Below are 288,358 nucleotides of genomic sequence, written 5' to 3'. Positions count from 1 at the left end.
TGTGGAAAAGGACTTGGGGATATTGGTAGATGAAAAATTAGATATGATGTGGCAATGTGTGCTTGCAGCCTAGGAAACCAGTCGTATCCTGGGCTGCATCAAAAGCAGTGTAGTCAGCAGGTGGAGGTAGGTGATTCTCCTCCTTTATTCCGCTCTCATGAGACCCCACCTGGAGTACTGCGTCCAGCAGTACAGGAAAGACGTGGACCTGTTGGAGCGAGTCCAGAGGAGGGCCACAAAAATGATGAGAGGGATGGAGCATCTCTCCTGCAAGGAAAGGCTGAGAGAGTTGGGGTTGTGCAGCCGAGAGAAGAGGAATCTCCAAGGGACCCTGTTGCAGCCTTTCAATATATAAAAGGGGCTTATGAGAAAGACAAAGATTTTTTTTACCAGGGCCTGTAGTGACAGGACAAGAGGCAAGGGTTTTAAACTGAAAGAGGGTAGATTTGGATTAGGTATCAGGAAGAACAAAATGAATTAAGACAGATACCAACAAACTCACAATAATTTTCAAATAACAAACAGTCCTCTAGTTAAATGCCAGAAATTACCAAAAATCTGTAGGAGTAAAAAAGCACAATTCTTAACCAACCTTCACAGCGTGTTACATGCCTCTTAAATTTCTGTTGTGTTTAACGCCTTAGTAAATAGATGTCTTGCATGGTACCCTGGTCAAAAGAGACAAATGATATCTTATTTAAGTCCTCATATTCAAAAATGTATCCTCAACACCTGTTTTTGTGTGTTTCTGAGCTACTATTACTAAATCAGCCTCTAGATATGGCAGGTATATTAATATGGCTGATCTACAGTTCAGTCCACTTTCAACAAACAAATGGAAGGAAGACAGTGCTGATGCATTTGTAAACATATTTTCTTTCTTCAGGTCTTACTGTATCCCTCTTATTGGTCTGGGATATTACAAGATGGGCAGAATAAGTCACATACAACTAAAGACCAGAATTTTCTCTGTAATTTCCTCAGTAACTATGACTGTAGGTAAAAAATGAGAAGAAAATACAATGGAGGCAGACAAGCCTCTTGAAGCTGCTTCATTGCTGAAATTGTTCAGGAGAAGTTCTTCCCTGTGAAAAATACAGCTCTTGCAACACTGTCAAACTCATTAACTGGGGATGATGACTGGCACAGTAAGCACTAGATTTGTACATTGAAAGAACATTATTAAAAAGAATTTTGCATATTGTTTTTTTTTCTGTTGCTTTCAATGTTCTTAAATAATTTTTCTTGACTTAATACTCATTTCCTTTTTCTTATAACATATTTCTTATTACAAACTCCACATGGAAAATTGGGAAGCCCTATTTATATTTGCTTACTTTATTATCAATCAAGAACAATATGGGAACTGAATGTTAATTAACTGGTCTAGTGGTCACAGCCTAGAATTGATAATACTATGAACAAAGAACTAGCCGTAGTTTTAACACAGGATTGCTGTGTGACCTTGGGCAAACTGTAATCCCAGCTAAATTACTTTCTCCATCTATAAAATGGATTAATGCTATCTGTATTGCATTACAGTACTGTGAAGCTTGATTCAATTACTCTGTAAAATGTTTCACAATTGTCAGGCCAAAAGTTCTGGAAGAACATTACAAATAACTACTTCTGCAAAGGCCAATGAAAACATCATAACAGCACAAAGTGGTTTCTTTGACACTTAGTGATTTACAAAAACATGATCTGCTATTATTTTTTAAAAGATATTTAGAAGACATTTCACCTGCATTTCTCAAATGCTCGGCCATTTGTTTACTGTCTTCAAGTTTATTTCTGTAAGATTTCTAGCAGCATTCATTCCAAAGTTTTTGGAATAAAATTAAAAGGGTGTGCCTTTCTTATTAACCTGGAATAATTTAACAATTTTCTGTAGGGCATTTTTATTACTCTTTCTTAATTACTAAGACTACCTGCTAATTTCATCTACTTTTCACCTTTTTGCTTCTGGCAGATCTTTTCTTATATAAAAGAGTAGTTTTACTGGGTTTTGTTTTTTAACATTTAGCATGAAGCCAAAACAAAGTAGCTGGAAAAAGTTTTCAGCAGAATTTTGGCAGTGAAACAGAGAGATGAATAAAGTGTCTTCCTGGATAATACAGTGTTTCTTTTTCTACCAAAAGGTTTTTGTTCCATATTGGCAAAAAAAAAAAAACAAAATCCCAATACACTAATTCTTTGCTCTATTCTGTTATTTCATGACATAACACCTTTTTACTTTGCAAAACAACGACAAATTTTTGCTGCATTTTATTGTGTTCTCACGAGATTCATTGCGACAAAAAAATGCTTCAAAAATTAATCAGTGTTTCATTTAAATTACTTAGCTTTTTATTCCTGTTCATATTAGAAAAGTCCAACAAGATATAAGAAAAGAAAACATGTTAAGCTATCCCTTTCCTGATAAAGAACTACATACTGGTAATTAGCTTTGCTCGAACTCACATTCAGTGACATACTTGTTTACTTTGGGCTCATACATTTTCAGTGTACTACAATAATAGAGTAGAACCTGCACTTAGTTTTTTGCAATGCACACAAAATGAGAAAGCATCTTAAAAATGTTGGGGGGGGCTTAGGGTTGTCAGAATTCCTTCTTTTCAGTTGTGTTGTTCTGCAACCCAATGAAATTACAAATTTGATTTCCATCACCACAGACATTATGAGATCCGAAAGTCAGGCTTTGCATTCTGCACTTCGCAATACCTCTTCTACCTTTAACAGGGACTATCAGATCAAGCTGAGCTAGCAAACTGATAATGCAAGAAGCAGTACAGAATCCATTTCCCATTTCCATGCTCTGCTGCTTGGCTGCAGTAGGACTTGAAGTGCTGGCTTAAAGACAGGAGTACTCAAATATATAGCATAGCCAAGACAGACATCAGTGTTTGCATAAACACTGTATTGAATCATGACCCCATTGTTTTAGTGGTTCTACCAAAACTGAAGCTTGAACTGGTAAGCAAAGCAGGGAAATGGGAGTCCAAAACACAAAGATATTTAGATTAAGATGCTAAGCTTTATATTCTTTTTTTAAACTCTATCCATGCTTTAACTGAAAAGGAATAATTTTCACCCAGTTAATATTACTGCTGAGCATTTAGTATGTCAATGATAGGGGAAAAGGAAACCCAGTCTGCAACCAGAAACCACTCACAGCCACAATGAATGGTTAAGTAGCAGGACACAAGCAACAGAATGACACCGAAGTCAACTGCTCACTTACTTCTCTCTCTCTTGCCCTACACCACCCCCCCATTTTTATTTTTTTTTTAAATAAAGTTTGGCCCAACCTGCAGGTATCTAATCTTAGCTGCTGTACCTCGTTCCAACAAAACAAATCATGCATGGATCACAGCCCTTCCTCCCCCTGAACACACACATTCACTTGCCAGTAGATCTGAGGCTTCTGTTCAGATCCAAGACTTTGTCTTTCTCCTTCCACTGCCAAGTAAAATACATTTGATAACACTTAATTAAGGTTCCTATTCAGATTATATGGTCTCAATGCTAAGAACAAGGCTTTAGTTGCCCAATTCCCAGTAGCATGGTTAAAGCCACAAATATCAAATTGGGAACATAACCCTTCATTTAGATTTAATATAGAGAGTTATTGTAAATTAAATAATTATCAAGTGATTATTAAACCTTACCTAAAGATTAACAAGCATTATTAATTTCATAGCTGTTAACCCTCTATAATTGTATCCTTTGTAATCAGTTGGCATTTACTCATTGGTCTTACACAGTGCTATCATAGCTTTGAACATTACGCAACTGTTTTATTCTCATTAGGGATATGTTAATAGTCTTTATTTATTTGTATTATGAGAAAAAGCCATCTTAATTAATCAGTATTTTATGTGCTTTTGAGAACTAAAATTAAAGATACTACCTAATGGCCATATTACGGTGTGAAGTCAAACAACAAGAGGCATATTTGGCCTACCATATCAGTTACAACATATATTTTGCACAGAATAATACAAACATATATTCTTTTTTTTTTAATTTTTTTTTCTCCTGTGGGGAAACATTTTACAAGCTGAAGCTCACATTCAGCTGATGTATAATACTGAAGCAGGCGATATTGAACACAATATCTGGTGTTCCAAAATTTAATGCTGTGGATTTGATTCTGCAGAGCATATGTGTAGGCTGCTACAAACATCAGTGTAAAAGTGCAATACACAATGTGATGAGTAGTGCAGGAAGCAAGGCAATCTGATCCCATATTCATGAAAGCAATATGATGTTGTCACTCAGTGACTGCTGCCTGAAAAGAGAAGCAATGCTCAAAGAAGGGTCACTAAGCACTTAGTTCACTAGATGATAATCTCACACAAGCTCTTCTTTACCCAGGTCAACTTGCTAGCTGTGCCATACCGATCTTTTTTCTGTTTTCTTTTAGCAGCATAAAACTTGGTAGAAACTCCTTCTCAATACAGAGTGGCCATTGCTTCATTGCATTATTGCCTAAATAGAGGATTTGTTTAGATTTGCATTAGACACAACCATTTTCACCTCCTGCAATCTAGATGTGTGGTTAAAAGTGATGCAGTTTGGAGTTCCATTTTTTGTCTATTTCTTTCTTTTCTGTTTCTACATCTGCATATATGTAACTATCCTGTCCCATACCACACAAGTACTTCCAGCCCCAAATGACTTGTAGCTTGACAGACACAGTCAGATCTGGATGCAAAACCAGTGAGGAGCATGGGGAAGGAAAGCAAGCAAGCAAGAGCATAACATCTCTCTGAGAACAGTCTGTTAGCAAAGTCTGAGATGACAGAGAGACGCATAAGGTTACCGCTCCTGACTGCACATTAGAGCATCTAACACTCCTCTCACGGGGCTTTCAGATACTAATAATGTTTCTGTCTTTCACATGGCATATCTATAAAAAGGGGATTCTTCATAGTCCAACTGTAATAACAGTTGACTTGGGGAAGAGCTGGTGCATCACTTGGGTGCAAAATGGACTATTCCAGATCTTTTCCTCCCATATTATGGAGATGATACTAATCTTTGCCAAAGACACAGTGATGGTCCAGGCATGCTTCATTGCTGATGCATGGTAAAAGTCCAGTTGTTCCTAGCAGACACACTATAGGTCTGCTATAGTATGGCCCTTTCCCCAGGCACTCACCTAGAACATCTTTAACACATCCATAGCTCCATCACAACTGTCAGTTCCAAAACATGGAGGGAATCTCTTGTGACGTTAGATTCACGAGGACTAACAAATCCATTTTTGCTGGGATTTTTAAACCTTGCTTTGCAATGTAGAGTTTGTTTCATCTCCTGAGATTGCCTGGACAAACCTTACATGCACAGTATACTGCAATGTTTGGAGCGTCAGGTGTTGGCAGCACCATGGTCCTTCGTGTTCCTTCTCTGGACACCCTTGCTCCTTTCTGACGGCAGAAATGCCTAGTCCAGCTGACAGCTTTGGGGCTGAATCTAGAGATAGCTAAATGAAATTTTAATGGCTGTGATGTACAGAAGGTGAGCTGGGATGATCTAATGGTCCTCCCTGGCCTATTAAATAAGTCTCAGGAAAACAAATTTCATAAGCGCTCCTTCAGGGATATTTTTTCCTCCCTTATATCGCTAATTTGGCAGTATTGCTGTGTGCCAATCAACTATAGGTATGTCAGACTAATGAAAGACTGCAGTTTCTGTCCCTGGCTCACCCCTATGAGCTGATGCAGTCATGTGGCACCAGTTCAAGCACGAACATTTCCATCCTGTCTCTGCTATCTACTATTAAAAATTCGTTCCCTATACAAGTCGTAGAAATGTATGTGTCTGCAAGCAAACTGTCCCAGCCCAACCATTTTGTACAAACTAATGAAATTACATCACTGGGCAATGACAGACCCAGCCCTCACAGAGATCACATTAAACCCTGAAGCAGTTCAGCTCCTCTCTCACAACTGTCTCAGACTATGGGTAGTGACAGTTTGGAAGATTTAGAGAGTGGAAAATGCCTCTGCTTTTACTTGGCAAGAGAAAATGAGACCAATTATATTTAAAAAGAAAAAAAAAATCAGTCTAACAGTAACAACTGAAAGTTATATTTTCTCATTTGTAAAGGCTTTCCATGCAAGTTAGCTGACTGATTAACGGGCATCGTTAAATTACTGTATTTAAAATGTAATGTACTCAAGTGTTGGCTTGCTCTCCTCCCAGGACCAAGGATATGAAACACATTTGCAACTCTATAAAGATGCTTCTAAAGTCACAAAGAACACATGGCTGCTTCCTCTGTGAAGTAAGTTGGTATGTCTCTAGTGGCTTCAGCAGAGCAGGCATGATTTATACCAGCTGAGAATCTGGCCCATGGTATCTGTTTTTCCTCACCAAAAGAAGCTTCCCTTGCCTGCCTCTGTATATGCGGATTTTCAGCCTATAAGAAAAGGATGGTAAAATGTAGTAGGACTACTAAACATGGAAAGAAGTACCTGTGGTAGCCACTCCAGGAGCATGTTTAAAGATCACACATACATACATTGATGAGATGAACTCCCTGCAACTGGTCATAAAAACCTACTGGTGTCTTCCTGAAAGGTTAAGGGAACATGGCCCAGTAGGGAAGGGTCATCCGTGTTAAAACACACACCTCGCCCGCATACAAGTGGAACTGGCCAAAGACAAGCAATGTTTCTGAAAGAAGTCTCTCGCACTTGGAAACTTAGTATCTAATAGACTGAAAACCTGAACTCTCTCATTGCACGGTATGTTGATTTTCAGCACACTAAAAAGCCTCAGAATCCATCAAATAAATAACTTGCAGTGTATCTCAAAGGTCGTTGTGAGGTTAGGACATAAAATAGACCACCTACGTAGGAAAACTGCCATGCGTCTTTACAATTTACTTTGTCAAAGAAGGACAAAGGAACTGTTTTAATGAGGTGTTTTTCAGTTGTCTTTTGTTTCATATTTTACACAGGAAAAAGGAAAATGTTTCTTTAGTTCGGGGCATCTGAATCATATTTCCAATGGGACAGGCACTTTTAGGACACTAAGTTCTGAGGTATAAATAACCCTCAGTGAATTGAACCATGGTCATTTAGTTTTTTTCATATGTGGAAACACTCAGCTTTCAAAAGTTCTGCTCAAGTTCTGTTTCAGCTAAATATTACATCTATGTTTAAAGTAAAGGTATTTTGGCGCATGACAGCTCAGAAATACTGGTTGGACAATACAGTACATCACATATTGATGAGAATCTCAGCTGTATCAATGAATGCAAATTTTTTCCAGGTTTCTGAATACAGTCAGCATCGCTGGTCTATAAATTGCACAAGAGTCTCTCAGTGCTGTGAAAATTCAGTCCAACAGTTAAGTACTAACCATTAAAAAAGGAAGATGGGGAATAGAAGAAAATAAACCTCTTCTCAGGAGATATTTTAAATGGACAAAGTAGCATACTTATTATTTTTTTGTTTGACACACATTTTAAGCTTAATTTATTTCCTCAAGCTTTCATTGAGATTAATCTGAGTATCATTGTCAGGAAAATGTAAAATATCCAATTTACTGCCATTCAGTTCTATACTTTTTAATGGCCAGTTTGATAGAAGCAGAGCTTGAGTACATCTAGGACAATTTTTTTCAAAGTCCATAACTGTACTGCAGTTCTGGGTTGATGTGGACAGGAAGCTGTGATGACCATGACCCCAGTCTCACAGCCCCTTCCACACAAGCTACACACGCAGAGATCCTCAGAGAGACCCAGAGAAAGCAGTTTGTGGGTTCACAGCTTCAACTTCCCTGCCTGATGCCTTTGGGATTCTAGATGTGTATGAGACAGCCTAGTTAAGGTCTTGGAGATGCTGCCTGTTTTATATGGAGAGAGAGACACAATGCTGTTATTAAAAAAAAAAAAACAACCCTAGCTATTGATTCTTTTTAGTTCTCTAGCCTTAAAATAATTTTGCCAGATACTGAGATTTTGAAGCATGTCACAGCAGCCTATTACTCAACAATACAAGCTAGATCAGCTTTAAATAAAGGAAGCCATTAAGTACTGATCAGAAAGAGTATTTTAAAACACATACACAAACACAAACACAAAACCAGTCTTCATGTCAAGACTGGGTCTCCATTTATACCATAAAAGATTTTTAACAAAAGAGCAGTCAAGCTGACTATTCAGAGTCCAAGGCAAAATGAATCTTATGACTTTAGAAAAAGCATAAACAGTACACAAACAGCAACTTTCACTATCTGCACATTTTAAATTTCCGACAGGCTTTCGGGCCTCTGCAGAAAACTAACAGTATGAAAATAATGAAATATTTCTTCTGATGCTGTGTTTCTTGCACGGCAAGACCTTGCCTCAAGAATGATGTCCTCATATGTACACTAAGCAGTGGGCCTCCTTCTCCACATGGCAACTATATTCATGACAGTAATAAAAACATGAAGAAAAATCACTAAATAGACTCTTTAAGACAGCTCCTGAACTTTTCTGAAGATGGAAGACACTTTATATAGAGAGAATTAAATATACTGCTCCTCCTTTCTCTATCTGCAATAAATCACTCCAGGGCTTTAATCACTAAGTCATGCCGTGATGCTGTGACAGTCCTCAGAGCTTGGGCTGGTCTTGCTTCCACTACCACTGTATCACAGTACTGCTGGTGGCTCACACTCTGTCATGTTTCTGTGTTTAATGAAAGCAAAGTGTATGAAAGACATGGTGATGAGCATCACCTCCCAGCAGAGAATGAAATTCATCATATTTTCCCTGCTTTTGTGTGTGCAGAGAATGAGCTCTGATACACGGTCATCATGCAAATAATAACAAAATACAAGTGAAACACTGCACTGATCATCTGAGTCCAGTCAATACTAGGTGTGTTATGGAAGTCAAAATGTCTTGTTGAAAAGCATGGGTTATCCACCCAAGTAAGAAAGGTGGCATAGAAAATAGGGAGAGGGAATTGTTATTGTTTAGCAGTTCTTGTTTTTCAAACAGTTCCTTCAGCCTTGAAACAATGCAGTTCATCCATATCAACAACAGTGTCAGAAAACCATTGCTGCTGTCCTAGAGAGAGTGATTTGAAGTGGACCACACCATAAATCCAGCTAGAAGGCACTGTCTGAATTTCTTTTATGCTAAAACCTGCTATATTTCTGAGCTATTGACTGTATAGTGCAGATCATGAGTGATAAATGTGCATCATGATCCCAGAAAATTAAAGATTATTGGCACCATTTCAAATAAACTAGAGAATTTGCAGGGCTTAAGTCTATCTCTTTTTTAAGTTGTTGAAGCATTTCTTATTAAAGCATTACTAAGTTTTTAACTCAGAAATTATGGTTATCCTGCATAATAAACATGCAGAATTTAAGGATTAGTCAGCTAAGTGTGTGGTTTATGATGAGCAAATGGACATACTTGATAAAATTTAATAGGAGTTTAAAGTTTTTCACATGTACAATTTTCTTCTCATAACTACTGCTATGAATTGGGTTACGAAGCAAAAAAAAGATACATAAGGATGAGGTCTGGGGTTATTTAGAGGCTAATAAAGGAAAAATATCAAACTCAAGGAGTAAGAGGCTGGAATATTCCAACAATCATAGCAGCTAAAATTACTTGTCTATTGCTATCCCTTTCTTTTTATTTTAGCTTTAAAATTTAACCTTAGTAGTGGGGAATTTGTCTCACACAAACATGCTCAAAAAAACCTGTGATGATATCTTTCATTAATTTTCAAGTGTCAACTTAAAAACTTAGCATAAGCTTGTTTAGTATGGAGATCGTATGTTTGCTTCCTGTAGATTGAAAGTTTTGCCACAAGTTTTCTAGGTAAAAACTTGTACCACTCTATTTTTGTGCCAGAAGACCAAAGAAGTTTTTAGCTACAAGCATTTGAATAAAACCTTTAAAGAACTTAGTGGATTGTCCATCCTTCTTAAAATTAACAAGTCTCTTTTTGATCTGAATTGTATTGTGGTTTCAGATAAGGTTGGATATCAACAGCAACTGCATACTGATTAGTCTAGCCTAAAGCTTACAACACTGGTATCCATAGAAGCCCCTCCAAAATAATAAATGTTAAAAACATTTCATTTGCAAAGTCATCCTCACCTTCATTTCTTTAAAAATGATAATATATATTCCTGAGCTCATCTCAAGAGTTCAGTTTGATGATAGCAGATTCATTAAAAAGATTACGAAGAACAAGCACAGACAGGTGACAAGTGAGAAACCAGTTTCATTGCAAAGCCTGACAACATTTCATTGCAAAGCCTGACATGAACAAGAACGATTGAGCATTTTTATAGCACTTTTCATCTTCAGATGATAGCTGTTTTCACACCTGGAGATACTGAGACTCATGATTAGATAAGTTGCCAAGTTAAAATAAGGAGCAGCAAAATTAGGGAGTAAAAAGCCTAAATGGGAAGCAGTCAAGGTAAGGTTCAGCTTCCTCCCCCAGAACCCTTCATATTTTGGAGCGATGCCTTTGCTCCCAAGGGGGAACTTACCTTGGAGAAAGAACTAAGGAGAATGGTTGCAAAAGTGGTCAAAGAGCCCTCAGGCATAAAAACAAAGTCACCAGCTTGACACAGCTCTCCTTTCCTCTCCTGCTTAACTACACCTGCATCTCTATCCTCTTTTAATTTTATCCTATCTATCTCTTTCACTTTTCTTTCCCTTCATTCCATTTTCTTTAAGTAAGCTTCCTCACCTCACCACATGTTCTGTCCCCAATCATCATGTCAGAGTGGCATCTGTTGATGTTGCACTGTTCATGCTGTTTATCACAGTTGAGCTTTCTCTCTGTCCTGTTTGTCCCTCTTCTCTGCAACAAGTCAGTCAGAGCAATTCTGAGGGTCGTCTTTTTTTTTTATTATTATTATTATTAAGCCTCTAGACCCTATCATGATAAACTTAATTAATTACATTAAAGCAAGGACCCAGCAGTCAAGATTAGAAATTTCTGCTCCCAATCTTCTGTTGAAACCTTCCTGTTTTGCCACTGCAATTTTAACAGGTAGCTGGACCATCTACCTCAATCCATCTGTACTAAAAACCTCTCTGCTTCTTATGTTTGTGTATTTTGCTTTGTTTTCAGAAGCATTACTGTACATACTCTGAGCTGGCATAGCTGATGAGGTTAGATAATTCCACTACCTTCAATTGGTTTAATATCATAAAAGTCAGATCCTCTACTGAGATAAACTAATGCAAAGTGACACCATGTGAGAATCTGGCCCATATATTTTAAATTGCTATTATCTGCCTCATCCATCCCTAACCATAATTAAAATTAGTGACTTTAAGAAAAAAAGCAAACAAACGTTCTCCTTTTTGTGAATGTAAAGGGGAAAATCCCTAATTTCTGTTTGCAGCCTTCCAAAGATATGTCTAGATGCATGATTTACAGTGCTTAGAAATAACTGTTAAACATAGCCAAGATGGGAAAACGGATGTATCTTGTAATTAAGATAAATCAATGAGTGTTTCTGCTCCCTTCAGTTTTACCTATAGGCTATGTGCTTTCCATGGAATTGGGCCACCCATTGAAGTAATCCACCCCAACGGTGGCAACTGTTTGTTCAAAATCCCCCAAGAATAAAACGCCTCTACATCTCAACAAGTACAGTGTGAAGAGGCATAATTATCTGTACTCACGTAACTTACAAATTTCCTACTCAACCTCAAAAAAAAATCAGTTTGGTTTGCTTCTGCTTTTCCTCTCCACACTTTTCATGTTAGATCAAATACGACAACTCTTATCAGTCAGCAAAATGAAGCAAACTCACTCAAAAGCCTCAGGGGTAAGGGATTTCTTTAATCACATTCACACCAATTATGAGGATTTCAGCTATATGTGTTAATACAGTTCAGTATTAACTGTTGCAATTTAACAGCTCATGAGGCAAAAAAACCCCACATACATTATGTCCTCTTTGCTACATAAGTGAGGTGGATGAGTGTAAATCATGAAAATATATTTGTACATCAGTTCTCTTGTTCAAGGACTCCAAGGGGACTTCTGGTAAGACTGTCTTGCTGAAAGTATACCCAGTCCAGTTTACAAGTTTCCACTTGCACTAAGAGCAAACTGCAATCTTCTCAAACCTCTAAGGCTGCAGAAAGGGAAGATCATCTGTTTGAGTGTCATCAGCATACGATTTTTGCTGAGAGAGGGAGAAGAACTGCACAGTGGTCAGCAAACTAAGAGTTAAAGCTGCCTTCATTTTTGTGGGGGTAACATATCATCCAGGACCAAGCTACCCTGAAATCCAGTAAAGAAACCTTGAGCAAAGATTCTTCTTTACTCAAAGGATCTTTGGTTTTGTGTGAATTCCAAAATTACTCCTTGTACAATATGCATTGCCACAGATAAGGAATGAAAACAGATTAAGAGTGTGCTTGCCTTTAGCCAAACTGTGGTATTGAGGGCCCTCAGCCCTCCAACCCTAAGCAGGATTAAACAATCAACTTTCCTAAGCGTTATGATGCAATGTTAGCCTTTCTTCATAGGAGAGATGCTCCAGACCCTTCATCATCTTTGTGGCCCTTTGCTGGACTCTCTCCAGTATGTCCATGTCTCTTTTGTATTGTGGAGGCCAGAACTGAACCCAGCACTGCAGGTGTGACCTCACCAGTGCTGAGGAGAGGGAAAGGATCACCTCCCGCAACCTGCTGGCAATACCTTGCCTAATGTAGCACAGGATCCATTAGCTGCAAGGGCAAATTGTTGGCTTATGTTCAACTTGGTGTCTACCAGCACCCCCAGGTCCTTTCCTGCCAAGGTGCTTTCCAGCTGGGCGGTCCCCATCATATATTGGTGTATGGGGCTGTTCCTCCCTAGGTGCAGGGCCTTGCACTTCTCCTTGTTGAACTTCATGAGGTTCCTTCATCTTCGTTTCCTTCAATTCTTATTGCTTCAATCTTTGTTGATGTTAGTACATTGCTGTGATATCTTGTTACTTTTTCCATTCAAGGTAAATAAGTTCTAGAAATCTCATATTATGACTCCATGGTCAACCATAGAAACTAAGTAAAATCCTTTCTTGTAAATAAATGTAAAATCTTCCATCATTTTGTGGAAGAGTAATGGCTCAACTGTGCATTCAAAGTCATTCATTCCTCAATAAGGTCACAGCAATACCCTTCTCACAATGAAATTCCATCCTGATGGTGGTTGCATTTTAGTGGAAACCAAGCCTGGTTTCTGAAAAGCTTTGTTATTGCCCAAGAATGTCATCCATGAAGAAGAAATAGCAGACAGGTAGATGTGGTCTATTTAAACAGGAACATACACACAGGTTGTCATGTGTTAGCATGAACCTACACTGCCTGTGAAAACTCAGAAGGTGTAAACTAGGTTGTGCTTATTTTGCTTTGATACTGCATTTGAGTATGAACTGAGGACAGGGAAGAAAATAAAAATATAAGCTAGTGTATTTCAGTGTCATTTCCTTTGCAACAGCTCATAACACAGGCCACTCAGATGACAGTTGCTCCCAAAGGTATAGAATCACTCAGTTCAGAAGTGACACATGCAAAAAGGATTGTAACAAAAGAAAAAAAATAACTGAGAAAAAAGTTCTATTATCCATTGCTAATTGTAGTATCAGAGATTGTAGCTTGGTACTAGAAAAGAAGCAAGGCTTATGCCCCACTCATGATTTCTAGAGAAGAGAAAGAAAATCCATGGCCAACAAGAGAAACTTTATACATTTTGATGCATTGAAGCACCAGTCTGCCCAAAGGGCAAATCTGAATCCCAGGAGTCAAAAGTTTCATCAGCAGCAGGGGATTAGTAAAAGAAATGAAAACTCAGTTGAATAATTTTCTAGGCAATTAATTAATAGAGCATGAAAAAGATTTCAAACTGATCTTCCCATTTTATACTAGAACAAACTATCATCATGAAATCCCATAAATACTTCAACTTTACTCCTTCCTTGCAAGAGCAATTACTGTAGGACTTAGTAAATTTTAAGAAAAGAAAAAAAATCTATTTTCTCATCAAATGAGATCGTACAACTTCGTATCTGCAATCAGTTGTTTGATACTGCCCAATATGACAGTTACTAAAGTTAACTAATAATCATTCAAGTGATAGAAAAGCCTTTTGGAAGAAGTGAGTCACTTCTCAAAATCTTCTCACAAGCTTATTTCTGCTGTGTCATAAAAGGATATTTGGTCACTTTAATCACCTTGGAAACATAGAAATTTTATTAACTCCAAGTAGCACCATGCAAACATGGCTTTAGGACTTCCACAGCCAGTTTATAAGTCTTCCTTGCCTTGCCTAGCTGCAAAAAGACACCTCTTCAGTGTCCTCCAAGAGCACCCATCTCTGCACTGCATCCCCAGTTCCTGCTTCCCATTTCTGAGGTGATATTTCCTCTTAGGCTGACATTCTACACCTCAACATCTCCCATAGCTCTTCTCCAACTTCCTGCTGTAGGTAGTAGGAAACTTTCTTACAACCTAAGTCTTTAGCAGTGAGGCTGAATCTCAAATCTAAGATGAAATTGTAGCTTTCCACAGGAACTACTACAACATCAAACAACTCTTTATTAAGAGAATATTTTATATCTCTGACCACTTCAGAGGCTGCAGCGTCCACTGAAATATATTTAAGTGGTTAACAATCAAGGTGCCAATACACACTATCAAGCACGGTTCCTGGAAGGAGGAGGAGGATTTGTAACACTTCACTTGTCTTTATGGCAACAGGTTTCCCTTGTGAGAGAGAAGAAAGTCTGCGTTTGACTGCTACCTATCCCTGTGTCATACATCTAGAAAACCCTCAAACTCACATCTAGAGGTTTGCTAGTATCAGCTACCCTATACAGACTGTTGGGCGTAGTAGAGGCCAAGAAACTAGAGGCCAAGTGTTTCTTTGTTAGTAAGGATTAAGTTATAACCGTCACTCGAATGGTGACAGTCATCTAGTTCACTTTCCACACTTCCTCCAGAAGGAATTGCTGCAATGAGCAGGGAGAAATAATGGGATGTCTTAGGATAAAGACCATATCCTCAATACCAAACAGATCAAGAGCAGAAACACAGCATTGTGGTATCAGAGGTAGTGCTTTGTTGTGGGAACATTTGCAGTCTTAGGCGTTAATTCAGGTTAGATGTGCATGCCAAAAATTCAGGTTAACTGTGTAGTACATGTTTACACTCACAGTTGATTCCCAAGTTGTCTGTTTTGGGGTTTTTCTTGCTGGTCCACTAATGACACCTTATTTATGGCACATTGATACTATAAATCAATTAATTGGATACTACTGAAGCCCCTGGAAAGGGGCTGAAGCAGAGTCTTTGAACTTATCAGCCACATTATTATTCAAGTATAAATTCAGTCTGTCACAGCATTGTCACCTCTTGAGAAGCGGAGAATAGTTGAGGCACTCTGAAAAAGCCCTTTGATTACTAGGAATCAGAGTCACTTCAAAGTGTGACGGTATTGCTATGGATGTCTGCAGATCGCAGCCATGAACTATCATAAAATCATTTATCATTTCCATCTAGTTAGCCTGCAGCATTACAAAAATGGCAGTAACAAAAACCACGCATTGCTATCCACTTTCTAAAAACAAGTAAAAGTCAATGGATGCACCTGGCTTACTCTAGTTCAATATCCTTAAGGCATTTCAGCAAACCACGGTGGGGAGACATGATGGGGAGAGTATTACAGCTGTCAGACCACAAGATGAGGCAGAGCTTGACACCAGTGTGTGATAGAACCAAGCACTTATTGGTACGAGTAGATCATCATTCCAAGAGACGTCCTGACACCTTTCAAGGTGAGAATACGCCAGCTGGCCTGGTTCATCATCTGTGTTATTAGGGGAACTAACAGAAGTGGTTTCATTCCACTCAGAATTCCAATATCCTCAAATTTGCTCATCTTCCAAATCAGAACAAAGTTAATTGATCATTTTAAATGCAATACAAAATAAAAAATCTCAAACATTTGTGTTCCATTATAGCCAAACCTGATACAGTGTTCGTATAATGTTGTATAAAAGCTAAATCTGGTCAAGAATCTAAACAACTTATTCGAACAATTTCTATCACAAGAAAAAGTTCTGATATTAAGGCAACAGGGTGTTTTTCCAGTTTCAGGTGTAGAACTGTTGCAAAAAAAAAAAAAAAAAAAAAAAAAAAATCTAATCAACTGTCCTTACTTGCATTATAGTTTGATAAGCACAAAAAGAATGCAGAGTTCTGTCTCGTTCAGGATTTAAGGCATCTCTTTGGAAATGGATCAAATTTGGTTTCACCTGTTTGAATGTTGATTGATTTAGCCAAGTGAATTAAGTGCAATGAGCATTAAGTAATATTTTTCTGGCTACAAACTGAGCCTTACCTACATATTTTGCTAACAACCTCTTGTAAAAACACACACACATATTTTAAAGGGAAACTGTTCATAATCCAGTAAAAACACTTCTAAGCAAAATAGATTAATAACTCATAAGATGTAGCATTGAAAAATGAAAGTGAAATCTTATTTTCATACATTATTTTGACATATACATTGGAACTTAAATAAAATCCTTCCTTTCTCCTTTTAAGTTTTCTAATTTTAAGATAACCTAGCTCCCTATTCAACATCTATATGGCTGCATTGTCCCTCTTCATATTTGGGGGTAATAAAGGAACTACATAAGTTGTGTCACCATCCCTCTTTAAAATAGCTCGCTGACAAAACAGAATATATCACTGTGTTCATAAACCTGTCCAGAAACTGTGTTGTTTTCCATGCTTTACTAGCATTGTAACCAAATAGGTATGAAGAAAGAGCCTCCAAGACCCTAGCAAACAGTTAAGCACAGAAAGCAGTTCAAACAACTTTAGCATTCCCAATTCCCCTCCTAAGAAATGGAGAAAAATAGAACAGGTTTGGGGGTTTTCTTAAGGACTGTTTGTTGTGAAACACAAGCTGATGACACTCTCCTTTCTAGAAAGAACTTGGCAACATGAACAACAAAAGAAGATTTAAAGCTTATTATTTGCGATTATCTTGAGACATGTCAAAACGCCTATTTTGGAATTTGAAGATTGCTATGTAGCAATGCAGAAAAAGGATAGCATTATACACAGTGCACAATCCTCCTAGAGATCAACAGCAGTAACAGGCAATAAAAATATAGATAAAACAAATCAAATCCACTTGAAAAGAAGTTACACAAATTCGTGTGTTGGAACTGGCAAGGAAGAATTTCTTTCTGATCAGAAATCTGTACATTTGCAATCTAAGAGTGAAGGATGCACATTTAGCTGCTTACAAATGTACAATGTTGATATTACTTGACACCCAAAAAGTGAAAATTAGTTAAAACTGATGTTGCACAAAACCAACATTAGCATATAAAGTAGTCAGGAATGAAATCACTTCCCTAGGACAATATTCACAATGAACTAATACATTGACGACATCTACACAGTAGGTATAAACTAGGTGATGAAATCCAAACAGCAGGTGTAACATTTTGTAAACAAGTCTTCTCAGTAGATATTTGGATACGACACTTCGAACATAGGCAGAAAGTTTCAGAGTTTGGTTTGGAATCCAGACTTTTTTTATTTTTTAAATGTTCAGTACAGGAAACTATTTGAGGTGGTCAGGAGGGACACTGATCTACCTAAAATTCACACTTACATCACTGTCAGTTGTCACTTTCAGCTTTGGTTTAGAGCATGGAAAAGAGATTTGTATCCCTAGAAACATTCACAACAGACTAGTTTAAGTCTTTAAAATAAAATTGTAAGAGACAGCATCGTCGTGGTCGTGTCAGGCTTTCATACATCAAGATGGGCTGAATGCCTTTAGCAGATGCCAACATGCCAAATTTCGTTTCCTGCATGACGTTCTTACCATATGAAATCCTGCCATTAAAAACATCCCTCCACAAATCCTCCGTATTAAGTCAGCCACGCAGGAAAGGGACTGAAAAAAGGGAATATGTGCATCTTGCCTGCCCAGCTTTAAGGCTCTGCTAGCAGGTGTGCCAACTTGAAAGCTATTCCCAGCAGATTGGTGCTTTTTTGGCCCCTTCAACCAGTCAGGTTTCCCAGCAGACCTATGTACTAATTCTTTTTTTTTCATGTCCATCTACAGGTATTTTGTGTGGAATAAGAAAGTGATCTGTCTGTGTTAAAAACAAAACAAAAGAGAGACCCAACAGAGTGGAAGTAAAGGGATATTCTATCTAATTGATTTCTCTTGTCATTTGGTTTGTGTAAACAGTTCTCCAGGTGGCCTCACACAAAGACCAAAGAAGATGCATCTTATTTTTGTCATGTTTCTTGTCTGTTCAGTAGCAAACTGTGGGTAGAAAAAAAAACAGATAGAAAACCTGCATGGTCAATTTTAAACTCAAGAGGTTATTCTCCTACAGTAAAAAGCAAGCTGAGGGAAAAATTCATTACCTTGTAAACAAGCGTATCAGTATCATATTATTGAAGTGCTTCAACAAACAGCATTTCTTCTAGCTAAAGGTATTTGAGAGAGTGGCATGTCCTGAGAGTGTCCAACCTTGGATAGCTTATGAAATATTTTTAAAATGTGTTTAGTGTCTGCAAGACTAACTAAAGAACTAGGCACTGGACACTTGAAAAGGCTCAGACCTCCAATGTCTCAGATTGAGCTCACAGTCAAATTGATATTTACCTTCTGCCTCTAAGGTGCAAAGTAAAACAAAACCTTGACGTTTTAACTGGAGTGAGTACCAGAAACAGTAAGAGGCAGCTGTCAAACCTAATGGATTCCAAGGTGTAAATATGACATGGCAAAGATCTCCCTATCCTGGGGTCTTCTTGTACCTGAGTATTAAAATGATGAGGCATATGTTCCCTACGGTTTATGTCTGCATTTATGCAAATTTTCATTCTGCTATTTCTTGAAAACATGTGTTGACAGATCGGTAGTCTTCATATCCTCTAAAATCAGAACTCCTTTACCTCTCAGCAGGATGTAGAACAGACTGGCTTATATCCTGGTTCTGTAAAGCAACTGGTGTGCGTAAAAGTTTAATTGGAATACCAAACATTTAGCAGCTCTGTTGCTGTGTAAATGTTATTTATTCTGAAGTTCTTCCATTAGTACAATTAGACTTTTTTCTCCTCTCCTCAGATTCACAGCAGTGTTATTGACTCTGAGAATGAATCAGGGAAAAAAAATATACCTGCTACTAATTTGTGTACTTACAAATGTCATTAAATTTGCCTGCTTACAGAAGTAATGTTCCCGACTTTTCCAGCAAATAAACACATTTGACATGACAAAAATCCAAACTTGGAATGAGTCCAAACCCCAAAGTCAGATCCAGACCTATATCAAACATCTCTAAAATGTGATTTACAGCAAGAGGGCAGTTTGGGTACCTCTCTAACCCAAACTTCAAACTGAACCTTGGTTTTGTTTCACAGTGTTAAAACTACAGGTTCCTTCTGATGCTATCCACATCATTTGGTTCATTACTTGTCCAAGTTACAAATTACTCAAGCAGGAATTGTCCGGCAATTTGTCCACTGAATAGCGACTTTATCCTCTCTGCAAAGACATAACATTAGAGCTGATATTATAAAGTTTGCATTCATAGATAAAGCATTTGCAGTTGGAGGTGGCCCACACTTAGAATTCCTTAGGAGGCAAGGCCCTAAAAACCACCAGATGTACAAACTACTTTTTCCCTTCCAGGGCCTTTCCTTTTCTTTTCTTTTTTTTTTTTTTTTTTTTCATTCTTCATCTCAGAGTGCAGTTTGAAACTGGATCCTGTTTCAGGAGGTGGGGAATGGAGTGGAGCAGGAGGGAGAGGAAAAGAGTAAATTTGAATGCCAACAGAAGAAACACACCAGTAACACTCCAGAAGTATGCTCCATTGTCATTAATAGCATGAAGTTACAGCTTGCTGTACAGCTGACATGGGTTACAGTAACAGATCAGCATCCTGCTGCCCTCTGCATTTACTGATTTGGAAGACTGTTCCAGACCGTTTTCCTGCTCCCGTGTACTCACGCTGCCCTGGGTTTCCCTGTCTAGCTGTTCCTTGCAGCGTTCTTTCCTTTCACTGCCTTACCATCTCTATAAACAGTTGGCAAAACTCCCAAAGGTAAATTAAGTCAATGCACTTCTTCTCCCTGCCTGTTTCCCATCCTTCTCCCTCGTCACCTTCATATGCCATTTTTATTTTTATCACTGCTCTGGGATGAGGGCTGATGAGACATCATTCACCCCCTTGACTCTGGGAGCCAGGTTCCAACATCTTGAGGCAGAAACCAGGACAACTAAATTAGAAGCGAGCAGCAGCTTGATTTCTGAACTGTATTACCGAGGGACAGACCTCCAGGGAAGGCCTTAGAGATTGCCTGTGGCACCGTTTTGACACAACCAGTACACTGCTTGCGCACGCATTGCCTGGCAGTACAGCCTGATGCCCACTGCAGCCTCTGGGCACTATCGCCACACTGCTAAGTAACACTCAGCCATGCTGTGAGAGCTAGCAGGAAATGAAATCCCCTTTGATTTGTTTTGCTTTCTTCCCCTTTTTTTTCAAGAAAGCAAAACCTGAAGATTTCTTCCCCACCCCATCCCCCCAGCTGGCAGGACATTTGCTGTTGAGCAGTTATTTCACTATTAGCAATTCTTACACGAAAAACAGAGACACACTCTGAAAAACACTTTTCTAATGGAAATCTGGATAGGAAGGTAACGACTGCTGGCAACACTTCTCTGTTGTAGCTGTTAAACTCTCCTCACGAGAGTTATGTGCTTCCATGAACAGCTTAAATACCAATTATGCCTTGGGGACCCAAGGAACAGCATGCCCCCCCGTGCTGTTGATGCTGAAGAAATACCTAAGAACTTTACTGAATAAATGAAAATACAGAAGTGGAGAAAGTAAGTATTTTGAGTGGAAAAGAGAACTTCCAGCATCTTGGACACTCATCTTAATGAAAGGCCTACCTCAAAGCTGAGAACTAAGTATGAGTAACCTGCGTCTGTATTACCTTCAGGATAAATGCAGGTGGAAGGGATAGGAGGCTGTTTCCACTATAGTTCCTCAATATTTTGACTACTGTTTACATGGACAGCGTTAAGTCACTCAGAAGGACACAGTGCGCGTATGTCAGGGGCAAGAGTGTCAGGAACTGTTTGAAATTCAGGACAAAGCCGTGGTAACGGGAGCTTGAGTTCATTGCTAACAATGTAAATGGCAGATATTGAAGTCAAATGACAGCCTTGCAAGAAGACATACAGTTGGGACCATCCAGAGTAAAAGCAGTACATGGCTGAGTGATAGTGTGTCATCCTGTGAACAGTGGTTGCACACATTGTGGTGTGCAACATAGCTCATAAAACTTATGAGCCATGCTGGACGGTGTGACCTGACTGCCATTTGTTCAGCTTCATTGACGGTGTAATTAAAAACAATTGTGTACTTGGAAAGATAAAGCTTTCAATCCAGCATGTGGCTTGAAGGCCAAACTGAATTTACACTGAATAATGCACATTTCAGGAATCTTTTGCTTAAAAACAAATGAACAAACAAAGTCTGGGGAGAAAAACAGATCCCATAATGCAGAAAGTTTCTGGATGGCTATTCCATAATGAAACGTCTACAATTTACTGTGCCCATGGACTTTACCCCTCTCTTCTGTAAATTACAGACAGTGGTCCTGTGGTGGACAGCAGGTTGGTTTTGTTTAGTTCTCAGTTTGCACTATGTTCCTTTCAGGAAAAGCATTCGGGAGAGCCCTCCCAGAGAGAGGGAGGGAGGGGAGTGCTGGGGGCTGCAAGGGAAGGGACTGTGCCCTGGGAAAGGCTGAGTGAGCAGCCATGCAAGCCAGATGTGACAAAAAGAACGTCTCGGTGACCGGAGGAGGCTGCAGTGCCGCCAAAACTATGAAGATTACGGAAACCAATTCAAAACAAGTATGGGACCTACCTGCTAGGCCACAGTAGGAACTGGGAAAGCTGTGTATAAACAATATTTTTAAAAAGAAATCTATTCTGTCTCCCTCTGACATTTTATGTTTCTCTTTAAAAAGTTAAATGCCCTCCTATTTATTTTTATAAAATCTAACTTTTTTTTATTTTTAAAGTCTTCTGTTCTCACACTGGGAGATGATCTCAGCATATGAATCTCAAACCTCTGTTTAACTTGATCTTTGTAACATATCAAGGATTATGATCTTACTCACTAACCCCTCTTGCAAGAACTTTTACAGACTGGGGATGGCATTTCCTCCTGCAGACTGGAACTGTACCCTAACAGTTAAGCTTCTCAGAGAAAGCATTGTAAAGCTATTGCAAAGAAATTTTTATTATTCACAGAGATTTGAAGTCTTTCACAGAAAAAAAGCATAACTCCTGCAAGTATCTTAAGCAATGAGTGATCACTTAACACTACAAAGGACCAAACAAAGCAAGAAAGTATCTTCTAGGCTGTTTAGGTATACATATATAGCACTTCCTTCTATATTTGCAAACAAGAGTCCCAGGAAAAGGAAGTTGAAATATGACATCTGTTCAGAGCTAGCCTGGACTTACGTATTTGATGTTTTTAATTTGAAGTTGTGCCCGAGTTTTCATTTGGCATCTCTAGAGAGGACTAAGAAGAAAACTGTAACAAACGGATTTATCAGAAGTGTTATATGACACTTATGAGTGGGATACTGTCAAACAGAGGCTATAAAGAGAAGAAAATATTTTGCAGCGGTAGGTGAAGCTGAAGGGTTAAATAGTGTGGTTTGGAGGGACCAGATCTGAAATAACTACTGGAATAACTAGAGTTAACCAATATAAGCAGTCATCTATCAGAGGCCAAAGCTTTTGGCAGGCCAACAGTGTTCTTGCACTTAATACTTTTTAATAAATGCAAAATATTACAAAAGGGAAAGGCTTTAGGAGCTCCACATCATAGGGAAAAATACTAACCAGGTGAAGCATTTTGCAAACAGCAAAAGTCAACACCATAACCAGCACATGAGAAGAAATGCAAAGTCTTACATCATTTTGCAAGCATCAACAAAGTGAACAAAGAGAATGAAAGGACCAGTAGTTTAGGAAAATTTTTCAAAGGAAAGATGGATACTGTAGTAGGAGTCACCATCTGAAATATCATTCTAAATGCAAATGTCATGCATTAGTTTTGAGCTGGTTTGGGTTGGAAGGGACTTTTAAAGACCATCTAGTTCCAACCCCCCTGCCATGGGCAGGGACACCCTCCACTAGACCACGTTGCCCAAAGCCCCATCCAACCTGGCCTTGAACACTTTCAGGGAGGGGGCATCCACAACCTCTCTGGACAACCTGCTCCAGCGCTTCACTGCTCACATAGTAAAGAATTTCTTCCCAATATCTAATCTAAATCTACCCTTCTTCAATTTAAAGCCCTTACCCCTTGTCCTGTCACTACTTGCCCTTGTAAACAGCTCCTCTCCAGCTCTCTTGCAGGCTCCCTTCAGGTACTGGTAAGCCACAATTAGGTCTCCCTGGAGCCTTCTCTTCTCCAGGCTGAACAAGCCCAACTCAGCCTGTCTTCACAGGAGAGGTGCTCCAGCCCTCTGATCATCTTCCACTCCAGAAACCCTTACTGCTTCTCCTAGCACAATTACTATATACTGCAGAATAAAACTCCACTGATAGTTCCCAGTGTGATTGTCTGGTTTGTTTCATCTCATGTATAATCATCCTAGTGTGGGTTTTTCATTTGATCCTACGCAAACTTCTAATTTTCAATATTTTGCCATTTTTTGCTGTCAGTGGACCCAGAAAGGCACATCCACCAAATTTTTTTTTATTTATTTTTTTTTTTAGAATATTCTTAATGGATTAGACTTTAGATTACAATAAATATATAGCCTTCAATCTCTTCTAAAAATGTAGGTTTTTCTCAGAGTGGGGAAGATAATGCTTTCTTATAAAAGACAGCAGTTGCACTATCAACTCCAGTAAAAACAAGAACATAATCTAAAGCACAGCAGAATTTTTAATATTAATATATAAAAATCTTGCTGCATGAACACAACCGTTAACAGTAATCTAATAATTTCAAGACGGTATTTTATTTTCCTAGAACATATGCAGGCTACAATGCGAGCTGGAGTTTAAATACTTACAAATGCATGCAAAAACATTTGATCCAGAGGCCACTGAAGGAAAGGATATTTCATTTCAGTAGTCTTAAGCTCCTACACAGAAACTCCTCCCACTGAGTGCAACTGTTGTCCCAAAGGTCAATTACATAAACAGCATCTAGACTTGCATTCATTTTTTTTCAGCAGCTAGGAAGACTGGCTGCTATATGAAGTGTTCAGCTCAGTGATGGAAAGAGGGATCAGGTAAAAATCACAGAATCATAGAATCACATAATCACAGAATGTTTGAGGTTGGAAGGTACCTCTGAAGGTCATCTTGTCCAACCCTCCTGCCCAAGCAGGGCCACCTAGAGCTGGTTGTCCAGGACCATGTCTCCAAGGATGGAGACTCCACAGCCCCTCTAGGCAACCTGTGCCAGTACTTGGTCACCCTCACAGTGAAAAAGTGTTTTCTGATATTCAGAGAGGACCTCCTGTGTTTCAGTTTGTGCCCGTTGCCTCTGGTCCTGTCACTAGTCACCACTGGAAAAAGCCTGGCTCCATCCTCTTTGCATTCACCCTTCAGGTATTTATATGCATTAAGATCCCCACTGAGCCTTCTTTTCCCCAGGCTGAACAGTCTCAGCCTTTCCTCGTAGGAGAGATGCTCCAGACCCTTCATCATCTTTGTGGCCCTTTGCTGGACTCTCTCAAGTATGTCCATGTCTCTTTTGTATTGTGGAGGCCAGAACTGAACCCAGCACTGCAGGTGTGACCTCACCAGTGCTGAGGAGAGGGAAAGGATCACCTCCCGCAACCTGCTGGCAATACCTTGCCTAATGTAGCACAGGATCCATTAGCTGCAAGGGCAAATTGTTGGCTTATGTTCAACTTGGTGTCTACCAGCACCCCCAGGTCCTTTCCTGCCAAGGTGCTTTCCAGCTGGGCGGTCCCCATCATATATTGGTGTATGGGGCTGTTCCTCCCTAGGTGCAGGGCCTTGCACTTCTCCTTGTTGAACTTCATGAAGTTTCTTTTGGCCCATTTCCTCAGTCTGTCAAGGTCCCTCTGGGTGGCAGCATGATCATCAGCTGCTCCTCCCAGTTTTGTGTCAGCAGCAAACTTGCTGAGGCTCTGCCCCATCATCTAGATCATTAATGAGGATATTAAACAGAACTGGACCCAATATTGACCCCTGGGGTACACTGCTAGTTACTCGCCTCCAGCTAGGCTTTGTTTCACTGATCACCACTCTCTGGGCCTGGCCATTCAGCCAGTTTTCAATCCACTTCACTGCCTGCTCATTCAGCCCATACATCAACAGCTTGTCTACAAGGATCTTACGGGAGACAGTGTCAAAGACCATACTGACGTCATGAAGGCAATATACATTGCTCTCCAATCATCTACCAGGCCATTCATTCCATTGCAGAAGTTTATCAAGTTGGTTGTTTGGTAAAGCATGGTAAAGCCATGCTCCTGATGATTTTCTTATTCTTAATGTGCTTGGAAATTATTTCCAGGACTAGCTACTTCATCAGCTTCCCAGGGATCAAGGTGAGGCTGACTGACTTCTGGAGAAAAATAAATTTAAAAAAAAGATAAAAAAAAAAAAAAGTAGATCCACAATGGTCAGATTGTATGTTACAGATCAATGTTGATTTAAAACAGTTTAAATGTATTATGGCCCAAGTAATTTTTGGCCAAAGACTCCATAGGCATCTCAAACACAGAATAAAGTCAGTGACAAATTAGCAGAGAAATAAAGCACATCGGGTGATTCCACTTCTTTGCTGTATCAGAGTTCAGTACAGGAGGGTTCATTAATTGGACAGTACAGTAGGATTCACTACAGGCACTACACCACAGCTTAGCCTTTCAAAACTCTACCCTACGCACAACTTTTCTGTCTCCTCCCATTGTGTATTTTCAGTTCAAGAATGTCATATTTAAAAGCAAAGAGAAAACAGGCCCTATATCTGCAGTGCCTCAGATCTGCTCTAACTTAACTAGGACTTTAGAGTTAAGCACTATGTCACACATTCTGATATTTGGCCATCCCTGTTTTTTATCCTCAGTACAGAAAGGCTAATTATTTTGCTGACATAGTGTCATGTGCCACAAGTGGCTGGGAAGGAGTCAGATAATTAACTACGCTCCTGCTGAGAATGTAGACCTTTCCCCCTTTATTTTCCCTTTCAATAGGTTTCTTTTTTTTCCCCCTTCTCAGAGCCATTAGTAACTTTTCCTTAACTGTTATAAATTGCAGGGAGTGGACAACCTCAAATCTAACACATGGAAATGCAAAGAAAAGGGGAAAAGATTGCCCTGTAAAGAATTCCTGTAAAAAAGTTTTCATGTTCCATAACATAATATTAAAACTATGTAGGCACAATCACAATGAAAACCTTGTGTTTTATTAAAAATAAATCTTGCTCAAGGCATCTATTACTCATTTCCGGATTAAATAGCAAACTTTCACATTTTAAAGGAATAAAGGCCCTTCAATTGGACTGTATCTGGCAGCTGTCAATAATATGGCATCTTTTTGATATGTATCTTGCAGCTTTTATAGCTACTTTATTGCTATTTTCTGGACACAGGGGTCCCTGTCCCAGATCCTGGTACGAAAAGAATAGATTATGGCTGCATACCCTTAATGAAGTTTTTTTTTCCTACATGTTGTTTGCTTGCTCCACGCATAACCACCATGTTTGTTTGTCACGAGTTTGGATATTGGCATTTTCTCTGTCTGAACTTATCTGATTGCTTTCTGAACTTAACTGATTGCTTGGACTTTCTTCCAAGCCTGAGCTTCTTCTCACACCAGGAGTTTGAAAGGACACCTTCTGGCAGGCATCGAAGTCCATCTGGAGAGACAAATGGGAGACTCCCAAGCAGCACACAGTAACACTCATGCCAGTTCCTCATCTGGAGGGTGGGAGAAGCACCTGGTCTTCATTAACATCACTGCTATGGCTAATGCATTGCAGGTGTGAAAGTGTGTAGCTGAAATCTGACAAAACACCTGTCTTTCATAGCAACATTAGAGCTGTCTAGTGTGAGACCCTACCCACTCAGGTATGTTTTATCCTGCCTTGAAAGCCATAGCAAGCATTGTCCTGTAATTATGAAATCAGAGTCATCATTTGCTGGGAAGAATTCTTTAACAAATTATACCTAATTACTCTGAAATTACCTTTAATTCATGGTAAAAGCATGGCTAAACTCTCTTCTATAACACCTTCCTTATTATCTTTATGCAAATATGATTATGCACTATCAAACTGGCACAACCAGTCATAATAAACAGCTGCAGCTAGTTCTTTGGTTAGTAAATAGGAACTGGAAATGTGCCATAGATTATGTTTTCTGGAATGCTGCATCAAAAATTATCCAGTTCATTTTGCTCCCACTCAAACCAGGAGTGTTTGGATTTGAGGTATTGGTTCAGTCCATTATACAGAACAAGCAGAGGAGATTGGATCTGTCTCTGAATTTCTTGAAGTACAGTGAGCATTTGGAGCAAGAGCCTGAGCTTGTATCTCAATTTACTACCTCAGGGAGCCAAAAAACAGCTTACAGATCTCACTTAATTAACTTGTTGCTGAGTAAGATACAGATTTTTTTTTACTATTCATATTATCAACTTCAGACAATGTGTCCATTCATATATGCTAGGAAGATAGAGTATTCAGAAGCATAACTTAATATGTAAAGGGGAAATGCAAATTATTTCACTATATAACTACACAATGAGTTATATACTACTCATGAGAAGAGTCTTTCCTCAAATACACACAATTCATTACTATGGCATAGGTTGTCTTTGGACATGACAGACTTCTTTCTGAAATAAGGGTATCATAAATGTTTTTTTTCCACTTTACTCTCTTCTTCCAATCACAGTGCCATTTAGCACACAGTTTCAAACCCATTTTCTTGTAAGATGACTAATTAATATAAATGTAAGTCCCTAGTAGCACCCACCCAAAGACCAGCAATGGTGAAGTTGTCTTTTAAGGAATTTAGACACAATAGCAACTTTCTTCCTCAAGGCAGATGTGTTCTGCAGTGAAGACAAACCTAATGTATCCAATATCTCCCTTCCTCCCTTCCTCCCTTCCTCCCTATGGGAAATATACTTTGTGTTTAAAAAGTACACAGTAAAACAGGATCTCAATCATGAGTAGAGCTTCGGTTATTACTGAGGTACAAAGAATCCTGATACGTCCAGATGTTTCCTTACAGGTCTGATATACCACTTTTAAGGTCTATCTTTTCATTGGCAGTTTGTCTCTTCAGTAGGTTCTTTCAGAAACTTAGAGGAATACAGTCACAAAGCAGTTAAAACATGGAATAGCAGCTAGGACTAGACTTAATGCTATTTTATTCTTCAGCATTTATTTATTTTAAAAGAAAACTTTTTTTTAGATGGCCCTTTGGAAAGTATACTGAACTCCCTCTAAGCAATTTTATTTATGGGGTTTCCTTTTTCCAGTATGAGATGCAACTGGTGGGCCATAAATCAGTTTTCAGATTTCTTTAATGAAAACATTCCCTTCTCATTTAATGCTTCCAATACAGGATCATATTCCCTTCAGTGGAGCAAGAATGTCTGACTTGAACTCAAACACATAGACTCCTAAACTACTATAATCACAACCTACCTGCTCCCTAAATGTTTTCAGCAGTTTATTAATAATTCAAACATGTTGTTAAAATGTGGTGTCATTGTGCAATGACTGTCCAGCTTTAAAGAAAATAGTATTTTCAATGTCTCAGTACCCTTGTATGGCAAACTCTGTAGAAGCATGTCACTGAGCAAAGAATTCCCTCATCTTTTTTATTATTCTCTCAGATTTCTTATTGAAATAAGAATAATTCCTTCATTATGCAGCAACAGAGCTGCAAAGCTTGTAGGTGTGCTGATCTGCAGCATTTTGATAGTCTATTTTCATTGTGCATGAGTCCTGCTTCTTTGAGCAGGTGGTAGAAGAGAGGCAATGAAAAAGGATCCAGTTGCATATACAAAACAACGTTCATCAAAAGGCCCCTGTTAAGCAGTTAGGCTTTGTTAGATGTAGTTCAGACTCAGTGACCCCTTTCCTACTACAATATTGTGCCATTCTGCTGAGAAACCTCTCATTCATGGTTATTATTAGGGACAGTATGGTGTATAGGGGAAAGGCTCAGTGGGATGAGAGTGCTTGAAACAGTTCATTACATCAGTATTGTTCTGGGCACAGCTATCATATAGCAATTTTTGCTCCTTTATGGAAAATTTCACTCTGGATGCTTACATCCCAAGACCCACTAATAAGTAAGCCATTAGCACCTTTGCCCACTGACCTGCAGTTGTCAATGGGCCAGCTGTTGCACAACCACAACTGCTTCCTTCTTGCAAATTCTCTGTTCTAGAGCCAAATCCAAAGAACAGTTTTCCTCCAGTCCAGCCTCAAACCAAAAGCCCCAAAGTACCACAAAACAGTATACTCGGACATATTTCCTGGCAGCACAGGAATCCAAGAGTACTTTCTAAGGCAGTTACGTGTAGAGAATTTGTGCCCTTTTTACCTTTTCACTCCCTCTGTGCTTGCACATATCTCAAACACCCCTGAAGAAAGCCCTGGAAGAGCTACCAAGAACTAGGGCAAACCTTAAAAAATTTGTGTTGAAACAATTCCCCTTTTTGCAGAAATATGGCCTTTCCTAGTCTTCCCAGTATCCTTATACATCTTTAACATATTTTCTGATCATTCCAGCAGCTTCTGACTCTGATATTCTTGGTCATTTTAATTTATTTTCTTTTAGTGGAAGGTAATGAAAGGATAATAGTTTTCCCCTTATAGAGCAATTATTTTAAATTGCTGATAAGTAATAGGTCTTTAAAAACACCGAATCTTTTTTTGGCCCAAAAATGAAACTAGAGAACCACTATCTGTTAGCTACAAATACACATAAAATCTGAGTTGAAGAAAGCCCAAGTTTAGTGCCTGTTCCAGGGGAATGGCTGGTAGTTCAGCTGCCTGTTCAGAGAGGCCGTAGCTGTCGCAGCAGGCTAGCACACATCCCAGTCCAGACCAGTGCCCCTGCCTGCTCCCTCCCATAGTCAGGTAGAGATCAAGGCAATTATATGCCCCAAGGGTCCTGGAGATGCAAAAGGAGTTTGAGGTACAAATAGGTATCAGAGTGGCAACTGAGGTTATGGAGAGGTTGTGATGGAAGCTGAAATAGGACTCAAATTCATTGAAAAACAGGCTTCATTCATCCTGTTTCTTGCATACCTTGTTTGATGTTCTTTATAATTCACACACTATCCTTACCAGCATTCTTTAATGATCCTAATTTAATTATGATCGACCTCCCAAATGCTCTAAAAATGCCATAATGTTGCAGTTTATTGTAAACTTGAGAAAAACATGTCTAAATGATACCAAAGCAGTTCATTTTAGCTATAGTTCAATAAATATGGTTTCTAAGTGAATTTGTTATTGTGTGTTTCCACATGTATTTATATGTGCGTATATTATGCCAGAGCAACTTATTTTAAATGAGAAAAAATGGTATAAACAGCCCAGGCCAAAGTAATAAAAGAACTTTGGGGACATTTTTAGGAGAAAGAAAGAAAAATAACAATATTTATGTCTGAATAAATTCTGGACACTGAAATATATTTTTATGCAACATTTTCAAATAATAAAATTATATTTCTTTGTAATGTAAGTGTGAAGTTGTTGGAGGCTTTACTGATATAAATACAGTGGAAGTGAATGCATCGCTTACCCAAATCTCTTAAGTTTTCAGTCTGAAAAAGTATTCTATCACAGAATGGCTTGTGACCCATTCCAAGCAGTAATCGGTCAAATACTGTAGTACTGCAGGGACCAGGCACTCATGAACTGGCAAATGCAGTTCTGTTCCCCACTCTCTTGACTTAAACAAAATAGAGCTGTTTGCCATTCTGAAGCAATGTTATCATTTAGTTCTACACAGTAACACGCCACTCTGTTCCATTTCATGGGAAATTGTATAAGTTCTCTTTTTATTCAAGATTTTGGCTTATCTTTCCTAAGAGAGCTGCTGGTTTGAAAGTACATAATTGCCTTTGGAGAACCCTTGAAATGCTCTCAGTCCCTTTAACTGTCCAGAAAGCTGTAGAGGTTTTCTGAAGCAAAGTTACTTCTGTCTCCATAGCAAGCAGCAGAAATTTAATCAGGGTACAAATCATCTTCATTCAGTTTCTGTTTGCTGCTAATTGAGCAGCATTATTCCTCAGCCTTTTATGTGAGTGCACTGTATAGGTATAGCTATTTTGAGTATCCATACTTTTACACATGTATCCTAGCAACTGCAAGAACCTGCTTAGCCTGATGAGAGGAATTCACTTGCTCCAAAACAGGCACAGGCTTGTGAAAGATCCAGCTAACCAATATCAGAAAAAGACTTAGGCTGTATGCTCAGTCGTCCCAGCCAAGGGCCTTATCCACTTTTTCTTATTTTCTTCATGCAGTGGTAACACATCACTAAGCGGTTTGTTATCACTAAGATATAGAATGAGACCTGGGACAATAAACCCCTTGTGCCATTTAACCATTCAAAAATATCCAGTAGAAAATTGCTGTGCTGCTGTCAGCTTACTGCATCTTCCTTAAGTCACAGGATTTTGATACAGAAGATAGAAGGGGCCACGTTTCTCTTCAAGAAGAATGCCTGTTTCCAGTGGTCCCTGTCAAATAAGGCAGGCTTGGATGACAGAAAAAAATCAAACTTGATTTTGTTGTGATTGGATTATAATGTCATAACAATTCCTATCAAAATGCAAGTAATTACACAGAAGACTTCAAGTTGTTCACTGGATCTTGTTCTTATGCAGGCACATGAACAGCATACGTATTATATATGTAGATGTGCAAGTATATGTATTTTTATTTTGCATGCAGTCTTTTTTTGTCTTTTTTTTTAATCTCATCACACACACAAATGCACAGATGCGGAGGTCTGAAGCTGTGAGTTATGATACTGCTGCCTTATAGTGAAAGGAAGGGAAGAGAGCATCCACCTCCGCTGTCTTACAGTTCCTGACACATACACTTCACTCCTCCATGGTTCCAAGAGCTACTTAAGCCAATAACAACTTAATAACTAGTATTGTGATTAGCTAAGCTTGAGCTGATGTTTTGGCAAGTTGTTTTCATACTCCAGCTGAGTCAGGAAGATTTTCCAGGTGGCTTTCACACAAAATAAAGCTATCCAGAGATGCTCAGCAGGGCACTCTCCAAACAGTTCCAGTATTTTCCTGTGACAGTAAAAGAGTTCACTTCAGGATTTATCTCCTATCTCCTGCACCAGCCCCCATGTGCGCCAGTTCAAAATGCCCCATGTCCTGACAAGTTTCCCTCCAATGAAGGAATTCAGGGTGCAAATCTCTCCAGGATTTGTCAGCCACAGAGGAAGTCAAGCCAAGCATACTGCCTTTGCATTGCTTCTGGCTTGCTTTGTGGTGCTTGAAGCAAGGAACCGGGATCTGCAGACTAGCCACAGTAAGATATATTTAGCCACCATCTACAGACTTCACATGTTGCCGCTTGGCACTGCTTCTTGACACAACCCAAGTGTGAAGTATAAGAAAAACCACATGCCAAGCTGTTATGCACCTCCAGCAGCACAATAATTTAATTGCACTGTGGTCTGTCTTAAAGACTTTAATCCTAAGTGCTAGAAATGCTTTCTTTACTATGTGGTTTGGAGCAAAGCAAAGGATAGAATGGAAAAGTATCCAGTGTGAAAGACAATTAAAGAACAAGACATGATAAGGCATGTGTTATTATAGTAGTTACTACATCTTGTGTGTTACAGCTTACCAGCCTAAGATATGACACTCCCTTAAAGAGAAGTGTACTGGTTCTGTTTGTTTCTTTGCTTTGATTTGGACAAATCATATAAAACTTCAGATATCTTCACTTTGAATATTTCTCAAAATATTAACCTCTGCCTGCTGAGGTGAGGTGTGGAAGACGTTTACAATCTCTTCCCTTTCACAGACACCTTGCTAGTTGCGCTGGGTGGTTTTTGTTCCTGTCCACTCCTGTTCACCTACAGTATCCTCAGCTCAGAGATGCTCTGTTTTTTTCACTGCCTTTGAGTGGCAGTGACTCTCACTTTTCTAGCAGGTCAAAACCACAGATGATTTACCTTTGGCCTGCTGGATGAATTGGAGTATGTCTCTTTCTTCTGCCTCAGCTTCCCCAAGCATAAGATGGCAAGGATGATACTTCAAGGTCCACAGATCATATTCTAAATAATGGAAGGTTTGCTGGTATGTACTCAAAGCTTCTGAATCTAGCAGTCCAACAGTGGTGAGGCTGCTGCAGCTCCATGTCCCCAGGTGCAGCAAGTAAGTGAGGCTGAGTATATGTTCCCAATAGGCAAAAATGCATACACACACGATACTTGTATACAAGCGCACACAGCCAGCCTCACAGACAGAAGAAACAGCATTTATGAAAACACAGAAAGCACTAATATCCTCATCCTGTTCCCTCTCTGGCCAATCAGGATGAAAGCCTGTTAATGGAAAATATATACATATATATGTATATATTCAATATGGATCCCCCCAGTAACTGGCCTTAGATGTACATCTGTCCAGTAGCTCTGGACCTCATTTTCTCCCAAATGCTTCATGCACACACATACACACACAAACAGGTACCTCTGGTAGCTGGTCCAGACCCATGGAGTTTATCAGAACCCGGCTCAGACCCCTGGTCTCTGCAGTAGTTGGCTTGGACCTACGGCTGCTTCAGTAGCCAACTCTCAGATCTTAGGGTCTCAAAGGTACCCAGCCCAGAGTTAAGGCCACTCCAATATGTGGCTCCCAAACCCCTTATCTTACTTACCACTAGTCTGGCTTGATGTTTGCTAGTGATTGAATACACTGATAGATGCACCCAGAGAACATGCTGACACTCCAGTCTCTTCAGTTGCTGGCACCCTGGTGCACACCCTGTGACCTGTGGTCCCACACCCACAGCTGGCACTGAGCCTCCAGACAAACATACGCACAGACAGAGCCCCTTCACCTAGGAAATAGAAATGCAGATCAGTAAGAAGCCAGGACAGACAGTGCTGATCAGCCCCTGCTCACATACCTCTGGTCCCCTGCAACAGGAGGAATACTGGACCTCCTATAGGAAAAACATCTGAGGCAGGGTCCTCGCTATCCGCAGCAAGGTTCCTGCTTCTCCCAGGACTACACACAAAGATGACAAAAACATAGTGCGATGGGTGAGGAACTGGCTGACGGGTCGGGCCTAAAGAGTTATGGTAAATGGGGTTACATCAGGCTGGCGGCCAGTGACTAGTGGGGTTCCCTGGGGCTCAATTTTAGGGCCAGTTCTTTTTAATGTTTTCCTAAATTACTTGGATGTAGGATTAGAAGGTGTTGTGAGCAAGTTTGCGGATGACACCAAATTGGGAGGAGCTGTTGATTCCATCAAGGGTGGAGAGGCCTTGCAGAGAGATCTGGACAGATTGGAGAACTGGGCAATCACCAACCGCATGAGGGTGAACAAGGGCAAGTACCGGATTCTGCCCCTGGGAAGGGGCAACCCTGGCTATACATACAGACTGGGTGATGAGATGCTGGAGACCAGCCATGCTGAAAGGAACTTCTTCACGAGGGGGAGCAAAGGGGCAGACGCTGATGCCCTCCCCCTGGTGACCAGTGATAAAACCCGAGGGAACAGAATGAAGCTGCAACGGGGGAGGTTTAGGTTGGGTATCAGGAAAAGGTTCTTCACTGAGAGGGTGGTCGGGCACTGGAACAGGCTCCCCAGGGAAGTGGTCACAGCGCAGAGCTGGACTGAGTTCAAGAAGCGTCTGGGTAACGCTCTCAGTCATGCGCTCTGATTCGGCTGGTCCTGTGTGGAGCCAGGAGTTGGACTAGATGAGCCTTATGGGTCCCTTCCAACTCAGGATATTCTATGATCCTATGATCCTATGTATTTGTCTCCCTGCCACAATAAGAGTTTCTAATGACCTTTTACATTATAAACTGAGGCTTTACAGCAAGTTTGCAGAGTTCAAGCTCCCTGCTATGAAGAGGAAAACTGAAAAATGCATCATGATATTTTCTTATAATAGTGTGAAAATTCCATCCATCAGCCCAATGCATGGATGTGGGTATTTCTAGTTTGGTTTTTTGCCTTCTGTTTACATTTATGACCTAGTGGAAGAACTGATAATGGTGGGCAATTCTCCTTTTAATGACCAAGGGGTAACCTCATAAACAACAAATTGCAGAACAAAGCCTCAGGCAAGTTATGTCATGCTATCCCTAACACATGAAAATAAAAGCATATTCCATTGTTCATCAGTGTTTGTAAGATTGAGGCTGTTTGGATGGAAGAGATTATAATAATGATCATAGGTACAGAATGGGATTATGTGATGACTTTTGTTAGCTGACTTCAGTGTAGGGTATTATATTTGTTTTACTGTGCTGACTATCAAATGGTTGTATCTGGGAAATATGTTTAAGAGACGTAATCCCACACTCTTGCAGCACTAGCTGTCTGCAGTAGACAGCACTGACATAAGGACAAATCCTATCATCTACCTAGCACATTATGACCTTACTACACATGTAGGTCCACTAATTTTAGACTCCTCCTAGGCTGAGACACTGACCAAAAGGAGAAAGTGTCACAAAAAACAGAGTAGAATGAAGTAGCCAGATTTATGCCTTTTTACTGACCAAGCTGACTGAGAAGTAGACCAATCAGAAGCTGAATGTTGATGGAGGGGGGAGGGGGAAGATATTCCCCTACACAAGAATGTTTTTAGCATAGGTTTGTAGTTAGACTTTTTGTAATGCCTTTTTTTTTTTTTGATGAAAAATCAAGCACAAATGAATAGCTCCTTTGTAGAAAAACACCTATTGTTTTTTGTTTTAATTTGTTTATATTTTAAATACCACAGTCTCAGGAAGTCCGACAAATCCTGTTTCTCAGGAGAAGAGAGCAAAACATTGTTGACTGACAGTTTTTTGGGAGGACAAATGTTGGTGTAAATCATCCCACCCTTTTCATTAAATGTTTTTTCCAGAGGCAGCTGGGCAGCTGAATGATTGCTTATCCAATTTAATAGTTTTGATGCTGTTCTAAGTAAAGTTCCCATTGTGCAAACATACTGCAATTCCTCTTGTTCATATCTAGGCTCTTGTCTATGCAGGCCAGGGCGGAGATAGCCTGGTCCTACTCGAGTAATATCATTAGCCACAAAGGCCTCATTTTCTCACTGAAGTTAAAAAACTAGAAGGCAAAGATGGTAAGAGCAATAACTTTGTCCCACAACTATTTCCTATACACTTACAAAACTGATTTACAAAATTGGTCAAAAATATTGTTTGCTTCCCGTCAAAGTACTCTAAGTGGATGATACATGACCACTCTATGGAAGCAAACCCAGCAAGTCTGTGCAGTTGAAGGGGGACTAAGAATGTCTTAGTATGCATTGAAAAAAAAAGAAAGAAAAAAAAAAAAAAAGCCTGCTATGGAAAAGAAAACATGCATGCCTGGTAAAGGAAAGCATGAGTAATTCAATGCTGCTGCTGTTCAACAACAGTTTGTCCCGGTGAAAATATTACTTCTGTAATGCAGCCAAGGTGAATGTCAGCTTAGGTTATCTGCTGTGGAAGTGCCAGAGATGTGGGTGAGATCTTCCCAGGAAGACTTAGCAGACATACACTTTGCTGTGAGGTCCAGCTTCAAGTTCCCTTTAGTCATTTATACTGGCATCTCTTTTTGCTTCATATCCTTCCTCCTGTGTAGCTTGCACACTCCCTGTGGCTCATCTTACCTTCTCATTTACCCCTATTAGAGAGGTATTCCTGGCAGAACATTAAGGGCAATATCCAGGGTATTTTGGTGCACATTTTTTTTCTCTACAATCCACAGTTCAAAACACAGGACATCTTAAACTGGAATAACTCTGCAATAGGCTCCATTATGTTTTCAGGAATTAATCAGCTTTTCCTCACCCCTCCGCAAGAATTCATCTCCTGACTTCGACCTTACTGGCCATAAGGAGCTGTGGAGTTACTTTACATGGAAATTCAGGAAAAGAAGGAAGACAAAGTGTTTGTCTCACCAGAGGCCTGGATTCAGTCATGTTCCTGCTTCTACTACCCTAAATCTGGAGTAGCTTTTTAGCAATACTAATGCACCAGCGTAGCAATGGCATAGGATCTTACCAAGCCATTAGTCCCATAACATTTTCAGACAGATGCAGTTACCCAACACCAACAGTGTTACAACACCTTTAATAGTGAACTGTGATCCCATAGTAACAGCCCAGCTCCTTCCTGATCTTTAATATACACTTAACCTTTAAGTGATGTGAACACAAGTTCCACATTGTTCCCAGACATTTGGACATACTGTGTACAAAGGGTATATTTCCAGACAATGCTGCTAAGCTTTAGGGAAAACATTTTCCTATTTCCACATTTATTAGCTGAGCAGAATCCACTCTTTACTGCACTGCCATCCACCTGGGAGTGCTGCCATACTAAGGGAGGGGATCTTAGTAGACAAAGAATAGGAATACTAGTGGAAAAGTTAATAAAAGCTCATTATAGCTGCAGCCTGGTCAGCAGTCTTGGCATTCAATTATTCCCTAGGAGGGCCTGATGTGTAAAGATCATTTCCTGCTTTCTTATGTGCTCCCTCCCTCTCATAGTAAAGAAACTGAGTATTTCTTTAATTAATTTAGTGCAGGTCGAATAGAGTGTTCAACAATGGAATTAGCATATCGCCTACATTTTGATAAAGAGTTTATACTGCTACTCAAAAATACTTTACAAAGGAAACTGGTAGAAGCTCAGCTGACTCGAAAAGCCTTTCAAAGGAGTGAGGGAGTGTGACAAGGAAGAAAGGTGTTTCAGAACCAACAGGATACTCAGCTGCTGTACTGATTAACTCCTTTATTACTAGAAGGATTTTTCCAACATCTTTCACAGAATTGACATTAAAAAGGTATAAGGAGATCCCATTAACTCTGAAATTTCATAATTGTCACTTGCCTTGTCAGGTTATATAGTTCACAGCATTGCCGTTTACTGAGAGTTCCTGTTCTGTGAGATTAAAAAAATATTCATGGCATTTTTTCTCAAAAGACACCTTCTGTTTCCTTGTTCAGCACCTAATCTTCTAGGAGGCCTTCCTTCTCCTGCAACTGCTACCCAGTTCCTTTTTCTTAACATATCCCAAAAAGCTTTTATTAATGATATTTTTCTTGCATCTTGAAGCCGTGTACAAATGTTAATAATCTACAGCCACATTCCCAACAGGGAGACAGAGCAATTAAGTGCTTAGAGTGACAGAAGGAGTCAACGATATAGATTGTACTAGAAGACATATTCACCTGCCTATCATCAGCCTCACTGTTCCATAAAACCACATTTCTTCTTCACCACTTATTCTCCATGCTTGAGTCCCAGGCATTTACACATGAAAAAAAGAGAAGAGTGCACAGATCAGTTCTGTGGCTTGACTCCTATTAAATTGGCACTGATCACTTTTAGGAATCAGAATGAAGGCAAGATTTAAAGCATGACCCAAGCTGCACACAGACCATTGGAACCATATTTCCCCCCTCAAGCAATCCCAGTAACATATAATTCTATTAATCCTTGTTTGCCTTATAGGGGATACACTTCTTATTTTTCTTTCCTGTTCCCCAACGCTTTACAAAAAGAGCCGGAACTGTTTTATGGAAATGCTTACAAACTGCTAGAAGTTTAAGTTTTGCTGGGGTTTTTCAAGAAATGGAATGGAGGAAGAGAATGGAAACATCAAAACAAATGCTCTTCAGATAGCCCAAGCAAATAACAAGGTCTGTTCAAAGTCAGTAATTAATCTAGGACCTAGAGAGAGGCCTTTCTCTCTGTAAAACTGCATTGGGTCAAACATGGTACAGTAAGTATCTGTCACACTGGTGCACCAGCATCCATTAGATAAAATGTTTAAATCTGCACTAGTCATTTTATATAATAGAAAAAATGTTGTTCTAATAGAACACTGTCAGAGGATCAGCGCCTGCTGCTTGGAAAATAAACGCTTCTGCATTCATGAACCAGCAGGAGGCCATTAACCTATGACAATATCCTATTCCATGGGCATTAGCTCTTAATTATAAATCATTTTAAAATGTTCTGTCAAATTAGTAATTATACAAAAACTATTTTGCTAGAAATAAAGGGTTTATTAAGGAATTTTGTGATCAACATACCCCTACAGCATGTCTGTAACATTCTGTTTTCATAGAATGAGGCTACAGTGGCAAAAAACATGCACTAGGAACACCAGAACATGGGAGAAATACACTCCTTGTCTCTCCAACAGCCACTTTTTGTGACTTCCCACAAGTTATCACCGTATTAAGTCTTACCACCTTAGAACATATTACATGTGTAAATCTATTTACTACCTCCTTCTGTATAAAGAACTGTCTTTTTAAGGATAGTGTGCTGTTCTTAACTGTGTTGGGCTGAAGCTTGCTTTGTAGGTTAGTAGTGATAAACATATTTGTGTTTTTATTTTACCCCCTCAGCAACACAACAGAGCAAATCCTTTTACCTAAATTTCATTAATAAGAACATCACTTTTACACTAATAGCTTAGAAAAGAAGAATAATTAGCAGATACCAGTAAATTAAATTTTAACATTTTGTTGGTCAAGGTTCTGTCCAGGCTTGAAAAATAAAAGCACAAAATTAATAGTAGTTGCACTCCTAAATATGATCCAATGCTCACAACCCTTTTCCATGTGATCTCTCAGTTAAAAAAAAAAAAAAAAAGAAAAAAGAAAAACCTAAAGATCACAGCCTCTGGATACCTCTCAACAAGCACCATACACTGAGATGGTTTGCAGTTACAGTTGAGCATCTATTAAAAAGAACATTGAGAAAGAACCAATTTCAGTGGAACCTCCCTTGAGTCATTAAGGCATGTGTTAACAAGCCAAAAATTTCAACGCATGCAAAATAACCATGTTAGAATAGTAAATCTGACTCAAACTCCAAGCTAGGAAATTGTCACATCACTACAGTCCATTGTGAGAAAGATGCACATATGGTCTTCCACCAGGAGACCCAGCAACAGTGGGTCAACTTACATACCCTTCATGCATACCTAGAAACATTCACGCTTGGCTAACCCTGAGATTTTTCAACAAATGTATATTTTTAAAGAGAAAAAGATGAGTGGAACATCATCAGCCATCTAAAGACAGTCTTGTAATTCTGCCCATGCAGCGGGTCTGTTGCCACCATAAACTGTGAGATTAAAGCTTTGATATATTTGTTAGAGCCATTCTGAGCTTGATAAAGCTAAAATCTCATCTAAAAACTGCATTAAAATTGGTATGATCCAACCCTAAAGTAGCCTCTGCTTATACAGTACCATTACATGTTTGCTTTATCTACAGTTAGAGGTTTTTAAGAAAAGATAGTAATGATTTGCTCTTAGACAGTTTTAAGAACAGTCTAAAGTTCTGAATTTGGAGGGTAGCAAGAAAGATTTCTAAAGGGACATCAGCAGCAAAAGGAAGCCTGAGGTAAATGTGGGCCAACTGCTAAATGGGATAGGAGAGCTGATGACAAAGGACACAGAAAAGGCAGGGATTCTTAACACCTCCTTTACCTCAGTGGTTGCTGCTGCGACTAGTCTTCAGGAATCCCAGGCCCCTGACACTCCGGGAAAGCCCAAGGGGAGGTAGTTGTACCCTTGGTGGTGGAGGATCAGGTTAGGGAGCACTTAAACGAACTCAACCTATACCTGTCCATGGATCCTGATGAGATGTAGCCACGAGCGCTGAGGAAGCTGGCCCATGTCATTTCAAGGCCAGTCTTCGTTATCTTGGCAAGGCTGTGATGCCCAGGGGAGGCTCCCGATGATTGGCAGACAGCAAATGTCACTCTTCAAGAAAAGTGACAGGGAAGATATAGGGAAGAACATGCTGGTAAAGGTTCACATCCATCCCTAGGAAGCAGATAGAGTGAATAATCCTGCAGCCCTGAGGAGAAGGACTTGAGGGTATTGATTGATGAGAAGCTCAACATGAGCCGGCAGTGTGCGCTTGCAGCCAAGAAAGCCAACCGTGTCCTGGGCTGCATCAAAAGAGGTGTGACCAGCAGGTCGAGGGAGGGGATCCTGCCCCTCTACTCCGCTCTTGTGAGACCCCACCTGGAGTACTGCGTCCAGTTCTGGGGGCCCCAGTACAGGAGAGACATGGAGCTGTTGGAGCGAGTCAAGAGGAGGGCCACGAAGCTGATTGGAGGGATGGAGCACCTCTCCTATGAGGACAGGCTGAGAGAGTTGGGGTTGTTCAGCCTGGAGAAAAGGCAGCTCCGGGGAGATCTAATTGCAGCTTACCAGTACCTGAAGGGGCCTACAGGAAAGCTGGTGAGGGACTGTTTATCAGGGAGTGTAGTGACAGGACAACGGGTAATGGGTTTAAGCTGAAGGAGGGTCGGTTTAGATTAGATGTTAGAAAGGAATTCTTCACTGTGAGGGTGGTGAGGCACCCGAACAGGTTGCCCAGGGAGGTTATAGAGGCCCCCTCCCTGGAAGTGTTTAAGGCCAGGCTGGATGAGGCTTTGGACAACATGGTCTAGTGGAGGGTGTCCCCACCCACAGCAGGGGGGTTGGAACTAGATGATCTTTGAGGCCTCTTCCAACCCAAATCATTCTATGATTCTATGATTCTATGACTCTATGATCGTGGAAACCATTTCCAAACGCATGAAGGACAAGGTCAATTGGAGTAGTCAGCATGGATTCACAAAAGCAAATTCCCAGCAGCCTCCTGCAATGAAGTGACTGGCATGATGGATGAGGAGAGAGCAGTAGAAGTCATTTACCTACACTTCAGCAAGGTTTTTGACACTGTTGTCTTTCTCTTAACATCCTCATAGACATGTTGATGAGGTACAGGCTAGATAAGTGGATAGTGAGGTAGATTAAAAACCAGCTGAATAGCCAGTCCCAGAGGGTTGTGAAGAGTGGTACAAAGTCCAGCTGGAAGCCATTAACCAGTTATTTACCCCAGGGGTCAATAGTGGGACCAATACTGTTTGACATCTTTGTTGATGACCTGGATGATGGGACAGACTGCACCTTCAGCAAGTTTTCAGATGAGGAGAGGCTATTCATCCCAAGTAACAAGCAATAGAACAAGAGTAAATGGCCTCAAGTTGTGCCAGAAGAGGTTTGGATTGCATATTAGGAAAAATTTCTGAACCAAAAGGGTTGTCGATCATTGGAACAGGCTGCCCAGGGAAGTGGTTGAGGCACCATGCCTGGAGGTATCAATAACACACGTAGATGTGGTGCTTGGGGACGGTGTAGTGGTGGACATGGCAGTGCTAGGTTTACAGTTGGACTCAATGATCTTAAAGGTCTTTTCCAACCTAAGTGATTCTATGATTCTACAAAAAATGACTGGATTATGTGGATCTTTGTGTTTAATATAGCCTTAGCAGGCTTTGCAGTCAACACAATTGTAGCACTGTAACAGAAGATCTTTATGACACCTTGGATTTTAGAGAAAACAGGTCCTACTTGCCTCCCTCAAGCATAAATGTATGAATGTATGTGTGCAGTTCACAGAAGTCACCTTCAAATTTCAGAAATTTGCCAAGTTTTTAGAGCCCTGGCCAAATAAAATACTGCCAATCCTTTTCAACTAATCAGAATACTGCTTTTCTACCTGTGAGTTCCGATAAAGTTGGTCTTTTGATTTTAATCCCACTTTCTCCATAAGTTGAAACGCTGGAATTACTGTTCACATCTTCAAACTACAAGCTCTCCCTTAATGCCTTTTAAAATTATGGTTTAGAATATAATTCTAAGCAATACCATAAATGCCAACCAAAAATTCAGGGAACTGGGCCTACACCTTCTGCAAACACTCAACAACACTATGCCTTTGTTTTATTCCCGCTGGTGTGAATCATGGCCTTACCTTTAAATGTTCTGGCTTTTGTCACTCTTGGCCTCAGTGACTGCTATTGTCACTATAATTTTGTCAGAGAATTATCGAGGCAGTGCAGAATGGGCAGGAATACTCAGCACAGCAGTGTAATCTTCCACATCGTCCTAATACTGTCTGGCTTGGCTTTACTAAAGTACATAGCTCTAAGAGAGGCAGCAGCGGAAATGTAATTTGCGAAGAATTATTAGAAGGCAGAGAGCCCCTACAAGACAAGTAATTCAGGAGTCATGATGCCAATCCTATTTCTCCCAGTAATATCTTTGGCTGCTAAGTGGTTTCATTCTTTCTGTCCCCCCTACTCTTCTGTGTTCAAAGGGTTAACAGCAGACCAGACTGAAGTGGCATGTTTTACCATGTCTTCTGCATGACTGATACTGCAATCGATCTGCAGCGGTTCATTTTCTCTCTGGAATCTCTGCCTACTGAGAACAAATACAAACACATGTGGAACCAATAGGAAGCAGACCAAGGGGTTTAAGAGCGCGTACCAACCTATGTCAGAAAGTTCTCACTTAACAGATGGGGCAATTAATAAAACAGTCAAGTGGTATGACTGCGTCAAGGTGCCTTTAAGTGCTAACAATCCTCTTTTGTCTTATTACTGTAGTGTACAGATGGATTCCAACCGAGAATAAGCACTGCATTGTGCCCATGTTTGCTGTCGTACAGTGTCACAGTATTTATAGGGTGCCAGGTGTCCAATGCCTTTTATTTTAAAGACAAATAGGAAACTGGTTCCCTCCCTTCTAATTCCTGCGCCCCGCTCTAGTATTTCAAGTGATAAAGTGATCACTAATCAGGGTAGAATTAAACTCTACAAGTAAATCACCCTTTTTATCAATTTGTAAAGGAAGGATTTGCCGTAAAATAATGCTAACACAAGGCAGCTTCAGTTAACGTGCATCTTTACTATTGATCCTACACAAGAAAGCACTTTATAGGGCAGTGCATACACTGCAGTATGCCTCATTACATCGTATGTTGATTCCCAGAATTAAATAATGATTTTCACCTCTCATGTTGAGTATGAAATATAAAACTCTGGCTACTTCACATTTAAGATTTTGAGGGACTTTTTACCAAGATTACTAATCTGGGTCTCCTGACCAAATTCCACCGTGCTCCTCTATAGCTATGCCACATCTTCATTCCCTTTTCCTTCTTGTCCTTTCCCTTCTCTTTCTTTCCCATTATCTTCCTTCTCAATAATGCATAGCACAGCTGGTCCAGGACAACTGTAATCCTTGGAGATGGCTGTTCACAGTTAAGCACAAGCAATTTTTGTCTTCTCTTAGGCTCAAAAGAAAGTATAATATTTGACAATTTTTTTTTTCCCGTACATCACCAAACTTTACTTTTCAGCCCAGGACAGAAATAAAGCAGTGAAGGGGAGGTTGTTTCCTCAGGATCACTGACTTGCAGACCTACAATCACAACACGCTGCCCAGCTGCCAGCTGTTGTGCAAGCAGAGCACTAGATGGTCATTCAGCAAGCCTTGATGCACAGGCATTCTGATGATCTTCTGAATTTTACTTTGTCCCTGCGTTTCAGTGCTAAACGGAGGAGTGGAGTCTAGCAAAAAGACACCATTGCAAGATATTGGAGTGTTCTTGTTCTGATGTTGCATTGTGTAAGTATTTCATTACGTCACCTCTACATTATGCCTTTGTCATACTGTGCTGCATAACTAATAATCTGTTTATCCAGTGAGTTTTGCATTATTGTTATTATTATTGTTATTATACTTTTTACCTCAGACATACATCAGAAAAAACAGGAGGCTGATTTGTGTTTCAGAGCAGATAGGAAAGAGCATCCCTCATCAGCTTCAGAAATATTCTGCTGAGAGTCAAGTTGAAAAAGAGGAGGAAAAAAATGTTTATTTTGATCTTTATTTCTCCTTTATTTTATACATAACAATGGCATGGCCTCAAACTATTTTTCATTCTGGTGAGTAAGGTTTGTAGGATCAAGTCCTGGCTATTATAAATGTAATGAGCCTGTCAACCCACCGAAAATTGATGGAGTTGCCCCCACCCATTTGTGATATCATTAAATTAAATGCCACTCACAGAGAAATCTCTTCACTATGACCGACAACGACTATATACAGTTTCTCCCATTGATATTCGTTCCAATTTCAAATACAATTTGCTGTTGGTTTTCTTTCACTTTTTTGTTTTCACTCAGCATACACATCAGCTAATCAGTTCACCAGGAGGAGAATCTCTTGATTATAGACATGACTTTAAATTAAGGTTGGAGAACGTTTGTAGGAAATCTCTGTTTGATCAAAACGAACCAAAATAGCTGTAAATACAAAACCAAGTTATTTGTAAGAAACTAATTACAAACATTTTTAAGCTTGAATCTGGACCAAAAACTAAGTCTAAGGGGTCGTGGTTTAACCCCAGCTGGTAACTAAGCACCCAGTCTCTCAGGGCAGGAGGGAGCATGATGCTGGATTGTTGCATGCTGCATTCACAGCTCACAGCTAATGTATCTGGCATGGTCCACGCTCATGATCTGTGGGTTGAAGATGTCAATCTCAAGAAAGTTCCTGGGTGCTCATTGCTGAAGTCAGTTCTGGTTTCATCACCTCTGCACCTTGCTCGGTTTCATCCAAGTTCATTCTTCATTCGTCTGAGTGACTCTTACTGTAATACCATTGTTATGGCATATAGCAATCATAGTAGTGATGACATGCAATATTATGTAGCAATCAACATCATACAATTTAAATCATTGGCTATTCTCATCCAAAATCAAATCCCCTTGAGGTACACATCAGACTTCCCCATACTTCTGCATTACCCACCAAAATGCACCCAGTTCCTTGAACAAAAGCAGTCCCACGGATGGGTTTGCCTTTGCCCAAGGCAGGAGTAACCCAGACTGTCTTCCCTAACATATTCTTCATGTGCACTACTTTACCTCCTTCTACAGTACATGGAAGTTTTGACTGGGCGGAGCCAGCTCTGTTGGTAGATCCCCTAGTGTTGACTAAGCCTTTGCTAAATGTATATCCCAATGTTTGAAGGTCCCACCACCCATTGCTCTCCGTGTAGTCTTTAACAGTCAGTTGTAGTGTTCGATTTTCCCGGAGGCTGGTATGTGACAGGGGATGTGATACACCCACTCAATGCCATGCTTTTCGGCCCAGGTGTCTATGAGGTTGTTCCAGAAATGAGTCCCATTGTCTGATTCAATTCTTTCTGGTGTGCCATATCGCCATAGGACTTGTTTTTCAAGGCCCAGGACAGTGTTCCAGGCACTGGCATGGGGCATGGGATATGTTTCCAACCATTCAGTGGTTGCTTCCACCATTGTAAGCACATGGCTTACAAGGCCCCCCATTTTTCTATTTTAGCCATCATCCTCCATACCTCAATCACGAGACCATCTATTTGTTGCATCCCTTCCTTGATGGCCTGAAGTGTCATGGACTCACAAAGCTATAAATAATTCAGCCTTATGTTGCCAGTCCAGATCTACCTGAGCCACTTCAATCTTAGCAGCCTGATCCACCTGATGGTTGTTTTGATGTTCCTCAGGGGCTCAACTCTGCAAACTGGCTCAATTCACCTTCTCCTTCAGCAGCTTCTGTGACTCATTGTGCAGGACTCTATACAGCAGCCTTCCACCTCCGATGCTTTCCCACAATGTGACAGGACCCATCAGTGAAGAGGGCATATTGCTTCTCATTTTCTGGTAGTTCATCATATGGTGGGGCCTCTTCAGCACGCGTCACCTCCTCTTCCGGTGATCTTCTGAAATCTTTGCCTTCTGGCCAGTCCAGGATCACTTCCAGAATCCCTGGGCGACTGGGGTTTCCTATTTGAGCCCACTGTGTGATCAGTGCGACCCACTTACTCCACGTAGCATCAGTTGCATCGGGGGGGGACCCTCCTTTGAACATCCAACCCAGCACCAGCAGCCAGGGTGCCAGGAGGAGCTGTGCTTTAGTACCAACCACCTCCAAAGCAGCTCTAACCCCTTCATATGCTACCAATATCACTTTTTCAGTCAGTGTGTAGCAGCCTCAGATCCTCTGTATCCCCGACTCCAAAACCCCAGGGGTCGACCTCCAGTCTCCACTGGTGCTTTCTGCCAGAGACTCTAGGTGGGGCCATTCTCCCCGGCTGCAGTGCTGAGCACATCATTTACACCTGGTCCTGCCCAGACTGGCCCAAGGACTACTGCATGAACAATTTCCTGTTTAATTTGTTCAAAGGCTTGTTGTTGCTCAGGGCCCCATTTGAAACTGTTCTTCTTCTGGGTCACCTGAGTTTACAATCAGACTGTAATTTGGAATGTGCATTCACCAGAAACCCACAATGCCTAAGAAAGACTGTGTTTCCTTTTTGTTAGTTGGTGGAGACATGGCTGCTGTTTTGTTGATCGCATCCGTTGGGATCTGATGGTGTCCTTCTTACTGTTTACTCCTAAAAACTGGATCTCCTGTGCAGATCCCTTGACCTTACTTTGGTTTATGGCAAAACTGGCTCTCAGAAGGATTTGGACAATTTTCTTCCCTTTCTCAGAAACTTCTTCTGCTGTGTTGCCCCATACTATAATGTCATCAATGTTTTGCAGGTGCTCTGGAGCTTCATCCTGTTCCAGTGCAGTCTGGAGCAGCCAGTGGTACATGGGGGGCTGTGTTTCCACCCCTGGGGCAGTTGGTTCCAGGTGTACTGGACACCCCTCCAAGTGAAAGCAAACTGTGTCCTGCACTCTGCCACCAAAAGGATTGGGAAAAACATATTCACAATATCATTTGTGGCGTACCACTTGGCTGTCTTTGACTCCAGTTCGTACTGAAGTTCTAGCATATCTGGCACAGCAGCACTCATCAGTGGCGTGAATTTTTTCAGGCCACAATATTTGACTGTTAGTCTCCACTCTTGTTAGACTTTTGCATGGGCCATATGGAACCGTTAAAGGGTGAGCGGGTTCTGCTGATCACTCCTTGGCTCTCCAGGTGATGAATCAGCTTATGGATGGGAATCAGGGAGTCTTGGCTGGTGCAGTATTGCCACCAGTGCACCATTGTGGTAGTGATCGGCACCTGTTGTTCTTCGACCCTGAGCAACCCCACAACAGAAGGGTCCTCTGAGAGACCGGGCAAGGTGGACAGCTGTTTAATTTCCTGTCTTCAAGGGAGCTATACCAAAAGCCCAGCGGTACCCTTCTGGGTCCTTGAAATACCCTCTCCTAAGGCAATCTGTGCTAAGGATGCACAGATCCTCTGGGCCAGGCACAATGGGGTGGTTTTCCCACTCATTCCCAGTTAGACTGACTTCAGCTTCCAGTACAGTCAGCTGTGGGGATCCCCCTGTCACTCCAGAAATACAGATGGGTTCTGCCCCTTCATAGCTTGATGGTATTAGGGTACACTGCACCAGCGTCCAATAGAGCCTTATACTCCTGGGGGTCTGATGTGCCAGGCCATTGGATCCACACAGTCCAGTAAACCCGATTGTCCCTTTCCTCCACCTGGCAGGAGGCAGGGTCCCTCTAGTGCTGGTCATCCTATTTGTTACTGACAAATGGATTCATGTGGCACACATGGGTTTGAATCTCATCCTTGTTACTCACTCCTTGTGAACACAAATCAGAAGCTCCTTCCATAAGATCAGAAATAAGATCAGTCCACCTACTCTGTCTGGGGAACTGCCCAGTGGAGACTGGAGCAGCAATTTTCTGGGAAGAACCCTCATTTGAGACTGTTTCTCCTTGCAATTCACATACCCATGCCTCTAGGGCCGAGGTAGGTTTTCCATCCACCTTCCTCATGTCCTCTTTGTGGTCACACAGGTAAAACCACAGGGTGCCTCGTGGTGTGTACCCTCTGTATCCTCTCTCTTGAGCAGAGGATTGCTTACTGCTAACAGATGAGATACTGGTCTGTACAAGCAGGGAATTGGACATATCCTCTCTCTGTTGCCAGATCTCCTGGGAAAGTTTCTCAAACAAGTTTTTGGATTTTTCAGACAGTCTTCCCACAGCTGAGACACAGGCCCGTAGGGAGGAAGAGAGATTTTCTTCATGTTGCTGGGGTTGGCCACCCACTTCATTCCTTGTTGGTACCTCTTCATCTTTGCAGGCCAGTACTGCCAGTGATTGGGCACATGACAGTGGTGCGCTCTGTGCAAACCTCCACCACATGGGTCAGGTACCTCGGACTCCATCTGGATCTGTGGGTAACTGCAGATTGCCCGGGTCATAATAAACCATCTCCCGCATGGCTAATTCCCTCAGGTGCTGTATACCTCTCTCCATGGTGGTCCACTTGCCTGGGTGACATAGAACATCTTCTCTGAAGGGATACCTTTCCCTCATGCCTGACAAGAATCGCCTGCAGAGGCTGAGGGCTTGTTGCGGAGGTCTGAGTAGCCGCAGTGGCTGTCGCTGGAGTTTGAGTGGCCACAATGCCTGTCACAGGGGTTGGAGTAGCCTCAGTGCCTGTTGCAGGGGTTGATCTCCGGGTAGTATTCTTAAATAGTTGTTTAACCCTGAACAAGACCTGAACCACATTCAGGAGACCTAGCAATAGAAACATGCTGGCCTGAGCATCCCAAGGATATTCAGCAGTCTCAAGAGTAATTGTAATTAGCCTGGAGAAGAAGGGGAAGGTGAAGGAAGGTGTCTCCCCCACATACTGGTACTCCAAGGAGCAAAATGAAGAGTAGAATTATTGATAGCTTCCAACCGATGGCTCCTGAAGTACGGAGATGAAGCCGTCACTGTCTCTCCGCTGCCGCCGAACACAGATTCAGCTGCCACTGAATATAAATACAAAACCGGTCTGACTATCAATGATTTTATCATACCAGAAGCCAGCAGTACACCGAGCAGCAGATCGATAACTTTAATTCAATGCCTAGAGGTGACAAACCACACATAAACACTGATAACCAGTGTACGTGGCAAGTAAGGTGTTACATGACACAACTCTGCGAACAAATAAAACAACGCTGTGACCAGTGGACCAGTGACGATTAAACTGCTATAACGAATGCTTATATCAAACACGCTCTGCTCAGATCTGTCGTTATGTCAACCTTCGTGCCCCACACTGGGCACCAAAAGGGATTGCTGTGGTTTATCCCCAGCTGGTAACTGAGCGCCATGCAGCTGCTTGCTTACCCCTCACCCACCAAGGAGAGGGGGAGGAGAATGGAAAAAATACTGGTGGGTTAAGGTAAAGGCAGTTTAATAGGATCACAAAGGAAAAGAATAATAATAATAGTAATAACAGTAATACAAATGATGCACAAATGCAATTGCTCACCACAGGCAAAAATGGAAAAAACCCCAATCCGATGCCCAGTCTGTTTCTGAGCAGTGTTCTCACCTCCCAGCTAGCTTCCCCAGTTCTATATGGAGCCTGACGTTATATGGCAGGGAATGTCCCTTTGGCCAGTGTGGCTCAGCTGTCCTGGCTGTGCTCTCCCAGCTTCTTGTGCACCTGGCAGGGCGTGAGAAGCTGAAAAGTCCTTGACTTCATGAAAACACTACAACTACCTAAAAACAACTAAAAACATCAGTGTGTAATCAATATTATTGTCATACTTAATTCTAAACATAGGACTGTACGGGCTACTAGAAAGAAAAATTAACTCTGTCTCAGCTGAAAACAGGACATAGGGATTTGCAGCATGACATAAAGAAATTTCAGCCAGCCCTGACCTAAATTGAGTCCTACAACTGCACTTGTGCCAGTTACTCCTCAAGATAGCAAGCTTGACAGGCATCTCCCAAGCTACTATGACCTTACCTGTGTGGACTGAGGGAGCGGCATATTGCCATGCTCAACAGTGTGCCATACCTCTCCACACCTTTCTGTTGGGCTGCAGACAAATTGAAGTAGACTTAACTGCTGTGTCTACAACATGTCATCCATTAGCTGCTTGCAGTAAAAAAAAGGAGTAACAATGCTAGAGGAAGAACTTCCATGTCAACTTTTCAGAATAAAAATGACACAATCTTTTCCTCCTGTGGGATCTTTATCATCCTGGTTATGACTATGGTCTGGCACTAATGCAGCTGTAGGGCTCAGCTTGGCTAGGGCTGGCTGGTTTCTTTGCCTCATGCTGCATATCCATTATTTATAGATTAAGACATTACTTACAGAGGACAAATAGCCATACTGGAGTTCGACTTGATTCTCCTCATCCCCTGTAACCCACCTAGGATCCCTAGCACATCCACCTACAATTAGGGGTATAAATGTCTACGGTGATACATGGACATGCAGACACATCACAGGAAAGGAAGTATATGTAGACACAGCACATTTGTCTATAGACAATTCTTTCCACGTTGTGCTATTTTATGACAATGTACTAATGTCCAAGGGGGTGATGTGTTCCAGCAATTTCCATAAAGCTCAATCTGCTGGCTCTCAGCATTTTCTTCTACACCTTTCAACTTATCTATGTCATTTTGCAGCATCATAGCTCTTGTACAGCTGGTCAGATCCTCAGTAAGTGGAAAGCATGTAACTCCAGAGAAACCCGCAACCTACATCAGCACAAGTTCTGCTTTGCATTGGGTCTGTCACTGTAAAACAACACAAATGTTCTTATGCTCCTTGCTGGAACCACTGTTGATATTAAGCAATTGCTGCTGCAAATGTGCCAGATGGTATTGCACACCAACACAAGGCTGACATTATAAGCGTCTTTTAGTTCAAGAGCCTTTCACAGCAGCAGAAACTTTCATAATTGAACAAATAACAACAAATTTACTGGTATTTTATTTCTCATCCCAAGGTTACTGGAAGCTTCTTTCCATTTCATAATCTGTATGTTTATAGCAACCAGATCTAGAAGTCATAACATTCCTATTTCTTTCATACCACAGACAGTCAATGAATTCAGGATGCAACAGAACAGAAAAGCATGTTCTTCAGATTTTCCCATGTCCTGTGCAGACCTCCTTCAGAGACAGCATAGCTAATTCACACCTTCACCACCACACTTTTGATCATCATTTGCATGTTTTGCATCCCCTTTTTTAAGATCTAGCTGTAATTTACCCCAGTGGTTTCAGAAGATGCTTTTGGGTGTCACAGACAAACAGGTGTATTTCTAGATATGTCTACTGGGAACAGATAAGAGATAATTTGCTTTTTTTGCAAATTCCACTTCCCAGTTTTGACTGTCTGTCAAATACAGTCTGATTCAGCAGTCCCCTCCTGGAATGCCTTACCTGCTTGGCTGCTGTATAGATAGCTAAATTAATTATCTGGTTGTCTGCATAGATGTATAAAACTCATAAATTGCTTCAGTCTGCTTTTCAGGAGGAAGGCATGAGAGACAGCTGGAAGGCTTTCAGGTTGGAGGACTGCAGTCGCATAAAGAGCTCCCTTGCTCTTCTCCACCCTAGGAGCTTCCAGGACTCAGCACAGCACTGAGAGTTTTGGAGAGTGACTGGGAAGGAGACATTGCCCAGGCAGGTGAGGAACGTGCTTGTTCAACACACCCACACTGCAGCTTTGGCCAGCTGGACTTGCATACAATGCCCCACAGAGATTAAAGCCAACCTTCTGCACAACGCTAGGATGGTTCTACTGGGACAAAAACACCTGGTCTGCCTTGCGGTTTGAGCTGTAATGGACCAAATCACCAGAAGGACATCTGCCTTGCTCAACGATAGTGAAGACAGATCTAGTCAGATCAAGATAACATAGCACCTAATGCCAGTACAGTGTACTAGAAATTAACCCCAATGGGCTGGGCATATACGGATAAGTTGTTTCAGTTCCATGCATACTAAAGCGTGGCTGATGCACAGCCTACCAGAAAGCAAATATATGTGTAATGCGTCGGTTATATTAAGCCTCAGTTATGCATTAAGCAATCACACCCTCTCCCTGTCCCTCCCCCCCACTTACTGTTCAACACACTAATCTAACAGCAAATGTTTTAATAAAGGGCTCCTTTGGTTTTGTATCATGCTATTGTTTTGGGAAAACAAGTTTATAGTTTTTCTAATGTCCATCTTCCCCTTCCCCAAACACACTGTTTCCTGCCAATCATGCAGGAACACAGAGTGCCAGGCACTTTGACAGGATGTTTGTTTGCTGCAGCCGCTAGCCAAGTTACAAGTCTCAGCACTTATACTAAATATCCAAGTGTAAGAAAATGTCTTGAACAATTATTTTAGCATTAATAGGGTTGTTTGTACTCTAAAACAGCAACAGATTATTCCCAAGTGAGGAAAAGTTGCTGTTGAACCTATAACCTTTAACAGTTTTCATATGCTACTGGTTCTGCAGAGCTGGTATCAGACAACTTACCACATTCTCTTAAATACAAGTAGATGTTTTCAGTATTGTCAGTAAAGTGACAGATAATACCAGTATTCCCAAGGCTGAGAGGCCTGAAGACTATTTTGTCATTTTTTGCAAAAGTCATCTAAAATTGTCACCAGCTAGCACCCAATAGGCACGCTTCTACTCTGATTACAAAGCATCAGTATTTCAGGACATCAAACATTGATGTAACACTGTGACATATAGTGGGAAGGCAATCAGAATGGCCTGCCGTGAATCGAGTAGCTCTTTCTGCATTTTCTATGTGCCACTCCGTAGTTTGCTGTTAACCTGTCCTTGTATCTTCCAGATAAAAACCAGCTAGGGCATGGTTGGATCCCTGTGGCAGAAGAGACTGGGTCACTTTACACGAAACGGTGGTAGTTGTGCCTGTTTGGACAGAAGAAAGTAAGGATCTCAAGACAGATGAGATCCTGGCAACAACTTAGGCAGTGGTTTGTATAGTATTATTCCTCTGCATTAACTATAAAGCCACCCAGGAAGGAGGATTAATTCAGAACAAAACTAAAGGTACACACTGATGACAGGAGAGAGAATTAGTCTATTTGCAGGCTTATGTCTCTCTCTGTCAATCCATTCTTAAGTGTTGGAAAGTTTTCCTCACAATATTCTATGCCTCCTCACATATCACAGGTATTGCAGTGAGTGTGTTCAGACTCAGGGTGCTATTTGTTTTCTCAGATGGGATGAAAATGCAATATGCGACAACAACTAAATTAACATTTGAGGCAGGACTTTTAAAAGCCACAGGTTCCCAAAGATATATTTCAGAATATCTCAGTATTCAATTTAAGGTAAGAAAACATCACACTAAATATCAATTTTGGGACACGTATGCAGTGAAGTCACGTAGCTGCACAACTCCAAGTGATGGAATGTCTCCATTCCTAAACTGATTGCTTACCTTCTAGGCACATGCATAGTTCTTAGTCAAGTTTCCAGCTTACATCTTTTCTGAAAACAGCTGCATTACCCCAGAACAGCTTGCTGTGCCTGGACTTGTGGGTAAGACAAGAAAAAGCAGTGCTTTTGAGAAGCCTTCAGAGTGGGGCTTTCCTGAGTTGTTGACTTGCACGTACCTGGGACAGGCCAGTAACTGAGCGTGAAGGCATCTATCAATAGCATATTGACCCAGGAACTGAAAGGATAGTCAACCTCAATAGCCAGTGTTGATTGCTTTTTTTCTGCTATTGACTGACTAGTCAAACTGACTTCATAGAGATTTAATTCTGACTGAGCAGAAAAAATAATCTATGTAAACAGAAACATACCTGTGCCACAGTTTATTTAGCCAGCCCCCTCATCAGTCTCTTCTCTGTCTTAATGGTCCAAAACAAGTGCATATTCATTCTCTACAGCCTCTGCTCTCTGCACCTCCAACATAAAAGCCTGATCTTTCATCCTGACAGCCTCAATGGACTGAAGCCAAAGTGACCTCTCAAGTCCACATCATGATTTGCGGCTTCTCCAAATAACTGTGCTAATCACATATGTGGAAATTATCTATGCCCTCAATGAATCTTATAGAAATAAGGTCCTGTGTTTAAGGACCTCACAAGGGCTCTGAAGAGGTAAAGTAAGTTTCTTTTTTCTGTTAATAGTTTCCTGTTATGTCATAAGGCATATTACTTTGTCTTCCTGGCTGTATCTGGACAGAAGGGAGAATGTGTGCCATTACACACGCCACAGTCCTGTGCTCCCAGCTGTCAGCGCTGGGGATGTGGCAAAAGTACTCCCTGGCTCTATTGGGCCCATACCTTTCAGCAGAAAGCCAGACACAGAATAGTGCTACGCTGGTTCTGGGTCTTCACTTGAGTATGGAGCTGGGACAATGTCACAGCAGACCTGTGAAGCACCCCTAGATGCATGAGGCTAGATATGACTTTTGACATAATTGTTCATTTGTAGAAAGACAGTAAAAGTATTTGTTTACTTCTGCACTTAGACTCCTTAGGTTTAAAGGTTTTTTTTCAGATAGTGAGGAGCTGCAAGGTTTTGTAAACAGAGGTTATGTATTTTCATAATATGTTCTTGCTGCATCTTCTGTCTGGGATCAGGCTTTCGACACACCGTCGATACAAAATGCTGAAGATGACACGTACTCACTGTGCAGCTGCAAAAGGCTTTACTCAAGATCAGAACATGCTGTAGGCTGATCATTTTCACTGTCCTCTGCAAAAACAGCTTTTCATATCAGCCGTTCTCCCACAGTAAAACCTGGAAAATAACAAATGCAGAGAGAGGACATGCAAAAAAAGACAATATAATGATATGAAGAAACAAATCCAGCCTACTTTAGGTAACACGCGTTTGGGTTTGTTTCTGTTCCATGCTGTATTTTAGCATAGGTACTGTGGTGACTGCCAATCTAAAACAGATATATCAGCTAAATTAAACAGGCAGCTTTTTTTTTTTTTTTAATCTCCCTGTGTGTAACTGTCCATGAATACTGTCACAAGACCTTGAGGAATTTTCTTATTCAGGACCCTAGAGGTCACTGACCATATTGTTCTACCCAGGCATGTTAAAGTGTGGATCCCAAAAAACCGCATGGGAGAGGTGTTTCTTTACCGCTGCAGGGAAAAAATATTTTCAGAACAAAAAGCATCAGAAATTATAATACAGGCTTTAGTTAGAGTTGAAAGGAAAGTACAAGCAAAATGCAAACTGTGGATCTGAAGTCTCATTTTAAAAATATGTTCATACAGCTATTAGGTATTGAAAATATGTTAATTTTCAGAATCAAGTAGTTGCAATTCTATTTCACAGACCCTGCAAACAACAAAAGAAAAAGGGTTTTTTGCAATAAGAAGTAGGCTTCACCAAAAAATAGAGAGAAAGGAGAAAAACGAAAGGAAAAACTAGCGAAACCCAGGGGTTAAGTTAATTTAGTTTTGTTCCTTACATAAGTTTTGGTGTTGTAAAATATGGCACGTTTTGTACTGTATGTTCCCTCAGAAAGCCAAACAGAAACTTGTCATCATGGTTTTGAGAGCACAAGGCCTCTCCTTTCTCATGTTTCAACTAAACAGTCTCCACTTGGGCTGAAGAACATATCATATATCATAAATCACTCTCTGATAGATTTTTGGCAGCTACTCAGCACCCCAGGCTATGCAACGTACAGTATGGAACATTTTTAAGGTGGAATCTAGATTTTGTAACTTAAAGACTTAATAGCATCTCAAAACATTCAAAACATTTTACTACTTCCTGGTAAAAAAAAAAAAAAATTAACAAAGATCCAAGAAAGCAGAATTCTCCATATGGTTTTAGATCTGAATAATGCAAGCGTATATACATACATACATACATACATACCATAAGTCATGCAACTGTAAACCTGCAGGGTTTATTCAACAGAATGAAACCAAAAAAATAAATTAAGGAGTGTGATTACAGCTAACCCTTATAGCAATGAAATAGCAAAGAAGTACTGGAATCTATTTTTCATCTGTTAAAGATCTTAACTATTTTGTTGCCTTGGAAGACAAGGGGTATTAGATACCCGAGCACATATAGTCCTGGTGGTTTTGATAAGAAGATTTAATCCAAAGTTTTTTATCTTGTCAGTTATTTATGAAATGCAGTGTGTGCATAAGGGTGAGAGAGTGCTGATGAGAAAAATGGCATGGAGTGCACAAATGACGGTAATTAACCCCTTCATTGCAATGTGTCATTTATCAACTCAGGAAGGCATCCTTTATCATAATTTCAGGGCAGTGGCAGCTGTTAGGAAGTGTGTATTGATTGACAAGGTTACGCAAGAACTGCTTCCCTATGTTTATGTAGTGTGTCATGGGACATTTACGGGTTAACTTTATGTTTTTGGGACGTGTCGTAGTGTTCTCAATGTACTTAGCCTGAGCAGTTCTTAGAAGGATGAAATGGAAACAGGAGGAATTGCAGAGCATGTGGTATGGGGGTTGGATTGGAAGAAACAGAGACACATAAGGAACAAAAGAAAGCTGCTGCAAAAAATCCAGAGCAAGTTAAATTGAAATTAGGTATTTATTGAGTTTTTTGACGAATGAAGTATGAAGTTCTAATTTCTTTTTTTATTATTATTATTTAAGCTCTAATCTTAATAACATTTGAGACTGCAAAGAAAATTGCACTTAAAAAAATTGATTTTGCTTAAACTGGATTATATCACTTATTTAATTTATGCCGTGTTTTTGCAATGTTGTGGGTGGTTTTTTTTAAATGAGACTATGAAAAATTATAACTCAGTCACTGCTTTGCCTTAGTCAGACAGGTTGTTCATGCTCAAAAACTACTTTTTGCTGTTTATGCTTAAATCCAACCACTACTTGCTTGTCAAATGTAAAATCAAGGACAAAAAATCCAGAGTCTTATGATCTTAAAATTCTGAAAATTTAGGTGAACATTTTGCGTATTAACCTCTCTCTCTGAAGTTTTCTAAAACAAAGCCTATAAAATTTGACAGGCAATACCACATTGCACATTTCTGAATGGTCAGTATGATGAAATTGAACAGAGATTTCTTCCTTGTTATTTGCATATTTGATCGTTTCATTCATCATCTGAATATTAAGAGAGGACTCTGCATAGTTGATACAATGCATTAGCAAAAATACATTTTCTCTGCTCTTTGTACAGACAGTTCTCTGAGTGGGCATCAGGCTATTTAAAACATCAAGAAATGAGAAGTTTTTACTACTTTCTGTCCTTTTTGGTCCTTCAATAAACAATCTAAATGATTAACATCCTGTTTATATAGATGCATATGCCTACTCAGACATGTTACAATAACATGCTACAAAGGTCATATAGTGGTTTCCATTCTAACCTTCTTTTCCTGTATCTCTGAATTTCAATTTTTCACTTTTCAGTCCTGAAAAAGACCCCAGAACTTTGCAGTCTTGGTCTATACCTGGAGGACACTATTTATTTATTACTTAGCAGGTCAAGCAGGTCATCCTTAGCCCTTGGGGATCTCAGGATTTCCTACAAAGCATTTCTTGTTGTATAAATACATATATGCATGTTTAAAAACTATATCTTGTACTCTCTGAGAATTAAGATAAGGTTAAAAAAAAGTACAGTCCACAGATGTGTCTACTATTTACATTCCTGTTAACATTTTGTGAATGTATATATTTAAATTAAATATTAATTTAACTGAAATTATTAATGAATATGATAGTTGCAATACAGTAAAAAGATATAGCCAAATAGAGATACTGCATGCAGTATTTAAACCTGATAGTCTGGCCCAAACTAACTGGAAAATCAACATAATTAATCCTGTAGCTTGCAGAACAATTTGAACACACTTTTTTCTTACCACCTTTCTCCTTACCACCTTTTCAACAGTTAAGGAGACCATGTTCAATGGTTAAGGAGACCGATACAAAACTGGGAGGAGTGGCCAATACACCAGGAGGCTGCACTGCCATTCAGCAAGACCTGGGCAGGCTGGAGAGTTGGGGGAGAGGAACCATGTGAAATTCCACAAGGGCAAGGGTAGGGTCCTGCACCTAGGGAGGAATAACCCCAGGCACCAGACAGGTTAGGGGTTGACCTGCTGGGAAGCAGCGCTGCAGAGAAGGACCTGGAAGTTCTGGTGGACAACAAGGTCTCCATGAGCCAGCAGTGTGCCCTCGTGGCCAAGGTGGCCAATGGTGTCCTGGGCTGCATTAAGGAGAGGATGGCCAGCAAGTCGAGGGAGGTTCTCCTCCCCCTCTACTCTGCCCTGGGGAGGCCACATCTGGAGTTGTGTGTCCAGTTCTGTTGTCCCCAGTTCAAGACAGACAGGGAACTCCTGGAGAGAGTCCAGCAGAGGGCTACAAGGATGATTAAGGGACTGGAGCATCTCTTGTGTGAGGAAAGGCTGAGAGAGCTGGGTCTGTTTAGCCTGGAGAAGAGAAGACTGGGAGGGGATCTCATCAACGCTTATAAATATCTAAAGGGTGGGCGCCAAGAGGAAGGGGCCAGACTCTTCTCAGTGGTGCCCAGTGACAGGACAAGGGGCAACGGGCACAAACTGGAACACAGAAAGTTCCGTCTCAACATGAGGAAAAATTTCTTCATTTTAAGGGTGACAGAGCACTGGAACAGATTGCCCAGAGACACTGTGGAGTCTACTTCTCTGGAGATATTCAAAACCCACCTGGATGCCATCCTGTGCAACCTGGTCTAGGCGATCCTGCTTGAGCAGGACAGTTAGACTAGATGACATCCAGAGGTCCCTTCCAACCCCTACCAGTCTGTGATTCTGTGATTCCAAATGCTCCAGCTACATGTTTGCTTTCATGTCTGGATATTAATGAATTGGTGTGTTTCACAAACAGTTTTAAGAAAGATTCACACTCTGTCATTTACATATGCAAATTCTATGTAAGAAACCGCTAGAACCAAACCCCACCAAGACTGGTAGAGCTTTTCTGGTGTTGGCCGGTGATGAAAGATGTCAATATCCTCAGTAATACACTTGCTGCCTTGGTCTCCCTAATGGCCCCCTGTTTCTGCAAGCACTCCCTGAAGTTGCTGTAAGAATGGGGATCAAACGCAGAACTGAATGTGTATTGGCAGACATCAGCAGATCAAAAAGATGGCATAAAATGGTTCAAGAGAAGAATCAGAGCACCATCAGAGTCCACAGAAAGGAAATGAGAAGCCAGGCTGTGATGGACAATTAGATTTTGAACAGCAGTAAAGATTCTTTGGGTTATGTCAGCCTATACCATAGTTTGGACTTTATTCTAATCCTTAATACATGGAATGAAGCTATTTATTTATCTGACACAATAATGCTTTTTAGTAATTTTGCTAATAGTAAGTACAGTTAGACCACCACTGTTGTGCAGACTGCATACAAAACAAAGGCCCAGCTTCACAGCTGTCTTAGTGGGCTTTGAAACAAATCACTGGTAAATCATATGTTGATGGAAAGGAAAAGATAAGTGTACAAACTCAAGGATGAAAACTCTTATAGTAAGTGAATCGCGTACCTCAGGGGTTTTTATATTTTGTTCTAATGATGCCTATCAGATGCAAAAATGGAGAAAGAAGCTCATACAGCAAGCACTTAAAAATGTCTTGATGGTATTATTGTAAAAGAAGCTTTGCTAAAATTTCAGATGCCACATATATTATTTTCCCCAGTGAAACAAACAAATAGCAAGTTAAATAAATCTCCACTACACCTAGTGAAACCAGTAAACCATTCTCCAGGAATGGATTTAGCTACAAAATTAGATTTTTTCTCTCTTGGTAGACAACACTGACACACTTCAGTGAGTCAGACTACAGCCTGACTGTACTCTTCACAACTGGAATGTATCAAAATTTGTTTTCCCGTCTGGAGTTAATGGGGTGGGTGGTCCAGTATGGGATGTAACTGGTTCTAGTCCTGGTGGTGTCAAGACATTGCATGTCTTCTGAAGGAGACTTTTGCTGGGCTGGGAGTTTCACAAGATATAGTACCTCATCTGTTACTGACCTCAACACGATTTGTGCAAGCAGTTGTTAAGAGTTGACCTATAAATGAGGAGCAAAAGGAAGGTACAGTAGTAATGTATGATAGCACATTTCCATACCTCATATTAGTACAGGATAGGAATAAAAAAATGGTAGCATGGGTTTATACCTATTTAAATATGTGTCTAAATCCGTATTATGTCAATATGTCTGTCTTAGTATCGACATTGAGGTTATGTAAATTAGCCTAGAACATGTTATTGTCACAACTTCATTTTTTTGTTTAGACGTATTTTGGCTACATTAAGTATTCACAGGAAAAATAGAACTACTGAACTGGAAAAACCTGGGCACTTCTAGAGTGAGGCAACTCTAACTAGGTATATTAAAGATCTCATTTTGATCTGTGTTCTTTTCTCCTGTGTCTTACATGACTTCTTGCACCTGAGGAAATTTTATGTTCGTGTTTAAATCTTCAAAAGAATTTGTAAGCCTACTTATAAGGCTAAACTTAGGTTAAACTGCCACTGAATTTCACTAAGTTGGATAACTAAGTCTGTAAGGTATCTTTGAAAGTGTTAGGCTTGTTGTACTGAATAAATTATTAACTTGAAATTAATCTTTCAGTTGTATCCTCAGCTTCAGTCTGAAACAGAGCAGAGCAAAAACATATCTTCCGAAGTTTTTTTGAATAGTGTAAGCCTTTTGGGGTTGTTATTATTATTAATAGGGAAATAAAATAAAATTTACGATACTTACTACAACAGAATACATTGCAACTGTGACCTCTGAATTTTTATTAAGTATCCACATTTAGTTTTAATTCCTCCCTGCTTCTTTCCAACGCAATGTCTGTTTAGAAAGACCTGAAAATGTATCAGTGAGGGAGAAGGGAAAGAGATGCTTATTACCAGAGAAGACTTAGTCAAAGTGTTGGCCTTCCTTGCCTTTAAACAAGCAGCCTTGATGCCTAAAGTAGACTTGATTTTTGGGGGGATGGGAGGGCAAACATTATTCATTATTAATTATAAAATGGGCCATAAAAAAGGGGAAAAAATGACAAGCTAGTAAGATTTCTGAGCTGAGATGTTATCTTCTATAATTTAATCACCATACTTGTTAAACAAAAACAGAAATATCACTTTCACCAGTGAAGTTAAATAAGGGGTCCCACACACTTCTTTAGGTTGTGGACAGAACAAAACCTTTGACTTTGTGTCTGTCAGCACAACAAAAACAGGGCATCTGGGAGGAACCAGGCTACTTTTTCAAGGAAACTGGCTTGCACATTTTCTGGGTTTTATGCCATAAATTGACCATGAGTGTGTCCAAACCTGAAAATGTTTAAACAAGGTGTCAGCTACAGGAGTAAAGTTTTACTATTTCCTGAATAATCTTTACCCATCTTCACAGAATGGATCCCAGCCAGCTGCTTTCCAAGCTATGGGAACACTTCCCATAAACTGCTATATCCATGTGAAGATAAACAACAGTGTAATCCTTTACACTCACAGAACAGATATGAATATGAGACAAAGAAGGGGAAATAAAGAAGGAATAGCCTCTGCAGTGAGTAAAAACTTGCCTCAGAAGAGGTTTAATTTATTAAACATTTACTAATTGTAAAAGTTCCAGCAGGCCACCTGGCCACACATGGTGCTTCAGGTGCCAGCATTCCGGGTAAGGGGATCTGTGGATGTACCAAGCTGCAGTATGCAGTGCTTCAGGGAATGGCAATGGTTTTTGCACAGGATGAGGAGAACCTGAGTGCACTCTGTGCTAGGAAGCCCTCTAACTGCTCTGGAATTTCTGCAACGTTGCTCGCAGTAGCTAGAAATGGCTTCTTTTATATTAACCTAAAAGACAGTTTAACAAACTGGCCTGACACTCCACAATTTCTTAAAATGCAGCTGTAGAACAGTCTTGTCTGATGTAAAAAACCAAAATCTCCGTTTGAAACTTAAATTGTCTAATGTTAAACCACCACTACAAAATTCATACTTTTGGATGTTGTAGCTCCACACTTGATGAGTAGATTAGTTTTCCCGAGTTGTCTTACTTAATCTGCTGTTTTAGAGGGATGATCTGTCCTCATTACTCACCATAAACCTTCAGAAACAGCACTGCAAATGCACCACAGCACTGAACAGCACCGATCTGAGGATCTGATTTGAGGAATCATTCCTCGAGGAGCAGCCAGCAAATACAAACTTCTGAACTTGACTTTCTGTAGAATAATGCTCTCTGAGGCCAGGCATTGCTTGATACAGAGTAATTTTCACCATGAGATTATCACCACAAGGATCCCCAGTAGCAGTGCAAGACACGTGCTATGGAAAGCGGGCATGGCAAGTAACCTATAATGAAGGCTAGAGGCTTCAGCCTTACTCCAAAGGAACTGGTTCTATACTATATGAAAGTTATGAATGACCGCTTTACCTAAAAATGATAACTTTACTCCCATTAAAGAAAAAAATTAACCCCCCCCCCCCCAAAAAAAAACCCGGGGGGGGGGGGGGGGAACCAAACAAAAAACCAAACCAAAACCAACAAAAAAAACCCAAGCCAAAACCAACTCACCTTGCAGTTTTGGAACACTTATGCCCTGTCCTCTGTGAGGTGTTGGATGGGACACCTCCAAGCACCCAGTCAGACTTAGAAAGCTCATCTGGACCCTGTCTTTCGTTTGGTCTTGCTATTTAAACACTCAGAAGAAACTCTCTTCTATTCAGCTGATAATGCAAACAGTAATCCACTCTATTTTTATACAATGGAAACACAATCAGAACTTATTCATAAAGCACACATCTCCCATTAAGCATGTTGTTTTAATATACATCCAACCTTCTACATAGTGAAAACACAAAGACTTTATGGTCACTGACAAAATCCACAGTTCATCATGTTTTATTTGCTGAAAAGGAAGAAGCAACTTGGCCAGATTCCTGGGGGAAAGATAGCCTGTCATATTTGCCAAGATTTATTTGTGAAAAAGCACTCAGGATGATATTTTTTGTGCAATTCCCACTGTTTCTGCTTTGAGACCATTGTGTGAAACTGAATTTCAGGGATTCATTTGAAATCAAATTCACAAGAAGCCAAGGAGGGCTTTTCTCTACTGCCATCATTGGCTCCTCCACTTAGTTATTAAAAATTTCCTCATGATTATGATTGCATATTTTAACATCATGCATCTGGTTCTGCCTCTCCCCCTATTTGTTTCCCTGTTCCCAAGATAATTACATTTTGACAAAAATTTATTGAGACATCTGTTTTTTGCTTCAGATCTCCAGGTCATTCTGCATCTGTACCAGTGGCGCAGCGCAGCACAGCCCAGCCGTTTTCACCAAGGAGCGGGCTGCAGTAACTAAATTGATAGCTAGATTGGAGGGAATCTCAGTGTAGATCTGCCAGTTGGTTGAAAGTGGAAAGTAGCAGGATACTTAGGAATGGATGGGGAGATGAAGAGAATTTTTCTGATAATGCTATCATTCCAGCACCTCTAGTTCACCTCTGCTAAAGCTAACTTGCACAAAACCAGCAGTCCCAGCAAGCAATCACTCTGACCATCAGCAAATGCTGAATTAGGGCAGCAAGAGACAGGTACGACTGACAAAAGTAAAAGGAATTTTTAATAGCACAGTACACAGAATCTGGATTACAGCATTTTGTGAAACAGCAGGCAGAAATAAAATGGTTTATTGAAGGGGGGGGGGGGGGGGGGGGGGGGGGGGCGGGGCGTGTATTCAAATACATGGCCTGTGTGTTTAAAACCACTGACATCCTGGCTGACCTAAGTTTGGAGCTATGGCACAGTAACCCACATTACATTTCAGTATCCTGTCTTGCATGTAGCTACTTTAGAATTTAACACATACAGGAGGAAAATGGTGTGATTTAAAGGCTGCACCATCAGATGTTATTCAGAGGAAGAAGGAGCTAGAATGCTTTGTAACTGCTGCCACCACAATTTAGTCCTAAAGTTAACTGCTACTCTCCCTTAGCAGTGACAATACTTCCCTTTTTTCTCCATTCACTTTGAGCATGTGTTACAAATATTGTCTGGAGGGTCAGCTGTATTTCCCATCTCATGAACTAGCAAAATAACATCCAAAATATTCAGTGAATGCTGATGTTAAACCAGCTTTTATATCTAGCTAGGGCAGGGGCAACTTGGAGAAGTTATCATTAGGAGTCTAAAGGACATTTTAATAAACCCTTCCCAAATCCCAAACAAACCAGTTTATCATTATTAAAGCTCGTGTTAGCTAAATCCTACCTAATGAAAAGTTTCCTGTTACTCTGTAGGACTCCTCTCACAAAACACAAAGTTAGCCTTTCTAAAGTTAACAGAAGAAGTTAACTTTTCCAGCCTTTCTTTAACCAGAGAAATAACCATTTTGTACGATGACATCAGTGACTTATTGCCTCAGCACATTTTGAAAGGCAGGACCCACTTTCCTGTAGAAACCAAAGTTTGTCTTTCAGCTATAGGAAATGAACTACGTCTCTTGAAAATATGATGTTTCCTCCACACTCCAGGGCAAACCAAGTGTCTTACACTCTAACCATCCCCTTAATGCAGTGTGAGAAAGATAGAGTGTTCATGGGCCACAAAAGGAGTTACTTTATGCAGTAACTATTTTTATGTGAACTGAAATTAGTTAGTAGCCATGCCCTGAAGAGAAAGATGCACCACAAAGAGAACAGATGATCCTTATTGCTTGTTAGCTCTACAGACTAAAACACAAAAGAAAGAGCAAAAAGCTGTGGTTTTATGGTTTGGTTTGGTTTGTTTTGTTTTGTTTTTAATACTATAACACAGCAATTCCTTAGATTAGGTTCAGAAAGAAATAGCTTAAAAATGGTACTGCACAATTGCAATTGCAAAGTTTAGTTGACCTTTACAGAGAACTTCTTCCTTGCACGTCAAAGAAATGACCAGGCATTTCTGCTTGCTGAACAATTTTTTGATGGGTGCTCTTGATAAGCAGATCTGTTCTTCTTCCCAGTTTCTTTGTTGTCACCTCTGTTTTAAATAGTCTCTACATGGAGACTGTTGCATCTGAGCAAAACCAGCCTGACTTGGAGAAGTTAAAGAGGTGTGTTTTGGAGAAGGGAGGAGGGAAGGACCTACTACCTTACCTGGTTCCCATATCTCTGGGAAAATAAATGCTTCCACACCCACCGATGATCCTGAGGAGGCAGCGGAATGCAGGCAGGGTGCATAAACTGGTGAGCACATGGACGATTGCCAAATGCTATTCCACTTGTTCACCTAGACATTGCCCTTCAGAAATTACCCTTTATGGGATATATGAGGTGTAAATTCAATCTCCATCTTTACTCAGTTTCTGTCATTTACCAAGCTTACATTGCCAGCTGTGCCAAGCCACATCAGTTGGACTAGTGATGAGTATGATTTAGAGGTTACCCCAAGAGGCCCTGCAAACTCATCTCAGGTGCAGAACACATTTCAGTCTCAGACGAGATCATTCGGACAAGACAGGCAGGGTATCAGCTGCATGATATCTCTTTTGCAGCATGAGGAAAATGCACTGTTGAGACAAGCTTGCAAAAGCCTACTTACAACCAGAAAGAACTCGAGCATAGTTCACTTTTCTCATTACATTTTTCTGTAGATACAAACATGATGACCCGAGCTATTTCTACTTAAACCCAAATTGAATGTGTAGGGAGGAAAACAAAAAAATAAACAAGCAAAACCCACCAAGAAAAACAACAAATTCCTCGATTTTTTTCCATGTATTAGTAGAATCAACTGCAATTTATTTAGCTTCTTGAAATCTCTGGCAATAGGCATTGAGAAAGAGGATGAAATGTATCTAGGACAAAGGAAAATGCAAACCCCTACAGCTGACGTGTTTGTTAAAGCCAGGTATTTTGCTGGCTGCTCAGGTTTGATAAACATTACAATGATAATGACCAGTGTATAACAGTAATTTTATCTCACAGATCCATTCATAATTTTTTCCCATGTCGTTGTTCACAAAGGCACAATGAATGTGGTTTATTATAACAGAAACATTTCTGTAAATGTTTAGTATGTGCTTTTATTTATTGGCTCCTATGTGTTCCTGTGGTTTAATCCATCTGTTTATGCCACACTTGCTATGGCAAGTTTTATCTGACACAAACAAAAAGCATTTTGATTCCTGAATTGATAATACGCAAATCAGAACTGTGTTTGAACAAGAGCCATTCAAACAGTTTGAGTGAACACAATATTTCAGTTTAATTAATAAAACAGCAGGTCTTCCTTCTGAGTGTTCAAAATTGCTCGATTTTCATAGGTACCAGTAATTTTACAAGTCTTCTGGACACTTCAGGACCATTTTCAGTAAAAGGAGACAGAAAAATATACATGTTGTTATCTTACATGTTACGTTTGCACAGTTAATTGTAGTGACTTGCTAAATTGCCTTTTTGGAAAGATGTTAATCCCATAATAATGCTCTCAGTGCTCTAAAAGTGTTCTTAAGACAAGACCATAAAAAGTGTTATTCTTACTTTACCTCCCTCCAATGTCAGGTTTCTTTAGTCTGCTCCCACTCTGAATCTGAATTTACTTCTGCTGTGAGAGATCTCAAAGTATTGTATTCGAACCCCAACGTGCCACTGAATTGCAACACAGAATATTGCAATCCTATAAGGCCTAGCAAGAAGTAGTAAAGTATTTTAGTTGTTCTAAAATGCAATCCTGAGACTATGTCTCAGTCACGAGGCAGAACTTCCTAAATCCTACCCAGGAAACATTTTATGCAATGTTGGTAGGAAAAAAGTGGTTTGGTGTTCTTCAAAACAATATGTGTACACAAAATCTTTTTTTTTTTTTTTTCCTTCTTCTTTTCAAGCATGAAGTAGCACAAGACCTGAGTATCTTATGACATGAGAATTAACACAATGAGCAGCATGTTTGGGAATGTATTCCAAGGAAAAGTCTAACAGAGTGATCTACAGCCTGATTTTGGAGTCCCACATCCTGAAATACCTGAAAGTACTCTAGCAGAAGTCAAACATTCCGCCATACCAAAAGAATGGCTGAGAAACAACAAGGTGTGTTTGTTGCATCATTTTTCCACTGGCTGTGCCTCCTGCAGGAATTCCTGTAATAGGGCTGCAGGACACTTCTGTGTGCTTGCCTTCTCTCCAGAATTATTGTTGTGACACAGGAGAAATGCCTCATCTTTGGACAAAGTCACTGCATCATACTTCATCTTATTCTGGTACTGCACAGTCAGTCTTATGAGGTTGATTTGTATGTCCTCTCCACCTCCTTGCAACCACGTACAAACCTTGTCTTATGGCTGATAAAAGTAACCTGAAAGGGTCAAAATCATTTTGAACAAGTGTTAATCTTTGCTACTGTCTGGACAGCTTATGTTGAACAGAGGGTTCCACTTTTTTTTCCTGATCCCTGGGAGCGGTGTGAATATGTAGTGACAGCCTTGTTGCATCACTTTTCCACTGGCTGGTTGGCCTTCAACTCACTGCACACAGAGAGAACAACTGCAATTACTCACATTCTCTGCGATGATAAAACATGTACAGCCATTAGAATTTGTGCTGTCGGCCGAGCTTAAAAGAGAAAAAAGTTCATTTATTCCTTCATCCCTAGAAATAAAAAAGAGCCCATCTATTTCATCCAGATCAGAAAGTGTGGGGCAACTGATTGGTTCAGCTGGTGCATAAGCTTCACATACCACTGCATAGTCTTCATTTCCCTGTCATAAATCAGTCGCAGGACTTATGCTGCCTCTTCCCTCAAAGTAGCTTACTTGCACAGCGACCCTATTGTCTGCCTGTCTCTGCTGTTCCACTTCAAGGAACTGCTGGGCCATTTTCTCTCACTGTTACTGAGCCAGAGCCTTTTCAAAGGAAACTGTCATGCATCTTGCTTTGGACCTTTACAGGAGAGGAGTTATTTCAAATTCCTTATAGAAGGAATCCCACAGCTGCGGGCTGTCTCTCAGCCCCCTGCTTCGGCCAGCTCCATCACGCTCTGTTTCAGACTCCTGATGGGAAGGGGGTCCTGGTTACAAACGTGGACATTGTTCTTGTGTTAGCCAATACCCCAGGAGTTGAATCAAGGTCTCGGCTAAGTTAAACAAGGTAATCTAAGCATAGGAAATATGTGGCAATGTTGCAGTTCAGTTAGAACTTCTTAACCAGCATTTTTCCCCTTTCTGCACAGTCTTTTCAGGTTTCAGCTGGAAACAATACCTAGAAGACTACAAAATAAGCGTCATTCCTGCAGTATTTGTACCGCAAAGGAAAGGACGTTCTTGCGAATCCCCCAAGCAAGCGGGACCTTGTGAGAGTCCCAGGTAAAATTACACAAACCCAGTAAGTATAAATATTTATCTGCATTTAAATAATCCTCCCAAAATTTATTCCCCTTCCCAGCACTTCCATTGAGAAGCTCATCACTTACTCCATGACTTTATTCAAAGAAATCACTTTTCAGCAGAAACAACAAGGTTGCCAATAGCAGAAGGAACATAGCATAAACTGTTCAACAAAGTAATATCAACTGTGGCTACTAAAACTTTTCAGTTTTCTTGCAGCAGTGCAATGTACACCTACACAACCTCTAATCCAAGTAGATCAGATGGGGGAAAATGACAAGGAAAGTGTGCTGGGTGTTGATGTCAAGGTGTTGGTAGAGGGGTGGCTGCAGGCGCAGCATCTGTGGAAGAGTTTGGGGCTGCCCCGTGCAGACACAGATGGCTCCAACACACCCACCATAGGATGCAGCTGAACCCGTCAGCCAAGCTGGTGAGACCTTGGGGAAAATGTATTTAAGAATGAGGGAAAAGACACTGCACGGGCAGTGAGGAATGAGGAGAAAAGTCTGAGAACACCAAGGTCAGGGAAGAAGGAGGTGGAGGAAGAGCTGGATCAGAGATTCCCCTGCAGCCCCTGGAGGAGACCACACTGGAGCAGATATTTCCCTGCTGCCCATGGAGAGGACTACACCAGAGCAGATATCCACACTGCTGCCCATGGAGGACCCCATGCTGGATCAGGGGGTTATTTCCCGAAGGACTGCAGCCTGTGGGAGGGACCCTGCTCTGGAGCAGGGGAAGAGTGTGAGGAGGAAGAAGCATCAGAGAGGAGCTGTTACAGACAGACTGTGACCCCCTATTCCCCTGCCCCTGTGCTACTTGGGGAAGGATGAGGTAGAGGATTTGGGAATGAAAGCGTGAAGTTGAGCCTTGGAAAAAGGAGGAGGTGGAGGGAAGGTGTTTTAGGTTTTGTCTTTGTTTCTCATCCAACTCTATGTTTAATTGGCAATAAATCAAATTAATTTTCAGCAAGGCAGGTATGTTTTTCTTGTGAGGGTAATTTTTAAGTGACCTTCCCATCTTGATCTCGATCCACCAGCTTTTTCATCTTCTTTTCTTCCCCTCTCCGTCCTTTTGAGGAGGGGGAGTGAGGGAGCAGCTGGGTAGGGGTCTGGCAGCCAGCCAAGGTCAACCCACAACAGACACAAAAGGAGAAATTCTGGTTTCAAGAAAGTTGAAAGCAAACAACCATACAACCTTCAGGTCAGCAAGGAGTAATTTTCAACAGCCAGATCTGGTTCCTCTAGAGAACGCATTAATAAGCTCTGTAAGGACCCATAGTAAGTCTCCACATACACACACAGAGTTCACCTACGTAAACGCCTAAAGTGTGAATAGTCTAATGGAGACAGAAAAAAAGAAAAAAAAAAATTTTTTTTTTGAGAAAATTAAGCCCAGAAAGAATTCAGGAAATACTTCTTTGCTCTTTCAGTAAATTACTGAAACAATCAAACTTTAAGAAGTAAATCTAAGTTTAAGATAAAAACTGTGTGAGTCTCTAAACAGAAATCAACATTTTAAACCTAAACTTGGATAAAGTGCACAGTTCATTTTGAAAGTGAAAGGTATAGAGTTCAATGTCCATCAATACATTTAATTTCAGAACCAAGAACTTCTTATTTGTACTTAGAATTAAATGGTCCAGAAAGTAAGCATCCAAATAATTCCTGTTTCTATCACTTCTACCATTACCATGTTTACCTATTCCTTTGTACTTTCTTATCAGTAAGTCAGTCCTCAGCAGTAACACAGAAAGACGATAGCAGAAGTATTCCAGCATTACTTGTCCACAAACAGACATCAGCCAAAGGTGCTAAGTAATACAGTATGGCATCAGTCTGGTTTGAATTCATTTATGACAGTAAATTTTATCCAGGTATTCCAGGTTTGATATGAATATAATTTTTGCATTTCATGGAAGAACAGCTTCAAGAAAAGATTCATGTTTTACTTGAAGACAAGAACTGAAGAATCTACCATCTCTTTTGGCTGCTTATTAGTAACATTAGTCTTTGAAAAAAATTCTTTTTTTTTCTATTTAAATTGCCCATCTTCAGCTTAAAGACATTTTCCTACTATTTTTTATCATGTATATTTGATAAAGAAAACAGGCCAAGCTCTCTAAATTTCCCACGATGGTGCTTTTTTCCTGAATTCCAAGTGTATCAAATCTTTCTTCCTCCAAGATTTTTTTTTTTTTTTACTTTATGAGTTCACCTTTGAACTATTACAGGACAACAACATTGTTTTCACTATCATTGCAGACAAATGTAAAAGCCACAGCACTACCACTCGTGGGTCAGGTAAAAGGGCTCACTCACCCTCTTTATCCTATGTTGCTTCAGGGCTCAAGCTGATTAGTTTGCTCTTTATATCTATTAAAACTTTTTGAAAGCCATCACTGCTATAATGTTCAATATTTCTTGTACTGAATATGTGCTGTAGCTCAGCCCCTTGGTTTGTTTATTCTGATTTTATTTACCAGAATATTTTGTTGTTAGTTTCAGCATCCTTTATAAGATTAACTTGGGTGAGTTTTTTCAGATTTTTTTCAGTTCTCACTACTCTTTGTGAAATAGTTATTTTTCAACCTACCAAACAACCCATTCAAACTGTAACAGTTTTTCAGGCTTTTGGAACTTCCTTAGTGCTTCACATTTATTAAGTGAATATATTTGCAGATATAAATAGCCTCTGACTCTCTTTTAGAACCCCTTTATGGCCCTGTTTGTTATCTAGTTACCGGTTTTGTAAATAACTAGTGCTCTTCTTCCTCAGTGATATTGCTGATAAGCATGTCAGTGTCCTGATGACAAACAGAGACTTTATTCTGCTTCTTTCCAAATAGGAATACATTCAATGGGGCACTTCTCTGGAACCATTCTGTCTTTTCAGCTTCATTATGAAACTTTTGCTATCTCCATTTGGTAATGGCCCTGTTTCACTGCAAGGGTTTCTTTGTCCCTAATGTATTCTGGCGGCTTCTTATTCTGTGCCCTGCCAACCATGTTACTTTCCTTAATATCCTTCATTTCCCTCTATCATGTTTGTCATGTTACATCTCTCCTTTTTTTTTTTCTTTTTTTTTTTGTCCATTTTTTAAGCAGACAGCTCCGCTTCACCACTAAAGTGAGATGAGATTTTATGCAAAGCTGTCCCTTTCTTTCCAGGCAGCCTGGGTTTCATAGCTATTTAATAAATGGTTTCAACTGCCTCAAGAAATCAGAAGACTATGTAAACATTCTTTATGATTTCCTTTCTTCTTTTTCTCTCTTTTTTTTTTTTCTTTCTTTCCTGTTTTTTGTTGTGTGGGGTTTTTTTAAACATAGCATTCAAATTCATCAGAGAAAAGAAGACATGTCAGATTCTTTTATTTCCACTTGAGAGGATTGAAATCCTACAATTATACATGAAAGTGCTCAAGTCAGAAAAGAAGTCTTGCAAGATGACTGTAAAAATGGTTGTCAGACAACAATTAAATTTCTTACTGTTTTGTGCTGGATAAGTTAGTTGATCTCTAGGGAAAAAAGGCAAACCCAGTCAGCATAAACCTAATAAGAAGATAAACGTCTTCTAAGTGTTTAAGGTACCAAAACATACAGCAAATAAGGAGATTTAAGTTGTTACAGCAACAGAAGTTGTAACAAGTCTAACTCATGTTAGACATGTTAATAGCAAGAATGGGTAGCACTTCGCTCTGAGCACATCATCTGCACAGGATTATGATTTAATAAATTCTAGACTCATGTGCACCATACAAATCCCTTCGCAATTAACAATATAGAATCTGAAGAGACTGAATGGCAGCCACTTGTTCAACAGTGACTAAAGCCACTTCTTAATTATTTTCAGAAGATGCTTGGGTTTTCTATTCTGTCCTATTGACCTAGACACCAACTCCCATTTAGCAGTTGAGAATTTATTTTCTGTTACTTATAGTTTTTATCAAAGCGTTCAGATCTGCTTGTTAATCCTTTAAGAAAGACAGTTGATTGAGTAACTTAGAGATAGCACTTGCCCCCCTCAAATTTCCCAGTCAACTGAAAATTATCTTCAATGACAAACCTTCAGAAAGAGATAAAAACCTTCTCCTGGTCACATAAATGGAAAGCAGATAGGTAGAGGAAGCGCAACAGAACTAAGAGACAGCCTCATATTAATATCTACAAGTTATGCTGAGCTTATGAATTTGAAAACTGTTTCCCAGAGATCTACTTCCTATTGCACCTAAAAGCATAGAAGATCATAACATCATTAAATACCCAATTCATATGTTACACACTCCACTAAAATTTGCCAGTAAAGTCCAAAAACACAGGCCTTTTACTACAGGTCATGACTTGGGACTTCACAACAATTTAGTTTGACTTGATACCAACTTTGCATTTAGTAAATAGATCTCTCCTCCCTCAGAAGAATAAAAATTAATTAATTATTTTTTTTTTTAAAAAAGAACAATATTCTCCAAAACTAAGTATATGGCTTGACCATGTAGGAAACCTCCCATTATCCTGGAGCAGTTGGATGATAAACATGACCCCTGCTGGGTAAATGAGCCTACATTTTATTCTGGTCTTCCAGATGTAGAAAATTAAACTTTGTGTTAAAATAACTGCAATCTATTCTTTTGTACATGAGTCATTGCCCTCAAAACTTTGAGACCAGTCTTTCTTATTATTATCAATACTTCCAGGAATATTAAAGAAGTGCCTAGAGGCCCTACCTGGGGATTTAGAATTCACTGCATTAGGTACAGTACATGTGCCTAACTGAGAGGAAAAAAAAAAATAAAAAGAAAAAAAGATACCTTCTGATCCCAGCAGAAAAATACAGTCAACAGATGGTGAAGATTTCGAAGGACAGCACAACAACTTAACTCCGTCTCGTCTGTCTCAGGAACACTTCCAGCTTCAGACATATTCAGGTAGAAATCCCATAACTTGGTACCACATTTTGTTTTTCTCTGCAGTCCTTGGATGTTGATAAACATTTATGAAAGATAAATGTTCAGTCAAGCAATAAACTGTATCAATCATGATGACAGACAACTGAATGAATAAAAAACAGAACAGCCCTAAGGTATCACTCTCCAAGAAATTAAAGAGAAACAAAATACTAGTAAATGGAAGGGCTGGTGCAACAAGACAGGAGGAAGGTTTCATTTAAGTGGGAAAAGTGGGTTCCTCATGTGCAGTTTTTGACAGCAAAACAATGGAAAAGCATCAGACAAGACCAACATGAGTGCTCCCACTGCCTTCCTTGATCTCTGAAAATGGCAAATCAGGCCATAATCCAGGAGTGCATTCCTGCACTTTACTGACAGCAGTTCCTATCTTCACCTTACAGTGTTTGCCCTGCAGACTTGTTCAGTAGGTCACTTCTGCTGCGTTCTTGGAATGTCTGTTCAGCTGCAACTTGCAACACCGTTCTGTGGGACGCTTGTTTTAGTTTAAAGTTGGTTCACATCTACTTGTGAGCTGCCTTGCCATACAAATGTACATCTCTTCAGCTTTTTTATTCCAATAACTTTCAATGAAACCATAATTTAAAGAATGTTTTTCATGATGCTATATACCAGCACAGAATTACAGCAAAAGAGCAAAGGGTTCTCAACATATTATTAAAATGGTAGCAGAACCAGGACAATCGTGCAAAAATGTGTGAAGGAAAATCAACAATTGGGTAACTGATAACATTTCCTGCAGCTGAAGAATATTTTTGTCTATTAGTATATTCACATCACTGAAGTGGGTGAAGAGAAAGAAAGAATTTAATACAAAAGGTGAAAACAGTAAATCAATATGTCAATGAATTGTAAGTAAACACTCAACTTTGGGAATTTTTCTCTATTCTCCAATTATTCCTGGCTGTGGAGTTCAACATTTCCAGTGTCCTACTGTGTAGGCAATGCACTGTTTATATAGGATCAGGCAGCTAAGACCTCTACCTGCAGGTACAGAATCCATATAAGGTGTAATGTACTTTTCAGGGGAATTATTATGTTTTTCAAATGTATCAAATTTGTCAAATAAGTCAGTTAAAGTTGTCTTCACTGGAGCAACTTCGCACTTTTCCAAGTTTCTCCAAGTTCCAAGAGAGACAGCTTCAGTAGTAAAATGCAATCTAATGGTGTATTTCCAGCAAACCAAAGTCTGGTTTAGCCTAGTATAAACCAGACTCTAGTCTAGTCTAGCCTCTGGTTTTGAGGCAGGAGTCATTGATATTTCCTTTCTTCCTACAACTGCTAAGGTGATGACATCACTGGAAATCACATCCCTGTATTTATTTCAAACCCAGGCCAGACCTTCTTCTTAATCAAAGACAAATTCTGTGAAGTTAGATGATTCTACATATTTGAGTAACAACCAAGCCGACTAGTATCAGGAGCAAATGCAGCATTTCCTTTCTTTGCAAGGTTTCTGTTTTGCAAGTAAGCTTTACCTGTAGAGGAAGTGGTTTTGATCCCTTCATTCAATGTAGAAAATTCTAGGTTGAAGGATTTGAGGTCCAGCAAAACTCTTAATATAATCAAGTGATTTCCATGTGGAGAAAGAGAGCACTGATCATCTACCTCAAGTGAAAACAGCCTTTGTTAGAAGGCTCCAAAATCTGCTTCTTCCAAACATGTGGATTGAGTTTGTAATAATAGTTTCTTACTTATATTAGTGAGAACACCCGGAAACCTCAGTGAAGACTAGGAGTTCTGCTTAAGATCTGCTTAAGTTCCCATAAGTTAAATAAGTAGACCATACAAAGAAATGCTGTTATCCTGGGTTTTTTTATTATTATTTATTTTATTTTATTTACTTATCCACATAGAAACCCAGATACAGTAGGTTAAAGTCTCACTATTCCAGCTTTCAGTATCCACAGGCCTTCATTTTGAAAATGATTGTTGGGAATCATCATTTAACAGATCATGCTGAGGGTACTCCCAGTTAAGCCCTTAACGACATACATAACATCCTCAAAAAACTTGTGTCAGTTGTTAGCCCATCATCATGAAAATAAATGTACAGAGTACACGGTTGCCCATAGCTTCTAGTTTTTCACACCCCATTGCCTGATAACTCCCCAGAGGACCAGCACAGAGGAAGATGGAGAATGAGCAGCTCACAGCAAGGTGTGTGACAGGTGCTCCACTCTTCCCAAGGAGTGCCAAAGACACATGAATCCTTGTGGTAGCTCAGGCAGGTGTGATTTAGTGATAAACTCATCTGAAATTTTCTGCTTGCTACCAAACTATCTGTTTCTGTACTCTCAGGTCTAAAAGCCACCTACCCACACAAAAAGGGGAAGGGAAGGCAAGCCAAAAAGATCTTTCTAGTCATAGAATCATAGAATGGTTTGGGTTGGAAGGGACCTCAAAGATCATCTAGTTCCAACCCCCCTGCTGTGGGCAGGGACACCCTCCACTAGACCACGTTGCCCAAAGCCTCATCCAGCCTGGCCTTAAACACTTCCAGGGAGGGGGCCTCCATAACCTCCCTGGACAACCTGTTCGGGTGCCTCACCACCCTCACAGTGAAGAATTTCCTTCTAACATCTAATCTAAATCGACCCTCCTTCAGCTTAAACCCATTACCCCTTGTCCTGTCACTACACTCCCTGATAAACAGTCCCTCACCATCTTTCCTGTAGGCCCCTTCAGGTACTGGTAAGCTGCAATTAGATCTCCCCAGAGCCTTCTTTTCTCCAGGCTGAACAATCCCAACTCTCTCAGCCTGTCCTCACAGGAGAGGTGCTCCAGCCCTCTGATCAGCTTTGTGGCCCTCCTCTGGACTTGCTCCAACAGCTCCATGTCTCTCCTGTACTGGGGCCCCCAGAGCTGGACGCAGTACTCCAGGTGGGGTCTCACAAGAGCAGAGTAGAGGGGCAGGATCCCCTCCCTCGACCTGCTGGTCACACCTCTTTTGATGCAGCCCAGGACACGGTTGGCTTTCTGGGCTGCAAGCGCACACTGCCGGCTCATGCTGATCTTCTCATCAGTCAATACTCACAAGTCCTTCTCCTCAGGGCTGCTCTCAATCCATTCTCCGCCCAGCCTGTAGTTGTGCTTGGGATTACGCTGACCCACGTGCAGGACCTTGCACTTGGCCTTGTTGAACTTCATGCGGTTCACACAGGCCCACCTCTCCAGCCTGTCAAGGTCCCTCTGGATGCCATCCCTTCCCTCCAGTGTATCGACCACACCACACAGCTTGGTGTCATTGGCAAACTTGCTGAGGGTGCACTCGATCCCACTGTCCATGTCGCCGACAAAGATGTTGAACAGTGCCAATCCCAGTACCGACCCCTGAGGAACGCCACTCGTCACTGTTCTCCACTTGGACATTAAGCCGTTGACCACCAATCTTTGAGTGCGACCATCCAGCCAATTCCTTGTCCACCGAGTGGTCCGTCCATCAAATCCATGTCTCTCCAATTTTGAGACAAGGATGCCGTGCGGGACAGTGTCAAATGCCTTGCACAAGTCATTGCATGCCACATCAATATGAAAACAGGCAGTGAATATCAGATAATTTAGAGGTCCAAAGTTTTACCTGCAAATCAATTGGAAAGTTCACTGTGTTGCTGTCTGAGCAGAGCCTGGAAATTATGCTGTTTTCAACGGGTGTTTTTATTTATGAAACCACATTAACAGTTGTTGAGTCTGAGTGAACTTTATAACCTCCAGCAGCTGTGCCATGCTCTGTGCTTCACTAAGAGTTATTGATAATGATTGTGGGCTGACCCATGCTCCTCAGGAAACAGCTGGATTATTTTTTGTGTAAAGTAGATTTTTTTATTCTGTCCAGGTATCTCTACACTGTACAGGTGTCATCAGTGTGCCTGAAGAGTGGCACGCAAGACCAAAGGCAGAGCATTTAGGTTTGGAGTCATTAAACAGGGGAGAAGGGAAACAGTAGAGATTAAGCTCTTCCTTATGGACTGCTTTTAATATTTCTGTCTTTAATCTGCAGATTTTGTGGGACAGCATCTGGGACCTATCTCAGTGCTACACACAGCAGCAGCCACTGATGAATTTTGTGCCAGGCATAGAGCAGAAGCCCATCTTCGGGCCAGCTCCCAACCCCAGCTCCCATCTCTCTGCTCTCTCCACCTGGTACCTTGGCCACCAGCAGCAGCTGCTGAAGTGCTGAGCCCTTGAGGCACTGCCCGTCCAAGGGAACAGGGAGCAAACCCATCCCTGAAGCTGCTTCAAGGTGCAATTAACATGAGACATTCCCTTTCCATACCAGTCCTTCATTTTTATAGTTTATTCCCAATCCACAACTTCACTGTAACTGCTAGACAAGTTCATTCAGAAGCAAAATTTCCCCTTATACTAGGCTCACGGATATATATCCCTCACTGGATACTGCCAGGCAGGACGTCCAGACATGGTAGCCATTGCTCTGGCCATGCTTAACAAGGCCCCTCAGAAAGGTTTTTTTTACCAACATCTGTCATCCATCTTTGCAGTCTCTCTCCCTCTCATCACACCCCTGGAGCAAACACATAAAAGTGAATTCATTTCTGCCTACAATCTTATGATCACCTCAACTGTTTCTCCAGCAAAAAACACCCCAGGCCCAGCAGCCACAGATTCAGCTACTGCAGACCCTTAGCTTTTGTTTATTTGTTTTAGCAATCACTGTTCAAAACTGGAGTTAAGTGCAACCAAAGCAGAACATACTTTGATCTGAAGATGTAATTCTGAGGTAACTGAGCCCAGCAGATCTCACCTTCTCCTGAGGCAGCAGATCAGTCAACCTCAAGTCAGGCTGGAGAGGGGCTGCTGGCACTGCAAGGTAGCCACATGCCCATCATCTCTGCAGGTGGCCTCGGTGCTCCTGTGGGACATCCCTTTTCCTTCTGCTGCTCCCTGAGACAGGAAGGGATCCTCCCTAGGGCTCCTGCTCACCCATTGCATGCCACCTCCTTGCCTGGGGCAACTCCACCACCTCTCAGCCTCCAGAGGGACAAGGAAGACACGTGGCACAGGGAAGCATTGTGGGAACTGCCGCTATGATTACCATCCAGCTGAGATTGTGCTGAAATGTGAGGAAGGAGTCTGAGTAAATGAAAAAGAAGGGTAAAGGCAAGAAAGGGGAGAGGGTACACTGAACTTGCTGGAGAAAAGACTTGTGAACCCATGGGAAGGCCAGGACAGGGCTGGCAGCAGGAATTGTTTATGAAGCCAGCTATGAGTCTGGATATGTCAGCAGTCTGCCTCTCCAGTCCCAGCACCCTGGGAACACTGAGTTTTGATGTCTCAGCACTGTTCCCAACCTTGGAAATGTCCTCCCTGAGCGTAGAGCAAGACTCTTTCTTTTCCTGCTTACCCTAATATCATCCTCTCAGGACCCTCCACAAAACTACCAAGTTGCAAAGGGAATTAACTTATATTTTTATAAGATAGGAGAGCTTTCTCTTCCTCATATTGTTCCTTGCACAAAACCTCACAGGCCTGAACAGCAGTGTTATAAATCTAAAAAATTCTTGGAAAGGGTCTCCCACATCTCCTTCAAAACCTAATGCTGCAATGGGAAAACTAGTTACTAGAAGGCCATCATTATACCACTCACTTTATCTTCCCAGTTCCACTCTTTATTTTAAGAAAACACTGAATCTATGGAAATCACTTTTTCCAGTTTGCGGACCCTGAGTTTTTTCTAATGGGCATTGTATAGTGGAGCCTGTTGACAGTATGTTTTCTTTCCTTAATTGCCTTTCACAGCCCCTACAGAAGTATTTGAAGGACCCTAGGGTTTCTTATGACCACAGACTGAAAGCCACTAGCCTAGAGGAACACAGCATCCACAGCAGGCACTGGCGAAGTTTCCCAATGATACACCAATCTGGGTTTGCCAGCAATGGGACATTCAGCCTTGCGTGATGCTAGCACAACATGCCCAGAAGGCACTGAGTAAAGATGATCTAACAGGTGACCATCTGATTGCAGCTACTTTTGATCCAGCTTAACTTACTTTCACATCCTCCAAAGTGTTTTAACTCATCCTCAGTCCACATATTAATATTTGTAACTTGTGCAAACTCTGAAGTCTAGAGCACGGTCTTGGCTCACCACAGCATGTAAGACACAGCTAGGACTCAAATGCTGGTCAAGGACATTGTGTTGATATGAAGGTCTGCTCCAGAGGCCAGGCTTATGGAAAAAAATACTCAGTCCATTTACATTTTATAAATGACCCTAAAACCCAGACATTTTTGAGCATTCCTTTACTTTGGGAAATTTCTTAGTCTGTCTTTGCTTGCCTTTGTGTTTTTTGAAAAATGTTTCTTTTTTGCCTTGTCTGCACGTTCACAACTTATTCTGGCAATACAGGAGACCATTTGAGAGGGTTTGTTTGGGGTTTAGTGAAAATTTCTCTGAGGCAGAAGACCCTGTAACTGAAAGCCACTAACCAGCCAGAGACACACTGTGAAATTTTAATAAATCTTTAGAAGGAGAAAACAGTGGAAGATTTTTTCTTGATGGATGCAAGAAAACAGTAAGGGAGAAAGAACTTGAAGACGAACAGTAACAGTGTGAGGAGAAGGTAGGTAAAGGAAAAAAAAAATACTTGCTACAAACCTGAAGCTTTGAATAATACACCAGAGAACTCGGCACAAAGATAAACTCGTGCATGAAACAAGGAGCTGCAGGAGAGCCTGAATATTATACAAAGTTAGTAAAAAAAGTACTTGCGTAGGCTCAGCAGGGAAGCTGATGGAATCATGTAATCACAGATACTTCTTTTTGATTTCATAGCGAAAACTGGTTTGACTGGCTGGCTTAGAAAAGCAATGCTCCTGTCACTGTAGAACGTAAATAAGTAAAAGTCCCTTCACTTACAGGCAGACTCCTGTGTACTAAACCACGTTATGAATGCAAATTTAGCACTCTGAAAAATGATCAGTGTGTTTGTGTCTGCATGGTGATATAGTTGATTCACTAATAATCTTAACTCACTTTTCATCCCAATAATGCCATTTAATACCAATGTGCAACCTGTTAAGTGCATAATTCTGTGGTACCAAGAAGGCTCCAGGGCAGCTCACATGCTGCATCTCAGTCACCGTAACTCTAGCCACAGGAAACCTGGAAGTTTGTATTCATATTGTGTTTACACGGTGTAGACAAACTAAGGTATACAACTTCACAGACAGTTCTGAATAGTTTACAGGAAAGTAATAGGAAGTTCCTCACTGTACTGATGCTTACTCTGATGCCGAGATCTGTCATGCTCCTTACTCTCTAAAAAACCTTTAAAAAACTTGACTTGATGACTTGGGGAGGCATCATGTTATATTTAGTTTAATTTCTTATTACTAAGCATATTTTATTGCTAATGGTGGTGTGTCCTCCTCTCCTGTTCAAAACCAAAACAAAGGGAGGAGGGGTGTGGAATGAGGTTGAGCTACCTTAAAAAAAAAAAAAAAAAAAAAAAATCGTATCTTTGTATACTTGTCTCCATGAAACAGAAGAATTTACTCAACTTGAGAGGGTTTTCACAGGTCCAAGTTTTCTGGGCTGTGAAACAAATCCACTGTAAGTAACTATGACATTTTTCAATATACTGCAGCAGAAAAATACACTGAGGGAAATATTTCAATCTCAAATAATTTGGGAGAGAGTTGTTTTACAACCAGAATTATGTCTGAAGAGTGTTTAAGTACTAAAGCCCCCACTTACCCTTGGATGACCTCTTTGCATTCAGAGGCATTTCAGCAGTCTAACTGGGGGCACAATTTGGTTCTTGAAACATCAGTAATTTTCTTATCAGAGAGTTTTTGAAAATTGAATAGACAGCTGCTTACAGTTGATATGGTCCCAGCTTCACAGTCCTGCAATGTTTGACTTGTCAGTTATGGGGGAGATATATCTTTTATCCCTGCCCCAGTCCTGTTGTGTATCTGACTTCCTTGCTTGTCTGCCCACAGCAATGTGTGCTGGTTTTGGCAGCCTGCAGTGCAACTAAATATAGTCAATGGAGACCATTGTTTTAGTAGTGAGCATCAGCTTAGCAAGCAGAAACAGTTACGTTCTGCTTTGAACACCTCCTTTCACCCTAAGGCACCTGCTTGGGGGGGGGGGGGGGAGAAAAAAACAAACAAACAAACAAAAAACCAAACACCCACACACACACTCATGTTAAGACCTGGGAATCCACATTCACCTAAATTAAGGTGCCTTGCCAGCAATGTAGGCCAGATCCAATCCTTGTTAAAAATCAGCTGAGGAATTTCTATTGACTCCAGTGGCATCAGATCAACCTCCTAGAGGAGCAGGTTTCCCCCACTTTTTTAAGCAGCAGGTTCTGTTTAGGTACTGCCTAACAGCATGTGCAGAGGCCAACTGCAAGTCAAGCTTGAGATGAAGAACTGATGGTGCTGTCACCACCTCCCATACTTTTTAAAGCTTCCTGTTTTGCAAGTAATATCCTGTAACTTTGCTGACTCCATTATTTGTCTGGAGAACATGCTGATACTCTGGATAGATTAAGAAAATTTTGGAGTACTACATAACGGTGAATGCCATAAAACGTAAATTGAGTTCAAGGCACACTTGAACCCTTGTACAGCTTTGGGCACATCTTTACAGCTCTCAGCAGCTCAGTCATTCGATATTTGTGGGTAATGGTCTTGGTAATAGTGGCTGACCTCATGCCAGTAAGGGCCTTAAAGAAACTCTCAGTAGATGCTCTAAAGAGGTATTTATCAGGCAGAAGTAGGATAGCTCTTCGAATGAAGTTCCCTTTGCTAGATCCTGCTTGCATCTGTCAAATTTTGACCAACAGTGCCAAGTTTGCCTTAGACTGCTCTCCATTGTTAAGTCTCAGTAGACATGGTTCTGCCTTTCCTCATGGTGATGTATATACCCTATCTATAAAACAATCCTCTAATTACCTTACCAGAAAAACTTAAGGCTGCTGCTCTTTTAAGTGGAGATGTAAGAAAGGGCATAAAAGTTACCTGGTTAGCAGCAACAAGCCTTTTTTTCCCTCCAGCAAAGTACAGACAAAATTTAGTTCAGTCCTGAGCATTCAATAACCTTCTTCTGTTCATAGACACTCATGGATGTCACTCAGATTCTGGCTGCTAAACATTCCCAAGGGTCCCCTAGCACTCCGTGCCTTCATCCTCACAGAGACAGACGCCTGTGGGCCCAGGCTCACAAGCAAGAAGCTGAGACTACGTTTGGTTTTGGCCTTGCCCAATCAGCCAGAATGTGATCAAGCAACAGCTATAATATACAAATTCAGGTCAGTAACTGGAATGGAAAGAAAACTAAAACTCAAAAAGAAACCCACACACAAAAAGATTACTTCATTAAATGACTTAACTGGCAAAAAAATGTGAGGTGGCACTGCACATTTCTATGTTGGTGCTTGCACATGTGTTTGGATCTGGGGGCAAGATTTCCATTCTTTTTTAATTATAATTTTTAAGCTCATGGGAAAACACACAAAAATAACACTGGAGTTAAAATAAAAAAGAAATTAAACACCAGTCAACGGATTGTTTGTCCTTTTTTGCTCAAAAACCTAGCAAATGGCAAGTAGAAAGGCCTGAACCAGAAGCTTCCCCCTGCTCACCGTGCCCTCACCATGAAGTCATGGTCTTCCTTGCATGCATCCTTCTCCTTCTTGCTCCTTATATCTCGGTGTTGGTGGGCACTACATTGCGTATCTTGAGCATGACATTGTAGCCCTGCCTCTGGCACTGGCAGTGTGAATAAATGCAGGCAACTGCCATTCTTTGTCCTGAACTATTGACATCAGTGACACTGCAGCTGGCACACATGGAGTAGAGGATCAAACTCATATAGGAAGCCTGCTGCAGGGTTGTATACAGCAGCGGGCTGCTTTGCAGGGGGCTGCAGAGTGGCTGGAGAAGTAGGGAATTTCCTTATCAGAAAAGGGAGGCAGGACTGAATTTAAGCATCTCTGGGTTATCATAGAATCATAGAATGGTTTGGGTTGGAAGGGACCGTAAAGATCATCTAGTTCTAAGCCCCCTGCCATGGGCAGGGACACCCTCCACTAGACCAGGTTGCCCAAAGCCTCATCCAACCTGGCCTTGAACACTTCCAGGGAGGGGGCATCCACAACCTCCCTGGGCAACCTGTTCCAGTGCCTCAGCACCCTCAGAGTGAAGAATTTTTTTCCCCATATCTAATCTAAATCTACCCTCCTTCAGTTTAAACCCATTACCCCTTGTCCTGTCACTACACTCCCTGATAAACAGTCCCTCACCATCTTTCCTGTAGGCCCGCTTCAGGTACTGGAAGGCTGCAGTTAGATCTCCCTGGAGCCTTCTTTTCTCCAGGCTGAACAATCCCAACTCTCTCAGCCTGTCCTCACAGGAGAGGTGCTCCAGCCCTCTGATCAGCTTCGTGGCCCTCCTCTGGACTCTCTCCAACAGCTCCATGTCTCTCTTGTACTGGGGCCCCCAGAGCTGGACGCAGTACTCCAGGTGGGGTCTCACAAGAGCAGAGTAGAGGGGCAGGATCCCCTCCCTCGACCTGCTGGTCACACCTCTTTTGATGCAGCCCAGGACACGGTTGGCTTTCTGGGCTGCAAGCGCACACTGCCGGCTCATGTTGAGCTTCTCATCAATCAATACCCTCAAGTCCTTCTCCTCGGGGCTGCTCTCAGTCCGTTCTCTGCCCAGCCTGTAGTTGTGCTTAGGTGGTGTTATGCAGGAAGGTTTTATGTTTTGGCATTTTAGACATGGAACCTGAAGTCCTTAATATAGTTTACAAATCATGTCTAAATGACAGCATTCAAGAAAACTCTAGCAGGAAGAATTTCCAAACTTTTCAGTGCCTTACAATTTGGAGAGACACACACAACAAAGGGCCCTTCAGAGAAATGTTAGTCCATTTAGTAAACAAATGATCTTTGTGTAAACAAACCAGTGGGGAAAAATAACAAACTTTTTTGCATTTTTCACACTAATGGTTGAAACTGGATAAAGTTTATGCTCTAGAATCTGCAGAATTATTTTATCTGAGTAGTTGAAGAGTTATTTAACTTCACCATGGGGCAAAATTTGAGGATTTTGATATAATCTAGTTTAAGTCTTTACACTGTGATACAGTCAGTCATCTCTTGACCATATTCATGCCACTTGCTGACTGTTGCTTCTAGTTTATGGTTTCCTAACAATATAAGAATAAAACAATGTATTTCCAGGAACATGAGCTGAATGAAACAGACCATATCTATAGCTAATTCACACTCATAAAAAAGAATTATTCTTTTTTAGAGTTCAAAGACCTTGACCCAAAACAAAGCTTTCCGAAATCAGGAAGAATTTTGGGAAGATTGGATCTTACTGTTTTATTTAATGAAAAGGTTATCATGAAGGCTGTTAAGAAATCAAAGATTTACTGTCTGTCACAAGTCAGTAACACTGAAAGAAAACAGGTCTCCTGCCCTTCCGCTCTCATGCTCAATCTTACATCACAGGAGAAGCAGTTCAGGTCACCTGTATAATAGCTAGGGCTGGTAAAACATGATGATAAAAACTAAATATTAACTTTTAAATTGAGCAGATTATCTGGTTATATCTCCTTCTGTTTCTATTATCCTCCTTTTTCAGTGTAGCATCTAAGCCAAAATGTATGCAAACAAAAATGTTAAATCTAAACTAACTATACACAGAACTCAATAAGTTGTGCCACGCTATCAGGGTACAAGGTTTAAGGTTAGTTTCTGAGATACTACTAATTACGACTCTGAGAGATACAAAAGAAAACGTAACACCAGTTTCTGTAGCATAGCTCATTTTTATTGTTTAAACAGTTTTTGCATAGGAAATATATCCGCTTCCAGTAATTGACTGCAGTATGAGCAGCTGCTAGCAGTATAGGCTGGATATAACAGTAACAATCACATTAAGTCAAGCTTGATTTACACCAGTTTAAAACTTGTGGCAGTTGAGTTCATTTGTAACCTAAAAAAAAGTACCAAAAAGAACATTATTATCCTCCAACCAGGCACAATAAAAACCTTTGTTAACACTCAGGCTAAAAACAGGTCTGATGCCAGAGGGCCCTAATTCCAAAATTAAGTAGCTGTACTGTAATGCATCCTACTAGTGAAGGTTCATTACACAAAGACTGTGCACGCAGCTCCTTTTTAATTAAAATGTAACCTTCAGGATTTATGGCCTACAGTATGGGGAAAAATGCCAAAAGTTTTAAAATGGATCAACCCTGGTGTGTAGCTAGCAAGCAATAACTGACTACTTGTCACCTACAGTTGTACTAAATGTATCTAAAGAAACACACAGCCCTACAAAAGTTGTTCTCAGAGAAATATCGAGATGGGGTGCCTCTTCCCAGCTTACTAAAAGTTCTATATGATATAAGCACAAATTAACAGCTTGATGAAGACATAATCTAATGCAGCTCTTGAGAAGCCTATGCCTGGGATTGAGGAACCCCTCACATTCTACAATGTTGTAGAGATTTTTATTTTTATTTTTTTTTTTTTGAAGAAAATGTTATCTGAAACATATTTACAACTGAACTCAACAGAGACTGTGAAATTGAACAGGCACTGCTCATTTGTTTGAGTTTTTGGTAAACATTTTGCTGGTTTTTGTTTCTTTCTCATTTTGCATCAACTTTTATCAGTCCATGCAACTTCAATGCCCTCAATGAAGAACGCATAATAAGCCATACTTCTTAAAAAACTTCCTTCTGCATATAGCGATACATTTGCCACATCAGTCCCTGTAGCACAGTTTTCAAAACCATTCTGTCAAAAATACAGTAATACAAAGACTGGCTTTAGTGTCACTAGCTCACACTGCTCTCCATTTATTCAGGCCACCTTTTGTTTTACTGTTACCGTATCATGCAATAAAAGTATCAAAGGCTTATTCTAAGATATTATGATGCTAGTGGCACTGAAGCCCTTTTCACAAATTCAACATACATTTGAATTGCAACACACAGATATTTCTAAAGAGTAATAACTAGTGAACCCTTTTATCATAAAAAACAAAACAAAACAAAACAAAACCAACTACTTACAACCATTGAAGAAAAAATTGCAACAAAAAATGTAAAAATTGACCGTTTCCAACTTGTCCCCTTTACTATTAACAATGTGACCAACAGAGCTGTGGCATGGAAACAGTACAAAGAGTTGTCATGGCAATAAGTTTGGCTGATGCAAAGGTCATTGTGCAGGGTTAAAGGGCAAAATCAGTGGTCCATGTTATCCTCCAACTGCAGTGCTCCACCACACCCACACAATTTTGAGGAATTAGAAAAAACTGGGGAACTAGCAGAAAGTGCAAATAAGAAGGAGGCAGTTTTTAGCTCCTTCAGCATGGAGTAGAACATTCAACTTTGAGCTTTTCCTGTTTAACTTGATTAGCCTGCATATGATTTTACTCGCTCTTTTTTAAAAGTTTTCTATAGAAACCCAATAAAAAAGTCCAGGAGCATGCAGCTGGTTAATGTTAACAAAAGACCTTGACAGGAGCATGTAAACTATATTGGATGTCATGCTTGGGGCCTTACTGCCAGCAACATTAGAGTTGTTTCATTAAAAGTGAATACTGTACACTGAATATGGGATAACTTTCTGCAGCCTTCATAATCTCACACAGTAAATATAATTTAGATTTAGGTACAGAACACACTCTGGTGTCACAGCTGAGTATGTCCTTGTGCAATCTCTTTCATTAAGTCCTTATGAAGCTACAAGTTGCAAATCCAAAATTCTGCTCCCTGAGGACACAGCTATGTGAGACATAGGTACTGTTTTAGTTCTCTGCCTATCCTGAATTGCTCTGTGAACCTAATCTTAAATACCATCATGTAACAATCACAAAAACTTTTGCTAAAGGCCATATATACTAATAAAAAGACAGTGGTGCTTCCAACATTTTGAAATGCTCTGAAAACCAACTTTTCCAATACTAAATACAACAAAATAACCTTCATAAAATATAACTTTTCTCCATTTACATTTTTAAAGGATTAGTAACCTATGCTTTTCAAGCACAGGAATCTGCGAAATAACTCCTAACATGGACAGATTTCTTTTTTTAATACATAAATTAAGAAACTGGAGAGTTTTAACCCAAGTCCAGTTTCCAAACAAGGAATATTCTTGTTTACTTTAAAAATGGAAATGGTATGCATTTCCATTATAATTGTTAAAAAGTTAGCTTTACAAACAAGGGTATTTTAATTAAAAAAAAAAAAATCTTAACAAAACTATACAGTGTACAAATTACTGTCTACAAGGTAGGCGGTTCATTCAGAAGATCCTCCTTTCTTCTCGCTACTTGCAGCTTCACAAATTCATTCACATATTTTCAATGGAGCTGCCCACCTGAACATCACCCCACAACTATATTGCTATAATTAATATTTTTGCCATGTCTTTATGTACAGTCTCCTTCACTGCCTTTTTTTTTTTTTCCTTAGTCAAGCCTCAAACGTTCATGTCACTCCAGGGGAAACACACTTCAGTGGCACAGCCATAAGGCCAGGGCTGCAAAGCAACTTAATAAAGGCAGAACAGTGCACATAGAACGGGGTGGCTCGATTTAGTCAGAATACACTTCCTGGTGAAGGAGGAGGCCAGAGACTGGATTTGAGTTCTCAATCTTACCTTAATCTTTTGACTGATGAGCTAAAAAAAAAAAAAAAACAAAAACAAACAAAACCCCAAAACCAAACCTACAATAAATGAAAAGTTCATTTTCTTCCAAACAGGCTTTTCTATTAGAGAGGCAGGTGAAAAAAAACCCACAGTTGCTTAACAATCCAATTCATTCACATGGAAAGAAGGAGATTGCTTTTTAAAATATTGCATCTGTAAGCTCAATTTTTTTTCATACAGGAGGTCAGAGATAACAAAAAAGCTCTGTTAAGGGCATCCATCTTCCTACAAGGTTAATCGTCATTTTGACTATTGCACTTTGCAGCCTGAACTTGTTTCAGTTTCATCCTGGCTATTAAAAGCTTAATGGGGACACCTTGCTAATGGCACTAACCAAGGACAGCCCCCCAGCACACCCCTCTGCTCCCAAACTGCTCTATATCAGTGGCATGCAGAAAAGGTAGCACATACTTTGTTTTACTGGGCGAGAGCCTGAGGTGTGCTCTGGGTGGGACTAGCGCGTTTCAGCAATCTCAACACCACATGCTTGTAGCCGTTCAGGCCCTGCCTACACACGTACCTGATGCTGGGGACATGGGGATGCACCCCGGCCACGGCTCGTCAGCCGCAGCGTGCTGGCCACAGCCAGAAGGGACTGACTTCAGTGTGACACTGCCAAGCACTCAGTGGGGCGGCTGTGGTGGGAGCTGCACCTCCGGGGATGCTCCAGGGCAGGAAAATCTCCAAAATGCAAACACAACTGCAAAGGGATGAATTTTGCCACCAAGGTATCCCATACCCACAAGTTTATACTCTCCTCTGCTTGTGCCCTAATGAAAGGATATGCTTTTAAGAAAAATTCACCCTGTACTGAGCCATACATCACAAAGATCCCTGGTACACATGAGGTCTCCAGCAGCAGGCCCACTCCTGATCTGCAAAATCTGATTTTACTGGGAATATGCTTTTATTTACATCATAGTCTAATTCCATGCGTTAAGAAACTTCTTCCCCACTACAGCCCAGAGCTCTCCATCTGACCTGCTGTGTGAGAAGACACTGCAAACCTCTGACACAGCCTGAGCAGGCTGAAAATTGTAATTTAGATGCTGTGAGTTAACAAACTTGGGGCGGGGGGCGGGGGGGGGGGGGAGAATGTTTTGACATAAAGAAAAAAAAAAAAAAGGAATTTTTACCAGTCAAGCAGACTAAGGGAGGCAAATTCTCTGCAGGAGCAACTCCGGAGTCAACTGGAGTCAGTGGAATTATGCCAGCAAAGATTTTGGCCCTGTATGTGCATTTCCTAGACAAAGCAAGCATCTTTGTCATCCTGAGCAAAAAACATTTTCTAACATGAACACTTTAGGATGCAGTATCTTTGCCAGAATGGAAAAAGGCTTCACCTCACTGTGGGTCTTGACCTCTTTCTCTCACTGTCTGTCTGTCTCTCTCAAGAAAAAAAAAGCTTAAAACAATTTCCTCAAGTCAAGTCTGCCTCCAACAGAATTAATTATTTATTTTTTAAATCCAGAAATGATTTCAGCTTGCACCCCAGGTGGGAAGTTAAAAAGAGGGAACCGATTTGAACGTTTGTCACAGTAGGCAGAACAGTCGCTTTGCAGCCCTTGCCTGGCTAAGGGTGCACTGCTTCACAGCTACACTGTAAAGTGTTAAAAATCCTCCCCACCCACCCCAGAATATATATATATGTATGTATAAAAAAAAATCCCCTGTCCACCTCTCAGTACAGAAAAGGACCTCATCACACTGCAAAAATAGCAGTACCCACTTTGGTCAATTAAAACAAACAAAAAAAGCATACATTATTCTTTTTTTTTTTTTTTTCTTTTAAATCTGTGTACTTACCTATAATAACCAATACAGCTAAAAGCACTACCTACATAGGCAAAACTTGGTATTGCATAATTCGTATAAATTTGTATCCCCTCCCCCCAATATTAATTGGAAGATGAAAAACATGAAAGGTTAATAGAAAAAACACCAAAATACTGAAAATATTGCTGGTCGATTACAATTTTTAAGCGGCAACTATACACAGCCATGATATGCTTTATAAATGTGAGATAAAGGTATAACTGTCTAAAAAATCCATGATGTCACACTTTTTTTCCCATCTGGAGTACAAAATATTTTGTCATAAAAATGGTAAAGATTTAAAATGATAATAAATGCAGCAAAACAAGTGTAGTGATGTCAATTTTTTTCTGTTTTTTTTTCTTTTTTTGTTTTTTTCCATTTTTTAGATTTCAAGGCAAGGCACGTAATGTGGACATTATATCTTCGTGCAAATTAGGATTACTGGAAAGAGTATTTTAATTATTTTTTTAAAGAGACATAGAGGCAAAATGTCTGCCCATGCACATTATATTTCTGTCAATATGTGAAAATTGTTGAACAAGGCTAACTTCTGAAAGCACCATGCAAGTTTTCAGCACCCTGTAATTAGACTTACATTAAGAGTGCATTATTTAAATATAACATATCCCCATCCTGGTATTACCAGTTTGTAAACGGTAAGCTTTGCCCTTGTGACATGGATTTGCCTATGTCTTTGTCTCTACGATGCAGATTTTACAGAAACATATAAACCCTATGGGTTCTTGATGCAACCAGTAACTTTAAATAAATAAATCCTACCCCTCTGTGGAGGCAGCAGCTAAACCAACATAAGTAAGTGCTGTGTTTCCATTGAATTCTTTTTCTCAAGGACATGATTTGTCTTGATTTAATGCCTTTTAATGCCCCCAAAAACTGAGGGGAAAAATAAGTTTGTTCAAAGTAATTTTTATTTCTATTTTTAATCCCCTCAATTTAGAGTCCAAGGGCTGAAGGACTTATAGTGATGACCCCTTAGATACGATTTTTAAATTGCACTTGCCTCTGTAAGTGTTTCTTTAGTGGGGAAAACGTTCACTTTTTTCCTTTTCTTTTTTTTACTGTTGCATGAGGAGATAACACTTTTACCTACATAGAGGCATTTCTTCCATAGAGCCTGTGTGTTCATACTGATTGAAAACTTCAAACCGCATAACACACTAGAAAAGGCTGAATTAAGGGCCAAAGTTTAATAAATCCATGCTGATAACTAAAGGCTACAGAGCTTATTTTTAAAACATTTAGAAATCAGAGTGTGGAGAAAATGGCTGGCTCACGGCCCTTGTCCTCCTGCAGCTCTGTTGCTGCTGCCTAGCCTTTGTTTTGTGAGATAACCAGGAATAGTGATCCCATGCGTAAACAACAAGAATACTAAACCAATAAAACTAGCTTATCATGCAAATATTAAGGCATCTAGAAAGTCAGTTAAAATATATTGTCAGAGACAGAACATCTATTTCCCAGTGGACTTCATATAACAAAGGCTACTTAGCAGGGGCTGCATTCTACCCATCAGTGAAATATCATCGACCCTTTGTATGTCATTTCAGTTTCAACCATAAGGGAATTAGTGATTGTAAGAGCTGCAATTGCTGGTCTATTTTTTCTTCTTTCTTCAGTTTCTTTTCTCATCCTGTCTTCCTTTCTTTTTTCTTTTTTTAATTTTGCTTTTATTTTTTATTTTTATTTTTTTCCCTCAGTTGCTTGTTTCTGCTTGAAGGAAAGGCTCTCCAATTATGTTCAAACCATAATTTGGGACATTTGTCGGCAGGATCGGCGTCCTGTTTGATACTTGAAAAGGAACCAAGCTAGCCCAGGTACCAGGACTGTTGAAAAGGAGAAAAAGATAAGGAGAGAGAGAAAGAGAGAGAAAAAACAAAACATAAATTAAACATCTTGCAAAAACCAGAACACAATGAATTTGAATCAGGGTTAATAATGAGCCAACACTCATTATTAATAGCACTACTTAAGATAAAGTAAGAAACGAAATTTGTGAATATTACTTGAGATTCTACTTTACAGTTTTCTTTGTGAAAGTATGACTTATTTGAAAGAAAAATAATTGTGTTGATGTCAGTTGCAAGCAGCATTACTGCTTTCTTACACTAAGTGGCCTGTTTGTTTATGAAAGCCCCCAAAAATTTCAGATGCAAATATACAGAGCAGACACAACTAAACCATACAAGCAACACTATATGGCACCAGGGACAACAGCCAGTGAAATACACTACAGTGAGCAGGTTTGCTCTTTTCAAGAACATAACATAAGGTTAAGTGGTTAAGTTTCCTGTGCATTTCCTACCCTCTTACAACCCGGCAGTTTATCTTGCCTCAGTCCCAAGACGTGCCTCTGAGGTGCATGGGTCCCCATGAGAACAGAGGACCTTTAATGTAAAAAAAAAAAAAAAAAACAAAAAAACCAAACAAAAAACCAAAAAACCAAAAACCAAAAAAACCCAAACAACTTTCTTTACATATTTTTCCCAAAAAGTATCAGTGCCTAAAGTACATTGGATAACACAGGGCCCCCATCATGTAAGCACCTGCAGCCAAAGGTAGCTGTGAAAGAAGGGTAGCACCGAGTACCATAAATTTTTTGACAAAGATGTGAGAAAGAAAATCTTTTCAAAGGCAATTCAATGACTTTGGAACTTAAGTCATCATTCCAAAAGCACTCTGTCACTGAGGAGCTTCAGTACCAATGGCTTTACATGTTTACTAGACACTAACTAGTAGTAGGTACAACAGTATTTGCAAGATGGATACTCAAAGAAAGACCTCAGTTCCCTCTATTCAGTACCCAGAGCAGACCCTGAGCAGCCTTTTCCTTAGAAGTCTTCCTGGCAATCCAGAAGTAAGAGACTTTAGAGAAAGTCTCATCAAATTTGTTCAGAAGAAAAATGGCATCATTATGTCAGCACTCATTGCCAAACAACTAACACCAGACCTGGACACACTGCATGCAAACACACGCTTCCTCCACATTTCATTGTATGCAGTTTTTCTCCGCACTAGGTGTTTCCACAAACACAGCAGCTTACTTGGGAATACACTTTGGGATTAGACTGATAAACTTCACAGTAACACATCTGAAGACTAAAACCTCCACCATATATTTTGTGGAGGACAGATGCTGGAAGGTTTCTTCCTTCTCTGTCTTCAGTCACCCCTCCGTACTGCTCTCTCCCTCGACGAGCAGATGCACTTCTGTGGCATCGAGTATAAAGAGGAAAACAGACCCTTTTTGTCTATTTTAAATGTGTTCGAAATAACTACATTTAATTTGACAGATTTATGTGATCCTTTCAGTTGCTGCTGTATGAACACTGAAGAAAGAGGTCAACTTATTTTGTTAAATCCAGGGGACGTATTCCATGTCTTTTATAATAAAAATAATACAAACAGCTTGTTGTTTACTCCTGTTTGATACTCTTTACCTCTCTAAACCTGTTAATTTACTATTTTGATTCCTAACAATTAACTTCAAGTGCTCTGTTTTGCATACAAAAAAGTGGAAAAAAATTCCTGACCTGCTTGTCTCAGGGATGGTCAAATTCTGAAGGGAGCAGGACTAATTTTTTTTTCCTCAAGGAAATATAAGAAATATTAATATCCTAATGTATTTTAAATGTCTGAAGTAAAAAATAATATTCCACAGGGTGGTTTTTTTGCTGTTGTGTATATCCTTGAAGGCCACCTAAAAATCTGGGGAATTTCTTCAGAAATTAAAAAAATGTTATTGTATTTTCAAAACCTAAGATCAGCTAATAAGTAATTTTATTTTTTTTTAATTCTATTGACTGTTACAAATAAAATAAATTCTGTTGTTGGAGAAATAACCCCTTTTGAAATTCAAAAATCATATTTACACCTCAAATCTTGAAATATTCACAAAGACTTAAACCCAGTTATACATGAAAGATTTCTCCAATATGATCTGATGAAAAGATTATGTTTAAAAAAAAAATCAATACCAGAACCTCATTTAAGAGGCTTAATTGTTTCAACATAATCTTCATCTTCCTTTGCAATTTGTTTTAAAATGCATCTTTTGTTCCTTCTTCAGATTTCAGTGATATTAAGAAGTAAATTCTGAAATAACAGACACATTGAAAATCGTTTCCGAGTACAGGGATTTGTAAAAATAGGAACTAGTAATAAAAACTACAAATTAAAAAAAAACCAAGCAGATTTGTTTGCTCAGGGTCTGTCTGAATCTCTGTTTTACAGTATGTACTTCTTTGCTGTCCTGTTACATGGGATTTGCAGTGTTCAGCGACCTTAAACAAAATAGAACACTTAATGTAAATTTTGTGCGAGATCAACATGGTATTTAAACAATTTCTGTTGCAAAGGATAAATACACAGCTTCCAGGTTATCTTTCTGAAGATTTACAGTGCACTTCAGTGGCTGGATACATATATATATATGTGACTTTTTCCTTTGTTTTAAAGTTGACAACCTTCTAATGACTCCAGAGGGTGAAGGAAAGCAGTCAGTGCTGATAAAGAACAAATTCCTATTTGTAGCAGGTTGCTTATCTACTAGCTCATATAGCAGACAGAGATCTTGATTTTGTGGAAAGTGCTCAGTAAAAATAAGTTGTAGCAAGTGACTAGTAGAAGTATTCTTGCCATATGACCTACAAATTTAATATAGGTGTTTATTTAAACCTTTCAAGCCTCCCATCTAACGTGGTGACCATGACAAAAAAGCGGATTGCAACAAATTCGTCAGTGCCACTCATGTATCCTCAGGGAGCAATAAAAATCTCCCACGTTAGCATTGCGTAGACCCCACGGGAATTTCGGAAGCCTCTGGTGCTGCTGAGGCTTCCGCCGCCCGCCAGAGATGGGGGTGCAGGCAAGGGAGCACCTGCGGCGGGTGGGCAGCGGCACGCGTCGGGGGGCGGTGGCTGGGAGAGCCATCCCTCCGACGCCTCTGAAGGCGGGATGAAGTCCCCGATCCGCACACACCCGCTGGGCAGTGAGGACGGGCCATGCCCTCTGTTTGCTGGCACTTCCTAAGCTGGCATCTTCAAGGCTTGATAAGCTCTGGTTGTATTTTAGAAATTAACCTTATCATGCTGCACTTTGACGTAACTCTATCTCGGGCCACCCCAGTCCCAATACCACCGTCAAGTGTTTACCGCAGGCAAAACAGGAAACCTGAATGAAAGTTAACGAGGTGAACAGCAGTAATCACAGCACAAAGCTCTCAGAACAGCTAAGGTACAAAGCATAACAAAAAAAAAAAATAACTCGTGCTCTGCTAAGCTGCATATGTATGGCTGTCTATCCAACATTCCCACATACCCATTACACTGAGGGTAAATTTAATTGAACTTTCAACTACCACATGAGCCACACCGTGCTCCACAGCTCCCCAGTGCTCCTGCGTGCAGCCAAGCCAGACTGATGGCCCAGAAGAGCAAGGTCCCCTGTCAGCTTTCTCAAACCTGCTCTGAAGGGACCACCGTGAGCATCACAGAGTTGAGTTTCTCCCATGGAACCACTGTAGGGTTTCTCTGCAGAACATCCTAGCATAAGCACCAGCTACTGCTGACTGCAAAGCAAACTCTGCCTGGGGGCCCACATGGGTGGCAACAGCAGGAAAGGGGAAAACATCTGTCCCTTCACCACACTTTCCTGCAGTTTGCATAAATCCCAGGTAAACTTCCAGCCCTCGGTTTCACAAAAGCAGAGGTTAACGCTCTGTCTCTGTTCATTAAATGCCTCAAAAGGGGGGGAAGTCAAAACTCTTTCCATTGCCCAGGACACAGGCAAGCTGGTTATCCTTGCAGGAGTTAATGAGACGTCTCTCTGCCCATGCATCGTATTCTTCAGATAAAAAAAGCTTTCTATGTATGAGTGGAATAAAGCAGGTCCATCCCACTCCCCAGTTCACTGCTGCCAAGGAAATCTGTGAGCCTTGCGCTGACAGAGGTTATAACATAAATGCTTGTCCCCTGGATTATGAAGCAAGACATCAAAAAAAACGCTCTAGGCTAAGTTTTGAAGAAAATCACATGAGAAGCACCATCAGATATTGCTGTAAGATTCAGACTAGTAGCCTTTGTGAGAGAGAGTATGGTTTCCTGAAGCATTATACCTCTAAGTAATTTCACTACCAGAAACAGTTTTCTTTCACCCTAACTAGACTATATCAGATGTGTTACACAGTCACCAGTTCCCTCTGCATCCACAGCAAGTATAATGTATTTATCTGTTCAAATGTAATAAAATAGCAAAGGAAAATTCTGCAGGCATCCTAAAGGGTTAACATTTTCCATTACAGTTTCCATTATAGTTTTCACATGTTAATTCAATCAAGATTTCTGCCATGATTTCCTCTTAAAGATAATAATTGCTGTTTCAAGAATCTCTGATTAAAATATTACTGGAATGGACCACAAGCAGTATTAACATTATATGTATATACAGTTTGCTTTGGAGGTTATAATAACATAAAGAGTATAATAATGTTAAACAATTAACTAAATGCAATAAAAAATAAATCAAATAAGACCTGAGTAAATCTGAAGGATTTTAAGACTCTTGTTTTCCACCAGTTACTACCTTCTTTCTACTACAGCTTGAAATCTGTAAGACCGTTTCACCATTCGGAAAGTACACCTAGACCAGTATTTCCTTCTTGCAGCTTTACTACTTTGTGCATGAACACACTAGCTTAGACAAGGTAGATCAGATTGTGCCAGGTCAGTCTTTGGACATAAAAGGTAGAAATGCACTTCAAGAAAAGTGGCACTAGCAAGGGACCCAGCAAGGTTCATCTCTCTCTGTACTAACAAGTGCTAGCCCACAGAAGCACAGGAACTTTATAATTTCAAATTGTTAAGATGGTATGAACTTTGGAAACGCAACTGTGCTAACTTCAGTGCCCTGGCTAAATTCCCATTTGTGCATTTCTGCCAAAAGAATAACCACCCCTCTGGCATCTACTTAATGTGGTACCTTCAGCTGCCAAATTTCACCTCCAAGGTGAGCAGTTATTTCAAGAGATATATTAAGTATATCTCAGCTTAATTTAGGACAACTTTTACAGTTTAGTGGGCACCCTGCCCATGGCAGGGGGGTTGGAACTAAATGATCTTTAAGGTCTCTTCCAAACCAAACTATTCTATGATTCTATGATCAAGCAGATGGAGGAGGTAAAGAGCTACTGATTTATGCCCAGAGGAGGGAAAAGGGAATTCTGCTGAAAGGATACTTATTCTATTCCCTGCAGACCCCTTTTTTTGATAGTGTAACAAAAAAAAGATAAGGAAAGATCAGGAAGAGGCCACAGAGCCCATCACTAACAAAGAAAATCCACCGCAGATGAAGGGCCCAGAGAAATGGCGCATGTCCATGCTGTGCTCTGGACCATGCGTGCATCAGTGTTTGGTGCAGGACAGGGCTAAAGGAGGTTTGCAAACATGCACAGAGGGGGCTATGACCAAGTGGAGGGCTGCCTCCCATACAGCCAAACCATGGAGAACGTGGGCTCATGTTACCAGAGACCATTGGGTCACCTATAAAAACTGAGTCTCCACTTTCCACATCTACACTGCTTTTTTCCCCAAATATCACCATTTCCAATTTTTATCTGTTCTATTTTTTCCTTTAGCACTTTTAAAAATTAAAACTAGAAGTTTATTTCTCTAACTAGCATGGCTAAATAATAATGCAGGTCCTAACTGCACCAAAAAAAAACCCCAAACAAACAAACAAGGTGTAATTTTACCGCTTCAAAAGAAAAGAATGGAGATAAGATGATCAAGAAGTAGAAAAATGGAGAAACCAAGGGGTTAAAGATACAGTTTACACTTGGGAATTCTCTATATTATGCTCCTCCTTCCCTAGCAGTGCTGCCAAGAATCATCTGACGGGAAACATAAGATTAAGTTTGTCCTACCTAAGTGAACAAAGAGTGCTCAGAACAGGCAACCAGTTCACTGCAGAGCGGGAACTTTTCTAATCCTGCTGGAATCTGCAGCGCTGCTCAGAAAATATTACTGAAGCTGTTTTCTTTGCTTTAACATCTTGCTTCTGGATCATCTCATTCATTTTGGTCACACTGCAGTTCTTGCTGCTTCTCCCATAAAGGTTAACTTAAAGCTCCAAACATAATCATGTGTAAAATGGACATTATTGATTCCTATGGTCCATTGTTCCCCCATTCTAAGTCTCTGAAGTTCAAGTTCAATCTGGAATTACATCATGTCTGGTTTCTCCTGGTTACCAGACGGCTTGAGACGTGACCACAGCTACAGAAAAAACAAACAGCCTTCTTCACGCTTCGGCTCCCCTATCGATTCAAACATAAACTTTTTTCTTTCTCTCAAGTATGCTTCAAGTATGGAGCATGGTTAATTTAGAGATTAAGTTCCAAATTAGATTATCTAATGGCATCTTAATGGATTGCTGACCCATTTCCTGTGGGATGGCAGCATGCAAGTCTGGCTTGAATACAATTAATTTCTTAGGAAGTGTTCTGAAGATGTTTGCCTAGATGGAGAGGAAACATAATGTTCTGCACATCTTTCTGCATTACAGAGTTGGGCAAAACTATTAGAGTTAGCAATTTAAATTGATAAAGACCAGAAATCATTACGTTTTCTTTCTACGAATACTTTCACAATCAGGATACTTCAGCATTTTTGTTCTGAATTTGTAATTAATTGATACTTCTATTCCAAAACATTGCCCAGGGGGACTGGGGTGGGGGGCAGGCGGGGAGGGGGCAGAGGGTGTGAACCATTGCTCTAACAGGTGTCTGCATTTGCCAAAATGTGCTTGCCACTGCAATGCTGCTGACTGTTACTTTAGCTATGTCTTTGCTCGATACCAAACACACACAAGATACTGTGCTACAAAAGTAATCTGCTTCTTAATTCCCCTCCTACCTCTTTCACAAAACAGAGATTATCCCATTTGATTGCCTTATCAGCATTATTATCATAAACCCAGAGTGGTGCTGGGGGGAGCGGAAAATGATGCTTGGAAAGCCGAACACCCCTACCGCTAGAGCTGAGAAGGAAATTCAGCACTCTGAGAACAGAGCTCCCCTCAGCATCTCCAGGAACAAACCAGCTGTTGTACTGTGCTTATGTGTCCAGATAACAGACCAAAAACAGGAAATGCTAACCTAGTGCATTTGCCTGGGTGGTGTAAACGTAATGTTAAAGTAACAGTTAACCCGTAAAACTAACACAGAAAGATTATTATAAGCAACAATAGTTGGGAATAAAAATATATTTGGCAATGGCTGAGTTAAAATGTACGCTTTGGCAATGAAAATTTGCTTACAGTCTGTCAAAGACTTGCAAATACTCAATATGCTCCAAAAGAGACCCATCATACTGGCTTTTATGAGTGGTCCCTCTGGATTTGATATCAAAGCCGTAATGAGTGGCTGAGATTCAGGCTCAAGCTCATGTTATCAGACTTACACACACACTTTTTCTCACTCTCACTCATGTCTTAAGTTTACTTGTTGCATATGCTCTTGATCTCATGTAGTGACTGAGACTGTATTTTCCTAATGGAGCCTTACAGATTTTCACAGACTCCCCTCACCTTCTGTCTCTAGGAAAAACAGTTATTATCACAGAACTGTGGTTATGAAACAAGAAGGTGTTCTTTTTTTAATGGATTCTGAGTATCTTCTTCATATGTACATCAAAAAACTCACCTAAATGATCTTAAAAGTACTTGAGAACTTAATTCAAAGTTCAGTATACATAATAAAATATATACCATAAATGCTGTAAGTAAGCAACAACAACAAAAAAAATGTAGATGGTTAGGGTATCAGGAGCAAAATAAAAAGTACTACTTCCAAATATCTCATTAAATAGCTGGCTTTTTTTCCCATTTTTTTAGGATGCTCACAGTATGTTTTATTTAAGTATTTCCTTTAAAAATACTAGAATGTTTAATTCAGCAAGCAAAGTATTAATCTAGTTTTTATTATCACTATTCCTTGCAAGTCTTCTGGTTTTGAAGAAAATGGTGCATCAATGACTTAAAGTTTTGTGGTTTAGGGGTTTTTTTTGTCTTGTATTATTCATATTCTCTTTTTTTTTTTCCCCCGAAGTTCAGTCTTTTGCATATGGACCACTACTGTCTTATATATGAGACTTTAAATGCTAACAGATACATAATTTTATAAGGAAAGAAAAACCCTGAAAATATATTTTGAAATCTCTGTATCATAATTTGAAAGTATGCATCATATCTACTAAGAGACACAGCAGGCAGCTACTAATAAGACAAAGAACACAGAAATAACAGAGGTTTTATCATCGTTCACTCTCCCCAGGTTTCCAAGGTGTGGTTCACCAACAATGCTCCATGACAAAGCTTTCAGCTTGGCCACTCAGCTACCTGATTTCTGTAGAGACAGGACAGCTAACACTGAGGCACTGCCAACTTTTTTACCTTCTTGAGGTCAATGATATTTCTGAAAAATTAGGATACTTAAAATAACCACAAAAGCCTGCTGTAAAAGGTCAGAACAAGTACCATCAAAATAAGCACTGCAGATTTGAGGAAATCACACAATCAAACATTCATCAAACCATTTTGTGGAGGAAAATTTGACTGTCTGGACTAGAACATATTTCTTTGCCAACAATTCCTTTTGCAATACGTTCTTGGTTTTTTTTAGCGTTAGTTTTTGTGTTAGAAGGGCTCACTGCTCCTTAGCCTGCACAAGTATCGTTTTTCTTCTTAGATCCTCACCTACATGGCATTTGAAGAATGTCGTATTCCAAAACCCAAATCCTAAAAGTAATCTACTTAGGGAAAACCAATAGTTTGTTTCTTTGTCCTCCAAGGCTGTGCTTAATTCAGAGCCAAGTAAGCGTAGCCTAGACCTGAAAAGAGATGCCCATGGCAGAATTTGTGCCCAGGCTCATCTGGAAGCACTTTTGTATCTTGGTAGGGTCAAAGCAGCAGGCAGCACTCTGGGAGTGACCTGCAAAGCAGTTTTGTCTATAAAGGTGAGCGGATCATGGAGTGTGCTTGTATTCATCACCAAAGTTTCCTTGGTCATCGCCTAGAAGTATTTTTCCTCCCCTTTCCTTTCTTTTCATAATTTATGACCAAGGGTGTTGTGTGAGGGGTACTGAAAAACAGAATTCAGCAAACGCTGGGACAGTGCTTCAGCCGGTATAAACGAGCATTGCTTTAAAGGGGGTATGAGTGATGACTGATTAAAACCACTCAAGGTTATTCCTAGATAGGCTGTTGTGATATAATTTCCTAGCACCTGTCAATGCCTTGAAAAAGCAACATCCTTTGTAGTGGGAAAATAAATCACCCCCTCTGTGCTACACTAGCTCAGTTTGGATTCACTCTTGGCAGTACATTGAAAACTGTGGCAATTACTGCATGATGGGGATTTATAATGTGAATCACAGCCCTTCAGGAGATGAGGTGAATCCATTAGCTAATTTTCCATTGTGCCATTTAATCAATAAGGGAAGAAATGACAAGACCTTGATTTTCCACCGCAATTCTTCCAGATTTTAAATATTATTTCAGAAAAATTGCAAAAAGGAAAAATATTCAAGGCATTTAAACTTCATATTTGTAAACAGCACTAATTTTCAAATTCTATAATTACCCTTCCAAGCTGATTCTCAAAAACCCAAAACCTTCTAGCAATCCATAGTACAATACAATGCATCAAAAGGCATTTTGTACAGAGTACATTTACACACTCACACACATACTTACACAAACTATTCAGAAGTACGTATACTTCCATGTGCACACAAATGTCCAAGAAGTATTTAAAATTATTTTGAGAGTGAATAGCTAATACTTCATCTCACAGGCTCCCAACCTGCAGGTTTTTCATATACAACCCCCATTAAGTGGTGAGTGTTGCAGATAACAACGCACATGAAAGAGGCGAAAAACTGATGTTTCACAATTATGCTGATTTATTTACACACCTATTTAGACACACACACCTCTACTGTTGCCATAATTCGTTATATACCAAGAGATGTAAAAGATAACAATGAGTAATTTCTTAAGGTACCAAAGGTTAACAGATTTTATTCTGCTTGGGTTTTTTTCCTATATGAAAAGAAACTCTCTTTTGTGTAAATCATTCCTAATTATTCTGTTAATTAGTTGAGAAATAAGATGGTTTATATCTTACCTTCATGGACGTGTGTTAGTGACCTAAAGCTACACCATCCAATTAGTCAGAAAAGTCTCTATGAGTAGTATGGTTATTCATTGTCCAAAACCACCACCACCTCAGACATTTATTATTATACTCATCTATACCTCCAACAGCACCATTTTCTTTATGTTAACCAGAAAGCCCCCCCAAAACACGACCTTTAATTCTGCGAACAACATTTTCATTTTTAAAGCCTAAGATCAGTATTCCCTTAAATTTACAAACCCTTTGCATTGGATAGCACAGCATTTTCATTCCAGGTGCTTAATTAAGGTAATTTCTAAATTCAGCTTTCACTAAAGATGACCTGAATGTGTATGGGAGAAATGTTACACAGGTGTTTTGACCAAATGCTCTTACATAGTCCCCTGGAGGCCTGCTAAAACAGATACTGTAGCTCAATGCAACTTTTTTAGAGGTGGTGTAGGGGTGGAAATAATTAAAATGTTACCTTTGCCAAGTAATTCCCAATGTATCCTCACTGGCACTGGGGTATAAATGCCTGCCGTTTTGATTCATGGTCCAGTCACAAATCCTCAGCTGTCAATTGAAACCTAGCAGTCAGATATGGATCGAGCAGTACTACAGTTTTTAGTATTTAAATGACATGCAAACTAGTACTGTATATGGCAAAAGCCTTACTTTCCCAAGAAGTAACTTTAAAAAACAAAACAAACAAACAAAAATAACTTATTCTGAGAAATAAATGCCTATAGATTTGCTTAAGATAATGCTACTTTAATATGCTCCTCTATTAATAAAGCATAAAAGAGTAACTAGTGTTTAGCACATAACAATTAGCCATTATTAGATTACAAACTGAGCTGGAATAAAAGGAAATGTTAATATTCAATAGCGAGATATTTTAAGAAAGGAAATAAAAACTGCTGTTTTCTCTAAGCAATGCTCTATATATTGTGTATTAAGTAAAGGTCAAATATAATCAACACCTTGTAGCATGCATTTTGTGAAACATAGAAGACATGCAATTTATAGAAAATTTGCCCAAATTAAACAAACTATATGTCCTTATCTTGCTATTTAAGAAGGGTAAAGGTATTTTGTAATTTAAGTTTATTAATCTAGTGTTACTGAAAGTGGTATTACTTAGCAAGAGGTGATAAAATAATCTAATCTTGCTTTAGACTCAGAATAATAGCATTTAAAATATTTTATTGCATTTTAATACAATGAGGAATGTACTAAATGTTAGCTGAAAACAAATTCTTCCCAGATCCTCAAATCACCAGTTCTGCCTCACGGATTGTTCAAGCAACCCTCTATAGCTCTGTTTATTTAACAGCTGCCCTGTAGTATTAGCAGATTTATTGAAAAGATATACTGCTTATTTTTAAGGTTAAGAAAGTGAACTTATCTGGCTTGCAAAGAAAACATACATTTAAACCTCTGTATAGTCATGTTGTATATAAATTGCTGTACCATTATATATGATACAGCACGCTGAATTGAAGATAATGTTGCTGAGTTTAATTGCATTCAATACATTTTAGTTTTCTCTATCCATATTCAGTCTTTAGATAGCGCAGGCTACAGCAAACAAACCACAATAAACTATTTTCACAGGAGCACAATTAATTGCAGTCTTTTCCTGAAAAATACAAACGCTGAGGACAAGACAATATTGCAAACCTGACCCTGTCTGGCTGCTAGACTCATAAGCTTCCTGCTGTTAAGGTCTGAGAAATGGAAATGTTAGTGTCTGATGTTTTCATAGGGATAGTTTCTTGTTTGTTATCTAAAGAACTCCAAGGGACCTTCTGAAGGCCATTAAAAGCATGACTAAACCTCATGAAATTAACCAGAAAAGGAAACATGCAGTCAAAAAGTTTGCTAGAGGTAACTGTGAATAATACATTAAATATGTTTAAAGAAAGGGGTAGGTAAATATTTGGCTTAGTCACTACACAAAACAGTATTGTAAACCTGATTTTAATATTGAAGACATAGTAAAATATGTCAGCTCAGTTCCTCAATGTGCAGTAGATGTATTTCTGCTATAATCTTTAAGAATGTCATCACCTTCATTACAGATGCATATTTTAAAGCTTTATAACTTAGCTATAAAAACTCACTTCCAGCTGAAACACAAAATTGAAAGGTTAACCCACCCTCTTTTCTTCTTTCACAAAATATAAAATCTATGAGTAAAAGCCCTTTGCCTGATTAGAACCATAAAAAATACTAAAAACCACAAGCCTAGTGTTACCAAATGATTTTATGCACTTAGCTCTAGCTGAAAAATCTGGTGAGCACTTAGCTTGATATAGAACCTGACTGCATTTGCTGTTTGGGGAAAACACTAAGGGATTGATACATCACATTTTAGTAAATCAGCTTCTGCACTAAATCATTATATTCTTCACACAGTCTGTATGAAAACTTTCCACATGTACAGTTAATTTGTTAAATTTGTCATTAAGAAAGCTCCCAAAAGAGCTTTTCAAACCTATTTCATAAATGTTAGTAATGACATACTTCATATTATATACAGTCATGCATACTTCAATACATATACATCTACATACTGTAATGGTAATAATAGAACATGTGCGTTTCATATATATGCTGTAGACACATACATGCACATGCATATCAAGATTCATGCTACACCAGACTTATAGTTAGTGTAAACTGTAGTGCTATTCACGGCACCAGCTGTGCCATACTTGTGGTACTGACAACACCCTGGAGAACTGCATGTCTGTGTGACAACGGGTTCTGTGATAAGCCCAGGACTGCATCAGCTGTGCTGGAAACCACCTTCCCAATCTTAAAAACTATTGCTCCATACTCCTCAGCAGGCTCACATAGCTGCCATGTTGTCTTTAAAAACTAACCTGCCAGGAAAATGTGCTTTTTTTCCCCCTTCACATAAAATTTCTTCTTCCAAATCACTCCTGCTTAGAGATCAGGATGTCTAAGATTAGGAAATATACTTTTGAAAGAATGTAGAAATATGACTTCCAAAGTCTGAATCTGCTGAGTGCTTTCTGGGTAAAAAGGCTGGAGAAGCTTAAAAGAGCTCTATGAGCCCTGGCTGCATTTGATGGAAGAGGATGTCTGCTCACAGCAGCAGCATGAATGCTGCCCTTGGAGGATGTCCAGACAGCCCAGTAGGGAAAGCCTGGGAGCACAGACCTGACATGAGTACCAAGCTTTGGAAGCATGTAGGGCACTTCAGTACAATATTTTGAGTGCTGTATGTTGTCTGGAGTCATGCTGAAAGCTTTCTGGCTAGCTATAGTCCTCAGAGTAACTTAAGTGACCTCTAAAATCATGCCATGGTGTTAGCTGGAGACAAGAAGGCACATTCATTCTCACCCACAGTAAGCCACCTAAAAGAGTTTCTCTACAGGACATGTGAAAGGAAAAGGGAGGAAACTACTTGAAGGCTACTTGAGAAAACTTAAATTCCTCAGTAGAGGGACTTAATAATTAGACCTCATGAGACATTTAATAAATGCTGAAAAACACTACTAAACTTTCTGCAAAATATCCTATGAATGCAAAATAAATGACCTGATTTAGCATGTGACGTTCTTTCCTAGAAGCCTGATGGACAGGTCTGCTCTTCAGTCCCATGGCTGTGTCATTTTCAGCAAGGCAAGCCACATGAACCCCAATTCAATAACACCTTCCATCCGCAAAACATTATCAATGATTTTTTTTTATTCATCTCCCACCTAACCACACAGAAAAAGAACATGGGTCTGTATTCTGAAGCAGAAAAGGATGGCCAGCCTTGCAGCAGATGGGGATACCTCACAGGCACCCCAGCCCTTTCCTGACACGTGGAGCTGCAGCAGTCTCATCCCTGCAGCATGTCCTCACTGCCACACTCATGAAGTAGCAAAGAACTCAAAGCCCACTGCAAGTGTTTCTCCATGGAGGCAGTGCAACTCCCTCACCCGCCTCCGCTGTGTCATGGGAAACGGCCACAGGCCCGGGCAGAAGCAGAGCAGTAGATCAAGTGGTTCTCCTAACTCTTGCACCAGCCTGAAAGTCATCTACCTCCCTGCTCCTGTTCAATGCCAGGAAAGTGATTTTGGTTTGCGCTTTCCATTGCTGTGAAATGTACTAATGCAAAGTTCTACCCAAGAGCTAGATTTCACTATAGCTGCCTATACAGTTCAAACTGGCCACCTTCCAAACACAACCATCCTACAGATTTTTAAGTATGCAAATCCTACGTACATTAAAAACCCATAGTCAACAGCTCAATCTTTAATCATAGTCTGGATAATTTTTACAGTTCAGTATTTAAGCAGGTTTTATATTCTCCTATTTAAAGAGTGACTGTCTAAGACTAACATTCATTACAAACTTCTGTGATTGCTAGTGAAAGTAGATACACATTTTGGAAAGTGTAACAGGAGATTGTGCTATAGCTTCTGTTAGTTGAGAAAAACCCATAAAACTTATTTGCATACTGTCATTGTTATGACTGAAACTTCCTTTAAATGTGTTTCCTTCCCAGCAAGCATATGTGAAAGGTGACCTCTTATCCATTTACATACCTCCCTGGTGGTCATGTGACCCAGTTTTACGTCAAACTGTCAATTATGATAAGGGACACAATAAGAACAGCCTAAGTGTTGATAACCTGTTTCCTGGCTTTACTGAGAAGTTCTGTTTTAAGAGTCCACTTGTGTTCTTCTTTCAGCCTTCTGCTGAAAGCAAAAGCAACATCCACCCAAAACACTTTGCAAACAGATACTCTGTGTTCAGTGGACATTTAATTTCCACGATGAACAGTATGAATATACTCCATTTTGAACTGTGTGATTCAGTAAGTAAAGGATGCATCTGGTAAGAACAACTTCCTACCGAAGAGGCAGGGCGGTCTGGTGTGTAAAAAGCTATCTACAATTTTCTGATTTTGTATTTTAGAAACCTGAAGTGTTTATTACTACATATGTGGCAAATGACTCACTCATAAATGTCAAAGCTGTGTGAAAATCATGCATACCACACACCACACCTGGAAAGCCCAAGCTCTAGTGGAAACCTTGCCATTGTATTAATCAGTGCATAGACTGGAAGAGTTTGCCAGCTCCTCAGTAATTGGGCTAGCATTAGTTGGCACAGTTTACTGTAACAGACAGGAAAGTTCTAGAGGTCATTGTCTTCACGTACCTCAATAACTATCCCGTTTATTTATATTTTCTAATTAAAAATGGAATCATCCATACAAGGCTCTGAGGTGCATTAAAATAAATAAATGGCCAGGAAAGAAAACCTGACAGCTATTTCATTCATTCCAACAGAAATCTTATTATTTGTGAAACCATTAATCTGTATTTTCAATAAATACAAATGTCTATCCATCCATCCAACCTTCCATCCATCCATCTATCTATCTGGTATTTTTATACTGTTTCAACAGGTAAAGTGCATGACTAGTATTTCTGGCAACATTCTAGCTTTATAGCCAGAAACAACATCAACCTGTCTCTATCATTTCAAGAACATAATAAAGTCATCAAGTTGAGAGCAGTAACACAAGGATGCTACAGAAACGCTATTACATAACCATGAGAATTCTGTTACTTTAGACTTTGTTACTGAACTTTTTAGCCAAAAGAATGGAGACACAACTAGAATCTGGCAAGGAACTGCGTCCACTTGTACAAGATTGAATTAGAGTGAGTTTCCTCAATTTGTTTTTTTTCCCTCTAGTCGAGCCTTAGAAACCACAAATCTTCAATAGATACAAATCAGAGAAAGAAGGAGGGGAAAAAAGGTGCTCCCATATAATCGTGAAGATCGTCCAACCTTTCTTTTATGCGCAATTCATTTAAGATGCTTCTCAGCCCAGATGATGAGCACCGAGTAATAGATTTTATTTCATAAAATAATCCCATCAAACACCAATATAAAAATTAAGAAAAACTCTCTCACTCAGGTACTAGCTCTTATCACTTCCCTTGCCCCTTCCTATGGTGCCCTCCCTGTGGTTACATTATCAATACTTTCAACTCTCAGAAAAAGATGCTGAATGAAGAAAAGCAAACCAAAAAACACGGTCATTAACAATTTGTAATATGCACTTTAGGGGTGGCTGACATGACTTTTTTACAACAAAATTATAAGATACCTGTGGCTCTCTAGTTGCTGCTGGAGCAAGAGATGTTTTGTAACTATTCATGTCACAGTATAGAAATACCTGGCATTTCAAGGCGGGTAACAGAAAGACCCACCAGCAATCGCAGCAGAAAATGGACTGCATAGTTATAATTCCTCATTAGAACCTTGTCTCTTAACTATCAACATAGTATGGTAAGTAATGGATGTAACAGCATATTTTTCACAATATCCAGATCAGTAAAAGCAAATTAACTGCTCCCATTGGTGCTATTATGCACTGTCTTTCAAAGTTGTATTCAGTGCTTCCCATCTAAATGTGAGTATTCCAGGTAGGTTGTGCTATAAATCGTTTACTGGAAGTTTTAGCAAACTATCACTTTGTCAAAAGACCCCATGTAAGTGTGTCTTGCAAAATACATGTGTAACTTTTAAATTGATTGTGGTTACTTTAATTTAAATAGGCTACATATTGGTTCTTTTTAACAACAACAGAAAGTACTCAACAGTACATGCCAATATTCCTCATAACCAGAGAGAATAAATCTTCATAAAGACTCCTCCAATTAAGTAAAAAAATGTACCGTTGACAATATTTATTCTTATGGGGTCAATGTGCATTAGAGGGTATGGTGAATGTTTAAAAGACCTCTCTGGAACTAAAACCATTGGCTTTCTAATTTAGAATTTCTGTCTACTAACACAAAATGATTGATTGTCTTTATTTCATGTACCCCTCAATTTTTCTTTTCATTCATCATGGGCTGCTTTAAACCAAATGCATTTAAAATCTGCCACAAGAAGAGTGGTCTCTTTTAAATTGTTGTAAAGTAATGAAAGAACATAGTAAATCAATCTCATTTCTGCCTTACCAAAGGATAACCTTTGCTCTATTAAAGTTGTTCAGACAATTTCAGTGCTCTACCTCACTTTTTGGGTAATAAACATATATGGCACTGTCATCTCAGAGATGTCTTTAGGATTTGAGTGAAGATAACTAATTCATTAGAAACCTATATATACGCACTCATATATTCGTATTTATCCATCTCAAAAAGCTTTGTTGTTAAAGTGTTCTGCTCTTTCAAATGGTTTCAGCACTACATACTATTCCCTAATTTTGTACGTAGTTATACGTAAGTATCCACGCATGTGTCCTCCTCAAAGACACTCAGGCAAGCATACACATATATCTATTGCATAGGTTAGAAAAGAATAGAGAATTCACAGTGAAGATGAAACCATGACACAATTTTTAAATTTACTATATGGCTCACTGGTCACCAATTAATGCTCTTGAATTAATATAACAAGACTATGAAGCAATATATTTTAAAAGGGAGAACACTGGTTTCACAGTGGCGTTGAAAAAAATTTCTGTTTATGAAGTGTATGTGAGACATAATTTATTTTCCACTTCCCTCTAAGCCATCTGGCCACATGTTTTACCATGAAAGGGAGTATAAGACACAGTGCATGTAAACACCAAAGACTGTGATGACCCTTGAGATCCCTCTCACTTTTATGTTCCTATGACACTGCTGAAATCTCCAAATTTATTTCCATCTACACAAATATATAGAAGATGCATGAATAAGCAATATATGATTTACATGTCATAAACTCAGCCCAGAGAAAATTAAGCATGCTGCTACTACCTTCTGGCATATGACAAGTAGTTTGTAGCTCTTTTCAATGAACTCGCAAGAAGGTGGAGTTGGCTTAACCAGTACCAAAATTGCAGAAAAAAATGTGTCTAAAAACATGCAGTGAAAAAATAAATTTCATTGCACATCCCCAAATTAACTGGAAGTCAGAGACTTTTCAAAGGATACTATGTCAAACTTCACATGAAAAGAAATCCAGAATTACATGCACTGTGCTTAAAAAGAGAGATGTTGTGTATTTTAAAATACAATAAACATATACTGTATATCTTTGAAAAAGAACCATGTTATAGTAATTATAACACATTTCATAATGCAACAATCTTTGAGAGGTTAAAAAAAAGGCAATACACCAGAAAATTTACTGAAAAAATGAATGGTTGGCAAAACCACTAATTGTCATTTGGTATTTTCCTAAAAGTGTACAGATGTTTCCAGTTAGGTCTCACTGGTTAAAAAAAAAAAGTTGGCTAAGCATCAACTATCTTGAATAAGCTATCATCTTTATGATTTTCTCTGAACTCTGCATGTGGTGACCTTTAAAACGGACATACTGCCACCTTGCCCTGGGAGTGGGTAGGGGTAGGGAGTTCCAGATGAAGCCCACTTCAACTGTATCTCAGCAAACACAGAACAGGTAGGTTTTACTGAAAAATGAAACAACTGTTGACAGAAACCCAAGCCTGAGAAAAAAATACAGTACAATAAATACCAAGGACTATTTAACAGCCCTTTTCTTACTGCTACGTTCAGCTTTTTTCCTTGTAATATTCTACATGCTGTTAATCTCAAAGTCCTCTACTGTTAAGATCTAAGAGCAACACAAACACACATCATAAACCACGTTAAAGTTCTAAAGGGTCTGAATTTGTTCCTGTTACTAGCAATGTAGGATTTCTGTATATGCATGGCCTTGCTACTGACTGCAGCTAATTTGTTTGTAAACCATCATTAATCTCGGCTGTATATTTTCACAGTTTGGGTAAACACTTCATTTGCATTAAATTTACAGCATTAATGAGATGTGAAATTTAAAATGCTACTTGAAACATAAATGATGTAAGAAACTAGAACAAAACCGTGGTTTTATCACGTTTGAAATCAGCAGACCAATTTAAACCTATTAAGCTAGAAATGATGATGTGTTGCATTGTGAATTTGGTTTTATAACTCATCTTCTAGAACTAAAATGAAGAAAAGTAGGCTTAAATATCAGGGTAAAAAAAAAAAAAAAGCTTGAAAATAATAAGATGGACTTTTGCTTTGGAATTTTTGCTTGTTTTTTAAACTGATTTTGAAATGAATATTTGTTCCTTATACCCCCCATTCTCTTTCCTAAAATCTTATTAAAGGCAACACGTATGAGCTGTTAAAAAATAAAATAATTGAAAGAAATATGATTAGAAGTTCCTTCAGATGACACAAACCTAAGAAATAAATCATATGCTAAATTGATGTTTCTAAAAGGGTTCAGTTTTGGTTTGAATAAACTTCATCTTCAGATGACAAATACTGAAACCTTTAGGATCCCAGTCTAATCCAAGATAACAGTGGCAGCATGTAGGAAGGTAATATCACAAAATCTTCTCTATATCATTACACCTATGTGAAACTTGCCCACCTGTTGCTGGTGTAGGAAGGATGGGTCTCTTGGGCTTAGTCCCACATATCGATTGGCTTGGGATGTGCCTGAGGCTGTGTAGGCTGATTAAGGAAGAACAAAACAGATTGATAAAAATACCAACCTATCATAACTATTAGCCTGTGCAGGTACAGTACAAATATGAGAGATCCAGAGTTATGATTTTGCAATATATAGGATGTGTCTGTGTTTTTTCTTTATATAAACTTTAATAGAATGCAAATGAAAAATTGGACCAAATCTGGAAAGACACATATAAAGTCCTATAAACTTCAATGGAAGCTGCATCGTTACATCATAATGATGTCTCTTGTTAAATAAAAGTTCCTCTCATTAATATATTTTTAGTTTTTAAAAGTGATTAAATAAGGTATGTATTCGAAGGAATCACAAGCCTGATTCTCATTGCCACTACACTAATCTAAGGCACAAGTGAAATCACTGAGATTACAATGTTGAAAGAAAATATTAGTGCACAATTATTATTCTTACTGCTGTAAAGGCTCATCACAAAACTGTAAAAGAACAACAAAAATTAGAATAAAATGTTCAGTTTGCTTATGTGGCATGAAATGAATCTTTATGGGCATTTGGAAACAGGATGTAATCTGATTAGTATTTTCACGAGAAAGGAGCTAATTTTTACTGTGCAATATAATATTAAATATTCAACTCTCCTATGCATCAGGAAAAAATATTTTCCCAGGGGAACAATTTAAGGAAGTCTCTCACTGTCTGCTACAGAAGATTAAAGAAAGCCATTTCTAAGGAGAAAGGGAATAGTAGGTGATGCTGGGATTAGTTACAGGATGTGGACCCTTCACCCGTAGGACACATTCCTGTCTGGTCTCTGTCAGTAATCCCTAAAAGCCATTACCCTCTCATGGCTTTTGGTGACACTTATAAAATGAAGTAGGTGGTCTTACTCGACTCCCCAGTGTGGAGGTGCCCACGCTGCAACTTGCAGCATCACAACCTGGGAACTTGCTGGCAGACAAAGCAAAACTACTAAAATCGAACAGAGATACACAAGGATGCCAGTGAGGAGCTAGATGGGAGTACTTACTCAACTGGCCTGTTAGCATTAAAGTCACACTGCAAATACAAGCAAATGAAATCCATTAATTTTTTTTTTTTTTTTAAAGGCTTTATACAGTAAACAGGCTTTACTGAAAAACTCTCATAAAAATTAATCAGTTATTAGAAGGAAATTATGGTGGAGGCCACAGGGTTCCCCAAATATTAACAAATCCTGCTGTTCTTTCTCATTCAAAACAATTCTGCTATTGCACTTCAGAATGAAAAGCAGTGCTATTCATTTACTGTTTTCTTCTCATCAGACTGAATAATAATGATAACTTGTTGGCCAAGCATATGTTTTTTATATTTATATATCTATATATATTTTGAACCAATCAGTTATTGCAAATAAAAGTAAAACTATGCTTTAAAATATATTTAGTCTTGATTTTCCCATTAAGTGAACATATTAGCACTCTGTGTGGCACATTTATTATGACTGATAATACAGTTTATATATGTTAATATATAATTTATATATCATCAGGACATAATCTCTCATTTTTTGCTGTCGGCTTGATCAACAAGCTATGTTCCTTCGCTTTGTTGCTCTTACAGTTACCAATCCAGTTACAAAATACTTTACCAAGTAGATAGACTACTGCACTGGTCTGAAAACCATAACACTCTGAACATGTAGCATTTAAGTGCTACCTCATATGCAGAACTGGCACATTCAAATAAAATTTGTACACAGGGAGGTTTTTATTATTTTTACATGCTGCAGTGACAAACGGGATCTTCAGGCAAGAAGCTACTTGCACACTGCTGTGGAAGCATGAGGAAGCCTTACTTCAAATGTCTAAGCGGAGATGTTCTAAAGTTCACAGGGAACCAGGTACCCAAGTTCCAATGAATTGCATGAGAAACTGGGTGCCAACTTCATTTGAAAATATTGCCCAAATTTTCCACGTAGTAGTATGAGAAGGAACAGATTAGGTTTGCTTTTCTGTAATGATGAATATTATGGTCAGATTACCAGAAAACATCCCAATGCATTTCTGACACTGTATTTGGGTTTTGCCATTTGTATTAGAAACCCTGACCTCACCTGAGACAGCTATTTAGGACAGGCACAATCATGTCAAACGAAGCAGAATGAAAACATGAATACTTGAAACTATACGTGAACTCAGTTTTCTCAGTTTTCTGTTCTGGACCAAAAGTTTACAGCAACAGCTTCTTGTTTGCTGCTAAAGACAACTCTTCTTAAAAGGTGCAAAAACTGTATGACAAACCACCAGGGAGGATACAGATATACTCTACCACCTTCTAAAAAAACTTCTGCAATACTAAAAGAACACGTAAAATACTTCCATAAATCTATCTATATAATTATTTGTTTGTACTTAAACAGTGGTTTGTCCAAAAGTTACTACTATCCTTTTATAATAAAGGCATAAGCAGTTTTCCTCCTTCACATCTCAACCACTCCTATGCATTTCCTTTTCTCCTCTGCTTCACATCCTAATGAAAAGATTTAAAGTAGTATAACACCTAAGAAACATACAGTTTACGGTCTCCATTAATGACAGACCAAAATTTAGGGACTGGATTGACAGTTCAAATACTAAACAGGATTAGAGCAAGTAACACACCCTAAAGAGATTGGTATTTTTAAAGACTGGTAAGTTTCCTTCCAAAGCATATGTTTGGAAGTCTCTCCTAAAAATCTTCGCCACTCCGATAAATACTGGTGACATTGGCCATCTCAAGTCCACACGGAAGTTCAAAGACAACAGAAATGCAGAAAGTAATTTAAAAGCAACATTCTGCATTACTGAGCATGAGTATTTGGAAAAGAAATTACCCTATACATAGTAACACCTTTGCTCTTATTTCCAAAACTGCAATTCCATTGAAGATAATAGGATAAATAATATGGTCCTATATAGTAATAAAGATCTTAAAACATTAAAATTTTAATGTTTTAATGTTTAGGGTTTGGGGTTTTTTTGTTTTGTTTTGGTTTGGTTTGTTTTTTTAAAAGTACAGTGGATCTACCATCCATTGCAGCAATGTAAGGAATTAAAATTTTCTTTTGCCATGACCATTATGTTTGCTGAAAACGACACAACCTATATCAACATGCAATTGTCACAGCTCAGATTTAGTATGCATTCTAACAAGGCTTGATTTCTGTAGGAAAGCTCATTGAGGAGCAAATTATCCAATCTCTGTTTGGAATTCCATCTGCGGGTCATTGTAAAACCTTGCTGTCTGGGTGTGCTTCTCAATGTCTTAACAATGTCCACCTTAGATGAACAACTGGGTTTTCTTTTTCTTGAATAGTGGTCAAATGCGCAGGCTTTTCCCTTTCATTTTGGTTGTCATGTCACAAACTTTGGTTCATGTAACATGATGCATTGGTTGAAATTTGGGGAGGAAAAGCTTTGCAGTTGGATCACGTTTGCTCTCAATGTAAAATGATGAGCATCCACTTGGTCAAATAGTAGGAAAAGGCACCTTTTTCTGGCCTCAATTTGAGATCTTATCGAATCTTCGATGGACATTTTTTGTTTCCTAAAGAAATACTTACTGGTTGCTGTAGGTGAAGATGCCTCACCTTCAGTGGATGTAGTGATGGGCTTAGTATCTGTCATGGTCAGGGTCACAGGTCGCACCGCACTGTGATGGGGAGAGGGTGCCAAAACTGGAGTAAAATGGCCAGGCACTTTCCCTACTACTTGACCACTGCTGTTAGGCTACAAAACAAAACCAAAAGAATGCCTTGTGAAACATACACATTGCATTTAAGGAACCTACACACCTATCTTAGGGCTTTCCAGCATGCCCATCACTGTAGTACGTGTGTGCTAGAATGCGCCATTTTAGCAAAGCTATCAATTTCTGTGTGTTTTTTTCAGCAGGCAGATCCCTCCTCAGAAAGGTAGTACATTCCTAAGTAGCAGTACGCTTTGGGAAGCTTGCTTTCTTTCTTTCTGGATGCAGCATGCATCAGATTGTTTCAAAACATATTTGCTGTTCATGCAGTGGCTGTGAACCACAGTAAATCCCGTGATAGCAGGATTAAACTGACCAGGCGTAGGCCCCTAATGTACAAAGTATTAAGAGCAAATGAATGATGCAAAACCTCTGTTTTCACATGCCACACCACTCTGGCTTGGAGCATAACCAAGACTTGACCACAGTTGTCCACAGAGACTACACATACTGGAAGGCTAACTAATAATTCACATGTTTGGGAGTGGGGGAGAGGGTTAGGATACAATGTCCTTTAATGCATACGTCATAACATCTGGCCAAAAGCCGCCTACTAAAACATAGAAGTGTTTAAGAATGGGAACTTTGCAAGTCAAGAGCATAATAAACAAAGACAATTCTTTCACAGATACAAGAGACGGTCTGCATATGACCTTATGGTACAGGTCATCAAGGTAATATTCTACTTTCTGCATGTACGCACAACTGAATTTGGCAATGTTCACTGGTAAATGTATATGTTTATCCAATGTTTAAACATGCCTTAGACATTCTGCATGACTGTAAATACTTCAACAGTAAATAACTTGCAGTAAAAATTAGCAAGTAGTAAATAGCTTTTTCAACAGTGGCTAACCACTTTTGTCTAAACTGATTGTGTGAATCTGTGAATCATAAGTATTTTAAAATACAGCCATACAAAGTAAAAAACACTGGGAGTCTTATTATCAGAAGGATCTTGCCAAATTTGAGATAACTCAGAGTAAAAAAATGGACTGATAAAGGACCTGATTCAAGTGATACAAGGAAAGGTTAAAAGAGGTAAGCATGACTGTGGTAATGAAATAATAACTGAGCTGAGACAATTACTGCAAGTATGTGCAGAGTATAAACACACTGGAGGAAGGAATTATTTGGAAAGTACAGGAAGTATAAACTTGGGGTAATGGAATGAAATTGAGAAGGAGGAAATTTAAAATTAATAGCAGGAGAAACTTCCTGGCAGTATGATCTACTAGACTTTGCAAATGCCCCCAAGGGAGAGCCTTGTTCTTTAGGACATCTAAAACTAAGCTAGAAGAAAACACTAGAAAATATAAGTGCAAATGGACACCAATCTGGTGTTCATAGGAACATCAAGCAGTTAGCAGACTATTTCCCTCTCTAAAATCACAAACCTTACAATGAAAAATAACAGTAAAAATGTGCACTAATGCAAAGTGGCCAACAAACTACCCCTCTAATGAAAAAAAAATCACCCCCCTAAACATCACTGTATGTTTGAAGAGTGTTGTAGTGGGGGTGGGGACAGAAGAGCCATGGAATCCCAAAATTTTGCAAATACAGAAACTGGGTGGTATTTACCACTTTTTCATTTATATTCTTAGTAGAGTAAGCTGAGAAGTTACTACTAGGAGTTTAGTAATGGCAATAAGTGACAGCTGTCAAAGTAGCTTCAAAGTAAGAAAGCAGTCCAGATTCAAAGGAATATCAATACTTTTACAAATAACAGAATTTCCCCAAATAACTGGCATGATACATTAAGTTTTATTCGCTAGGTGAAACTTAACATTTAGATAGATCTCCCTTATTATGCGTACTTGAAATGAAAATGAGATGTGGCAGAATATATACAAGACAATTTTTAGAGAAGAATGTGGTCTAAAAGTTTACTGAGTATCTGCTTGCATGCTTACATGACCAATGGGTCATAAGTGGGGAACTCACTCAGTAAGTACAGAGGTCTTTCCTCAAGAATACAAATTACATCTTTATGTAACAGCAGCCACATATTAAGTATGTGTCAATAAGTCCACTTTCTTTGAGATCTATCTTAGCAGTGTGTTAGGGAATTTTATTTTATGGGCTCTATTTTAAAGGCCTGCCAGACTAAACCCAGATTTCTTAATGACCAGAAATTTGACTCCACCTGCCTGAGAAGAAAATGAAAATTTTAACTAACATAAATTCAGAAAATCTCTAAGAGTTACTTAAAATAAATTCCCCATACAAATGACCCAAGATACTCCAAAACTTAGAGGCAAGTATCCTCACTCACTGACTGCGAGTTGTACGGAGTTCGAGACATCTCAATGTTGCAATAAAACAGACTTTGTTGTAGGTAAGGGAGCCGTGACTCAGTTTGAAGCATTTGTGGGGAAAACTGTCAGAAATATAGGTGGGCCTTATGAAAACTTTTCCCTAAAACACCAAAATTTTTGTCAGTAAGACCTGCTTTCTATGTTAGATTGGAGTTTCAGTATGTTTCTGGGGATCCTGCTGCAGAGCCAAGCCCTGTTTCCTGCCCTGGCAGCCCAGCTGTCCACACAGCCTGCTGAAGTGACTACCAAGTCTCACTTACGTCTGGTACTCCTTGGTGGAGTCACTGACTTGTGACCACAGGGCTACCTTAGGAGCCTTAGCTCATGTGGTGTGCTAACATATCACAAAAACAACTGAGAATTCCTTATCAAAAGGACCAAATTTTATTAAAAACTAAGAAAGAAGATTCCAAGGAGTTTATGCATTAAAACAGCCAGTGTCATAGGCTTCCAAAAGGAGCTTTCTCCAAAGCCAGACTCGAATGAATTCGAGGACACAGCTGGAGACCAGGTTGATTTACAGCAATGTATCACCTTCTGCTGTTCCCTAGTGATCCCGATCAACAGGAATGCAATGGCTCACATGGACTCCAGCTTAGTCCTGGTTCATATGCTCCAAATGAACAAACCCTTTCCTTGCTGAGTTATAAGATATAGAATATACTTATATCACATAAACCATGTTTTTCCCTCATGATACATAACAGCAGTCCAGTATATCACCCCACTTCATGCAAATTGAGGGTGAAATCCTGTACTTGTTGAAATCCACGGAGAATTTGCTAGTGATTGTAGATGTGGTTTGTTGCACATGCACCCCCCACATGTCTACATTTCTACTTATTTTCTTTTTTTTTAGTGTCTTCTTCAATGGTAGACATTGATTCATATCTGTTCTACATTCAAAACTAAGTGCAGACACAATAAAATGAAACAGATCTGCAACTTCTAGATAGAAAAATAAAACCTCCAAAGTTAGAAAAGGGAAAACTCGTTACTTCAGTAAGTTTAATTCTTTCAGTTTCAACATTTCAGCCTCTGAGTGTACATTGCATTTCAAATGCAATTACAACCTAGTTACCTGCCTCTTAACAATTTCATTGCATATTGTCACATTTCCCTAAATATTTTCTGACTGCACTTTATGATTTATTCTGTTTTTAATTTTTGTAATTTCTAACATCCATTCTTTTCCCTTTTCAAGTGCTTTACCTCTGTTTTCACATTTGTAACATAATATCTGTTTTAAAATTTTGCAGTAATATGTCAAATACTGTATATCACAAAAACTGTTCGGGTGTTATCGCTCAGCAAACAAGATAACACAAGAAAGGGTAAGTACACACAAGACAGAGCTTGGTGTATCATGTCTAAGAACCTAACTTCTTCCACCATAATGGAAGTTTCCTGTATTTAAATTTTTAACTAACCTCAGTTGTAGGTAAGGACATACCTACCAGGACTTTTACATATATAATTCTTTTCCAGCAATCCTAGCTGTCTTTCAGTTGTGAACCAAGGTCCTCCCTTTGACATAGTTTGTCATGGGAAATGGTACACATGATATTTTCTTAAAACATCAGTGTTTCTCCCAGCTGCGCTACATTTGAAAACAGAGTTTATGAAAAGCAGTCTCGTATTCCCCCAAACTCGGTCATATGAACGTCACTCATAAGAAACCTTCCTGAAACGTCCATAACTTGTGTTTCTTGCATGCCGTGAACAACAGTGAAGCAGGTAACGGAACTGTATTTAAGATATCATAATTTGTTTGCTGCTGAAGATCATAAAGTAGTCCTAAATAAACAGGTCATTGTCTCAGAGCTGTTGCTCAGGCCTGTCTTCAGACTCATGCTGACATTGCTGCATTGGTTTATATTCAATTCACACTTCTACCATTAACTTTGCAAACAAAAAACTAAAAGATTTTCCAGTAAAGGTCTAGATTCTGGACCACGGTAGTTGATAACAGTACAAGCTCAAGAACACTGGCTGTCTCAGATGTCTCACGTCCTCTATCCTGCTTTAAGTTTTCAGTGCAAAGAGGGAAACCCTCTGGTCAGAAATGGCCCTCCGAAGTGGTCAATTTGTAATTTTATTAAAAACTGGCTTCTAGAAATAGCTTCTGTGACCTGTTCTCCTTTTAACTTTGGCAATTATGTCAAAAGTTATTTTACCATGGAAACTATATATCCATTTGGACAGTATCCACTTGAATTACAAGTGCAAATATTTTTGCACATCATCTAATACAAATTCATTTTGTTCTTATTTAAAACAAGTTCTAGGTTCTAGTTCCAGTTTTCCCTGAAGACATTCTTACAGATGAATGCATTACAGGTGGAAAATCAACTGTTACCATCAAGTAGGGCGTCAATATGTCTATGTGATGGATTCACAAACAGAGAGATGACGCCTGAGGCATAAACCTCAAGCAAATTGCATGGAGGCAGCTGCGTTAGATAAACAAACTGTGCATTTGAAAATAGAAGGAAAGAAACAAACAGAATGAAGGTCTGGCAAATTTAGCCCCAATTTATGCAGGTATACATTTTTCTATTGTTGGATTGGGGGCTAATTTCTTTTTCAAATCTATATTACATTTTCCAGCTTTTTAATTCATACCATCTTGAATTGCCACAGATTAATCCATTCATGCGCCCAAAGCCACAGATGAGTTATATCTACTATCATAGCTATAACATAACCCAGATTGTCAGGCTTCTAGTATCTGATTGTGTGCACTACACACTCTTCCTTAAGTCCAAAGTCTGAACAGAAACTTGTAACAGGTATGAATATGGACTTTCTTAAAATCAGGATTCACTATACCTGTTTTCCCTGCTGGGATTTTACTAACATAATCAGTAATTAATCAACCTCCTCTTCAGACTTCTGTTCACATATTTGCCCAAATATCAGCACATTACACCTTAGGTCTTCAGTTACATTTTACAACAATGTTTTGTCATATAGCTCACTACTTCCAGCGTTAAAAAAATCTTTGTGATGCCATAGTGAAACGGCAACACTAAACATCTACAGATGAGATTTACACAATAGAAATTTGACATTTATATTAAACATATAAACTACTAAGTTGCGTAATGATAAAATATATTTTATGTTTAAATTTGCACAGTGTCTTTTTTTACAAAATAATTGTAATTATAATTCCAAATTCCAAATAAAATCATTCCAATTTTCCTTGGAATCTTAAATATCTTAAAAATGTTAAATTTCTTCTTCAAACAAATAATCAACAAAGGTCTGAAATCATCTTAATGCTGTGCATGGCCTAGGTACAGGTACATATGATGCTGTGTTAGATATTTCAGAAAGAAGTTTCAGGGCTTAATAAAAATTATGTTATTCCAGCTAACTACTATACTTGGAGAACAGTATATTTGCATCTCAAAACACAGTCTTTGCAACAGAAATTCTGTGTTTCCCAAGAAGGTTATCCTATTATAGCCAGGTGATCAATCAATGACTACCGTTTAGTCAAACTGGATTTGCTGTGCTTGAAAATGCTATATCGCCCATTTCTTCTCAATAGTTCCACTCCCTTGTAATGGCAAACTTCAGATACTATGGTGAAGAATATCACTGCAGTGTAGTTTTGAGACCATTGACTCAATTAATTTTGTTGTTGAAGCTGTAGAAGATGCGGTTCTGCACATTTTGGTCCCCTGCTCAAATACCTCGTTTTAACAGTTGTCTACTAGCCCCATCTATGACCCCCTGGAGATGACAGCTGATAAGTTCTGTCTTCGAGTTCATGCCATCATGCTCTGCGATATCCACAGAGGGTGATGGATGTTTCAGAAAATCTGCAAGTAAAAGAAACTGGAAGAAGTATCTTCCATTTTTCTAACTCTCCCTCTCTTTTTTGTGTGTGTGTGTGTTTGTTTTTTGTTATACAACGCAAACCCAACCTTTTACCTCAGCAGAGCTTTTGCCTAGGGCACCCTAATATTACGTCACCTGCAACGGACATGTTAGTCTCCCACTGGAGACAGCTCAGTGATACAGCAGACAGTTTCATCAAATGTGCAGAAGACATACCCTCAAGTTATTATCTATCTGAGTAATGTAACACAGTGTCTTTGAGACTCTGCTAAACATAAGGGAATGGTATTATTAGACCACTGCCAGCAAGACTGTAGAAGGTACTGTAGGGCAGTTCCTCATCAGGTTGAATGTGGTGGGTTCCATAAAGCATTTGTTTAACAAGAAGCAAGGCTATGCAGATTTTCTGTCTGCTGTCGGACACTGTGGTAGCAACAGAAATGTACTTTGCCTTTTTATAGTGCCCCTTACCACTAGTTTCCACACCCTTGCAACCTGAGTAACTGCTAATAGCACATCTTACACAGACCTCACTGCGAGATGCCACACAAAAGCTCCAGGTGGTGTGACACGCAGCTACCTGTCTGCTTGAGGAATTAACTTTAGAAAAAACACGTTGTTGCCAGTTCTTGGCTGACAACATCACTTCTGTACTACTTTCTGAGAGAAATCAAGGTGTTGACTTTGATCTATAAAGCTCTGAGTCTCATCCATTTGAGAAAGTCTTTTGATTAACACTGCTGAAACTGAGAGCAACTGCAGAGCTTCAGCAACCCATGTTCGGACACAGCTATCGTAAGACATTCTAGGTGAAGAGTCCTCCATCCTGAATCACAATTTTACCTGTGAGTTCACAAAATCTGATTTATTTGTCAACAGGTACAGCACAAGCAAATACCCAGCTTTCCTTGTACATTTGCCTTAACAACAGTTGAAGTCCATGTTACACCAAGCACGGGAAAGGAAATCTCTTTGTAGATAAATGTTCAAAAGATATCTTTGGGTTAAATTTCAAGCACTCTGGAGACTTACAACTGTGCATTTAATAAACTGAAAATGAGCAAACTAAATACAAAGTAATCATTTACAACTGCTATTAAATCTTTAAATGTCTTGTCAGTAGATATAGTTAAGCTAGTATTCTCTCTGCCTCTCAATTACAATAAAAACAGCACATTGCCATATTTAATCTTCAATAATTTCTTAAAAATTACAAGGAAAGACTTGCCCAAGAAGCTGAAAACTTAAAAAAATAAAAGGTGCTAACCCAGCCCAAGAAGCTGAAAACTTAAAAAAATAAAAGGTGCTAACTAAACCAAAGAAACCACATGCACACGTGGTGCATCACTTGTGTCAGCTTATTCTGCTAGTATTCTCCCAGGAACCAACAGAAAACCCTTTGACCAGCCCAAACAGAGCCTCACAAGATTCCCTCCACGTTGCTAAATGACTGCAGTTATTGTATTGAAGAATGATAAAGCCTGGCATCTGCCTGGTGCTCCTGAAGAGCGTGCCTATCTTTCATTGAACAAAAAATTGAATAGCCCAATCAATTATGAGAGGAAAATAAGTGGCCTCACCAGCTTCCAGAAGCAGCTCTTCTCAAGCAGTTCAGATATTTCTGTCTTCACACAAAGACAAAACCATTAAAAAGATAAATCTGCAAACCAGCCCACATAGCAACAAGGAACATTTTAACAGCCCCAGTAATTTTAGTCAATATGTGGAAAGCCTTGGATCTTGTATGTTACAAGTGTAAGCCATTTATTGTAAGAAGAAAAGGGCCCAATATTTAACTCCCCCAAACTGGAGGCAGTTTTACCATGCAGTTTCATCAAAAATATCACAAAATATGATTTAAGGTTACCTGTAAGCTGTGCCCTTCATAATCCAAACTCAAAGGACTTGCAAGATTGTCTACTTCTATTTGTTTGGTTCAGTCAAAAAAAGAAATTCTCACTGATGCCAGGATGTTCTTCAGCAGGATTCACCTTAACTGTTTGCTTTACCATTGCTTCCTTCATCACACTTGCTGACCCTTCTTCTGTGATTCACACCTTAATCAGGAAATTACTCCATTTAACTCAACAGTGCGTTAAGTTTGGAGCTTTTGGTTTTGACTTCAGCCGCGCAAGCGTTGCTGATTTGTTCGGGCTCGTTGGAAGTCTGATTTTGATTCTGTATATTGATTCATTCACTCTTAATTATTAATGCATTTCAAGTGTGTGAAGATTTATGTGTGTGCGTGTACATGTGTACATACACACAGAGGAGGTCATATTTTCCAAGATTAAAAGATTCACCCATATGGAATCATTCAAAAAGGAAATGCATGTTCAAAATTTGTGGTACCTTTGAAAACCTCAATACACTGTAGATGGATAAACACTGTAGGTGGATTAGACCCATACCAAACAATTTGAGTTTACTGAAACTTACAGTGAGTAACCAGTATCAGCTTAACAGTGGAGACACCAGCACTCCGTCTTAATATGGATACATACTCACACACACAATCTCATCCAGCAACATGCATGCCTAGCTAAGAAGAAAAGCATTGAAATATGTATAATAAAAGGGGCTCAGCAGAATTACTTAATTAGTGTCAAGTACAGCAGTTCTCAAAACCTTGGGAACTTTTCAGACTACTAGTTGGAGGTAAGTCCACCTCTATATCTAACAAGGTCCATTTCTGTTCAGTACATATGTTTATTTACTCTCCAGATTGAACAGTGGATAAAAAGCAGATATGCATGAAACCGGCAGCCACAGCCTTCTTTTGTTTAGGATCATCCATTGTTGAATCATTTTTCACTGCAGCCAAAGGGCCTGTTTGAACTTCCTGACTGTTCATCACACATAATTTGGAGTATTTAACATTATGTCAAGAAAATTGCCACTGCTTCCCACCGTGGAAACCTATGGGAGCTCTATATCTTTAAACTAATTTTACTTAAAGTATTCCATTGAATAGCATGACTGTCTCACTATAATCAGTGCAGCAGTAATGTAATTAATCTCAAAATTGCTGTGGGGAGTACAAGACATCTCAGCTGCTTGTCGTAACAATCTAAATTAGCGTATTACTGAAAGATGTTGGGGAGGAACAGTTCATTTTAGGTAAATGCTGTCAGGGTATCCATCCTTTCTATTTCTAAAGATGAAATTAAAACTATCATCATAGTTCTCCTTTTGAAATCCAAATGAGTATGTTTTGAGGTGGGAAAGTATAATTAAATTTGATGTGGTATTCCTACAGATGCAGTTTTGCATTTTAAAATAATTAAATTTGTTTGAATAAAAATTCATGTTTTATTTAGAAAAGAAAAACTGGTTTGGCTCAAAGCATGCCATTGTATCAGAACAATTCCCTTTTGTCACTGAAACTCCACAGACGGCTGCTTCTTCTTTTCCTAAGCAAAAAATTATTCTTGCCGTTTTACTTTTTGTACAGCCATCCTTTAAGTGTTCTATTTAGAGAGATTTTGACTGGGCATGCAGCTCCTCTAATGTACGGCATATCTCAGAAGTGAACTCTAAGGAATTAAATGTAAAAGAGATTCCACTAATAATAGTGGTTAATGATAATAAATTGCAGAGAATAGCTGATGCAGATGCCTGGAATCCCATACTTGATGTTGTTTAACCCCATCCCCTCTTCTCAGGAACTAAATCAAACATCAAATGAAATGAAATAGATTAATATAAAGATTATGAAAGGTGAAAGTAGTAAATTGAAAGTAGTAAATTGAGGCCAGCATGGCCTGTTATTCCCTATAGAGCTGCAACACAATAATAGGAAGTATTTTCAGTTTGCTACTACTCTGAAAAAAATCAGCAAAGTAAAATTTTATGTTTTGAGGTCTAAAGATTAATCTTTCAACCACAGATAAGGGAAGAAAGTAAGACTCTTGTTGGGCAAAGGGTTGAAAGTGCTTCTCCTCCTCAGTGAATATACTCCCCAATGTTAAAAACACAAGATAGTGCATTTGTCAACTGTTTGAAAGTCAGATACTTCATTCAAATGTTGTATTCTTTTCAGTGATGATCCAAAGCAGAACACTGAACAATCCAGACAGATTATCACCTAATCTGCTCTTTTAATATATATAAGAAATCAAAATGTAAGTAAAACAAGCACTGAATAATTAAAGAAATGTGTAACAGTAAGGGCCTGATTTTAATTTGCATAATTTTTCCCCTAATAGTGCCTAATTAAGACATCAGTTTAAAAAAAAAATCCAATAGAACTCTAAGATTTTCTGCACTGAATTAACGTTAAGGACTTTTAATGGATGTCTTAATTAGACTTTGTTATTCATGGAAATTTTACACAAATTAAAATCAGGTCCTGCATGCAACATTCCCAGCTGAGCCTCAGCAAAAATGCTATATGGGACTGAAAGACTTTTAATCCATGTGCAAATAGCAATTTGTATTCTAAAGCCAACATACTCCATTTTCACTTTTTCGTTTAATTTGTATTAATATTGTAACCAACAAAAATCACATAGTTAGGACTTCTCCCTTTGATTTTATGGACCCACTTTTTTTTTTTTTTTTTTTTTTTTTTTTAAATACATAGAAAGTCATGCAGCTGGACCGGAGCATTAGCCAATGGGGACAATAGCCACAATGGCCTTCTGAACAGCCCAGAGGGGCCGTATCTGTTATTCAACATAGAAAGTTTGATTCAGCCTCAAGTTCTATTGCTGTTGTGCCTGAAATACGCGCTGAAAGGCCTGTCATTACTGGTGAAAAACAAAGCAAAACAAAACAAAGCCCAAAACAAAATGCCGTCACAGCAATCCCTTCATCCTTGATAAGACAGTTCTTCCAAAGGAACCTAAATCTTAGGAGGAGGGAAACCTGACCGTTGTCTCTTCGTTTTACATTCCCAAGGCTCTTCCAGAAAACATGCTAAAGCACAAGTTGGAAGGCTCCACAGAAGCCTTTCAGACAAGGCATCAAAAATAAGTTACAGCCTGAGCAGCAAAGATTACTTTACACTGACAGTGGAAATATTCCAAGTATTGACAGACCAAGTCTCAACTGCAGTTTATCCTATAATGCAGATCACATGCTAATGCTACGTGCTGATGCTATCATGGAAAGCGGTTTTGCACATAGTCCTTCACAAATTACTTTGCTAACGAAAACCATGTTAATTTCCCATATCAGACACAAGTCTGAATCGGTGTGGCAGCCAGGAACTCATCTGTTACTGCATGTTCTCTACAAAAGGAAGAAAAAAAAAGTTTATGGGTCTGTGCTGTGCTCACTACAGTAATGCCTTTGCATCTGTGCAAAGAAATGTCAGGTGTCTATGAAAGAGGGCAAGCATTACCTTGAAAATATTTTATTTTCATTGTCAGTCTGTAAATATACGTGTATGTCCGTGTGTGTGCATGCGTTTGCATGTAGGTATCAGCACACTCCTTGCTCCGTCCTGCAGCAGGAGCTTCGCCTCCAGCAGCCCTGCGAGGCCAGAGCCCTGCGAGGCCAGAGAGCCTGCAGGAGGGGTGCGGGACTAGGACCTGCCCTCTTAGTGTTGCCGGGTTGCTCAGGACAAGTATTTTCCTTACGCTTGACGGAGGAACACCAAGTGGATATGACTAACCTTCCCCCTTTACTTGACCTTGCTGAACAGGAAGATTTGCTGGATTGCTTATATACCAGCTCCCAGCTTGCGCCGAGACCAGAACTAGTGAGATACCAGCCTAGACACCCTGGAAGACACACATTCCTCATAGGATTTGTTTTGGAGGGTTCGTGTTGTTTTACAGTACCTGGCTAGTCTGTGGGCTGGACGGGTCGTAAGAAGGTACATAATTCTTCAGAGTATCCTGAGGATTCAGGTGGGGAGGATATCTGATCGTTGGATGAGAGAAGTAGCTAGACGGGGCAGGAGGGAGAATAGCTTGTGCTGGAAATGGCAATGGTGAAGGTGGAGGTGGAGTTCTAGTTGAGATGACTGGAGAAGATAAAATAAAATTAAAATTACTTCGCATCTTGTTTCTTCTAAAATTCTTCACCTCTGTGTTACAGCAAGAAAAATAAAATGTGAGTTATAAATCAGTACAACACACTCCTGCTTCATGGCATCTTTACAGAAAAACTTACATGTCCTCCCCTCACATCATCCCAAGCAATGGAAACTGCTACTGTTTCAAATTCATAAATACTCATCCTGGTTTTGTGGGTTATGCCATCACTTTTTTTTTTTTTTTTTCATTTTTTCTTTAAACAGTAATCATTCTCTAGCATAAAAGACATTTCAATTACACAGTTTTCCCATCTGGACCCCAAATAAACAAGACAAATATTTTACTTAATAAATAAAACCTATTATTTTATCCACAGCACTCCAACAGAGGAGAGCAAAGTCACCAAGCCCTAAGAAACAGTTAGTGATTCCTCACTGCATTGCTCTCTACCTGCTTCACATGGGGACAGGGAAATAACTACTCATCAACAATGCCATGAATATTAGCTGATCTTCGTGAAAATGCTAACGAATATTCAACTTCAGGGCCTGGGAAACCAATCCATCCAATAAAAATATCTCTGACAAACAAAAATTATCTATCCTATACATATCTTTCTCTGCATTCTCTTTCTTCCCAGCCCCTACAAACATACACTTCTCTACCTATAGATGATACGTAGTCTAAAAAAACCAATGTTTTCACAGTGAAATGAATATCCAGCTAGTCCTGCTGTTGCCCAGTCGTCCGGCTGGAAGTGGAGAGTGGTCTTCTATAACACTGCACAACAACCCGCTTTCCACCCTTACTACACATCTAGAGGGCACCTACTTGCCAAGGTATTAAAAATGAGGTACCGAGTTCAATGGAAATGGAGAAAACACAATGGTGTTTTCATTTTCACTAGTGAGAAGGTTCAAAATCAGGTCTATATAAGCAGAACTGCTCACTGTTCTATACCGTATCAGCACAAGCACACCAACACTGCTCTTTTGGACGACCTTTCATATCTTTGGGTTTTTTCAGCTTAATTTTTAAATGAGTTGCTATTTTTGAGCTGGGACCAAGTCATAGTTTGCCCAAGAAAAAACAACTGTAGGAATATTCTGAAATTGCTGTACTTCTTAACCAAAACCTTGCAAATCTCAAAACCATTGCTCACTGACAATAGAACAGATAGAAATTAAGTTTCCTAGCAAGTAAATAGCTCATCTACAAATTAGGCTACGACTGTCACTCAAATACATGTATCTAAAAATTATACACTAAAGCAAATATAAAGATCTACATATAAGTATAGGGCCAAAAATAATTATGAAAGCTTCTTTTGTGACAGGGTCATTTTAATCATGGCCCCACAAGTTCAGTTTAATCATAAAACACTAGTTACTGCTCTGACATGTGGGAGCTGTGCAAAACAAACACAAGTGAGCAGAAATCTGTCCCTTCCATTTCACCCATCATCTCTGATGTGCTTGAGTATTTGCTGATAGTGGAAACCTTAGAGAGACCGGAATGAGCCCAGGCTCACTTTCATAACACAAAATAAGCAGATGTTAAGGGGAAAATAGTCCTTATACATGAATTGAAAGAGAGGAACTTGAAATCATGGAGAAATCACAAAACAGAAGCTTCTCAAAGCAGAACTGCATGTTAAACGGAAGAAGAAAGAGTCCTCAAATTTGGTTTACTCCTCTAGTCACCCAGCTCTGCTCAAGAAATGAATCCTTTTTTATGCAGTTTATGAGGAGACATGATGAGCTGCTGAGGGGAAACTTCCAAGGACCATGTTCTCATCTGATGAATCAAGGTCACTCTGACCTCTAAAATTGCGTGATGCTGGAATTTCCCTGTCATTCCTGATAAACCCTCAAGATAACATGCATTCCATCACATTTCGCCTCCTTCACTTTTTAAGTGAAGTTTTACTATGGATTTACAATGGATTTCAGAACACAGATGTTGAAAAATATTTATCAGGACTCTACCTCTTTAGACAGAGCACTCAAAAGAAGCACTGGTACTTATTTCATTGTGTCACATAGTGAACATAATTGTGACTTCTCTTGTGTATTAAATCCTACCTATTCTGGTATTTAAATACAACACAGTCATAGGAACAGTAATAAAAAAAGGATGAATGAAGGAGGAAAGAAAGGGAGGAGTTTTCCTCTGTCAGTTTCTTCATGCAATTTACAGCTTATTTACTGGTTAATCCTAAATCGTTTCCAGTGACTGGCAGCAGTCAAACTACCTGAACTGAGTTTAATGAGCACTCCTGCAAGGATACCCCAACTTCTTCCATTTCTATTGTCATCAGTAGTATAAATGGGATTAGGTCTCAAAGAAAGAATAGGGAGGTATTTCTTCCTCCTCCATAACCCTCACCACTGTGTGCAACTCCTGGGATTCCTGGGTGATGATGCTGGGGAAAAGTGCTCAGTCTTGGTGAAGAATCCTGGGGAGAAGTAGGACTAAACAAAGGCTTTTCAGGTTTCTTCATTGTAGGAGAAGACATATCTGCAATTGAAAAACAATGGAACAGTGACATTAGCTTAGAAGCCCATCTCAGGACATATCATATTGTAGACTGAAGATACTTATTTTTACTATTCTTACATAAATGTTGTTTGCTGACCCAACTCCCCTGTGACCAATAAACTAATTTTAAACTATCACTTTCAAACATGAGAATGAATAATAATCCCCTAACTGGTCTTTGTCCTGCAGAACAGAAACTACATTCCTTTCATATGAGACAAGCCAAACAGTGAAGAAATGCATGTCTTCAGAACCTCCCTAGACACTTCCCACGTCCCCAGAACATCACCAAATCATCTGCTCCTTCAACAGCCACATAACCCTTACTGCATTTTTTAATGGAACACCTACACTCAGGTGTGTAGGGTAACTTACACATACCTGTTCATGGTATTTATTATTTTGTTATTTCAAATGCCATTCCTTACCCTTCCTAAAACCATAGTGAAACAATGTAACCTCCCTAAGTATAAAGGATACTTTAACTTCTTTATCTCATATTTTCCACGTCTCAAGTGGGGCCTTCCCACCTCTTCCTTCCAGTTTCTCTATCAACAAAAACATCTCTTTAGAGCTCACTGCGTGAAGATAACACACCAGTAGGGACAAATGTATGATTGCTATCATGCAGGGTTACTGATATTGCATAAAGCAAAAATACTGATTCTTTCTGAAAGTTTAAATTAATTTAAAAATATTTGTTGGACTTCGCACCAATTTATTCCAAAGTTAATTGTTTTGTGCAAGGTCCTGCACGTGGGTCAGCGCAATCCCAAGCACCACTATAGGCTGGGCGAGGAACGGATTGAAAGCAGCCCCGAGGAGAAGGACTTGGGGGTATTGATTGATGAGAAGCTCAACATGAGCCAGCAGTGTGCACTTGCAGCCCAGAAAGCCAACAGTGTCCTGGGCTGCATCCAAAGAAGTGTGACCAGCAGGTCGAGGGAGGGGATCCTGCCCCTCTACTCTGCTCTTGTGAGACCCCACCTGGAGTACTGCGTCCAGCTCTGGGGGCCCCAGTACAAAAGAGACATGGAGCTGTTGGAGTGAGTCCAGAGGAGGGCCACGAAGCTGATCAGAGGGCTGGAGCACCTCTCCTGTGAGGACAGGCTGAGAGAGTTGGAGTTGTTGAGCCTGGAGAAGAGAAGGCTCCAGGGAGATCTAATTGTGGCCTTCCAGCACCTGAAGGGGCCTACAGGAAAGATGGGGAGGGACTGTTTATCAGAGAGTGTAGGGACAGGACAAGGGGTAATGGGTTTAAGCTGAAGGAGGGTCGATTTAGATTGGATGTTAGGAAGAAATTCTTTACTGTGAGAGTGGTGAGCCACTGGAACAGGCTGCCCAGGGAGGTTGTGGATGCCCCCTCCCTGGAAGTGTTCAAGGCCAGGTTGGATGAGGCTTTGGGCAACATGTTCTAGTGGAAGGTGTCCCTGCCCGCAGCAAGGGGGTTGGAACTAGATGATCTTTAATTCTATGATTCTATGATAATTATAATATTTTTATAGGATACACATCGGTATCATAAGTGGGTTCCACTTCAAATCAATGGGACTGATTCATGTTTAAAGAAAATCTATTGTCTTAAATACTTTACTGGACAGGGGCCACGTTGCCGCTGACTTTTCTACATGGGCCATGTTAGCCCTTAAACTAATTTTAACATTGGCATACTGCATTGTGCTATTCTGGAGGACATACAACCACCTTGGAAGTCAAGGACAGGCCTTACTAAGACCAAATTGGACCAGTGCTCTATGAACTGGCTGCAGTCTAAGGTGGGTTTTCAACTTGAAAGCCGTACTTAGAGCAGCACCCGTCAAACCGAGAGACCGCTTGTCCACTCTGCCCCATCCCCTTGACAAGCCCTGCATGGGCACTGGCACCAGAACCAGAGGAGACTCTCCCACTGCCCCACCACCATCTCTCTGCAACTCCCCTGCTCCCCTTTGGTCCTGAATACTAAGTCTGCTGATTTCACAGATACCCTGCAAGGTTCACTTCTTCAAGAAGGCTGCTGAGAAAGGATTTTATTCAGTGAAACAGTCAGCAAGAGCGAGGAATTGCTTTACAACTGAGCAATTCAGCACTCATTCAGTTTTAACAGATATGACAAAGATTACTATATGCTTTTTATTATACTGATCTGTTGCAATTTTATGTTGTTATCAAAAACACTGAGTGCTGACACCTCTAGTTGTTTTATAAAAATTTGGTAAATAAATTGTTGTTGAGGAACAAAATGGAGGAATATTTTGTTTCTTTGAATTTATCAGCAGCTAGCAAAACCAAAGTTGCCAAATGGTTACAGTTTGTTTGAAAACATTCTGCTAAGCTTAAAAATAATTTTTAAAATTGCAAGACTGATTTTTTTTAAAAAATTGTGTTTTGCATAGGCAAGTCATGATAAGAAGGCACATATTGAATCTTCAATAATTTTCAAATATTTCATTATGCTTTATTTTCTGCTCAAATGACAGCCCTAGCTTCATCATATAAGGTCCTACTTTCATCAGAGCAAGAAAATTCTCACACCTCCACAACAGATGTAGGGTTTTATAAAAGCCCAGGACAAAATTAACTAGCTATTGTCTAAGTACTGCGGTTCTGTGCGTGCACAATATGTCTCTGCAGAAACACTGCAATGTTAGAGTCTGAGAAAAAAGCTAAGTGTGCCTAATAGCTTGTAGACACAGCCTCCCACTACAACGCTGTGGTCATCAGTAGTTGTCACAGAGCTCATCAGTGACCAAATATATTGTTCATTCTACCACATATAAGCTATCACAAAAGAGAGAATGTACAAATAGTTTAATTTTATTTCAAATTAAAAGTACTGCACTTAAGTCTCCCCAAGGAAAAAAACAAACCATGGGTTGGAAGTGGAAAATCTTTTCCTTATGTAAAGCTCATATTCAACAAATGAACTCATGACAGAAAGAGCTGCCTAGCTCCTGAAGGTCTGCATACGTCAGCAGCTCTGATTTCTGGAATGCAACAGAGACTTAATTTGGTTCGTGACTGTTACTTCATTAAACAAGCCAAAGTTGTTGTGTTTTTCAAAACCAAAATATTTTAGTTGCTCAAAAGAAGTATGCTATATGAAGTGCAGTGTAATCAGAGTATCCATTAACCCCCCTGTGGCATCGCTAATTTGAAAAGAATCTACTGAAAAGGAGACTGGCAACTATGATAAAGCATTTGCCTTAAAAATGTGCCATTTATTCCTGCTTCTACTTTACGGAAGAATTGTAGTTAGCACATAGAAAACAGACAGTAAAAATTACAAAGCAAACACAATGAGCTGCTCATACAGAAGACTGTTTCCTCATCAAGGTGAACACGACTGGTAGTGAGGAATAGAAAATTCAGCACTGCCATAAAAATACTCATTACCCACCAAAACATCGACTCTAACGTACATATTGCAAATAAAAATACACTGCACAGCACACCACCATGAAGTACTTTCAGAAGAAGTCTTGTTATCTACAGCACAGGCAACTGCAAAGAATAACAGCCGAGGCACCGGTAGCAGCAGCTTCTTTGTTAAAACAATGCACGTCGCATTGAGAAGTAATTCAGCTCACCCTTTCCCCCCGCCCCGCAGCCCCTGCGGCTCTCCCCGCATGCGCCTGGCCATCATAACGGAGCATTCATGCTCCTGCCACTGCCCAGTAACAGATGCAGCAGACAGGGGAGACAGAACAATAACTGTTTGTATAGGTTAGGAAGAAAGGCTGCAGCCGTCTCCTCCTTGACCAAGAGAGGAGCCTCAGAGCTTTAATAGCAAAACACACAAGTTACGTTTCTCTGGAGAGTCACCAGTTACAACAATAAAAAGGGGGGGGGGGAAGTAATGCGAAGCAATTTTTCACTGTCTTTAATTTTCCTTGTAAGAAACAGTGCCTTTAAACAAAGCAGAATGAGTTAAAGTGACAGTGAAACGTCATATGATTTTACTAGCCGTTTCCAGATAATAGAAAACACACATTTTTCTCATTTTAAAAACATGTCTTTTTCCACATCATGAGATATAGTCTAGTTGCTACATAGAGCTTAGTTATGTACTGTTAATTACATAATGAATGACAACCAGAGGTCACAAAAATAGGCCACTTGCATTTACGCCTGTGTCTAAGTTTCGGGAATGAGATTCCAATCCTTATTACTTTGAAAATGAAAATAAAACAGTTTCAAGTGTGAATTATTTTCAGACTTTTGGAAAAAATGCTAAGTACAGATGAAAAGCAGAAAGATGCCAAAAGCGCTTGGACAGTTATCAAAAGGTCAATATTAATCAGGTGCTGTGTCCTGTCCTGCTGAGAATTTTCATCATATGTGAAAAAAGGGCTAAAATGGGTGCTTTTTTGCCTTTTTGTTTTTTTTAATTCCCAGTGCTGTTCCAAATCACTCTTACCCGTATTCTCATATAACTATGGAGATACAGTATGTACGCACCCAAATGGGTGACATGTTACACATTTTAAAGCATCATATCAAAGAAAAAAGGGCTTATGCAAATAAAAAATTAGATCATCTCAACTCCCAACAAGGTAAATCTGTCTACAGAGGAAGGCAGAAGAGCTGCTGTGAAGCATAGCGTATGTATGTAGCCTGTTCATCAGCAGCTTGCACAAATGGTGCTCCAGATGTATATCTGTTCAAGACAGCCCAAGGCAACAATTTTGATCAATTCTAATGTGATAAAATGCTGCGGGGAAAGTGTGCAGAAACGTGTTTACGTCAGCCTTTAATTAAACTGTTCTTCACTTCCAAAGAACCTCAGGAAACACTAATGAGACATGAGTTTTGGCAATTTCCTCATCAAAGCAAAGACCTTCATCCTCAGCCTGAAGCAGCTTTCCATCCAGGCAGTTCCCTGGACGAATGTCCCCTCGGCACACTACACAGCCAGCCACCTGTTAGGAGAACTTGGCTGGAATCCAGCAGTGATCCAGGGCAAGTTCAAACATCTATCTGCCTGCTTCTGGACACCTGATCTGCTTTCTTGCTCACCACCACAACATGGCAGCTTCTCTTTCTTGCTCATGAGACATACTCATGAGCAGAGTAAGAAGAAATCATAAACAAATATTAAATCTCTTTTAATCCAATTAATTATTTAACACTTGTTATTAATATCTTTTCTACAGCTTCGCTTCAAAAGTCTTTCTTTCCAAGGTACACTTCTGCAGACAACAATCTGTAAAGATTGATTTCCAACTCCTTACTGTAACATCAGCTCCAGAGAAAACAAAATAAAACAAGGTTCAACTTACTGTATATATAACCATAGTGAAAGCAGGAAAGCTATGGAGTTCATGGCACCACTGGCAATCTGCATGAGGTGTCCCTTCATGCTACAGTTTTAAATGAATCGCTCTTTTTCCCAGAGGCAGTACCTGGGTTAATTTCAGGTGGCAGGACACATTACATACATCACATCCAGCTGGGCCTCACTCTCCACTGCCTCCACCACATCTGGTAGGTACGCTTGTGTGAAGCACATGTGAAAACTTAAGTAAGATTTTAAATTCACATCAGATAGCTGTATGATGATGATGAATCATGACAAACCCTACTGTGCTCAGGAGAATGTTTTGTTGTACACCTGTGGATGTGAAGAATGAGCAGAGCCACTCTGCACAGGCAGAGCCAGCATCACCAGTTTTCAGATGTTCTCAGTCTGATTTCTTTTAATGCTGTGAGCATTCTGTATTTCTCAATTGTAGGTCTTAATAAGACACCTAACACTGACTATTGACAGCTGAGTGACTCTAAAGCACAACCACCTCTCATTTGTAAGAAATAGGCTTTGTTATATCTGTCCTAAAGGCTTGGCACTGGGGCTGGATGGAAACCAAGAGTCTTGAAAATCAAAACATTTTAATTCATTTATCTTCTTCACAAAAAAGAAATTGTGACATATATTTGTGAGTGAATAAATAGGAAAGACAGATGTGCCCGAGCAGCTCACTGTCTGAGATACTTGATGCCTAGAACAGAGAAAGACTTGCTAGAATTCTTGCTCAGTATCAGGCAGAGATCAGGCTTTGCATTTAGCTCTCCCGTTATCCAAATCTGTGCCCTAATCATTGGCTTGTTGGTGTCTCATTCCCCCTCACCGTAAGTTTTATCTTGTACCAGAGGTAAGCCCTCCTAAATAATTATTCATCTCCATGAAAAATGTACTTCTGAATATCAATGTTTTCCTGAGTGCCAAATCAACAAAACAAACCAACCGACCAAACAAACAAATCATTATCGGTTCTGTTCCATGACTATCTGAGAGACAGATAGCAATTATCAGTGTGAAGGCCTTTGTACTTGCTTTGAGAGAAACCTTGAGCTCTTACATGAAGATATATATGCATGTCACTTAACAGCTGAGAATGTTCTGAACTTGAGGAGCAGCCAGTGTGAAGGTTTGAAGAGAGCTGCTCTCTTCACATTTAAAAACATGGTCTCAGTTTTATTTTTGCTTCTACATCAAGTGTAGAAAAGCATTTTACACATGAAAATTTTATACTAGAGTAGAATATTTCAGTGTACAAAGATTTGATAACCTCCCATCTTCAAGTAAGCCTACTTAGTGCCAATGCTATTTTCACACAGGAACACCTCCGATTTTGCACAGTCCAGTCTATCAGACCATGACACTGGTTTCCCTATCAGGAACCATGCACAAGGCTAAGCAAACAATCTATTGCACTATTTTGCCATTTCACACAGTGAAACCTTCTCAATGTATCATCTTTTGTGATTTGTAGTGAAAAAATCTAAGAGGAGGAACTAGACTAGAATTTCTTGCCATGCCATTTTCAGTACTGCAAGCTGAAGAGCAAAACCCTACAACAATATTGCAATTCAGAAAAGCTACAGCAAACCCAGAGTAAATTTATTACAATATCAACTGAATTATTTCCTTGTTCATTCTCTATTCATCTTTTCTAATAAATGACACTATTTAATTTTGCATTGCTCAATAAGTATTAATATACATAAGAAAGTGACGCAAGAACTTTCAGACAGCTGAAACATGAGAGTCGGAAACCCTTTAGATGGAGTAAACATATTCTTCTCATCCTTACCCACATGCAAACCTGCACAATACTGTACTCCATTGCCAACAGTTACATTCTGTGAGATGCATTAACCTTGATTAAACACCTTTCTTAAACAGAAAGGGGTTTGGACAAAAGATAGAAGGGTATCTTCTACATGCCTTTTTAGCTCCCAGCACACATTGAGGTGGGAGGGGTGTGGAAAACCCAAACCAGCCTCTATATAAACAAGTTGTAGGATGCTTTTTGCTGTTGCGTGTGACTAACTGTATATAAAGTTGGACAATCAGATTTATTCATTGCATTACTGACTATCCTGTTTTTTTATGGACAGAAAGCAAAACAACTCAGTACGGTTCCTGTTAAAATGTATACACACCAGCTTTTGAAAAGTACAATTCTAGTGTATGGTTATTCGTAATAACCAGGTTCATAATCTGCATAACTATGTTATCATACCTGCACTGTTTCTTGTGAGGAGAAAAATACCTTTTTTTTTCCATGCATTGATCTTCTGGCATAAAGCTGGCCAGCCTTTCTCACCCTACATGCCTCATACCAGAAGCATTGTCCAGCTCTAAGACCTCCGAGACACAGGTGCCACCATGGAGACCATGGGGACCTGGGGTGTTGCTGTTGGAGGGAGGTGAGAACATCTCCACCAGCTCCACAGGGACCCACAAGGGCCAGCAGCAGAGTGCCAGACTTCACCTCTGCAGCCTCTCCTGCCTCACTTCTGCCCACAACTTCAGACTCAGTTTATCCAACCACCCATGTACCAGCAAAGCCCATCAGATATTGGACGAGTAGTACTTAAGGAGTAACTCAGAGACTAGTGGGGTGGCTGCCTGTTAAACATGGAGCAAGTAATGAGGCTGACTTTGGAAATAGAGATAAAAAGCATGAGACCAAAAATACAATGTTGCTGCCACAAAGAATATACTATAATAAATACATACACTGTCGTTAACAAACCCACGTGAGGCTACAAGTACTCTGTACTGCCATAAAAACTCTTAAGTAGTTACAGTGTACTTCAGGTGCTCAACTACTTTTTTATTTAACTTTACACTTCAGAGACAGACTGGATCATTTCACCATCTATGAATCACTGTTAATAGATGTGATTCCAGTAGATAGCTGTGACGGAAGAGCATTATAGGAGACTGTGAGAAAATCTAATTAAAAAGCCAAACAAATTATAAAGACTTTAGAGTACATTTTAGTAATTTCTTAAATTATCCTACAGAAAGTCATCCAAACTCCAAGGAAAAATGCACAGCTATAACATCTCATTAATGCTGAGAATCCAATGAACTTGGCTAGAAAATGAAATCAATATTGTAACCTTAACTGCAAAAGTCAGAAAAGTATTCCTGATTTCTAATGCAATAAGATTAAAGAGGCATTTGAGATAAAACCGTGTAAAGGAAGTTGTTGATTTAGAAACATTTAGGTTATGCCATCTCCTTTTATTACTGTTATAGCCTATGCTGGTAACAGTTTAGGATGGTTTAATAGGTGTGCTATATTAATTTAATTATAGATCCATCTGGGGAATGGTTTTGAACTGAATTAACTCACACTGAAATATACTACGAAAGAAGTACAAAAGAGAATGTAAGAACCTTTTCAAATGTATCACATTTGCACAGAAACAAAGAATCTATCTATGTGGATAAAAAGGAGAGGAGAAGCTATAATATCTGGGCTAAATTAATTTTTTCCATCTCATGGAGGTACCATAACTGGAAAACAATGTCAGTGCAGACACCTATGATTCATGAGGTACTAAATACCTATTCGTTTGGTAACTGAAGATACTCCGCACTGCATGGGTTAGATCATACAGAATAATATTTAACATATAATTTCTAATAGGAGCTGATCAGTTTCAAAAATACTAATGAAATCTTTTATTCAACAACATTGGAACACGACAATTATTTGCAATCGTCCTATTCCCAGGAGCTATTCCTGGGCCAATTCTTGCATTAAGACATGCATATTATCACTAATTTCAGTCAAAGGATGTCCAGAGTCACCATCAAGGTAACAGAATGTTCCCATAGTATAAAGTTCATCACAGAATAAGTGGTATGCATACAAGAAAAATATCCTTTTGCACTTACATGTCTCACTGATGTATATGGGAGATACGTATGCTAGCCCTGAGTGTATTCAACTCACTAATCACACATGGAAAAAATTAAATAATAGGCCTTGCCACAATATATGAGCCAAAATAAAAGACAAAGAACCTATAATGAGATTTTTTTACAGTGACTTTATTGAGTAAATAACAGCCATTTCCAGGAACTCAAAAAAGCAAACCTTTTTGTATGCTTCCTACTGTATCTCCTACTGCATTTGTCTTTCTGACTGTATTTCTAAACATTTTATTACTCTTTACTCACTCAGAAACTGAAGTGTACATGGGCTGAAGGAAAAGTCAGATCCCTGCTCAGCCCAGAGCAGAAACTTTCTCATCTTCTACTCTGAATATTTGAAGATACTTATGAACAAGTTGTAAAGTGGTCTAAAGCTATTCTAAACACAGAAAAACAGATATAATCTCTGTTGCCTAATTTTTTTGAGAGAGCGTAAACTTCACATCATTTTCACCCGATAATGCAGGATGCAAATTTTCCTGATGTACAAGCTACTTTATTCATTTTAAAATAACATTTTTGCTGTCCTGTTCATGGATTTTTTTTCTCTTTCTCTGCCTTTTTAATTAAATAAGCATTTGAAAGGTCCTTCACCTATGTTTCTGTACCTAGTGCCTTTCAAGGACTTTTAATCATTATGAAAGTAAAGTTTAACTTATTTTAGATACCAGCAGTTCTTCTTGTAAAATTGCCACTATGGAAATCAAAAATAAACCAATTTCCTATTGATTTTAAATTTGTTTTAACTTTCATGGCAGAACTGATTTTTAAAGAGTAGACATAACGCCCATTCATTGAACACTACCAAGGTCTTGCTCTGCAACCAGGAAGAAAGAGGAGAACCCAACTTGCTGCCTCCCAGGCAAGTCCTCCTTGCTAATGCTGTTCTTTGTTACCATGATGCCACTTTCAGCATCATAGCAGCCAATAGGCTAAGACAAGCCAAGGCTATGAATTTTGTCTGGAAAGTCTTTAAAAAGTTACTCTTGTTGAAAAGTACCTCTCACTTTATGAATGTGAAGTTATGAAAAATTATCAAGTGACAGTATTTGACTACTGTGCACATACTATACTAGTTAAAACCACAGAAAAATCAGATAGATCCATAAGGTGTGCATGAGTGTATATATGTATATAAAAGGTATGTGTGTGTATACATTGATTAAAGACTATTTTGAAATATTAAAAAATACAAAGGCAGATGTAACAGAAGTTACTAACAAGACATAAATTGCTTTAAAACATGCTTTGACACACAAGGATTTTGAGAACTCGGTCTGAGTCAAAAACACAGAAATGCATTTAACAGATATTCATCAAGGTAAACCTTTGCAAGATGAAGTCATCTGTTAGATGGAGACTGAGTTTCTAAAGCATTAACCTTCAGAAGGAGCACCAGGAGCTGGAAAAAATCCTGAACTCTGTCCAACACAGGCCATCAAAAAGCCAAGGTGATCTGTTACCGTTCTCAACTCCTGGACCACATTAACTACTTCCTCTTTTAGTTCCCTCACTTCAGAAATGAGCATATCCATCTTTGACAGTCCATGAGAAGAAGGCCCAAGAAGGAAAGAGCCATCGGGAAGGACCCCAATGGGGAAGGAGTGTCCGGTGGGTGGGGAGAAAGCAAAAGGGGACAAGTGTCCAGAAGAGGGGTATCCAACAAAGGGGGTCGGGACCTGAGAAGTGGAGGGTCCAACAGCTGCTGGCCAATCAACGGGTGAAGGCGGTCCAGCTGTTTCAGTTTTAATGGTATGCTGGCATCTTGACTCTTGACTGTTGGTAGAGGTGGGTGAGGTGTAAGAGAGTGAACATGATGAAGAAACTGTAAAATTAAAATTCACTTCATTGTATATTGACATTCAGTATTTCCAGACACCTGACTACTACAGAAATCCACATGAATCTCCACTTTTATCATGACCAGCGTGCATTGGTGATAACCCCGGTTTTATTTATTTTCAACATACAGAGTGTTGTAACACTGTAACAGTAAAACAGACCTCAAGGACAAATACTGAAATTATCTGCAGTTATGTTAATGCACTTTGCCAAGCTAGCTTTAAGAAGGGAAGCAACAGGTGCTCTGTTCTTCTGATATTCCTGTTTCATTATGAAAAGAAAAAGTATCATCTGATTTACTTACCAGCCTATTAAATCCAAAGTATTTTTTATCTATCACACTAGTCACTAGTTTTGTTATATTTTTAATAACTTCCTCTTCCAAATGGGGAAGGTGATTTTTATTTTTACTGTACAAAATGTTATCCTCCTCTGAGTTTCTAAAACACTCAGCAAATTTACTCATACAGCAACTTCCATCTATTTCACAAAGTATTACTACACTACTGCAGGAACTCAAATTTTTGTTTAATATAGAAACATGTAAAGAATTCAGTAACAGCAACCTGGAAAAAGGAAGACTACGAGACATTTACAGCAAACTACTTTTTTAGATCTAGATATATTTCCAATTGGTAGAAATGTAAGTATGACGTGATCCAGATATTATTGAAGTTAATAAGACATTCAATTGGAAAAACTGAGGTACAAAAAGAGAACAAATAACCTGCACAAGATCTGACTGCAGACACAGAAATTGAACTCCTAATTGTCATGTTAGGGCTCTATTTCTAAATAATGCACCATTCTTAGAGATGACTTTTCACTTTCTTAGGCTCTGGTATTTTTGGAGGACAGTTAGGTACTTGACAGGCTAATGTTAGAAAGAAGGTTTGGGAGAAATCTTTGCAGCTATAAACCTGCCTATTTACTCTGCAGGAAGACATCAGACCTATTTCAAAAAATCATGCAAATAGAGTCATATTTTAAGTATTTTAACATAGCAAACAAAATCTTCTCACAATGATTAAATGTATGTAAACTCAAAAACAACATTGTAAATCCACAGTACTATTTTTTTATCTGTTTTTCAAACTGTTACACATACTCTTGTGGTTACATATATTTTTAAAATAGTCACAAACTTCTGCAAGCCAATGAAGTAAACCTCCAGGACAGTATCATGGCTTCAAAAGCTTTTTTTTTTTTCTTCCATAAGGGTTTATAATCTGACTTCAATAAATAAAAATAGCTATGAAAAAATAATAATAATTTTGGTTAATTAGTTTTTTATATCAGAACAATAACATGCATAACAGTACTAGAGCATTGAATAATGTAGCCACTGCTCATAATCCTTCATGGATTGGCTTTGACCAACTTTATGCCATCCCATTTTTCAGATATGCTTACTTATTTCTGCCCAGAATTACATCTTCAAATGTAATTTGAAGCCAATTCCCCTAACATAAACTATAAAACATAACATCTGGAAATCTTATCAAAGGATTTTTGGAAGTAATATGACAGGAGGAAGACAGGTAACAGCAAAAGGACAAACTCTGGAGTTTTACAACTGAAAGTAGAGTGTGGTATGAGGAAGATTTTATTGTAGCTGGGCTAGATTTCTTTTTCTTAGTTTCACAAATGCCACATCCTGGCTAAACCACAAGGACTTCTGTAGTCAGGTTCCTACCGCTCATGATATGTGCTTGCAAAGTAGAGAAGATGATGTAGAAACTATGAGGATTACAACAGAATCACTCATACAGAATGAATCCTCTCCTGATGTTTACTTACCTACTAAACTACATGATACTGGTTTTTCACAGCAATAAAAGTTCAATTTGACCTTTTCCACCCCAATGCAAATTTTCATCTGCCACATTTTTAATCTCAATATATTTCTGTTACCCATTAATCTTTTCCCCGTTCTCTCTATCAAAACGGTTAGATACCCCTTAGACACCTACGAAACTTTATTCCAGGCTGTTTCAGCTATCATTGTTTTACTGTGGCTGTCTCCAGTTCCAAAGTACCACTGTCATCTCATTTCTGCTACTTTACAAACTCAGCTAAATAAAGATATGAAAAGCCTTCATGATAAAAGAATCTTTCAAATCTATGTAATTTCTATTTCTATGAAAATACATTACACTTAGGTATGCAGATGAAGAAACTAGATCTATTTCAGGTTAGAAGTTAGAGACTTTGCTCTGTCAGGTTCAAAACAGAGACAATGCAACTTAAATAAATAATGATATATCTTAATATCAACGCTATTTCTGATTTTGTTTCTCTTAGAAAAGTTAAAATTGCATCAGAGGGAAAGAGAAGCTACTTACCCATAAACATGATACCTCTGCATATTCTCATTTGTGGGTACTGTGGAATGATTCACATTTCTGGTGCTGATGACCTTTGGAGACTGCCTGGAAAAGCAGTGCCTGTTGGGACTACATGAGCATTCCCTGGTGATAATGGATGATCACAAATGTGATCCAACATGGCTTCTCTCTTTTTTTTTTATTTATGCCTAGCCTCATATGACAATGCAGATCTCTACGGTAGAGAGGGAAGTAGTACCAGTGTGCTCTCTGGCACAGAAACCACCTCCCAACCTTTACTTCAATTATCTTTGTGCTTGCAGGCATAAGGAAACAGAATATAGGTTTTCACAAATATCATATCCTGCTAAGACCTCTGTGTCAAAAAGGAGTTTTACACAGATGAATGCTAGTATGAAGATGATATCAAGTATCCAACAAACTAGCAGCAGAACAAATATGCCAGGAACTGCCACATACCCCTTCCCAGTGAAGCCAGGTACCAAGGGCAGGCATTGCGGTCACTACCTTAACAGTGTTTCCACAGCAGCACGATAACCTCAGAAAGTGATTGAAGATAAACATAAATGGTTAGGGGCAAAAGGCTTATGCTTCCCCCAGTATGACGGTTTTCAGACTAGACAGTGGTATATTTGTCTCTCTGCAGGAATGGAAGAACATCTTAAGGACAGTACAAACAAAGTCCCTCATAGTGTCTCAAAGACAACCTCTCTGCCAAGGGTCTGGTAAAATTTCAGTAGGCCCAGCAGTGCTGCAGAACAGGGTACTCAGAGATGAATGTAAACTCCAGGAACCAAAAATAAAATACATTGATTCCAGTCTATCTATCTCTTTTATTCTCTCTTTCTCATCTTTTGGAGTTTGCTGGCTTATGAAAGATACAGAGAGAGTTGAAGGCTGTTTCAGTCCAGACATCTAGCTACCCAATGGCACAGAAATTAAGTACAGGTTCATTGTAAGTTTACTCAAGCAATCCGAACAATAACATTGTCCACTACTGATAACTGTGACATGAAGAAGGTTGGTAAAACTGAACAAATCCAGTGTTCACAGAGCACAGTTCTTTGAAAGCAGAATGATTCAAGAGCTAAAAATCAATTGAGATAGTTGGAAACTATAGAGATCATCTATGAAAGGCTCTGTCAGCAGGGCTCGGGCTCAGCTGTCCATGCGGCACTGCATTTCTTGGAAGCCCCTACAGCTCACTCAGCAGCACAAAAGGACTTCATTTGACAAGTAGGGATATGCAGAGACCACTTCAGAGAGGAACAATGGGCTGTTTTTCCCACAACCACAAAAATAATTTATTTTAAAAGCACAAAAATTAGTTGACCTACAATTCTGTCTTTTATGAAAAATTGTAATAAAGTGTCATGCCAAAAGAAGTAACAGTCACAGAGGAAAATATTTTGCACAAGGGGGAAGATTCTGGCTGGCAGAACTGCTATTTTGCTGTTCTTAAGTTTGGTAAAGCCACAGGCAAGATTTTTTTTTTGTTTTAAATTCAACAGTGAATGCTGCAAACAGCTAGAAATAAGAAAATATCACAGTGTCCATGAGAAACAAAAAGTACAAAAGAAACGATGAAAAAAAGACTAGTAAACATTGTGTGAGAGAAGCAGCCTAATGATGAGAACACAGATCACAGGCTAGGCAGAAGCAGATTAAAAGGAGACCAACTATAACAAAAATGTGAAAATTAAAAGCAGCTAAATTAAATATCAGTCACATGCTACCTTGCACACAGACATGAAAGAGAAAACTTAGCAGGCAAAAAAAAGGAAAGGGAAAGGGAAAGGGAAAGGGAAAGGGGAAGGGGAAGGGGAAGGGGAAGGGGAAGGGGAAGGGGAAGGGGAAGGGGAAGGGGAAGGGGAAGGGGAAGGGAAGGGAAGGGAAGGGAAGGGAAGGGAAGGGAAGGGAAGGGAAGGGAAGGGAAGGGAAGGGAAGGGAAGGGAAGGGAAGGGAAGGGAAGGGAAAAGGAAAGAAGGGAAAGGAGCCTAAAACAATATAAAACTGAGATAAAACCAAAGGGTCGGTTGGTTACTGAAGACAGCAAGGATGAGCAATGGACAGGGAAAAGGAGGGTCAGAATTGGGACATCAGCAAAGGAAGCAATGGCATGTCTTTTTCTCTATTTCCCTTTGACATACTGTGCTGTACATTTCAGAGACTCTCCCAATAGCTGCACCACCTCAGCCCCAGGATTCATTAACCAGCACTGTTCAAACACATGTGAGTTTAAACACGTTTGCACATCACAAAGATGAGGGAAAAGACTACACTGGCATCTAGGTTTATAAAGCATCAAGATAACATGAGGGAAAGTTATGACAATGATTTTACTGTTTTGACAGTCATAACTTTCTTCTCCACACAAACATGTTTCTTGCCTCCGATAACCAGAAACACAACACTACTTACCAACACCCTTTAGCGTATGGATGTAGTCCCACAGAGCTATGTATGGGCTCTTCAGAAAAGAGCCTATTGGACCTGAGAGCCTATTCTGAGTCACACAGTACTGACTAAACGCACATACAGGAGTCTGCCATGGTGAGACAAAAACTGAGCAAACTAGTGTTGACTTAATCATAGTATGAAAATGTTTTGGCTTTTACTTGAAACCATTGTACTCAAAATCCTGCTGAGATGATCACAGCATGCACAGTAATCAAGTACCTCACTTGCCACACATCTTTTCAAACAATAGCTAAGGCAGTCACCAAATGGAAAAATTATTATGTGGTTGTTTATACCATATCCTGTTGACTGTTGGTTTTACATTTACAAAACCAGCAAATACACATACCAGAGAGAAAAATAATGATTCTTCTAAAAAGCCATAATTTTATTGCAGTAATGGAAAGGCGGATGCAGAGATTTATTGTATATTTGAATATACTGCGAGGTAAAATTGTCCCGTGTTACCCACCTTGATCTCTTTCATGCCATGTCCGACTCCCCGCAGGTGGTGAATTTGGAGAAGGATAAAAGTCTCCTGTTGGGCTTGGCTCCATATTTTCATCTATGGAGATAGTTTTGGGTCTTTTGCTGTTGAAGTAATGTGAGATTTGGCAGTGAATATGGTATGCAGCTAGCAGTGGTATACAAACTGTTTGGATTTCAACAAGGATTTCAATAGAAAGTAATTCAGGCATACAAAGCACAAAAAAGTGGGTATTAGAGCTTACATTAACTTACATAGATAATGTTATTTAATAATACGTAATGCAAGTATGTGCTTGCATTTTTCACATGATTTAGTATTTCAGAGATGGCATGAATGAGTAACATACAAAAGCCCTAAGTGTTCTCATTCAACCAGCATTTGGCTGAACAACCAAGAAATCAGTTCCTGTAACCTACCAAAGAAAGGTTGTGTCATGAGAGTCTTAAACACTACGCAGAAACCACGAAAGCAAAGCAAAACACTGGAAAAGGATTACTAATAAAGTCAAGGTAAAACAGGAACTTTTCTGAACGTGTTAAGAAGGAAAAAAATGAAATTGACTGCATTTCACCAGGTCAAAATCCTAAGCTTTTCAAAGAGGTCTTAACCTGAAACAAAGACTTTTCATTTTAGACTAGTTTAATTAAAAACAACAAAAGGCCTGTATTTCAAGTCACACTACATAAAATGAGGCAGCACTTCAGTACAGTGGGGGGAAGTCAAGTTTCTTTGTAACAATATATACTGAAGCTGTTGTGCTGACTGCCAAAGAAAACCAGCATGAAGGTTTTAATGGTGGTAGTATTATTAATAATAATATTATTAATTTTAATAATACTTTTAATATTATTTAGAAAACACTGTGAGAATTAATCTGTCCACTTCTAAAATGTACTAGGTGAACTGCCAAGCTGAAAATACAATGGAATGAAATAGGGGAACATGAGCAAAATAACTCAGAAGCACCAGGCGCTGGTGAAAGCACAACGCAGCCCCCTGACAGTCCTGTTAAATCCCGTCCCACTCTGCAGATGCTTCCTGACTCACTCGGGTGCAGAAAAATGGGGCACGAGAGGTCCTATAGTGCTTCTGGTTTTACGGTACATCAGGCAGCTTCAGAAAGCCCAGGGGCCCCAGGGGTGTGACAGACAGTACGTTATCTGGGAGTCAGAAGGAGGACACAGCAGGTTCTCCACCTCTGTGGGACTGCCAGCTGCTCCTGAGGGAGGGAATGGAGTCTTTCTCAGAGCTGGGAGAGGGAAGCATGTTGAAGCAAGGAAGAAGTGGGTCCCTCAGATCAAATTGCCTTTAGCAGGCACATGGAGGCCCTTGAGAAAAATTAGAGAGCCTGTGACTAGCTCACATGCTCCTCCTTGTTCCCACTGTGCTGGGAAATGCCCCTTGGAAGGGTGAGGTAGGAAACACACTTTCATGAGCTGAGGGGATTGTCTTTATATACCTGTCCTAACGCCTTTTCCACAGGAAACGGTATCTGTCCCAACATATCTTTCAAGACGGAGGTCCAAGAGGAAGCCCTCAAAGACAGCCTTTGTGCCTGCAAGAACCCAGTGGCATCGAGCCCTGCCAGCAGGTTCCCGGCTGCTAGGCCTTCCTGCAACTCAGCAGCAGTTTCAGGATGCAAACAGTATCAACAGCAATGCCAGCAATAATGACACCACTTCAGGTTACAAGAATTGTAACATATATATCTGCACATAGATTATGCTAATGTATGTAAGTAGCCTACCTCACAAAATTCGAGGAAATTCATAAAATAGTTGACTGTTGACAGTATTTGTGAATTGCTTGTCCTACACTATTAAACCTCATTTCACATTACCACTTATTTCAAGTTTTTACCTGCTTGGTGGAGAGGACAAGGACCTCTGCAGATTTACACCCGAATTCATATCATGGTAGTATGGCTGGCTCGGAAGTTCTCCAATTGGGAAATTCACTCCAGTTCCCTGGGTTATGGGTGCTGAAAAACACATCATCATAACGAGTCAAAGGTAATCTATCTTTTTAGTCATCTTTTCATTTTTAACACTGGGAAAAACATCAAGATGTTACTACACATATCTAATTTTCTGCCTCTTGCAGAAACCAAGTATGGACAAGTTCTATCAATGTTTATATATTTTAAAAAGTAAATTATCTCCCCCAGTCCTAGAAATCCCTTAGCAGTTATGTAGATATAACGTAGCTGTTGTATAACAGATAACTTGGAATCTTTAATATGAAAAAGGTAACACAAACCTTGGCACAAAGTCAAGCCTTCTGTAGAAGGACTTTTATAATGAATGAGGCAGGGTTTATAAGGACAGCTAACCTTATTTATCAAAGAACTGAAATAACTGTAAAGAACAAACTTGAGGACACACAACCTCTTTTTCCCCTTAATGTTAACTCTTTATATTAATATTGGCCTTCTGTGCTGACAGCGTGTTTTGCTGCCTCCTGTTCCTTTCCCCATCGTCACAGGTACTGCTTTGCATATGTACACCTACACACAAACACACACACTCAGTGTTATCTTCAGCTCCTTACAGGGTTTGTGTACCATATGTCTTGGCATTTCAAGAATAAATTATACGTTACATATTGTGGTGTATTTACCTTTGTTCGCTGTCTGTGCATTGTGCATTTTAACTACCTTTGGCACTTAAAAGAATAATTGCATGTTGTGTAATGTATCTGAAGGTTTGTATTTTTCCTGACAGTTAAAGTACAACTCTGTTGCGGCTTGAGGTTAAACAAATGCATGGTAAGAAATCCCACAGAAACCACATGCTTTAAAGCTTATTATTAGAAGTATATAGTGTATAACAGCTGCAGAAGGTACAATTTTGTAACATAACTACAATATTGATTCTTTTTTAATCTCAACGGCCTGATACTTTACAATGTATTTATCCACCTGACTACTAGAAGAAAGCTGTATTTCACATGCTCTCAGCCTCCTAAAACAGCAAAACCGCATCTTCAGCAAGCACAAAAAAAGAATGTATCTTAACGCTGCAGGATGGCAATGCTCAGTACTTTACTGAAGGACTTAACACAATTTTAATTATTGAATATTAATTTCTGACTACAGCAAATTAAATGACACATGCATCTTAAGGCTCACTAAGTTAATTAAATTCCTTAAGCATCCTGACCTGGCATGAATTAAGTCCTGTGCAAAATTTGGACAAACAGTTTTGGCAACTTGTCCCTCACAGGTTTTGTCCCCAACTCATCAGTAAAGAGATTTTCCTGGACCATTTAGTTGTTACAATGCTGGTGTCATCACTGTGGACACTTCTAACTATAACTTTCAAGTATTTTTGCTCACTTCCTTATGAAGTCTTAAGAGAAATATTTTAACAGTGTTGAAACTAGTGGGAGAAAAGAAGCATTCAGAAAGCAATGTCAAATGAAACTATGCACTGATTTTATGCTATACTCATAGCAAATTCTTAGATGACAACAAAACAGATCTTCTTATCTATATTAATTTTGGGTTTTATTTTTGCAACAAAAGTTTCACCTGTTCTTTTATATTTGTTGATTTGTTTTTGCTTTTTCGTGCACGACATTTCTAATGTCAAAACAAGCCCATGTAGTTAGAAATTCAATAACAGCCACTGCTACAAGTAAAAGAAAGACAAGCATATAATACATTAAGTGAGTCATCCTTTATAGCCATGCTATGATTTTTCCTTTAAGAGCTACAAATTCAAAAAGAAACTAAAAGAAAAATCAAATGTTTTAGCACTTTCCAAGGATGTGTAGGGCAACTTTAAAAAGCTGCAAGTCTAACAAACAGGAGGTTTTGTTATGTATGGCAATTCTATTGACATATCAGTCCATTGAGCTGTGCAGAGGGACACATAACAAATTGATTCAATCTTTAATTATCAAAGAGACAAAAGAAGACTTCTGTTTGTTTTATTACAAACGTATGCAAGATGAACTGCAACACCTGCTCAAAGATACCAAAACTGTGCGTGGTTGTATGCATTTCCTATGCATCTTGTGGATAAAAAAATCTTCAAGAAATAAAAAATCTTCACTTGACTATAGCAGGTTTTGGAAATGACTAAATGCAAATGATAACTTACTTCTGGACACCCTCACAAGTTCCGACACGTTGAACACTCCGGATTTTACAAAACTGTCCTCAAGGTACACTGAAAAAGATCACAATACCACAATCAGTATAATGAGAAGATTAATAAATAACTATAGATAAGTTTATATGCCAGCTAAAACCAGTATCAACAGAGTCCCAGAACCATAATACACAGATCAAAGTACACTGAAAGCTGATCACAGGATCTAATGAGAGCTGAAATTCAGGCAGAGGTGCAAAAAAACTTGAGGCGTTGTAAGAAAGCCATTTTTTAATGTGTGTATGAAAGCTAACAAGCAACACACTGAATTCCAGCTAACCATCCAGAAAATGTCTAAAAACTAGCTCCTTTTGTTAATATCTAAGTCAGTATTGACCTAAGAACTGTATCAGCTGGTCTAAGCAATTTCAATATAGAGCAGTCCTGTCCTCGCATACATTTCTGCTAAATAGATTTTTGCTTAACTCTTACTGTGCTGATAATGACTTCACACTACCTCCTCCACTACCACATCATCACCTTTGAGGCAGATGAGGGTTTTACTATTATTTCCAGTAAAAGCAGGAACTGGGTAAAACAGCTGAATTATTCAGTGGGTTTTTTATATGCATGCTGAACTATATATCTAGAACAAGCCTATGTTTAAGAAACTACATATTATTGTTTTGGTTTATGTTTACTTATTCTACGATAAATGTATATGATATATGTTCCATGCCATGAAATTCAGGCACAACTTGGAGTACTGCAGTGAAACAACAGCTGATAATCAAGATTTAGCTCAGTTGAGTAACTAGATACCTTATAAAAAGTGAGCTGAGTGACTCAGGTTTCTGTGGAAGTCTCATAACAATAATCACTGCATAAGCTGACTTGACTGAATTTGGGATTACATGACTCACAGCCCATACAGATAGGATGTCCAACCATTTACAATAGAAATATTTAGATCTGTACTTGGTGCACACTGCTGCTCCAACAGCCTTACTTTTTTATTTGCTTTCATGTGAGGCAGTGCACTAGGGATTTCTTACTGTGGTTTTTCTAGTCTCTTTTCTGAATTAGCACAGATTTTTTCTTTTGGAAATACACTGTCAATTTTCTGTTCCAAATGTTTGAATAAGTAAAAGAACTCTAAATGTCTTAACTAACAAAACAAACAAAAAAATAAAAAATGCATCTACAGGAATATTTACTGATTTGGAAAACAATGGTTCAGTACTGTTCTCTTTAGGCTTCTTTTGGCAATTACTGCTTTCATCTTCAAATAATTTAAGAAAACACTGCCAGTATAATCAGAAAAGTGAATGTAAAAGCAGTACAGTTCACTTGAGAGATCTGTCCTTGATACATCTGGAGGGCAGAGGCAAAAAGACCCATTTTCACTGCCTAATAGCAGGGCCACAGAGCCACCTCACTCAGCACCTCTGATATTATTTACCAGTGCAGGTATAAACAATGCACCTGACAACTCAGGCTGAAAGCATGTGAACGCATCCAACTGAGGACATTTCCTGACATCTCTGTTACACTGTTTGTTATAGCTATAAGAGAATGTCAGTCTTCCCCAGCTGAAAGACCATCCCAGGAGCAAGTGTGATAGGTGTGCAGAGCACTGTAGGCCTGTGGGATCATCCTGAATGATGTTATGCTAATGCCATCACCTTCTCATCTTCCAGTCAACGTCACTTCATTCGTTTTCCCTGCATGCCTCTTCATATGATATCCCTGTACGTCTTTATTTGCAATAGCAGCTCTGCAGGTCTCCCTCTCTTTTTTCTTCAGTTCCTTTCACATTCCTCTCCCTCTCAACAGCTTCTCTCCATATCCATTATTTTTTCCTCTCTTATTGTCCTTCACCTGGATGTTGCAGGCCTCTCTGCAACCTTACTCAGATCCAGTTTCTAAGAAATAAGAGCTTTTCTCTTTCATCTTCTCCATTCTCTTGAACCCTTTCTCCATATTTTTTGTGTGGATGAGAACATGACATGGCTTCTCAAATATTTACTTCTTTATTTGACAGAACTTGGCATACCCGTATCATAAAAAATTGCAAAGAGTTAATGTTTCTTTTCCCCTTCTTCCTCTGTTTTAATTTTTTAACCTAAGAATGGGCAAGCTGGATGAACACTAGTAATTCCTCTGACAACGGCAATCTTTCCCTTCTCTGCCTATTTCCTCCAGCAGGAATAGTCTGAAGTAGTACAAGCAAGGGAGATTTCCAAATAAAAATTTGGTTTCTTGATTTTAGTTGGCCTGCAAGTGAAGTGTGGCTTAAAGCCAGTGTACAAACATGCAGCCAGCTCTGGAGCTGGTAATGAGACAAGACTGAACTTCTCTGCTGCTTATCCAAATACTACTTTGAAGCACAACTTCTCTCATTCAAGTTACGCTAACTTGGGAGGAACTTTACTCAAGTGCAGATTAGTCAAGCTATCATTACAGTGGGAACAAGGCCCAAGGCTCATATTAAATAAAAGAAAATGCCCATGTAGGTTTTTATATGTAAGAACACAGATGTGTACATGTGTATGCACCCACACGCACAGGCACACGTGTTTAATCTTCAGCTGTCTCTCATGAATTCTTAGTTTTTCTCACTGTCAATACTGAGAATACTCACATAACATAAAGAGCAATATAGTGTGTTTCTCTCTTTGTGATAAGCAGGGAAAAAATTCTGCCACTGCGTGGTACCACTATTTATCACGTCTCACAGAAGGATGCACTGTTGACTGATGGATCACTGTCTTTCACTCAGGTTTCACCCTGACTTGGATGGTCCAAACATAATGACACCCACAGATATATGCAAATGCTTAGCCTGACATTAGGAAAGAAAGGGAAACTGCAGCTATTGTCAATTTCAATCAACTTAAAAATAGCTTTTTTTTTTCTCTATGTAATGTGATGAAATATTATTAAAATTGACACAACAATAAACAATTTATGTCACAGGCAATGAGCAACTTCATCCTGAGCCTTATGTTCTAACAGGGAAGATGGATTCCAGTGGTGCCTCCAAGTGCAGAAAAATAAACCCAGTATGTTCCGTTCCAGCACCAGTGGACTTCAACAGTTTTAACTATTTAGGAAGCCAATCCATGGTCAGTATGTTACAGAATTGTTCTTGGCTCTCAGATGTGCAATAGGAAAACGTTTTGTGCCATTAAACTGCTGTAATTTGTTGCAGAAACGTGCACTCTACATACAATAATGGATAAACAGCAAGAACTTATGCAGCAGGGCAACAGTATAGGACATTTTAACTTTCTGGTGTGAGACACTGACTTTTACCTTGTGAAGCTGATCTCCCTACTGAATAAGAGTTAGCATCCATATTTACATTATTACACTGCAAGCAAGAAAAAAATATGTGGTGATACTCCGTATTGTATAGGTCTTACTGTTTTTTTGTTTAAGCAAAAATGCACTGCTTGCATTAACATCTTAAAGAGCCTTAAATTAGCATTCTTGGTATGTATTTCTGATCTGCTCAGTACCAATGCACTTGATAACAGTCTATCATTGTATTCCTCGTGGAGGATTTACTGTATCTTTTGATGGTCATGATAATACTTCGCTGTCTATATTGTTCAAACCTAATATAAGCATGGAATACTGTAATTTACTGAAACTCCCATTGCCTGAGAGATGACACTCTCTAAAATGCATTTCACTAATTGTCATTATTCTTAAAAATTTGAGTTCTATAAAAAGAATGTTTCTGTCAAAACCATCATAGTGCAATTCTGTATAAACAGTCAGTAACTTTCAAACTCCATAAATAACACTGGATTTTTTTCCTGTAATTCCTTTTAGGTTTTGTAAGGGTGAGTAAAAAATCTGTCTTCTCTCTAACCGTTTTTACAGAAAACTTATTTCTGAAAAATACATTTTCCAAACAATACTCCAATGACCACAGCAGTCATCAACGATGAAAGATAAACGGGTTAAGCTGAGCAGCAGTTCTGATCAAGCTCCTCTCATACAGTCAGTAACAGGAAAAAACTTCAGTAATGCCTCCAACTGCTGTAGAAGTTATTCTGTCCTATTCCTTATACATGTTCTACTCTATTTCTGTGTTATGCAATCAGGAACTGAGTTATAAGTACCACTTTTAACCATGCTAAGACCTAAAATGAGGGGGGGGGGGAAGATGTTTACACCTACTGAAAAATATTTTCAGTTTGCACTAACATGTACTGTAAAAGGCTTGTTCTCACATTACTTAAAAGCTTACCAGTGACGTCTGGCTTTACAAATCTTTAACCAGCCTTTTTCATATCTTATGATTTAATTGTACTTTTATGAATAGAAGGCCTGTTTATGTTCTGCTGCATATAGACTAGTGCCAAAACATAAAATTGCTTCCTGGTACCATTATATATCCAATTTTTCCACTGATACAGCCTTGATTTTGAGCAACTTATAAAGCAGGAGTAAGGATCCAATCAGTGCAGGAAAAAACAAATTGTGTTACTGTACTTTTATTTCTGGATCTTTAAAAACAGGAATTATAAAGCAGTAGATAGAGTTGCTAGCAGTGAGACAAGTTCAACATCAGGAGCTACGGTGAGAAGGAAGGCTGGAAGCTTCAGCCTGGTGTACAAAATATTAGCAGAGAGCTGTAGCTTGACTTTGTTATGCACTGTAATGTTCTGGATGCTGCTACAGTTTTGTTTGATTTCTGAAACTGCTACAATTAAAGATTAAATAATTTCATTGTATTGCTTCTTTGAAAACTGACTTTTTAAGGTTCAGCTCTTGCTGCTCTCTGCAATATCGAACTTCTACAGGAAGATCTTTAATTTCAGCAGGAATCCTAGTAGTATACAGCTACTATTCATAGGCAGAACTGGTAGTGAAAAATTAGTCTCACACCATTCATAGTAAGTTAACATGCAGTCAGCAGACTAGCAGTTTGTTTTCTTATTGCATTCATTTTGAAGCTAGTATCTCAAAAAGAGTAGCAGAAACAGTTTCCCACTGATCCAGAATTTCTTGAAGGCACTTAAGGGTAGATAACGTGAGCCAAGGAGTGACACAGAACATTTCAGTGATGATGTCATTTGAAACAGTTAAATACAGTCTGTCCAGAGAATGAGACTATTTTGGTTATCGTGGATTGTCCCACAGTTTATTTTGGTTGGGATTTTTTCCTTAAAGTTGCAATGATGTTGAAACTGGTAGAGGAAACAAACATTGCAAAAAGATCCCCTGACTTCATTGAACATTTTAGCACAATAAGGAACTAAGAAGCTGCCCGTGCCATTTAAAAAAAAAAATCAGATTTTCAGTACTCAACTCAAGTTAATAACCAGAACTATAATATCCTTCAAGGCTGCAGTAATTTGAAGAAGTAAACACCTGGTTTAATGGACTCTGGAATACATATACTGGAATCCAAGAAGTGAGTTGCCCCAAAACCTAGCAAGAAACAGAAAGGGTAACTACTACAAATACATACCGCCTTCAACTCCAAAGGGTCTCAGGTTATATACAAATTACAGCCAAGATTTAAAAAGAGGTTGGGGGAGCTGCTTTTTAACAGCTATAGTACTATCAGGTACCAAAAAGGAATTTTCTGGTGCTAAGGCAGGTTTCTGGAATTCTAACTAGTAACATAGGAGTTTTTAGTAAATTCTTGTTCTCTGCGTGCTTTGAAGTAAAAACCATTGCGCTCGCCCTAGAACACAGTGGCATCAGAAGTGAACACAGCATCAGAAGTGATCACAGCATCATTTATTTACACAGTAGGTTCATAAAGACAGATAGCTGGTGAAACAAAAATTCAGAAGTAATCCTAAGCCAATAGACAGCAGTAATTACCCACACCAAATTTCAAACCAGCATGTTAAGGCCACAAACTCTTCCTCTTGAAGAAAGGGGCTGTACAATCTGTGCAGGTTTCTGATTGTCGAGATAGCACAGCTGCGCACTGCCCCCAGAATGCCCCACCTGGCTCAGAGCTGAGAGGCTGATGAGGAAGAGTATCACCTCTCAATCACTGGCATTACTAATTCATAGAGCATTTGGGAAAGGGAGAACTGCACAGAAAATCAAGCCCTGACCAAACCCAGCCCTGTTTTATTTGAAGATCACTATCTGACATGGCATGGCTGCAGGCATACGGGAAACAGCAAGCATTTCAGAATATCCAGTCCCATGCTGAAAAAGCTAGGTGAATGTATGATTGTTTAAATACAATTCCGTCTGAATCCCCAAATTGCTACTATGGCATCATTGCTTTCACTAGAAATGCTGCTTACCATGATGAAGCCAGGGAATACCTCTTCTGTTCCTATTAATTAGGGGGCTAATCCCCCATTCACAAGAGGGTAACTTGCAATACAGTAAAATAATGAAACCATCTGTGTTCTGAGTCATTCAAAACTCAAAGATATTTGCTTATCGCATTTCTAAAAGAGAGAAAATGTTACTTTTCAGAGGTTATTTCTGAAACTGTACATTCTGAAACTTAAAACTGAAATACTTCTATCTAAAACAGTCATATATAGGCAAATTTATTAGATAATTCTTAGGACTTGATCCAAAAAGAATGTTCTCTTTCCCATATGAAAACGCAAAAAAGCCTTTGGGGCTCTACAGCTGCAAAAGAGATTTGCATATTGAGAGATAGGTGAGGCTGCTTTTTGGTTGCAAGCTTTTTGGCAACATCTTTAATTAGGGGGAAAAAAAAAAAAAAAAAAAAGATGGTGATTTCACTCAGGTCTTCTTTGGAAATGGTTCCCAGAATAAAATTTCTGGTGAAAATAGAAGGGGAAAACCAATTCCAGAGCAGTGAGGCTGGGGCTGGGGATTCACATAACTATGCCTCATTCAGATTAAGGATCTTATCACTACATGAATTCCCTGACAACATATCATGGGATACTCTGGAGGAAAGAAGAAGTGGGGAGGAATGAAAGGCGGAGAGACAGTTTCTCAATCTCTCTGTCTAAAAGTGTGCCATCCCATATAAATAATGTAATATTCATTAGCACACAGGCTCAAACCTGAGTCATCTGTGTTCCTCATTCAGCCCTGACTGATGTTTCAGAGTCTTCAAAATTCATGTGAAATTATTCCTTGGACCAGCTAAAGTGGAGTAAATTCTATCATCAGGAAGAAAAAAATAGCATGTCCCATTTGCTAGGAAACATAGCTCTAATAACCTCTGAACTCAACTGCTTGGATAAAACCAAAAATCCCAACACACTTGTCTTCCCTCACCAGTGAGGTTCATAGCTTTCTGTGTCAGGATGGTTAGGTTTCCTTTGCACCTTCTGAAAAGTTGTCTTTTATATTCCCCAATGCTGGACAAGAATAGCTCTGAAATCTTGAGGGAACCTGTACAAGAAGAGACTATTCTCCTCCCTGCTCCATCCAGAAGACAAAAGATGAAGGACATGAAGCACCAGTAGCAACTGGTATCCACTCCCTCAGGTTTCCAGTTTTCTTGATTTCTCAAACTGTATTCAATTGCCTATGGTATCTTATTGTCATATCAAGATAACATTTTACTCTATCTATTTCTTACTATTATTTTAGCAGCTACAAAGACTGCGTTCAAAGATTTAAGCAACATGGGAACAACTGGACACAGCAGTGTTAACGCTGGTGTATAAAATCAAGTCTGCCAAGCAGCAACCTTCCACCAATGGCAGGTGGCAAGTAACCTTATTAACGTCAAACAGTTGTGGCCAGCAGGCAGTAAGTAAGAGAAAGTGAAATACAGCAGAACAAACCCCAGAAAATCCTCTGCTAGAAGAAGTGGCTGGTAAGGATTGTATCACTGGAGACCAAATTGTTATGGCTGGTTTCAATATCATTAGCTTTCTAGTAGTTCTAGATGTTTTTCTCTTTTTACTCACCCTCATACATCCCTAACAGATGTACTTACTAAAAGATCACTCCGTCTTCAGTACATATCCTCCCACAACTTTGCAGGTATTTCAAAACACACATGTTAAAGAAGACATTTTTTAGATATTCTTAAGCTATGTAAAAGACCTATGGGATTTGCAGGGACCAAATACACCACTACACTGAAACTGCCATGCTAGGTCTCGTCCAACAGCCTGCCTTCAGCAGTCCCTGAGCAGATGCCCAGTAGAATACTAAGAAACAAGGCAGGCCTAAAGTATTTGTGGGGTTTTTTTGACTGATAGTGTCCAAGGCTTCAAGTATGTTCAGTTTTAAAACTTATTAATCCAGGTGTGCTTCTTTCTGTTTAGTCACCCTCAATGGATCCATGGACATGTCCATTCTCTCTTTGAAATCATGTGAACTTCTAATAGTTAGCACTGTGCTAGCATAACATAAGCTTTTAGATTCCAGGAAGTTAATGACTGATGTGGACAACAGCAGTGTTCAAACTCTTCTCCTCTCTCTGTTCAGTTCACTTCAGTTCAGCTCATCTATTTGTTTGGAACCTACTTAACAATCCCTGCAGCGAAGTGACCTTACAAGCCAGCTCTCAGACAAGAAAGTTTCATTCTTTAGAAACATACTAGTCATTGAAAAATAAAACTTAGAGGACAATATCCCTGGATCTTGCTACAAAAGCTACATACCACTTTCACCACAAGCTACACCATCTTAATACTGTATTATGCTATCAAAGCGTTCAGTGTATTTTTAGGAACACATTATAAAGAATTCCAGCAAGTGCTCTTAATGTTCTTTTGTTTGGCAAGTGACATTACCCTCCCTCCATGGTTAAGACAGCAAATTACCAGACACCCTAAAGAATGCAACAGTCTAGCCAAACCTAGAAAAACCCACTTTTAACACCAGCAGCCTCGCCAACTACCACTCAGTTTCCAACCTCCTCTTCCTTGGCAATGTCTTTGTGAAGGTAGTGGCATCCAAAAGCTAAGAGCACCTATCCCTTGCCAATGCCCTGGCTCCTTGACATACAGGCATCAGACGAAAACATGATAGAAGAACAAACCCTCCTGGCACTGCCAGTCCGCATGCTCCTGGCCTGGGACCAAAAACAAACCTCAGAGTGGATATCCTCTGGGGCTCTGACAAAAGTGACTGCCTGGTTCTAATAATAAGACTCATGTGAAGTTTAATAAGAAAGAACAGGACAGCAGTCCTTTTCCCAGACAAGCTGAACAGAGTGCAACTCCCTCTCATTCTCCTGCACAGCCCCAGAAGTTCTGTGTTCTGCAGTCCCACAACCCTCAATGCTTTCTCCCTGCCAGTTTAACCCCAAGACGGTATCACACAGGGAAGCTGAATGATGCTAGAAGTGCATGTATCCTCAAATAGGCAGATGACATTCAATTATGCCTCTGTCTCTGCTTAAATGAAGGGTTTCAAGGGAAGTAAGGCACAGCTTCCATTTTCTGTCCCCACTTGGCAGCAGATAAAGGAATAATACTGCCATCAGTGACTCCAAAGCAAGAGAAAGTATTATGCTCAAATTTCAAGCAGAAAGTTTCATGATGAAACCAGCAGCAGATTTCTCTGCCTCTGTCTCTCTATACATGCTGGGACACTGGAGTTTGCCAGACATTGGGGCATCTGGTCTTGCCCTTATGCTACCCAAAGAAATCCCCAGGATTCTGCTGCTGGCAGCAAGATTACTCCTTGCTGGAGTAGCCTGGGTTTGAGCTTGAGGATTGGCGAGACTGGACTCACTAGAGGATGTGATCCTTCACTAGTGAAATACGTATTTCTATGTTCCTACTCCAAACACTAAATGGTACTTTAAAAACAGAATTTTAAAACATGTTAAAGGTGAGTTTCCAGGCCCTGCCTTCAACCTCCCAAACTCAAAGGCTACAAAGGATCCTTCAAAATGATGAGGGGTAATGTATTTGGCTTTTCTCACACTCACACACACAGATATTCTAAAACAAAAATAAATGCTCTACAGCTAAATGCTCCAAGTTTTACAAAACTGTGATTATCCGTGAGGAAATCTGTAGGTTTGTTTTAGGTGTAAATTTGCTGGTTTGGGTTTTTAAACCACTACCCTACATAATTTATGTCACGTATTTAATAGAGAAATAAAAGCCTACTCATAACATCCCACACAGTTTGGAGAGAAACAGCATCAAAGTCTCCAGCCAAAAGTGATTTCAAGCCTGCATCATCCCTTGAAAAAAAAAAAAAATCACCTTAAAAAATTGCTTGAAAAAGAGCTTACCACGTTATTTGACTTGTTCTGCCCTCATATCTCTAAAATATATCTGCAACTTTCCAATATATGTTTCTGGTTTTTATATTACAGGAATGTGGCTTTCTGTATAATGAGCTATGATAGATCTACTACTTTTGGGTATTCACATGCAACACACATGACATAGTCCACCACATATAGAGAACATTTTGATCGTATGCATAGTACAAAACTGCACAGCCACAACGCAGTCTGTTTTCCGTAATGTTTAGACAGATCCAGAAAAATATTCATGTATATGTAATAGCCCAGCATCACACAATTACTTCTTGGTTAGAGTGTGGTTCATTTTGCATTTAGAAAAAGAGCAAATTGAGTTAGTTGCAGCTTATTTCAGATAGACACTTCTTCTGAGAGCTGAAATGAGAAGATACATCATGACCATGGTGGCAGGAGTCATTCCTTGCTCATTAAGAAATGATAGTATGTCTGTCACACTTGTTTGTCTTACCCTGGTAAAATTTATAAAACAACAAAGTTTTACAAGATTTACTAGCACAGCCCAATTTATTAGAATGATAAGTGCACAAAAATACAATGAATCTTTGGTCTTAACAGTGTGGAATGGCAAAGTCTGGGTTCGATTTTCTTTTGAATTTTTATTTTTATAGAATCCTTGAAAGGACTGTTTACATTGACATTTCCCCCCCAAAAAAAATTCTAAATGTTGCTAGCATGACTCATTAACAACGCATTCAAAAACTGCTCAGAGCTGATATGAAAGGTATAAAAAACATTTGCATTTTATAATGCACATATAAAATAAAAGTAAAGAACCTGGTAGCTCAGGCTACAGGCTTCAGTAGTAGGTCAATTGTGTTATGTTGGAGATAAAAGAATAATTGTAGCATTTTAAGACTTTTATAAAAGTAAAGTTATTTGGGATCTTGTCTCCTTACTCCTCTGCCCATCCCCACTTACAAAATTCTGAAAAAAACATGAACTGAAAGAAAAATTCCTTCGATTAAATGAATGTTGATGAAACTATAATTGAGGCATTGCCAGTTTAAAAGAACTAAAATAATCACAGCTTGTCCTGATTATATGTACTTACCAGTGCAAAACAGGTTGCTGACCAATTATGCTCTCTTTAACTATCAACAGTAGTATCTTTGTTCTCAAACAATGTTAGATGCACATGCTGTGGAACTTATATTTACCTGGTGGATTCTTGGCAGGATCATTGTGGCTTGGACTTCCTGGTTGTCCAGAATCTATAAAGAAATGAAAGAAATGTTTTACTAATTTGTTTTGAAAGTATCTCACAACCTTTTAATACCCTCCTTCAGTATTAAACTAATACTTAACTTTGTTCTTTAAAGGTCATTTCCCTGACTTTCTACATGAAGGCATTATTGAACAAACACACTATATGTAACCCACCTTATGCAGAAGCAGAAACATTGTGAAAGATGCAATGATCCTAGTAAGAGGAACTCATAGATCACTGAATAAGGACAAGAGAGTCATTCAGGTAAATACTCAAGTTGTAAACACATCTACAAAAGTACCTTTTCATTCCCTTTCCCTCCATCCCCCAAATATAATATTGCATAATCAGCAAAGCAGAGGTAATTTCTTCTCAGGCAATGACCAGAAAGACGCAGTGGATCAGGCAACTAATGGCGTTTGCAGTGCTGAGTCCTGTTTCTTTACCCTTTCGTTAAAGCACAAATGTCTACACTGCTTCTGCAAACTCAGGATTGCACAGAAGATACAACTATCCATTTTAATACAATATAGGCTCTGTGTTCCTGGTCTGTGAGAATTCCTGTTGTGAAATTAAGATTATGTAACATAAAAACTAACAAAACCCAAACCCTGTAGACTTCAAAGACTGTTCTTTTCATGAAACATGCACCTAATGAATCGAGAGGAGAATGCAATTTGATGTTAACACATTAATTAATAAATGATATCTTTATTCATAGAAGCAGTTGCTTTTAAAACTATCTACTTTTTGCTTATACCCATACCAATAATATAACAAAACCCTGCTCCACTGCAAGAAATTGTTATTAACTAAGACAAGACAGGCATTCTTGTACGCAAAGAGAATAAGAAATTAAATTAAGCACAACCACTTGTTGTGTACATAGGTATCTAAAATGGAGCAGTTTTACAGTCTGAATAAAAAATATCCATTATTTTTTAAATGTAGCAGTGTGTGTTAGTAGTACAGGACCACCAAAAAATTGCATCATAGCACTACAGAAATTGTTACTGTCAAATGGCTCCCAGTTCTTGAATGCATTGCTGCTTACAGTATCCAAATTAAAGAAAAAAAGATAGATAAGTAGAAAGCACATGTCAACAAATACTTGCCCATCAGCCCCTATCACTTCTTAAAGCCAATGTAGCCCTCAACCTAGAATGAAAGATTCCCTCCACCTGCTACATGAAGTTCATTGAAATCTGTTACTATCTGTTATGTAGTTTAGGAAACATGCCTTGACACACATGCCTCTCAAGCAGTTTCAGTTAACACAAGCTTGATTCTACAGAAGATATCTGAGATGGAAATCCATTTCACAGTTCAAGTTCTACTGAATTCATCTGAATTGTCACAGAGGACAAGCATCTGACAATCTACCAGAGCACTGGAAGACCAAGACACGTGTGAAACTCAGTTCTGATGCTATTGAAAACACAACTAAATTTTCCAGTACTGAATGAACTCACTCTTGCACACAATAAAATACACATTGGATAGTGAATTTCACATGAAATTGCCTCAGTCTTCTCAACACTGGGTAGGAAGAATGAAGGGCAGGCCTCCCTGAACATCTCGTGGTTTGGGCACTTGGGCGCTCTTGAGAGTCCCGCTGTACAGCACAGTATGTAGCCACTCAGTATGCCTCTTTCTTTCAAAGATAAGATACAGAACACCCCTTTAAAAAATTAACTCAAGTTAATTTGAAAACCCAGTCAGCTACAAGAAATGCTAAAAATATGATGCTTCTCTGCATATGGACCTTTATATGGACAAATGTCCTTTCTCCTGTGTTGCAATGGGAAGGTTCACCCTGCAGGGGGTGAACTTTAATATCCTTCTAAGAGGCATTCTCTGCTTCAGCAAATGATACATATCATTATTCAAATTATCAGAGAGGATTAATTTTACACAGCAATGGTCTGAGTGTAAAACTACTGCAGATGAGTGGCTAACAAGTGTCAATTTAGTAGCAGATGCACCCAATAAAGCTTGGACGGTCTAGCTTGGGGAACACAGAGATTTGAAACTGGATTAATGAGGCCTACCAGAAAACAGCCTTTGAAGTTTTCTTCTGTTACAATTTACTAAAAAGATGCACAAAGTGAAGAGTATTTTTTAGTTCTTGCACAGCAATTTGCCTTTACTCCTACTTTCTCATTGTCAATATGGCCACTTTCTGGATCCAGGATTTAAAGATTTATAATCGTTTAAACAATTCTTTTTCATACTATACAAAGATAAACTGAGCAAAGAATTTTCCAGTCATAGGGATAAGCATTTGCCTAGTTGTTATAATTTGCCCATCAGACTTAGCTTTGTTTTATGTTAACTACTTATCAATTACGATTTTTAGAGATTGATTCTCACACAGTGTTTTGGGCAGTAGATGCTACAAACACATTCACCAGCAGAGTCTCTATGATCTTGAGAAAGCAAAGAATTATTGTAAGCTGAACATGAGAAGCAACCTATCTAATCCTTCACTTATAGCTGTTGAGAAAGCAAAAAAATTGTATTCTGTATGGGAGTATCAACCTATCTAACTCTGCACTTAAAGCACACAGAAGCATCTCATTATCAGGATGAAAGACACAGACCTGAGATGGCCTGTGACGATTGAATTTTCTTACCAGTGACAGTAATTATAAAGCACTCTCCTGATTTGATTGGATGCAAATAGCCTTGCAAAGTACCAGAGGGCCATGATCATTATAGGAATAAATTATATGAACAACTTAATTTATACACAGAACATTGAATGGAAAGAGACATTGGACCAATGGTCTTCTAAAACAGGGAATAAGAGGCATATTTTGAAAGCCACAGAAACTAAGGAAGCAAAAGAAATGTTAAGACACCTTAAATCTTTCTTTGTCCTCATCTGCACAAGATCATTAATTAACAACATGAGCCCTGGGTTCAAAAATTGCAGGCTTTTCTTCCAGTGTGATGGAGAAAGACATAAACCAGATTTATTGTCTGTCTAGTTGGCTTTGCATTCAATTTTCCCACCAAATAATTCTGTGCACATTAAAAAAAAAAAAAAACGCTTTCTAAGTTAGAAGTTGTAAGCAAAGCTATACAACTAGTAGCAAATAAAACCCCATCACGTAAATGTGATGAAACAGAAATTTTCAACATTGTCATTTAGGTAGCTCCCAACTGTAAGTTCCCTTAGTTTATTCTTTTTCTTTGTTTTTTGTGGGTTGGGGGTGGGGGTGTGTGTGGTTTGTCTGTTTGTTTCAAAAACGTCCTCAAATTTTACTGTCAATGTGCTTTTCCTGAAAAAATTCTACCACACAGATCTTATCCTTATTTGCTACAGAGCAAAAGCTCACCTACACATACCATTTCCACAGAACAGCTTTCATATGCACCTCACAACTACGGTGAGCATATCTTCTGCTCTGCTCTTCTTGGTGCTGACTGCTCCAAGAGTCAGCAGCTCACGCCTTGATAAGTTACTGCCCCGTGGATGAACAGTTTGCATGAGAATGGTCCAAGCCAGCCTTTTCTCTTATCTGGTAGATGTTCATGTAACCTAGATACACTTTATGTATAATTTATCATGATTCAGCATGGCTACCACCAGGACATTCAAACTCTTTACCTCAAATTACTCTTTCTTTTGTAAGACAGTATGAAAGGATGAGTCAAGAAGCTGGCATGTTTTATACTGAATTGTTTCCATTTCTAGGGATCAATCCCAATGAGTAGTTGTGAGAACAGGCAACTCTCACCGCAGCCACAGTTAAGTAAAACTGATACATCACTCCTGGCTTCAGAAGGCAGAAGGCAAAAAAAAAAAAGCTCATGGTTTGCCATCAGGTGAGGGATCAGGTGCTCTCTCTCCCTTTGCACCACCTTGTCTTTGTCAAGCAGCAGCAGGAACAATGCACACCTCTGCAAAGCCATGTAAGTCACACTGCTGTTTACTAGCTTCCTGAGCACCTGATTTTTAGTATTCCTCACCTCAGTAGTCTAATCTTCAATTCTTCAGCTGATGAGAAGATACTGTGTTTAAAAAGTTATGCTATACCTCCCTTATGCCCCACACTGTACAAGGAATTGTGCTTTTAAGGCAGTCTGCATTAGTATAAGATCAAAGGCCTTGAAAACAAATAGAGGCAGAATATGTAAAAAGGGAAAATACTTTCTTAAGCCATGTCTTAGAAATAAGCAGATTCTTCATACTAATCAAATAAACTTCCTCAGTGCTTTCAATGAACACATTTCACTCTTCATTTGTGACAAGCTAGGAGACAGCCTTCGCACTCAGTTCATCTCAGCTGATAGACACTAATTTAATCATTCACCAGCATGTAAACACATCCTTGTTCTTTGATAGTCCATGATTTGGGTATGGGGGAGGATAAAGGACCAGAGAGAGGTGACACTATCAGTTTGATGCTCTTCAAGCCCTCACACACCTATACGGCATCTGACTTGGCCACTAACAGAGCCACTACCATGAACAAGAAACACAACTACCTTCCAGACTTGTCATCCTTCAGGATTACATTGCCACCTGACACCACAAACTTGAGGCAAATGGTTGTACCCCTGAAAAATCACAGAATCAGAGGACACCTCACTCTGGTGGGCACCTGAGGTCTCCAGTCCCAGATCCTGCCCAGGGAAGGCTCAGCTGTGGGATCAAACTGGGCTGCTCAGATCTTTACAAAGTCAGAGCATGAAATCCCTCAAGGATGGAGACGGCCCAGCCTTGCTGGGCCCCAGTTCCACTGGTGGGCTGTCCTCATGGGGAAAAGGCTTTCCAAACCAACTCTTGATCTTTCAAGGACTTTCAGAACATTGTCATGGTAAGAAAGAATTCACAGCAAGAAAACCACAAGATATCTCCCTCTCCTCCAAAGCAAATAACATGATCAGCAAAAAAATCCATAACGCAAATAAACAAATAATTTTATCTGTGTACTTTAAATCATTACCATTCATTACTATTATTTTCCTAATTTTACTACACACTTACCTTCTACTACATACATTATTTTACCTTGACAAAGCAACTGATTGGAATGATAAACTTACCAAATACTTTTAACAATTTCATTTTGCAAAAGCAACATCTTTCATTGTATACCATTTGTATATCTGATGACCCTGAATTATTGTACAATTTTATGAGCATTATTCACACCAACTCTAGTGCTATGACAGATTGTTTATGGTATAAACAAACTGAAAGTGTTTTATTGCATTAAGTATCTGCTGAAATGATGCTATAAACATGGAAATGGAATTCATGCAAGTGTTGCCCTTGTTTCCATGTTCAAGTATGTTAACTTGAAGGGGGATTTATTTTTCACTTTTTCACAGATCACTACATACTTCCCCTGAAAATTTTGGCTAACTGCTTACATACAATAAAATGCTCACCCTCACCACTTTCTTTGCTACAGAACAAGTCCGATAAGGAGCAGCTGAGGGAACTGGGGTTGTTTAGCCTGGAGAAAAGGAGGGTGAGGGGAGACCTTATGGCTCTCTACAACTACCTGAAAGGAGGTTGTAGCCAGGTGGGTGTTGGGCTCTTCTCCCAAGTAACAAGTGATACAACAAGAAGAAACAGCCTCAAGTTGTGCCAGGGGAGGTTTAAATTGGATATTAGGAAAAATCTCTTCACCAAAATGGTTGTCAATCATTGGAAGAGGCTGCCCAGGAAAGTGGTTGAGTCACCATCCCTGGAGGTATTTAAAAGCTGTGTAGATGTGGTGCTGAGGGACATGGTCTAGTGGTGGACTTGGCAGTGCTAGGTTAATGGTTGGATTCAGTGATCTTAAGGGTCTTTTCCAACCTAAATGATTCTATGTTTCTGTGATTCTGTATCCCTGAAGATACATGGTATGAGCCACAGTTCTCACAAGGAGGAAGGAGCACGTCCAAAACCAAGTAGGGCTTCACCGTGAGAAATACACATTTGCAGGAAGAAGCTTCACATCTATTCCCACCAGCTTACACGCTTACACTCTGCTAGCAATATGTGTTCATGACACCCAGACTGGAAACCTCCACAACAAAGAAGCAGTGAGTTCTTTCAAAACTGTCATTCTGCTGCCTTTGTTCTGCAATTGGTTCCTCTGTGTTCACCAGGACTGATAATCTTGTGCAAATGCTATTGCACTGGATAAGTATATGAGGCATCAACTCTACAATTTTTTAATGTGCTTGGTATTCACACAGCCAGTGGTAAATAAGCAGGGTGGAGAACTGAATTTAGACATTTAGGTGGAAGTCATGAGGCAGTGGCATCGGCTCCCAGAAAAGACTGTACCAGCAAACCCTGTTGGCCATGCAAGGAAGGGCTGCCTGCTGCTCACCTTGCAGGGGCTCTGTGGCATGCTCCCATTTTCTGAAGACCTACTGTTTGCAGACCTGGTTTCCACAAATTTAAGTAAGCATACCAAAGAAATCTATATGCAAAGGCTCTTAAGTAGACACAGAATTAGCAGTCCTAGTTGCTATTGATATGAGGTGTATTCAAATCTCAAGAAAGCCTCAGTTCCTCAGCATGAACTCCATTTTGGCAAGTAATCCCCACTGCTTTTTGCTCCCTTCATTAATTTGCACCCAGGAGGCATGGGAGGGACCTCTTGGGAGACCAAAGCAGTGGCAGGAGCTACTCTGAAGGCTGGATGTGCTGATCCTCCGAGGGCACCCACGTGCCGCACCAGGAGACACAATGCACCGTAACAGTCACCTATGCTCTTTACCTTGAAAAGGTGCTGCTGTCTAACCTTCGCCTACCTGAAAAAGGCAGCGAGGAACAGAGCTGGCTGCTGTGCCCGGAAAGCTAAGCTATCTACCTGTGTTGCCTGTTGGGTCAGGCAGGTACCCAGGTTTCAGCCCAAGCAGGTCTGTCATTTCACAAAAGCCTTCAGGGCTCAGGCATGGAGGTGCTTCCGCTGGGAGACAGCCGGCCTGGCAGGCAGAAGCTGGGCTCTGTCTTCATCTTGGTTTGAGCTTGTTTGCTTTGGAGTGGGGACACGAAAAGAGCTACTCAGTTTTCGGCCGTCCCCTTTCACCACCCTCCCACAACAGACAGGTTCGCCTGCGGCTGGCGCAACTGGGAGAAACCCCACACCTTTCAGCCGAGAGCCCCTCCGTCCCCGCAGGACAGGGCTCTGCAGCTGGGGCAGCATCACCTCGCTGGGGCTGGCTGGGTCATCCCACCGGCCGGACGGCCGCCACGCGGGCTGGCTGACGGCGAAGGCAGCGCGTGATGTTTCGGGGCGTCAGAGCCGCGCAGGTCATGGCGGGCTCCCTGCTTCACCTCCCCTTTTATCAGCGGCTCACATCTGCTGCTGCCAAGTCACCCGACCGGCCATTGTCGAGACTGTTAACTTTTCTTCAGAGTGTTTTAATTAGGTAAATAAAAAATGGTAATTAAATCAACATTACGTAATGTGTTTCTGATTTGTAATCTCATTTAAATTAATTAACTGACTCAGCCCTTGTTTAGTTTTTAAACTGCCCTAGTTAAGAAGTGGAGCTCTGGGAGTAAATCCAGTTTTCATACAGCTGAAAGAAATTCAAGCACCTAGAAGCACTTACCAGAACCAAAATAGCAATAAGCATAGTCAGCTTTTCAGCTTTATGTCCCATGCACAGATTTATCTTTTTAATTTAAATTCCCTTATTTGTTTATGTAAAATAAATCACAACACTTATTTATTCAAAACATTTTTTATACAATTTATAAAGACCATATGTTGCTCATTTTGAAAACTGAACAACTTTCCCCAGCTGCCTTGTAAGCTGTGCATGGAATATATACATATTACATATATATGTACGCACACATGCGTGCACACACACACATTCTTAAGTTAAGAAAAGGGTTATATTTTTTCATGGCCTGAAACAAATGTTTCCCATACTTCATAATACTAGCTGAGCTCTTTTTTTGACATGTACATTAAGAAGAGATTTACATAGGTATCTTGCCACATGTGGATGAATGTGAAAGAATGAAGTTTCTTTCCAAAACTTGCTGGATTCAGTAGGAAAGGATGAGATATGAATGCTTAATTTTATCCATCTGGAAGATACTGTGGATACGAGCTATAGTCAGAAACATTCAGAAGTTGTTCTTGGAAACCAAGAAACCTTTTACATTAAGGTATGTATCATAAAGGGCTTTTATTACAGATTCTTCAAAAAATGAAAAGCAGAAGGTAGAAAGCAGTGAAAGACTTATTTGGGTGTTTAGAAAAGAAAGAAATTATATGACAGACTATATAAATTAAAAAGCTAATATTTGCATGTAAAGAATAGGAGGGGTTTTTGCATATCCTTCAGCCAATTAATAAACTGGCCGCTTCATTATGTTGTGAAAGACAAGAGTCAACCCTCATCTTCATGGAATGTATATTATTAAGATCTTCTGCGTGGATCCTGGTTTCATGGAAGTCAACTTTGATTTTACCACTGACTCCCATGCAGTCAGGATTTCATTTTCTGCTGTATTTTAGAGCAGTAAAGAAAAAAGAGTTCAGGGAGATAAAATACACATTTCCACTACATAAGGCAATATTTTAAGGGACGGGATAATGATGACATGACTATGAAAAAAAATCAGTTTTGTTCAATATGGGTCTCAGCCAAAGGCTGTTAAAATCAATGGAAAGTTGCTCCAGCGAACTTTGGATGAGGCACTTCATGGTAAATTACAGTTTAAAAGTACAAAAGAAAGCATAGTTCAACAAATACTGCAGGATAGGACTTCGTTTTTTTCTTCGAATTGCATTGCAACCTCCTTTAAAACATACAGTAATAAAAGCTGGATTCTTCAGCTTTTCAGAAAGTTACAATCATATGCTACTTCACAAGTCTAAAACATCTAAGACAAAGAAACCACAAAGTAGTTTACAAATATTAACAGAGGCTCATGAGGCCTCTCTATTATTCTGCAGACAGAGATCTCCTAAAATGCTAAGGATGCCACCACACTATATGCTAATCAGGGGAAATAAACAGCAATTAAACTAAAATGCTGGGGTTTAACATATCATGGAAACTCCAAAATTAGACTAGAGCACTGCAGTGTTTAGTATTTCTTCAAGCCAGCTAAGAACAGCATGAGGTAATACCTCTGCCAGTAAGTATAACTGTGTTTAGGAGCCCAAAACAAATTTTTTTTCTCTGAAATAGGAGGGAAAAGGCTTAATGATTTGACAACCTGAGCATCATTGTAATGTCTCTAAATACTATAACATTTACCAAAGGATGTCCTAATTTTGATCTATGATCCACAGTGTTACCACGACTATGTTTTCATTTCAATTAATTTCAGCTTCACGACTGGTGGTAAAACATGACCTTTAGCGTAAAGAATATGGAATACACTAAGAAAACACCTCAAAAGAATGATGGTTTGGTTTTAGTTGGTTGATTGGTTTGGAGTTTTTTTCAACTGCTGCTTATACACTTCTGAGTATTTCTTATCTTGGGATTGCCAGTTGATGCTATGTGCAATTTTTAAACACTGGATATTAATCTGCATCTAACAGAGATGGGGCATAAGGAATGCCATGTTCTATGTATCCTTAAGTAACATATTTTTTATCATAAACCATGTTTATGAGAGTAATGTCTCAAATTGCAGTATACACACATAATTTGTAGGTTACATTGCCATATTCTGTATAAAGTGGATTTAATTCCATCTGGTATCATCTAAAAATTCATGGGCAAAATATGCCCCACTTTGCCTATCCATATTCCCACACACATACTATTGAAACAAACAGTGACAAATGAAAGATTAGATCTATCAGTGGGCACTAAGTAGGTAACGTGCAAGAACTAGCTGAGAAAAATCACCCTGCCTTTTCATTCTAGTGGTTCATAAGCTTGACTGGAATTGCATGTGTGCTTACAGCCACCATGTTTATTTTCCAGCATAAGCAGGTTGGCAGTAAATAGATAATGAGAAGAGATAATGTATAGACTACTAAAGCAACAGTGATTAAAAAAAAAAAAAAAAAAAAGTCCTGACCAATGCATTGATTTTCTGCCTACTTTGACGTTTTACAGTAGATAAAAATAAGAAGTATCTAATTATATGATGTGCCACAGAAGAACTTAAAATGTAGAATTGGGTATGACTAACCTAGTTTAGGGCTTGGGCAGGGATGTTCTGCAGAAAAACGCAAGGAAGTTTTTTTAAAGCATGTAACGAAAAAAGAAAAAAAAAGTATCCTGGTTTAAACCTTGTCTTTCAAGTTTTAAACAACGCAATTTTAAAGAACATTTTTTCCCACCGACTCTCTATCTCCCTATTAGCAATATTACTGCCATTGCAGTCATATTGGTCAAAAGCTATAAAAAGAATATTAAATGCCACCTGATCATGGCCATTTGTGCCTTCTCACCATAATTCTGTTATTTTGTGGCTAATATCACATGGGAGCATCTGGTTTGTAATTCTGTAACTTTCACTGTATATTACACATCAGCATATCCCTCACTTCTGCTAATTTCTAAAGTATTAGCATCATCTGCATAGGTGATAGTTGACATAGGTACAACACCAACCACAGTTCTCCAAACAGGATTTTAAAATATGCTTGCTGGTTCAGTATACAGCAGAGGCTGCTTTTGCTCTTTGTATTTCAATTCATCTACTAAAGCTAGCACACATTCTTGTAGTACCTAAGAGTATTATACACTTGGACAAAGGAGACTACTTTTTATCTAAAAAGCCAATGTATGGATTCAAATTCCAAGGGTTTTATTTCTATTGCTTACTACTTTTTTTGGTTTGCATGAGTAAAAATTGAGTGTTAGTTAAGTAAAACAAAAACCAAAAGCAAACTAACTCAAAATTCTTACTGCACCCGGTAATTTGCCAGTGCCTTGAACGTTATTTAACCATCCAGAGTTTCTAAGGCTTATTTTCTTACCACTGTTCCACCACAGCAGGACCTTGAGAATTCTATCAAAGTCTTATTTGGTCTACAGCTATTAAAAAAAGTCTTTGCAGTTAAAAAAACTTGTATAAGTTTACTGAAAACACAACAGAAACTCAAGTTTCAGTTTGTGGCAGAGAGCAAAAGGAGTTGCACCACCCAACATCTCCAAGATATGAAGCCGGAATGAGTAACCTTAGACATTCAACATGTCTACTATAACTGCAGGAATTACATTCTTATTAAAGGCCCTTTTTTACTTAAAAAATAACTTTCTGCTAGCTGAAGATATAAGATAACATTTAATCCAAACAGTCCTTTCCATTTTAATAAGTTTGTATATTCATGTATCTGTGCATGTGCATGTGTGTGCTGAAATTATAAATGCATATACCTTCAGGGTTATCTTACTTATAGACCAACATTTGGGGCTTTGTAGAGGGGAAAGTCTAATGAGTTAAACATGTTAACTCTCTTGTGCATTACTGAAAGAACAGGAATAAATGTGAGCAACAGCACCTTCACAACAGCATTCCTTAGAGAAATATTTCAGACTTTTTTAAAAAAAAAAAAAAAAAAAACCAACAACTTAGTACTTGCACTGTCCTTCCTCTGGGAACAATACTATCATTTTTCCCCCTTGTGCACCCATATAGCAGGTTCAAGATTCAGCTCAACATCTTCTTATGTGTATTTGAGCACTTTGACAGCTCTGCACTTGTATTTTTCCTGGACAAATGGGTTAAACTCACTTGACCTGAAGGAGTTAGATGAGACACAGCTGCACAAGAGTTTGGGTGTATGCACTGTAATTACAACAGACCCTTTTATGATTGTTTTGAAGCAGATGATAATACTTTAATGGAAACCTGCAAACTTCCCAGATTTTGTCTCACCTTCCCCCCCTTCAGCCTGTCCCTCTCTGCCCTCCACACATACACAGACACCTTGTGTGCTTCTAGAAAAACATTCTTACAGCTCCCTTTCTAGCCCAGCCTCCTTTCCCTGTGGTTGCTGCCAGGACTTCAGAGCAGTGTAAAGTTAATCTGCCTGTGCTGCTTGAGCAACTAAATGTGAATTTGGAAGAGTGCGCAATTCCAAGACTAGACTTCTCTCAGATCAGCCTACCTTTCAGTAGTTCAGGTTTCCACAGAGTTGCTAAAATTCGCATTGATGTGCAAATGAGACCAATTGGCTAGTTAGACAATAATCTTTACCCTTATGAACAGTTAGAACAAGCAAATCTCCACAGCCCAAAAATGCTTTCATGTTTTCAAGCAGTTTTCCAGGAGATGCTGTACATCTGAATAACAAACAGTATCCCTTTAATGCCTACTTAAAAGTGAAATATGAACAACAATAGAGCCTTTTCAGGGCAGCTGTATGATTCCAGTAACAGCAAGAACATGAGAAAATCCAATTCTCTCATGAAATTCACCTTGGCCTAGGGCTGTGTTTCTCCACCCAGTGGGTGTGACTGACAGGCAAGCCTTGCAGAAGGCCCACTAGTCACACCTCACGCATGCAGAAACCAAACCGAGAAAACCAACACACAGAAAAAAAGGTGCTGATCCCAGGATGCAGCAAAGTTAAGATGCCTGCTCATCAGTCTGAGCCAGGCTTTTCCAAAACCTTCCCAACTTGAAGCTATTCCATAGCAATGCACACTTTTCACATGACGCTCTTCTGTTCACTGGCACCAATGCACTTCCACACATGGGAGCAGAACTGGGGTGTGTGACCTGCCCACAGCACAGCAAAGCAACGTCAGGGCTGGCAACAGAGAACTCCACCAGCAGCAAAGCAACCACCGGAAACCTACAACATGCCAGAACATTTTTTGGCCGATTTTTCCAAAGTGATTCTGGCATTAGCCTTCCTGCATACACAATTGTTTAAAATTAAGTTTCTGTAACAAAGTTAAAACACACTCCATATCATGCCCATATCTCTTTTCCCAAGTAGCAAGTGCTAGGACAAGAAGAAACTGCCTCAAATTGCACCAGGGGAGGTTTAAATTGGATGTTAGGAAAAATCTCTTCACCAAAAGGGTTATCAAGCAGTGGAACAGGCTGCCCAGGGAAGTGGTGGAGTCACCATCCCTGGAGGTATTTAAAAGCTGTGTAGATGTGGTGCTGAAGGACATGGTTTAGTGGTGGACTTGGCAGTCCTAGGTTAACGGTTGGACTCAGTGATCTTAAGGGTCTTTTCCAACTTAAATGATTCTGTGATTCTAAGCCAGTCTGTCTGTACAAGTTTAAAGCCCTGCGTCCCCCCAGGAAACACTAGCATTACTGTATGGCCCCTTTCTTCTATTTTAATCAAATCAACAATGAAATTGCTTCCATATGCATAGCTATTGATAACAGCATGATGTAAGCATTCAGGAGGTGGAAACAGCAGATGAAGACAGATTGCCATGACAATGAGAATAAAACTAAAGCTTTATATAAAGTTTAGTCTACAGGTTACCACAGTTTGTTAGGCAGTATTTGTATGTATATAGGAGACAGCCCAGAAAACATGAATTTAGGAAGACTGTCAAGCTTGCAAACCTACTGTGCTTCCCATACACAAGTTGGCTCAGTCACAGCATGTTTGGGCATCTTTGTACAGCTCTCACCTACAGCACTGCAAACTATACACCACAGCCTAACTCAAGTTGTGTCATGAAGTTCATGTAGGTTATAGGCAATCACATTAGGATCTCTGAGCAAAAGCACATGCCCACACCATAACGATAGCTGCCTTCCTAAATTTACTAGCATAAGTCTATTTTAATAATCAGCAGATGCAAAAAAATGTAATCAGTATGTTGCAGCACTTAGGAAAAAAAAAGACTAGGCTAAACATACATAATAAAAATCACATGTTAGGAAATAACATTTATTAAGCAACAAGACATTTAAAAGAAGTGCAGCGACTATGGGGCAGAACAAGAGGTTATGAGGCAAATTCTCTGGACCTTATCTTTCCAGGAGATCAGTAGGGGAGAAGCACAGTAAATTGACATGTCTGGACTATGTGTTAAAAAATACTTTTCCTATGTTTCCATACATCATTCAAGTGTTCTCGCAGACTTCTGAAACAAATTCTCTTGATATCATTTGTAGACTCATGATTAAAACTGGAATGGTTTAAATAATTAGAAAGCCCAGATAACTTCTTAGCCTAAACGACAAACTCCTTACTGTCTTGAAATCTGTAAAAATGAAGTTTGTGTCTCTTAGAAAAGAGCATCTCCTTTTTACAGGGATTGCAGACTGATTTTAACAACCTGTACAGCCTGAAGACCCTTGGATCGGATGACTACCTATGTTCAGTCCCTACTAACAACAAATACAAGGTTGATGGCCTGCAAGAGACAATATATAAAACTGAAGTTTGCTCTTGTTCACACATAAGCATACCCACAATCCTCCCCTCTGCTGCACAGATGAGTCAATTTTAAGGCCACAAAACAAACAGCAGCAATCAAGATCATCTTGCTGATTTCAGGCATTCCCAGAAGAAAGCTTCCTGAAATACTCAACAAAACCAAGCCCTGTGAAAACTCTGCAGTGGTGTTTCACTTTGGGGTACCTGAGAAAATTACTATCCCCAGCCTGGCACTGAAGAACATCCAAAACATTCACCAACAAAGAAACAAAGCTGCATGACTACTCAACTCCTGCACCAGAGTGCCTCCTGCTCTCTGCTTAGGGGGCAAATCTAGTTAGCGAAGTGTAGATCTCAACCCAGTGAAGCACAGCTGGAAGGACAGAGAGACAACCCACCTTCAGAACAGACAAGTAATAGTAACAATTGCCATCCACACTCACAGAGGATTCTTCTGTTGCGTTACTAAGAGCAGAGGGCGTACATGTGAGTAAATTACTCCCTGGTATGCAATGAATTCAGAATATGTGGCTTTGTGTGTGTAGAGTTCGAAGCGGTTGTCCACAAGCAATGTCTGACTCTAGGAAGCACGCTGTTATTCCATTAATGACACTGGCAGCCCTTTTACCCAAGGTCTAGGTCTATAATTAACTTTAGGAATAATACTGTATATGAAATTGTTAAAGATTTACTACAGGATAACTTGCACCCACCTGTATGAATGAACAAAACAACCAAAAACAAATTCATTTCCCTACCTCCTCTTTGCAATTTCTCTCTACCTTGCTCCTGCCACCACCATACACCTGGGAATATTCCTCAACCCTGCAGCCTTCTCAGCATCCAGGAAAATACCTGCAGTTATACAGACTAAAACCACTGAGAACTGTACAGGTTTCTTGCTAACTGAGTACGAGACAATCAAATGCTGCTTATTATGAAGGGACCTGTTGCTGAATGGATCTTTCTCGTCCTTCTCTTGCTTGTTGCTGTTACTTTAAAGAAACACCCTCTCTTTAAAGGTGTGCAAGGTAGGGGAGAGGCTGAGCAGATGATGAATAAAGTGAATAGTCTCTTTTGAAGACTGACTGAAATACAAAGCTGTCCTTTGCAGCCTTGGCTTTGATGAATCATCTGAACAGAAGGCTTCCCCTACAATCATGCAATTTTACAACTCATGGCTAACAGTCATGTTGCATTTATGGCTATTATCAGCCTCAGTGTTTAGTCAAAACCCAGGAGATTAAAGCATTAGGTGAATATCATAGTCATGATAAGAAACACTACAAAAATAGAAGCGATAGATACGTTTTCCTGCTTCAGCTTCACAAAGTGGAGAGAAGCTAAACAAAAATCAAGCCAACAAATTTCATCCGGGGAAAAATGTACAAAACTGTTCAGTTCAGGAATTTTCAGATTTAGGTGAAGTTTACGTTCTGAACAGCTACATGCTTATTATCAGAACTTCCCAGTTACAAATATTACTTTAATTTTCTTAGTAGTTACAACAGGGTCACAGATACTAATACAGCTGCAGATCGAACTGCAAAGAATTGTACTACTAAACTGCAAAGGAACTTGCCTCCCAAATACAGTAAAACTGCAGGAGTAAGCAAACTAGGTTGGGGAGGGGAGAGGGATAAATCCACAGAAACAAAGAGCTTATTATATATCTTTAGCACTTCACATTTCACTGAGATTTACTTGGAATTGCTCTTAAAATGTTCGGTGTTTACTCCCTCTGGAAGCAGTTTGCTAAACGGTAATCTATACATTCCTATTGTTAAAAATTTCACTATATTCCTGTCTCAGCTATATGCTGTGTACTTTCCATTTAGCCGAATACACAAGAATAGAAAGAAAATACAAATGCTGGCACAGGTGATTTCAAGCCTTAGTTGTTTGACCTTTTTGTTTAAGCTTTTGGCATCCGTGACTTGGCAGGCAGAGTGCAGGCCAAGCCAGGACAAAGAGGAAGACAGGAAGCAGAAAGCTGGCCATGTCTCCTTGGCAGTCAGCATTGCAACAGGGTGAAAAACCACATCGTTGCCAAACCAGAAACAGTGGGGGAAGCCCAAATAGTTGGCAAGTCACATACGGCTGTATTGTACATCCTAAACACTAAATGCCTGATAAACTTAAGTGCCATGCCAGAGCCTAATCTATTTAAACTGTCTTCTGGTGTACAGGGGAACACTTCATTCACCCTTGTTTATGTGTTTTCTAAAGAACTGACACAGCGTCAGTAGTACCATCTAAGGGCTGGCAGGTTAAAAGTTTGCTGCTACTATATGCACATAAGCTTTCATCATCTTTCTAAAAAAATGTCTAAGATAATGCCATAGCAGGGGATCCCCGCCACACACACTCGTTTTCTGCCCCCAACCCCCACTCCTGGGCACCCAAGCTTTCAAGCATCCCCCAGATACCCAGTACATGGCCAATTGTGCCAAACTGTGTTTACCTCCTATTTTTTTTTAAGTCTTGCCACATGGGTTGAGCAGGACTATTGGACTTCCAATGTTTGCCCCAACATTAAGTAAACATCCAGCTTCAAACCTATGATCTGGGCTTTGGGTAAAGGTGGCTGTCAGCCACCTCTGCATCCTCCCAAACCCCTGAAGGGATGGATGCTGTTTCAGGCTTTGCTGTGGGTACGGTTCCCATCCTGTGTGCAGCATGGAGTAGGCCACTTCAAGCACCACACTCCGCAGATTGCTGCAGGCTGCTACCTGGGACAGTGCAGCAGCGATATTCGTGGCCACACAGGCAGAGGTGGAAGTCCCTGGGACATCAGTGCTGCCAGGGTGGGTGGATGGAGGAACACTGTAGATGTTTCCTCCATCAGTTAGTCAAGGCTTCTTGCACTTACAGAGGATCATGATTTTTGAAGAAGACGTGGCAGAGCATGGTACATGTTGTTCCACTCCCCAGGAAGGCCTGGCTTCCTGGTAGACCTGGAGATTGGCTTACATGTAGGAGACCCTCAGCAGCTTCACAGTGACTCTGGTCTGCCAGAGTGGTACAAAACAGCCTTGTCCAAAAGTCAGCTGTTTAGGACGCTTATTGATAAACAAAACACAAGAGCTACTTCCTTTCCAAATATGACCCATGCTCCTGTAAAGCCTTGGGAAGGGAGGGGGAGGTCACAGTTTATACAGATCTTTACTTACCCATTACCCCTCAGCGTGACCCATCAGTCAAAGGTGATGGGTATTTACCCATTACCCATCAGTCGAAGGTGACTGATATTCTCTTTAGAGATGCAGAATGCATTTCTCACTTCTGCCTTTCAGATACTTCATTCCTGTGGCCTATCTTGACAATGCTTTTATTTTAATGAACACCAATGAATTACAAAGTTGTTGGGTTTTGTTTTTTTATTTTAGTGCCAATTCTGGCTATAGACTGTGATCAGCATTCTCACAGACTTCTGTGGCCAAATAAAGGGGAAAATAAGGATCTTGCTCATGAGATCCTTTGCCACCAAACTGAATTTTTATTGTTCATGAAATGGCCAAAGTTTATTAAATTGTTTCAGTTGTTTACTCCTAAAAGCACTGTATTCTCTGCTGTATTTACACTCTAATCACAGCAAAAATGCTGAATGACTGGCTCCTAATTAGAGGAACAGCACTTAAGAAAAACAGCTAGATAATTCCAACTCATCAGCAAGATTGATTTATTGATTGATTGGTAGAAAAAGTAAGGAGACAATCAATTAAAAGTACTTACTACTTCCCACAACAGGAGTCTAAGAAATCATCTTGTGATCACAAGAAACAAGAAGTTATTCTGAATTCCTGCAATAATCAATGGTGTGGGATCCCGTCCATAAACTATAGTCCTTCCCTCAAAGCCAATCTTTATAACCTAACAGGTTACAGAGACAGAATTATCCTTACAGCTAGACCCTAGCGTATGTTGTTAGTGCTTTCACATCTGCTTTTGCTGAGTTTCTTCAATTAGTTTTTTATTATGGCAATTAATCTCTGTTGTTATGCTTTAGTACTTACTAACTTAATCACGTTTATTTGATGTCTACTATTAAAAAGTAAATATACTTTTTAAAAAAAACCAGCATTTAAGATTAATTCACTTCAATGAAAATTAGTAATGGGCAAATCAATTGGAAGAAGCTCTTGTTTTTCTGATGGCCTTTCACTCACATTTGGAATCAAATATTATGGAATTCACTAAAAACTGAAGCATTTAATTTCACTTACTTGCTTTTGGGCCACCACATGCCCATTTAAAAAACTCCTGGTAAACTACGCCTTCAGCAATGCTCGCAAACATTGTCACTTGTGTCTTCTTCCATATCTTTCCTTCTCTTGTTTGAAGTTTAAAGTAAAAATCCTTCACCCAGTGCCCAACAAGTTTCTGCATGTCAGCTGAAAAAACACGTGAAGACACTTTGGTGCCCATTACCAGTCATCAGCCTGCCTCACGCCACCACCTCCTGGCCCCACATGCATGCGATCCAAAGCCGAACGCTCTGTGGGGCACAGACCAACATCTAGACTGCTGTGGGACAACCAACAGCTTTTCTTCTGCTGCCACTAACACATAATTGTCGACAACAACAAGTGGCTTGGCCTGGAAATACAAATGCCAAAATGAAAGCAGACAAGATAGCAGTTTCTTGGATGCTAGTTCAAGTTTCATGACTAAGGAAGTCTCAACATACTTTCAAAAAAAACCCAAACCCACCAATCTTTCCTACTCCTCATCTTGTCCAAACTGAAGTGATCCTTTGAATCCTGAAGTCTGTCATCCATAGCAAACATGCTAATCTAATTCCGTGGCTGTGCTAACCGTGTTTTGCCGAGACTCGGCATACGGAGCCCTCCATACGAGGGACGGTCCCTCTGACGCGGTGCAATCCCTCACAGGATCGGGGAGCTCCCGACTGCGAGGAAGGACTCAGTATTGCATTCTTTCAAAGTCACACTGGAGCTTTTCATTCCCACAAAATGCAAAAGGAATAGAGAGAGTTACTTTAATGTATTTGATAGTGAGTAGAAAGATATTATCTAATATGTATTCTTATATTATAAAACATTAACTAGTTTCACAAAGTCGATTAACTCATCTCATTATAAAATACTGTAACCTCCAGCACTTTGAAGTTTGCAGGAAGCGATCTTTGGCTGCTTTTGCTGCCTAAGTCTGAATAATGCTTGTGATTGGAAATTATTTTTCTTTTACTCTATAAGAACAATTACTGCAGCTATCATACAATTATTGCAATTATATTCATAAGAACTGCTGTTCAGAGCTGTTCTCTGTAGCACCATTCTGCAATGCCGGGAACATTTGTCTTTTCTAATGATCACCAGCACAAATGTCCTTTTGTAGCTCTTTAAGTGATTTCATTCCTTTCTATTAATATCCTGTTACTTGCTTTGGGAGAAACCAAAGGAGACAGGCCCCAATTAGTATATACTTTTAAAGCAAAGGCTTTTAGTGAAGCCAGAGCTAAGGCATTTTAAAACAGGAATTGACACTTCCCCTTTATGACAGCCTAACATTTTCAATGTGCCTTGCTAAATGGATAGAAAGCCCCCAAAATACTTCAAATCTGTGTTTCATAAACTGTACTCTAAGAGAAGTAGCAATAAAGTTTATTGCAGACCTAAAGTATCTGCATAAACCCGGTTAATTGAAAAGTGGGTGGAGAAGGCTGCCAAATTAAATGTTTACATTAGCACAGCTGTATTGTAAAAACATTCTGCCCCCTGTGCTTTGTAATTATAAGATATTTCTGGACTGTGTATCTCTGCAAAGTTTATCTCTACTGCCAAGAGTGTTTTGGCACAGAGTGTCTGCAATTTTTGGCAGCCAGAGAGCTCTCAGCGCAGGCAGTATCTAAAATGGCTGCCAAACAGTTATCCTGAAATGTCGTCGACCTAGTGTCGTCCTGTGTGAAGGGCAAAAGCCAAAGCTGGTTTTAAAACTGTCTGATTGTTTTAAATGAAGCAAGGAGCTGGGTTTCCAGACAAGCACGGGACCTGGCACCACAGGTTGGTCATGCCAGGCTCAGCAACACACCGTGCACAGCAGCGGGTCAGAAGGCGTAAGGACTGCTCTGAGTACCCCGTAACTGGGAAAAAAGGGGGGAGGAGGCGTTTCCTGAAGGGAAGCTTAATTTTATTGGTTTAAATTATGCTTAAATTGTCATACGATTCCCCTATGACAGAAGCATGCGCGATGGGACCTCTGCAAAGCCCAGCTATTCTGCTCTCCCTCACAGGCACTGGTGAGGTCCCAGATGCCTGATACCTCCTTCACACTGATTGCTTTTGTCGACTTTTAAAGAAAATCTCTTTTCCAAGCAACCAGCAAAATGTACAAAACCCTTCCACACCTCTCAAGCCTCTGCTGTGCCAGTGTCTCTGTATTTTATTTGAGAGGGATGTCCTCCCCAGGCTATCCCATCCTTGGCCAGAAGTAGGAAACCTTAGCTATTCTGCCCTGTCCCTGAATAATAAAGACGGAAGAGTATTCTTTCACTGTGTCCATTGTCAAACTGAATATAAATGGAAGCATTCCTTGGGCCTGCTTGCTGTGCTGTAATCATAACCGACTGTGACTGAAGCAGAGGCATTTCGAGCCTTTGCTGAGACCACTCTGCTTTCTTACTGCTCACTGAACATTTTCTCAAGAGCCCCAGGTAGACCTGATGGTTTGGGTAATGACAGTGTATCATGATGTTTCCAGTGAATTTCCTTTAAAAAATAAAACTCTATGCATTTTATCATCACTTGGAATTAGAAAAGAAAAGAGTCCACACCTGAAGAAAATAGTCCATTAGTAGAAGAATCGCAAACTTACAGACACAAAGTGAATACAAAGTTTGTCTTGTGGGTGCTGTCCCTGTCTATTTACCGTCCTAAGCCTCCCTATCAACTATCATCGTATAATAACATCTGAACAGGAGGTTTTTCTGAAAACGCGGGTCAAATGATCCATGAACTGCTTATTGTGTATGGCCACACTGCTGCATCAGAAGACTTCAGATCAAGCCTGGTCAATTATTTATATAACTTTTATTTCATTTCCAATCCTTTCTACTCTATTGAGCAAATCTTTGTCCCTGTAAATACAAAGGACATTCACTGTCATAGTTCTGTCCACTTAACAGGCTTCTGAATTTAAGGGACTTTCACCCCCTGTTTAATTAGTAATCAGGGTCAAAGTCACATAGCTATGTAATGCTGATGTCCTTGTAAAGCACCAGTGAGCTAGGGCTAAGGTTCCAAAGAGCATGGGGACTGCATCAGCATGCAATTTCAATTGGTCTCTCTTCTATTAATATTTAATACGTGCACCTTTAAACTGCTCTCAGACCAAAAAAAAAAAAAAAAAAAAAAACCAGGAGGAAAAAAAAGCCAAAACAAAGCTAGCAAGGGGTTATGTTCAAAGTATTTTATCAGTCAGATATGCACAAGGGCATATTTGTCACCTCCATTTTCCAAAGAATCTGACATTGGTTAATCTTCTGTACATATAACATTACCGTCACAAAATTACGTCATTTTCTCTATCTTGTCTGCTCCTTACAGCCTCTACAGATGAAACTTCATTCTGTGAATATCATGCCACTCTTCTTGCTTTCAAATGCACATGTATATTTTAAAAATAAATACCTACCTGTTCCCCATTTCTCCTCCTCACTGGGTTAATATGGTGCTTTCAGTTACAACACTAAACAAATACAGGACATTTTTCCCTATGGAAGCACCAAATACTTAGTTTACTGAGAATCCCTAAACTTTCCCTTTTTACCTAGCTGAATTGAAAGAAATATTAAAAGCTCTCAAGAATACATTTCTCTTCATTTATTAAGGACAAAAAGTAGACATATAATAACAGCTTTCTCAAGCTCAAATTCTAGTGTCTCACTTTATCTGACCACTCCGATATCAGGCCGGCAACCTGGGAAAAAGACTAGTGTATACATTTGCATGTAACTCAGCACTTTCATGCTGCAAGCAGTAAGAAAATGAGATCACATTCCCCGTCCCTGACTTCTGCATGCTACCACGAACAGGTTTGCTAAAAACAAAGTGAACAAATTTTAACTCTTCCAAGTTTCAAATGTCTGTGATATCCCATTTACCATATTAAAAATTGCCGTGATATTCATGCTGTAATTTTAATGCTGCAGGAAACATCCTCATATCTTAGCAGTTCCACTTGTGTATTTAGAAGAGCCCCTGTCAATCAGTTCATATTTTCACTGACACTGGCACTTGGGTGTCTGAAGTATTCAAAGAAAAAAAGGATGAAGGTTTGAGGGTTTTTTAATTTACAGTTACTCCTATGTTCTCTTCCTTTTGCTGAGAAGACAGAAAAAATCAAAGGATTTCTTCTGTCAATCAAGAGCATCACTACAGATGTTTCAGCTTTACAGAAGTGTTGTGAGTAAGACCTCCTCTTTCCTCACATTCCTTTGCTAATGGCTAGGTCTAAATTCCATAAAAATCTGTTGGAAGAAAACACTGAAATGTGTAGTTGATTCTGAAAAATGAGGAGGCAAAAGCTATCACAAGTTAATTCTGCTTCTTGCATCAACTTATTATTTGTTTATTCTTCACCTCTAGTGATCTCTAATGTATCTTGCCTAAAGTATACAAAAGCTGTATGCTAAAAAAAAAAAAGATGCATAGACAGATGCTCAAAAGTCAAGATGTCACAATCAATGTTGGGAATACAATATTTTCAATGTTGGGAATACAATATTTTCTTAGCTCTCTGGGCCAAATGCAATATAACTTCTTGTAATCCTTTTTTTATATTCTGCATTCAATGAGGCTGAAGTCTTAAATATTCATATATTAAAGGTTTTACGTAAACTTAGAAAAAAGCTAAATTCAGGCTGTATTGATACCAATGCAACACCTGTGCACATACAGATGTGTAAAAAAGAAAAAAAAAAAGGCAAAAATCTTTATTTTGCAAATAATGTCTCTATTAGCATAAGGATGCCTCCATTTTATTTGGAAAATGTATTCCTGAGTCCAAATCTTCAATTGGACATGACCTATTGAATGAAGCATCTCCTTGGGACTTTGTTCACTAACCACAGATGTTCATGGCCATCTTCAGCTGTGTCAGGCCTATCAACACTAGGCAGTTCCTCAGTTCTTGTGCAGACCATCAGAGGTTAAAGGCAGGAGGGATCTAGGTCAAACTACACCCAGGATTCTGAAGCACTATTCATAGGAAAATACTGTGCATACCACTGCCAAACCTAAAATAATCATTGCAGCACTCTTCAGTAAGGGTCATTTCCCCAGCAAATACTAGTTTTTCTATCCCCAGATATTTTTCCCAGGAAAATAGTGTAAATGAAAGTCACAAGATCTTTTTGGTTTTATACCAAGAAATAATGTACTTTATGAGTCTCCTAACACATGCAAACCATTGTCATCTTTTTTGCTCAAACTACGTGCAAAGCACAACTGCTTTCTAAGGGAGCAAGCTTTGAAAATTTCAAGTCCAAATGAGAAGTTTGAAAGCAGAATGGAAATTTTTATGCAAACTTAACAGTTGTCAACATGTGCTAATATAGTAAACTATTTAAACAGACTGAGGCATTTCCATTTAAACTTTCTGCTTTGCTTCTAACTCTTCATTCCGTCACCTATTGAATTTCACTTGCACATTTATTTCTCCTATTGTTATCTTCATTTAAAGCTATGATTATTTTTTTCTATGATAGTATTTACCAGTTTTAGACAAAAGCACTCAGTGAACAATGACTCTAAGAGATCATTTTTATTTTTCAATAATGGAAGGAAACTGCATCCTTTTAGAGAAGAGTTCACATGTCTTTATGCAATGAACCATTTCTGTTCATGTTCTCAGGCATTGGAAACTGTCTAGAGTTTTACCTAATCTTATCCACTTCATTGTCTGAGTGCATTCTGAATTTTTGTATAACACAAACTAATTCCATTGCCTGTTGAGAAGAAATGTTTGCAAAATAACACTGAAATCACATCAGACAACCGGCCTACCAGCAGCTGACTTCTGGCACTGATTTTGAAGCTAGCTACATTATGTTAGCTCTTAATATGTTATGTACTGTGTACAGGCTGCCTACATCTCCACAGCAATACAGTTTTCACACTCTTTCTCATCATCTCCTGCAATGGCTTATTGGTAAGGGACACAGTAAAGTCCAACCAGAAGCTTTCAATGCTTCTTTTTCTGCATCAGAAAAAAGTATTCTTTGGGCTACAGGTGGGGCCTGCGCTGAAGGGAACATTCACAATACAGATTTAATATTCTTGCAGTGCAAAGTTTTACATTATGAAAAGAAAAAGACAAAAATGTGATTAGCGAACATTAAGAATATTATTGTCAAAGACTTAACTTTACTAGAAGGCAATTGCTTGAAAACATGGTTTTAATTGTGCATACATATTTTTATTCATTAAAATGAATAACCAATAAAATCCCGCACTATGGTGTCCCAGCCTCATAACACATTAATAAAGTTTCTTAAAGGTTTTGGCAGGGGGCCAGCACAGTCCATTAACTCCTTGCAAGTTGTAAAAAGAAGTAAAGTCATTTCAGGCTGCTTTGTGGTTATGAATGAAACAGCAGGCAGTCTGTATGGAAACGTCACTTTGGATATGGCACTGGTAATGGATGCTTTGCTGCTCAATCAAAGCAGTATGGGGATAAGTTAATGCACTGAATCACAGTCTAAATCCTGATGCACTGCAAAACTAATTTAGTTAAAAGTGGAGGGGAAATGGCAAAAGATTCCAAGTTGTGAAGCTCTGTGTATTTTCCTAGTAGGCTGTCACACGGTATCAGGGTAAACTTGCCCACTGTGAAACTAGAGATTATACAATCAGATTTCAGTTATTCTAACGATTCTCAAAGGCTGCCTAATAAGGTCAATCACATTTTGGTTATTACCATTAACAAATAACATAAGCAACTAAAGTACCATTTTGCCTTATCTTACCCTTTTCTCTCTGAAATGTATGAAACATTCTCATTTTCTTGTTTTATTCTTTTACACAAAGGAGCATAAATAACTTAAGCAATTGGTAACTAAGTGGCTGTCTTTAGCTCTGTCAAACAATTTGAATTAAAGTGCTATACTTTCCCCTTAAGCTTTATGACACCATCTGTTCTCCCTTTTCATGACATTACAAACATTCCACTTTGGAGAAGGGATTTAGTGTTTTGCATCCTTTTTAGAGGCAAAGGCAAATTTGAATGGTGTTGAATACTCTGAAAGCCATCCAAGATTTTCCAAGCGAGCGAGTAGGCTGTAGGATTAGAGCATTTTCCTTAAGGTGTGGCCAGTCTTTCCTTCTGCCTTATCATTAAGCATCAACATGTACTTTAAGATAAAAACATATTCTGAAAAAACAGCATATTAAAGAGGGCTAAAAAAACCTCTGTAAACAGAAAACAACTTGTGGAACAAAAAACTGTGCACTCCTTAACAAAACAATTAAAATGCCACAGACTGTTCACTGATGCTGTAATAATAGTTTTAGGTATTTTGATGACAATTTCAAATTCAAAAATTAAAAGTTACATAAAATTTCCTGTGTGCAAACATCCCTGAAGGATTTGGGAGGGACAACCAACTAATCAGCTGGAATGACATATTAATCTTTTACCTCTGACAGCCCCAGCTCAAGTGTGGCTTAAATCACAACTGCAGAAGTTGTTTGTCTAGCACCTAGTGGGAATTTACCACATTACAAAACCACAAAATATGTTAAAATTAGCAGTGTCTTCAGAGGACGCCAAGTAGTGAAACAGACGGGTTGTTGAGGCCAAGGGTGAAACCCAACAGCACTCGCTACAAAAGCAGCTTACAAAATAAATAACACGACTATGTCAAATTCATATTGATCTAGCTGCCACTGGGCACTAAGCATTTCATCCATAAACAGCTATTTCTGTAGCAAAGACAGCCTAACACTTTAAATTTCAATACATAGGATAGTTTTCAAATACTCGTTTAGGCACCTGGAAAGGTACCCAATTCATTTACGTGCTACGAAAGGTGTTTACTCAGGATCACACCTTTCTCATCCAAAGTACATCAAGGAACCTGGTTATCTAAAGATTTTCCATTGGCTGGGGATGGAAAATAAGAGAAAACATAATGATGTTAAAACAGCTAATAAATCCTGTGGCCCCAAAAATGTTTAGAACCATAAACAGCTACTTAAATCTATGCAGTGAATGGCATCTCTCAATGACTCCAAGGTAAATTAGAAATAATTCTACAGACTTCACTAGAGCTAGTGCAGATTTATGTAGCCTAGTGCAAAGTTTGGCCCAAGAATTGCGTTTCACACACAACTGAATGTCAGCCATCTCTGCGATATGCTTTTTTAGCCACATACGACTCACAGACGCCACAGTTTATAAGCCTAACCTAATAAATCCATACTGTTGAATACGCATCTAACTTGTGAGTAGTCATATTGAAGGCCAATGGAATAATTTAAGTAGGAAGTAAGATATTGCACCCTGGCTTTCCAAAAAAAAATTAACTTTCTTACAGAAAACAATCTGCAGATCGCAACAACAGATCTGTCAACCCTGTGTTTATAAAAAAATGCCATATATGACAGAAATTGCATTGACATCAAGAATTTAAGCTCGACATGATACATGTACATAAGTTGAATTGTTTCAAGTCTTTGGGCTCTTAGGAAAGAACAAGCAAATTGCTTTTGATTCTCAACTGAAAGACTCATTTTTCCTGCCAGCATTCATCTTGAGTGGGAGCAGGAGATTGCCTGTGAAAAGTATTTTTGAAAATCACCCCAACTTAACTTCTGGAAAAGATTACCTGTTACCATAGGACATGGTCAGGAGGACCAAAAAGTTTTGGGTTTTTTAAAAACTATTATTATTATTTCTTTAGTGATTGCTGTCAGAAGTTTGGAATGCTGGAATAGTCACAGAAGAGAGTGATTAGTGGGTCAAGTGTTCTTGTCTTAACATGGATAACAACAATCAGCCTATTCAAAGTAGTAGTAGGAAAAGATCGTGTATTAAGTAGCATAGACTTGTTTCCCTAACAAAGGAAAAATGCATTTCTATTTTGTTTCTATAATGCTTTTTATATTACAGAAAGATGATGTCAACTCTTATTTTACCACCCTTAGATCAGGTCCATGAGGAGAAATTCTCAGATGACTTGAGAACAGTCTGCACTAGTTGAATACAATCTCTTTTACAGATGAGACTTCTTGAGGTGTGGCCTGGGCACAAACCACAGACATGAATATTTTGCTAACATTTAATCTACTTAGTCACTTCCAGTTTTGATAGCCTTTCTTGGCATGTACAAGATAACACTGCATGCCCAAGACATGACTGATGTCAGTCAGAAGAGCGACCAGAATCTTTGACACCAGTTGACAGCCTAGTGCACCATTTACCAACCCTGGAACAGGCCTGACTGACTCCCAAAGAGCACCTTGCGTTAGGAGGCTCTCTAAAACCACGGGACGGAGCAATGTGAAGCACTGTTGCACAATTGCCACTAAAGGACTGCAGCTCAGTTGAGAAGCAAAATGAGGCAGCATTACACTTTTCCTAGACTGCCAGTCCTGCAAACTTGACCAGGCCTTTGCATGATCTCCAGTAATAACCACACCAAACCAAAATATGTACATGAACACCTGCGCAAAACCATTCTTCTCACAAAAGCTGAATTAAGCAATCGTTTCTCTGACTCTCCCATTCTTCTGTGCCTTTCCTTGGCTGCAGTGGGTGGTGAAGGGGAAGGAGGGCAGAGACTGCTGGAAGCTACCTCCCTCCCACCCCTCTGTGATTCTGGAGGGACTTGGTGTTCTCTCTCTTGTTCCTGGGAGAAGAGAACATGAAAACTACAAATGACACTTTGTTGATTGGCACAGGACGAAGATGTAGTGAGACTCATCCACTTTGGTGACCAGCCAAGAAAGCTGTAGTCTCTGCAAGGTAAAAAAGGCCATGAAGCTGAGGGTCCCAGTGGAAAGCCAGAGGTTAAGCAGGCCTGAGGAGGGGGCATGGCAGGGATACAGAGCAGTCAGCAGTCAGCACAGGAGGGAATCTGCTCCCTCCATCTATTCAGTGACACCCTAACACCTACTCGTGGTTCAACAAGAAATGTGTAGTCTTAGCAGGAGATTAAATAACTCTCCTTCCCCAAAACACAAATGAGCACACCTCCTGGAGATGTGGGCAGGTATTCACTGCCAAACAATAACCAATATGGGGCTATTTCTGCAGTTTCACATATAGGTTCATTTATTTCCAAAAATAAATGGAAGTTCCTCCTCGTTACTGAGTGAGCTTTGCTTTTGGCTTTATAGCTCTGAACATGTGTGCTGATTTGGGATTCATTTCTCTATAGATACCACTATAGTAAGAATGGCATCATCTAGTTAATTAAATGGAATTTCTACCACATAATGTTAATCCCTCAGCACTATATTCTTAACTGTCCTTGCATAACTTATACCCAGATATTACAGTACTCCATTGACTTTTCCATTTCACCATGCTTCAGGAATGTCTAATGAGTCACGGTTTGTCTAGATGCCTTCTGAGAGTCACAATCTTCCCCACAGCATCTCATTGTATCCAGGTGTAAAACAAAATGGTAAACAAACTCATGCACTGATCTCCCTTTTCTATAATACTGTGGCATAATGGAGCAATAGATGGAAACTGTAACAGACAACATTTTCTAATTTACCTCTCTTTTGAGACTTTATCAGATTAATAGAATTATTTCTTTTTATTACACGTGCATGAACTCAATTTTCTTTAAATGAGTGCACTTGCTAAATGTGAACACACTGTAATATAAAAATGCAAATAGAGAGCGCTAAGTTCTGAAAGTGGCAAACTATTAGCAAGAACTGTACCCATGCTACCTTTAGTGCTTTCACCCAAGTACACGATTTGTTAAAAGGAACAGTATTTAGGACTGTTCTAAGGATCACTCACGGGAACTTCCTGAATGATATTTAGAGATTTATGAGTTGTATTTATAACCATTATCAAACATTTCTGCTTACAAAGTGAAGCTATAAATGACTTTTTTCAGCATGAATTGAGAGTTGCCTTGCATAAAGAAAAGGATATTTCCAATAAATCTACAGGTCGTTTTTATTAAGAAGAATTAGAGAGTTGTAAGTAATTTGTGTGATTCTAGTTGTCCTGGTTTCAGCAGGGATAGAGTTAATTTACTTTCTAGCAGCAGGTATAATGCTGTGTTTTGGATTTAGGATGATGTTATAATGTTGATAACACACTGATGTTCTTAGTTGTTGCCAAGCAGTCAAGGACTTCTCACCTTCTCATACTGACCTGGATATGAGAAGGTAGAGGGTGTCCAAGAAGCTGGGAGGGGACACAGCCAGGGTAGCTGAACCAAACTGGCCACAGGGATATTCCATACCATACAACATCACGTTCCATATATAACTAGGGGGTGGGCCAGAAGGTGGGTCAGCTCGGGGTCTTGGAGAGCATTGACTTTGGGTGGTGAGAAATTGTGCTGTTCATCACCTGTTTTGTATATTATTATTACTATTTTTTTTTCCTTTTTTTTTTTTGTCCTGTTAAATTGTCTTTATCTCTATCGATAAGTGGGGTTTTTTTTTCCATTTCCATTTTCAATTCTCTCCCATAACCCACTGGCAGAAGGGGGAGTGACCAAACAGCTGGTGTCTTCCCTTCTAGAGATGGAGCTGTTGTCCATGCAAAGTGAAAACATATTCCCCTCATGGGAAAAATGGGATCTCTCCCAACAAAATTAAGTTTCCTTTATGGTTCCTCTGCCTTCCTCCCTCCTTTCTGCTGTAGAAAATCTTCTCTTTCCTAAAACATTCTTCTTCATCCCCTTTCACTCAGCATCACTTTTTTTCCTTTCTTTTCTAAATCCCCACACATTGCCCCTCTCAGAACCCAATATGTTTGGTTAGAGTTTTCACCCTTACCACAAACAGCTTTGGTGTTAGACGTTTATTGCAGGACAGCTCTCTTCTAACAAAAAAGTACAGGGGGAAAAAAAACCCAAGCTATGTCATACAATTGCGTAGCCATCTACAATTCAGTGTGTACAAAAGATACAAAAGAAATGTATGTCAAATGATGCCAGTGAATGTGGTTTAATGAAAAATAAACTTAGTAAATGCCTACATGCAGTCTTTCACTTGGGAACACTGCAGAACGCACTGCAGATACAACTGGCTATCCCACTAGGTTGCACCTCCAGACGTTAACTCATGACTGTATTTCAAAGAGTGATCAGCATTATGTAGTTCTGATGATGCTCCAAAACTTCTGCTTTGCAAAATTATGAAATATTACACCTAGGTAGAAAACTTTTTTTTTTCTCTCAGACAGCATTTGTCCTAAAGCGTAAGTGCTGATACCCTTCCAACTTTTTTTTTTTTTTTTAAATATTTTTGTCACAGCAGCCAAAGCTGCAGAATTAGCAGGCATTACTTCCACTAGAGCTTGAGGTCATTCAACAGTCACTGGAAAATTATCCAGTCTGCCTCCTTGGCCCTCAAAACTGCCATAAGAAAAGATGCAAAAACATACTGCTGTTAGATTAGTCTGGACAACTTTACACACACCAGCTGGCAGCGTCTTGTCATTATTCATAAATATGGTGTAAGAAATAACTGCTTCCCAGATTTTGTATGAATCCCAAATATAAGTGCCCACATTTAGCAGGCAAGTTGGTGCTGGTTTATGTAACAGTTGGGGATTTAAACCTCCCGGAAAAGCAGTGAGCCACTTAACTGGTGACTGCACAATTTGACTATGTGAATTCTGTACTACAAGCTGTAGTCTAATTGGACCTGAGAACTGAGGGTGCCCATTATGCTGAAGCGATATTTGCACTTGGTACTGGTTACAGCAATTAGGCTCAAAGAGCCTGGAGAAAAGTCAGTAGTGGAATGTTGTTGGTTTTATTTGATATTTCTCTCTGTGAAGTGCTTCATGACTCCGGGATGTGTACCACACACATCTGAAGGAACTAACTTGATGTGCACTCTTTTCTCTAAAAGTCCTTGTAGAAGTAATAAGTCACGCTACCCTTGGAAGAACAAAATTAGGCAACTTCAGAGAAGATTCCCACTCTGCAACTGGAAGAGGACCCTGCAATGGCAAGTGTATTTTACATCTAAACTGCATTTTAGTTCAAGCACATTTACCCTATTGTTTTTTCTCAATAGGAAAGGGAAAGCTCCAAAAGTAATTTTGAAATCTACTTATTTTGGTTAACAAGATTACTTTTCTTCTTTTCCCCCTCAAGCACATCCTTGTTTTGGAAAGCATTCCATCTGACATCTAAGTCTTTCAAAGAGGCAAAAAAGTGCTTGTGGTTTGGCTCTCGCTTTAACTTCTAGTGGATAGCTTCTGGAAGAACTAATTTATTTAGAATCTTTCATCATTATTATAATTGATATTATACAATTGCAGGTTTCTTAGAAATTAGTTTTGCCATGGTTCAATCCTGTTGGTAACAACATGAAAAAAAAATCTTATTTAATATTTTTTTCAACTGCTTTGGCAGGGCAGGGAGGAAGTCAGCATGGCTAACTTTTAGTACCCTACGCCAACAACAGAACTTATCTTTCTGCTAATTTTGATTTTGAAATGCAGTGGGTTTATATGTAACAAGCTGTTTCTGGCACTAAAAAGTTTTGAAAAATTACCTGAAACTTGTTTGGTTGTATCCTTCTACTGTGAGCCATGTACATAAACCTGCAAAGCAGCTGTGCAACATTGGGTCTTCTAATTCAGAAAACCTATTTCCTGAATATTGAGGTGTATTTAACCTGCCCATCTTCTGGCACAAGAGCAGGGCTCTGAAAAGCATTCTCTGCTGACCTGGCTGCATCCTCATAGTTCTACTGTTAAGATCAATAACCAGTTTTGAAAATCTCCCCTGAACCTATTTTTACTCTACTCATCACCTTTTTCTCCTGCTGACACTACCTAGCCAGCACACTGACAAGAGACTTAGCTGATCTTCCTCCACTTTGCATAAACAGAACACAAATTTGAGTGAATTCCAATGGCAAGATAAAATACTTCCTGGAAATAAAACTCATGCAATTACCCCATAAGCAGAATTTGGATGGCACCGACTTTATCATATGTGATAATGCACTAGCCATGAACACAGCTCACTCCTCACATCTCTCTTTCAGTGTACTGGATCTGCAACCTCTTTCTCCCTTCCTCTGTCTTTCCTTCCCTCCCTTTCTTTTTTACCACCTTCTCTGCTCTCCCTTTTAAAACTGCAAACTCATGAACTGGGTATAGCAGCCCACTAAACGCTAGTACCAAACACAGCTGCCAGTTATCCCCCAGTAGGCCTTCCCTGGGAAAATGCCACTTAAAATATTGATACGACATGGAGGATATCTTCGGTATATTTTAATTTTCAGTGAAACTCACTCTGGAAGATGGAGCACTGAAAATTTTTCAGGCTACCCTGCTAACTCAGGAAAGCTTTGAAAACAAGAAAAAAATCTCGTTTGTTAGCTCTTCCATCTTTTGGCTGGATGGAGCTGTATGGGAAGAGAATATGTTTTTTACATAGGAGGCAAGACTGGAAGACACACCAGGTGTCTGCCTGACAGAAAATAATCTCACACTTGCCAACGACCACTCTCAGGGCTAGTGTCAGCCTCATGCCCTAGGGTTATACTTCAGGCCAAAGCTTTTTAGAAAAAATGTAGTCTGGCCACACTCCTTTCTTTATCCAGAAAACAGTCCTTATCCTGGCTGAGGTCATAAATAGGTGGTGCAGAGCTCCCTGTGATGGCTCTCCACCCTCTGTAACACAAGCAGCACCAAAATCTGCCCCACCGTTGTGCAGGGAGGCTGCAAGGAGGATCTGACCCAGCCTTACACACTTACAAAGAAACTACCTTATTTGAATGCAGCACAGAAGGAAGATCGACCCTATCTGAATAAAACCCTGTGTTTATGAAACCCTTGGCACCAGATCTGTTATCGCAAACTATTTTGATTGCATGTAAAAGAAAAGCCATAAGTGAGAATTATTTACTCTTTATCTATTGTGCAATGAAAAGATTAACTCCCTTAACAGTTGGTTCTCTTTTTGAAGGTGTACATCCTACTTTCATTGTCTTATTTTTACTAATGAGAGGTTTATAGTAGGTTTTAACTTAAGAATGACTGCTGATGGTGAAATGCAGTAATTACATGTCTTATGACAAGACACGAAGGTGCATACCAGAGAACTTGCGTAAAATGCCAACTTAATCTCCCTCATATAAAAAAGGAATACTTTACAAGTTGGCAGATCTTCAACTTTGAGTAACAAAACCCCTTTCTTTTTCTGCCCAAAACAAGAAGGGTTAACAAAAGCAGGAACTAAAATCTCTCTATTTTCTCTTCTCTCTTGTTCACAAAATATAGTATTACAGGACTTAAGGAATTTGAAATGCCATGATGTGAAAAGCTATGTGAAGTAAAAGAAGTGTCCTCTGATAATAACAGAGCAGTCCTATTTGAAAACGAGTTCATAAGCAGTTCATAATGAAGGCCTTTGAGGTTCATCATATTCATCATATTAATTTAATTTAGAAGCAAAACAGAAATCCTAGGTAAAGGGCAAAAGCCATTATGGGCATAATAGTTAAACTAACATTGCATCCTGTTATTAAAAAAAAAAAAAAAAAAAAAAAAAGGAAGAGGAACAAGAAAAGAAGGAGCAGCAACAAGCAGTAGGCAAGTTAATAGTGTTTGTCCTGTTTCTGCATGACTGCATTTTCTCATACAAGAGGTACTTCTGGACTACAATGAGACTGTGGTAAAGCATCTGTTTAGGGATTAAGGATCCAGCAACACTGAATGTTCAGTTCAACATAAACTGGTCACTTGTTTAACTCTGCATTCACCATTGTCCCCCCCCAAAACACTCAACAATTACCAGCTTTTTAATTCCGTGGATATTTTCTTCTTGGTCTTGCAAAATGTTTTACAATAAGAATGATGTCGCTATAAATTTTCCTGTAAATTACAATCAGTCTGAAAGTTTTAGGCCCAGGAACTGGATTGCAGCTGTGGGATTGAAAGGCCAGTTGGTGATTGTAAAGAGAGATTTGAAGTGTTCAAATAATAAAAACGTGCGGCACATCACACAACAAAGCGTATATAATCTGAGTCTAAGAAAAAAAATAAAAATTTAATATTTAGTCTGAATTTCAGGAAAATCTTTGCATTCATGAGACATTTCGTACTGCTGCATCTTTTCCCAAACTACAGTACATTTATGGAAGTAAGCATATTTGAGACATGCATTTCAGAGAGACATCTGATGAATAGTCTTATTTACTGATTAGTATTACAAAGCCAAGGATTAGAGCGTGTACATAACATATCTTTTACATCTCTAAAATTTACTGTATAAAAAGCATAATATCCCTTCAATAAAACATGATGTGTTATTTTGAAACAAACATATATCACTGCATCAGTAACAAGAAGCATATTTTTCCCTAAAGTCTCAAGAGCCAGCCCAAAAAAGGGTAAAATATGCAGATTTTACTGTTGATGTCTCACTAAAATACATCTTGCCTTTTGCTTCAAGCTTTCTCAGCTTGTCCTTTTCCATTTAAATTGTATCTATGAGTGGCAGACAGACCAGCAAAGGGCAAGCTCTGAAAGTAGCAGCACAACACAATTACAAAGTTTCCTGCAGCCAAGTGAAAACTCTTATTCAGCAAACTAAACTGCTTACTCACTAAATACAAAGTATACAAACTCCTGCTAAAAGGCAAAAGAAAACCACTAATTGCCTGATCTTAGAAAGCTACTTCCCCTATGGGCAGGTTATTCTGCAACTGTCAATTAATGGGTTTCTTGCACATTCCACTGACTGCTATCAAACACGGGTGTGCTGCACGAAGCAGTAAGTACATGATATCCTGGACCACTGATCTGGTCAGACATGATAAAATTCCTGTGGGCACAGCACAACTCTATCTTACCATTTTACACACTTCTACACAGAAATTGTGGCCTTTCTTTAATGATTCCTCAGATTGCATGCCATTCCTCCCTGCTCAGGACACTTAAGTAGGTGTCCAGTTCGCTTTCTATGAGCTCTGAGAACCTGCTTAAGGAAGCCCCGTGGAGACAATGCCTTCCCAAAATGGTGACTATCTGTTCACGATCTGCCAGCAGAACCTGCCTCCTTCACCAGACAAACGAGCCAAGGAAAAGAGGAATTAGTGAAAGCAGCTAAAGAACACAGCATCCTGTACCCACAGAAGTGGTTTATCTGTTTCAGATATGCTGTACGCTCGCTTCTTGTTGACTCCCAGCAACTGAAATGTTCACACGGGGAAAATATTTCTCAGCTTATCAGAAATGCAAGGGAAGAAGAAAACCCTGAACTATTAACTTTAAACAAAAGAATCTTCTTTCGGAAATGAATGTTCTAAAGATGCATGCCAGCGTTGCTCCTCTGTAGGAGTGGGCATATCAACAGCCAGCTGTTAAACAAGGAGGTAATAAGTCAAGGCCCAAACCTTCCTGTTCACAAGCCAGTAGAATAAAATCTGACATATAAAGCTTACAGTAGCTCTACCTCATAAATTCACCAAGTCTGTCACAAGACAGATGACTACCCAAGATTACCAAATGCACCAGTGTTTCTGTTTGCATCTTAACCCCACTGAATGATGCTGACACTGAGCAGAGTGTTTATCTAGCAAGACAGGATAGTCACAAGTTCCTAGAACTACTACCTCTTCCTTGTTCTCACTGCTTGCTACACCCTCTCCTGGCATCGAGCCTTGAAGTAGACCATAAACTCCTTAGGGCAGATATTATGTCTGTGCTGGTTTTGCACAGTGCCCAGTATGATTAAATTTTGATCCCAACTGTCATTTCTACAGATTTTTCCAGTATAAAGGAGGCAGGCTGGCTAAGGAGCAGCTGTGGGGAACTGCCTTGTTTTTATCAAATGCCTTCAAGATTTTGTTAACATTTTTCTTAACTTCAGACTTTTACTTCATGTAATGGAAAATTGTGATTTAAAGTATGAAAAAAATATTTTAACTTCCTTATTAAATCTTCAAGAGAAATCACAGACACACTGTCCTGATGCTTTTGCTGCCCTCTCACACTCGCAGACATCCCCTATCAACACAGCTCCTTCAGCAGAGATGGAAATGGCATATTCCTAATTGTTCAGCTGATTTAAGCATTCCTTGCTGGGGATAAAAAAACCAACAAACCACCAACAACAAAAAAGCCTAACCTTTTTTTAATACCTTAAAATTGTCTTGCAAGAGCTGAAAGATCCTTGACCATGCGGCAAAGCCCAGTGCTTTCCAGTTGTCAGTACTATGTTTACCTTATTTTCTGAATTATCCAAACAATCAAAATAATATGCAGCAAGTTGCATTTTGTGTACCAATCTGATTATTCAAATTTGAAACCTTATTGCTCCAGAATTCACTTTCCAAGGAATGTATCAGCTAGATGAAGGTAAAGACCCCCTGAGCATGGCTTGGGCAAATATTTCTGCTGGCCCTGTCCTTTATGATTAACAGTGAACTGGTTAACTCCTAAGCTTCCCAGGGTAATTGCTCTACTTCAAAGCCAGAGCCTCCCAGTCACAGAGGACTGTAAGTTCAGATCTCTTGCATGGCTGCAGACTAACAGGACAGTTGTACACCATGCCTCACTGTAAAGGATGTGCTCCCATCTGTAACAGACACATTTTAGCATTCAAGCTCATAAACACTAACAAATAAATTTAAAAAGCAATGGAAATATTGATGGAAGGAGTAATTGCAGCTGCCATAGGCATTTAAAAAAAAAAAAAAACAAACCAAACAAAACACCACAGATGCAGAGTGGCAATGCTGTAATTGTTACATCAGATAGTCCTAGGCCATCACCTTGCATGGCAAGTCTTAAGATTTAAGAGTGGACACTTAAATGAATCATGCTTTGGATGAGGTTCAAAAAATCACATCTAGAGAGAACAAGTAGGTGGTTTGCTGGAAGAAAGAAGCAGTTGTTTGACTTGCTGCCAAGGACAGTCAAGGACCATCTCCAGGGCAGAATGTCCTGCCATTTCTTGACTGCATCTCAAGAACAAGAGGCCTTAAAAGCATGGGTCCCCATGAAGATTTACACACCCCATGTACTTTCCTCTGAGGTTCACTGCTGGCTGTGTGTAGTTCCATCCCACCCCCTGGAGAGGGGACCACAACAGACAGCAGTGCAGATGATCCATATAGAAACTCACTTTCCTCTGAACCACAAGCATCGAAAGCTGATGCAGTCCTGAAAGTCTCTTCCTTTGGATGAGATCTAAAATATATCAAAACCAATATGCTCTTGAGGAACTAGGATTGCTCATCTTCGTATCACAGTCTGCTTCCTTGCATTTTGTGTAGTTCTTTACTTTCTGCCCAACATGTGTAACACAGCATGAAGTGTTGAAAAAAGTCATCTCCTCTCCTCCAGCTCAGCAATAGCCAACATTGAGTCTTAATGCTACTTTTGGACTCATTTGCGAACCATCTGCTAACATCAGCATAAGTTCTGCCACAGACCAAAAATTTTGTAAATGAATTGAATTTGGCAGGTGCAAAGAGATGGACAGCTGTTTGGTACAGCTTCTTTTCTGTCACACATATAAAACTGTTTCTGCCAGCATTAGTTGGTCATACAAGCAAAAGACATTACGTAATTTTGCATCTAACATTTCTGCTGTTGCTTCTGAGATCTGTGAGAAAAGCCTTTTTAAAATTCACTTTGAAGGACACATTGGTAACCGTTAATGAATGAGATGGCAGTTAGAACTGATTATTTGTTCTCTGCAAGATGCTCGCCTTCCTAATTTACATAAAACCATGAGATACCCCAAATGTGCCAGACCACAGGTATTACAGAGGGAGCATAACATAACAGAATCAATGTTCATCTCTGTAAATCAACAGGAGAAGCATTTTCCTTCAGAACATAATTCATGTTATGTTATTATTTTTCATATGCTGGAGAGCTCATAAGATGCACATTTCTCTGTTACTTCTAAATTCCACAAAAATTTTTGGACTCTGTTTAATGAATGAGGATGTATTTTCATATAGTGTCATTGTTTTACTACTTCTCATGTTTATTTGGACAGATTCGTAGCACTGGGTAGGAAATGTATTGGTTGGCAACTTCAGTTTTGGAAGGGAAAGTAAACACATGGTGATTAGCAAACAGTGAACTCTACTGTGTTTAATTCTGGCTTAACAAAAACTAAAAACACACACACAAACACATGAACCAGGGACCATTTTCTATTTTGTTCCAAGCAGGAGCATTTGTCCGTACATCATTTACTAACCCCTTTTTGGAGAGTTTCCAGGATTATATTTTTTTCGGGGTTTTCTTTTTTTCTTGTTATATTTTCACTAACACAGATTGGAGGTGCCAATAAGGCACTATTTAAGAAGAGAATGGTAAGTCACCAATAAACAATCTTCCTCTGAGATGTAAATGAAATCACTAAACCATATGGACTAAAGGGAGTTTAAAAAAATAAATTTTAAAAATTGTGTCTAGTGTTGATAAATGAAAGGTTGCAAAAGTCATTTGTAGAAGAACCCAGAAAAAATACCGGAAAGAGTCTCAATTAATTTCAAAGCTAAAGATAAATACAAAAAGACCACATAAGTTTCCAATTGTCATTGGGTTTGGTTTTTTTTTTTTTAGTACTCCCATTGCTTCTTTCAATGCTTCACTGCTTTACTTACCCTGGAAGATGGGGGGTTTTAAGGCATTCACTCTCACTATATGCAAATGTTCTGTTTTTTCTGAGATTGTGACACTCAAATTTAAGTGGAGTTAGTGGTCAAAGCAGACAAATAGGAGCCCAAACTCATACAACTTATTTTCAGTTCAGCTGCAGAATCTGTAGCGTCACTTCAGGCGAGAGAAATACTCTTTTTGTGTGCTTAATCTCATCTTGCCATAACAATATTTCTCCGGTTCAAAGTAGTGTTGGTGATATTTTATTTACATCCACAAAGCAGCCTCAGAGATATACAGTGCAAGTGGACAACGCTGTTACAATTCCTTACCTCCCTCCCCACACTTTTCTAACTACCAGTACTGGCAAGTACTTTTCCTGAAGTTAATCACCTCGGAGCCTGAGGAGGCTACGGCGTATAGCAACACACAGCAAAGCCTTTTTGCACAGCGATGCACGAAGTAATTGCTACACAGCACTCCGTACCCAATGAAGACGAAAAGCACTTCCTTCCACCAAGCCCTGCAGCCGAGGGCCCGCATCCGCCTGGGCTACTGGGTTGATTTCAAACAAAGGTAGGAAATGGCTGTATCCTAATGCTTTATTGTGGCCCCATGAGTCAGTGCTTTGGAACTCGGTACCTATTCTTCACTCTTTTACCAGAAGAAGGAAAACAAAACAAAACAACACACACACACACACACCCCCCAAAAAAAAAAAAAAAAACAAAACCCAAACCCAAAAACCCCCAACAACAGAAAAGCAGCAGATAAACACTCCAGGCTGTTCAGATAAATGCTTTGCTCAAGAGAGATCTCCTGGTCCTTAACTTTTCTTTTCATTTCCTAATCTCCAGCTCTGCAATAACATTTACTCACCAGCAGGAAATCACTCATGGTGACTGGCTTTTCTACTGCTATGATGGCCCAGCACTGAGCTGCCGTTTCAAAGCCATGGTTGTTGTGGAGAAAGAAAGAGAGAAGGTGTGCGGGCTGAGAAGGTGACTCAGTAACCCTCCTGAGTGGAAAACCACTCTTGCAAACACAAACATAGGAAGGTTATTCACAATAGTAACTAAGGCAGCCAAGCCACAACAAGTACGTTTTCACTTATCAGTTAGGATAATTTTTTTTCATGGTTAACAGATATCTTTTTACAAAAAGTATAAGCATGAAGAAACAGTGGAAGAGTTGCCAAAACCACACCGCACAGCTTTGACCCTGCTTTTCCAACTAGCCTACAAAACTGTTTATGATGTGGATGACCAGATTAACGTAACAAGAGCTGTGCTATTGAAAGCCGGTATGGCACACTACTGGGCAAACATCACAGCATTTAAAAAACTCTTAAAAAAAAAAAAAAGCCCAAAAAGTATTGAGATGTTCGCTATTGTTTTATGCCACTAGAAATCATTTTTTCTCCACCACAGATACACAACTGCCTCTGAGGTTTAACGCTGAAGTTAAAGACACTCAATATTTCAGAAGCTCAGTTTCTCAGAAAATGTCTCAACGTCTGTGGTTGTGACCATTTCTAGTTGATATAATCTTACCTTCTCAAAGGTACCTCTGGTGACTACAAGGTACCAGGGTTAAACCAAAGATCCTATGTGATCACTATATACCACTGCCAGATACAGAACAGCTGCCTCATTCAGGCAGGGGCAACTTTTTAGTTCAAGTGGAGACCCCACTTACAAGATCCATTAAAAAATAGCATAAAAACAGACTGAGAGAGGAAAAAAAAAGAGTTGGTCTGAAATGTATTACACCATCTTTAACATTACTGAAAGGTATTACTGTAGCTTTTACAACTTGAAAACTTATTTTATAGCATAGTCTCAATGGTGCGGTACAGTTCAGTTTTATGTGACCATTGACAATTGTAAAAATAATGTCATTGTTCTCCTTTTGAAAAGGTGAAGTTTCAGCCTATATATGTATGAATAATTTGTGGATTAAAATTAGTAGGTTTTTTTTAGATTTCAGTAACATTCACTAAATTTTAAAATCACCAGGGTTTGCATTTTATGAAAAAGAAGACTCAGTTTCTCCCTATATAAAGCAGCAAGATTAAACTCTTGTTTTTCTTAGAAAACTTTGATCTAACTATTCTTAAGGTACATCCTTACATATACTATGACTATCATGTTGATAATTAACTTCTTGCTCATTAAAAGGATACAAGTAATGCTCCTTTTTTATTATTATTATTTTCCCAACATCTACCAATAGAATGTTATTTGTCATCCATGTCTTTATGATGTTTTAGGGAGTCAAACCAACCACACTACCAAAACTACGTATGGAGCGTATAACGGCTATAACAAGGAGGAAGCCATAAGAAACTACCTCATACTTTGCCAACATATCAATAGTCAGAACTGTTTACTGAGGTACAAAAACTATGGAGGGCACAGTTTATAAAACAAGAAAGGAAATGTACTCTATGCAATGGGAAAGTTAAAAGTAAAATGCAGTAACAACAGCACTATCTTGTTATAAACACTTGGCAGTGTGTCTAAAGCACCACGGTCAAAGGCATGATGCAGTATGTGCTGTGTTCCTGTCAGAAGCACTCCCCAACTCCAAACCTCTCTAGCCATCATCACCACCTCATTTGGCAATGGCTCCAAAGACTCAGTTCATCTACTCTAAATTTACTCCACATGAAATAGACACAAACTTACTAGATGTATTGTGTTCCATGTAGCAAAAAAGGAACATTGGCAAACAGCAGTACAGCATATAGCTGGGCAGCTACAAAGACAGTTGCACTGTATCATGAAAGCACACTTGTACATCGTGTCCACATCCTGTTTTCATTTCAAAATTTCAGTGACACTTTTCTTTATTTGTCTTCCTTTCTAAGTTCTTCCAGCTTCTCAGACCCACGCTTTTTTTCCATCCTGCTGCTGCTGCTGCTGCACTGGACGCAGAAGTAATGTGTTCAGGACAGATAACAAGCAGCATTTTGAGCGGATAAAGGAGACAAGGACACAAAGAGAACTAAGTGGCATCTCTTTGATTAGGAGTTGAGCTATAAAAACTCTAAGAGACTGTATTCCACTTCCCTCAGAGTTATCACCAAAATTATTTTCTCAGATTCTCTACAACAGCCCACCAAAGGATATTAATTAATTCAGGCACACTGATTTGAATTTACTGTCTGATACATTTCTTAAAAGGAACATGCATAAACTGGAAAGAGTCTTTTCAAGCAGTGCTGGGGACTGAGAGATTCACTTTTCAGCAAACCTTGTAGTTAGTGTTTAACTACGCAGTAGAGTGAGGATAACAAACAATCTGAAAGTCAGTCTGGTGTGTACCACAAACTGTGTGCAGAAGACACAAGTCAAACTATCTGAAAGCAGAGGTGTTATGTTTACAAAAAATATTTCTTTTCACATTGCTATTTTTAAAATTCCCTTGAAGACACCAAAGTGGAATTTTTTTTTTATTATGAAGATCCCTTTGAGTACACTGAGAGGATGGTTCCTCTTCAGTTTTTCCCTGTTTCTTAGACAGGACAAATGAGAATGGAGGACTATATGCCCAAAACCTGTGACTCTGAAATGCTTTAAGAATGAAAAACTCCACACGAGCCCCCAAACACAATTTCGGACAAAACCAGTTTTAGCTCTATGAAAAGAGGAAAGCAGCAGAAGCACCATTCTGTCTTCATATTTTAGTGAAGGGTTGAGATATAAACATTACTCAGAGATCACAGAATAAGTCCTACAATAAGACACTTCTTCGAAAAGAAGGAAAAAAAGTGTTTTGATTGGAGTGTGTAAGTACCTTCACAGAGGGAAAACAACTAATCCTAAAGAGGTCATCAATTTAATCATGAATGGCATAACAAGAACTATACAGTGAAGCTAAACAACCTCAATTTAGCAACACCAAGAATGGCAAACCATAGGAACAAACCACCAAGGGAAGCAATGGATATCCCTCTCCAACCAAGGCTGGATAGCTTTCTGGAAATGGGCTTAACCAAATGCAAGTTGCTAGGCCAAGAAGAATTCCTACTGGATTACTCTGAGGTCAAACTACTAGATCAAATGTCCATTCTGAACTCTGAACATGTATTTGTTTTCTTTTTTTAAAGCAGTCTAGGGGATTTCTTCTTTGGAAGAAATAAAGGAACAAGTAATTTTAATTCTATCTTCTTACCTTTGATTTATGTTTGCCTCTTAGCATTGCTCACACAGAACCATTCTTGTATGAAATGAGGATGAATACTACCCTGACTCAGAGCAAAAAATTGTATCATCCAAACTGACTCCCCAATGTTCTAATCACCTTCTCTCACGGTAACAAAGACACATTTCTGTATCTCAGATGACTCATTTATTTCATGCATCTAAATTTTGAAAGTAAACTTTCTATATATTGTGTCTATTGCTTATTACTGTAATCCCAAGCACAACTACAGGCTGAGTGGAGAATGGATTGAGAGCAGCCCCGAGGAGAAGGACTTGGGGGTATTGATTGATGAGAAGCTCAACATGAGCCAGCAGTGTGCGCTTGCAGCCCAGAAAGCCAACAGTGTCCTGGGCTGCATCAAAAGAGGTGTGACCAGCAGGTCGAGGGAGGTGATCCTGCCCCTCTACTCTGCTCTTGTGAGACCCCACCTGGAGTACTGCGTCCAGCTCTGGGGGTGCCAGTACAAAAGAGACATGGAGCTGTTGGAGAGAGTCTAGAGGAGGGCCACAAAGCTGATCAGGGGGCTGGAGCACCTCTCCTGTGAGGACAGGCTGAGAGAGTTGGGATTGTTCAGCCTGGAGAAGAGAAGGTTCCAGGGAGATCTAATTGTGGCCTTCCAGTACCTGAAGGGGCCTACAGGAAAGATGGAGATGGACTGTTTATCAGGGAGTGTAGTGACAGGACAAGGGGTAACAGGTTTTAAACTAAGGAGGGTAGATTTAGATTAGATATTAGGAAGAAATTCTTTACCATGAGGGTGGCGAGGCACTGGCACAGGTTGCCCAGGGAGGTTGTGGATGCCCCCTCCCTGGAAGTGTTCAAGGCCAGGTTGGATGAGGCTTTGGGCAACCTGGTCTAGTGGAGGGTGTCCCTGCCCGCAGCAGGGGGGTTCGAACTAGATGATCTTTAAAGTCCTTTCCAACCCTAACCATTCTATGATTCTATGGTAATTAGAAAGAGATGTGATTTGAGCAGAGGACTCAAGCACTCCTAGAGTCTATATTCTGCCTCTTTCAAGAGATGTGACCCTGACTAAGTAACATAGCACTTCTGCCTTAAATTCTTCATCTGTAAAATGGAGATAATGCTACTTATTTACATATCTCAGTGTATAATGTGGCTTAGTTAATGTTTTAAAGTGCCATGAAGTTGAAAATCATTGAATCAACTTCAAAGCCAACTTTAAACACAGTTTGATTAACAGAACCATACATACCATCTGCAAATTAATGTCTTCTTTCAGAGATTTCTTGCAAAGATCAATAATAATTATACTGAAAAGGAAGTCTAAAGATTTTAATACCTCCAAGGTTGTTCTGGTTTAGTTGTATTCTTGAATGTCGCAGCCTGAACACAGAAATACCAATGTAACTTCTGAAAAATGACTGAGAGTAACCTTACTGATAAAAAAGTGCTCAAGAGTTCAGGACTGAAGCCCTCCCACCTTTGCATAAACTTTGTGGCTGATCATGAGGCTTTCTCCTGTTCTATACATCAGATATGTCTACTGGGAGAAAAAAAAAGACTATGATGAAAGCCAAGTTTTAATTTAGAATTTAATAAAAATTGATTAAGCATCACAGAGCACAAACAAAGCTGCTCCATAAATCTCTCAGCTCTTTTTGTGCTGGAATGAAAGAAAACATTGTCTGCTGAAGCAGATGACAGATGCTGGCTTAAAGATAAGTATTATTTATACTTCTGTACCAGATTTCTTCTTATGCATATCTTATCATGCATGGATATACAATCAACAAAGCAATTATTCTGTATCAGTCAAAGACCTTACAACATACTTTTACTTCATGGGAATTTATTTTATACAGTTCATTGTTCAATAAGAAATGGAGAAAGAAAACTTTCAAGAAAATGTTTAAATTATGTCTGAAATACTCTTTCACACTGAAGTACTGAAATAGAGCAACTGAAAGCTTTATAAAACTGTCATGTTCAGAAATGCACTGATGCTTTGCAAATCACTAGGGAATAGGTGCAATATCTGCAAATATCTGCAATCAGGTAAGTTTTAATAAAATTAGCTACTCCAGATGATTCCTCCACAAACTAGCCTAGTAACCTCTCCCCTCCCTGCAAAATGTAGAGTATCTGCACACCTACAATCCATGGTAGCAGTTTTTAGCATTATCATGAGTGTGAACGTATATATTTGATATAAAATAATTTGTCCATAAGCAAAACTAAACATAATTTCCAAATTTCAATGCCTTGTCTTTTTCCCCTCTCTGAATGCTCACATTCAGTGGTAGCCCACTGAAACAACACATTTTTCTGGCTTAATGGTCTAAAAGAAAAGGAAGAAAATGATACAATCAGTTAAATGGCTGAAGCAACTTTCCTGCAATGATCTACTGTAATTTGTCTAAAAACAGAGGTTGAGAAATGCAGACATAAAAGGCATGTTTCTGTCATGATATACAGGCACCCACATCATAATCACAGAAGAATGGTTCTGAGAGAATTCAAATGACAATTCTTCAAAATTACATTGGCAAAGAAATTAACTTGTAGTTTTTTTCTTTAATTGAGTAAAGTCATCTCTTGAGAATTAGAAATGTACAACTAAAATAAGAATCATAAATCAGCACTTATGCTGCAATATGCAATCAATTTCTCTTTTTTTGAATTATGCATGAATGCACTATAGGAGCATATCAATTAGAGGACAATAACTCTTCATGAGTTTCTACAGTAGTCTCCTTCCCTGTAAAGCTACACCACACAGAAAAGAGTCTATCTGAGTAAAGAACAAACCCTGCTTTCAAAATCTGGCTGCTAATATCTACTAGAAGTATCTTGACAACCAGTACTGATTAAGACTGGAGTAAATGAAAACACTTTAAAACAGTGCACATATATATCTTACCTCTGTATGAATAGTCTGTTTTTTCATTTATAGTGAATGACAGTCACAAAGATTGACTACAATATTAATGGGATTTAAACAGTTTTACATTCTTGCTTTTAATTAAAAATGCTCAGTACCAATTTTCTGTCACGCCTGGACCGCCAAAGGGAAGAGGTGTTCTGGGATATAAAAGCAATTAAAGGTCACAAGTAAAAATCCAGATAAACAAGTATAAATGTCTCTAGAGGAGACTGCTGTTTGCGTTCTTGCTGTATTTTCACTCGTGAAGAAGGAAATTGTGCCTCATTGGCATGCGGGTGGGATGAAGATATACACTTCTGGGTGAAAGAGCTAAGGCATCTCCTAATAGCAATGGGTCTAAGTTATCACAGGGTTTTGGAAGGTCTCGTCTCTTAGTAGATAGTTGATGGCAGTTATTTACAATGACTGGTCAGTCAACCTATCAGCCATTGTCTGCCAGGCTGAACATGTGACCTAAACCAAAAAGGCTGAAGAATAAGGTTACTCTCAAGTTTTAGAAAACCTGAGGAGAAAAACTTCTGAAAGCAACACCAAAATAAATTAATTGTATATCGTTCAAAAGTAGGAAGAGTATTTCCAAATTGCCACTCACTGGCTGAGCTGTTCAGGGTATTGTCCTCTAAGTCAGTGGAGTCCAAGTATTACATTCATAGCAAAAGGTAGGACGGTAGAACATATACAGATGGGATTTTTCAAATATTTAAATGGAACCTTTTACATACATGTGTCAAAAGAATCTATTAGCAACCAAAGGTATCCTCAGAATGTCATTTTATCTGTGCATTTCTCTGCCTGCCATTTTCTTAACAGATAGGACAACAATGTTCGAATGCAGCAAACCCAAAGAACCAGCTAACTTGTGTTGTAACTAACACAGAGGTATGCCAGCTTACACTACATACAGATTTGACACTGTGACTACACATGTAACAGATGGAACACAAAGACATTCCATAATAATAAGCTTTTATCTTTCTCATAATTTGCAGAGAGGGAAATGTCCATAAAGACTTGAACTGACTTCATAAGAATTTGGATTAGATCGCTTCAATCATGGTATTAACACAGCAAACTCCCTTTTCCAGAATTCTATCTAAAAAAGCCAATGGCATGTCTTAAATTATAAATGACTTAAAGAAAAATGTATCTTGAAAACAATCTCCTTATCAAGCAAAATATTACACAAAATATCTGCTGAAAAAATACCTATCCCACAGTCTTTATCTTAGCAATTCCTCGCTTTTGGTGGGATAGTGCAATAACTGTATTTCCACCACCTCACAGCATCACCTGATAAACAGACTTTTCATTAATATAGATTTTCTTGTTTATAATTATGACTTATTCATTACACTTCAGATAGCAACAGTCAGTCTCATGTTTGTGACAATCAGGTTTTCAAAACTATTCACAAATTTAATTCTGCCTCCACCCTGAATATCCCGTTTTATCTTTCATAGAGGACACATCAAAAGTTTTATTAGAAGAAATATACACAAGTACATCTGTCATAATAAATAAATACTAAGTGTTCCGGGTCTTTCAAAGAGTTGACTTTTCTTTTGTCTATCTTTCCTCCAGGGATTTCTGCAGTGTAGGATCTTAGGATTTCAGTAATTAGCAGAATGTCGCATTCCATTAAAAAATAAAACAAATCTTACAAGCTTCAAAGGAAAACAAATCTAATGGCATTTCTCTGAATTTTGGCAAGAATGGCATTGGAGGAGAAAAAAAAGAAGGTCTTGCTTCTTAAAATTAAAACATGCAACAAGTGAGACAAAGAAGTGGCACCCCTACTCAACAATGTCCTCTCCGACACCCATCCTTCAAAGGGAAGCACTGTCAGTGCTGAGCTGCTAAACAGTTAATCTTCAGTAACTCCACTAAAGAGCACTAGTGGCAAGCTGCCCATCATTCTTTTAGACAGAGCTTGTCAGAGAAAGTAGGGCAGCTTGTCCAGCCGGCAGTCAACTGATTACTAGCAAGCTCAATGGGGCTGCCGGCCAACCCCTGAGACTGCTGCCAGCCCCTTGGGTATTCGAAGGCCAGGATCCAGTGTGGCTCACTTTGCCAGAATCACATGATGTCAGCGCTGCTTTCTCCTGACCAGAATAACCAGTCATTCAGGTTGCTGCAAATGCCATGCAAACACATGGCAGGGGCAGGAGCTCAGCAAGGCTCGTGCGCGCATTAACTTCCAGGGATACAGACACAGGAAGGCACAACTCACCTCTGCAGCGTATGTTTCGGTGGCTGGGGGGGCGAGGAGGGGTGTCTGTTCAGGCCTCATGACGTAACCACACAAAACCTCCTATGGCAATTGCACTGACGAAATCCCACTCTGGAAAGTACGTTTCTAAGTATTTTTTAAAGAAAGAGATGACACCAGATCGCTCGGTCTGCTAGAGCTGAATGGAAACCAGGGAGATATTTACAGCTACATGTGTGGAACGGAAATGAAACTTCTAAAATACATTAGAAGAGAACGTATAGTCACTTAACGTGAGGAAATTCAGAACTGAAAAGAAATAATGAAACTAATGTCCAAGTGGTATGTTTTTCATGAAAGATTTTTCTCCCCGCAGATTGCAGCCAACCCGACACACTGACCTGTCCACTTTCATCTGGTATATTCAACAGCATACATCATACTGTAGATATGCAAAGCATTTGCAAAGGGAAATGCAGTGGTGATGATAAAAGAAGTAGGTTTCTTTTCCACTTTAAAAGTTTGCAAGTTCATCAGTAACACTCCCCTGACAAGGCAGCTGTGCTGGTGCAGTTAAGGTTCTGAGTTCTGTCTTTGTCTGGCGAAGTGGAGCTAAACCAGGTAGCCCTTTTCCTGCAGGATGCAGGTGTTTGTGTAGAAGTAGAGTCCTCTGGACCTCATGGAGAATAACCAGTAAGAAGAAGGGAAAATATGAGAAAAGGAAGAGTGGCTGAAGAGTATCTTCAGCACCCTTATACCAGAAGAAAAAGTGATGGATCTACCATTCTTCTCCACCTTCAGTTCCAAAGGTCCATTATTTCACATAAGCTGCAGGGCAGGGCAGATATTTTTGTCACAAAAGAAACATATAGAAATGGTTGATTTAACAGTCAATCTTCAGGTGCCAGAGTAATTTTCACAAAGCCAAATGCTACTACCTTTGACCACTGTTAGGTAGTATCTCAGTGTCAGATGCAAAAGAGGCAGTGATGCAAGACACAAACCAGCATGAGTATAGTAGAAAAATTGGCTTTAAACACTGAGCTAGAGCCTCAGGCCCAACACAGCTGCCCAAAATAGTTTAGGAAGCCAGGAATTCTCACAACACAGACACAGAGTTGGGGGAAAAAAATAAATCTCTGGCTGACAAAGTAAGCATGTCAGGATGGACGGGTGACAAAAACAGATGGGGTTGAAATGCAGCCCCAAACCCCTTTGGCTCAAATGCCTGTCCCTGTAGATGTGTGCCAGTGTCAGCCTGCAAAAATGCAGGGACTCCTTTTCATTTGGAGGACCACTGCCAATTTCCAAAGTCGATCTAACAGTCAGTAACTTCTTGTCTTTTGATTTGTCCTTGTTCGCCCTAGTGTGTAACTCTTTTGCAGAATTATGAATTAGAGTTAAATCACACACAACTTTAAACCTCAGCCAATTATCAGCAGAAGCAGAGCACTCTGAAATAACAACAGGTGTGTGTTTCTCAGATTTCTTTGGCATCAGCAACATCCTCCTCCCCTCCAGCATTTGAGACTTTTGACAAGTGGCTCTTCTGTCTCTTCCCTAGTGTAAGGGGAAAGGGTGTAAGGTTGCACCTATGACAACCGTTTCTATTAACTTGAAAAAGCAGCTATGAATGTAAAAGGAAAATAATCTGACAAATTCCAGAACTTAAAAAAGTAGCGGTCCAATAATAACAAAGAGGGGTAAAAATTGTCACTCATTTGATTTGCAGGACACAAGAACAAAACCAACACATGGTGTGTTTGATTTGGGGGGGGAGGCATCTTTTTTGTCATTCAGATTCAATACTCTTCCACCCAGTGGCAACTGGGCTTGTAGTGTATATTCTTCTAAATCATGTTAAAAAGGTATACCATATCACACAGTAACAGAGACCAACTGATGATGGATGTTTTTCAGAGTAATGTCACTTACTCTTGGGAAAAGTAAGTACAATAACTACACTATATACAAACTCAGCAAAACCATGACTCATGACAGACAAATTAAATCCAAACACTTTGGCCACATCTTTTGGAAATCTGAATATCCAGGATGCAAAGCATGGAGCCAGTATTCAAGATTTCAGCATTCTCTCAAATTCCATGTAAGCTAATTGTTGTGCCTCAGTTTACCTCCTATAAACCTGAGAACTATACAAGGCAGTCATATTCATCTATCGAAAAAAAGTACATTTTTAATGAAACGTGATCTTCACTGCCACTAACAACTTGTTCCGTGACTTCATCTGGTTCCATATGTTACAAAATCTCTTAATACTGTATACAATCTGTCACTTTGACATCTCCCTCTTGCTACTTATATCCACTGCTGTCAATCCTAAAGATAAGATTAATTTAATTAGCAGTATAATACTAAGAGTCAATTCCAGATTTCAAGGTCCCTCTAGTTTTGGTCCCTCTGGTTATTCATTCCTAACAGAATAGTGTTCAATGTATGTATTTCATACTGAGGTTGTCTGCTGTTACTAAATACTCCATTATTCTCAATTTTTGAATTCTAGAAACCACAATACATGCCACAGAACAAGCCCAGCCCTTTGATTCAGTTGTTCCTTTATCAGCTGATATTTTTTCCCCAAAATTCCAACCTTAACTTTGTTAAATTGAGGTTAAGATTAAGGAAAGGGGTGGGAGAAACATGTTTTTATATTTTGCTTAAAACACAGTGCTGCAAAATGTTTTTACACTTAAAATTTGCTGTAAGGTATTTTACTTTCACTGAGTCCATATGGCAAGGATTAAGCTGTAGTGAAATATCAGTCAAATACCCCATTCATAGAAGCAGGTCAGAAAAACAATTATAATTTTCTCCATGGGGTCCCCACAACCCCTCTTTCAAATTTTCCAAAAATAGGTAAACAATAGGGATGGAAAAGCTGTGGGTGAAGGACTGTCTGAAAACTCTACACAGTGGTCACAAATCACGGCAATAGAGTCAGTAGCAAGTTTCCATGTTGCTGCAGAAAAATGGTCATTTCTGGGACTGGTCAGTCTCTAAGGCACAATGAAACTGAAGGTCAAAAAACGAGGGGCAAAAGTCATCTAACCTTGGAATGTAGACAGAACCAGACCACAGGACTGAAATAATCCTGTCCACCGAACACCCTGGCCTTTGGTGTTTCGGTAAGCCAAGCAGCATCCTTGCGCCACGCACAAGGCTCACACAGCGCCCTGTCACCACCAAGCCCTGTGACACCGGGACACGTAACCGAGCACTGGGCGCTCGGGCACTGCCCCTCCAGCCCCGCAGCCTGGGGAGCCGGGAGACCAGGAGCAGCAAGTCCTCGGCAGCCACCGAGGAGCACAGCACGTAGCAGAAACAAAGCGGTTGTTCCTGTCCATGCCTTGAAGAAATGCCCTGATGATTTTTTTAACAGTTCCATGGCAGGCTTTCACAGGAGTGCATGAACAACACACCCAGAGGTAGCAGGCAGCTGAACTGCCTTAGAGCTCTGCATTTTTTAACTGTTTTTTCTTTTAGTCTACTGCAAGATGTTTGGAGAGCTGACGGAGAGCAGAACTTTGTTGCAGGAGTGAGAAGAGCGGCATAACTTGACACTGCAAGCCTCATCTTACCGGTCTCTTGAAATTCTTCTTTGAAAGTAACTGGATACCAAGCATATTAAATTACGCTCTTTAATGAAACAATTTAGTTAGAGCCCCCCAAGTCTGTCATTTTTCATTTGTGTATACGCTTTGCTGGGATGAGGCATCTGCCTCTACAGGAGTTATGCTTCCTTCCCTTTCTTCCCCCCATACACATACCACCACAAATCTGAAGGGATATTTCAATCACCACTTTGATAAAGGAGATCATTTTGGCATACAGGTGATCTCCTAGCAGATTAAGGATATTTACTTTCTTCCTGATGGATCATTCCCAGAGATACCAGCACAACACAACCTACGCAATTAGTTTTCACAGGTGGCTGTTTTGCCTCCAGTAAAACTGCTTGCTTTCTCCTCCTGCAAGTCATAGCAGAGCAAATGTATATAAAAACATTTCAGATATGAAATAAACACTTTCATAAAAGCAGCTGTGATGCAATGCATCATTTCTGTCTGACCTGAGCTATGGAATGAACTTTTGTTGCCAGGATCAAAGATGGTAAGGAGAGAGTGGAGGATGGGGTGCAGGACAGGGCTGGGGGAAGATCAGGGCTCAGAATAGCACAGTGTAAAATAACCTCAAATACTCAAAGGGTAAATGCCAGGTCGGTGCAAGCACACACTCTCTGGTGTACTCTGCTGGGCAATCTGTGCAACCAGACTCATGCTGCTGCGCAAGACAAATCACGACAGTTGTCCACCACCCACTCTGTAGAGCCCCTCATATTGTGTGCCATAGGCAGCAGGGAACTTCCCAAGGCATAATAAAAAGCACATCTGAAGCTGTAATTTCACCTTCACACGCTTTTACTGGTCACTGTCTAGGACAGTAAAAAAGAAAAACACTTCTTAAAACTGCTCTCCCCCATTTTCAAGAAATGTACTTTCAAGATACTACAATGTCAATGTGCAAATCTCAAACTGAAAATCCATTAAAGATGCTTCTATGTTAAAGGTCTCAAACTGTAACACAGCAGGGGTTCAAACATAATTTTTTCCCAAGTTCTTTCATAACTGCTGTACTATACGACTACATTATTTAAACATCTGACAAGTTTCTTCAAAAAAGAAATTTTTTTTAATGTTAGAAGAAAAGTCTTACTTATTTTTGTTAAGTATCTCCTTCTTTACATGCTCACTGTAAGGAGCCTACAAAGGTGTTTGAACATTCAGGTTCCACAACTAATTGTGGATATTTTACAAAATTTCAATGTGCAAACCTAACTGTGATGGATTAGGTGTCACTTCCAGTTGGTACCACTGAACGACTCACAAGCTCCTTGTGAGCCGGAATCTTCCACAAGGTGCCAAATGAGAAGAAAAACTGTCCTTAAAATTTTTTTCACATATTTTGCTTTTTCTTTAAAAAAATGCAATGAATGCAATGCACAAAGTAATGTCCCAATGCCAGAGAAAACAAACAAAAAAAAGCGGGGGGGGACGGACACATGACAGGGGATGGGGACTATGACAGCTCCTTCAGCTTATTGATTTCTGTGAACAATTAAAATTTCATGCACCATAAAGCAGCAAGTGGCCATTACTACTAAAGGCTTCAATCTTATTTAGGGCAGAAGGCTTTAGTCTTTTCAGAAACACAAAATAAAAAATACCTGTGACTAAAATTATGATGATCTTTGATGTAAAAGTTTGAGTTTGGTATTGATTGCTAGGTAGGTATGTACACCACAATATCTTCATCCTCATATTCAGTGCAGAAAACACAGGCAGCAGGACTCTACAGCTCTCCTAAGAAAAATCACTGCTGAATAAAACTAACAATGCCAGTTTACTCAATTAGACTGTAATTCAAGCAATAATTAAGATCTCAGTGATGAGCTATGTAGGATAAATTTATGGGGACATACTAAATCTATAAACTACTGTAGATAATCGTATGTTACATAGTGATTAACTGCAAAAAGTCAAAGGCCCAAGTCTGTCATTCTTCTTCATGCAAAGTGTTTATGAAAGCAATCTCTTTTGAAGATAGCAGAATTGATCAGAATAGTTTTCCAATGTAGTCCAAATATAAAAGTCTGAGTGATACTCTGAAGAAATATGAATAACTGCAAAAATGTAGTCAGACAAATTTATGTAAATACACATATTTACTAATTTGTATGAACAGATTTTTTCTTAGCCTGTTAAGAAAAATTTTGCTAAATAAGCTGGAGAGCGATGGACATTGGTGTGGGGACTTCACTTTCAAAAAGGGCCCAGGGAATAAGTAACTACAAAAAAGTTTGAAAAGACTACTATGAAATATTAAAAAAAAAAAAAAAAGGTAGGTAGGTTCATTATTAAAACACCAGCAGCGTGCTTATCCAGGGCCAACCTACTCATTTTGGAAACTAAAAGAGACTTTTACTTTGATTAGCTTTGAAGAGCTTATATAGTTAAGAGAGTATGAGAAATAGATTCTAGCCCTTCTATTACAGCCACATTTGTTTATTAAAGTTGCACACCTGTGCAGATTGACTCAAGGCAAAAGTGCAACTGAGGACATAGTTTGGCCTGTAGAATATTTGTTACTGGTAACAGATGAGAAGGAACAAGCCCCGTGTAGCTATAAGAACTCAGGATAAGTTTGCAAGTTGATAGGGTGGAAACCAGACAAAGATATTTTACACTGTGTTGCTCAGACACTGATAGAGAACTCTCCTTTCTCAGGTTGACTAATTTTTAGAGTTACAGCACACTGTCATACCAACCTCTGCACACCAGTTAATACTGCCATTCACAGCAGGTTTCTGAAGATAACCTAAAACTAACTCAACTTTTATGATGTGATGATTTGAAGAAATTCAGGTTTGATTTTGTGTTACTAGGGAGCTTATCTTTCTTCATACCTTTACCACAGAAAGGCACTTGCCACAGAAAAGAACCAGCAGCTTCTGATTGTCTAATGCCTAATGGCTGCTGACCACACCAGTATCAGATCTGAAAAATACTTCATAGCTCTGTGGCTTCATGGTTTCACTATCATTTTAATTTCGAAGAAGAAAGAAATAATGCCTAAGAAAGGCAAGGAGAAATAGCTGAGGTTTGTTCATTTCCTCCCTTCACTACTGCCATTTCAGCAAGCCAAAAATAGTTTATTTTCCCCTGACTTAAAATGATTCTAAAAAGAATCTAAAAAGGCACTCATCTTCTAAAGTTGTATCATATCAATTAATAAATCCAATATCATCACACTATATCTTTTAACAGCATTTACAAGTAACCCATTCTTCTTTTTCCTAGTTTATTACAGTACTTCTACTCCTCTGAAGTAACTCCTTGCCCCCACTATATTAAAATCCAACAGCTTTTCTCCTCACTTGCCTATTTGAAGAAGAACTGAGGCAATGAGAGGGACTATATTCCTCTTCTTAACTCCAAAGAGGACCCCAAGACCTGGTAGCAAAAGCTGCAGAAAGTCCAGTGCTGTTCCTGGACTGGAACATGCTCAAAGCACCTTCCCAGGAATTTGTCTGCCAAAGTCTGATGTGACTGCAAGTTAACATGTGCAAACTGAGCCTTTGCAAAGGCTTATAACTTGGCCACATTGGGGCATTTTTTTCACAAAAACAGCAACAGGCATCCCCTGACACCAGAATGACCTCTATGCCAAATTTCAAGACTGCCCAAAAAGCATGGAGGCGCCATAGCTTCTCAATAAAACAGCTGTAAGATGTATTTATTACAATCCAACATATTTTTGTTTAATCTCATTTTTAGGAATGTCTAGCCCAGTTTCGATTAAGCTTTGTAATAAAATTCAGCTCCAGGTGACATTCTGCATGGAAATGTCAAAGCTCAAAGTAAAGCTTGGCCAAGTTATAAGTAATAGCAAGCATAATTGTAATGGGAAGATTCTGGCTCCCTTGACTCTTAACGGTGTTACCAGCCCCACTTAGAAAGAATGAACCTTTTAAGAAAAAGAAAAAAGAAAGCAACTGCACCCTTAATTCAGACATTTTAAAACTGTAATAACATGAATACAGCAAAAGTCTTTATTTGGGACAAGAGCTGAAAATATCTTTCCAGATTGCTGCCAGACAACAAATTGTAGCCAAGCTTGATATCCAATATGGGTCTTCACAGGGTACAGTGACAGCGTTTAGCCTCTTAAGGGATTTGTCTTCGAAATTATTCTGGCTGACAAACTTCTGAGCTCAAAAGAAGTTGAGCAGTCTCATTTTTCTGTCCAGCTGCTTGAAACAGAAGCCTAAGCCACTCTTATTATCCTGAGAGACACTTAATATTCACTGGTTTTTAAGGAGAGTTTGGAGTTCGGAACGGCGCTCAGCTGACTTACGGTTGCATATCTCTCTTTCTGCCTGCCTTCTCTCAGCAATGTGGAAAAGACAAGGTCAGATTTTAAGATTTCCATGATGAACGGGGGCTTTGCTTCTCACTTTAGATGCACTCTAAGAAGGAGTCCAATAGAGACACACATAATAATGTCCTCTGCCCCTTAAGACGAGAGGCTTCTTTGCCACTCCTTCCAGTGCTGTGACTAGGAAAACGCCTTCCTGCAATAAACCCTGCCCAGTATCATGCCAAGTAAAAAGGCCATGCAGAGATCTTGTTCTTATATTGCCCATCAGGTCTTCAGAAGCAGGCAGCACACTTGACTCACCGTAGGGTGATTTACCTCTGTAAGTGTGCTTTTGAGAACGCTGGCAAGAAGCCAACGATACATGGTAGTAACACAACATAAAATAGGTGTAAAGGGAACAACGTACAGTAAGAAACTAGCTAAATCACAGAAGCCAATAATACACACACATAGAAAAAGCAGCAGTTTCTTTAGCAATTATAAAACAAAGAAATTATGCACTGAGGTCCCATATCATAAATACGTAGAATCAAATTAAACTATTAAAGTACTGCCTCTATTAGGGGATTTGTATGACTTTGAGGCTGTATTGTAGCCTGTCTCAGGGGACCCTGCTTCTTGGAAAGACTGAAGACCACAGGTATTCTAGCTCCACTCAGTACTTGTACATTGGGATTCTGGACAGATTTGTATCTCTGGATTTTTGGACTCTGTGAAATGGTCCACCCTGGCATGGGATAACAGGGAGTCTTTGCGCTTCTTCCAATTTTATGTATGGTCAAACACAGGAGTCTACGTCACTTTTAGTTATGTTACGTAGCATAGGATGGCTGCTGGAAAAACATTATGGGAAAGAATTGAGGCTAGGATTTTCAAAAACACACAGGCATTTTGAAATACCTAGATATCAGCTACTTGCCAGATCACATATTTCAAGAAGTTAATGAAATCAGAATCTCAATACCTGTGTAATATTATAAAGAGAAATCAAGTAATTGAAAGCTGCTACAGGGCTAGTAAATGTGTAGGTCAAAAACGCAAAAGCTGTCCCTGTAGACAATAATGGCACTGAGAAAAGGTAACTGTTCACTCCTTTGAAATAAAAATGATACATAGATTCTTATGACTTTACACTGTTTTGTGGATATCACAAATTATCAATGTTTCTGTTACGATCCTATTCCATATTCTTTTGCAGTGATTAACTCAGTTGATTGCATATCAACTTTTCTTTGCTAAAAAAATACATGGTACAGAGGAAAGTACTTGATTTTCAGAACTTACTGAAGAAAGGTGAGTGAGGAGCAGTATGTTATCTGAAGCCTGATCTAACCCAGGGAAGTCCAACAGATGACTCCAACACAAAAGTTTCTGCAGCTGAACTGAGCACAGGCTACAGTTTTGCTGCAAAAAGTCACAGCCTCTAGCCAGCATTATTCAACTGGCAGAAGTTTTTGTTGTAGATCTGGTTCTTGCCTCATAAGAAGATATTTCAGGAAACGTTGGACCAGGAATCTTACGAGATCAAGCCAATACTTTCTTTCTCCAACTGGAGCAGAAATAGTGTAAAAATTGACTGATGTGTGGTATTTCAGCATTTCTGGTCCCAGATGGAAATATGAACTGGAGAATAATGCCAGAAAAGAAAAGAAAAGAAAAGAAAAGAAAAGAAAAGAAAAGAAAAGAAAAGAAAAGAAAAGAAAAGAAAAGAAAAGAAAATAAAAGAAAAGAAAAGAAAAGAAAAGAAAAGAAAAGAAAAGAAAAGAGAAAAGAAAAGAAAAGAAAAAAGAAAAGAGAAAAGAAAAAAAAGAAAAGAAAAGAAAAGAGAAAAGAGAAGAAAAGAAGGAAAGAAGGAAAGAAGGAAAGAAGAAAAGGAAAGAAGGAAAGAAGGAAAGAAGGAAAGAAGGAAAGAAGGAAAGAAGGAAAGAAGGAAAGAAGGAAAGAAAGAAAGAAAGAAAGAAAGAAAGAAAGAAAGAAAGAAAGAAAGAAAGAAAGAAAGAAAGAAAGAAAGAAAGAAAGAAAGAAAGAAAGAAAAGTCAGAGAAAATCCAGTTAACTATTTTGCCCCCTTCAAAATGCTTCTGAGTCAAGGTTGGCCTTAACTAGCTGACAGACTGTTACCTCAAGCAGTTGTTCATAAAAGCATTTAAAAATTGTTCTTCCTGAAGCACGTATGTTAGAACAAAGCCTAGTATCAGCAACTGCTTCTGGACCAGACAGCCAAAATGCCACTAGTCTCTTGTTTAGGATTTTCTTATTTACATATAAGCAATTCACACTTGTTGCCACATTCATCTTATTCTCTGTTGCCCATTATCAGTTACTTTTCAAGGTCACTGTTTCTCATGCTTGTAAGTGTGATTATTATTCTTTGCAACTTTATATTTGGACAAATTAGAAGACTTTAAAGGACCAAACATACGTACCAATCCAGACTGCTTAATGTCAGTGAATTTTTTTGCTGTTATATTCCATGTCTCCCATTGTACCTGCAATTTTCGTCAGTGAAGAAGGTTTTAGGTCTTGTGTGAAATATGTCAGAAACTCTTACAGGAGAAAAGGACGATAACATTGGAGAAGTATCTCCATTGATCATCAGCTCCATATCCTATTATTTGTATTTTTCAATTCTATTACAGGGATGGTTACAGCCATCTTGAATAAATACAATAAAATATACTGAAAAGGAGTTGACTTTTACATTCAATTTAATCTCTCTTGTTTTTTCCTTAGAAGAATGCTGGGCCATCAGATTGGTGCCCTAGGGACTGTTATAATTATTTTAATGTACCTTAGAGCTCTTTTGACTTTTTTTTTCCCCATGATTATGGAAATTGAGAAAATTTCCAGCTGAGAAAGTGAAAGACCATCAGGAAGAGAAGGAACCATGCTGCAAATATACAGCCAATCATAGAGTGGTTTAGAAAGTTTAAATTTAAATATAAATTAACCAAATAACATTTTTTTAAAATTTTTATTTGGTTCCTTTCCAAACAAAATTGTCACCAACTTCAAAACAGGTAAGATGGTAAAAAGGCCAGAATGAAACTGTAAGACTCTTAGCAGTAAAGTTTTTAGTAAATATTCTTTGCAGGCTGACCTTTTCGTCCTAGCAGACAATCTGAGAACTTTTTTTTTTTTTTTTTTTTTACAGAAAATGTTAATTGCTTGGTTTGCCAACATATTTTTCTATTGGTAGATATATGGGTTTGTTTAGGATTTTTTTTTTTTTTATTCAAGCCTGGACAGATGACAGGTCTCAATCCTATGCTTGCATATGAATGAGACATGAAATAGCGCTATTTTGGAACACAACTGAAGGACCAACATCTCGATATTCACATCTGATACTTGTCAATCAAGACAGAAAAACAAGTGGGATAAAATGGAACTAATGCCTGAAGGTAAGACTTGATGTATGAATAGTCTTACAACCTCAGCTTCCTGGAGCAACAGGAAAAGTGACAAAACGAATGTTTCTGGGTCATCCTGTTTGCCACATGAAGATGTATAGAAGCTGTGCCTTCCTGTTCTCTCCTAAAAGTATTTGATTACTTGAATTTTGAAACATTTCTGCATTCTGTTCTCTTTTTTTTTTTTTTTAATTGTATTATACCAGATCCTACCTATACAAATCTTAAAGGGATAAGGTTTCTAGCAGGTGCATAAGCTTCCATGGACTTGCTGAAGGAGCACAATGAAAAACAACATTGTTAAGATTAAGGAAAAAAAAATAATCTTAGACCACTGCAGCAAGGAGCTTCATTTCATTCATGAAATGAAAAATGAATGTTTGAATTTGGGAAGTTATTAGCACTTGTGAAGCATGTGAGCCTACTGTGTTCAGACTAGAAAATCAAACCTAAGCTAGTAAAAAGAACATCCTGGTAACTAAAGTCTTGCTTTGAGCTCTTATGACTCTTACAATACTTACTGAAGAAGACTAACGAAGTTCACAAGTCAAATGTACCAAATACCTAAGTGTGCATATTTGTTCAGAATATGTGGATGTGCTTTAAGCTCTCTGTCCTTTTAAGACTAATATTAAATACATTTTAAATGGCAATGAAAGGTCAAATGGCTTGTGCATCTTGCCATGTGCCAGTGAATTTCCATGATTAAGGAGACTGTAGGACCACCCTTTGTCTACATGTACCACATTGGCCTGCAAATGAATCAACAAACGATCATTGCAGGTACCAAATAAAAAGAGAGTCTCATAGCATCATCTTTTATGAAGTACATTCACCTGGGTCTTGTAATACTTTTATGCTGCATTTAGTTTAACAAGCATCCATTTCTTCTAAGTCATTTATATTATAAATACACATAATCCATTGATTTCTGCCAACCGAGGGATTTTCTTTCTCCACAGAAAGACAATCTATGCCTATACAGATTTGAAAGATAGGATGGAAGCTCCAAGTGTTTTAATAGCCCATTATCAAAAATTATCCCTTGGCAATAAAAGCCCAGACCACTGGCTTGAGATCAAGTCAAAGAAAAATGGGATTATACAATTTAATTGGAGAGAGAGAGAGAGAGAGAGAGATGTGCTCAAAAAAGCCTATGATCACACAGGAGAAAAAAATCTGGAGCGGGTAAGCTCCCTTTTCAGTCCAATCTACTTGTCTCTCACATACAAAACCACTGCATTTTCTAAGTGTTTTCTTATTAGAAAACACACACACACACACACACAGAAAAAAAAGGACTGATATTTGGTATTTGTAATTTTTAATAAAGAAGAAAAAAAACTCACCAGAAAAAAAAAAAAAAACAAAACAAAACAAAAAACAAAAAAACCAACTATATTAAGAGGTGACAGGAAACAAAACAGCATTTTGTCTTAAATTTGCACAACCTAATTTATAGTAATAAAGCAGAACCTAAGAGTTCTGGTAAATGTCAGTGCAGTCATGTTCATTACATATGTTGATAGGTATGAAGCAAAGTCTCTGTAGGCCCTTCAAAAATTGCACACAGCCGATTTAATGCAAACCAGAAGTCACTGACTGCTGGATGAACATTCGGTTTCATTCCCATATGGATATTAAAACAAAGCGGGGGGGGGGGGGGGGGGGGGGGGGGGGTGGTAGGGGACGGCCTCCTCCTCGTTTATTTACAGTTAAAGGGTGGGTCTTCAGGAATGAGCATGAGGCCCGTGAAGGATGGATTTGGTTTATGGGAAGACACCTCCCAGCCTCCCATTCTCCTGCCACGGCAGGGAAAGCGCCTGGGCTGTGTGTAACCTCCTCCCCCATCTCGCATCTGCCTTGCCCAATCTCGCCTGGGCCCGCTCCAACAACAACATCTGCTTGGCAGCTTTTCAAACCCATGGATAGTTATCTAACTGAGGCTTTTGTGCTGCACTGTTTATTCTATGTGAAGAAATGCCTCCTTAGTTGAAAGAGTACTTTAGAAAAGCTGTGCAGCTATTAGCAAGTGAAGCACAAGGCTAATAACCCCCACCTGCTCATCAAATTAATTATGACATCTGAGTCATTATAACTCAGAAAGAACACACGACTGCAGACTTGTCACATGTAGAAATAAACACACTCCGCATTAGGGGAGGGAAGTATTCGGCAAAAGGGTCCAGAAGAAAAACATCTAACCCTCCACATTTCAGTTTTTAAAAATGTGTATTATTAACTTCCCAAAGGCACAAACTAAAGGAGAGAAGCTAGGAGTGGATAAAATTTCCCTGCAGAACACATCTCTACACCTCTGTATGGGCTTTGTGAAGAAAAGGAGAAGAAAAACATATTAACACAGTGATCTTCACAGCAGGACTGTAAATTAGCACGTTCTTTTGTGAGAAATCTTGTTTCCATAAGATTCCGCAAAAACCTGGTGGGAGCAGTGCACATACATCTCCTCCCCCGTTCAGTTACTCCAAATGTAACACACATCTCTTAAGATATATTTTCAGACTGGAGCACACTTAACAAGAACTAAAGTAGGGAAAATACTGTGGAAAAAAAGTTTGAAGTCTAGACCAAACTTTAACTCTCTGGCAAATAGCAAAAGGAATAAAAATTTCAAAATGTAGAATATCCGCAAGTCAGATTCCACTAAGTTCTGACTGTTAAGGATAATGCACTGCCACACTTCATATCCAGATGTTGCCTACTAGTCTGATTATTGAACCTGTTGGATCATTATGCCGCAATTCATGTAGACGATAGTTTCTTTCTTTCAATCACAAGTATGAATTCAACCGAAAAGGTTAAATCATGCATTCGCTTGTTACACTTCTAAAGGTCCCTGGCATTCATAGCGTTGGCATGCATTTTCTGTACTTTGTAGCACTTTCCTGGAAAGAGTAAGGGTTTTTCACTGTAAGAGACACAGCCCTGCAACTCACCCTGTACTTCACTCTCACAGGTGATTCTTAAATGCAAAGTGCAATTTATGGCTAATTCATTTTAGATGATTCTCAGACTTTTTTATTATCAAAATTAAGTGATAGGTAAAGAAACCATTACTACGTTCATGTGTTGTGTTTAAGTGTAGTGACTAAAACATGTCAGGCACTAAATTCTAAATGCTGGAAAAGTGTTTGTCTTGCATTAGTCCCAACTCATTCTTTGTCAACATGACTTCCTCCAGAACAGCACACTGAATAGCTGAGAAACTTCTCTGTTACAAAGAGTCCACCTTCAAGAAATGTCTCTACAAGTAGACTGTTTTTTATCAGTTAGAGGAACGGAAAACATTTTCTAAGCAAGCCACGTAACACAACCCAAAAAGTAGATGGGATATTACTTGTTACAGGTCAGCTTCACCTACACCATTTCTCCCATTAGTGCATATTTTTCACTGTGTTCATAGCAAACACCACCCTTTGCAAATAAATACCTCCAGCATTATTTCTGGTGAAAAAAATGCTGCAGAATTAACTTTCAGACAAGACAATACTGGTCGTCTAGCATCTTCATATTTTTTAAGTAATATGTATGCTAATTATTGAGAAAACTATGTTGGAACCTCATTTTACCTACTCGCTTTTATTTGTTTTTACTTCAATTATATATTTTTTCCTATTTGAAAGAAGATTTTAGTTGATTTATTCAACTTTTTAATTTAGCCCAAAGTTGAGAGGCATAAAAAGAAAGAAAATATTAAAAATGTAGTCCCAGCTTTGCTTTTGCCAAATAAGACTGATACTCATCCTAGAAAAACAAATTACTATCACTTGAATGTGTCCGTGCTGCAGAACCAGAATAAAGCAGAAACAGGAAATATATTAATCACACAGGCAGACTGTTCTGCACAGATTTATATGCCTGGGAGGATGACTCTCACATTCAGTGTTCTCAAAAGCTTTCTCAAAGTTTCTGAGAAATCCTCTTCACTGGGAACTCGGTGTGTTGATATTGAAGCCTATGGCTTCCTCCACAGTAGGATTAGGTCTATAGACAGAAAAACTGAGTGTGCTCCTCCCTACTACACTCATACCCCCTGTTGCAGAACTGCTTGCACTGTCGTCCCTGCAACCTGTTCCTGCCCTGTCTGATCCATGTGCAAGTATTGCTCCTTCACATCACAAAAAGACCCACCAGGAAAACTGTGAAGAAATAAAGCAAGGAAGAGCACGGTACACTCAATATTCTCACTAATTTCAGTTTAATGGACTATTTCATTTAAAAAAAGAAAAAATATACATGCACAGTTTTTATTCACTCATAGAAACACGAATAATTCAGTTTGCAGGAATGTACTTCTGTTCTAACTGTAAGAACTCACAAAGTATATACCGCTGTGGGACATATTGCCCTGCAGAAGCATTAAGCGTAGCTATGAAGCACACTGACTCTGGCCTTGAGCTTATATGTTTAGGGGTTTCTAACAGGAAAGGAAAGGAAAATTCATTCTCAAGTGATACACTGTTAACTGAATTTACAACAGTGTGCATGACAACAGTTTGAGTGGTACCATCAAGTTACAAAATACGTACTAAATCTGTATTTCATCTGAATGCTCTATTTTTCCCAAAATATTATCAGAAATTAAAGTAAGTAAAGGCAATGATTTTATGGGTCCAAACTTAAAACCAGACTATTACTTGCAGATGCAACATCAGAGTGGGAAGAGTTAATGCTAAACTGGTCAAAATATTTTTAAAGTTATTTTTTAATAACTAGTTCCCACAGTTAAGGAATTCCTTTACCATGATGAATAATAAATATGTATTCCAGAAAAACACAGCTAGAGTATATGAAAGCTTGTGCACCCACACACAAACATACACACAGACACACACACACATTGCATACACATTGTGTATGCTAAAGTGCGAGAAGGGAACAGTATGGAAAAAACTGTGGTCTGTGACAACCACACATGAAAAACAGTTCTGCATGGAATTTTCTGGCAGGTTGCTAGATTTAGCAGCATTGTCACTGAACTCTTAAAAATGCCAAAGGACATACCAGAGAGTGTCTTTCTCAAAATTCTGCAGTTCCTAGATCGTTACAAAGCACAGGACTTCTCATATCCACTTAATCTCTGCACACATCTCCACCCCTGCTTCCTTCCCAATGGTATGTGGTCTTGAAAATACAAATGTTCAAGTTTCCTGGAGCTGAGCGAAAGAGGAAAAGTCCCACTCCCAGGAGGCAAAACTAAAGGCTCTCGGCGCCCCTGAAGTTGTTAAGTACAATACAACATAATGTGGCACTTCACCATAATTAGCAAGAGGGAAACAGCCTTTTTTTCACCTCCAATGGCATTAAAGAGATAAGCCAATGAATTCCAGATCGTATCTGAAGGCGCAAAGGTGTGTGATCAAGAAAGTGCTTATATGGACAAGGAGTGACATTTTGTGCGACAAAGCAGGAAACAAACAAACAAAAAAAAATCAGCGCAACACAAACCTGCTCAAAACCAGTTGTAGCTGCAGATACTGTTAGCAGCAATAGTATTAACATGCAACCAGGAGGAAAAAAAAAAACAAACAACAAACCCAAACCAAACCCACAGCAAAAATAAAAATCCTGTGATTACTTCTTCCTCTTTAATTTTTCATTGATAAATGTGATCTGCAGAATTCCTCCTAATTTTATAAATGCTCTCCTCCTCCTTTATATGGATATATTATTTCTAAAAGTGCCACTTTGGGTATTCAAAATGCTTTAGACTGAAAAGGCTTCATCCTCCAGCCTTTTGTAAGTAACGGTACTTGTGCAAACAACGCCGAGGGACTTTCTTTTTCTTTATCTGTCCATCCAGCTTTTGCCCCTGTGCGGTAAGTCCTTTTGAAAGTGAAGAACCAGAGACAGTACTGCAAACATTTACTTCTCTGCAGCCATTCATCATGAAACTTGTCGATAGCCGTTCCGATACCTCAGGGCTCCCACGGCACTTTCGATTTAATAGAAAAGGACCAAATACATACTCGGTTTGTTCAGGGTTTTGCAGGGGAGGAGGGGTGTAAAACACAAGTAAAAGTAGCACATAAAACAGGCCTGCTAATGGCTCAAATCCCCCAACTACAGAGCAAATCATGCACAAACAGGGGCAGTAGCTTCCTCTGGCTGATCTATCCATGTGCCTTGATGATTTTCTAAAGGAACCACATCGAAGAGGGAAACAATTGTTCAGTTAACCATGCCTACTCATTCTTGGGTTTCTCTGGTGAGATTATCAACTATTTCAGCGGTGCTTTTCTATAAAACAGACTCCCGCCCACCAAAAACCAGACTAAACCCCCAGTCTTTTACGCCAGTGAGACCACGTTCTTCGGCAGGCACTTCTGACAAAACTTTTATTCCAGACTTTAACTGGTTAATCACAGTGGTAGCTCCTAGCCTTTTGGGGGCAGTTTTTACCATTTTCAGGCTGATACTTGTCCATGCTCAACATCATTAGCGAGTGTGCGCTCCAACCACAACAGTGCTTGGCAGGAACACTGCAGAAGCCAGCCCTGCCACAGCCTTCCTCTGAACTGCAGGACAGCAGAGAGGGGGACATCCAGCACTAGCACAGAATAAAAAGGAAATAAAAAACTTCAAGTTTGGGGAGTTTGGTTTTTGCGGTTTGAATTTGTTGGGTGGGGTTTTTTTGTCCATGTTTTCATATATTCTGCCTTTTGATACAGCATCCTTTGGTGCCAAAAATGAGACCCTGTAACAGCCATTCCACCACTGCTAGATAAGGAGTGTCCAAATGTGTTGTCCTGCCTGTAACTACACTTTCTATTTCTGTTCTGAATCACACTCAATTACAGATTATACCAACAGGGTGTATGTTTCTGGTGCTGGGTGCCAAAATTATTTTAAAAAGCAATGTAGCTCACTGTCATTAAGCCAAACCAAAACTCTGTCAGTGCCAAATGTGGCACTACTGCCAACAGTTGTCTACTGTTAGACTATACCACCCATTGTGGGATCGTTCTTCCTCTCTGTCTGTGCAATAAAGCAGCTGGACTCCGTTCTCCCAGAGTGACACATCAGTGCTTTACTCAGAACTGCAAACTCATTTTTGGACATGACAGAAGCCTTTTTTTTTCCCCCAATTGTCCCCCAGCTGACAATTCACTTAGAAGATTTTAAGTGTAACTGAGAACACAAAACTACACATACAAAACTGGACTCACATTTTGACGATGAAGTCCCTAAAAATAAAGTTTTTATTATTTTATAAGAGAACACAAATTTATGTCTTTTGCTAGTCTACCAGAATTTTTCATTTTAATTTCATAGACTTCAAGAAAAAGATATTTTCTTTTTTTTTCTATCAGCTTAAAATTAATATTGTAAGGGTAAAATTTGAAGAACTTGCACCCAATCAGTAAGCCAAAACAGAACACTTAAAAACCCAGTCCATAGCTTCTGGACTCTTATATATACTCCTTATCAGGATTTATTGACAGTTCCAAAACCACAACCTCTGAAATACCACAGTAATTTCCGATTTTAGAAAGAAGGTAATACAGCAGTCTCCAAGACAGCACAATGCAATAACCACAGAAAATTGCAGATTTATGCTGATAACCATTGCACTGTTTTTTATCCAAGTGCCTCGAAGTGTCTTACAAACATGATTAAGCCTTACCACGACTGGGAGAAAAGCAAATGTACCAAGAGTTTTAAGAGCTGAGCAGCTGACGCACCCACTGATGTCCAAAGGAGTTTTGCCTTTGACCTCCATTCAGGCAGGAATTAATGAGGAGCTCACTAATGAAGAACCTGACCCAAGTTCTCAGACAACTGTTTGTACAGAAACCAAGTTCCTGATCATTGACTGATAGGAGTTTACACTCTAAATGGGTGTATGCAAAATGAAAATGGATCTTTGAAGTATTTGACAAACCTATACACAGGTCTGCAAATACGTGTATTGCATTCATTATCAATTGTAAAAGAACTTTGTGAATATACTAAACTAGAAAAGTAAGCCAAGAGCCAATCTTTTATATAATTTTAATAGAAATTTACCTCAGGAAATTAATTTCCCTGGTTTGAAGTTAGAGATACACAGAAAAAATGTATTCATTGTATTGGTTGTATTTTTGTGATCCTGTAACTGTACAATGGCATATAATTATAAAGTGCATTTTCATGTTATTTTTCAGGTACTTCTTCTACAAATTTTTAATCCCAATTCTGCCGATGATTATTAGCCTCACAAAAGTCATTACTGAGGAAATTTTTTTCTATTAAATGTTCACAAAAAAAAAAAGACTAAATTTTATTCTTGGCATTGTCAATGGAATTTTAGAGCAAATAAGTCAGTTTTTAGCCTTCTTTTAAAAAGTCCCAAATATGGACAGCATATAAACAACTGAATTCTCTCTTCAGCGGCCCATCCACATCATTTGCACAGGAAAATATGGCAGCTTCCAACATGTATTTCATTTAATGGTCTGTCTACACTGGGCAATCACTGCAGCATTGTCCAGAGTTAGCAATGCCATCACATTACTAAACTTTGCCAATGCAATAAATTTCCCTGCACAAAGGCACTCAGCACAAGTTGAGAATGTTCACACCAAGAGCTGGTACAAAGTTTTTACTGGAGTGTAGAAGAGAGTAGCTAAGTTTGCAGCTGTGCTTATTTAGCTTACTTTAAACTGCGTTCCATAGAGAGAGAAAACCCTAAAGCCATTTGAAGGATAATAAATGTATCACACTACTGTTCCTAAATTGCAATTTCTCTATTGTTTGGGAGAGGAGAAGGGGTGAAAGAGAGTGCTGGCCTGAAGAATGGTGGCATTTAGTTTTGGAGCCTCCAACCACAACATGAAAGTAGGCAAATGCAAAGTCAATGTCAAATGTCAAAAGTTTTGAAATTAACCAATTGGTCCTGTAATACTAAACCACAATTTCCCACACAGATGCCAAATAACTGTTTACCTACACTAACACAGATTTCACTCACACCTCCATGATTTGAGCTCACCCAAAACCTCAGCTGAAGCAACTGCTGACACATCTCATCCTCCTTACACATAGAGCTACGTTTGAAAACCACGTTCAAAGCGGTGAGTGTAATTGTTAAAGTCTTTTTGTTCCATACCAAGTCTTTGAGAAATTCCTAGCAGAATACATTTCAGATGCTTTGCATATCTGATATATGCTTAGCTTACTGCAGTAAGTTTGAAAGAAGCATGAAGAACAGGAGTATCTCACTTCCTTCTTTGCTACCTATTAAGGGAAGGCCTAATGCCCCATGGCGCATGCAGTGAACGGAGTCTTCTTCCAGCAGGAAAGAACATCTCTAATGCCAAGTGTACTGGGCACAGGGGTCCAGGAGCTGGCAGTGCGGGGCTGCAGGGCAGCCTCTGTGGAAGAGTTAGGAGCTGCCCCATGCTGGACATAGATGGCTCCAGCTAGCTCCAACAGACCCACCGCAGGGCACAGCTGAGCCCCTCAGCCAAGATGGTAGTGCCTCTGGGAAAATGTATTTTAGAAAAGGCAAAACATTGAGGAATGAGGAAAAAAAAAGCGTGAGAAACAGCCTTGTGAACACCAAGTTCACAGAAGAAGGATATGGAGGAGGTGCTCCAGGACAACAGCGGAGCAGATATTCCCCTACAGCAGGTGGATATTTCCGAAAGGACTGTACTCTACGGAGAACATCCGTGCTGAAGCAGGGAGAAAGGAGGAAGGAGAGCCAGAGAGGAGCTGTTATGGACTAACCAACCCCAGTTCCCCATTCCCCTGCATCACTAGGAGGGAGGTAGATGAGTCAGGAATGAAGGAGTGAAGTTGACCCTGGAAAGAAGGGGAAGGTGGGGGGGAAGGTGGTTTAGTTTTTCCTTTATTTCTCACCATCCAACTCTATTTTAATGGGCAATAAATGAGATGATTAATTCTCCCCAAACAGAGTCTGTTCTACCTGTGAGGGCAATTTGTAAGTGACCTCTCTGTCTTTATTTTGACTCATCAGCTTTCTTGCCTTATTTTCTCCCCTGTCCTGTTGAGGAGGCAGAGTGGGAGAGCAGCTGAGTGGGTGTTTGGCAGCCAGTCAAGGTCAACCCACCACACTAAGAAAAGACAAAATGAGGCTTAGTCTTTTTCTTGTTGTGACAGAATGTGATGTACTTGCCTGTGTGTCCTAGTAGCAGTGCCCAGACTAAAAGCCAGAAGCTCAGCTTATGGCATAAGTTGTCTTTCACTGCTCTCACCTTTCAGCACATTCTCTGCTCATCAATATAAAAACCTAAAAACAATGAAAACTGCCTGGTGATAATATTTCCACATCTAAGGTTTTGAAATCTAAGAAAATGCAGAGTTCTCTCCATTTTTATATGATGTCTGTCACTGTTCTGCTGAAGTATGGACATAAGTATGAAACAGAGTACAGATGCATCTACCTCACTTCATGTACATACAGTTTGCAATGAAAAAATGTATTTATTCACAAAAATATTTGTCCAACATAAAAAATTTACCAGAACAGCTATTCTGGTATAATACAATACCCTTCTGGAAAACTCACTTTAGCATAAAAGCATCTTTTCCTCTTCTAAAGCATCTTTTCTCGCTTCTAAAACACCTGTGCCTCCAAATGGTAATTTTTACTGGAATAACTACTACAGAATAAATTACTTAGGACTTTATATATTTACATCTAGAATGGCAAAGAAGCGTGAAAGAAACAAGATCACTCTATTAAAACTAAAGGACAAACTCAAGCCTCAAGCCCTTTCAAAAAGTGAAACAGCTGATTACTTTTGGGCTCTGTTTCATTGCATTGTATTTCAAACTGTTAGAACATTACATCTGTTTTTTAAATTGAATATTTTAACCAGATCAGCTCCCAGACTAAGCGCATCCGCTGACCACCTAAACACTTCCTGCCAGCACGAAATAGAGATCAGCAAAAAGTGGTGAGACAAGCAACCACCAGCACCAGGGCAAGAGAAGGCTGCTGTGAGAAGCTGGGCAGAGGGGACCAGTGGGAAAGGTCCCCTTTTTGCAGCAGCTATCCATGAGGTCACCTCACCTGTTTCATGCGTTGCACCCTTAAATTTATCTGAATATTTGAAACACTTTGCTGTGAGATAAAAGAAGATGTGCCAGAGCCTAAGGGGATTAACATAAGGAACAATGGTTACTATGGGAGGGAAAAAACCAATTTCTCGACTGCGGAATTTATTTTATGGAGGAGTTTGTACTCTGTTTTTGAGACCTCTAAGCACTAGTCAATCCCCTATTTTAAAAATTCAACAGAAGGACAGGGAAGGAATAGTAGAAAACAAAGTAACTGAAAAAAAAAAAGCAATTCTGACTAACAAGCACTCTTCATCACCAGCCCATTTCATGTACATTGTCTCTGTGAATTTTCTGTTAGTGAAAACACTGCCATTCCTTGCACGCACACAACAACAATAACAACAAGAAAACTTTGTAATACATCTAGAACTCCTGGTAAATTAGTAGGGATACATAATCATCGCATCCCCATTTCAAACATAATGCACAGAGTTTTCTGGCAGAATTCATGCTAAACTCCTCCAGACGCTCAGCGCGCACACACAGGCAAACAGTATAGAATTTTTGAATCAGTAAGTCATTTGGAAGAATCTCCAGAAGTGTGCCGAGGCATGCTTCTGGTGCTGTGCCAAATTATGTGCTTCTGTTTGTGGCTTTCAAATATGGATTAGACAGATGCACAAGCATGTACTGTTTGGCAAGTAGTGACAATAGCCTACTCTGAATTTAGCAATTCAAGCTTTACTGAAGTTTTACTAGGTGAAAAAAAAAATTAATGACATATTGTTTGGGCTCTGCCTTTATATCCTTTTGCCATCTTCCTGCTCAATTGCCAAAGACAAGAAGCCCCTGTAATTCCAGAATGTCCTCTTTAGATGACTCTAGTGCAGGAGTTTCAACTGGAAGGTTCAGATGTCAAAGTGCATTTAAAATGGAGCTTGCATTTGTACTCACTGTTATTCTAAGACACCTTAAAAATTCCAAAAGTCCCGTTGTGGAAATCTCTAATACTTCAGTTTCTGGCCACAGATCCATTTGGAAATTAGTTAAAGGTAAAATTATTTGGAATGTCAAAGTCTTGTGCCTGGACTATGCCATAGGTAAATACAGACTTTTGCACAATACATACCATGGGTTCACAGGCTTACTACAACCAGCACCCACAGAACTCTTCCTCCTCTTACTTCCATGAGGTTGAATGACATACCGAGGGCAATACTTCTTGATTCTCTACATTTCAGAGCTTGAAACACAGAAATTTCAAACAAAGCTTTATTCTAGATTCTGCAATCATTACAATGTTCTGCAAATAACAGACTTTAATCTTCACTTTAATCAGAATTTACCAGGAATATAAACACCAGTGTCACCATCTTCTATAAATCACATATAAAATGTCATGCAAGGTCAATCCAGTTACAGCCTGTCACTTTCCTCAGTTTATAGGTAAGAGTAATAGCTGAGTCACACATGAAAAAATGTATAGAAACCAGGAAACTTTTAAAAAAAGATAGAAAGGATCAGACACTGACAGTGGCTCATTGTTAATTGAGTCCCATGTGTGAAAGCTACATTAAGATTAGTTTATACAGCTGCTGCTATTTGTCAAAACATTGCTAACAAGGTACACATGTTAAATCTGAGCGTCTCCTTTCAGTCCCTAAAAAAGAATGACCACATTAAATTCTATGACAGATATTAATTGAGAAAAATCACTGTTATTTCCTGGGGATTTCAACTATTTCAGCTTATTCTTCTTACTTTATTATGACAACAAGCATTTCTGAAACAATTTTCCATCAAATGAAAACTGCATGTTTAGAGAGCACAGAGGTAAGAACAGAAGGAAACTGAAGTTTATATCCTGGTAAATTCTCCTCCGTATCTCCAAATATTAAATTTTCAAGGACTGTTTTGAAACAAGAAAAGTAATGTTGCAATCATTGTCATTAGAAACCAAGACCTTTTAAATCAAAAGCATCCATAACTGAATAAAAAATAAAATATTGTGTTCTGAAAATAAGGAACTTACTTAGGTATTTTCTGCTTTTTTTACAATCTCCCAAAAAAACCAGGGAGACTACAGATTGAATTAAACAAGGAAGCTCTACAACGAGGAAACACAGAGAACAAAGTAGTCTAGAGCGAGCCCATCCCTCCATGCAAACTGCAAAGGGGCAACCAGGTCTTGCACAGAGGGAAGGTAATTAGCGGGAGCCAGCCCCGATGCTGCTGTGCTAGGTCATGTTACCAGGGTGGGCTACATTGCTAAGTGGCAGCTGGGTACTTCAAAGGGAGCCTGCTAGAAAACGCAAGCTGCATCTGAAAAGCAACACCATCACCCTCCCCTGACACATGGCCTGCCTCATCCCTGTCACTCGAGCTGCAGAGGAGCTGTTTGAGAGGTCAGCATTGACCGCTCCCCTGTTCACATTGCTATTACTAGTATGGGTGTATTTACACGTTATTTTGCAGGCAGCCGTACGCAAGGCTTGACTGTGCCATGAGCCAGCTGGCCAGAACTGAATGCCTTGTAGTTGCTACAACGTGCTTGGCTGGCTCAGGGCGTAGAAAAAGTTTGCTGGCTCTGCTTAGAAAACGCCGTATAAATATGTCCTAATCTTGCTTCAATTTTCTTAACGTAACTACTGTTTAATCCACTTTAGCACAAAGTACTTCTCTGGAATGTCAGATCAGACTTCTTTGTGCAAGAATTAGGTTGTGACAAAAATGCCCAGCTACAGCACACTTCACGGCAGCACCCAGAAACATCCTTAAAAATGTAATTTTAAAATTTGCTTTCTAAAACTGGACGGCAGTAAGATAGTACCACAGAAGATTAATACAAAAGGGAGTCTGGTGGAGTCTCCGAGGACCGATGGGAAGCATACTGACAAACGTGGGCAGGAAACCAGCCCTAACTTTCAATAGTTGCAAACGCAGTAATATGGACCATTTGAATAGTCACAGTGACCAGACACTGGATGTTAGAATTTCCTTTTCAATTTGCCATTGATTTTTTGTTTGGCCTAAGGAAAGTTGCTTAATGCCTTAACTGAAGAAATTTTATATTTTCTACAGACCTCTTGCTGCCTGTCATATACCCTCAGACCTTTCAGTAGTTTCAGTACACTTAGACCTGTCTCTTGTGTGTCTGCACAACTCTCCCATGTTTGGCCAAACTTTTTTTGTAATATAAATTATGAAAGATTTTCATCTTTTCACATGTTGGGGGGGTGGGGTGGGGTGGGGTGTTCAGGAAATTAAATATTTCTTGTGTTGAATTCAAGTTTGCCTCAGAGAGAAAATCATATCTAAATAAGTGCATGATTATGGCAAGGAGAAAGAAAAAACATGAACCACAACAAATAAACTATATTCTACATACTCGAAGAACATTCAAATTTAACTGCCAAATAACAAAAAATAATTATACCTGTAATTGCATCTGAGCAATTGAGTTGAATCCCTAAATGTCGAGACTTCCATTGTTACAGAAAACCTGTTGTATATTAGTCTCAATTATACTCATTTCAACCTTACAGGCAGCTGCCTCATTTAAATATGTTTAACAAATGTTAGCAAGTAAGCCAAGCAGAGAATAGTGGCTATGACACTTCACGGTTGAACTTTGACATACACGCTGTAACCCTGCTTACATACTTGCACCACTAGTGGTAAAAACTGCTGGTTCCACACAGCACAAATGCCAGATTACTGTAGAAAGTTACTACCTGTAATTTATAGTTTTGCTGAGTCAGAAGGAAGAAGTGGTAAATAAATACAACAAGAAGAAAGTCACAAAACACAGAACTTAAGTGCTCTTTATGTGGTCACATAAACACAACAGACAGTGGTAAACCCCCCAAAACAAAATTTAAGTAACAATTATCAAGAAACCAAAAGAATGTATAGCAATGATTTTACCCTGTAATTCTTATTGGATGTACTGCATCAATGGCATACTTTAACTTCACTTTCCTAGGTTGCTGGTAAGCTAGGAACATGGATGTAATTATAGCTGTTGGCTTCTAACTCTCCCTGCAAACCATGCAGAGATAAACTGCTATTAGTGAACATAACACACTACAAATAATTGTGTTTTGACAATATAGGTAAAGGAGACAAAAAAATCTAAAAACACCAAAAGCAAAGCCAACCACAGCAATAATAATAATAAAGATCATGCCAGAAAGCACATTAAGGTCACTTATGGCTTACGCTAATTTGCTGCAGGCCAACAGTTCATTTCATTCACACGAACAAATGTGTTCACATTAGAAAGCAGTGGCTTCTTAAAAATCTGGACTTGCTTAGATGCCTCAGATTTCTCACTTTTCAACAAATGTGTGAGAACACTACCTGCCGTGCATGTTCAAATATTTACTTTGTGTAGCAAAAAAACCTGTGTCTTCAACTCATAAAGTCTGTAAGACACTTTTATTTTGATACCTTTACCTGGACTAAAGCTGTACCAGAGTCATGCTTTTGTGGTTTCCAAGACGAACCTCTTAAGTGTTCTGACAGAAATATACTCTAATTGTGTAATTTTTTTTCGCTTCTATCAAGAGTTTGAACTGCCTGCAAAAGAACTGCCCATGCTACCCAAACACTTTTTATCAATTAACACTATACTAATAATCCTCACCATTTCTTGCAAGCCACCATGTACTTTTGTATATAAATATTTAATTAAAACACACCATTCAATATGATGCCATGGAGGGACAGCAGATTACTTAAATGGGTAATCTGTACACTACAGATTGAAAAACACTCTTTTAGATATTTTAGCTTCTGAACCCTGTGTATTTATGCACATTGACAGTCAAAACTAAAAACTCATAGCTGTGTCTGAAGAGTTTTGGAATTAAAAAATGGAGAAACAGATACTGCCATTTTAAAAACACTATGAATTTCTTAATAAAATTAAAATGAATGATTGATCTAAAAAGAATTAATAGCAACATGTACTGTGGTCCTAGAATTTCTTAGGGACAGAGACTTTTACAAATGATCCTATTTGCATCAACAGCAATGACAGCATCACAAGAACAAGCACCATCTACTGAACTCTCAAGGAGTACCAGGCATTCCCAGCACAACCCAGTCAAGTGAACTCATCCTTTATGTTTATACATATGTTAGTTTGTTTTCTTTCGAACAAGTAAAATTTAATCAAAAACATTTCATTTCTCTCTTAGTAAATTTGAAAGCATAACTGTGTTTATCTACAATGTCTCCTGCTATCTGGTATGGTGTATTAAGCTTTTGTAACAACTATAAAGATTAAGAAATTTAAGTGTTCACTATGACTAACAGAAATCTGCTTCTCTAAAATAAAATCTTAGCTGCTTTCCAGGGTTTCCTCTACTGACAGGTATTTTGAAAGCTATCACAAGAAAAAGTTAAAAATCTAAGCATTTAAAAGCATGAGAGCCGCTGACTTTAGATTTTAGCGCCAGAGGTAAAATACACAAATGCAATAGTTGCTGTAAAGAAACTCTCTGCTTTAGCGCAGAGACTCCACACTAAGTGTTTGAAATACCATTATACACTGCGTTCTCAACAGGGATGATGCTGTGCTTGGTGCTGAATTGAGGCGCAGGAGCACACTGATCTCAAAAACCTGCATTCCTTCTCCTCTCAGACACTGAGTTTCAAATCTGTGTAAAAGCATTTCTAGAAGCAGCATGATAAAGTAGCATGTTTATATAAATAACTGCTGTTTCACTTAGGTAGCCAGGAGACATGTTATTTTAAGAGGGAAACAATGCAAAACTCTTTTTGCATCCCAAAGGTGTTCGCCTCCAGCCAGAGCCCCGTTATGCAGCAGAATGACAGGACATCCTGTTGTCTCAATGACTTAATGAGGTACATCAGTTCTGATGAAGAAGAACGTTACTTCTCCTGAGATACAAGATTGCAATATAGAAAACTACAGAGAATGTGATAAGGAATCACTTGTTACAAGTAGTCTTCTGAAAAAAACAATGAACTATTCTTCAAAACTAACTAATTAGTTTCCTTCTTGTTTAGAATCAGTTTCACCGTCTTCCCATATGGCCACAATCTGCTGTAATGTTGTATTTGCAAATCCTGGCAAGGATTGTTCTAAGAAATTTAAAAAAAAAAATAAATCAAATCAATCCCTAAAACAAGAAGTCCGGTAAAATTGAAAAGGACTACAAATGTTTGTCACAATATCTGGATTTAACCTAACATAAACAAAATATTAATTCAGAACCTAAAGAACTGACAGTATTCCTTGGGGTTTGAGGCAGGGGAGGTGGGTAAAATAGTGTGCACAATTACATCTGAGCAAACTGACCTTATACACTTGCTATTTTGAGAATACTTTTTCTGTGCAGTTCCACAAACAATGTGCTGACTGAATTAACTAATTGCTCCTAGCAAATAAAGATGACAATGTCTCAATACAGAAAATTAGCACAAAGGTTCTCTTGATATTTTTTTCTGTATAAATAAACTTTATAGAGATCTTGCATGTCTTTTTTCCCAAAATCTTTCATATTAACCCCTATGAAAACAAACGTGTAAATTGTTTTGCCTTCAGTCCCAAGACCTGTTCTCTGGAGGTTTACATTTTGAAGTTTCAGTTGATAATCATCTCCATTCTGCTTTTTTAAGCATAGTACACTTAATTTAAGTTGCATATTTAGCATAGGTCTGATCATCCAATAAAAAATCTAGAAAATACACACTAAAAAGTAGTTCACAAAAGCAGTTACTAATGAAAAAAGTGGAACAGTTCCACTCTATTATAAATCAGTAAGAGTATAATTCTAAAGGACTTCACATGTTAAAATATAAGGGAAAATGTGGACGTATGATAGGGAAGAAGGAATTGGGATAACTACAGTATGGAGATACAGGTGACATAGAAGAAAAAATTAAGGGAAAACATTTGCTCCCATAATGAAAAGGCTGCTTAATTATGAATCTTGCACATTTAAGGAAACTTGACTCTCAATAACCAGAAAAGATACTGAGAAGAAAAGATGCTGTAAAGTTACAGCTTGTGAATAAAAGCACCATCTTTGAACATGTTACATTCTCCAGTTGAACTGCACACAGGTTTCATTTATAGTCTATCTGTTGCAGATGTATTGCTGTCAAAATACAGCCCCTCAAGCCTTGTCTGTTAGGCTTTGAACATTGTTTTACTAATTTTAGGGAGGTGAAAGGGTAATCATCTGAAACATTCAGAATTATCAGGAAAAGTTTCAGGACTATAGTCTAGGGGAATAGCATGCCTGTGTCCACCAACTCTGCGGCTTCTGACAGCAAGCTAGCACTGTCAGCATGTTTGCCATCTTACCCCTTTTTTCCCATGATGACATGAGTAGCAGTAGCTTAATTGCCCATTATATGGCTCATGGAAATCCCAGACCACTGTCCTTGTGCAGACTGACTGTAAATTCTAAATGCAGAGAATTCAAAACATGGGGGAGGTACTAGAGCGACTGTGCATGTACTGCATCATTGATGCAGATTCCCATCACTTTTGGGCTTCAGGGAGGTCTTCCTCCCTCCATAAATGGCACAACAGAGCTGCCAGGCTCTTTCTCTTATATTTTCTACAGCTGTTTTATTGTAACATCTGTGCTGCAAGGGACGGTGAATAACATCTCGTTTCTATCTTCAGCTGCACAGCCCAAGGCATGCAGCAAACACATACATGGCATCTCCAGACTATGCATCAAATGAGCCCAGCGCTATGACTCCGCGCGCTCCTGTGTGTTACAAAACCAGCCCAGGGGAAATGGGAATCAACCAAGGTATGGCAGCAGCCTGTGTTCCCTTCCACACCAGACCTCCAAGTAGAAGTGACAAAAGACACACAACTGCAGCTGCAGCACACGCTACCACAGCTATGCAGGTGTCTGTTCTTAGAGGAGACCAAAGGAAGCGGACTCTACTCTTCCCAACACAACTGCCATCTGCTTTTGCTCAGATTTCTTTCTTCCTTGCAGTCTTACCAACTGACCGTCCGCTGTTCCACAATGAATGCCAAGTGAACTCTTTGAATGTACTACTTTAGTTAATTCAGCCAGAGCCAAAACATGGCATAGACTTCAACTGCAAGACCCAAGATATACCTTAAAATTTTGTTGAAGACATTTCTTTCTCAGTTTCCAAAAACTCCAGAAGCAAGACACTGACAGTCATTAACCAATATGCCAGAGGCCTCTTTCAGTGTTTAAAAATATCTCAATATCTGGAGTCTGGCACACAAACTTTATACCACACAGGTGAAGAACAGCAGGAACAGCACACAGCTACATACATACAAGAGTATTTTCTCTCAAGTAAAAAAAATAGGCAGAAGGGGAACAGAGGAGAGACACAGTATATACAGAGAGTTGCTTTCGGTAATAATTACAGCAACAGACAACAGCGTTACTTTTTTTACTGTTTTCTTTTAGCTCAGATAAAATGTTTCCTCAGAGTTTTCTTTAACAGTCATGAGATTATCACAGTTGGTGCAACAGATGTTGGTCTCTAGGAAGAATGGCCTGATCCTGTAAAACCTGCTTTCTCATGTGCAGACCCTTTGAAATCAGTGGGATTTATGTAAATAGGGATTTGCAGGATTAGGTCTACAGTCTAGAGAGTCTGCAGTATTTCAGTCATACATGTTCTAGTTTTGTTGCCTGGGAACCCAATACACCAGAATAGCTCCTGCACAGGCCAAGCGTCCTTTACAGAAGCAGTACGAATCCTTGCAACATGAATTCAGCATTAGGACTTTAAACTACTGTAAAACAATCCCTCCTGAGTCAAATGAGGTTCAAGGAGATCAGAACCTGATCCATATTAATGTACGAAATACAAGAATGCCTGTTGCATTTACAAAACTGGAGGGATGGGGGATGGGGTGGGTGGGTGTGAGTGTGGGGTGTATAAATTAAGATTCTTTTCTATTTTTTTTTTTTTTTTTATTTTTCCTAAATGGAACACAACATTGGATATGCATATTGACCTCTCCCAACATCAAAACCTGGAGCTGCAAATATTTTGTATAGACTAATTTTGGGTTACCTTGGAGACAGAAGAGAGACTACTATTCAGAAGTCAACAGACCTATCTAGCGCGGGGGTTTCAAAATTGGTGCCACCGGCAGTGGAGATGGTGTCCTCTGCTGGCCTCCTCCTCACACCCCTTCCTGGGCACTCTCCGCTGCACCTCCTGCCCTCTCCTCCCCAGCCCCACACGCGCTGTCTACTCTCACCTCACCCACTCCCCACATCCCCCCAGGTTCTGGCAGGAGCTGGGTTACTGCTGCAGTTTCCATTGGCAAGGAGGCACACACAGCCCATGGCCACCAAGCAGTCATATGGTGACGGAGTCCAGAAAAGCTGATGGGTGGTAGCTGCCTCTGTGGAGACACTTATCTGGGAAGCTGGGAAATACTGGCACATTTACTCATCACCTGTGATGTCCAGCAACGCAGTTACTCTGCCACTCAGGTGTCTGCCACCCAGGCAATGAGAAATGCGCCAGCATGGCACTGGTGAGCCCTAACCTTGAATACTGTGTCCAGTTTTGGGCCCCTCACTGCAAGAAGGACACTGAGGTGCTGGACCGTGTCCAGAGAAGGGCAACGAAGCTGGTGAAGGGTCTGGAGCACAAGTCTTATGAGGAGCAGCTGAAGGAACTGGGGTTGTTTAGCCTGGAGAAAAGGAGGGGGAGGGGAGACCTTATGGCTCTCTACAGCTACCTGAAAGGAGGTTGTAGCCAGGTGGGTGTTGGGCTCTTCTCCCAAATAACAAGCGACAGGACGAGAAGAAACAGCCTCAAGTTGCACCAAGGGAGGTTTAAATTGGATGTTAGGAAAAATCTCTTCACCAAAAGGGTTATCAATCACTGGAGGAGGCTGCCCAGGGAAGTGGTTGAGTCACCATCCCTGGAGGTATTTAAAAGCTGTGTAGATGTGGTGCTGAGGGACATGGTCTAGTGGTGGACTTGGCAGTGCTAGGTTAATGGTTGGACTCGATGATCTTAAGGGTCTCTTCCAACTTAAATGATTCTATGATTCTATGTGCCACTTTCAAACAGGTAATGTGCTACCAGTGATACAGAAACCAGCCTTGAAAACCAAAGTAAGGCATCCTTGTCAGTAATAGACATAATAACTAGGATGTGTGCCAAACACCATTCACTCAAACTGGAAACTACGTATCAAACACCATATCCACGGGCACAGTCAGACACATATGCATATATTATTATTATTAGAAAATAAAACGCACATATAACTGAGAGAAGTTCAAATGAGTCTGCTCTGGTTATTCCAATGGGCATATTTTTCCAGAGCAGGTCCCTATGAGCTTGTGGGGAACCCACAGGAGCAGTTACATAAAACCACATGAAGATCCCACATGAATGCAGTTTTGCTGCTTTCAGGACCCACATGAGCTTGCTCAGACATCACCATGATATCTTTATGTATGACTGTGTTATACCATGCAGGCAAACTTGAGCAGAATCAAATGTTAAAATTCTAGAGCTTTTTTGCAACTTATATGCAATGTGTAGATTAATCACTAAATTCTGTTCTGTGCATTTTGACACCTGTTTCCAGGGCTTTCCAATGAAAGCTGGGGACTTCATACATACATTTGCTGCAATAAAACTGTTGCTAATAGCTGCTTTCCAAAATACAACCCATAACTATTACTATTCAGCAATCATATCTACATGATCTAATATTGTTGCTTTATAGTGTCTCTTCTTAACTGCATCTGTTGGTCTCAGACACAGGGTGCCTATCAATGGCAAGAGAAGTGTCATGAGCACAGGGAAGAGAGAATATCTCGTTATACCATATCATGGAATTTAAGAAAAAGTCTATGTATAGCCCTCTCTGTAGGTTCTTCACCAGATGGAATAGGGAGTTCTGTGTTAATGCTCGTCCTACTGTGAAACACGTCAGCAAGCCCAAGTTACCATTAATATGGCTTGAATTCTGACAAGGTCAAACTGGCTGGACTATATTTAAAAACACTTCTATCTTACTGCAGTAGGATAATGTGTTCTAAGACTATATACCACAGGAACATAAGACTCTTCTACTGATTTAACCTAGGCTCAGAAGCTAATGCTCTGCACCATACTCCAAGTTAATTACTGATGAACAATGCAGAACAGCACAGGACTCCATCACAGCACCAAGAGAATTAGTATGCCCTTCTGATCAAAGAAAACTAAGTAGGCTATGTCCAGGAAAGCAATTACAAAACTGCAAAAGTCAGAGAGAAAGTTCAGGTGATTTTATTTGTGAAGTCAAAGCTCACAAAAGGAGCAAATTTGACTACTGTATTAACATCATTGGAGCCTGAGGTCACAAAGGACATCTGAAAGAGATCAACTGAACTACCTCTCTACTGGACAACTTGATGAAGTTTAGGTGTGTCATTTTGGTAGATGCTTCCTAAAACTGTCCTTGATAAAAACAACACATTCTCCTCTCCCAGTCTATACCGCCCTCATCACTAGAAAGTTACTGGTTTTTTGTTCTTGAACACAATCTTTCCTGATGAAATGTTAAGCCTTTACTTCTTGTCCTACTTACAAGGAAGGCTAATGAGAAATCTAGAAATTTTCTGGCTACCTCCAAACAATTCACTTTTTTCTCACATGCAGCACCCAAAACTAGACAGCATTGAACACCATTACATCATAACTCCTTTCAGTTGGACACAATTAGTGGTGTGCGAGTCCTTCTAACAACTGGTCCAACTTCATTCTGGTCTTGGATAACACGACTGAACGATCAGTATCGTTATTTGACTCTGCAATGATCCTAGTCCTAAACCTGAAATACATCTTCGAACATCTATGCTTTACATCATACTAATGTTGGAGGACAAACAACAGATTAATTGCTGGCCCTAATGCTGTGTTTGTGAGTGCTAAGAAGTATTCCAAATGTTCCAAAAAGGATTAATGCAGTATAACAAGTCTATTTAATTACTGAAAGACCAGTGATCCTCATTTTACTATAAGCAGCTTTTCCTTTATTTGGAGGCTGTAAATAGAACAGAAATAATTACAGGACAACTATAATTCTTGTCCCAGAATATTCAAGTTATAGCAGCAATATATTGAAAAAAATATGTGAAAGGCCAGGGAGGGCTATATATGCACACTGCATTTGTGTATGACAATGCAAGATTAGGCCCATGTTTTAAAACATACCAGCACTCCTCACTCTAGTTAAAATGCAGAAACATTATGATCTGTGTAAAAATGTGATATCTGTTTCCTTAACTAAAAAAAAAAAAAAAGGCAACAATTAGTTGCCAGTTAAAGTAATTACACATAGCTTTAAAAAAAACCCCAAAACCCTAGGTTTAATAAAACCAAACAAGTCCGTGACTCCTACAACATAAGCCTTTATAGATGACTGAACGGCAGGCAGTGAACTCACCTATGAATGCATATATGGTAAAATCACAACTTGATATAGATTACTTTAAATTATGTGTCTGCATCTAGACAGCCCAATCAATTTTCCAATTCTCCTTTCTGGACAAGCTGGTTATTCTTTAACTGGAAGATAAACAATAGAATAACTTTTGATGTTAACCCTCGGTTAGCTGTAAGCCACACTGTTCAGTATCGCCTGGGGAAACTGCATGGACAGATTTCTTGTCATTTTTGTAAATTAATGTCACTTCCCACTCGGAGAAGTAGGCACGGTAATTTTGTAGGTGTTGATGTTATAGCTGGCTCATTACCAAACCTGAAATATCATCATAAAGGAAGGAAAGAGAAAAACAATGACTTAAGGAGTAAAAGTAGATGGTACACTGGGTCCAAAAATCACAAGTTACTAATTAAGTATTCAGGAGAGTTTCAGTACAATCAGCAGGGGTTTCAGGCAAAGGTAGGCTCTCGAAGACCAAGACCCTGGACTAACCCCTGACAAACCAATGGTCTCCCACTCAGCTGCCTCACAGACCAGAGCTGCCCAAGTCTGGGAGATGAAACAGGATGACCAGCGTATTCCAGACACAAGCACGCTGTTACGTTAGCTTGGGTTTCATCTCACACCTCCACTCCTGACCTTCCATCCTCCTCCCATGCTGGTGTGCTCTGGTGTGAGCTACTGGTCCACTTGACTGAAGAACCTGTGCTCAGAGTGAAGAGAGGGATGGGGAACCAGACTGAGCCCAAAGGCCACCCCTGCAGGCACTGCAGATGCCACCTCTGTGGCGGGCCAGCTGGATGATCATACATACAACTGCCCATGATGGTTGTTTCTTCTATCTTTCTCTCTAAAATTTTTTTCCCCTTCACAGCCATGCAGACAGCTCTCTGAGCACACCAAAGCCCCTGCACCATGGTCCCATCCTCAAGGGCCAGCCCTGCCCAGGGCTCCTGCAGACTGAAGCACGGGTGACGGGAGGAGTGCTCCCACCACAGACCCGGTCTCCTGTCTGCAGGGGGGAAGGCTCCACTGCGTGGTTTCTCTCCGTTGCCTTCTCCCACGGAGTGGTACCACCACGGGGCTTTCGGTGGAGGAATTCTTTGTGCCCGCCCTCCCTGCTTGGGCAAGTTTCTTCCATCTGGGCACAAGAAAAACGGGTAAAACATCTCTTTACAACACAGAGCCTACTTGGGGGCTGGGCACTGGCACATGGATTTTGCTTGCAGTGAAATACAGGAAGGGTTATAACTTTTCAGCCAGTGCATGTCTCAGTCTTTCGCAACCCTTCCTGAGGCAGGGCTGAAGCAAGCGGTGTTCTCTCTCCCTGGGACAGGAAGCACAGAGAGACTAAGCAACCTGCCTGCGGTCACCTGGGGAGCCGCAAAAGGGCTGGGGACCAGGACAAGGATTTTGAAGTCCTTGCATCTAAACACTGAGTCATACTTTACATTGTCATCACAGTGATAGCATTCAAGCTCCTTGCGTCAGCATTCCCACCCTCTTCATTCAGAGGAACTATATAACCGCAATCAAAAATCACACCTAGATTGTGGAGTTTCACACTGAAAGAAAAGGTTTGGTCATTTACAAGTGCATGGGAATGCTGTGTGTACACATACAATCTGGTATTTTTTTTCTTTTTTCAAAAAATATTGAGTCGACAAAGAATCAGGTGGACTGCAAAAATACAAACCTGATCAAACACTGTAAGTCAGTGCATAGTGCTGTGAAATATGTTTTAAATGAAGTCAATTTGATTAAATAAATCTACTTTTACTTACTTTAAAATAGTACCAGTACTAGCATATGAGCTTTCTTAACCCAGCAAGGCTGTATCATGCCATCAGTTTTTCAACAGATTCAGTCACTGATTTCTAAAGGCACTGCTTCCTAAAATCGTGGCACAACGTAGCAGATGATTAGACATAATACCCTTCTCAAAAAACTAAACTGTCCTAACAGTCAAATTGTAGGTAATTACAGGAAGCACAAAGCCTACATCAAGAAGCTAACATTAGCATCAGGGACATTGATGGTAGGCAGCCTTTCAAGGTATGCAGCCAATGATTCCCCCCCCCTCACTGAGAGTAATTCTTAAGGACAAGTAGTTTCCCCTAGAAGCAAAGCATTTCACCAAAAAAAAAAAAAAAAGGAAATTAAAAGAAAGGGAAAAAAAAAAGGAGGAAAAAAAAGGAGGAAAAAAAGGCAGAAAACAAAGACTGTTCTTTCTCCCCTTCTGATAGGTTTAGATACTGCATCAAGCATAGCATGTAAAGTCCTTTGCTTTAGAGATGACAGTTGCTCTTGAAAACAATCTGGGTCTTTAAGAAAACGATGTTTTGATACTAAGGAAATCAAATAGCCACTTACGACACTGAGATAAAATGTTCCTCTGTTTCATGTCAAGAAATTATCTTGATTGCTCTGTTTTCCTAAAAATCGAAGTGGTGTGCATACACATCACATTTTCATCATAAAACATTTTCAAAGTAGAACCTTCTTCCCAGCACATCCCACTCGAACAAGGCTCCCAGTGAAACGGGACTAAGACTGATGGTGTTTGTCCTTGAAAAATGTAGCAAACCCATGTACCCCAACAGAAGAGAAATGCGCTGCAGCCTGAGAGAGGACAGAGTTTCCCTCCAGCCCCCTAGAAATCTTCCTGCCACCTCTTCCACTACGGAGGGCTGTCAGATTGTCCCCATCGTTGTCAGCAGACAAAAGGTGGTGACACCAGGAGCAGATCCAAGGAAGGACACGGCTGCTCCGGAGGGACACCACGAAACCCACTGGGGTGTAAATTTGGGGCCGAGGTCTTCTTGTCAGCGATTACCACAAAGAACCAAAGGAAGTGGCACGGCTGCTGAACAATGGAGAGGTCAAGCAGTTCGCAGCCATTTCATGACCCAGACAAGTCAAGGTCAAGAGATTCAGGTAGCAACTTGGCTTGGGCATGAGTTACAGCACAAATGAATTGTTTTAACAAATCAGCTTTGGTCAATTAAACCTAACAAGACATGTTGCATCACGTAGCAGGGTTCTTGACACTAAGGCCGGGAGCTGAGGCCAGCCTCGTAAAACACGTCTTTTAACATGGCATAACAAATTTAAGGTAATCCGTCCAGAAACTGCAGATGTCAGAATAATAAAATACAAGTTGTCTTGACTAGGAGATGTTTTCACACTTTTAAATCAGGGACACTGGAGTGCAGCATCCTTTCAAGACTTCTGTCATAATTTTCAATGGCATTAATCATGCAATGGAAAACTGATGCTGCAATAAATACACTTGCTATCTCTCAGACACAAGGCACTTCTGTAATAATCTTCTAAGCAAATCCTAAGCATTTCCTTGTTAGTCGCTTCATCAAAAAAGGCTGAAAAAAGTTTGGCATTTTAGGCAAATGTAATTCACTAGCAAAAATATAGACTCTGTAAATATCTTAATTATATTTAATTTCTAAACACTTGGAGTTTATAACTGTCGGATTCTAATATGTGCACACTTCTTTGTTTCTATTTTAATGAAAAATGTATAAATCCTACGATGTCTTCTCAGAAGATACCTTGTGAAGTGTATGGCAAGATAACTGACTGAAAATTAAAAGACACCACTCGATTTAAGAACAGTCCATGCTTATTTTTCACTTGTTTAAATTCATCCTTTATGAAAAGATGTATACTAAACTCAGGTTAACATAACTTGAAGATTGGGAAGACAAATATATAAACAGTATGTTCAAGACCTAAATATTTAAAATTCTCAATTGTCAAATAACTGCAAATAATATAGAATATACTTACTTGTGCACAGCATTTGCGTCAAACCAATATAAGAAAACTTATCTTTCTTCCTAATTTCTCGACGGACATGCTGAGTTTCTCAAACAGAGCTCACTAACTGTCCATTTCTGCATTTGGTTTTCCTGTTCACTCTCTAAGGAAGAAAAGAGGAACCGTTTTGTTCAATTTCCATGTGTATTTTTTCGGGGAGGGGGGGACAAATAATTAAGAGCCCACTTAAAGCCACAGAGATGCCTTTAGTGAAGGTGCCTTTATGAAAAGACACTGGAAAACATAAAAGTTTCCCTTGTGCTCTGGAGACAGGCAGTTACTGTTAAGAAGTGCAAGTTTTCTCCGAGGGAAAAGAACACTCAATAGTTGAATGGGCTTCAGCTAAGCTTTCACACCACGCTTTCCCCAGTGCCGTATCATGGCAACTTCTCCTTATTTCAATTCTACTTCTTAGAGTAAAAAAAAAGTAGTTTAAAAGGTCCCAAACACCGTAAGTAGTTAGGAGGAAACTGACGTTAAAATGACTCCAATGTCCCTATAATTTTAAGTCACTTTTTTGACTTGAGGAGGAGCTTGGGGGCAAAAGAGATGTAACACACAGGAGTCACGGGGCATAAAGGCAAAAGCTCTGGTCCTTAGGCTGGTTAAACACATCCAAAACACTGTTATTGACAAATGCGCTTTAGACTGACAGCCCTTCCTCAGACAGAATCCCCCACAAAAGCCAAGTCTCAAGTGCCCATCTCCCACCAACTGTGAAAAAAGTCACACACCAATAATGAGGTTCCTAAGAAATGGGTAAAGAAATATATTTATTTAAAATAAAAAAGTGCAATATAATTGAGAAAAGGAAAGAACCTGTCTGAAAGGAGAGTTTGGTGGGGGGAGAGCGTAAGAAAGTAATCTTTTTGTAAATAAAAAGGCGGGGGAAAAGATTAACAGCTGTGCCAGAAGAATGTTCCCAACTTCACAAACAACTCGCTGCTCCCAGACAGTACAATATACACACCCAAATCAACCCTCTTCACTCTTGGACAAAGCTAATAATCTAAGATTTACTTCCCCTTTACTAGCTTCTGAGCCTTTCAAACTTCTTCCAATCCATGCTTCACTGCCCTGAGCCAGGTTTTTAACAACTGCTTCTAGAAGTTCCACCAGAGTTAAAAAAAATAAAAAAGGAGAGATAGAGTAAAATCATGAAACCTCCCTATAACGAATGATATCTTGTTTGACATCTGTCAAACAAACTGGCTAATCACACTGACCTTCTTCCTTTTTCACATTCCCTTAGCATCTGGAAAGTGTCTCGAGATAAGGGATTTCTTCTGCACCCCAGAATGGAAGGAGCAACCCTATTCAGTTAAGTTAGCCATTTAACTTCATCTTGAGATCACCCTAGCCTGGTGATTACAGCAAAGCAACATATCACCTTGCTGTTGAGACTGGATCGCAGCGCTTCAGGAAGCCTCTTGAATTACTGAGCTTGGCACTGTGGTACGCCGCCTCCAAGGACCAGAGCTTCGGAGGGCCACCGGTCCTGGAGATGTCTACATTACTATACTAGCAGCGAGGAGGAGGAGAAGGAGGAAAAGCAGGGAAGAAGGGAAAGCTAGAAAACAAAGCAGACTTGACAGCAATCTATTACAATAAACTTTAAAATCCAACCTGCAGTGGTATTTAGTGCTTAATTATTTTAATGAAGTTTTCACAGTTACAATGAATTCAATATGCATGAAAATTAAGAAACTTAAAGCTGTTATTTGAAGTATTTCCTTTACGAATTAGTGGCCTTACTGAAAGTTTAAAAGCTTTTTTTTTTTTTTTGTTCCCGTTATTGTTCTTCTCTCTGAAACTATTGTGAAGCAAGAATCTTCTGTTTTCTTCTCTATTCTTTACTGTACAGCTTCTTTCTGTCAATCTAAATGTCATTCATAATTTAACATTGACCTCTAAATTTTCAACTAGTTGCACAGAATTTATTTAACCATAAGCCTATTTTGTCTTAAACACAATTAATGTCATTTAACCCTGTGAAAATTACTCCCCTAGGTGTATAAGGTAAGAAAAAACAGAACAAGCTAAAAGCTCCTTTCTAAAATGTATATGTAAATTTCATGCCTGACTGCAACAGGAAAATTAAATACGGAAAATTCCCTTTCCTTTCTCATGAACCTGTCATATGACCTGCAATCCTGTTCTGAGGGAAATTAAAATTAAAAAGAAAAAAAAAATACATTTTGAATTATTCAGATCTACTGTCCAAATGTCAGTTCACACATATGCATTCTCAAAAATGAAAATCGATGGGTGACCTTTTTAAATGTTTTACTATCCTATATCTTCATAAACAAAGTATCTATAATCCTAAACTGAAAAACATTATTACGCCTGTATATACACTGAATTAACCTCCATCTCCTAATGACAAATGTCTTTCCTGCCTGTAATTTTCAGTGCAATAGAGATACTTGACAAAGTAGTCATCCAAAATTTTACATTAGAAAGCTAGAAAATAAATTAATACCGTGTCTTTTTCAGTTGGCACAAAAAGTTTTTTTTTTAAATTGCATTTTCCACATGCCTGAATAGACTGGAATTGCTCAAAGTAATTCAAAGTTTTAAAAAGGTTTATTATTCCCTAACAGATTCTTAAATTACAAAAAGCTCTTCTCATAGGAGAGCAGATAAAATATAAACTTATGCTTCCGCTTCTGCGCTGGCTTTCTGATTCAAAATTGAGTTTTAGCGCAAGGGATCAGCATGCTGTTTCACTGTGTCCATAACAAGCTCCTAGAGCACCTAGACGCCTATAGGTACAGGCAGTAATAAGCTCTATTTCCTGTCGTTCCCAGTGTAATTAACAATTTGCTGTGTAATTTCCAACAAACCACCTTGTACCTTGACATATCCTCCTGCAAAACAGGTAAAAGGTTCTACTGTATGTTCCCAGGTAAAATATTCAGAAGGAGGAAAATCATTAAAGTTAATGGAAATAGGGACAATTAGCAAGTCAACTGATTGATTGATACTTCTAAGCCCATTATTTTTTTTATTAATTGTATGTGGAAGCATCAGAGCACACAACAAATGCAAACTCTCATCCAAAACGCTTCTGGGTAGTGTGACACTTAGACATATGACCATTATATGACTTACGCAGAAAGGAGACTGCTTAAAACATAATTTTGATTGTGATTTTAAGTGGAATTTCTTGTAGTCACAGCAAACTAACCAAAACAATTTTATTTATCATTTTAAAACATGACAAGTATTATTATAATATTACTATATCATGAATGTGCTACGCTTACTAGATGAAAACTAAAGCACAACATGAAAATGACCACACAAACCCTTTTCAAAATTTGAGCTCCCTATAAAAATCAATTCATGAAACTCCAAAAGCTTAATAAAAAGACCAAGCCATTGATACACTGAGAGTTCACCCACCCACTCCCGCAATTCGGACATAACACGTTTAAAAAAAAGAATTACAATTCCTCCTGGAAGGAGGACGTGCTTTCCAAAAAACAGTGCATACATCTTGCCAGAACTGTCTTACGTGAAGAAGCGACAGGCCCGTTTCGTTAGGGACCACCGGTTTGCCGGCGTTAAACTGGGGTAAAACCAGTTCCGAATCAGTGCGGATGCGGCACTGTGCGCCCCAGCTACTCTGTGAAAACGGGTTTATGAACACTACGAAGCCCGCTGCTCCCCAAAAACCGGGCAGGCCGCCGGCGGGCGGCGTGTTGCTGCGGCGGGTGCGCGGGCAGCCCAGCGCGCAGCCCCCCCCGCCCCGGAGACCCGCCGGCGGCGCGGCAGGAGGGTCCCGCACCACGATCTCCCCCACCTTGGGCTGCAGAAGCCAGCCTGCACCCTCGCTCGCCCCCTCTCCTCCTTGCTCTTCCTTTCTCTTGTTATTCCTGCCCACCTCCCCCCCCCCCCTTCCAGAGACAGGACGTAGTCTGGCGATTCAGGGACTCACATAGGCCAGGTTTCCTTCTGTGCAGCCCTTTGGGTAGAGCTGCTAATCCCTCTTATTAATTAACGAGATAATAGCAGATAACCAGAAAGCAATATTAACGCTAACTATCTAGGAAACTTCCAACAGAAATGATTTAGTCTTTTTGCTGATTTCCTGGTAACAAACTCATGCAGCTGGAACTGTAGCAGTATCTTAATAGTTTAAGAAGTTAAAAACCCAGGAGTGTCTGAACAGTGTCAAACTAAGGACATCTGCATCTATTTTCTGCCCTCCTTCTCGGATAGTTTAAAAGATTTTCCCTTCCCTCAACTTCAGAGTTTATTAACAGCTGGAGATGCGGGCTCCCCCAATTATATCACTCTTACACAAGGACAAAGGAGAGTGTAAACAGTAACATGACTGATCTGAGAAATGTACTCTGAGAGTCACATGCATTAAAAACACTTACAAATGTTTACCATTTACATGTACCATTGCTTCAATCCTTTGAACTCCCAAAGCATTTCTCAAGGTCTACTATTCAGCATGTGCTGAAATACCTAACATCAAGTTTGCATTTCATTTCTGCTGCAAAAAAACAGCAGAGATGACGTGGGGATTAGGAATTCTGCAGATGAGGCACATTGCTGTGGATATTTTATGTTTTAGAAAAAACAGCAATGCAATTTTTAATTTTTTTTTTTTTTAATTAGCCATTGTAAGAGTAAGTAAAACATCTATCAGAAGAAGGGATTTATACTATCTGGGTTCTGTTGCAGCAAACAAGTACTGCGGCTTTCATTCACTGATTGTCAAAAACTTTCCAATGTGCCCACTGCAATGCGGATGCCAACCAACGAATCAAAGGCATTCAGCAACTAGACAAAGAGGGTCTGATGCCAACCTCGGTGCCACTGGCAACCATTATTGGCATCAAGCACATTGTCTGCCTTTTTTTTTCCCCCTCTCCTGGCACTCGACAAACAAAATGGCGGTTCTTGTAGCAACGGGAACACAGCATAAGCGCTGCACTGAATCAAATACCATCAAATGATTTTATGGACTGAGATGCATTTCATACCAAACGATAGACACTCTCTGATCCCTGACAGGAGGGGGGGGGCAGGGGGAAGAATAAAAAAAAAAAGCAGTTTTGTCAATAGAAACAACGTTCATGCCATTTTGAAGGCTTAGGCTTTTTAAAAACTCGGGGAGGGGGGGAAGGTGTGGACCCAATATACACAACAAGCAGAGCCCTGTAGACATGTGTTACGATTAAGAATTATTTTGATGTTAAACATTTATCATAGCGTGTAGTTCCCATTTTCTTCCTCCATTTCAGTCAAAGGAGTAGCATTGCAACTTATGTCAAGCCCCTTTTTCTTTTTTTTTTTTTTAAGATCCTAAAGGAGAAGAAGATAGTAGAAAGAGAATAGGGGGGAAAAGATAACAAATTCTGAGAGAGATGAGTGAAAAGTAGAACCAGATGAAGTTGGTCAATGAGAGAACTTCATACGTTGATCCTTATTTCTTCTTTCAAGGTACGTATGGAAGTAGAAGCCCTTTTTATTAAGAACTGAAAGGATTATTGACACTTCTAGATCTGGAAATTGTCAATATATTGTAACATTACTCTGCACTGCAATGCGGATGCCAACCAACAAATCACAGGCATCCTAGGCTAAACAAAGAAGGTCTGATGCCAATCCTGGTGCCACTGGCAACCATCACTGGCACTCGAACTATCCTTCCTCCTCTTTTTTTCCCTAATCTTCTTTTTTAAAGCAACAAAAAAAACCAAACTACTTGGCCCCTTTATTCATTTTATGTGCTAATTCTTTCTTCATATTTCGTTCAGGGCTTTAATTCTTTCTATGTCTCCGATTAGTTTTTACATGATACTATTAGGTTATATATTCCAAAAGAGAAATAAAAAGCAAAACAGCCTGTGTATAATGCAGCATTTTGGTTGGCTTCATGCTTATCTTTTGCAAATCCTGGTGCTCTTAATCAAGTGCACTACAAAGTGTCACAATGAACCTGCTTTCAATGAGGATACAGAATCAAACTTTGACAAAACGGGAAAAAAATACAAAGATAACTTAATATGACTTCTTCAAGGGAGAGCCAGCAGATGTTAATGGAAGATTTACTGTGAAGCAGCGGGACAGATACAAAATCCATGCAGTTTACAATAAACAAAAGGGTCTACTAAGGGTGACTTGGTACACAGAAATTAGCCAGCTTCGTCTTCCAATATATTCTCAAAGTAGTATCATGTAACTTGGAAAGTTATAATATTACAGCATGCTTATCTTACTCACTTATAATTAATTAGACAAGTGTTTGAAAAGACAAAAACAAAACAAAAAACAAAAAACAAAACCATAGTCTCAATCCATTTAAATCATTAAAATCAGCTATGCCCTGCAATTCCTTTTCCCACTTCAAGTTGTGGCTTCCAACAACTTAAAAGTCGACATAGTGTAAGAGTACTCTGACCTCAGCTTCTTTGGCTCAAGAGCTACTTAAACTGTTTTGCCTCCCTTTGTAGTTTTGACTTTAGAGACAGGTAAATCCATTAGAATTAATCAGTAAGCTCTGTTTTGCAATATATGCATTCAAAATATCATTTTTGATATTGAATTTTTGTTCACAAAAGGAGTTTAAAGGTACAAATTATTTGTAATTAAACTATTTTGTTTAATGCTATCAAAGAAATCTTTCTTCCTATGTTATTGGGAATCAGATTTAGCAGACTCTGTAGCTACTTAAAGTCGCTGCAAAATATCTAAGTGTAGTCTACTGCTGTGGAGAGAAAAATACAAAAAATGCAGTCAGGGAAAAAATAAACCAAAACAATGAACCATATTTTTTCATGATGAATAATCAAAAAATTGGAACCCTATTTTTATGTTCACATAAACATAGCGGTCCATTTGTGTGAGTAAATGTTGAAAGACAAATTCACTGAAAACAAAAAGGTTGTGTTGTGTGTCTGTTCTTTCAAAGAATGAGTACACACTGAATGAAGACATGCGCAATTTTACTTTTTTGTTACTAACAAAACCCATTCTGTTTGTTTTTCAGCTAAATCCCGCAGTTATGTACCGGGCATCAGATAACAGCCTGCCATCTGCCCTTCTGCAGGCCACTTCTGCCCACCACCAGGCCAAGTTGTGAAATGGCCCACCATCTGCAGCCGGTCAAACTTTCCCTAGTTGAGATCTGCGGCTAAAAAAGAACTGCTTTATTACTGCTGATCGGTCAGCAATATAAAAGACATCTAACGGATGGTATCATCGCTAGAAAAAATGAAAAATGACCCCTCACAGAGAAAAAGCATTTCAGAAGGCTTAGTATCGGAGAAAAAAACCTTTAGCTACTTACAGCCATTTACAATTTTGGGGATCCTGCCTATAAATATTGTTACCTGAATTATGCAATATGACTAGCAGGGGTTTTTTTTCCCCTGATACATGATTATCTGGTGCCCTGTTTTCATCTTCATTTCATAAAACTAAGTTTAAGAAGCTTTTCCACAGTGTTCCTGCAATTTTCCACATCTCAATTATCTCCCAAATAAAATTAAGTATGCAAGTGTGACTATGAAAATATGCTTTTCATGGAAAATTCTCTCAAAATATTACAACCTGGATCTTTGTTTTAAAGCTCAGATAGGTAAGATGAGCTAGAGATGTAAAATATGAATAAAACGTCAAGTACTGTATGCTGTAATTTTGACTACATATGGTATTTAGAAAGCAGTGTTTCTGTGCTAAAGTTTTTCATGTTTTATTTTATAGACGTGAGAAAGTCTACAATTCCTCTTCAAAGTGATAGTAGGTTCATCAGCTTATGGATTAATTCTTGATTATTTGTAACTACAAAGACAATAATAAACATTTGCAGTATTTATTGTGATTGTGCAATTGCACATACGTGCATCTAACAGTACTGAGGAAACTAAAAAAAAAAAAAAAAAGAAAAACAAAAACAAAAACTTGAAAAATAAGAAGAATGTTTTCTTAAGTAATAACTGGAAAACCTACACAATATATTGAACTTTTTGACCAAAAAAAAAAAAAAAAAAGGCAATTTCAGTGGAAATAAAGTACTACCTTGGTATGTCCCACTCTCTCTTGAAAGAGAACAAGGCACGTATGTCAAATGTACATGTCATTTACACAGGTCTGTAGGAATGTATGTGAGCGTGTGTCAGTATAAACGTATACGTGCCGATTTACATACGGACATGTACCCACATTACGTCTATAGATCAGACAGAATAATGTTTCACTGGAAGCCAGTCCATAGGGGAAACGGGGCTACTTGGAATCAGAGTTTGACATACTAACATAGAAACACGACAATCTGCTTCCTACCTTGCTCCTGCACGTAGTATGCCAAAAACAAATCAAGCTCCTTGACTGATACTGTTATGTGATGTGGCTGGACGCAAAGTGCTGGATTTGTGCAATGTGGGGATTTCATGAGCCGCTCTCCATCCGTACTTTCCAAGGGGATGCCTTTGAACAGGATCACCATGACTAGATCCAGACGCCAGACTTTGTCAGCCTGTCGCAGGCAGTCGATTCTCCTAATCTTACCCTTCTGGTCAGGATTGGACAATACACAGCATGGGTGCTTCTTCCCAGTCACCGTGAGCACAAAATCCTCCCGGAACTCCTGGCGAATATCTTTGCGCAGCTTGGCCAGGAGCCTGGATGCCCACTTCTGTTTAATTTCAGGCTTTTCGCTAAGTAACTCATCCTTGACTGCTCTTTCCTCGTCCTTTGACATTCGTTTCTCATGTTTTTTAAAGTACTTGCGTTTTCGAGCCTGAAGGTTGAACCAAGTATAGGCAATTGCACGGACATGTGGAAGAAGTGCCTCAATGAACGGGTGAAATTCATCCTGTGGAAAGAAGTGGAGGGAAAAAAAAGAAGAGAAGAAGAAAACTCAAAGTCAGCAAGTTCTCATAATCAAAGCAGCATCAAGAAAGGTTTCTGAAAATCTTAAAGTGAAATCCAGGACGAAGAGAATAAACACTTAAAATTTACGCAAATTTCTGCATAACACCTTTTATGCAATTACTACTGCTATCAGGCAGCAGACAAAAAGTACACAGAGAATAGCATTTTCCCCATATTTCACTCTTTGAAAGAACCATGTGAAGATTTTATTTTGTATGCTTCCCCTCACTTCATCCCGCAACGCTGCAGAGACAACATCATTTAAAAGAGATGCTACCAAGATGTTTTGTTTCTAACATTTAAATATCTGAGCGAACAGCTAACATCAAGAAAAGTACCATTGCAGAAAGAGGACACTACACGGTTTTAAAAAATCTGAGCAGAAACGTTCAGAAGGCTGAGGCGAATGCCACAGTTCATTTCTCTTCTCTGTGGCACAGAAACACAAAGCATATACATGCTCAGTGTAATGCCACACAGTTCCCGCTTTTGGAGCATGCTCTCAGCAAGAGACTGCTGGTGGCACAAAGAGCATGCGCCATTAAACTTGATCCATTTTCTTATCAAACGTCCAACATTCCAGCACTGAAACAGCACCATTCCAGTGGTGGTAACTAGAGAAACCAGTATACAGTAAAGGCAAGCGGGCAAAAGACACAGCGTGTCGTATACAAATCCTGAACAGAAGCTTCTGTACCTCCAGCTCTTCGGGTTTTCCTCCCACCACCCCCAAACACTGTAAAATAAAAAGTTTATGAAGTTGAGAACAAAAATTACATTTACGTTCTTCCGGCAGCTCCACTGTGGGTTTTGAAGCCCCACAGAGTCAGTTAATTTGTTAACTGATCACATGAGTGTGGCAATTATTCTAAACCCCTTAAAAATCAATCTGAGGTGTACAATGAAAAATGGCAACTTGGCACAAACTTTGCATTCTTTGTGTTTCTGCATGCTGTGGCAGAGTGACATTACGAGTGCACCGCTGGTCAAATGCTGCTTTTGTGAAATGCATGCAATTTATTTACAGTTCCAAAATATCCTTTTCTGTCATCTGGCTTCACCTGCAAGTTCTTATCTTCTGCCTAGCAGCAATACGGATTGCATTAAGGAGGTAATGCTTAGTTGTCATCTACAAGTACATCCTATAGCAATTAAATTAATTCATTTTGTCTGCTTAAAGTACCATCCTACACATCCACGTTAATATCTAAATAGGCCTTTCCCAAAAAACTAATGCCTCTTTTCCATGAGCAAATCTGCTGTTTAGAACAGTGTGATCTGCTTATCAAACATTACTGTATTTTGGTTTGGAAGGGAGATATTAGGGGAGGTATCTTTCTTCCTATGTGCAGGTATATTTAGTTTTAAATACCATGCAGTTTGCTCATCATACAGAGTGGCATGGTACAATCAAACTAAAACTGAACCCTTTTTATACAATTATATTCAAGAATACAATTAACAAACTAATATTTTAGCTACGCTGTTAGACAAGGAATGAATTACGTTTAATCAATAGGCTGATTAGCTCCATTAGGTAAAAATGATGGAAGTATAACTAATGGTGTCAGTTATAGAGAGTTCAGACTGCCATTGTAGAAGCTTCATGACAAGAATTTAATATTTAAAATCTTCAAAATTTCAAACAAATTTCAAAATTTCCTGAATGGTAAAAACCCCCACTAGTTCTAGTTACCGCTCTTCTTTAACTGTCCTCAAATCAAACAGAAAACAACAGAAAAGTTGCAAGCCGTTTACCTATGACCATGTTACCTTCACAGAAAAAAAACAAAAGAAAAAAAAAAAAAAACCAGATGAGAGAGACAATACAGGAAGATAATTCAGGACATAAACAATTGCCTTACAGTATGATGCTTGACAAAGAGCCACAAAGGCAATAATTAAACTGATTAGTAGTTTCCAGCAGAGATTTGAACAATTCTGATACTACACTGGCACATAAAACTAGGCCATGGAAAGAGTTAAACCACAATCTGTTCTTTGTGTGGGAAGGCAATACTGCTCTGAGTAACCACAGCCCATGATAAGACTTCCCTATCTTCATACGCTTTCTGATGCCATGCTTTTTCCCCCCTCAATTATAACTACTAAAGAAAGTTTATTTTTCCTTCTACAGAAGTCATCTTAATTGAAGTATTCAAATAAAATTAAAAAAAAAAATCAAAAACATAAGCATAAAGACTCCACGGTGTCAAATCCTTACAATTTCATTTTAGACTGAATAAAGCAGATTTACTACAGATTTTGAAAATTCTAACAGCTGGGGCTAAAGGTGGGGCAGGGGGCTGAAGAGCTTCGGGAGAAATTAAATTTTACCCAAATACAATGATTTGCCCTACATCTAAACAGACTTCAGCATTTGTAACTTAAAATGGCAATAAAATTAATGCAAAAATATTCTGTACTACTAGAATACTACACATCTATTTTTCATTTTTAAGACCAACATCACAAACTATTTTGGAATGGCTATGCCTTCAGGTAATGTACATAGTGTTATTAATAATAACCTATAGCATTTTACATCTATGAAAACTTTATAGAGAAAAATTCCACTTCTTAAATTCCAATCTATAGTGGTTGAATGTTCCCTTTTCAAAGAGTGAGGGAAATAAAGTCCCCAAAAAACCCCAAAAACCAAAAAAAACCCCCACTTTTAAAAACTGTATTCAGGTTTTTCCTTCATAATATCATTAGGTCCTAAAGATATAAAATATGTGAAAGAGTGTGAAGGAGAAATACAGCAAAGAACATTCTGTTCTAAAGCAATATTATCAGATATCTTTGAGAGATTCATTGCGCATCTGGAGTCCTTTCAAATGAAACATTACTTGACAAGAAGAAGTGCCCATAAAAATGGAGATATGCAATTAATCACACACGTTCTCCACTAAACCTCCTAAAAAGCCATCTACGGAATTTGGGTTCTTTCCCCCTTAATATTCATACAGGCAATATTGAAATAATTTTTTTTATGTGGCACTTACCCATGTGCCACAGTTGCTCTTGCAATAAAGTGATTTATGGAGGTAAGATTTTCAAATGTCATATCAAATGACTCAGGTGAACCGTTGTGCACTGGCAATTTAAGTTAAAATGGAAGTCACTATATAATATCTATGTAGCTTGTAAATAAACGAAAAAAATACAAGTCATCTAATGATGATAGATAGGCCAGGTTTTCTTTTTGAAAAAGGTAAAGGGGAAATGCAGCACCTTTCTCTTATGTTCTACTCTTATAAACTTTGTATCAATTCATACAAGTTTCAACTGAAGACCATACAATAAATATTCCAGGCAGAAGTCTAGAAATTTTATAGAGAAAACTTCATGTACTCAATTTCCCTGCATGGATTTTCTCTGTGTCTAATGAAACAACATATTCTATGTGGAAAAGAAAATGACAACATATTCTGAGTTTCCTGGACCACCATAACATAAAATAAAACACAGCAAAAATACCACAAGAGACCAAGCACTTAAAGGCACGCGGTAACTGCATCCTATCATGCCTCAGCAAAAGAGATAAATGCAGTTTACACTCATTCCAAAACAGGGAGAAAAAGACACATGGGAAGGAGAGGAAAGGACCCCCTCCCAAAAAATTAAATCGCGCTTAGTAAGTCTTCATTCTTCCTTGGAGTGATTTTACACCCACCAAACTTTTATTGAAAGAGTGATGGGTAACATTTGAATTGCGAAGGTTTGTCTTAAAGCTGTACTTTGGATTTTAGACTTGTTTCTAAAAGGTGCTTCAGCACTGTCTCCACTGAAACTGAACTACTGCTTTCACAAGGAGCTCGGTCCAAACAGGTGTTCTGTGTTTAGAACTTCTACCAAAATATTTTCTTCTGAGCATACACTACCATACCCAACGCGCACTGCATGAGCCCTAGAGACAGAGAACACAATAGAGAGAACAATTTTGGTAGTACTACTTTAACTTAGTCGCAACTCAAAATAAGATTAATCAATCTTTTGCTTTAACTAAATAAATAACACAAAGTGTAAATTCTCATTGCCAGTGTAATCTTAATTTTTAATTTATGGAGAGGAAAGATGATTTTTTAAATGCCTTTATCATTCCAAATAGGTAGAGAAGGATTACAAATTAAAATCAACTTGCTCCAACTGTGTTCCATGTATGTACCACTAAATGGGAACTGTCTCTGCATGGCACATGATAGAGCGTGATTGTAAAATATTACGGAGAAGTTATCAACGCGCAAAAGCCAGGAATTGCTTTCTCGTATTTGTGGCTGTAGAAGGACAATGTTGTGGTTTTGTGTACACCTGAGTACCTTTTAATACAGATTTGTAAAGAATTAGGAAATCTTTTACATCTGTGAGCCCAAAAGCAAACATATGGAAAAAAATGTCATTATAGCAGGAAACAACAAAATTAACTACCCGCTGTAGTAGAGGTGGTAGTGAAAATTTGTGTGTTTCCAATGTAAAAACTGGTTTCTTAAGTTGTACTCTCAGGTTTATAATCTGGTGCAGAGGTCTTATTGCCTGTCAATAATTTCACAAGATGGACAACCCACACAGAATTAATTTTTACTAATTGCAGATTCCACCATAAGTAATTATTTCTATATGTGTACCTACAAGCACGTGCATATCTATTACACAAAACACTTCCTACGTGCATTGATTTCTCTTTTGAAGAAGTATCTCAACAGTACTCTCTTCCAGCCCTGCTCCACTGCAGCTCACGTTTACTTGCTGAAAATATCCATATCTAAGTCAATCACACTTAGATGCCAAACAAAATATAAACAATAAAAAATGTGTCAGCCAAAAAGCTACAGGACTGTATCCAATCACTGAATAAGCCTTATCATTGTTTCCATCTTCATTCACAATTTATGAATACTTCAGTCCTTTTGAATTACAATGCTTCTCATTGTGGAATAACTTAAATCATATTTATTTATTCACAGTGCAACTATAAGTGCATCGTTGGTCGCTTCATAACAGTGTTGCAGGAGACGTTGCTTTCGCACACTTCATGCTTCTTTAGCTATTTGTTGCACCAATGTGGAAGCAAGCAGTTATCGCTTAATCAGTTTACATCACATCCTCCTAAGACAGACTTTCACAAAAGCTTCTGAAAACTATTCCCTGGCTTTACAGACCGGGTTTGCTCTGCGGAACAGGCTCCGGTGCCCCGGTGCTCGCTCCCCATTACCGTACGCCCGGCAAGGACGCTCCTGGGGCACCCGGGGGAACTTCTCAAGTCTGCTCCCTAAACCCCCTCATGTCTGAAAAATTGCATTTTGCCTTGGCGGGGACCCCCGCTCGGGCTGCCCCCCCGCTCTCCGCCGTCGCCGCCCCCCCCCCCCCCCCCCCCGCGCCCCGTTCCGCATCTCCGCGGCGCTGGCCGCGGCTTCGCCCCGCTCCCTCCCGCCGTCCCGGTGACAGCCGCCGTCGAGGCTTGAAAAGCGGCTGCAAGTGCGAATGTAAAATACGGCGAGATCTCTCCCCTCGGCCGGGAGGATGCACGCTCGTCCGCGATTGCAATTTAGCTGGGGGGGGGGGGGGGGGGGATGCCATGCCCCTGCATAACCGAACAAGAAAATACTGCACAGCTAGGTCATCCCCGCTCACATCGCCCTCGCTGTTGGCAGGCTACATATTATTAATTAAGCATGAGACGGGATTACTTCGCACCGGCGAGCGCTCATTTTTTGTCAAAAACGGCACTTTTCCTTTCAAACCCTTTCATTAGACACTGCGTAAACTGGCGAGCTGAAAAGAGAGCAGATCGTTTGATTCCAATCAAATCAATACTTCGCAAACCTGCTTTTTAGCGTAATTATGCTCATTTCCATTTTGTTAACCTTTGACTTCTTATGCACCAACAATTAACAGTATTTGTCTACGGGTGACACTTTGAATGAATCTCCCCAAAACAATGGCCTGGTACAGTTTATTCTCTACTATTCCCTCCTGCAAGAGGAGTTCGGATCCGACAAGCACTTACAACTGTGCTTTAACCCGTTACGACTACTAGCAATGACTCATTAACAACTCACATACATATAAAAATTATTTTTAACAAAAAAAAAAAAGTGAAAATAAATAAATAAATAGACACATAAATGAAATAAAACGCGTCTATACCTGAGTGAGACAGATTGGAGAATACATCATGACTTCGCTTTGAGAACACGCTGCCCGGAGAGCCCCTAAGAAAAGCCTCAAAAAGGAATAATTTCATCTATTCACTTTACAGTCATCTGAGACTCAAGAAGATGAAATCAATCAGGACGGGGCTCTGCACTGGATCACCACAACTTCACAACAAACCCCAGTCCTCCTTAAATAGCCAAAGATTCAAGTTCACTCCGTGTGCTAGATTTCCCGGGGTGAAATCCAATCTACACTTTTAACCCTCTTGTAGTCGGCGGCGCAGGAGTCTTGCTTTTGCTGCTGCTGCTGCTGGTGGTTGTTTTGCAGATGAGGGGGGAAGGACTCGGGGGGGGGGGGGGGCGGAGGGGTGGGCGGGAGGATTTTTTTTGTTTAGCTTTTTTTTTTATGTTGGTTTTTTTTGTTGGTTTTTTTTTTTTTTTTTTTTTAAGAAGTTGGTGGTGGTGGGTTATTACGGCACTGTCACCACGCTCTCGAAAGTTCAAGGTTACAGCCCGGAGCGGAGCAGGAAAATCCCGGAGAGTGATGGCAGGCGAAACTTCGCAGGGCAGCGACCATGCGTGCGGGAGCGAGCCGGCGCGGCCTGCGGGCTCCTCCGGCGGCCTCTGTCCGCTCCCTCCGCCCGCCCGCCCTCGCTCTGCGGGTAATGGTGAGAGGCTGCTTTCCAAACGCCCACTGTAATAAAAATGATCTCTTGAAAATTCAAACGATAAATCTCTTCCTCGCTCTCCCTCCCGATTTGCTCCCGCCGTGCGTCCGTCGCTCCCCCCGCAAAACTTAGAAGTTGAAAAATTCACCGGTTACACCCTCCGGACCCCGTTCCAGCTCTCTCTCCAAATAAGACTTAAGTTTTGATTTTTTTTTTTAATTATTTAATTACACAATCATCGCTTACACTCCTCCTCCTCCTGCAAACACATTCCTTCTCCACCAGACCCCCCTCCTCTGCCCTCCCTCTTTATTAATCACCATCGAACGCCGCAGAAGGAACTAGCACGTTTTGCAAACATCCCTCATTTTCCCTCTCTTCTGGTGGGAGAAAGTTGCGGGAGGGGGGGAGGCGGGAAGACGGCGGGGGAGGGGGCTGCCATCTGCAGGAGGTTCTTTTCCTTCTCCTCCTTTCGGGGTACGATTTTGTCAGTAAGCCGCGGGCTCAGACGCCCCCGCCCCGCCATGGGGGCACGGGGGAGGGCAGGGCCCGCTCCGTCCCCGTCCCCCCCCCCCACTCCACCCCCAAAGCGGGGGGCCCTGCTCGGCAGCGCCGGTAACTGCTGTCCCCGGGCTCGCAGGCTGCTGCCGGGCGGCGGCGGGGATGTGTCGCTGCTCCCGGGCAGCAACAGGGCGCGGGGTCTGGTTTCATTCTCCCGGGGCAGCTTCTACCAGGGGAGCCGGGGAAAGGGGGGAGAAAGTAGTGAATGAAACTTATTTCTGTTCCTGCGAGGAGGGCTGCGATGCAGCGCACGGCTGGGGGGGGGGGGGGCTCGGTGCCTGTGACACTCCCCGCCCCAGCACTGCCGCAGCCGTCTGCGGGAAGGAGCGGCTGAGCGGCTCCGGCGCTGCCTCCCGGTGCCGCCTCCCCGTGCCGGTGCGCAGCCCCCGGCGGCGTCCGGGAGGGACCGCTGACTTCCTCCTTGCCCGAAGTGAGAGTTTATTCACGTCAGGCATTTCACAACGACACATCAAGGAAAGTAGGCAGGTTCAAGTCAACCATGAAATGGTCACTTTTTAACCCCGTCCTGTCCTCATTAGGGAAATGCTCAAACACAGCCCATTTTCAAAGAGGGCTCTTAATGAGGGGAGCTTGCCAAGTCTACCAGCTGCAATTCCCATAAATTTACAAACCAAAAGAAGCAGGGGGATGGGCGGGGGAAGGCGAGAGCCCGTACAAGACAGGTAATGTCAAAGAACACAGCAAGAGCCCAACGCGTTAACCCTTGCAGAATCCACGCCGCATCCCCGCAGCTCGGTTTCTGGCTGTACTTGCCGGCTTCTCTCAGATGTGCACAGTTCAAGCAACAGCCACAGTTTTTCCCTTCTACAGACCACATTGATAAATGCCAAGTTCAAAGCATATGCTTAGGCAAGAAGGGACGAGGCAAACTCGGGGTTAACCACAATGAGCAAAATTTATTTTCATATCTGGTGTAGAATACCCCCAAAATCCTATCATCTTCTCCTTTACCCAGACACTGCAAAAAGCTGATAACGCCAGCGTTAAATGCTGGAGTTTCCCTTTGAATAAATACTCAATTTAACTGGAGTTAATTTACCATAAAAGACATTCCCCTTGGCACAAATACACTGATGTCCTTGAACACACCTCTTGGAGTGCTTGAACTCTTACACAACAAGCCATTATTGCGGACCTGATTTAAAATCGTAATAACCCCCCCCCCCCCCCCCCCCCGTCCCGTCCCTTTTGTCCCTCCGTGAAGATCAGAGCAAGCCCCAACGCCACATCAGTAAGGCTGCCCCTGTGAGCTGCACAGATGTGAGAAGTCTCCTTTCTCCCAGGCAGAACTTGCAGGAGGCCCCATTCCCTCCCAGATCCTGGCCAAGGGACCACTTTGCACTGGAGACCTGCGCACTAAAAGCAAAAGCCACCTAGCAAGGTCCTGGGAGAGAGGCAGGCAGGAAAAAACAAATGGAGTATGGTAAGGACAGACACCAAGTTGGGCACTTTCTGCAGCCCCCACTACTGCAAGGGGGTTTGGAGTCAGGGTGAGATTGGGTTTGTATCCCCACAGGAGGTGGCTGAGGGTGGGTTTGCATCCCTACCCAGAGCGGACAAGGGCTCCTGAGCCCAGCCAGCTCTGCAGCATGTGCCAGTACCACCCAGAATAGTACTGCTGGGGATCACAGCAAGGACAGACCCTCCCCAGAGCCAGTCTGCTGGGCAGCATTGAGCAGGCATGTGAAGACATCCTAGGGGAAATAGAGCTGCCTGGCCAGCATGGCTGAAGCAGCATCTTCTCTTCTGTGTGACCTAGGAGGCAAGGCAGGCATGGTTGCAGGTAGCCATGGGTCTCCCTCTAGTTTGACTCACAGGCCCCCCGGTGCATCAGTGAAAACAGACTGCAGTGGGCACCTAAAAAGGCTTGTTTCAGCTCTGTTCCTCCTGGTCAATCACAGTGGGAACCCGTACAGGAGGGAGGCTTTGTCCTGGGAGAACCCTACACACGCACACACCCATCCCCTCTCCCTCCACCCTCCCCAGCTCCTTTCACAGGAAAGCAAGCTAAAGATTCTTTCCAGAATGGAGAAAGAACTCCATTAAAATAATAAAAAAGAGCAACTCTCTACCACTTCCTCTCACAGGTACGTAAATAGGTATGTGAGAACTGGGTTAGTCTGGAGAAACATGGTATTAATGCAGCAACAACAGCAGCCACAGTGGCTGGGCCCTGGCATGCAGGGAGACCTTGTGGGAAAGTGGTTCAATTGCTTTCAAGTCCTGGTTGGTGTTAACTCCCCACTCCCAAAAAATCCTTCTCTCCCACCCCACACACCAAAACCCCTGCTACTGCTGCAAGGGGGGACAGTTGCTTTTTGTCCTAGCTGCTAGAGCTATGCCAACCTCCACACCGTATCTGCAAGTTCAGGTATCATTTCGATGCAGGCAATTAAGAAAATAAAAGTCACCACCTGACCTTCCTGGTGAGAGACATCAAGAGCTGTTCTTTCCTCCACGGGGCCAGGATAGCCGGAGGGATCCTGCCCTCAGGTGGGATGTGATATGAGCGCTAACACATGCCTGAACACACACACACAGCTGGGCACACGCACACGGGTGTTAGAAAACTTCACGCAACAAAAATGCGCGTTCATGAAGAAAAGGCACCTTTCACACCAGTAAGTGGCAATTGCTCTGTGTGTGAAACATCCTCCCTGAGAAGCTGCACCCTCCGGAGGGGGGCTGCCCCCCGTGCCCCCCCCATGCCTCCCCCCACCTCTGGCCAGGGTGGCTGGGATGGAGGGACATCCACTGCCCAAGCAGCAGGGTCTGAGACAGCTCATCTCAGGAAAGAACCAGAAAGGCTCTATGACACTACGGGCAGGTGGGCTCACTCCTCACCACCCACCCTAGCTCCCCAGAGCAGTTTTCTGCCAGAGATCCTGGTATGCAAGACCTTCACCGAAAGACTAATTTTTCCCTCCCTCACAGACAACGCTCACAAACTGGGCCAGACGCTGTGAAGCGGCACAGCCCTTGGACTTCAGAGATAACACTAAAAAGTGGAAAGGCCAGTTAGGCCACCTATATCCTTCCTAAAGCAGAACTTCAGCTGATGCCCTTTGGCCGGACAACTGCTCAACTGTTTCAAGTTTTGAAGCGCAAGATTATTATTATGTATCAAAAATCAAAGAGAAAAGTATTGCTAATGATGCAGTGTGCAGCCTAAGACTCTCTCAGGATACAAGCGGGCAGTTTGGTTGACTATATCTAAATATACACATACATAACTTATACGAAATCAAATTTTCATTAAAATTCACAGAGTACTCTCTGTGAAAATTGAAAACAATTGATTCTGGCATAGGGCATTTAATCTAAAAGATTTGGTATCTGAGAACCAGCTGTGAAAGTCAGAAACAATTGATTCTGGCATAGGGCATCTAATCTAAAAGATTCGGTATCTGAGAACCAGCCCCAAAACTTTTACTTAAGCGGTCTCTGTGATCCAAGATACAAGCTTTACACTGCTTCTATATGTAGTTTACTAGAAATACTGTTAACTTCTTTTTCACTCTTTGTTAGAAAATGCCATTCACACATGTCCGTTAGATGTACAATTACTTAGGTACATACATAAATACAGAGCAGCACAACTATAGTATAGTTACTGTCAACTACATGTAACAAGTAACCTAAACCATATTATATTATCATAGTGTTATTTAATGGCAATTCTATCTGTATGACTACTCTCCATGCCTTGCAAGACTTCTTGTACCGTCATATTAAACTACAAACTAAAGTTTCACGTCTTCGACATACACAGAGTCTTGGTCAATTTTCTTATGTACGGGAGTATTGTGTGTGCATATAGACATGTATGTATACATAAACGCATGCATATGCACAGAAAGTTGGGTAGAAAACATTTAGGGAACAAACATAACTGGTTAAATAAGCAAACTGGTAATACATTGGTTTGTGGGGTCTCGATACATTTCATATGTGGCTGAATTCTAAGGTATTTATGACTTAAAATGCAAACAAAAATCAGTAAAACTTCTAAGTCAGTGTAGTATCACACATATATATGTATCGTAACATTTACCAGCACTTTGTTTCTGGATGATCAGAAGAAACACACTGTATATAAACTGTGTATACGTATGATCAGGTAGACAGTGCGCATATATACAACCAGAAGTAAAGAAACACACTGGTGATTCTATACAGAGACACACATACATACAAATGGCGTACATGCTTGACCCCTGTCCACATATGGTTTGATGGGGACTATAATACTTGAGCTTTCCACAGCTCCCAAACCAGCAAATGAAAACATCAAACCTCAAGTGTAATGCTGTAAACCACAACGTTTTGAGTTACACAACTGTGCAGTTTTTGTCCTCACTTGCGGGTCACATTCTCAGCCTTACAAAGGCATGAAACCCTGTTACCCAAATACGGTAAATTCTTTAAAAATTCACATTTGCTGATCTTAAATGACTCGGACATAAACAGCAACAACAACAATAAAATTTTGGCACCATCTTTTCTGACAGTTTGTATCACTTGCCAGATTTTGAGAATATTGGGGGGCAGTGTCTAGAATCTGGATTTAAATGTCCCAAATTCACATTGTAAAAAGTGCTTTAATTTTTTCTCGTGATTCAAAGTTAAAATCCTAAGGGTTGCAGCTCAAAACCGCTTCAGAGAACGTTACGAGTTAATCTTGTGTGTTTTGGCGCCTTTTCCCTGCCAGCTACTGTACTTAAAAAAAAAAAAAAAAAAAAAAAAGTTGGAGATCTTGCCTGTCCCGTCTCAAGTTCAATGGCAGCGCTTTCCAGCAGCGGGAGGAGAAGATGGCCATGTTCGCAGCCTTAATAATAATTCAGATCACGCCACATCGGCATCTTGTGTCAGAGTCGAAACTGGCTTCCCCGCCCCCTTCAACCTGAGAGCTGCCAAGTCCTCACACACTCTGCATTCAACCACAACTTAATGGATGGGATATTGTGCATTAAAATGTGGCCCAGACACACAGGCGAAGAGAGGACAAGAGGGAAAGCAGACAGACACACACACACACATACATACAGACATGCAAGAGAAAGGAATGAATTAAAATACACACACAGGTCTCACAACAAAACGGCAGTGAAAAAAGGCAAAAAAAAAAAAAAGGGGGGGGGGGGGACAAAAAGAAACCCTGTAAAGTAACTTTAAAAAAAAAAACCAAGCCAGAAATGCCACCCGAACACTGCATCCTGCAATATAGCGTGAAAGAGACCAGCACAAGGCTCCAGACAATTTATTGAGCAGACCATACACAACAGCAATGCCATTTCCTCAACATTATGCATTACCACTGCAGTCCATTAACTACGAAAACCACCAAGACAGCCAGAGAGAGAATATTATATTAAAAGTGAGCGAAGAAGCAATCTCAACAGCAACAAGAGAAAAAAAGAACTATCTGTGAGGTACAAATAAAGTAGCATTTGCATTAATCCTTTCCAGCATTTAACTGATAGTTGTCTGCCAGAGAAGAAGGGGGAGGGGGAGGAAAGTTGAAGCAGGAAATGTGCCAAGTTCAGCACTTTTGGACGCAAACCCGCATCAACTGATTCCTGGCATAAAAGTGTGACCCATATACAAAAGCTGCCAAAAAAGCAAAATATAAACAATCCACCACTTTTATCTCATCCTGTAAAGCAGAAGTGATATCAGCATGTAAGAAGAGGGTATAACATCCACTTTGAAACCACAGAGACACAATCTCAGCCTGGAGGAATTACAAAACAAGAGTCAAGCAATTTTTTAAAAAATATATAAATAAATATACATATAAAAATAATTTTAAGCACCACATACCATTGCCGTGTATTGCATTAAATAAATGAGATCTTGAAATCTGTCACACACACACCACCAGGCCGTTGGCTTCACATTTCCCAGACAACAAATCTTTCCTCAAGGACTCGGTGTGTTGGGTCTTTCTGTTGGGGTTCTTTATTATTTTTTATTCCCAGAAGTGGCCTTCTGCCTTTTGTTTTGGGGTGGGATTTTTTTTGTTTGTTGGGGTTTGTCTTTTTTTTTTGGGGGGGGGGGGGGGGAAGCAGTATTATTATTTGCTCGGGCTGGCTGTCGGCTTTGTTTTGGTTTTATTTTGGTTTTGTTGCCGGCTTTTTTGCTTGACACCGAACGGGACGACAATTCTTGGCTGGAGCGAGGGAAAAGGCGGTAAAGTCACGGCCCGGGGGCAGCCCCCCGCCCCCTCTCCTCCTCCTCCTCCCTTCGCAGTCTTCCTTCCTCTTTTGAGCTGCCGGGCTGGAAAGCACGTTGCGGTGACGGCTGTCTTGAACGCGGTCCAAGAAAAAAAAATAATTCTCAATTGTTTTAAACATTTATATACACAAAAAAGACATATATACACATGTAAACGTGCACGTTACGGCTAGGCTGCCTCTGCGCGTCACTGCACACGTTTCTCCGCCCCACCCCGGGCGCTGCGAAGAGTAGGCGGGTGGTGCGGGCGGGCTACCGGCGGCGGCCGGAGGCGCCTAGCCGCCTCGGCGATGGGCTGCTCGGCCGCCGGTCCCCTGCGGCCGCCGGTCCCCCGGGTCCCCCGCCGCCGCCTCCGCAGCCCCCGGCGCGGGAAGCGCAGCTCTCCGCTTCCGCCTGGCGGCTGCCGCACGCAGCGGGGCCGCCGCGCTCATTTGCATATTAGGAGCGCGCCAGCCAATGGGGAGCGCGGGGCGGGGCGGGGCAGGCAGCTGGTGGCGGGGCCGCCCGGCAGCGGCGGCCGCGGGTCCGGCGGGGGAGCGGGGGGGGGGGGGGGTGGCTCGGCCCGGGGCCCGGCGCCGGGAGCCGGCGTAGCCCCGGCGGTCGGCAGTGCTGCCAACCCCCCCCCGCCGCGGGGCGGCAGCGGGCGGCGGGTTAGCGGCAGGCTGCATCTCGGGCAGAGTTGCCAGAGAGAAAGAAGTCTGCGGCGGGCGGGGGTGAGCAGACGCGTGGCGGTGGTGCTGTGTTTGAGTCCCTCACCGCCTGCCCGGTCCCCTCGGAGGGGCCAAGGGTGCGACAACAGTCCGGCCGAGGGGGGCGGGCACCGTGCCCTGAACGGGAGGATCAGCGTAGGCTGGGAGAGCGGAAGAGTTAAATCGCTTGCCATCGCATTTTAGAATTTGAAAAAAAATAACCAAAATGTTTTAGTTTAGCCCTCACGGTCCACGTTTGACAAGTACGTTTCTTCACGCATTTTCATAAAAGGCTTTTGCAGACGGGTTGTGTAATTTCACGGCTTCCGATGCCGCCTATGGACTGTCGCATCGTGCTGCTCCCTCCCTGCGGGACCGACGCTGTTCCCTGGCCCAAACCTGGAGGCAGTAAGGCACCTCGCGGAGGAAGGATTTCACGTCTAAAACTTCCTGCAGAATTAAGGCACTTACGAGGAAATAAATAAAACTGCACGAGGCGAAAGTGCGTGAAGAGTTTTAATCAGTCAGATGATAACAAATACATCCCTTCCTGTTAAAATTCTTTGCTGAGTACAAACTCTGAAGAATCCTGATAATTGCTTGGAGACCATTGCCGGGAACATGGGGGCCTCTCAGGAAGTCAATTTTCTTTTCTTTGATTCAAGAAAAACATTCTAAGCTGCTAAAATACATTCTACTCTTAAAATCAATCACGAATTGCCATTAAATAGGAAAAAAAAAAAAAAGAAACTTAAGCTTTCAAACTTAAGAACAATCACTGTGGTTTTTTTGGTCTTTATTTTTCTGATTCTTTCATGAAGAAGTCAAACCTAGAAATAATTAAATTACAGATTTTTCTGTTCAGTCAATGGGGGAAACAATTGTTCGTGCTATGTGTAGCACAGATTTTGTAAACTTTATGATAGCCAGTCAGTCGAGTGGGGAGCAGACCTTTCTCCATACCACAGGGAATCTGCGGGTGTTGATTTTTATTTTTTTCCCCTTTGTTATAGAAATCAAGCTTTGAGTCAGAGAATCACAATTAACGATTTGCTCTGGTCATCAATACATGACAGAGTTTATTACATGAACTTTGGCAATATTTCGTGATAGATGTCCAGGTTTTTTGTTGCTCCGTAAGTTTAATATTGGTGCTGCTGTTGTGATTGCTGACAAAGATTCAAGTTCTAGCAGACAGGCCCATTACCCTCTGCAGCTTTCTCTTTTTAGTTGGTTGGTTTTGTTTGAGCCTATATAGTTACTCAGCCTAACACTGCAAGTGATTTAGCAAGCAATCAGGAACTTCTTATACTATATCAAATGAGAGAAATAATGTAAACAGAGAAAGCAATGGATATTGTAGTCTTTTAGAAAGAAAAGTTGTGTTACCCAAAGCTGCCATAGTTGCTCAGTTTAGTTTAAGCCTAGATTGTTTGTCCAAGGCAACTTTCTTGAACATACTTCTAAGTTCAAAAATTATGTTATATATAATTTCCATTGCCTTTGATTTCTCAATTGTGTAGCACTAGCATGTCTTGATTATGGCTTTCTTTTCCATAAATGTAATCAAAGGCTCGTATATTTTGTAACAGGCTGACCTTAAGTTCTGTTGATTCTGGATTTTTTTTTTTTTTTTGGTCTTCTGAAGTTATATATGTGTATATTTGATACTTTTTAATGTTCATAATGGATGAAACACAAGAAGACTTTAAATACTTTTCCTCCATTGATAATTGTTACATATTCAATTCCTATCTGAATATAAGTATATAATAATCTGAAGGGTAGCTAGACTCATTTGCAGAATTTCCACCAAAACAAATAACAATCAAAGAATTATTTAACATCTTTATGACAGAATTTGTAAGAAAGATGAAATTTTTCAAGACTTATTTTCAAAGCTGCTGATGTAATTTGCTTTATTAAAATATCTGTATTTTCAAGGTTTCCTCACTAATCAACAGGACAGGAAAATAAAATGAGTGAAAGAGGATCTGGCATATCAATGGTTCAACAGTAAAGTCTATGAGCAGTGCCATCACAGAATAAACCAAGTACACAAGGATCACATTAAGGGACAATACAGTAGGCAGAGTACACTTCAGCTGTGTGCATGAGGGGTACAGCTGTCCTCATGCATAGCAGAACAACTGAGAAAACCAGGTAGCTTTGGCTAAATACATTATTTTGCACATGTAAAAAACTGCTCTTGCCTCACCAGCTTTCAAGTAGGAGTTTCACATTTTTTCAGGGAAAGGCTACTGTAGCTAAAAAGGTGCTGCTTGCTATTTCTGCAACAACCCGTTCAGGTTCATCTGAGCAACGCGCCACGGAAAATCCATGATTTGCACATGTGCACAACACTTGCTCGTTATTTCTGAAAGTTCATACTTTTGCCATGCTGCTCTTTATAGGCTCCCGGCCCCGCCAAGCCTCCTGCATAGTTTCCTAGCAACTAGGCAGAATTATAACGCTGAGATTGGCACTGGTGAAATGGTTTCTTCTGCTGCTGCTTCCCCCAGGCAAGTACTCTGTGGTCTAGGGTAAAACGCGCCAGCCAAAGAGATGGGGAGTGCTGGTCAGCTGGCTTACAGAGACTGGTGTTAGTAATTCCCTGTACTGCCAAGCAAAGCCTGGGGTTTCCACTCGTCACGGCGGGGACAAGCGCGATTCGTTCCTAGCCTTGCACTGGTATCTTAGATAAGGGAGAATTCAAGGAGATTTTGTAAAACTATTCCTAAAATACTGAGGCCTCAGCAAGCAATAGCAAAGTTGTTACCCATTACAGCAGACCAGATTTTTCACTCTGGATAATAAAGCAAGAGAGGAGAGGAAATATGGCATATACAATTTTAGTCAGCAGCAAGTCTCACTTTCCTTGTCCAGGAAAGCATCTGTGGAATCCTAATGCACAGCATCTATTTCTGCCTAGTTAATAGTCTCATACTATGTACTTTTATTTGTTTAATCCTGTTCTTCCTTTAACATATGTTGGAAGATCTATCACAACATCACCACACAACTGCATCATCACCAGAACAAATTAAAAGAAGATTAGGAGATTACAGAGTGAAGCACTAAAAAAGGTGGAAAATTTCCCATGCATTCCATACAACAGACTGCCTTCATTTCTTCAACTGTCCTTAATAATAAGCATAATTTCTTCCCCCAGACCCTTGCCTCTCTCCATACACAGCATTGCTGAGGAACTGTAACATCATTGTTTTTAATAGGAAAAAAAACCCAATTGAGGCTTAATGGTAGCATTTAAATGGCATACAGAGCCTTTTGAGTTCACACCTCGTTAAGGTGAACAGGAAGGGAAGGGGTGCACATCTTTGTTGTTACTTTTGCCTTGCAGCATTTTTAGCCAAGCTATGTGAACAGACCAGCAGCATTAACTGACTTTGTAGCAGCTGTATTTTTGTAGCAGTTTTTTGGTTGCGGGATGGGGGGTTTTTTGTTTTTTCTTTTTTTTTTTTTTTTTTTTAAGTTTAGAAATTGCAGAACATTGTGAAATGGAGCCAGGGCAGGCCCTTAGAGGACAAGTATTTTGGTTTCCTATTTTTTTGCAAAGCAGTCTACCAGATCCAAGTCTCCTTCCTGCTCCTGTTAGGGGGTCTCTTTCCACTGAACTTTGCATACTTCACTGTTTCTGAGATGGGTCCTATAGCACCCCAATTGACTTGCTCTGGATGCAGGCATGCTTACCTGAGCTGACCAAACCCATATGTGAATGTGCACCTGAAGAGCTGCACATGGCCCATACTCCTGAAACAGGCTCTAACTATGTCACAGTCACACAGGTGATCGGATTTGGTCCTAGGAAAGGTTTGGCACTAGGATTTCTGAGGATGTCTTCCAAGGCTTTTAGCACTCATCACCTTGAGAACATGTGTCATAATGGTCAGAGAAAGAACTTCTCTGTCCCTCCCAAGCTCCTGTGAAAAAGTGCTTTTAGCCTGCTAACCCAGCTTCTCACTTGTCATTTCTGTCCTTTCTTGTTAGATCAGCTTGAACCTAGATCAACCACTCACGAATGTGACTTGAGTGTTCTTGTAGCAGGATGCGGGAGAGATTAGGGAAGGCGGCAAACGTTATTTTCATGTGAACGTCTCGCTTTTACACTGGGATCTCCAGGAAAAAAAATGGAGGAGACCTGATTTGTGCCGATGGATGCTGATGTGACAGCCTGGCAGACACCTATTGCATGCCGCAGTCTCTGTAGGCTCTCAGTAGGCACACCAGCATGGCACCTTGTGCAAAAGAAAGCTGTCTTCTCAGCGTGTAGTCTTGGGATATTCAGCATTTCTGCATGAAAAATAAACACACACCCCATCTCCAGGATCCGCCCGTGAGGGCAGATGTTTTTGTCCAAAGTGAATGATTTTACCACCTGGTGGCTTTTTTGTCCAGACTTCTACACATCTGTGTCATTATGGTGTCAGCAAGACAGCTGAAGATCTTACGGTAGCAAAGATTTTTGACATGATTGATGCTCTTGTTCCTGTTGCTAATGTGCTTAAATTAATAGCTAAGGTTTGGGGGAATGGGCTTCACAAACTGCTCTGCAGTAATTGTTAACACTGTGGATACTGCACTTTACCGATCACAGAGAAAACCTAGCTATTTCAGCCTTAAAGACAATACAGGCTTCTGTCACCAACAGAGTAGAAAGGTGACCAGCATGATGCTCTCCCAGAAATGACATGTACTAGTCTGAACAGCAGGGATCTTACTCCCTCCCAAGAGTAGGGATGTTGGCAAGACATGTGTGTCAATTTTAGAAAAGCCTCTTGCCCTTTTCATGCTGGTATCGCTGCAACCAGCAGAAGACTGTCAGCTGGAGGAGAGAGGCAAAGTGTGTACTCAGCAGGCTAAAGAAAAGACAATCCTCCTTACCAAATCACTTATGGATAAAAGTGTGGCCAGTGTCATTTCTACTTCTGCCTTCTGCAGTATCCTGCACAATGTCTTCAAGGAAAAGGACCTCCAAGGTCCTCCACCAATTTTCAAGGCAGAGTAGACCTGAGACAGGTGGCTAGAAAGTGTGCTCATCATCAGTGGGGCAGGTCCCAGTAAGCAGGGACAGAACTTAAGGAAGGCACTGTCTGCACTCATCCCTGCATTATTTGTAATGTGCAAGAGAAAATGTCACGCTATGGAAATAAAATGGAGCGTGGCACACTCTTCCAGCATCCATGGGTATGTTTTCCATTGCTTTTTTGACAATCGGGAAACTTAATATATTAAAGCCTTCTTGACTTCTCTCCTGAACATTCACATGTCTGGGAATAGCTGTGAAGATTCCCTAATCAATTTATTAAAAAATTTGAAAAATATTAAAATAAAAATATTAATGTATTATTTAAGCATCTTTAGAACCATTACAGGCACTCAAAGTGCTTATAGTAATTTTTAAAGATGCAGATTTGCTATGCCAGTAAGTGCTGATGGTACAGTCATGCTGGTGGTTGAGAAGGATTTCTGAGGGGTACTATTTCCCTTTGACCACACACTATATGCGCTGTGTGGGAACAGAGTGAATGGGGACCAGTACCTACTTCCAGTCCTGGAATCTGGAGACTGCACTGGCTGTGCGAGAAGACCGCATGGAGGAGAGGGCACCAGTAAAATTTTGGAGGTGGTTATGCTTCAGGAATGGGAACCCTTGCCTTGGAAGCCACGGTAGTGACCAGCCCCTTAGCTCCTTTTTCTCTTCTGCCTTCCTGCATGCTCTTCCCATCCTGGTCAGAGAACTGTATCTCAGCTTTTCTAAGACAGGTCACTTTACCTTCCTCCTTTTCCATAGCTTACCTTTTTTTTTTTTTTTTTTTTCCCGGTCATTGCTCTTCCTCACTTCACTAGCTTAAATGTTCATCCAACTTCTGTCCAGAGTTGATTTGTACTTCATGCGTCTATGAGCCCTTTTATTGTACTCTGTTGATTCTGCTTTGCTTATTGACCCAGTCTGAGACGAGAAAAGTTCCTCCAGGAAAAATGAAGAGCATGTAATTGTCCTCTATTTAAAGAAACAAAAGAATTGTTCCTTTATATTCTACGACATGGCAAGACCACAGGCCTCTTACTTTATCCCTGCATTTTGGCCCATACGTTGTCTGCTGGCAGCCAGGTACCCAGCTCACGGGTGCATTATGGGAGGGATTTCACAGTAGTTTCTCAAATGACTGGAAAGAGAAGTCAAGGAAAATGGACTGAGGGGGTCATTCCAGGATGTTAGTAAGGAGAGATTGCTGGTAAGAAGACAAGTAACTTTCTGAGGTGTAAAAAACTCCACCTGTCACTGCACGTGCCACTGAGTGAAGAGCATACCACGGCAGAGAGAGGGCTGGTGAGCTACAGGAAGTTTGTTCTGGCCAAGAAGCCTACTGAGTGTTGGTATTTTAAACTGTAAATGCTAAAGGCAAATACTAGCATCCTGAGTAGGGGACGGGGAAAATTTAAGCAGCCATTGACAGAAGACTAAGGTAAAGTCTTGCAGAGACTGTCAAATCTATTCTCTCCCAGGATGTGAGGTTGCGAATGGACAGCCTCAAGGAAGCCAAATTCCACAGCCTTGGGTGGACATACTTACTACATGCAAACATTGGTGATCTACAGTCTGAACCTGGAGACAGTGTTTTAGGAGTATCACTCTACATTGCTGTACTGGTGTGAATGTTACAGGGAGTGCTGTCTGGAGAAACAAGACGCCATAGTGGCTAAACCATTTTTGGTTTAAAAATGAATAGAATAAAATCTTTAAGTCAAAAGTAGGTATTTGAGGCAGTCATAAGGACCCTTCAAGGTCACCATAGTCATGGCTGTACCGGTGCACAGCAAGGTGTGTTGTTGCCATATTTTGCTGCAATTGCAGTTCTTCCCTGGATTTATAATGGCACACTCTGAAATCACAGCAGGCTTTCTCATCTCCATCTCAGAACATGCCTTACTGTCAGTGTTGATTTTCCATGCACCTACCAAAATTAAACTGTAAACCGTGATCACTCCAGGGAGTAACAAAATGCTTTGATGAGCCTGGTGTTGTCAAGAGATGGTTAACCTGAGCAGCAGCACGTCCAAGGTGATACAAGCATGTAAAAGTAGAATGAGCTGCATGACAGGAGAGTTACGTGTGTACAAGCCACAAGTGACCACAGGTAATTTCTGTTGCGTAGAAGTAAGCCACGAAAAAGAAGAAGAGTGGAACAGTACAGGCCCAGGGAACTGCAATACAGCACTGAGGACCTACTAAAACCTGGCATGACGGTTTTGGACTTTAGCAGCAGCCACTCCATATAGTGAGCCTCTCAGAGCCCATTTTAAAATGAAACAAATATCCTGCCTGTACCAGCAGCTGGACAAGCAATCCTGGCTCTCAAGGACATGTAAGTTCAGAGTGAAAAATTTTATTTGGAAGTGTTTAAGCTAAAATGTAAGTCCCGCTTCATACTTTAAACATACAGTGAATTTTCTGAAAGGCTGGGTTTTGAGCTCAGAGGAAGACTTCCTGGCATGTTAATAGTTTTTACTAGACACAGGAAATTTGAGTTCCAAAGGCGACATTTTCAGAAAGCTTTGAACATATGGAAAACAAGGTTATAATGGAACTTCTCTGCAGCTTAATCAAACCCTGTAGTTCTTTCAATACTCTGAATATAGAGACACATGCACTCGTTAATAAGGTAAGACTATTAATCTTTCTGTTAACCAGCTGAACTGATTAATGAGTTAATACATTTTGCAGTACAACATGCATTAGCGCAAGCAACTGACGGAGTGGGACAGCACTCAGTTCTTGAGTAGAGGAAGTAGAGAAAGTCAGAGGAAGATGTGACTGCCAGCAGCAGGAGGTCAGTCTAGGCCAAGAGCAGCCCTGTCCGACTAGGATGAGCAAAGGCAAGCCTTGTCACAAGAGTGGTACCAATTACTGAGGCAAAACCAAAGCAAAGCAAGTTTTACCTCTTTCTTTATCCTCCCAGCCCCCCTCCCATCTCTGTCATTAGCCCTCCCTGTCTTCCTTCTGCTTCTTACTGAGCCAAAGAAAGGAAAATACTTTGGAAGTAGGAGGAGCTGAAGCAGCAGGAAGGTGTGTAAAGGGCATGGGGAAAGCTCTATCAGACTTCACAGTGTGTGAAGGAAAGTAATAACATGAGTGTCTCCAAAGAAGGTGGCAAAATTAACTTACAGCCTGTAAGTAGAAATACTACCCATTTTTTCAGAAAATAATGTATTTTACATAAATGCATATATTCATGCTCTCTCTATAGAGGTGGAAACATAAATTGGTAGATTAGAGGAAAAAGCATAATCGAGCGGTGCTTTCCCTCTCAAAGTTATGTGGTGTTTTCTTCTGCCTAGCTGAAAGGGGTTTCTTTTTTCCCTAATGGATTTACTTTCCCTCCCTAAACCACATGCTCCCATGTTTTCTGTAAAGTTTTGACAGATAAAGTTTTCTAGAAAAGCATGGGCTTCTTTGTTTCTGGTATGCATTACACCTACAACTCTTGTGGACTCAATTCAGGAATAGGATTTGTTTAAATGTCTTTTTTTTTCATTACTTAGCTGTTTTTAAGGGCGAGCTGTGGTAGTGGAATGGACAACATCAGAATTCAGGATCCACCTGCACCAGCAAAGCTGCAGTGCGTCCTAACACCTTTCCCTGAAGACGGGGTGAAGACAAAAGCCAAGTCACATCAGCAGGAACCAGCATCATCGCTAAGCCAGCACTGCCTGCACAGAGAGCTCTGTCCTACCTGAATTGCAGCCAGACTAGGGTGGTCTCAAGCCCATCCCCAGCAGCCGCCCCACAGCTGGGGCAGGTTGCTGCCCCCATGGCATGGGACCAGAGACCTTCTTTTAGCCCGGGGGGGCCAGGACCAGCAACTGTGGTGGGGAAAGCCTCGCTGCAGCTGATGTGGGACCACGCTACCATGCTGCCTCCTCTCACCCCACACCTGCCACCCCACAGCAGGCAGCCAGAGGTGCCACAGCCAGAGGGGAAGAGACCACAGAACGGCGTGGCAGGGCAGACGCGTGGCACCTATGGGCTCCTCTCCTTCCCCTGCCGGGAGCGCTCACTCAGCCTGGTTTTTTCCTTTCTTTTTTTTTACTGTTTGTTTTAATTTTATTGTATTTCCTACGCTGTGGGAGGGAGCTGCAGCCAAAAATAATGTTGCCAAGCCAAGGGGATTGGCACATGCTGCCTGGAGTCTGCAGCAATAGTGGAGGCTTTAAATAAACTGAGCTCTGGCTGCAAGCTGCTCCTGGAGGGCTGGCAGCCTTGTCCCAGCAAGGGGGGATGCTGGCTGGGAGTGCAGGATGAGCTGCACCTCGCTGACCCCGTTGCCCACACCCATGGGGTGTCTCGCCCTCATCTGTGTGCAGCTCCCCCAGCTCCCTGCTCGCCCCCGGGACAGGCTGCGACGGCTGGCAATGCGATCCATCCCCTGGAAATGACTGCAGTTACTAGAAATCTGTCATCAATAAAGCTGTGGTGGCCTGGTGGCAGCACATGTGCGTGTAGAGGGAAGCCTCCGCTCCAAGTGTTACATGTATGAAAGCCAAGTGTGGCAAGAGCTAGCCCAGCGAGGCGTTATTGGGGATGGCTCCACAGCCCTGCTGCCATGAAAGCTGCACAGTGCTGCTATTTCATCAGTGTTTGACCACCAGTGAATTTTCCAAGATAAAGCAGAGACATGATTTCTCCCTGCTCGTCCTTTCCCCAACCCAAAAATAATCCTCATGGACCACTCTCACCACCCCTAAGTAAACAAGAAGCCTGGCAAGCCAAGTCAACCCTTCCTCCTTGGGTGACAGTGGCATGGGGTTGGGTGATGAGCAGGAACCTCCAGCCCCCCGGTTTGTAGCAATGCACGACAAAGCTGTTTCCTGCAACTCTGTGAGATGTAGGAGGGTCCGAAAAACAGCTCCTCTGAAGCCTGCAGCCTGCAGAGCTTTGCAGTGGGGAAATATCTCCCTCTGCCTAGTGCGTGGCGTGCAAAGCAAGCACTAACTCCTGCAAAGCTTCAGTGCTGAGCTGCCGTCTATTTGTTCCTTCTGATTAACTCCTGCCTCCTTCTGCCTGTCAGCCCTTATTCCCTCAGCCCCCTTTATTTGTTTCTTGCAGCAGTCGCCGATTATTTCGCTCTCCCGGGAGGTGAGGGCCTCTCCCTCCTCTCCAGCCGCAGAGGGGCAGAGGCCGCCGGTGGGGCAGGGGCAGCCCGTCCCGGGGGTACAGCGGGAGACACTTGCAGGCGGCCGGTCCCGGCAGCATCTTTCCGCACTGTGTTTTGCGGCCTCTTCTTCCACTTGGCACCCTCGCTGCAGAGCAGTTCGGCTTGTCCTTCCTTGCGCTTTCAAAGGCTGCCTGCACACTGGAAGGCACTTTCTCCACTCGCTAGCTTCGTTTCCTGACTCTAGTTCTGCTTCGTCCCCACAACCTCAATCTCCTACATAGACGACCTCCAAGAATGCGTCGGTTTCTCCCTGCTTCACCCAGTGTACTCATATTTCCTTAACACTGTTTTTGTTGTTATTCTGAGCACGGTACAACTGGGTATTGCTGGGTCCTAAGAAAGAGCAATACTTCCAGTTTATACCAGTTTCTTACGTAGGATGAGGAAAGAAGCAGTTAACGTGAATATATACTTAGCATACAGGAGACATATGTTGGCCGTTTCCTCTCTGACATCTGTGTGTTACTTCTAAGGCGAACCGCAGCCCCACGTACGAGTGTCCCGAAGGATACTCTTTCGAGGACAATGACACAAAACAGGTAGGGTCGCCGCTGCCCCGCGATTAAAAAGCCTAATGCTTGTTTTTATCGCCCTCGCCGATGGACACACAAACCACGGAAAAAAAGACGGAAATGTTCAGCATCTTAGATTTCACCAGTTGCAAAGGAGCCCAAACCAAACCAAACAAAACAAAACCCCCCACTCTCCACTAGCAGCTTCAGCCGCGTTAGGAAAGTTTCCACTCGCGGTAACAGCTGCAAAGTTGGCTGATCTATCGACCGGTATTTTTCGCTAAAATTCACGTAGGTAAGCCCGAAAAGATGAGTGCGCCGACGCCGACGCCGCCCTGCCCCCCGAAAACAGCCCACCCAAACAAACGGCACACGGGTCGCCACGAAACCCGAGCCGAGCCGGAGCATCGGCAGCAGCGCAGCGGTCCTTAGTTTTTGTCTCCGAACGCTGCCTTCTTCCTTTCTCTCCTTCCAAACTTTTTTGGGCGCTCGTTCTGAGCCGTATTTATAGACCTGGAGCCCACGGCTGTATTTTTCCTTGTACCTCCTTTGGCTTGGGCTTAAGTCACTGGCAGGGAAAATAAAAAGGAGGCAGGCAGGCGGGCAGACAAACAGGACAGAAGGGGAACAGAGCTGGAAGTCCCGCAGACGGGACCCGGAGGGAGGCTGGGGCAGGCGGCCGGAGGTGGGGGACTCCCCCCCCGCTGCTGGCGGACGAGAGAGAGGTAACGGGGAAAGGTCCGGCCCCGGCTCGCTGGGTGGGGAGAGGAAAGACTTTTGCCTCCGGGGAAGGGGGAGGTCGGGACGGCCGCCCCATCCCGATCGTGGGGCTCAGAGGAGCCGAGGCGGGGAGAGCTTGTGTTTGTGTCTGGGGCAAGGGGAGGGGGGGGACGGGACACACGACAACTCGGTGTTTGCAAGAACCTGCGCGGTAGCACCAGGTGAAAATAAAGTGCGTACGAGGGGGAGACGTGCTGCCGCCCGCCCCCGCCGGGGAGGCTGGAAAGCCGGAGCGGCTGGAAAACCGGAGCGGCGACCCGCCTGGATGCGGTTGGCTGCAGCCCGGGGCCGAGCCCGCGCCAGGGGTCGGCGCCGGTCCCGGGGACCAGCCGGGGAGGGCCCGGGGGCGGCGGTGCTGAGCGGGGATGATCGAGGGCTGCAACGGGAGCTGCGGCGCCCGGGGCCGCCGGGGGAGCCCGGCAGCGAGCCCCGAGGCAGTGCGGCTCTCCGCGGCGCTGGGAGGCTGTGCGGAGCTGCTGCGGGAACGGCACCGCTCAGTCGGGCTGCCGTGGGTTATTTTTTCTACGACGTCTCTATTGTGCTTTAAGCAATCAAACCCCCCAAAAACCGCCACGCCGCTCACGGGAATATGGAAATAACAGCTATCTAGAAACGCGTTTATTAGAAAAGGGGAAAGCTTTCCCTGCCTGCAGAAAAAGTGATTGAGGGATTAAAAACGTGGGTGTTTGGGGGTTTGCTGTTGTTTTGCCTTTTGTTTTTATTTTCCCCTACGGTCTGCAAGTCAAGAAGCTCTCCTTTCCTGCAGCGTGGATGGTGAGAGTCTCTAACATGGCACCAAATATCTCAATAACCTGGACGGTGTAATTGTCAGGTTGTTAAGCATTTCCTTATTGACGTGCATCACATTTAGTCTCTAATTTCCGAAATGGATGTCAAAGCAGTTTCTCACAGCTTTTAGAGAGCCTGTCCTGCAGGTAAGTAAAAAATGTGAAGCTGTGGAAGGAGCTTGCTTTTGGGCTGAAAATGAGACTTTCAGGTTTGGCTTCCAGTGGCAGAACGGCTGGAGCAGCAGGATTACACTTGGCTGTGCAGTTTGGCACTATTATGACCTTGTCCAAACGCATTCTGATGTGCCATGAGGAAGGTATAAAATTAGATTAAAGCTTCGAACAACCCATCAAATCCCGTTCAGAGCCCCAGCTCTGGACTCGGGCTTGTTTAAATCACTGACACTTTAGAACAAAACCCTGTCACCCTTCAACTCTCCAGGCAGATTTTTCTGTTTGATTACATTCATTATTTAATTTCTATTTCCTACTGGACCTTCCAAGTGGGCAAATCAACCCCCTTCCAACACGGGTGGGGGCTGTTATTTTTAGCTCGTTCGCTGGAACAAAATGTTCCAACACTCCCTGCTCTGAATCTCATTGCGGTTTGACTACTCTTTGATATTTAAGACCGTCGGTTTTCCTTGTCAGACTACCTGTTATAGGAAATGGCTCCCTTAGCCTGGCAAATCACTCTCAACAAAGTAGCCAGGAGCGTTTGCCTAAGTGAAGAAGCGTTTTTAAAATGTTGCAGGGAAATACCCGAAATATTAAACTGGTAAATTTACTGTAGGTGCTACCCTTATGATGACCCTAATGGTGTGCCCAGCTATCAAAATAAGTGAGAACTTATCAAAATATTGCCATGCCTTCTTGTCCCCTTGATAAATACATTTTGTCGGCACTTGCTGAACAGTTTTTGGGAGTTCCACACGCACTTCATAAACAGCACTGAAAATGCGGGTCCAATTCAAATATCATTTCAATAGCCCTGCTTTCCTTTTCCCAGCTGCAGTTCTGCAGCTACTGTATCGGTAACAGAGTACTTTAAGGTGCGTTTAAATATTGCCCCCCGCTCTCCCCCGCCCCGCGTTGTCCTAGAGCTTCCAGCTGACACTACTACTGTGTCCATTTTAAAAACGTGTTGTCGCTGTGTGTTTAGCTACAAGCTGCCCGACATAAATGCAAATAGCCCTATGAAGGGACGACAACAACAAAGTAGGTGAGAAGGGAAAGGGAGAAATTCACTTCTGTCAAGTGATGCCTCCTAAAGAGTGAATTGCAGCAATTCGGGCTTTAAAAACAAGCTTCCTTGAGATTATAATGCCATACGCATTTATATATACACATAGGCACAGTCTGAGGTGTAGAAATTGTAATAGGAGTTTTAAACTTCATGGCTGCAGATTTGGAAAGTTTTCATACCACTTGCGCATAGACACCCGCACACATTAGCAAAAACACCGCATTGAATTAAGTGCCTGATCACTGCGATCTTCTTCACAGGATTTTCTGTTACTGCCAAGAGTATCCTCGTGTAGGATGATGTCCTCCGTGGCCAGGGGCCAGTGATTGAACGAAGTCAAATGAATAAAATAAGTGCAAACTGGTCTTCTTTGCAGAGAGAGGTTGAAATGTGTGTAAGGGGGGCGCCTAGAAAAAATAAAAATCCGAGTTTTGCAGCTCCAAATCATTACATTCTCAGCAACAGAGCATGATCATTACGCACGAAAGAAAGGAGCGAAATTCTGCTCGTATAGGGATTATTATTATGACAAGGAGCAATAACCGCTTTGTTATAAAAATAGTGTTTGTTATGAAGAAACCGAGTGAGCAGCCATCCGGATAAACATTCCCTGCCTCTAACAAGCCTACTGTCTTGTGATGTTTTGTGTGCTGCTAACCCCCCCGTCCTTTTCAACCGTTATTGTCTTTTTTATTTTGCTTTTAATTATGCACATTGTTTCCCGCTTACCCTAATTTCAGCACTAACGCTCCGAAATTGCAAAGAGAAATAAAAGAAAGGCTATTTTTTCCTGTATGTGTGCATCGATAAATTCAATACTTGTTCTTACTGTGCAGTAACCTTTTCGTATGATTATATTGAGCCCACTCAAACATTAGAGTCTCTGATTCCTCTATATTTGTAGTGCGTCTTAGTTGCTTTTTCCCGGCTCTAGAAAGAATAGTGATAAACCCTCTTTGACAGGTAGGGAAAAACCTACAAAACCGGAGTGCAATACTGACATTGTTCCCTCAAGTTAGGCGCTTTCTCTTCGCATCGGTATATCTCTCTGTTACAACACCCGGACGGACCGGTGTATTTAAAACAAGCGGACTCCTTGGTTGTAGGCGAGCAGATAACGAGAGGCACAGGGACGGGGAGGCTCCGCAGACACCGAGAGCGCAGGGGAGCGGGTGTCCCGCCGCCTCGCTGCCTCTCCGCTCCCTGTCGCCAGCCCCGCTGCAGTGGACGCGCTGGCACGAACCGCAGGCTGCAGCCCGAAGCGGCGCTTCTCCGACAGGACAGCACAAACGCAGGCAGGGAACAACGCGGCATTCCTCGCAAATGCGTTCCCAGCCTCAACACAATACTAAAGCCTCTGTAAAGAGGCTCGATATAAAGTAAGAAGCCCACTAACACAACGCAAGACATAGTTTGGAAGGTGATGGGGAGCGGGGGCGGGGGCGTTCGTCTTTTGTTCGCCACGGGTGCGCTCGGGAAGCTTCATTTCAACGCTGCATCGTATTTGTTGACGGATTACCAG

The 288,358-nt window shown here is 40.0% G+C and overlaps 1 protein-coding gene across 8 annotated transcripts; it reads right to left on the bottom strand.

Moving 5' to 3' along the window:
- Positions 1-92,392: 92,392 nt before the first annotated feature.
- On the bottom strand, positions 92,393-272,287 carry NFIB (nuclear factor I B). 8 transcript variants are annotated; one of them, XM_075739505.1, is made up of 12 exons: positions 272,170-272,287; positions 258,348-258,879; positions 162,829-162,882; positions 151,456-151,524; positions 149,210-149,330; positions 147,332-147,450; positions 130,822-130,953; positions 128,236-128,420; positions 116,089-116,254; positions 112,449-112,531; positions 103,507-103,595; positions 92,393-92,670 (listed from the first exon to the last, which is right to left on the bottom strand). In XM_075739505.1, exons 1-12 carry the CDS (start codon positions 272,185-272,187, stop codon positions 92,541-92,543), a joined length of 1,698 nt encoding a protein of 565 aa, XP_075595620.1. In that variant the 5' UTR covers positions 272,188-272,287; the 3' UTR covers positions 92,393-92,540. The 8 variants fall into 8 exon arrangements, with proteins under 8 accessions (XP_075595620.1, XP_075595621.1, XP_075595619.1 ...); XM_075739506.1 differs by lacking the exon at positions 272,170-272,287 and adding an exon at positions 265,089-265,873 and having other exon boundaries at positions 116,116-116,254; XM_075739504.1 differs by lacking the exon at positions 272,170-272,287 and adding an exon at positions 265,089-265,797.
- Positions 272,288-288,358: the final 16,071 nt, after the last annotated feature.

This window comes from Balearica regulorum, chromosome Z (assembly GCF_011004875.1).
Source record: "Balearica regulorum gibbericeps isolate bBalReg1 chromosome Z, bBalReg1.pri, whole genome shotgun sequence".
NCBI classification, from domain to species: Eukaryota; Metazoa; Chordata; class Aves; order Gruiformes; family Gruidae; genus Balearica; species Balearica regulorum.
The sequence above is the reverse complement of the archived record's forward strand: the minus strand, read 5'-3'. Positions and strand labels throughout refer to the sequence as shown.

What these genes read in the sequence shown, in the direction of transcription:
- NFIB (XM_075739504.1), bottom strand. Translation starts at nt 265,118, where the DNA reads ATGATGTATTCTCCAATCTGTCTCACTCAG. An exon ending in CTCCAATCTGTCTCACTCAG is followed by an intron (nt 258,880 to 265,088) that starts GTATAGACGCGT and finishes TTCTTTCCACAG; the next exon opens with GATGAATTTCACCCGTTCAT. An exon ending in CCAGCCCACAGACTAGCCAG is followed by an intron (nt 116,255 to 128,235) that starts GTACTGTAAAAC and finishes TTTGTTTTGTAG; the next exon opens with CCTAACAGCAGTGGTCAAGT.